Source organism: Bufo bufo, chromosome 4 (genome assembly GCF_905171765.1).
Source record: "Bufo bufo chromosome 4, aBufBuf1.1, whole genome shotgun sequence".
Classification (NCBI taxonomy): Eukaryota; Metazoa; Chordata; class Amphibia; order Anura; family Bufonidae; genus Bufo; species Bufo bufo.
In genome coordinates, this window is record NC_053392.1 from 526338359 (window position 1) to 526559951 (window position 221593).

Sequence of the window (221593 nt, forward strand, 5' to 3'; positions counted from 1 at the left end):
GGGGGGGGGTGTAGTGTAGTGGTGCTTGGTGCAACATATTACTGAGCTGCCTGTGTCCTCTGGTGGTCGATCCAAACAAAGGGGACCACCAGAGGACCAGGTAGCAGGTATATTAGACGCTGTTATCAAAACAGCGTCTAATATACCTGTTAGGGGTTAAAAAAATCACATCTCCAGCCTGCCAGCGAACGATCGCCGCTGGCAGGCTGGAGATCCACTCGCTTACCTTCCGATCCTGTGAACGCGCGCGCCTGTGTGCGCGCGTTCACAGGAAATCTCGCGTCTCGCGAGAGGACGCACCGGCGCGTCCACCCAGAACAACAGGACCGCCGCAAAGACGCAATCCTGCGTACGGCGGTCCTGAGGAGGTTAAAATAACTCACAAGGCTTTATATGGATTTAACGTTCCTGCCTATTCCTCTCATCCCGACTAAGAGCTGGTTCTAGTTGTCTTGCTCCTCATGGATATGTGGTATGAACATATTAAAAAATCTATCTTTTGGGGGCGTGGCTTGTGAGTGCATGGAGTAAGACGCACGTTTCACTGCTCCTGCTAAAATCCTGCTCATTTACAGTGAAAGCGCACTCAAACTGCCTGAAACTACTTTACCTAAGGAGAGGAAGGTGTCCGGTGATTGCGGTGACAAAATCGGAGCCTGAAAATGCCGAGGAAATCGTCCAAACTGGCGAAACAAGACCGCATGGAGAAAATCCAAGATGGCGCCGGAAGTGGAGAGGGGTCGGCGCGGCAGGAGACAGTGAGCCAGAGCGCGGCTGCTAAACTCAGTAAATATGCCAGATTGGACGGCGGAGTGGGCGAGTCGGCCAGTGATAAAGGGACTGATATACCTACCTCCTCTGACCAGGAGGACGGATCCATGGACGGTGATGACCCGGTTTTCTCCGGTCAGCCGGTGCCCAATTCTGCGGTCCCTGAAACAGTTCCAGCAGGCCTGCGGGCTGATTCTACAAGGGAGCCCACACTGAAAGATATAATGGTGGCAGTGGCAAGCTGCAACAGTACCCTCAAAGTGCTTGCAGTACAAGTTGGCAGCCTGAGATCAGATGTGTCCATAATCAGGCATGACCTGCATAAGATTTCTGAGCGTACTTCAGATTTGGAAAAGAGGGTGTCCTCACTGGAAGATGTTATTCAGCCCTTGCAAATGGCGTCAAAAATGAATGGGAAAGATATAGCTGCCTTATACGCCAAAGCGGATGATTTAGAGAACAGATCGCGGAGGAATAATTTGCGAATTGTTGGAATGCCAGAAAAAAACAGAAGGGACCAATGCTACAGAGTTTGTGGAGAAATGGCTGCACCAGTTATTCCATGAGAAGGGCCTATCTTCCCTGTACGCGGTTGAGCGGGCGCACAGAGTCCCGTCGCGGCCGCTCCCGCCAGGCAGGCCTCCTCGCCCCATACTGGCGAAGATTTTACACTTTAAAGATCGGGACACTATCCTACGCCAGTCAAGGGACAATGATGAGATGGTCATGAATGGGGTCAGAGTGTCCATTTATCCGGATTATTCCAATGAGGTACAGCGGAGGAGGAGCAGATTTATAGATATAAAGAAAAGGCTCAGAGTACTACAAGTTCCGTACGCCATGTTGTTCCCGGCTAGATTGCGAGTGGTGGCATTGGGATCCACCAGATTTTTTGAGGACCCTGAGGAAGCGACACAGTGGCTGGACGTCCACGAGAGGCAATTGAGAAGTGGAGCCCTGGACACTTGAAGGAAACAGTTTCCAGTTTGTGTTCACTTTATATATGCATAGGATTGCACCTTAATGTCACTTTAATGTTATACCAGTTATAAAGTGTATTGAGTGTTGCTACCACATGGTAGATCCTGATGCAGGAGTAGGAAGTTGGGATAAGAAATGGATTTCCCAGTTGTGGAGAGGATTCTCTACCTGAGGGAGAGTGTTGGAATCAGAAATGATTTTTGTTCAGCATTGGGCATGGTGCTTACAGATTGCCCTGCGTTAGAGTTGGATGTTTGGGAGGGGGGGGTTGGGCTTACTGTTCAAAGTAGTCTGATCACTGGGGAGGGGGGGGGACGGGTCAGAGATGGGTGAGGGGCGTGAATTATGTGAGAGTGACTTTAGTATGGAGTGTGAGATTCAAACATGATGTAATCTTTCATCATGACACAGGTGATTAAAGTGTTGAGCTGGAATGTGAGGGGAATGGCTGATGCACGAAAACGACAATGTATATTTCAATATTTGGGTCGGTTTCAGCCGGCTATCTGCTGCTTGCAGGAAACGCATTTGTCCAATGATAATGTGCAGTGGCTGAACAAGAACTGGGTAGGACATGTGGTACATGCAGTCCATTCCTCTCACTCCAGGGGCGTAAGTGTGATTGTGCATAAAAGTATAAGGTATGAACATCTGTCACGGCCATGCCCATGACCGTGACTCCTTTACCGCATGCAGTTGCCTGCGGTTTTGTATGGGTGTTCAACCACGGGTGAGGGCCGCTTGTCTGTGGCCTCACTTGTGGTTGCCGCGGGCAACCAGTGTTGTATTTTGCAGCAGAGCAGCCTGAGCGTCGCTAGGCAGCTTGCTGCCCTGGCATGCGGTCACACCTAGCTACCTTTATGTTAGGTGTGTGTATGTTATGCACGTTGTATGTATTGTGTGCACTTCCCATTTATGTGTCTTTCCCTTCTGTGTTACTGGAAGGGTTAACTTTCTTCCCAGTGTCTGTGTGTGTGCGCACTGGGTGTGTCCGACTGTGGGGTGTGGCTTCTTGGCCTATAAAGCCTCACTGCTTTTGCAGGCCTGCAGGTTGCTTCAGCCATGCTTAGCTGAGAGCAGCCTCATGTCTTTATTACCTGCCAGTAAGAGCCACCCCTGTGGTCATAACCATAATGTCGCTTTAAGTTATTTCTAGTTATGTGTGATGTCCGTGTGATGTTTTATATGTGATTTTGTGCAGCTATGGATCTGGGTCCCTGTGTGGGGATGCGTTTGTGATCTGCACCCTGCTAACACAGGGATCCAGTCAGCAAGGCTGTGGCAGGTAGGTGGAACTCCTTGTTCACCTGCCATATCCATAGAGCTGTTTATGTCTCCCCTTTTCCTGCAGCTTGGCCGTTGAGACTCCTGCTCCTCCGTGTCTAGGAGGAGTGGGCTTGTCTTACTCAGCTCCTAGGTGAGGGTCATCTTGAGGGCTAGCAGGGACTTTTAGGTTCCGGAGCATGGGCCCTCCTACCATCAAGGTTGGCTCATGTAGCTAGGAGCCAGGGTCAGGTTGGGGATGCGTTTAGGAGGTGACCTGCTCCCTAATCCTGTCTTCATGGCCAAGCAGCCGTAACATCACCGGGCTCCACACGGCTGAGGATTTCCCCCATCCTCAGCCGTGACAGTATGACCACAGTCGCTTCTTACGTGGCGCTCCCTCGAAAGAGGGTAAAGCATGCACCGCTATCTACGGATGGGGTGCATGCGCGTTCTCCGGAGGGAGAGCGTTATGGGGGTTTCACCGTTTACGGCGCGGTGAGTGGCATCCCCGCCATTCCTAGCTCACCGTTGTCCGTGTTGGTGTCCCCTTTTGTTTGTCTTTCCCCTCCCCCCCTCCCATTGTTTTTTGTGCCTCACCAACCTTCCCCTTTTGTTGTTGGGAGGGGCTTTGAGGGGTGGGAGTATGCATTCCCTCGAAAGAGGGTGAAGCATGTACCGCCGTCTGCGTAAGGGGTACATGCGCGCTCTTCGGAGGGAGAGCGTTCTGGGGGTTTCGCCGCTGACGGCACGGTGTGTGGCTTTTCCCCGCCACTTCCTCACCGTGTTGTTTGGCGTCCCCTGATATTTTATTACACGTGGTGTTTGTTTGGTATGCGGTATGCATACCTTCGAAAGAGGGTGTGGCATGCAGTGCCATCCCCTTGTGGCCTGCATGCGCGTTCTCCGGAGGGAGAGCGTTCCTGGGGGATCTCCGTTAATGGCACGGTTGGTGGCTTATTCCCCGCGACCTTACCTTCCGTGTCTGTGTTGGTGATCCCTCGTCCCTCTCCATGTTCCCATCTCTGGTCGTTTGCTGGCAGCACTCCGTAAGTGGTCCGGCTGCGTGCTGGTTAGGAGGGTCTGCTGGCAGCGACTAGAGTGGGGACGTGAGTGGAGAGTCCCCTTGTCCACTCTCTGTGGTTCCATTCCCTTGTCGCTGGTGCGGGCTGCAGGCCTCGTCGGACTGGCTAGTGTGAGCTGGGAGAGGATGCAGCTGACAGTGACCTCCTGGGAACCATGTCCTGAGAGTGGACGTCTCCTTCTCCCATCCCCTTATGTGAGTTCCTCACCAGTTTCCTTTTTTTTTGGTGGGGGGGCTTTGAGGGGTGGGAGTGTCACGGCCATGCCCATGACCGTGACTCCTTTACCGCATGCAGTTGCCTGCGGTTTTGTATGGGTGTTCAACCACGGGTGAGGGCCGCTTGTCTGTGGCCTCACTTGTGGTTGCCGCGGGCGACCAGTGTTGTATTTTGCAGCAGAGCAGCCTGAGCGTCGCTAGGCAGCTTGCTGCCCTGGCATGCGGTCACACCTAGCTACCTTTATGTTAGGTGTGTGTATGTTATGCACGTTGTATGTATTGTGTGCACTTCCCATTTATGTGTCTTTCCCTTCTGTGTTACTGGAAGGGTTAACTTTCTTCCCAGTGTCTGTGTGTGTGTCCACTGGGTGTGTCCGACTGTGGGGTGTGGCTTCTTGGCCTATAAAGCCTCACTGCTTTTGCAGGTCTGCAGGTTGCTTCAGCCATGCTTAGCTGAAAGCAGCCTCTTGTCTTTACTACCTGCCAGTAAGAGCTACCCCTGTGGTCATAACCATAATGTCGCTTTAAGTTATTTCTAGTTATGTGTGATGTCCGTGTGATGTTTTATATGTGATTTTGTGCAGCTATGGATCTGGGTCCCTGTGTGGGGATGCGTTTGTGATCTGCACCCTGCTAACACAGGGATCCAGTCAGCAAGGCTGTGGCAGGTAGGTGGAACTCTTTGTTCACCTGCCATATCCATAGAGCTGTTTATGTCTCCCCTTTTCCTGCAGCTTGGCGGTTGAGACTCCTGCTCCTCCGTGTCTAGGAGGAGTGGGCTTGTCTTACTCAGCTCCTAGGTGAAGGTCATCTTGAGGGCTAGCAGGGACTTTTAGGTTCCGGAGCATGGGCCCTCCTACCATCAAGGTTGGCTCATGTAGCTAGGAGCCAGGGTCAGGTTGGGGATGCGTTTAGGAGGTGACCTGCTCCCTAATCCTGTCTTCATGGCCAAGCAGCCGTAACATCACCGGGCTCCACACGGCTGAGGATTTCCCCCATCCTCAGCCGTGACAACATCTGAAGCAATGTGTAGATGCTGAGGGCAGGTATGTGTGTGTAGTGTGCAAGATTGATGGGATCCAGGTGGTGTTGGTGTCAGTGTATGTGCCTCCACCTTTTGCTTCCCCTTTAATAAGGGATATTATGACTTCTGTGGCGGACTTCCCTGGACTGCCGTGGCTGCTAGTGGGGGACTACAATTGTACATTGAATGACTCCATAGATAGGTGTTGGGTAGAAGGTGCCAGTGGATCACCGGGGAGTGTGGCTCTAAAGAATATTATGAGGGAAACTGGCTTACTTGATGTTTGGAGGCTGCGCAACCCGGATAAGCGGGTGTTTTCATGTAGATCTGCTACGCATCATTCACTATCACGCATAGATCTGGCTTTGGTTAATGATGTTATGCTGCCATTGATAAGAGATGTTATTTATCACCCTCGGTCGTTGTCTGACCATTCCCTGGTGCAGGTTGATTTGTGCCTGGGCGTGCTTAGGCAGGGACCGAGGCTGTGGAAATGTAACCCGCATTGGCTGAATGTACTTGGTGATCTGTCTGAGATTACTCTGGAGGTCAGGGAGTACTTTTCTATTAATGGAGGGACGGCTTCAATACACGGAGTCTGGGATGCCATGAAAGCGTTTCTGAGAGAGGTACTGATCAAAGAAATAAGTAAGCATAAATCTAAATCCAGAGAGGCGGATGTTAAAGCTCATGTACAAGTGACTGAGGCTGAAAGGGAGTTTGGTAGAATCCCCACCATGGCTAATAGTGAGGCGCTGGAGGTAGCTCAGGAACAACTGAGGTGTCACCTACTACAGGCTGCGGATAGGAAGCGTAGTTTCTATCGCCAAAGATCCTTTGAGGAGGGAGAGAAAGTTGGGCATTTGCTCTCAGTGGTTTCTCAGGCACAGAGGGGTTCTTCTTGTATACAAGAGCTAATGGATGGTAATGGGAATAGTAGCCAGGATACAAAAGGGATATTAGATATTCTAAAAGGGTTTTATGTCTCTCTCTATGCTTCCAAGGAGTCTAGCTCGGAGGAGGCCTTGTCCGCCTTTCTGGCTGAGGCTCAGCTATCAGTGTTATCTGAGGAGGATAGGGAGAGACTGGAAGAGCCGATCACGCTGGAGGAGTTGGAGGTAGCTCTTGGGGGGATGGCGAATGGTAAGGCGCCGGGGGCAGACGGTATACCAGTGGAGGTATATAAAAAATTGCAAGGGATACTTCTTCCTGAACTACTTAAGGTTCTTGAATATTCTCTGGAGACGGGTTCGCTACCACATTCTATGCAGGAGGCTATCATAGTAGTTATTCCTAAGCCTGGGAAAGATCCCAAAGTTCCTGATTCTTATAGACCAATTTCGCTACTAACAGCAGATGTGAAGCTCCTGGCGAAGGTGTTGGCGAACAGGCTGTCCAGGGTAATACTTACTATAGTGCACCCGGATCAAACTGGCTTTATGCCTGGGAAATCGACTGCTATAAATATCCGTAGAGTATATGCTAGTCTGAATATTCCAGCAGATAATGGAGGAGATAGGGCCTTACTTGCGTTAGACGCCGCCAAGGCGTTCGACAGTGTTGAATGGAACTACCTATGGGAAACATTGAGAGTCATGGGCTTTGGTACTCGATTTATTCAGTGGGTGAAAGTGTTGTATTCAAGCCCAAAAGCACGGATCAGAGCTAATGGGGGGCTGTCAGATGGCTTCTCTTTGGCCAGAGGCACCAGACAGGGGTGCCCATTGTCACCCTTGTTGTTTGCGTTAGCAATTGAAACACTTGCAGCCCTTATCCGCCTGTCACCTCATATTGTGTGGTTTAGATATGGTGAGACGCAAAATAAAGTGGCAATGTATGCTGATGACACTATGTTATTTCTGGGTGACACTGGGGGCTCTCTGGATGCGGCCATGGCTTTGATAGATAAATTTGGTGGCTTCTCTGGGCTTCGGATAAATTGGCAGAAGTCTGCCTTGATGCCGGTAGATGGACAGGCACTCTCTGGTGTGCAGGCAGATAGTTTGATTCCCTGGGTGGGCAAGTTTAAATATCTGGGGCTATATATAACACCTAGACTGCTAGATTTTGAAGAGCTTAATTTAACTCCTTTGCTAAATACCTTCAGGCTTAAGGAAAGGACATGGGGTAGACTCTTTTTGTCAGTAGTGGGCAGAGTGAATCTCCTAAAAATGGTAATGATGCCTCAGTTACTATACATATTGAATAATGCACCTGTATGTATCCCAGTGGAGAGATTTAGGAAAATACATTCGATATTTAGAGATCTTATCTGGAAATATGGTCAAGCTAGGATTAAGCTGGAGACGCTACAATATCCCATGGCTGAAGGTGGCTTAGCTGTCCCTAACGCCTGGATTTATTTCTTAGCCTCTCAGTGTCAACATTTCAAGGGTTGGATGGAATTTCAGCTACCAGAGGTGACGGGGAAGATACTGCAACACTGGTTGGGTAGTAGGGATCTTATGGGTATTCTGGAAGGTGCAGGGATGCATGGGGGGAGAGAGAAAGTGACGCTTATAGAGCTTATGAAAAAAGTGTGGGCAAAGGTGAAATTGATCAGGGGAGTTGGTGGGTTAGGAGAGCTTTCCCCAATATGGAACAATAACTTGATGCCAGAATTCATTTCTCTATCAGGAGTCCGAAATTGGGAATCCCATGGAGTAATGAGGATAGGTCAATTGATTGAGACTAGTGTATTTAAATCATTTCAAGGTCTACAGCAGGAATTCAACATTCCCAAAGTGTGGTTCTATCAATATCTGCAACTGAGACACGCCTATGAGGTCACGATAAGGAAGGGATGCATTATTGCAAAAATGGATGTGGTCCATAAACTGGTTCTCCCAGCTGGAGGAAAGAGAGGTTTGATATCACAGGTGTATACTCTGCTGTTAGACAAATTTCTGATAGAATTCCCCCTTACTAGGATGAGAAAATGGGAAAAGGATCTGGGGGACATCCCTAAGGAACAGTGGGAAGATATATTGGAGGCAATTCCGAGAGTGTCTGTAAGTGAACAGGGCAAGTTATCACAACTGTTTATCATCCACAGAGTCTACAAAACTCCAGTGTTTTTACGGAAAATTGGGATTAGAACTGATGACAATTGTCCAAAATGTATGGCGGAAGGTGCAGATCTATATCATATGCTTTGGTCTTGTCCAGTGCTAAGTAGATATTGGGACGAGGTGTTGACTTTGATTAATCGTAACCTGGAGTTGAGGGTGCAGAAGGACCCCAAGATATGTGTGCTGGGATATGTGAAGGAGATTGGAGGGGGAGAGGCGGTCAAGGTGGCAGTTGGGAGACTACTGTATGTAGCCAGGAAATTGATTGCCTTTAGGTGGTTTCAGGGGAGTCCGCCAACTGTGGATGAATTTGTGAGAAAGGTGCATGATATGTTAACATTAGAGAAGGGAGTGTTTGTTAGGAGGGGATGTCCTTTGAAGTTTGAAAAGTTGTGGAATGAATGGTTGTCTCACACTCATGTTGTAATATAAAAGGTCTTGGAAATTCATGCTCTGATCTGGGGGGGGGTGGGTGTTGTTGGGGTTATAACAGTCAAATGACTCTGTAAATGATTTGTCTTTATCTTGGTATATTCATTATGTACAATGACTGTAGAAGATGTAACAAATATATGGACATATGATAATGTTTTTATAATTGTGTGTATTTGAGACGTGGAGGGGAGAAAACACCAGGAAAATTGGGATGCAAATTGTATTGTGATATACCAAATTTATTTGAACAATAAAAAACGATTTGATTGAAAAAAAAAAAAAAATCTATCTTTATTGGTGTAACATCCCAGAGTATGTCACTAAAACTCTGTCACCCTGCTATATAATGTTAAAGTGTGAATGTGTTATCACCTTGTGTAATATGGCATTGCATTTATATAATCTGGATTTACTGGGACTGTTTGGTAAGTATATGCTGTAATTCTTGATGTACACCAGCAGGTGGCAGCAATATGTAGGCAGTCTACAGTTAGTTAGTTAACAGACCTAGACTGGAATAGACCATTCCAGGCTAACTTCCCCCTATCTGAGGAGGAGTGGAATGTTCCCACATCCTACTTTAGAGGGAGGAAAGAAAGTTCTAGGCAGTGTACCAGCCACCCCCTGTTGGGGTAGGCTGTGTGAAAAGGAGCTCCCAGACACAGGGACCCCAACCAGGGATCCAAGCCTCCCTGAGGCCCAAGATCAACCTCCCCAGCCTGAGTCCCTTACCTCAGCTGGTGGACAAGAAAGCAGCCATCTTCATAACTATCAGATCTCCAGGAAGAAACCACCATTCCCTGCGAGCAGTCCTGTAAGTACAGATTCCAGAACAAGGAGAAGATAAGTACCTCCACAGCTAGTCAGGCCCAAATCAAGCAGACCATAGACAGAGCAGAAGACAGATATCTGCCAGATTCTTAAAGGCATATGTACTAGATGCAGAATATATATATATATAATTCCTGCCACATATTGCCAATACCTGCTGGGATCCTAGACTATTGCTGTAAATTGTATGGATCTAAAGCTGCATCTAATAACATCAAGTAAAGACAAGTTGGACCCTATTTTCTGTGCGGAATTCCATCATTCCTCCATTACTCCTATTGACAGCACTCAAATTTGTTGCATGTGAGCCAGGATACAGGAGTCCAGCCGTACTACAGGTAGGAGACACCGTTGACACAATACAGAGACAATATCCCCCTCTGGCATTCCTCACCTAGTATGTGTGCTCATACCATCTTGAGGGGCTCTTCTACAGTACCTGCGCAGGCTGCAACTGGCATCACAAACTTATTTACACCTAGATCTGACCCACTGCATAGCAGCCCCAATGACCCAGTGTCCTGCTCATTGCATTGGGATAAGGAGACTGCATATGTGAGTAGGGTTGTTTCGGGTATCGAATTTTCGATACCCAATCAATATTTTTGTCTGGTAACGACCTCGATACCGGGATTTGCCTTTTTTCAATACTAGGCTTCGCTATTGCGCAGTCTAGTATCAGAGAACATCGAGCTCGCTGCTCTCAGCGCGCTCCATATTTTCCTCAGCAGCACAGGGGAGAAGGAAGCACTCTCTCCCTCCCCCCTGTGCCGCTGCTGCCATCAATGCGGAGAGAGGGGCGGGCGCACTGCACCACCAATGAAAGTAAATGTTTAATACAAATCTAGGAGGCGGGTGCTGGCGGGGAGCTGCGATCAGCGGCAGTTAACCCCTCAGGTGCCGCACCCGCCTCCTGTATTAAATGTTAATTATCATTGGTGGCGCAGTGTGCCCTCCCCCCCTCCTCTCCAGTATTAAAATCATTGGTAGTGCAGTGCGCCCCCTCAACCCCACAGTATTAAAATCATTGGTGGCACAGTGTGCCCCCACCCCTCAACCCCACCAGTAATAAAATCATTGGTGGCCACAGGGTCCCCTCCCCTCCTCCTCCTCATTGGTGGTGCAGTGGCAGTGTAATCCTGGGGCTCCGATCGGTTACCACTATGCACAGGGCAGCAGGGAGAGTGTGAAGTCCTATTCACCCTAATAGAGCTCGATTAGGGTGAATAGGACAAGGGATTAAAAGATCCCAGGTTCTAGCCCCCAAGGGGGGAAATAGTTATTAAATAAAAAAAACACCAAAATATTTAAGTATAAATCACCCCTTTCCCAATTTTACATATAAAATATATAAACAATAAATAAATAAACATATTACATATCACCTGGTCCGAAAAGTCCAAACTATTAAAATATTAAAAAAATGTCCTATGCGGTGAATGCCGTAACAGAAAAAAAAACAAAAAAAAAACTGATGGACGTTCCATAAAATGCAGAACGCACACGGCTTTTTTTGTTTATATTTTTTTTCGTGTGGTATTGAGTATCACAACCGAATCAAAATTTTGGTATCGAAACAATCAGCTTATTTCCACTGAAATGAATGGGAGCTGGGCTGCAGTAACCCATTATGACCACTACATTTTGAACAGAGCTGTGCTTCCTGTTCCATTCAAAGTTCTAGTTCTAGAGCCAAAGGCTGCAGGGAACACATAATAAGTGGGGGTGCGGAGTGCCAGTCCCTCACAGATCTCATAATAATGACTTATCCTCCGGATAGGTCATCAATATCAGGAGCCTGGAAAACCCCTTTACAAATTGGTCTGAGAGACTGCTAAATCAATGGAGACATTTCAGTAGACACAACGGAATGTGAGAGAATCTGTGGGGGTTGCTAGGACCTCGCACTGTTGGTACTCATTTGACCTCTGACGCCAGCTTGGTTGTGGCAGCATAATAATAGGGGATGATGGAATTGCATTACCTTGAAATGTTGTTGTTTTGTTATTATGCCAGTTTCTGCTTAATATCTGTGGATTTTTGTTTTAAAGGGTTTCTATCACTTTGTTTCACCTATTTAGCTTTCAGACACTAGCGATCCGCTAGTGTCTGCTTTATCTAACCATCCTAATATAAGAGCTTATTGTCCTGCCGTTTAGCTAAAAAAATAACTTATATAGATATGCAAATGAGCCTCTAGGTGCTATGGGGGCGTGATTAGCACCTAGAGGCTCCGTCTACCTTAACAAACTGCCGCCGCCCAGCGCGTCCCTCCAGCCCGCCCATCTCCAGCTGAAGCGATCCTCTCCGTGCGCGTCTCTGTTCTGCGCATGCGCAGTGAATGTCTGATCGCTTCCCTGCTCAGACATCTCCACTGCGCCTGTTCCTCGGAGCACTATGACGTCATCGGCGCAGGCGCAGTGGAGATGTCTGAGCAGGGAAGCGATCAGACATTCACTGCGCATGCGCCGAATACGAGGAGCATCGCATTCCGGAGGAGATGGGCGGGCTGGAGGGACGCGCTGGGTGGCGGCAGTTTGTTAAGGTAGACGGAGCCTCTAGGTGCTAATCACGCCCCCATAGCACCTAGAGGCTCATTTGCATATCTATATAAGTTATTTTTTTAGCTAAACGGCAGGACAATAAGCTCTTATATTAGGATGGTTAGATAAAGCAGACACTAGCGGATCGCTAGTGTCTGAAAGCTAAATAGGTGAAACGAAGTGATAGAAACCCTTTAAATGTTTTGGAAAAAACAAAAAAATGATGATAAAATGTTTACGTCTCTGATGACGCCATTGGGCCACACCAGTTGTCAACCAGATGCAGATGGTAGTAAATAACAGGGAGATGCTGCCGGGGTGCAGCCAGGGGCGGATTGGCCTTAGACCTTACAGGGGAATTTATAGGGATGCATTTTGTGCTGATTGGGGCAGTAGTTTATGATGGACTGTGGTGTTTGGCTCTGTTGGGGTTCTATAATGTGCCGCAATATGGAATTGCTGCCTACTTGTGTTGGCCCTGCCTTCCATCAATTTGGACCCGACTACAAAAGGGGGCCACTTTTAGTATTTTTTCCAGTGCCACTTTAAAGGGATTCTGTCACCGGGATTTTAGCGATAGAGATTTTCACACCATCACATCAGTCTCCACGATTTAGTTTAAAATCTACTAGTCTTACCCCCATCTGTCCTGTCATTTAGGGTAAAAATCGCTTTTTATTAATAAGCAAATGACCTCTATAAGGGGCTGTCCCTCTGTCCGTTGGAGCCCAGCCGCGCCCATTATCTCGGAGCCCAGCACCGCACCTCTGTTATTTATTCACTCCTCTTCCTTTGAGCAAAGTGCGCAGACAGCTGGCGCATGCGCGCTTGCTCCTGTGAGGCTTCTGCGGGCCGGGACCAGTGTCACCAGGGTGCATGCGCGAGATTACAGCGCACTGGAAAAAAATATACAAGCGAGGAGAGGAGTGAAATAATTAACAGAGGTGCGGTGCTGGGCTCCGAGATAATGGGCGCGGCTGGGCTCCAACGGACAGAGGGACAGCCCCTTGGGCTCCTTATAGAGGTCATTTGCTTATTAATAAAAGCGATTCTTACCCTAAATGACAGGGCAGATGGGGGTAAGACTAGCAGATTTTAAACTAAATCGTGGAGACTAATGTGATGGTGTGAAAATCTCTATCGCTAAAATCCAGGTGACAGAATCCCTTTAAGTTCCCAATCCGCCCCCCGGGTGCAGCGCTGGACCACTGCCAGGTAATAGGTTTTACATAATTGAGGCACCATCACTATGCCTGGCATTTTGGTGGTTATCTGTGTCCAGGAGCGGTGGGCCGATGCCCAGGGGGACACGAAATTCCTCCTGATGGCCGCAGGCCAGGTACATAATGATCTGATGCTCAACGGCCACAGTTATCCTCCTGCACTCAACTGTATTACCATCCTCAGGACGATGATACAGTTGAATACTGTATATTGTGCTGCACTGTACTATTTGATTCCGCTGCGGCGGTACGAGGTGCTGCACTATGGTATTGCTGCCCTGTCTACCTCTGTTGTCCCTGCCTACTTATGCTGCCCAACCTTCTATCAATTTAGTCCTGCCTACAACATGGGGACACTTTTAGTTTTTTTTTCCAGGGCCACTTTATGTTTCCAATCCGCCCCTGCCTGTGTCTATGGTTGATTTAGGGAGCATTCACATGTGGCAGATTTTGTTGCAGAAAATTTCTGCAGCTGAAGATCATTTCAATTCATGGAATTGTTCTAGGACCCGCACCTATCTCTAGAACGGAGCCCGCCAAGCAGAGCGTATTTTTGCAAGTCCCTTAGAAATGAATGGGAAGTGCACCGCGCAAGCGTGCCCACCGCTGACAGACCCGCTCCGCTATTTTGGCACTCCCGTAGAAATTAAAGTAGGGCGGCCGCAAATACATGTACCCATGTACCACTCTCCGAACACCTGTCTAGAGACAGGTGCAGGTGCCAGAGGTGGGACCCGCACCTATCAGACATTGACGGCAATTCCTAGCGCCATACATCACCAATGTCTGAGATGGGCCAACCCCTCTAACTAAAGTGTGAAAATGCACCTGAACTGTGCGTGAACTATATTTATTGGAGACATTTCGCAGACCGAACACTTCTGATCCTGTGAGTTCCTGCCTGACTGAGGGTCTACTGTACACACGACATTATGAGAGTGCTGCGGACAGGCAGGAATTGACAGCACTGTAAGGGCTCATTCAGACGATGGTGTTTAGTGGTCCGCAAATTGTGGATCCACAAAACACGAATACCGGCCGCGTGCGAAATGCCTATTCTTGTCGGCGAAAAATAGGACATTCTCTATCTTTTTTGAGGGGCCACGGAACGGAACTATGGATGACCCTTAAGCCGATGCGGTGAGTTCGGACAGAGGCGCAGTGTTTCATCCGGGAAATGCGGCCATTAGTCGTGTGTTTCCCAGACAGAACATGCTTGTGTGAATTTAGCCTTAGGGTACTTTTACACTTGCGGCAGGATGGATCCGACAGGCTGTTCACCCTCTTGGATCCGTCCTTCTGCCCCCATTGATTATAATGGGGACGGGGCGGAGCTCCGGCGCAGTACGGCAGTTCGCGGTGAGAGGCCGCCGGACTAAAAAGTCGGACATGCAGGACTTTTAGTCCAGCGGACTTTCGCCGTGCTGCGCCGGAGCTCCGCCCCGTCCCCATTATAGTCAATGGGGACGGAGCGGTGGCACGGCGAAATAGCGGAAGGACGGATCCGACAGGGTGAACAGCCTGTCAGATCCGTCCTGCCACAAGTGTGAAAGTAGCCTTAGGCTACATGCACACAACAGTGAAAAACGGACATGGGTTCACACCTGAGCATACTCTGTATGCACGATTTTATCGGGCGTTTACATACGCGGGAGGGAAACAAGCAAACGCCCATTGTCGCGCGTTCCTGGAAGTCTATGTGCGGGAACGCGCGACAATACGCCCCAAAGAAGCTCCTGTACTTCTTGGGGCGTAGGGCGTTTTATATCGCGTTCCTATGCGCTGGAAAATGCTCAGGTGAGAACCATGCCCATAGGGGATCATTGGTTTTTGCCTGTTGAGCGTTTTACCGCGCTGTAAAACGCTCAGGTGTGAACCCAGCCTTAGGCGGTTAGGAACTTGAAAAGCCTGATCTTCTGAAACTCCCAGCCTCTCCAGTTGACATCTTCTAGAGACCTGACACTACTGCCATATTTACACTGACTCGGCCTCATCCCTACCCAAACACACGGGCAGGCTACACCTGACAACCCACAACAATACCAATTCACTAACATTTAATGTTTGCATTTGCAACGGCAAAAAAAATAAACCACCAAGAGCGGATTAGGTCGCAAAGCACCATGGGATCAGTAGTTCCCTCCCCCTCCTCACACAGTACGCGCTCACCCTCGGGCTCCGGCTGAACACTACATTTCCCAGGATCCTTTTCGAGAAAAAAAAAATCGTTACTTCCAGATTTTGCGAGCGAGCAGCTGGTTCCCGCCCGCTTGGCGTCGCCGTTTCCAGGCAAGGTCTCCCCTGGTTACTACGCACGGCCATATTCCCCAACCCGACTACGCCAGAAGCGCAGCGCAGCCGGTGGTAGGAGACTGGCGCTTACGGCGCGCTGCCTCCGCCTCCTGTCCGTGATTGAGGACCGTGTATTACTTCACCCCCAGTGCTTTATGCGCCGTGCCTGTCATGGGTACTGATGCTGCGGCTCTTTAGCTCCTGCCAGCACAGTCTATGCGTTTTCTTGCGTCCTGCTGCTGAATGACCAGACCGATCCTGCATGAGATGCTGCAGTGACGGGTCGGTACTGCTGCGCTCACCCGTCCGTCAGCCTCCACCTGTTTGTGGCAGAGAACTTCCAGTCCTTGTGGGCAGCGGGTAGATGATGCCATGCTAGTAGCCGCCTGCAGCCAGGGGATTATGGTGGCACTAGCTGCTGGGAGCGGGGACATCAGGTGCTGACAGCGGAGGAGGAGCGGACACCCTGCCAGGAGAAGACCTTGTGCCACCCCCTGTACACACAGCAGTGTCCTTCTTGTATCATGGCGGATAGGACTGCTCCTGGATGCCAGCTGCGCCTGGAGTGGGTATACGGCTACAGGGGGCACCAGTGCCGCAACAACCTGTACTACACAGGCGGCAAGGAGGTGGTCTACTTCGTGGCCGGGGTGGGGGTGGTCTACAACACCCGGGAGCACAGCCAGAAATTCTTCCTTGGCCACAACGATGATATTATCAGGTAAGCAGCTGGCAGCATGCCAACATGGTGGGCACCCCCCCAGAGAAGGTGCAGGGATGCCCTCACCATAGAGTAATAGGGCACCTGGTGCCCATCCTCTGCCAGCGCCCAGACCGTCCTCGGTGGTCTTCTTATGCTGTGGCTTACAGCAATGTTTCCCCTAACAACTTGCTGAAATTGGGAATATTTGAGTCTCATGTTTTACTAGTCATTTCTAGTGTCACGGCTTACGTCCGCTGCCCGCAAGGCACTTTTGTTTCTTGAGGTCAACTTCCAAGACAGTGAATTTCCTTCTTAAAGGGCATCTGTCAGTAGTTTTGTACCTATGGAACTGGCTGACCTGTTGGCAACTGAAGGCATCTGTGTTGGTCCCATGTTCATATGTGCCCGCATTGCTGAGAAAAATGATGTTTTAATATATGCAAATGAGCCTCTAGGTGCAACGGGGGCGTTACCATTGCACCTAGAGGCTCTGCTCTCTCTGCAACTGTTGTGCCCTCTGCACTTTGATAGGGCCAGGCAGTGAAAACGTCATCACACCTGGTCCTGTCAATAAAGTACAGAGGGAGCCGCAGTTGCAAAGCGGAGCAATGGCAACACCCCCATTGCACCTAGAGCCTCATTTGCATATATTAAAACTTCATTTTTTTTCAGCGATGCGGGCACATATGAACATGGGACCAACACAGATGCCTTCAGCTGCCTAGCGCACATGTAACAGGTCAGCCAGTGTCATAGGTACAAATCTGCTGACAGATGCCCCTTAAGACCTCTCTCGCTGTGTGTTTACTTGTCTATGAGGTGGTGAAGCTGGTCATAGAGGTAACGAGCCTGCATCCCCGTTATATGGATGATTACCGGACACAGGCGTAGAGATGTATATAATTGTCCTTCTAGGATTTCTTCCACCAGAACATACTGGACAGAACCTCCAGGCGCTGGTATTCTAGATTCTACCATTGCCTTCTGCTATGTTCTAATTATGTTTAGGAAAACTGCGCCAAAAATGTCTTTTTTTTAAAAAGAATTCCCAACTCTAAACTCCCCACAGCTCCCATTTTCATTGGTCAGATCTCATCTTCTTCTTGAGTCATCATGATTAGTGATGAGCGTTAGGGGCAATATTCAAATTTGCGATATTTCGTGGATATTTGGGCGAATATTTGCCATATATTTGCAAATTCGTGATCTCCAGTCATTGTTTTCTTGGTTGCAAAAAGCGACAATCGGAAAATTCTCGCTAAAAAAAATCTGCGATACCAAAATTCGTGATCAACACATCTCCTAAAGTCAAAGATATTGCAGCCTTCTCATTGGCCCACAAGCAAGAAGCAGGGAGGGATCATGGGTGCTGATGAAAAAAATCTAGAATATTCGCGATTACAAAGATATAGCGCTATATTGTAGATATTCACAAATTCTCAAAGCGCCAATATTCACGCTAAAAATTCGCGATTAGATTAGTCGCGATCAACACTAGTCATGACCGTCCAGTGTGTCTCAGGAATGACAGTCCCATCTGCCAAGAAAGTCTTCCTTATTCATCCTCTGGACCTTGTAGTTTTTTTGCTTTCTAAGATTTTTCCAACTGTGGGGTCATTAGACAAGCCCCTCTCTGGAAGAACCGTAGAGTCAGTGAGCAACGGGTGCGCCAGAGCTAATGCTGCTGGTGGGGGTGTGCGGAGCAGGGGTCCCTCGCTATGATATCTGTTTGCCCTAATAGAGCTTTGCATAGGGTTGACTGGACAACCCCTTTAAAGAGCTTCAGTCATGATATATGTGCACTAGACATCATGATCTTGGTCCCATCGTCCTAGGTGCCAGCATTCTTGAGAAAATTAATATTTTATAATAAGCAAATGAGCTCCTAGGAGCAATGAGGGCGGTGCCGTTGCACTTTGTAGCTCCCAGAGGCTCCGCTCACTGCCCCAGCACTTTCTGACAGGGCCAGGCGGTATGGACGTCCTGACGCCTAGCCCTAAAGTCTTGCGGGAGCTTGTTCAGCGCATGCGCTGGTACAGGGATGGAGGCATCGGCCTCATTTGCATATTATAAAACATCATTTTTCTCAAGAATAGGCACCTAGGAAGATGGGACCAAGACCATGATGTTCAACTGTCTAGTGCACTTGTCTCCTGTGAGATGGTTTTATTGCGACATGTCTGATGACACAACCCCTTTAAAGGAGTTTTCTAGCTTCATACCTGATTTTAATTTAGCCAGGACTATACTGTGCCTAAATAATAAAACGCCTGCTTCCCGCCCTTTGGTTCCAGCGCAGAAGTCCCGATCTGCGCGCCTTCCAGTCCCTAAACTTCTGGACGGGGGTCACGTCCTCCACTGAGACCATGCACTGGCCTCAGCGGGGACATGTCCTCTAGTGTCCTTTACCTCTGGGACCTGCACCTATCTGTAGAGCAGGGCTCCCAGCTGATGTGGATGGAGACATGGCCATGGCTGGACAGCTCTCTTTATTGACTCCTATGGGATTTATGAAAACAGCTCTGAGTATGAATATTTTTGGAACTCTCATTTAAAGGGAACCTGTCACCGGGATTTTGTGTATAGAGCTGAGGACACGGGTTGCTAGATGGCCGCTAACACATCCGCAATATCCATTCCCCATAGCTCTGTGTGCTTTTATTGTGTAAAAAAAAACGATTTGATACATATGCAAATTAACCTGAGATGAGTCCTGTCCCTGACTCATCTCACATACAGGACTCATCTCAGGTAAATTTGCATATGTATCAAATCGTTTTTTTTTACACAATAAAAGCACACAGAGCTATGGGGAATGGATATTGCGGATGTGTTAGCGGCCATCTAGCAACACATGTCCTCAGCTCTACACTGCGTGCAGAATTATTAGGCAAATGAGTATTTTGACCACATCATCCTCTTTATGCATGTTGTCTTACTCCAAGCTGTATAGGCTCGAAAGCCTACTACCAATTAAGCATATTAGGTGATGTGCATCTCTGTAATGAGAAGGGGTGTGGTCTAATGACATCAACACCCTATATCAGGTGTGCATAATTATTAGGCAACTTCCTTTCCTTTGGCAAAATGGGTCAAAAGAAGGACTTGACAGGCTCAGAAAAGTCAAAAATAGTGAGATATCTTGCAGAGGGATGCAGCACTCTTAAAATTGCAAAGCTTCTGAAGCGTGATCATCGAACAATCAAGCGTTTCATTCAAAATAGTCAACAGGGTCGCAAGAAGCGTGTGGAAAAACCAAGGCGCAAAATAACTGCCCATGAACTGAGAAAAGTCAAGCGTGCAGCTGCCAAGATGCCACTTGCCACCAGTTTGGCCATATTTCAGAGCTGCAACATCACTGGAGTGCCCAAAAGCACAAGGTGTGCAATACTCAGAGACATGGCCAAGGTAAGAAAGGCTGAAAGACGACCACCACTGAACAAGACACACAAGCTGAAATGTCAAGACTGGGCCAAGAAATATCTCAAGACTGATTTTTCTAAGGTTTTATGGACTGATGAAATGAGAGTGAGTCTTGATGGGCCAGATGGATGGGCCCGTGGCTGGATTGGTAAAGGGCAGAGAGCTCCAGTCCGACTCAGACGCCAGCAAGGTGGAGGTGGAGTACTGGTTTGGGCTGGTATCATCAAAGATGAGCTTGTGGGGCCTTTTCGGGTTGAGGATGGAGTCAAGCTCAACTCCCAGTCCTACTGCCAGTTTCTGGAAGACACCTTCTTCAAGCAGTGGTACAGGAAGAAGTCTGCATCCTTCAAGAAAAACATGATTTTCATGCAGGACAATGCTCCATCACACGCGTCCAAGTACTTCACAGCGTGGCTGGCAAGATAGGGTATAAAAGAAGAAAATCTAATGACATGGCCTCCTTGTTCACCTGATCTGAACCCCATTGAGAACCTGTGGTCCATCATCAAATGTGAGATTTACAAGGAGGGAAAACAGTACACCTCTCTGAACAGTGTCTGGGAGGCTGTGGTTGCTGCTGCACGCAATGTTAATGGTGAACAGATCAAAACACTGACAGAATCCATGGATGGCAGGCTTTTGAGTGTCCTTGCAAAGAAAGGTGGCTATATTGGTCACTGATTTGTTTTTGTTTTGTTTTTGAATGTCAGAAATGTATATTTGTGAATGTTGAGATGTTATATTGGTTTCACTGGTAAAAATAAATAATTGAAATGGGTATATATTTGTTTTTTGTTAAGTTGCCTAATAATTATGCACAGTAATAGTCACCTGCACACACAGATATCCCCCTAAAATAGCTAAAACTAAAAACAAACTAAAAACTACTTCCAAAAATATTCAGCTTTGATATTAATGAGTTTTTTGGGTTCATTGAGAACATGGTTGTTGTTCAATAATAAAATTAATCCTCAAAAATACAACTTGCCTAATAATTCTGCACTCCCTGTATACACAAAATCCCGGTGACAGGTTCCCTTTAAGTGAATGGAGATATCTGCATGCATCGAGATAGGAGTACCCCTTTAATAAGAAAAATAAGGGCAGGCTTACACTAGTGTACAGTATGCCGGCACCTGACATAACTCATGCACTTATAGCATTAATTAACATACATAGTACAATAAGAATAAAAATTTATAATTATAAATCCTGCCTTGGGAATTTTAGCAACTGCTGAAGTGAGCCCCCCTCTCCCACATTAAAGGTTCTTTGATGAACCCACCAGTGTGCCCTTAGCAGCTGCCCACTTTGCCTGCTTTCTGTATTTCTTGTGCCGTACATTGTGTAGTGGCTGTGCTTGGTACTGCAGCCCGCGCCGTTCACCTGAATAGGACTGGATTGCACATAGGCCATGTGAGCGATAAACGTGACGTCCCTGGCCTAGGAAGAGGCTGCGGGGCCCACGGCAGCGTCCTGACCACTTGGAACAGCTGATTGGTGGAGTGCTGGGAATCAGACCCCCAGCAATCTGATATTGATGACTTTTATCCTGAGGATAGGTTGTCAATAATGTGCTCCTGGAAAACCCCTTTAAGGGGAAATTCCCTGGAGGATTCAGCATTTGTTATGAGGGAAATGGAATAGAAGAAGCATTCAGTCGGTAATCATGACATCTTTTTGGCTCTCGTCATGGGTCATTCTTTCACGTACAGTTTTCTACCTTGGGGTGGTTATGCTCTTACCCACAAGAACAGCTCTCTGTGGCTTGGATTCTTTGTGGGAGACATTCCTCATAGATCCTGGTTTAGGTCGGCATGATAGACTAGACTGGTGATGGTGCAGGCCGTGGGAGTACACTGGTATGCCAAACCCATTGTCGTGCCCATGGAACCAGCCAGTTTAAGACGACAGCGTAGTTGCCAACTGTCTCGAATTTTGATGTTTAGAGGCTGTCATGGCAAATTCGGACTGAGCGGGATTAATGCAAACCTTGCTAGATTTGGGCCTTCCCAGAGCAGGGCTTATATGCCCCGAATATACCAGGTAAAATATTACAGCACAGTATGTGAGAAGTGCCTTGTGGCATGGTAGGGTGTTCTGGAAATAGCTACCAAAAATGTCAGCTGAAGGCATCTGTGTTGGTCCCATGTCCATATGTGCCCGCACTGCTGAGGTAAAGGATCTTTTTATATATACAAATGAGCCTCCAGGAGCAACGGGGGCGTTACCACTACATCTAGAGGCTCGGCTCTCTCTGCAACTGCTGTGCCCTCTGCACTTTGATTGACAGGACGAGGCAGTGAAAGCGTCATCACACCTGGCCCTGTCAATCAAAGTGGAGAGGGAGCGGCAGTTGCAGAGAGAGCAGAGCCTGTAATGGCAACTTGCATATACTAAAACTTCATTTTTCTCAGCAATGCGGGCACATATGAACATGGGACCAACACAGATGCCTTCGGCTGCCAAGCGCGCATGGAACAGGTCTGCCAGTTTCATAGGTACAAATCTGCTGACAGATGCCCTTTTAAGGGTCCCATCTACCCTTTAAGTGTATCCATATAGGGGGAGATTTATCAAACTGGTGTAAAGTAGAACTGGCTTAGTTGCCTATAGCAACCAATCAGATTCAATATTTCATTTTCCAAAGGAGCTGTGAAAAATGAAAGGCGGAATCTGATTGGTTGCTATGGGCATCTACGTCAGTTCTACTTCACACCAGTTTGATAAATGACCCCCATAGTTTTTATATTGAACTGAATGATAAAGCAGTCTGCAGTAAGCTTCTATACAGGGGATGTGGTGATCGATATCAGAAACAAAATGGAGCTTTGACTTCTTCAAAATGATATAAAATCAGCATAGAATCCTAAATGGACGACGGTCTTTCTGGTTCAGGACTGTATTCTGCTAATGGCACCAGAAGAAAACCCCCAGGAAAAGTCTAATCCGCAGTGTTATCTTCTACTATTACCGAGTTTACTTGTGAAAGGAGCAATGTTACTGCAGACGTGTAGTAGGAATGATAGAAAAGTGCAGGGTGATGCCATGGGGGTTACTGGTGAAATTTGGGGTCAGAATGCGCCGTAGACCCCCTTCAGCTTTCTTGGACAGAGCTTCATACATGTATTGCCAGTCCTTCATGCAGTATACACATTGTAGTAATGTCCTGACTATTGGTTGTGTATGAGATGTTCGGCAAACATCGGGGATAAAACAGATTGGACATGTTGAATCTCGACATGCCCGATCGATGTCCAGCAAGAGATGTCTGGCTTATTTCCCTCTCCCTTTTGAATTGAGTAAGCAAGTGTATGGGGTGGAGGGGTCAGGAGGAGTAGTTGTCAGCCGAACGCTTGTATGACCAGCTTTAGTAGATCTGCACCGTCTGTTTGGAGATTGATTAGGGTTATTCCCATATCTACAGGATACGCCATTAAAGGGCAGCTGTCAGCAGATTTGCACCTAAGACACTGGCTGACCTGTTACATGTGCGCTTGGCAGCTGAAGGCATCTGTGTTGGTCCCATGTCCATATGTGCCCGCATATGCAAATGAGCCTCTAGGAGCAACGGGGGCGTTACCATTAGACCTAGAGGCTCTGCTCTCTCTGCAATTGCCATGCCCTCTGCACTTTGATTGACAGGGCCAAGTGTGATGACGTTTTCACTGCCTGGCCCTGTCAATCGAAGTGGAGAGAGCACAGCAGTTGCAGAGAGAGCACAGCAGATCTCAAGAATGGGTGTCTATCATGAGGTGGCAGTGCGTACGTGGCTCTGTCTATCCACTTCTTTGGGAGTTCCAATGATCGCCGAGTAAGCGAGTGCAGCCACCTCTCAGTTCCTAGCAGCGTGAAACTGGACCCTGTTCTCAGGATAGGTGCAGGTCCCACCCCTGAGACCCCGACTCACAGATGTATGTCCAGAGAAGAAGGGCGGTGTGGGGCACAGTGTACACCATGGGTGTATTGTGCCAACATGAGATTCATTTTAGTTGGACTCGACAAGAATAATAATCATTTCTAGTGATGGGAGTGAGAAAAATGCAGATTGCACATGGAAGGCGTCCGTATGGTTTACGGATCTCAATACGACCCGGTCGTGTGCGTGAGCCCTAACACATATGTAGCACATATTATACTGGTGGGCAGAGGCAAAGTCATCGGGGTGTAAAGTGGATCCATGAAGAAAAGAGCCTGACGTTGGTTTGGAGTCTTTGTAGGCAGATGGTAAGAGTATTTATAATGTAGGAATAACCAGAGTTTGGTCCACAAATTGTTAATCCCTTACAGCGCACGACCTTTACGTTACATGTATTAGCGCCCTCCGGGGAATTACAGTAATTGGCAGTGCAATAGCGCTTAATGGTGGCACACAGCGCTGTCTAGTCTGGAGACCCAGTGTGAGTCCGGCCTCCACCTCTGCACGCTCCTGTGTCTAGGCCTTTTAATGTCTGCCAATTGACCTTTTATCTGTATGGCTTCCTTTCTTCCCCTGCTATAATGGCGGCACATGTCTAGGCATCTCTGCACTTCGTTAAAACATTTTGCCCCATGAGACGCACCTCCCATGTATTCCATTAGAAGGCACCCTCAGCGGGCAACGTGCAAGATTTACAACCTACATTATTTATCACCAGTCCGTTCCCACAGTCACATTCCTAAGGCTACTTTCACACCAGTGTTTTTGCTGGATCCGTCAAAAACACTTCCGTTCTGATAAGGGTACTTTCACACTTGCGGCAGAGGATTCCGGCAGGCAGGTCCGTGAATCCGGACGCAAACTGATGGCATTTGTCAGACGGATCCGGATGCGGATCTGTCTGACAAATGCATTGAAATACCAGATCAGTTTCTCCGGTGTCATCTGGAAAAATGGATGCGGTATAAATTTTTTTTTCATTATTAAAGGTCTGCGCATGCAGATCAGAAAGCCAGATCCGTTTTGCCGGAACACTTAACCCGGCAAAAATACACTTCAATGTAAATTAATGCCGGATCCGGCATTCCGGCAAGTGTTCAGTATTTTTGGCCAGAGAGAAAACTGCACCATGCTGCGGTATTTTCTCCGTCCATAAAACGTAAGAGGGACTGAACTGATGCATCCTGAACGGATTGCTCTCCATTCAGAATGCATTAGGATAAAACTGATCAGTTCTTTTCCGGTATTGAGCCCCTGTGACGGAACTCAATGCCGGAAAAGAAAAACGCTAGTGTGAAAGTACCCTAATACAGCCGTCTGCATCCGTTATGAACGGATCCGGTTGTATTATCTCTAAAATAGCCAAGACGGATCCGTCTCTAAAACCATTGTAAGTCAATGGGGGACGGATCCGTTTTCTTTTGTGTCAGAGGAAATGGATCCGTCACCATTTACTTACATTGTGAGTCATGGCGGATGCGTCTTGCTCCGCGTCCGCGTTTTTGTGTGCGGCATGGGAATGCAATGAAGCGGAATGGAAGGCATTTTGGTGCACTCCGTTCCTTTCAGTTCAGTTTTGTCCCCATTGACAATGAATGGGGACAAATCGGAAGCGTTTTCCCCGCTATTGAGATCCTATGACGGAACTCCATAGCGGAAAGGGAAAACGATGGTGTGAAAGTCGCCTCATTGTGATAGGAGTGTCTGCAGAAACCCCAGTATCTCCCTTGCAGAGACATCAGAGCACTATGGGTACGTCCACACGTGGTGGATTCGGCGAGGCTCATGCACACAAACGTATTTTTTATCCGCATCCGATCCGCATTTTATGATGGTCGGGTGTGGACCCGTTCTCTTCAATGGGGCCGCAAAAGATACAGATACTGTAGCTGTCCGAATCCGGATGCCTGTTCCGTGCCGTCTGCAAAAATATAGAACATGTCCTATTCTTGTCTGCATTACGAACAAGTAGAGGACTGTTCTATTATGACCCGGACGTTCCTTACCACAAAATACAGAGAATACACAGCTGGTATCTGTGTTTTTGTGGACCGCCAAACAGGCAATGGTTGTGTGCATGAGCCCTAAAATTCATCCACTTTATGGCAACAGTAAGGCCAAGTTCACACCAGTTATTTCAATGTGCTGTCCGCATCCGCATTTCCGGAGCGCTGCCCCGATCTTCCGGTCCGGGGCTCCGGAAAGATATAGAACATGTCCTATTCTTGTCTGCAATTGCGGACAAGAATAGGCAGTTCTATGGGGGTGCCGGCCGGATGTATTGCGGACCCCTCTTGTGAGCATATTCAGTCCCCTATCACTGCCCCTGTATGGACACAACATCACAGGAAATGAGAAAAAGCTGCATGGACATGGTCATGTGACCACAGCTCAGAACCGGAGATATAAGCAATAAAGGTAAAATAAATACTTTACAAAATTACAGCGACCGTCATAAATTAAGGGAAAACCCTTTTAAGATCTTTTTAAAACTCCTCAATTTAGCATCATGAATTCTAATGTGGAATGCTGGGCAACTATATCCCAAAATGAGAAGCATATTTTAAGGAAAATACAAGTACAAGGGATGTGGACTTTAGGGAGTAGTCCTTCAGAACACTCCAGAAGTACAGATGAGCAAATTTCCCAAAATTCGTTTCGGGTCCAAATTGGCTTTCAGATTTAATTTGGTTTGAATCTGTATGCTTTCCGCATGTCCGCGTCACAAAAGATAGAGCATGTCCTATTCTGGTCCACAAAATTCAGACTCACATGGATCACATCCGTATTTTGCGGATCCGCGATTTGCAGACCTCAAAACGGATACGATCGTGGGCATGAGCACTTAGTAGTTGTTTTTTTTTTTCCATTTATTTGTTTTGTTACTCCTTGCTCTCTTGGCGTTCATGGAACCCTGCATTTCACTGGGGTGTAAGGCTTGTTTCCCACAAATGTAATAGCCACAAATCCTGGCCCAACTCCAGTCTGATGAAGTAAATGAAACTGTTACGGCTGTGGACCCACTGTACCAACCAAACTGGTTGGCTGTTGACCTACGGTGATCAGAAGCACCAGTGAAGCACCAAAGGATCAGACAGTGCTTGTGGCCAAGAAATAGGCAGAGGTCAGGGCATGAGGCTCAGGGTCAGAGTGCAGGAAATTAGGCAGAAGATGGTACAAAGCAGACAAACAGATTATAGCTCTTTAGCAAGGACTAGAAAACTAAAGGATCCTAACAGAACCTATTGATCAGGCAAGTACTAAAAGGACTAGCCAGGTACAGTATATATAGTAGCATCTGATTAGCAATTGTACACAGCCATGTAGCAGCTGACGGAGCAGGAGAAGATTAACCCCTGCAGTGTTGCAGACTGAGGTTCAATAAATACAAACCGCAAAACACACAGGACATACAGACACACAGGGTGCGTGGTGCCATATCCATGCCCGTCCGGGAGAGCAGGGCAGCGATGACACTAAGGCTGGGTTCACATCACATTTATGTCTTATGTTTAATTTATGCAAAAAATGTATACACTAAACGGACGCCTCAGACGAATGCCATACAGTAGCACCTTAAACGTAGGGCACAAATGTGATGTGAACCCAGCGTAAGAGGAATGTAGCTTAGCCGATATTTTATTGTTTGGAAGGGAGACAGTTAAAGGGGTTGTCTCATCATGGACAATGGGGGCATATCGCTTGGATATGCCCCCATTGTCTTATAGGTGCGGGTCCCACCGCTGGAACCGCACCTATATCAAGAACGGAGCCCCGCAAGGTGGTGGCTGGAGGACTTCGGTCTGGCCACCACCACACCGGCTCCCTATAGAAGTGAATGGAAGCGTACCGTGCATGCGCGGACCCCGCTCCCATTCATTTCTATGGGGCCGACGGAAATAGCCGAGCCAGCGCTCGGTTATTTTTGACGGCCCCATAGAAAATGAATAGAGGGCTGCTGCGCATGCGCAGTGCGCCCTCCTTCACTTGCGTGGCTCCGTTCTCGATATAGGTGCGGGTCCCAGCGGAGGGACCCGCACCTATAAGACAATGGGGGCATATCCTAGCGATATGCCCCCATTGTCCATGATGAGACAACCCCTTTAATAATCATATGGTATTACTGGCTGTCTCCCTTGAGTTCGTGTACATGATGGATCAACCTTTGGCGTTGGGTGGCAGCAGAGCAGATACTATAGAAGCCTAAGCATCTGATTGACAGCGTTTCATGCCTCGTTTATTAGAGAGGCAGATAATTGAAGCTCATTACTATTGTTGCTGCGGGTTTGATTTATGTGACATTTTTCCATTTTTGAGATATGTTTTCGTGTGTAAGATGAATAATTGAAGATGAAGGCAATCGGTTTTATCGGAACAGCAGCTATAATGCAGAAAACAGCTCCACGTCTAGAAATAGCAGCCAGTGATTTTGTCTGACACAGCGCTCATAAATTTAGTGTGGCATAGTTCATCTCGACTCGTTCACATCTAAGCTTGGAAAATGCAGTTTGTCTGCCATTGTTTGCTTGTCTATTATGAAGCTGACTCTCCATTCTGTCTCTGTCAGGCAGGACGGTTGTGAAAAGTCTGTATGCTTACTATCTGCATCGATTGACCCAAAAGTCAGTATCTCAGAAAATTTGAATATTGTGAAAAGGTGCAATATTGTAGACTCATGGAAAGGGTCCTAAAACATCAGTTTCCTAAGCCTTTAAATGGTCCCGCAGTCTGGTTTAGTAGGCTACACAAAAATGGGGAAGACTGCTGACTTGAGGGTTGTCCATAAGACAGTCATTGACACCCTCCACAAGATGGGGAAGACACAATATGTAATTGCTAAAGAAGCTGGCTGTTCACAGAGTGCTGTATCTAAGCATATTAATGGAATGATGAGTGGTAGAATTTTTTTTATTTTATTTTTCAAAAACAGCAAACAACAGACAATACAAGTCTCAAAAACAGAGTCACTCACACTCATAATTCATGGCAACAGCGAGTTCTGTTTAACGCCTAGCAAAGTATTTCTCATGAGATACATCAATTACGTGTGTATATATTCTTGCCTGCACTGTAGCCCAGTGTTATTGACTCCATAGGTTCGACCAACAGACACTCACACATCTACCACGACGCCACGGGTTCCCCACCACCTCTAGACGACCAATGTCGTTACCGCCAACCAAGGCCAAAAAGTTTAGCTTATACATTGGCAGGGCTGCATCTATAATCTGCGTCCAGTGTTGAACAGAAGGGATTTTAGGAGGCTTCTAGTTTAGTAAGGCTACTTTCACACTAGCGTTCGGGGCTCAGCTTGTGAGTTCCGTTTGAAGGCTCTCACAAGCGGCCCCGAACGGATCCGTCCAGTCCTAATGCATTCTGAGTGGAGGCGGATCCGCTCAGAATGCATCAGTCTGGCAGCGTTTGTCCTCCGCTCCGCTCAGCAGACGGACACCTGAACGCTGCTTGCAGCGTTCGGGTGTCCGCCTGGCCGTGCGGAGGCGAACGGATCCGTCCAGACTTACAATGTAAGTCAATGGGGACGGATCCGTTTGAAGATGACACAGTATGGCTCAATTTTCAAACGGATCCGTCCCCCATTGACTTTCAATGTAAAGTCTGAACGGATCCGTTTGCATTATCATGAACAAAAAAAAAAAAAAAAAAATTGTTCATGGTAATGCAAACGGATCCGTTCTGAACGGATCCAAGCGTTTGCATTATAGGTGCGGATCCGTCTGTGCAGATACCAGACGGATCCGCACCAAACGCAGGTGTGAAAGTAGCCTTAGATGGATTTACTAGCATACAACATTAGGAGCCGGTATAGCATCCTGGAATACTTGGTCTGAATCAAATCATTGAGCAATCCCAGCAGTCTGTTCTCTGGGGAGCAAACCTCCTGTAGTCCCAGCCTCCGGTTCAGAAACTCATGTATCTCCGACCAGTAGGCAGCAATAATTGAGAAAGTCCAGATCATATGGATCAGAGTTCCCCGGTCTGCAACACATCTAGTGCACTGAGCGCTAGCAGGTTTACGCATACGTTCCAATCTAACTGGAGTTAAATAAATACAATGTAACCATTTGATCTGGATCAACTGGTCTCTAGCACTAATAACAGTTTTTCTCCAATTGTACAGTATCACTTTCTCATGCCTATCTTCTAGTTCTGGAATATCTGCCTTCCATCTGGCCAAGGATCTGGAAAGCTGCGAGGAGGGCTGTGACAAAAGACCCAAATAAAAAGAAGACACCGAATTACGTATACCTTTTTGACGTGCTATTTTTTCAATTGCCCTGTACTCTAGCTTAACCGGGTCCCTCCCAAATTGCTCTGTACATGCTTGTCTGAGCTGAAAATATCTGAATAGGCTTGATTGGGGCAGTTGGAATCTGGGCCGGCCTTAGGTGTCCAGGCGCCCTGTGCGAGCTAACCTTGTGGCGCCCCCCCCCCCCCAAAAAAAACACAAAAAACACTGCTTGTTGCTGGCATCATGGCATAGGCTGGCTGACTATCCAACCAAGTAGTTACCAGCCCACACACCCCAAAGGCCGGTGTAATGTTATACTTCCCTACTTCGTGAGATTTCCCTACCCTCGTCACTTCCGGTCACACTGGACATGACGTGAGGAGGTGTGCAGCGCCACGCAGGCGCACAACGTCAGGTTAGGGAAGTTTCACAGCAGAGTGCGCATGCGCCAGGAGTCTCGCCGGCGGTTAGGGTAGGGAAAAACTATGGGCCAGTGCGTAGGCGCAGTGATCGGATGGATGTTCTCAGCTGAACACCGGCCGACACTGCGCATGCACCGGGAGCCTCACCAGCGGTTAGGGAAGAGAAAAATTACGTACGGGCCAGTGCTTTTTCCCTACCCTAACCGCTGGTGAGGCTCCCAGCGCATGCGCAGTGTCGGCCGGTGTCCTGCTGAGAACATCCATCCGATCACCGCACCTGTGCACTGGCCCATAATTTTTCCCTACCCTAACCGCCGGCGAGGCTCCCAGCGCATGCGCACTCTGCTGTGAAATTTCCCTAACCCATCGTTGTGCGCAGTGCGCCCCCCCAATATAATAAACATTGGTGGCGCAGTGCGCCCCCCCAACACCCCAGTATAATAAACATTGGTGGCGCAGTGCGCCCCCCCAACACCCCAGTATAATAAACATTTGCGCAGTGCGCCCCCCCTCAATATAATAAACATTGGTGGCGCAATGCGCCCCCCCAGCACCCCAGTATAATAAACATTGGTGGCGCAGTGCGCCCCCCCAACACCCCAGTATAATAAACATTTGCGCAGTGCGCCCCCCCAATATAATAAACATTGGTGGCGCGGTGCGCCCCCCCAACACCCCAGTATAATAAACATTGGTGGCGCAGTGCGCCCCCCCAACACCCCAGTATAATAAACATTTGCGCAGTGCGCCCCCCCTCAATATAATAAACATTGGTGGCGCAATGCGCCCCCCCAACACCCCAGTATAATAAACATTGGTGGCGCAGTGCGCCCCCCCAACACCCCAGTATAATAAACATTTGCGCAGTGCGCCCCCCCAATATAATAAACATTGGTGGCGCGGTGCGCCCCCCCAACACCCCAGTATAATAAACATTGGTGGCGCAGTGCGCCCCCCCAACACCCCAGTATAATAAACATTTGCGCAGTGCGCCCCCCCAATATAATAAACATTGGTGGCGCAGTGCGCCCCCCCAACACCCCAGTATAATAAACATTGGTGGCGCAGTGCGCCCCCCCTCAATATAATAAACATTGGTGGCGCAGTGCGCCCCCCCTCAATATAATAAACATTGGTGGCGCAGTGCGCCCCCCCTCAATATAATAAACATTGGTGGCGCAGTGCACCCCCCCTCAATATAATAAACATTGGTAGTGGGCAGTGGGCAGTGCCAATGAGGGTTAAAAAATAAAAAAATAATTAACTCACCTCCTCCAATTGATCGTCTTCTGTTCTTTCTTTATGACCTGTCAAAGGACCTGTGGTGACATCACTGTGCTCATCACATGATCCATCACCATGGTAATGGGTCATGTGATGAGCTCAGTGACGTCACCACAGGTCCTGAAGAAAGACTGCCAGCTACGCGATCAACTGGAGGAGGTGAGTTAATTTTTTATTATTATTTTTTAACCCTCATTGGCTCTTCCCACTGAGCCACCGCACCAATGTTTCTTATACTGGGGGGGGGCGCACTGTGTCACCAACGTTTCTTATACTAGGGGGGGGCGCACTGAGCTCCCTGTCACAGAGGTCGGGTGCCGGCTATTTGATTCCGGCACCCGCCTCCTGTATTTGTATTTCAGGTCAGTTTTCTTCATTAGTGGCGCAGTGGCCACAGCCCCTCCCCTCCTCCTCCTCCTGTCTCTCTTCTTATTGGCAGCGGCGGGGGCAGCAGGCAGGTCAGACAGGGGAGGGGGAGATGGAGGGGGCGCCCCGAAGGAGAACACAAGTGCCGCCTCGCCTGCCGCAGATTACATTGCGAGCTGTCGGCCGCCCAGCGCCCCTGTTACTATGGCGCCCTGTGCGGCCGCACAGCCCGCACACCCCAAAGGCCGGCCCTGGTTGGAATTCCCCTTATAAAGATCTATAAAGGTTTTTAAAGTTACCATCCGAATATAATTGGGTGACATATTTAACTCCATGTTGCAGCCAGAACTCAAAGTCCGAGAGGTCACACAGTTCAGACAGTTTTTTTTTTTTTGAATCAAATCGTTTTTATTAAACAATAAATACATATTATAACATAATACAATATGTTGACTTTTTCTTTCTTTAAATTATCCACGATGCAGATTCAGTGAACAACAATACTCATAAGTATATCACCACTCAGTATTATCATGAATCCATACACTACATATACCTTTGCTAAAACATATTATGGGCAAAAAAAAAAAAAAAATTTACCAGAAACTTGACCTTTCCAAACTCCCTCCCCCCCTAACCCTACCCTAACCCCCCAACCCTAACATTGGTCTTGACCATCACATGACTATATAACCACGTGGGTATGAGATAACCATTCAGTCCACATTTTTTCAAACTTCTGAGGGCACCCTCTCTTCACAAACACCCCTTTTTCGAGTACCAGCATGTCATGCACCTTCCGTTCAAACTCACTCAGTGTGGGCGGACTCCCCTGGATCCACCTCATAGCGATCAGTTTCCTGGCCACATATAGCAATCTCCCCGCAGCTACCCTAACCGGTTCATTTCCTCCAATTTCAGACACATACCCCAGAATACACACCTTAGGATCTTTTTGAATTCTTAATGTCAATTTACTATTAATCATCTCTACAACTTCCTCCCAATAATTAGCAACTACTGGACAAGACCACAACATATGTAATAAGTCTGCACCATCTTCCATACACTTTGGGCACTTGTCATCACCTCTTACTCCTATCTTTTTCAGGAACACCGGTGTTTTGTACACTCTGTGTATAATAAATAGTTGGGACAGTTTGCCCTGTTCACTTAGAGACACCTTGGGGACTGCTTCTAAAATATCTTCCCACATATCCTTAGACATATCCCCCACGTCAGCCTCCCACTTTTTCATTCTTGAAAGCGGATATCCCTCTAAGAATTTTTCCATTAGAAGAGCGTACACCTGTGATATTAACCCTCTTTTTCCCCCTCCCGACGGAAGAACAAGCTTATGGACCACCTCCATTTGAGCTATCACACATCCCTTCCGCATCGTGACCCCAAGGGCATGTCTTATTTGAAGATATTTATAAAACCACTCCTTGGGGATATTAAATTCCTGCTGCAGGCTTTGAAATGACTTACATGTCTTGTCCTTAATTAATTGTCCAATTCTCGTCACTCCATAAGTTTCCCAGTTCCTAAGTCCTGGTATGGCCAATAGTTCTGGCAACAAGTGGTTCTTTCCAATAGGTGAAAGTTCACTAATACCTCCCACTCCTCTTAGCAGCTTCACTTTTGCCCAAACTTTTTTCATGAGTTCAATCAGAGGAAGTTTTTCCCTCCCTGCATGCATTCCTAAACCTTCCAGAATGCCCATGAGGTCACGACTGCCCAGCCAATGCTGCAATATCTGCCCAGTCATATCCGGTGCTTGTAGATCAATCCATCCCTTAAAATGCTGACATTGGGAAGCCAAAAAATAAATCCATGCGTTAGGGACAGCTAAGCCCCCTTCCGACTTAGAATACTGCAATGTCTCCAGTTTGATCCTAGCCTGTCCATACTTCCAAGTAAGATCTCTAAATATAGAGTGAATTTTCTTAAATCTATCCAGAGGGATCCAAACTGGAGCATTATTCAGTATATATAACAGTTGGGGCATCATAACCATTTTTAAAAGGTTAACTCTACCTACCACCGAAAGAAAGAGCCTACACCATGACCTCACTTTAAGCCTAAAAGTAGCTAGCAAAGGGGATAGATTTAGTTCTTCAAAATCCGCTAGTCTCGGTGTTATATGTAATCCCAGATATTTAAATTTATCCACCCAGGGCACCAAACTATCTACTTGTCTGCCTACCAGGGCCTGCCCGTCAATTGGCATCAAAGAGGATTTCTGCCAGTTTATCCGTAGTCCGGAAAAGCTACCAAATCTGTCAATCAATGCCATGGCCGCATCCAGGGACGCACCAGTATCGCCCAAGAAAAGTAGGGTATCATCAGCGTACATAGCCACTTTATTATGCAGTTCACCATATCTAAACCCCTCTATACTTGTAGATAAGCGAATATGCGCCGCCAACGGCTCTATTGCAAGAGCAAACAATAAGGGCGACAGTGGGCATCCCTGTCTGGAACCCCTGGCGAGGGGAAAACAGTCTGATAATCCTCCATTAGCTCTAATTCTCGCCTTAGGGCTAGAATACAGAACCTGTACCCACTGAATGAACCGTTCACCAAAGCCCATAATTCTCAGGACCCCCCACAAATACCTCCATTCCACACTATCAAACGCCTTAGCGGCGTCAAGCGCAAGCAAGGCCCTGTCACCACCATTATCCGCCGGAATATTTAAGCTAGTGTACAGCCTACGAAGGTTAATAGCCGTTGATTTTCCTGGCATAAATCCCGTCTGATCCGGATGTACTATGGTCAGAATTACCTTGGACAGCCTGTTCGCCAACACCTTCGCCAGTAGCTTAACATCAGCCGTGAGAAGTGAAATTGGCCTGTAGGAATCCGGTATTTTAGGATCCTTCCCAGGCTTAGGCAAAACCACAATTATAGCTTCCTGCATCGAATGTGGTAACGAACCTGCCTCCAATGAGTGCTCAAACACCTTAAGTAATTCAGGGAGTAATATCCCCTGTAGTTTTTTGTATATCTCTACTGGGAGACCATCAGCTCCAGGGGCCTTACCACTTGCCATGTCCCCAAGTGCAGCTTCCAGTTCCTCTAGTGTAATCGGCTCCTCTAGCCTCTCTCTATCTTCTTCTGACAGCACCGATAACTGCGCCTCCTCTAGGAAATCCTTCAGGGCCTCATCAGAACTAGATCCAGTGGAAGTATATAGAGATACATAGAAGCTTTTTAAAATTCCTAATATTCCTTTTGTGTCCTGACACCTGTTCCCCCTGTCATCTCTCAACTCCTGAATACAAGAGGAGCCTCTCTGAGCCTGCGAGACCACTGACAACAAATGACCCACCTTCTCTCCTTCCTCAAAAGATCTCTGACGGTAAAAGCTTCTCTTTCTATCTGCGGCCTGTACCAGATGACATCTCAGCTGCTCCTGAGCAACCTCCAGCGCCTCACTACTAACCATGGTGGGGGATCTACTAAACTCTCTCTCAGCCTCGGACACTAGTACATGCGCCTTGACATCCGCCTCTCTGGTCCTGGATTTATGTTTGTTGATTTCTTTCATCAGAACTCCCCTCAGAAATGCTTTCATGGCGTCCCATACACCTGGTATCGAAGCCGACCCTGTATTGATATCAAAAAATTCCTTAATTTCCATAGAAATCCCAGATAGGTCACCCAACACATTCAACCAATGAGGATTACACTTCCACAGCCTCGGTCCCTGTCTGAGCACCCCCAGGCACAAGTCAATCTGCACCAGAGAATGGTCAGACAACGACCGAGGATGATAAACAACATCCCTAACTAGTGGTAGCATTATGTCGTTAACAAGGGCCAGATCTATACGCGATAGTGAATGGTGCGTGGCGGATCTACATGAATATTCACGCTTATCCGGGTTACGCCGTCTCCATACATCTTGCACTCCTACCTCACCCAAAATATTCCTGAGAGCCGCACTCCCCGGTGAACCACCTGCTCCCTCCACCCGGCATCTATCTAGGGAGTCATTCATCGTGCAATTAAAGTCCCCAACCAACAGCCACGGCAGCCCAGGGAAGTCCGCCACAAAGCCCATGATCTCTCTTATTAATGGGGAAGCAAACGGTGGAGGCACATACACAGACACCAGCACCAGCTGTATTCCATCTACCTTACACACCACACACACATACCTGCCCTCAGCGTCCACACACTCCTGCATATGTTCATACCTGATACTCCTATGCACAATCATACTTACACCTCTAGAATGAGAGGAATGAGTTGAATGTAACGCATGGATCACCCAATTTTTATTCATCCAGTGTAAATTTTCTCCTGTCAAATGCGTTTCCTGAAGACAACATATAGCCGGCTGAAACCGCCCCAGATACTGAAAAATGCACTGTCTTTTCCGTGCTTCAGCCATCCCTCTCACATTCCAGCTTAAGATTCTAATCGCCTGTGACATGGTAAAATTTTAAACCATATTTGAATCTCACACCCCATTCAGATAACACTCGCTCATAGTTCAAGACCCTAACCTTCCCCCCCAACCTTTTCCCTACCCCCCCACCCCCCTCCCTCCCTCTCATACTCAGGTTACTGTAGCTGGGGAAACCTTTCCCTTTCTTATCCACTTCCCACATTAAAACAAGGCAATCCGAGAGCAACATGCCCTTCAACCTACCATAAGCATAACAATTTATAACACTTTTCCTCAGGTAGAGAATCCTCCCCACAACTGAGAAATACATTTTACTATCATTACCGCCTGCTCCCTCCTCAGGAACTACCATTTGGTAGCATTACATAATACACTCCCTAACTGGTGCAACATTTAAAGCAATCCTAGAGTGTAAATGCATATATAACTTGAACATAAGAAACGTATATCTGCCTCCTTCAAGTGTCCAGGGCCCCACTTCTCAATTGTCGCTCGTGGACGTCCAGCCACTGCGTCGCCTCCTCCGGATCTTCAAAAAATCTGGTGGATCCCAATGCCACCACACGCAGTTTAGCAGGAAACAGCATAGCGTACTGGACTTGTAGAGCTCTCAGCCTTTTCTTTATATCCATAAATCTGCTTCTCCTCCGCTGCACTTCGTTGGAATAATCCGGAAATATGGATACTTTCACCCCATTCAGGACCATCTCCTCATTGTCCCTAGATTGTCGCAGGATAGTGTCCCGGTCTTTAAAATGGAGTATCTTCGCCAGTATGGGACGGGGAGGTCTGCCAGGCGGAAGCGGCCGCATGGGGACTCTGTGCGCCCGCTCCACCGCATATAATGAGGATAGACCTTTTTCATGAAATAATTGGTGCAGCCATTTTTCCACAAATTCGGTGGCATTATCCCCCTCCGTCTTCTCTGGCACACCCACAATCCGCAGGTTATTCCTTCTGGACCTGTTCTCCAGGTCATCTGTTTTGGCGTATAACGCCGCTATATCTTTAGCAGATGATTTTGCCGCCATTTGCATAGGCTGGATAACGTCCTCAATAGTGGACACCCTCTTCTCCAATTCAGAGGTGCGTTCTGTGATTTTGTGTAGGTCATGCCTAATTAAAGACACATCCGACCTCAGGCTGCCAACCTGTACTGTAAGCACCTTCAGTGTGCTGTTACAACTGGCCACAGCGGCCATAATATCTTTTAGAGTAGGCTCTGCTCCATCCACAACTTTAGGGCCTACCGCGTCTTTTGCCGGCCGTGCAGGGGTTAATGGCGGCCAATTTACCGCGTCCAGGGTCTCCCCGTCGGTGGATTCATCCTCTTGTCCAGAGGAAACCTGAGCGTCCATCTCCTTCTCCTCAGCCCAGTCTCCCCCAGCACTCTCCGTGCGAGCAAACCTGCTCAGCTTTGCGGCAGCCGTCTGTCTCGTCTTGGGCTGTAAGGCCGGCCCCTCTTCTTCCTCGGCGCCATGCCGACTCTCCTCTGGCCTGTCACAGCGCGGCCCTTTACCGGACTTTCTAGGCATGTCGGGACTCAAAAGATCAGCACCACACTCTCCTGTCTCCTCTCAACCACCAGGTAGGCAAGGATCTGCGAAATAGGGGGTTGCTACCACTCTAAAATCAGGATGTCTGCAGGAGCTCAGTGCGGTGCGACCTACTCCATGCGCTCTCAGGCCACGCCCCCGTTCAGACAGTTTTTAGTTCGGCCATAAAGATAGGACTGCAGACCACCCTATATCTGTTGGTTTATCTCCATAAGCTTGAGTGTTTCCCTTCCACACATTTATTACTGCTGTCATATTAGAGGTAAGACACCTAACTGGGTAATTACCCGCTCGATACAGAAAGCTTTCAGAGCCTTATATGATCCCAAAAGTGCCACTTCCAACACAGTGGCAGGGTTGTTGGCTTCAGCCTGGATCCACCAGCTAGCATACATCGGTTGGATAGGTTGCTAATACCTATACATATCAGGCAAAGCGAAACCCCCCACCGAGCGTATAGCGCTTTCAGTGTATCCCTAGCTATCCTGGGTCTAGTATTGGGCCACAAAAACGGAGTGAGTAGTTTACCAATAGCCATAGTGTGATTTCTGTAACAGTATCGGGGTTGCCCTATATAGATAAAATAGTTTGGGAAGTATTATCATTTTAAAAACGTTTATCTGTCCTATCAGTGATAGGGGGAGCATCACCCACGCCGAGATCCAAACACCAGCAATCCAAAACAAGACTGTAGCTATAAACCGCACAGCATGGTGGGAGAAGCCACAAAAAATAGGGAAGGTTAAATGACCACATAAGCAACACCTGAGGCAAGGGGTGTGGTCATTACCAGAAACAACACAGACACGAATTGATCCACAAGGAGCCTGTCCGATCAAACCATGTGTTGCCAGTCTCACTTATCTCCTGGCACCTGTCACAGGATCATCCATGACACCTATAGCCACCTGAATCTCCCGAGGAGAGATAGGGGAGTCAAGCATATTTCTATCGTCTCTGGAAACTGGATCCCCTCCACTACAGTTTGAGGGGTCTCCACCCGGGCCAAATATGCCATTGTTTTCCCGCTCCTTCTGAAAAGATGACTTGCCTCTGTGTAAGAAGCCGCTTCTGAGTGTACTCAGTGAGGTGTATCTTATAATCCCTCTGGAGGGACAACCATCTCTCCCTACAGTCCTCCCCTGGGTCATTAGTATATGCCTCCTCCGCCTCCATTAGATCGACTTTTATTCTAGCCCGGGTAAACTGCATCTGTTTCCTGTGGATAGCAATCTCGGAGATAAAGGTACCCCTCAACACCGCCTTACAGGCCTCCACTCGGTTGAACCATAATGACCTGCAGTGGAGCATGTCAGAGATACCCCGTGGCAGATAAGACGCCGTCTTCACCAATGGCAAAGAGTCAGGGCTTCCAAAGGCAAGATCAATGCGGTACATAGTATCCCCTGATGCAGAGTAACATGAGAATTGTCTAAGGGTTGGATTCCTCCACCACCATAGTTCCACTAAGTTATAGGCCGTCGCCCAATTAGACAAGGCTGAATTGTGCCTGAGGGGAGCTCTTAATCTATCCAGCTGTTTATCTAATACTGCGTTGAAATCTCCAATAATAACAAAAGAGAATAAAGGCAGCAGTGCCACCTTAGCCATAATCTCATCCAGTAGGGACCTACAAAAAGGCGGAGGGGCGTACAGCCCCACAACAATCAAGGGACTGCCCTTAATAAGACAGTAAAGGAGAATGAACCTGCCATGTGGATCTACCTGTACAGTATCCAGTTGCAGTGATTGTGACGGGTAATGGGGAAGGGGAAAACACCAGATACACACAAAAGAAATAGACAACAGTCTAGGCCTCAAAAGCTAAGGAAGAGGGATGGTGACCTCCTAGTAATCCCTAGGCCTTTCCCTAACTCCTGCCAGTATGAGCAGATAGATCCTGATGGTGGAAATGCTCATATGCCGGATACCTATGCCCTGATAAAACTGATGAGCCCTAGGATAGGTAGCAGGAGACGAGACAGCTGGTTCCTTCCCAGATGAAGAAACCGGCGTCTCGACTGAGGCCTAGAACCAAAACACACCAGAGAACAACAAACAGAACAGGCAACTTGTACTTAGCTTTGAGATGAATGGAGAAGCAGGAGATCCAAGACAAACAAGCTCTAGCAACTCCAAGAGGAAATATCAACCGCATGGTCAGCAGTGTGAGGCGGACCTAAATAGAGCCTCATCACTAATAACAAGCAGGAACTGAGGAGAGGTGAGATGCAAAAAGGAAAACAGAGAGACCTGTCAGATAGCCTCACGTGCAGCAAGTCTATCTGATCTTCTCACCTCTGTCACGGGAGGGACCGTGACAGTGGTAGTGCCTTACTGACCATGATGGAGACCCCACGTGCATTGTTGGTATATGTCGCATGATGCGCCTGTCCCACCCAAGTTCGCTGAAGAGAGAGTACCTTGCAATCCCTCAGATGTGTTTCCTGCAAGATAAGTATATCAGGGGCATGAGTCTTAAGATAATTAAAAACCAAAGATCTTTTGATTTTACAGTTCAGGCCCCTCACATTTCATGAGATTATCTTAAACATCGCCGTATTGATGACCTGAGTATATATACCTTGTGATAGTCTCCTGCAGCACCGTGGTGCCACACATACATCAATTCACACCAATTTATAACTAACCTAATCCCTTCCCCAATCCCTCCTTGCCCACACATTCCCAAAGTAAAACGGGTAAGTAAGGAGCTCTAGCGTTACCCTAAATCTGACTTAGAACCGTCAACATAAGACCACTACTAACCTTAGGGGTGCACCTTTACCCCCCCCCCCTTTCCCCCACCTTCACCTACTAAGAGTGGTCCTTAAAAAAAAATTAAAAAGCATTTATCAAGAGAGGAAAGAACTTCAACACACATAGTAAAACTCGTTTGGCAAAGAGAAAAGTCTCCCTTCTTCTTATACTTGTTCCCTCCATTCACTCAGTACCCCCCTGCACCCACCATGGCTGCCAGAGCCACTTCACCTTCATCTCTACCAGGAGAGTATAAAACATGAAACCAAACTAAAACATAAGAATTCACTGCCTCCTCCCTTGCGGCTGATGAGTGTCCAACCAGTCAGAAGCCTCCTCTGGGGTTTGGAAGAATCGAGTTCCCCGATCAACTTGAACTGGCAGCCTCGCCGGGTAGAGCATTGCATATTGTATTCCCAGTTCCATCAGTCTGGTCCAGACTTGTGCGAACTGTCTTCTCTTCTTCTGTACTTCAGTGGTGAAGTCAGGGTAGAAGGATATCTTTGTGTTTTCATAGGAGATAGTCCCTTTCTTCCTTGCGGCTGCCAGAATTGCATCCCGGTCTCTATAGTTTAATATTTTAATTATAAAAGGTCTTGGAGGGAACCCCGGAGGCAGGGGCCTGGTTGGAATTCTATGCGCCCTTTCAATCACAAAGTATTGGGATAACTGCAGCGGTGCCAAGACCAATTTTATCAAACTCTCTGCAAAAGCCTCTGGTTCTGTGCCTTCAGCTCTTTCTGGGAGGCCAAGAATACGGATGTTATTTCCCCAATTTCTGCATCTTCTGCGCTGGCTTGCAAGGATTTGACTTCCTGTAGGAGTAAACTAGTAAGTTCAGAGGTCCCCTTTGCTGTGTCTTCTACCTCTCCTACTCTACGCTCCACCTCCGTTGTGCGAGTTTGCATTAACTCAATATCATGGTGCAAAAAGTGATTTTGGAGGTGATTTATTTTTGCCGTTAAAGCCGCTGACAAGCCGCTATGACGGACATGATCCTGTCAGTTTGTGACTCATTGGCAGCATGATCCACCAGAGTATCCTTCTCCTGAGTTTGACTCATGGTGTCAATCAAGGCTTTGCTTGGGGTTTGAGGGGGCACTGGAGCAGTCTTTGCTCCAAATACAGTTAGGCTTTGAGAATAAAGGGGAGAACCTCGTGAGCCCCTAGATCAGGATATATCCACCACAATAAAGACAGAGTCCAGATCAGCCAGGGCCCCATATTAGGATATGCCTTGGTCAGAACACAAGATTTCTCAGTAGGGTGCCAGAAATGAAAAAAGAATATTGTGTTCTTACTGTATGCAATAGTAGCAGCACCTCAGCTCTTACCGCAATAGGCCAGAAAGGTATACTGTCGCTGAGTAGAGCACCACAGTTCACTTGGACCCCCAGTATTTCAGTGATGCCTCAGTGGGATATAGAGAGGTTGAGCCAAAAAGTGGAAAGTCTCTTACCCCTGTCCAGCGAGGCCCCCGGGCGCTGCTGGAAACACCTTGTGGCAGTGGCAAGAAAATGACTGCCAGCGCGCGTTTTCTGACTGTCTGCACTGTTCACAGTCTCACTTGGTCCGTGTGAGGGGGAACAATTGATGTGTAGAGGGCCTCACCTGGATGATTCACGACAGCTCTGTATGGGCTCCGGCAGGCCTCAGGATGATTGTGGAGGCTGCTCTCACCTCTATGACCGGTCAGCTATGGCGGCTCCAAGCTGGCTCCCGTGCGCAACCGTAAGTCCGGTCTTTGCCTGTCTGGGATGCAACAAATGCCGGGTCAGAATGGGGGGAGTTGTTCAGGGAGTCTCCCTCAAGGTATTGTGGATACCATGAAGGCTTGCAGAGATGGAGGGAGTCAGGATTACACCAGGATTTCGGGAGAGCCTTCTTCAACACGTCCTCACGCCATGCCATGTCCCCTCGGTAGAAAAAAGTTTACAAGAAACAGGGGTAACTGCAGCCTAGAAAGGATTGTCACGAAAAGGCTATTCAAGAATTTGGGGGAGACTCAGAAGGAGTGGACAGTGGCTGGAGTTAGTGCTTCACGAACCACCACTCACAGACGTACCCAGGACATGGAGTACAACTGTCGCATTGCTTGTGTCAAGCCACTCATGACCCAGAGACAACGTCAAAAGGGTCTTACCTGGGCTAAGGAGAAAAAGGATTGGACTGTTGCTCAGTGCTCCAAAGTTCTGTTTTCAAATAAAAATAAATTTTGCATTTAATTTGGAAATCAAAGTCCCAGAGGAAGAATGGAGAGGCACACAGTCCAAGTTGCTTGAGGTCCAGTGTGATGTTTCCACAGTCAGTGATGGTTTGAGGAGCAATGTCATCTGCTGGTGTTGGTCCACTGTGTTATATCAAGTCCAAAGTCAGTACAGCCATCTACCAGGAAATTGTTGAGCACTTCATGCTTTCCTCTGCTGACAAGCTTTATGGAGATGCTGATTTCATTTCCAGCAGGACTTGGCACCTGCCCACACTGCCAAAAGTACCAATACATGATTTAATAACCACAGTATCACGGTGCTTGATTGGCCAGCAAACTAGCTTGAGCTAAACCCCATAGAGAATATATGGTGTATTGTCAAGAGGAAGATAAGAGACACCAGACTAGGGTTGTCGCGATACCAAAATTTTGATTCGATTTCGATACCATAAAAAAGTATTGCGATAGTCGATACCACGCGAAAAAAATAAAACACCAAAAAAGCCACGTGCATTCCATATTTTATGGAACGTCGGGCCCATAATAGTCCTATCCTATTTTTTTGGGGGACAAGGTGACTAAAAATGGCGAATCGCTCGGTTTTGATATTTTTTTTTTTCTGTTACAACGTTCACCACATAGGAAATATTTTTTTATATATTTTTGGGCATGGCGATATGTAATATGTTTATTTTTTATTGTTTGTAAATTTTATATGCAAAATTGGGAAAGGGGGCTATTTAAACTTAGTATTTTGGTGTGTTTTTAACTTTTTTTAATTTTACTTTTTATTTACTAACTACTAGCCCCCTTAGGGGCTAGAACCCTTGTCCTGTTCACCCTAATAGAGATCTATTAGGGTGAATAGGACTTCACACTCTCCCCGCTGCCCTGTGCATAGTACAGACAGCAGCAGGGAGATTACCATGGTAGCCACGGCTTCGGTAGCATCCTGGCTGCCATGGTAACCGATCAGAGCCCCGCGATTAGACTGCTGGGGCTCCGATCGGAACTGCCACCAATGAAGTGGAGGGGAGCCTGTGGCCGCTGCCACCAATGAATATAACAATAGGGGGGTGCGCTTGTGGCCACTGCGCCACCAATGATACTAATACTGAGGGAGGGAGGGCGCACTGCGCCACCAATGAATGTAATTAACACATTCAAATAATTCACACATGTAATTAGCACATACAAGTAATTCAAGTATAGGAGGCATCCGGTGTCGGCGGCGGTATCAAGAACAGTGCATGGCAGCATGGTGGCTCAGTGGTTAGCACTGGTGCCTTGCAGCACTGGGGTCCTGGGTTTGAATCTGACCAAGGGCAACATCTGCATGGAGTTTGTATGTTCACCCCGTGTTTGCATGGGTTTCCTCCGGGTACTCTGGTTTCCTCCCACACTCCAAAGACATACTGATAGGGAACTTAGATTGTGAGCCCCACTGGGGACAGTTGGATGCTAATGTCTGTGAAGCGCTGTGGAATATAGTAGCGCTATATATAAGTGCATAAAAGAAATAAAATAAAATAAAATGCAATCCGCCGAACTGTGGCAATTAACCCCTCAGATCGATGTGCCCTGTTGTTGAGGCCAGGTGCTGGGTCTGTGATACCGCTGCCGGCACCCGCTGCCTATACTCGAATGAATGTGTTTTACATTCTTTGGTGGCGCAGTGGCCACAGTCCCTCCCCTCCTCCTCCCTTCTATGTTATTATATAACATTCTGATTTTCTGAGATACTGACTTTTGGGTTTTCATTAACTATAAGTTATAATCATCAACATTAAAAGAAATAAACGCATGAAATAGATCACTCTGTGTGTAATGAATGTACATAATATATGAGTTTCATTTTTTGAATTGAATTACTGAGATAAATTAACTTTTCGAGGATATTCTAATTTATTGAGAAGCTCCTGTATCTCCCGGTGGCTTGTAGCGGCTGGTGGCTGTGCTTGACTTTGGCTTTTCTTGTCAAACAGCCTATGGACAATACTGCAAATTCTATATTTTAGCTTTTGTGGGGGTCCCATCTGCCTATACCTTGCTGAGCATTTATAATAAGTCTTTCAAAACCAGGATCACAGTGTCTGTCAACATTTTCATCGACAGTGTTTTTTCGGTCCTTAACTGTAAATTTCTGATCCCATCAGTACCTATAGTAGCATACTGTACCTTTAAAGAGTGGAAAGAGGGACAACCGCTGTGGTGCCATGGTTAGATTTGCTAGATTAAGCCATGCCTCTGACCTCGCACAGTCCCTGTCCATGTGCACCCAATCCTGCCCGCTTTAGTATTGCCGTATACAGAAGCTATGAAGGAGATGGAGGCACTTTAACAACTCTACGGCCCTTTCATTTGTAGGATCAAAGGCCTAGAGAGTTTTTTGTCTGTCAGATTCCACAGAAACCTGACAGACGATTTTCTTTTTACCACAGTCTATTGGACTGTGTATGTATGGAGATATTCTGAGCATTGCTTCTAGAGGAGAATAACTCCATGCACACACAGCAGTGAATGGGACCTGTACTAAGGAACTGTGCAGTATGTAGTAGTCACCCATAGTTGGCAACAGTCCTGAAATTGCAGAGACTGTCTCTAATTTTCAGAGACCGCCCCTGCAAATTCTGGATGATGGGGTTTATGTAATACCTGGCCATAAATGGGTGGTCCAGCTTTGTTTGGGGGTGTCCCCAGGATAGGGTCTATGTGTCCCTGATTTACCAACTACTCTGGTGGTATGTCAGCATGGAATGGTAATACTGTGCATTATTAGAAATAGGGTTCTTGTCTTCTTCTGGGGATTTTGAGGGACAATGTGAATGGCGCTTATGAGGACAATTTGATGTCCTGGTGTTTTTCTCCTTTAAAGCTTTTTCATGAACCTTGGGCCTATTCCCCACTCCTGTTGTTTCAATGCAGTGCAGTTCCTTCTGGGAAGGGGGGGGGGGGGGGGCGAGGGTGAATTCCTGCACAGGTAAGTTGCCAGTCAGTGTCTATGGGGATTGGTCCGACCAAGGCTGGGGCCCTGTTTCCAAGAGCCACATAGAAAACACATGACTGCAATGATAATACGAAAGCTCTTGACTACTGTTGTATAGACTCCACACATGGATGGACATGGATTCACATGAATGGAACTCATTTTCAGTAGCAGAAATTTTCTGCAACCAAATCTAAGTGAAAAATGGGCACGTGTATATATTATAAATCCCAATGCAGAAAATGCTGTGCAGTTGACCTGTCGTAATATCACCGGAGCACTCAGAATTGTAAGGGTATGGCCACACAGCGCGGTGGTGAGCCGCTCTCGACTGTAGCTGGCCGCGCCCCGTACTGTTCACCACCGCGGCGTGTTGTCATACCCTAAACATTTAGTAGATGCCAGTTACACGGCTTGGTGGCGGCTGACGGACAGGTTATTTACTGCTTCCATCCATGGTTGTGTGTATATTCCCTGTTTTTTCTGAGAAATGCCCTAGATTCTTTGTCGGCCTTCCCAATAAGCATGATCCTGACATCCTAAATTAAGGGCTCGACACATGATGATTTCTTTGATTAATTAGAAAACCATAAAGCTAATTGCATTCTGCTATTTTAATTATGGAAAATGTAATAAAAAAACAGGTTCAGGGAATTCCTCAGCAATTAATTACTGGCTTAGCTAGGGGAGAATACCGAAGACTGTGCGGACACTGGCATCAGCTATTCCCGGAAATCATCTTTCTACATGACTGGCGAACGGTGCCAGAGGCGTCCGTGCCCCCCTTCTTCCTCACAGCGCAGATGACCAGCCCATTACTGCTGATTTATAGTACTGCTGTGCCTCGGGATATTGCCTGAAATAGAGTATAGCCTGCCTCTGTTCTTCATGAGAAGTACGAACACATTATTATGAAGGGAGATGATGTATAAGAAATATACGCCTATTCTTTTCCTCTCATGTTCTGAGACTAGCAGAACATGATTTTGCTAAAAAATAATGTCATAAAAAAAAATAATTAAAGCCTTAGTCCACTGCAATAGCTTGATTTGTCTTCTTACAGCTCCACATAGTATTTAGCAGTTTCCGATACTCCGCGTTGCCTAGCAACCACTTCACTCCCTGCCTAGGTGACCACCGTTTCCTCATATGTCGCGACCTCGTGTTAGTGGCCAGTAGGAGGTCAAATCACTGTGAGAGATAAGAAAGTGAATGAAGGTGAAAGCAGATAAGGCCCTTATACAGATTAGTGTAATGTGTGTGAGGAGCTCTCAACTCTTCTCCGACAGAGGATGTCAGGGGAAAAAAAGGGTCCAAAAAATGAATATTTTCAGCCGATCCTATTATTCTCCTGAAAGATTTGTGTGGCAGCTGCTTTCTCCCCTCGCCCCATTGAATACACCTACATACACCCCCCTACACTGAATGTATAGGTGTATGGGGGAGTCGGTAGGCCGATGGGAGAGATAACTGTTGGTCAAACGATTATTGGTTAAATTTGTATGGGTAATAAAAACTAGTATATGAGCACATTAGAATAGTTGCCCATAGCAACCAATCTGATTCAAGTCTTAATATTTCTTAGGCCTTTGGCCCTTTCTCAGGAGGCTGATGGAGGGTCATGTGACCAATCCCTTCCATCAGCGGATGCAATTCACTTACACGGGGGACGGATACAGAGTTGCTAGCCATCTAGAAATTCCTGGACAGTTCGTAAAAACAGGGGTCTTTTATCCAGTGTCTGTGAAAAAATTGGATGTGTCTGTGATTTTTTATTTTTTTTGACTGGTGGTACTTGAGCAGTCAACTTTGATTTTAATTCTCAACATTTCAAAGCTCACAGTAAATGCTGGCAATGCGTTCAGTATTAGTATCTGACCTACTGAACTGTATAAGGGTACTTTCACACCAGCGTTTTTGCTGGATCCGTCATGGATCAGCAAAAACGCTTCCTTCATAATAATGCAACCGTCTGCATCCGTTATGAACGGATCCGGTTGTATTATCTTTAACATAGCCATGACGCATCAGTCATGAACTCCATTGAAAATCATTGTGTCAGAAAAAAACGAATCCGTTCCCATTGACTTACATTGTGAAGCCATGACGGATCCGTCTTGCTCCGCACCACATCGCGGACAGAAAAACGCTGCTCGCTGCTTGCAGGACGCAACCAAACGGAATGGAATGCATTCTGGTGCACTCCATTCCCTTCAGTTCAGTTTTGTCCCCATTGACAATGAATGGGGACAAAACGGAAGCGTTTTCCCCCCGCTATTGAGACCCTATGACGGATCTCAATAACGGAAAGGGAAAACGCTGGTGTGAAAGTAGCCTTAGTTATAATTTTTATAGTTCATTATAATTTTCCAACTTGTCCATAAAAAATGTTGGCTGTCTATGATTTTTGAATAAACTATGCACAAAAAGTAAAAAATTTAGGTTGGCAAGCTCGGACAGATAGGGAAACTGGCGCAGGCACAGTCCATACGCAGTGCAAGTGAATGGAGGCGGCTGACAGACGGGAGTGGTCACATGACTATCAGCGCACCTACAAGTAAACTTAAATTAGGCATATTGAAGCTTCGGAAATTGGTGCCTACGCTTTATTAATGCCTTTTTGTAGCTGCATCTATCTGTTGGTCCCAGGACATGTGCAGCTAGTATTAGATAATGACCAACCCCATTATGTAAGGCTAAGATACAATACCAGGCATTGCCCAGAGCAAGATTTTGATTTTTAACCAAAAATATAGACCAATAGTACTGACATATGTGGTACATTATGCTCTGTTTCATTATTATTTGTAAAGACAGCCCAGGGACACTTTCAAGGAACACAAGACTGACTGTTGGTATATGGCCATGTCCCAGATCACATCACCATAATTGGGGGCGTGAGGGTGATACGACTTCTTTGACTATTTAGAGGACTGTGTTGACCATAGTGATTGTCGTGAAATCACGTAGGCGCACCACAAGCAACCCATCAGGCCATGAGGGGGCGCTCTGGCACTCACTGCCCTTGTGATCTTGGATGTGACTGTAAAAGGGTCATCTCTGCTTCCACACTCACCTGCACACTGGGCTACCAAGAAGTTAAACGACCCCAAAACACGTCGCACATTCGCACACCACTACCATGCTGCCACCATCCGTCCGGTTAGGCTGACAGATCGCCCAGGTGCAAAAGCACAACACGCACGGGAACACACTGCGTTCTAGCATACCACAGACAAACCTCTAGCACACTGGCCTTTAATGGCAGCAAGGAAAAACTTAATACATTTTAAGATTTAATATGCAACAAAAAGCGCTGTGCTAAAAGTTACAAAAAGGTGACAAAAAATAAGTTTACAGTCCATAAAACAAAAGGGATAAAATGATGAATCGCCTCCCAGTTCGATCAGTTAAGGATCCGCGCTGGGAGCACAGCTGAAATCTGATCAGTACTACATTAGACGGATCTCCGGGTTCTGGCCCTGTGTGGTTTTCAGTTTGCAATTTTTAAAGGGGTCTTAGCCAGCCTTCCTACCTTCCTCTTGACTCCTCATGCAAAAGGTAGAAAGTTTTATGAAATAATCCTAATTTCAGGCACAACTTCTTGTAGGTATCCCTGAGAAGAATAATATGGCTGGCAGATTATGCAGGATATTTTTTTACCAACCCAGGTATACCAAACACGAGTATGAAATATTAATCCGTTCAAACACTATGTCACTTGGTAGGTTTCCTAAAGCCGAAAATGCTGGTGCTTGAGACCAAAGAACCTCCTAGTTTCCCTGATCATATTATGAATCGCAGCCTTTGAAGTATATTTATTGGATCTATGATGTATACAGCCACCATTCACCAGTTCACCTGTCCTATCTGCAGCATCAAGACTCTACATCACCTCGGAAGTCAGTGATGTTTTAGCACCCGTGTGGCACTGATGAGCAGACAGCTCGGCCCTTTATCTGCAAACGATTTTATTGTCCCCTCCAGAGTACACATCCTGGAAGTAAGAAGCTCCCATGTATCAGTGGCATCACAGGAAGAACCTATCTGGAAATGTAATTAGCAAACCTTTGCTCAGGAGTATGCAATGGTGTCTGAAATGTGACTCCTAAATGATACCGTACAATTCATAACACCATTTATTCAAAGAAGACACAAGTAATATAGGACGATTTATAACAGTGATCAATCACAGCCACCTCTACTGTTGCTGTGCCCCACGATCATGTAAAAAAGAATATCAAAACTAAACTAAAAACTAAACTACCCCAAAAAGTACAACTTGTCTTGCAAAAAAACAAGACCTCATACACAGTTACCGTTTTCTGAGACAAGTCCTTTGTGTAAGGCTGCATGCACACGACCTTATGTGTTTTGCGGTCCGCAAAAATTCCATCCTTTTTTTTTTTGAGGATCCATTGTAACAATGCCTAAAACGGACAAGAATAGGACATGTTCTATTTTTTTTTGCGGTGCTACGGAACGGACATACTGATGCGGACAGCACACCGTGTGCTGTCCGCATGTTTGCGGAGCCATTGAAATAAATAGGTTTGCATCCTATCCGCAAAAAACACGGAAACAAACAACGTTCGTGTGCATGTAGCCTTACCTGAAATAACGTAGTGCTATTCCCAGAGCTGATTATGCAGCCCACCTTCTTCACACCTTCAGTGTTCTTCTCTGGAGCTTCTCACACAGAAGATCCCAGTTTCACCTTGCTGTGACTGCACACATAGACCTCAATCAGCCATCTTTATGAATGACAATCATCTCATTTCTGGAGATACCAGTGAGAATCATAGATTTTCCGCTTTACTGCCAGTAATAAAACGTCATTGTTTTTATGTTAATCTAATGTGTTTGAAATAAGTATGGATAAATGGAAAAAAAAAGATTATTCATGGGTACAATTAGGAAATGTAATATATCTTTTGTGTACCTGTGTTAATGGTCCTCCCTGATTTTATGATTGATTGAGATGTCTGTGATGGAGGTTAGGATCATGGGCCCCTGCCGATCAGCATCTGTCAGCAGATTTGTACCTATGAAACTGGCTTACCTGTTACATGTGCGCTTGGCAGCTGAAGGCATCTGTGTTGGTCCCATGTTCATATGTGCCCGCATTGCTGAGAAAATTACGTTTTAATATATGCATAAGAGGCTCTAGGAGCAACGGGGGCGTTACCATTACACCTAGAGGCTCAGCTGTCTCTGCAACTGCCGCACCCTCTCCACTTTGATTGACAGGGCCAGATGTGAGGACGTTTACACTCCCTGGCCCTGCCAATCAAAGTGCAGAGGGCATGGCTTTTGCAGAGAGAGCAGAGCCTCTAGGTGTAATGGCAACGCCTCCGTTGCTCTTAGAGGCTAATTTGCATATATTAAAACATAATTGTTCTCAATCAGTCATTTAAAGGGAATCGCAGCATAGGCAGCATGATTTCAGTGGTCTGCCCCTCCTGGGCTGGCAGTCAGTACTTTTAGAGTACTACATGCCAAACTCACGCCAGCACTGCAAGGGGGGTGAGTCCACTAAGGGCTGTTTCACACGAGCGAGTCCATTGTGGGAATCATGCTCCATGTGTGAGTGTGATCCTCCGCTCTGGACTTGCAGGAGCGCACGGCATTATCATGATTTATAATGCTATGTGTCTCTGCATGGCCTTTTTTCCACAGAATCCTAGTGACATAAAGCTGTCAGTATGATTCTGTAGAAGTAAGGCCATGCAGAGACACACAGCATTATAAATCATGATAATGCCGTGCGCTCCTGCAAGTCCAGAGCGGAGGATCACACTCACACACGGAGCATGATTCCCACAATGGACTCGCTCGTGTGAAACAGCCCTAAGGGGCCGTCTGGCTAGAAGCTGTTGAGGTTTGCTGTCCCTGCCCTCCACCGCCTCCTGACAATGATTGGCAGGTTTCTTTCCTGTTGTGAATAGAAAAGATACCTGTCAGTCCTTATCTGGAGGCAGGGGAGAGCAGGGACAGCGAATCTCATCGGACTTATCTCCCTCGCACTCTAGTACTGACTGCCAGCCCAGAAGGGAGAGACCTCTGAAATCATGCCAATCACCTGTCCCACCCTTAGTACACATGACAGGTTCCCTTTAAATATTCACTAATATAATTAAGATTTCTGATATGATTAATACACAAGAATTTTTGATTCAATTGTAAAACAGGAGAAATTGATCTTTTTGTCCCATTGTGTTTTATGGTCTGCAGCCTTGCTTTACATCCAGACAAAACCCTTGTAGCCACAGGACAGGTCGGAAAAGACCCTTACATATGTATCTGGGATTCATACACTGTGCAGACAGTTTCCATCCTGAAAGATGTGCACACGCATGGAGTAGCTGGCTTGGCGTTTGATTCAGATGGACAGGTCTGTATCTAGTAAGCTGGTTTAGTATATTTCTCATGGTCTTAGACGGACGGTCATAACGCAATTTGCACTATCATTTTAATACCGCAATATTATCTGCTAAAGAAATGGAAGAGACACAGGAGACGTCTCTATAAATCAGAAGGGATAAGGCATAGACCAAACAAATTGTCAACTAAGCAACAGGAATTGTGTACAATGGTGCTGGGAAGAACTTTTGAATATGTAGCCATCTTAACACATTACCCAGGTTTTAAAGGGTCCTGTTTCGGATGTAGTAAGTCAGTGTTCTACAAACTTATCATGAGTAGCTTTTGACCAGCTACCCAAAAGTCTGACCCAAATTTAAACAGAATCTGTCATCACGACATGCAATCTGCAGGCAGCATGTTATAGAGCAGGAGGAGCAGAGCAGATTGATATATAGTTTTGTGGGAAAAGATTCAGTAAAACTTTAAAATATATGCTCTTTCTGAGCTCAGTTGTACACAAGGTGGTCTTATCAGTGACTGACAGCTATCTCTGTATACAGACTTACACAGAGAATGCTATCAATAACTGATAACTCCTCCCCCATGTAAAACTATCAGTGACTGACAGCTATCTCTGTATACACACTTACACAGAGAATGCTATCAATCACTGATAATACCTCCCCGTGTACAACTATCAGTGACTGACAGCTATCTCTATGCACACTGACACAGGGAATTCTATAAATCACTGATAATATCTCCCCGTATACAGCTATCCATGACTGACAGCCTTCTATCTATACACCTTTACACAGAGAATGCTATCAAGGTGGCCCCGTGTACAACTGAAGTCAGAAGTAGCAGAGATTTCATGGTATAAATTAGAAATTTTGTTGAATCATTTCCCATAAAACTATATATCAATCTGCTCAGCTCCTCCTGCTCTATAACATGCTGCCTGCAGATTACACTTCATTACATGGTGACAGGTTCTCTTTAAAGGCAATGCTGCCAAATACTAACCACCTACATTTAAACTTCAGAGCAACTGGGAATGTGTATATGGAATAAATGTCATAAATTGTGAAAAATTGAGTTTTAAAGGGGTTGCGCCAAGGATGAAAGTTATACCCTATCCCCTTCTCGAGATCGTGGGGGTCCCAGTGGTCAGATGTCAAGAGCAAGGAATCCATGCTCCCCCCTAGTGCAGTGGCAGGTCAAGCATGTATCCTTCCACTCCATTTATTCTCTATGGCCTGCTGGCTATTTCTGTCAGTCCCATAGAGAATGATTACACTGGTAGGACGTGTGTTCGAACTGCTGCTAATACAGGGCTGGAACGTGGGATCCCCATTCTCAAGATTGTTCAGGTTCCTGCTATCCTGTGCATAGGGGATAACTTTCATACTTGGCACAACCTTTTTGATGAATCTGGTTTGTTTTCCGGTATTGAGATCTGGCAGAGCCTAAAAAAACAGATCCGTCACCCATTGACTTTCAATGTATTTAGTGATGGATCCGTTTTTTTTTTTGTTTGTTTTTTTCGTTTTAATTTCACACAACCGCATCCTAACGGAACAGATACAAAATAAAAACGGATCAGTTTAATTGCTGTATTGAGATCCTTGCCGGATCTCAATACCGGAATTAACAACGTAAGTGTGAAAGTAGCCGAAGGCTACTTTCACACCTGCGTTTAGGTGCGGATCCGTCTGGTATCTGCAAAGAAGGATCCGCACCTATAATGCAAACGCTTGTATCCTATCAGAACGGATCCGTTTGCATTACCATGAACAAAAAAAACCCCAAAAAACTAACTTTTTTTTTTTTTTTGTTCATGATAATGCAAATGGATCCGTTTTGACTTACATTGAAAGTCAATGGAGGATGGATCCGTTTTCAATTGCACCATATTGTGTCAGTAAAAACGGATCCGTCCCTATTGACTTACATTGTAAGTCAGGACGGATCAGTTTGTCTCAGTTTCGTCAGACGGACATCAAAACGCTGCAAGCAGTGGTGTCCGCCTCCAAAGCGGAATGGAGGCTAAACGGAGGCAAACTGATGCATTCTGAACGGATCCTTATCCATTGGGGATCTCACAGGCGGACCCAGAAACGGCAGTGTGAAAGTAGCCTAAGGTGTATGTAAACTTATGACTTAAACCAGGGGTGCACAACATTTTCTGGATGGGGGCCACATTGTCATACTGAAGGAATCCCAAGGGCCGAAAATAAAAGTTAAAGGGGTATTAAAAAGAGGAATACTGTATTTATGGCGTATTGTACACACAGTATATATCATAAATGTCTAGTTATAGCTTCAGGACTCCCATCTAATGGAAGAATACATGAAAAATGCATGTGAGCAGCCACAAGACATAGACATACATGTCTGTTACCAGATGGTTGGGGGCCGCAGGGAATGGTATCAAGGGCCGCATGTGGCCCCCGGGCCGCAGGTTGTGCACCCCTGACTTAAACTATAGAATTATACTTTACAGACCAGTTTATAGACCGGAGTCAGTGGTGCTGTAATGTTTGCCATCTGCTTTTGTGTTTTGTTAGGAAAAATCCAATTTGTGGCAAAAATAGTGTAAAATCCAAAATCTCATATAACATTGCTCATCTTACTGCCAATTCATTCTAAGTATTCATTAAGTATTCATAAGTATTAGTATTGTCACTCCCATAAGCCCACATAGCTCATCACTGATGTAATGATTAATAGAGAAGATATATATATATATATATATACAGTGGCGGAAATAATTATTTGACCCCTCACTGATTTTGTAAGTTTGTCCAATGACAAAGAAATGAAAAGTCTCAGAACAGTATCATTTCAATGGTAGGTTTATTGTAACAGTGGCAGATAGCACATCAAAAGGAAAATCGAAAAAATAACTTTAAATAAAAGATAGCAACTGATTTGCATTTCATTGAGTGAAATAAGTATTTGAACCCCTACCAACCATTAAGAGTTCTGGCTCCCACAGAGTGGTTAGACACTTCTACTCAATTAGTCACCCTCATTAAGGACACCTGTCTTAACTAGTCACCTGTATAAAAGACACCTGTCCACAGAATCAATCAATCAAGCAGACTCCAAACTCTCCAACATGGGAAAGACCAAAGAGCTGTCCAAGGATGTCAGAGACAAAATTGTAGACCTGCACAAGGCTGGAATGGGCTACAAAACCATTAGCAAGAAGCTGGGAGAGAAGGTGACAACTGTTGGTGCGATTGTTCGAAAATGGAAGGAGCACAAAATGACCATCAATCGACCTCGCTCTGGGGCTCCACGCAAGATCTCACCTCGTGGGGTGTCAATGGTTCTGAGAAAGGTGAAAAAGCATCCTAGAACTACACGGGAGGAGTTAGTTAATGACCTCAAATTAGCAGGGACCACAGTCACCAAGAAAACCATTGGAAACACATTACACCGCAATGGATTAAAATCCTGCAGGGCTCGCAAGGTCCCCCTGCTCAGGAAGGCACATGTGCAGGCCCGTCTGAAGTTTGCCAATGAACACCTGAATGATTCAGAGAGTGACTGGGAGAAGGTGCTGTGGTCTGATGAGACCAAAATAGAGCTCTTTGGCATTAACTCAACTCGCTGTGTTTGGAGGAAGAAAAATGCTGCCTATGACCCCCAAAACACCGTCCCCACCGTCAAGCATGGGGGTGGAAACATTTTGCTTTGGGGGTGTTTTTCTGCTAAGGGCACAGGACAACTTATTCGCATAAACGGGAAAATGGACGGAGCCATGTATCGTGAAATCCTGAGCGACAACCTCCTTCCCTCTGCCAGGAAACTGAAAATGGGTCGTGGATGGGTGTTCCAGCACGACAATGACCCAAAACATACAGCAAAGGCAACAAAGGAGTGGCTCAAGAAGAAGCACATTAAGGTCATGGAGTGGCCTAGTCAGTCTCCGGACCTTAATCCAATCGAAAACCTATGGAGGGAGCTCAAGCTCAGAGTTGCACAGAGACAGCCTCGAAACCTTAGGGATTTAGAGATGATCTGCAAAGAGGAGTGGACCAACATTCCTCCTAAAATGTGCGCAAACTTGGTCATCAATTACAAGAAACGTTTGACCTCTGTGCTTGCAAACAAGGGTTTTTCCACCAAGTATTAAGTCTTTTTTTGTTAGAGGGTTCAAATACTTATTTCACTCAATGAAATGCAAATCAGTTGCTATCTTTTATTTAAAGTTATTTTTTCGATTTTCCTTTTGATGTGCTATCTGCCACTGTTACAATAAACCTACCATTGAAATGATACTGTTCTGAGACTTTTAATTTCTTTGTCATTGGACAAACTTACAAAATCAGTGAGGGGTCAAATAATTATTTCCGCCACTGTATATATATATATATATATATATATATATATTATTTGTATTGCATACTGTATACAGTCAGATATATTTTATGTCCTCTGCATATTGTATAAGACTAGTGCAGTATATGGACTATTAGATTCATTGTAATAATTAGGATATGTTGAAGCATTGATATCTTGTTGCCTCTCTCTCTCCATAGCGCCTCGCCTCTGTGGGTCTGGATGCCAAAAACACAGTTTGCATTTGGGATTGGCAGAAAGGCAAAGTATTGGCAACCGCTACTGGCCACTCCGACAGGGTATCACAAGAGTCCCATATACTTTTGTTGTGAACTGTATGCATGTTTATGCTTGAGGGCTGCCTTGGTAAATTTCAGAATACTAAGAGTATGTTCACATGGCAAATGTTGGATGACCCTCAGATTTTTACAAGGATTTACAGTTTCAGAGCGGGTTCGCATTCGTCTTATAAATTCCGTTATAGAGTTCCGTTATAACAGAGTTATAACAGAAACCTTTAAGAGGCATTCTGTTTTGCTCTGTCCTGTCGACTGGACTTTTTTCCCGTCATAAATAATGGAAAAAAACTGAACCGTTACGGTATATGTGCTCATAGAGATGTATTAGGACGGAGCAAAACGGAATGCCTCTTAAAGGTTTCCATTTTGAATTCCGTCTTAAAATTCAGTTATAATCCGTTATAACTCTGTTATAATGGAACCCTATAACAGAATTTATAACGCGAATGCGTACTCGCCTTTACATGCTGCCGATTTGTACGCGGATTTAGCTTAATTCAATAGGAGTACTTTGCATGTGGTAATCCAGCTGTGGTTTCCGTATGGAACGCAATGTAAAAAGTGACATGCTGGTTCTTTTTACTGCAACACTGATTCCAAATCTGCACGTGGTTAATTCCACGCTGTATAAACTATGACACGGACTTCCCATTGACAACAATAACAAACACAATGCAACAGCACTCTGCAAACACAGAATGTACGAACTAATGCTATACTTACTATATCAATAAGGGCTCGTTCACACGACCGTGGTTTGGTTACGCATCCGAGCTGCATTTTTTGCGGCTTGGGTGCGGACCCATTCACTTCAATGGGACCGAAAAAGATGCAGACAGCACTCCGTGTGCTGTCTGCATCCGTTGCTCTGTTCTGTGGCCCCCCCAAAAATTCATTTCCTATTCTTGTCCGTTTTGCCGACAAGAATAGGCATTTCCATAAAGGGCCATCCGTTCTGTTCCGCAAATTGTGGAAGGCACACGGGCGGCATCCGTGTTTTGCGGATCCGCAATTTGCAGACCGCAAAACCTGGCACAGTCGTGTGAACAAGCCCTAAATGAGAGGTCCTCAGGGAGGTGGATCTCAAGCGGATTTCAGCTTCAGAAATTAGCTGAATTCCACATGGAATATCTGCCATGTGAGCATACCCTTACAATGTGTTTGTTAAAAGAGCAATGCTACTTTAAAAAAAATATATATACTTTATAAAAAGTGGAGTAAATTGCAGCTACTGTTTTTGTTGTTCAATTATTTTTAATAAGGAAGTCATATTGAAAACAGCGGTACAGCTGACATACAATAATTCCATCATATTGAGATCAGAATACACATAAGCCACTGTACGTGACACTGAAAGTGAACAGCATAAATCTATAATAACTTCTTATGGAGCAGATAATGAAATAAAGCAAAGTACACAAAACACAAACACTTAAGATAGCATCCAAATAGACGGAGGTGGGGAAGGAGAACACAAAAGGGAAGGTATCATTTCGTGAAGGAGGGAATCTGTCAGTTACCCGCTACTATCAGCTTGAGCTAACCAACTAAGAAACACCTGAGTATCCTTGAATAAAATCCAAGGGGTCCACGTTTTAAGATACTTCCTATTCGTACCTTTATCTGCAGCCAATAATTCCTCCATCCTGCGTATTTTTTCAAAAGTGTCTAACCATTCTTTGACGTGTGAAACGTCACGAGACTTCCAGTGTATAGGCACAACCAAACGTGCGGCCTGCACAAAAAATCTCAGAAGGCCCTTCTTTAGCGTTTGAATGGGCCCGGGAAGTATGGATAGCAGACTCCCCCACTGTGTTGAAGTACCTGTAACCTGATTTTATAGGTCGTTCAAAGCCTCCCAAAATGGGGCACTTTAGAACACTGCCACCAAATGTGAGACATGGTACCCCTCTCTCTTCCACATCTCCAACATAAATCCGAGCAGGTCGGGTAGAAGGAATGCAAGATAGCTGGCATCCTATACCATCTGGACATAATCTTGAAATTGTTTTCTTGCAAACCACAGCTGACGGAAGACTTGTGGAACAGGGTGAATGCTTTTATCCACTGTTCCAAGAGAAATTTTTCCCCAGTTCCTTCTCCCAAGCATTTATGTATGGCAAAGAAGATGGAGATCCCCCACTCTCCTGCAGCAGCCCATAGACCAGAGATACCAAATGGGTGGGTGGAGACTCCTGGAGACATAAAGATTCAAAGGCCGTAAGGTCTCTAGATAGGGTGGAAATGAGCCCTAGAGAGGATATGAACTTCTTAATGCAAATATACTGGAACCAGGACCCCCCTGTCAGTCTGCCCAGAGAAGGAGTCTAGGGGTCGTATTACTGTTTTCAGTACTAACTGGTGTACCCTTATATTCTCCTCCCTACGAAGGCCCAACAGCGACTGCTGGCTCATTCCCATTGGGAAGCTAAGGTTGTTAAAAATAGGTGTCATGGGACCTGGAAAGGAAGTGCATCCTAGAGGTACAGAGCATTTGTCCCAGATCTGCAGCACCCCATTGGTGAGAAATGGAAGAAATCCACAATAGAAGTGGAGAAATCTACAATAGATCTTGAACCGGGAAACCCATCTCTTGCCTTTCAAACTAGACCCACTTCTTGGAGGAATTACTGTGGAACCAGTCCAACACATAGGAGAGGATCGCCGCTCTATGGTACAGTTGCATATCCGGGACTCCCATCCCCCCTCTCATCTTTGATCTTGTTAAAAAACGCATCCCCAATCTAGGGGACGAACCAGCCCAAATGAAGTCCAAGAACCGAGTTCTAAGGGACTTGAAAAAGGCACACGGCAGTGGGATGGGGAAGGTTCTAAAGAGGTACAGAATTCTTGGCAGCACATTCATCTTTAGCGTGTGTATTTTCCCAAACCACGATAGAGGAAGTCTCCCCCATGACAGTAAATCTTTCTTAATGTCTTCTAAAAGCGGGACAAAATTCTGTCGATACAGGTTGGCTAAACGGGATGGAATGGCTGTCCCCAGGTATGAGATAAAGTCCTGTTTCCATTGAAAAGAAAACAAAGCTTTTCAGGGACGAAACTGTAACAGGCAGTATTGAGTATTCCCTCAAAATGTAGGGGAGACCAACGACCGGATCGGAACAATATATTAAAAGGTCATCAGCGTATATGGCTATTTTAGATTCTAACGCTCCGACGTTAAGTCCCTTAATGGAAGGATTGGCTCTAAGAGCCCTGGCTAAGAATTCCATGACCATAATGTACAAAAGGGGGGATAGGGGGCACCCCTGCCTCGTACCATTAAGAATCGGGAAGGGGGCAGAAAGAGCCCCGTTCACCTGCACTTGAGCTCTAGGGTTGTGATATAAGGCAAGGATCCTATGTGTCATATTGGGACCCAGTCCGAAAGCCCCCAGAGCCTCCTGCAAATTTACCAAATCTACCTGGTCAAAGGCTTTTTCCGCGTCGACCGAAAGAAGGCATAGGGGGATCCGGAAGAGGTGGCCCTCGCAATATGGGCTAAAGATCTGATAGTATTGTCTCTTGCTTCCCGTCCAGGGACAAAGCCCACCTGGTCTGCATGAATCAAAGACGGCATGTAGTCTTTCAGCCTGTCGGCAAGGATTTTGGCATAAATCTTGTTGATCAGTGAAATTGGGCGGTAATTGCTACACACGAAAGGATCTTTACCCTGTTTGGGAAGTACGCAAATTTGAGCCATCAAAGCCTGAGCTGGAAAGCAAGAGCCATTTGTTATAGAATTACACATATCGGTGAGGGAAGGGAAATATCGTCTAGAAATGTCTTATAAAAGCGAGGGGTGTAGCCATCCGGGTCTGGGCATTTACTAACCTCTAATCTTTTAACAACCCCCTGAATCTTGTGAAGGGAAAAATCCCTCTCCAAATTGCCCCTCTCCTCCGCAGATAATTTAGGGCCCAATAATTGTGACATATATTGCCTAATTTTCTGAACTTTCAGGTCTGGAGCCAAACTAGCTTACTTCCCTTTCAAGTTATAAAGGCTTTCATAGTAAGATTGGAACTCTTGCAAAATATCCCTAGTAGTATGGACCTTGCCCCCATTCCTACAATTAAGAGAAGGGATGACTGGTTGTCTCGCCCCTAACATTCTGGCTAAGAGTCTACCGTTCTTGTCCCCATGACCGTAGAAAAGTTTCCTGAGTTTATCTCTGGCCCCCAGGTATTTTTGGTGGATAATTTTCCGTAAAGCAGATCTAATGTTGCTAAGCTCGTTGAACACCATCAACGAGGGGTCTTTTTTATGGTGTCGCTCTAATTCGGCCAATTTCCGCAGGAGTTCTGCAATCTCCGCGGAACGCATCTTCTTAAGCCTGGAAGCATGGGATATCAGCCTATTCCTGATTACACATTTTAATGCCTCCCATTGGATGGTAGGACTAGAGGTATCTAGTTTATGTACCTCCACGAAGTCCGAGATAGTAGTCTTGATATCCGAAAACATTGTCCAATCACAGCACAGAGCTCATAGCCTGGGAGAAAAAAAAACTCCCAGGGAGAAACAGGGCAGACTCCGCCTAGTAGAACCAATTCAGTGAAGATACCGGAGAACATAGTGGGAGAACAGAGCGGCACCCCGGAATAATAGTAAGTGCAGTGAGATCCCAGGGCGCCGCTCTACACAGCCTGATAATTATCTTACAATGTTTGGACCGATGAAAGGTTCTCTTTAAGGGAGCAGTGGAAAGGGACAGAGGACATTGATGAAAGATGTTATTATAAGGTAATTACAGATCTTTTGACAATCATTGACAGACTAACTCAGGTATACATGCCTAGCTCTAATAAACTAGCAAATAAAAACAAATATGACAGTTACCCTTTAATCAAGTTACATTTTTTTTTACTTTTATGCACTTTTGGCCATTTTTAATTTATTATGCAATCCACAGTTTTTTAACACTCCACATTTTATTACATTATTAGCGAATTATAATTTGGAAAATTAGACAAACTCCAAAATGTAAAAATACATTCTCATTATACCCCTAGATGAATACCGTAAAAAAAAAAAAAATTCTCACTACACCCCTTGATATATACTTTGGGGGTTGTAGTTTCCAAAATGGGGTCACATTTGGGGTACTTCAGGGTAACTTCAAATACGACACAGCGCCTGAAAATTATTCCAGGGAAATCTGCCCTCCAAAAACCATATTGTGCTCCATCTGTTCTAAGCTCTGCCGTGCGCCCATATAGCAGTCGACAACCACATATGGGGTGTTACTGTAAACTGCAGTATCAGGGTAATAGATATGGAGTTTAGTTTGGCTGTTACCCTTTTCTGTGTTACAGGAAAATTTTGATTAAAATGGAAAATGTGCGGAAAAAGTTAAATTTTTTAATTTCATCTCCATTTTCCTTTAATTCTTGTGGAGCACCTAAAGGGTTAACAAAGTTTGTAACATCAGTTTTGAATAACTTGAGAGGTGTAGTTTCTAGAATGGGGCAATTTTTGGGTGGTTTCTACTATGTAAAGCCCACAAAGTGACTTCATAATTGAACTGGTTCTTAAAAAAGTGGGTTTTAGAAATTTTCTTAAAAAATGTAAGAATTGCTTCTAAAATTGTAAGCCTTCTAATGTCCTAATAAAATAAAATGACATTTTTAAAATGATGCCAACATAAAGTAGACATATGGGAAATGTAAAGTAATAACTATTTTTTGAGGTATCACTATCTGCCTTAAAAGCAGAGAAATTAAAATGTAAAAAATTATAAGTGTTTCAAAAATTTCTGTACAATTTTTGGAATTTTTTTTTATACATAAAGGTAAAGCATATTGACTCAAATTTACCACTAACATGATGTACAATATGGCACGAAAAAACAGTCTCAGAATGGCTTGGATAAATAAAAACATTCCAAAGTTATTACCACATAAAGTGACACATGTCAGATTTGCAAAAATCAGTCTGGTCATAGTCTGGTTAAATTTAAGGCTCTGTTCACACTTCAGTTGGGAGTTTTCAACCAGATTTGGCGGCAGTAATAGTGCAGTTATAGGGTGCTATTCTTGCCATCAAAACAATGGAAACAACAAATAAAACCCAACATATCCCATTGTAAGTCATCATGAATGGAAAACACGATGCAGATGTGAACATAGGCTTAGTTGTCCATGATATAGAGGAATGTGGCTGCAGGAGAAGTGCAGTTTTTGTGTACTTATGGGGTAATCTAGGATACAAAGAACCCAATGGACATATTTAATGCTTCTTCATATTTAAAGGCTAAAACCTCCAACATCTGCCTGGGCATACCCCTTGTTCATGGGCTAGACATATACACACATGGGCTGCTCTTCTTGTAGTCACAACGCCTAGGAATTCCATTCGAGGTAACTATAAGTGTATTCGAAGGCTAAAATACTTCTAGTATTCAGTTTGTTAGTGTTAGATTTTAAGAACCCCTCTGAAGGGAGTCCACCACCAGAACAGACTTCTTTAACATGGAGCATCTAATAGATTCAGATGGCCCAACAAAGAAATAAGTGGGAGCAAGACCTCTTGTAGACACCTGTTTACGAAGAACTGGTAGTTTCTACTTACAGTAGACATTGGAGAAGGTCTGGTAGCTCCAAAGATAACAAATAGTCTGCAAAACCAATCACAACCAGCATTCTCCACAAACTAGTATCCAGTGTCTATGGGTAGGCAACGTACCTACCTTTGTCAATTGAAATATGGATATTATGGAGCGGTATCCAATGGAAATGTACAATTTAACAAACTAATTATGTGCCTGTTGATAGAAGTACTTAAAGAGAACTTTCTCAAGCTGTGCTGCAAAATGGAAAGCAAAGCAATTAGTCTTCTCTGAAAAAATAAATTGCATGCGCTCATTGATCATGATGGCTGTGCACATCTGCTATACACGTGAGGTGTAGTATAAACTACACAACAAAAAGGAAAGTTTACGATATAGCGGATTCAATTCTCTCAATGTTCTTGTCTGAATGATTTGGAAAAGTGGGGCACAAGTACTGATCAGGCATCCTAATGCTTGTAGTGCCCAATGGCTTCTCCTAAAAGCAGCAGTAATATAATAGAGGAGAACTTTCAGATTCTCCACACCACAGTCAACATATTACAAGTGCCATTCAAAGCAATTGTATTCTCCAATAGGAAAATGAGCGAGCACTCATACACTTGGCAACCAGATTGACATGTGCAGAAAATATTTATTAAATCCCCATAAAATACAAGTAATAAAATTTATAAGAACAATGTAGCAATAATATACAACATTACAGTCACATATATTGTGGTAGATATGGTCGACACTATATTCATATGACTCAATAGTGTCGATTAAATTCAATAATATATATCACACCAAAAAACTTCAAGTATATGCTGTTATTTGGGAAGAGGGGGTATTATCTTCTAGCGCTCTATCCCAATTTGGGAAACTGAATGTCACTGAAAATGTTGTAGGTGTATTCACTGGGAGCGCAATATGTTCATAAAGTGTCCACAGGAATCCTGATAATGTGAAAAGTCTCTTATAGCATATCCTTTTAAGCTCGATATGAGCTTTGAATTGAAGAAAACTTTAAATCGATGTTTGGCTTACCGTCTAGCGTCTGCTGTCTCCCTATTGCTTCAATGGAGCTTTAAATATTTGCCGGCTTATTCATTCGCTCCATACAGCAAGCTGATTAAAATTTCGCGGGAGTTCCAAAGATCGCAGGAGTTGCCACACTGTTCCGCAATTTCCTTTGGTGCAGCTTTCGACGATAAGAATAGTTAATTCTTTACTGTAGAGATTTTCTTCTGTATGGCCATACAGTATTATCGGAGGCTTTTCAATGCAGGTACATCACTTGTTTCACCATACGCGTTACGGGTAGATTCACTCTCCCTTCCTCAGTGGACCACTGACCAAAAGCCTCCGATAATACTGTATGGCCATACAGAAGAAAATCTCTACAGTAAAGGATTAACTATTCTTATTGTCGAAAGCTGCACCAAAGGAAATTGCGGCAACTCCCTCGATCTTTGGAACTCCCGCGAAATCTAAACCAGCTTGCTGTATGGAGCGACTGAATAAGCCGGCAAATATTTAAAGCTCCATTGAAGCAATAGGGAGACAGCAGACGCTAGACGGTAAGCCAAATATCGATTTAAAGTTTTCTTCAATTCAAAGCTCATATCGAGCTTAAAAGGATATGCTATAAGAGACTTTTCACATTATCAGGATTCCTGTGGACACTTTATGAACATATTGCGCTCCCAGTGAATACACCTACAACATTTTCAGTGACATTCAGTTTCCCAAATTGGGATAGAGCGCTAGAAGATAATACCCCCTCTTCCCAAATAACAGCATATACTTGAAGTTTTTTGGTGTGATATATATTATTGAATTTATCGACACTATTGAGTCATATGAATATAGTGTCGACCATATCTACCACAATATATGTGACTGTAATGTTGTATATTATTGCTACATTGTTCTTATAAATTTTATTACTTGTATTTTATGGGGATTTAATAAATATTTTCTGCACATGTCAATCTGGTTGCCAAGTGTATGAGTGCTCGCTCATTTTCCTATTACTACATTTGCCTTTAAGAGAGGGTGGGGTGATTCCCTCTATATGAGCTTGCAGCACCATACCTTAACTACTTGCTAGTGAGCCACCACAACCTACCACTATTTTTTGTATTCTCCAATACAATGCGGAGGCACTGGCACGATGTTTTGATGGCAATATAACAAGCCTTCTCATAACTCCATTGACAGAACGCAATGTATGGTCAAGACACTCCATCAAAACTCTAGAATAGATGCCTGTACTCTCTTGTGGAGTAATGATGATATGCCAGAGTTGAAATTTTGGGAGAGTATTCCATTTTGGAAGCAAGCAGACGTTGTGTATTTATCTCCATTAAGCAACGGGGATGCCCTAAAATCTTTTCTAGAAATCACAACTATATGTGCTCTCCCTAACAAACAAATCTTGTTTTTCTCACCCTCGTCATGCTCCACAAACTCAGTTCAAACCCTCTCCACCATCATTTTAGGATTTTCCGCTCAATGCGTTACTCATCTCTCCCTCTGTAAATGGCCATGTCACAGCCTTTTACTGCAGTCTTTTCTGCTTGTGAGGTAGAAACTACACATAGTACTGGCAAAAATAAAAATAAAAACATGGGAGGTGGATGTTAGCCACTGGTTTTGGCATCCCATGGAGACATCCAAATTGGTTTCTGCCCAGTGGAGATCTCACATTTGGGTTCTGCTTGGTGGAGACCTCCGAATTGGCTTCTTATTGATCGAGACATCCAAACTGGCCTTGCTTGATGGAGACATCCAAAATGGTTTCTGCTCAGTGGAGATTTCCAAATTGGTTTCTGTTCGGTGGAGACACCTAAACTGGTTTCTGCTCAGTGGAGGTCTCCAAATTAGCTTCTTCTTGATGGAGACATCCAAACTGGTTTCTGCATAGTGGAGATCTCCAAATTGGTTTCTGCTCAGTGGAGACATCCACATTTGTTTTCTGCTCAGAAGAGATCTCCAAATGGTTTCAGGTCAGTGGAGACAACCAAATTGGTTTCTAATTGGCGCTTCTTTCCCCTCGTTCTAGAGATCTGTGGGGGTCTCAGCGCTCAGACCCCCAGCTATCTAAACTTTTAATATGTCCCTATGAGATATCAAAATTTACTGAAAGTACAGTACCACTTTAAAAGGTTTATCCCACAAATTTTATAAAAAATTTAAAATATCTGGAGTAATGTGAATCATTATATTCTGGTAGTTGTAGTTTCACAGCAGCTGGAGTGCCAAAGGTTACTGATCGCTGCTGTAGTCCACCACTGAATGTAGGAGAGGGTATGTCGGGCTATAATAGCCAGACGCACTGCCGGTGCTGGGATACTGGCTCACGTAGATTTCAGTCTTCTTCCATGTCAGAAAACTGATGTCGAAGATGATAAATGTGGTGGGGCCACTGGGCCTCTCTCCCTCAACACTTATGCAAGTGTTGTTGAAAAAGTCAAGAACATGCAGTTTTTCACACTGCAGAAGTGGCATATCTGTATGATATATGTGGTCCTCCATTAAATTGGGATTTGATATATATGCGATATAATGCAATATATGATAAATATAAATATGCAATAAATATCACTTTATTTCCTTACAGATCTTTGATATCTCATGGGATCCATATCAGCAGAACAGGTTGGTCAGTTGTGGGGTCAAACATATCAAGGTGAGTTATTGGACAGTTTTCTTTAAATAATAGTTTTTTTTTGTGTTTTACTGCTTAAAAATACATGTTTCTATACTGCGTCAATTAACATTTGTTTAATGTGATACGTCATAGTGTCAAAATTTGTATGATATCCTGGATCAAAAAAAATACAATAATGTAGAAATAATGCAACAGTCTAGTGGCTGGACTGAATAATACAAAATCTTAAGTTATACTTTCTGTTATTATTTATTTCTTGTTTTTTTCCCTTAGAATATTTGAATCATAAAAAAATAAAATTTCCCAAAATGGCAAAATTTTCAGTATACTTAAAATATACTTTTTTTTTCAATGTGTGGGTCCCTCACTCCTTCGGGGTGCTATGTCATATCATAGCCATCGCTGTAAGGTATTGACTGGGATTATAAACTGAAATGAGGTGGGGACCCGAACAGTGGCAGGCAGAAAATTGTGCATAATTCAGAGGGGAAATCCTGCAGCAAACTACTGTACATTACAGGAGGATGGGGTTTTTGAAAACCCATCCATATATAGCTGAATAATTTTACATAAAAAATGGGTATGCTACAATATATAGGGTGAATTCCACAGTGCCTCACATGTGCAGGGAAATCCATATGTAACACTAGTGGATTTTGCTGCAGATTTGCATGCAGGTGCACAGTTGAAAACTTCTGCCACGTATAGAGTACCCTAAAGGTACTTACTGTATATTGAGAGTTTCATTTTTTTTAGCATTTCAGGCGATTTATTTATTTATTTATTTTGTATCACTGGAAAATCCCTTTAAAGGCTCTGTACACCTCTGGGGGGCATTTTTTTTCTTATGGCATTGTACCCATTTTGAGCTAAAAATATATTTTTTAATTGGTATTTATCATTTTTTCTGTACAGAGCTGAGATGCTCTAGTAGCACCTTTTGGATTTTCTGTCTTTTCGTCAGACCAGGAGCTGAGGGGCTCCATTTCTGCTCTTTAACATTATAAACCCTTGTTATAGCTCAGTTCTTATCTTACTGATAAATAAGTGTTTATGGCCTCTCAGCAGTTTAGAGATAAGGTTTATTAGATGACCGGCACAAAGTGAAAGAATGTCACACAGCTAGAAAAACTGTTAACCCATTGTGACAGAACAGCTCAATATTTTAAATAAAGACCAATTGAAAAAAAATGATTTTTAGCCAAAAATGAGTAACGTGCAATCATAAAAAATAATTACCTGTTGCTTGTTTTAGTAAAATTGGCAGTGGGCTACAGAAATACATAACTACATTTCTCCCATAGAGGTGTATTTGAAAAATGGGTACAGACAGGGTGAAATTACCGTTACTTTAGTAAGTAGTACATGTTTTCTTGATTTGGATCTCCCGTGTTCTTATAGTTCTGGACTTTATGTGGAAATGCCCTCACAGCAAAGAGAGGGATTTTTGGGAAAACTGGAGATTTACAGACCATATTGTGCTTATCGTGTGCAAGAGATGACGTCACTTACTCAGGTGCATTAAATGGGGACATCTATGTGTGGAAGGGTCTGACGCTGGTCCGTACCATTCAAGGAGCTCACAGTGTAAGTGTTACTGGTGTATACTGGTAGGTACCCCACCCCTACTATGTCCTAGGACAGTATATGGGAAGGTGCTTTGTAAGGTTTATACTGTATCTCAGTGTATTTCCTTCTCTTTACATCAAAGGCTGGGATTTTTAGTATGTATGCCTGTGAAGAAGGCTTTTGTACTGGTGGAAGAGATGGCTGCATTCGTCTATGGGACAACGACCTCAAAGCCATCACTAAAATTGATCTCCGTGAAAGTGAGCAAGGTTATAAGGGTAGGTGATGTGTTTTTATCACTTAACTTGTTCAAAGTGCAAGTCCTTTCGCTTTGGTTTTCCCTGAAATTTTTGCTATTTTTTATGTATCACTGTAAGCAGGCATCTATTAATACCAGATACTAATAGGTTCAGCCAGAATCAGACTGGACCACCAGAGTAGCAGAGGATTCATCCCCTGGTGGACCCAGGCTCCAATACTATAGTGGGCCGCAAAGGTCCAGGAAAAGATATCACTTTCCACTAGGGTCTATTTCTTTAAACCAAAATCAATTAGACTTTATTGATTATGTGCTGTTTGGGCCCTGAGAATGATTTCCTCTGGTGGGCCCAGTGAACCCCCAGTCCAACAATGGGTTCAGCCACTTTCTTATGTCATTTTCGCGTATCCACGTGGAAAACCTCAAACCAACGACTGATAACATGCCATAATTATCTAGTAAACGGGGGCCCCTATCATGAGAAAAGAGGGACCCTTATCCCCCATTTCAACAACAAATATCAGGGGTAGACGGGGATGTCTCTGCATGATGCCCTCTATTTAAAGGGCTTGTCCCTTTAAAACAGGTTACCTCCTATCCACAGGATAGGAGATATGTGTCTGTTCAGCAGGGGTCCAACCGCTGGGGCTCCTGACGATCATGAAAACAGGGACCTGTGTTCCCCCATTTGAATGGAGTGGCGGACAGGCATGCGTGCTGCTGCTCCATTCAATGCTATGGGGCTGCTGGAGATAGCTGAGCGTTGTACTCGGCTGTCATTGGCAGTTTCATAGAGTTGAATGGAGTGGTGGACACACATGCATGTGTTCTATTCCACTAAAGCGGCGAAATGTGGCTCTTCATTCTCGTAACTAGTAAGGGCCTCAGAAGATGGACCCCTGATAATCAGACACGTATCCCCTATTTTGTGGATAGAGGATAAGTTTTTGTAATGGGACAACCCCTTTAAGTCAGTGAGGCTTGTGGAAACTGTATGACCCCCTCCCTGTTCTTCAGTGACAACTTTGAATATGTGATGGAAGTGAAGAACAATCAATGTTTAAATTAAAAAAAATATACAGTCAGGTCCATAAATATTGGGACATCGACACAATTCTACCATTTTTGGCTTTATACACCACTACAATGGATTTGAAATGAAACGAACACAATGTACTTTAACTGCAGACTGTCAGCTTTAATTTGAGGGTATTTACATACAAATCAGGTGAACGGTGTAGGAATTACAACAGTTTGCATATGTGCCTCCCACTTGTTAAGGGGCCAAAAGTAATGGGACATAATACTAATCATAACTCAAACTTTCACTTTTTAATACTTGGTTGCAAATCCTTTGCAGTCAATTACAGCCTGAAGTCTGGAACGCATAGACATCACCAGACGCTGGGTTTCATCCCTGGTGATGCTCTGCCAGGCCTCTACTGCAACTGTCTTCAGTTCCTGCTTGTTCTTGGGGCATTTCCCCTTCAGTTTTGTCTTCAGCAAGTGGAATGCATGCTCAATCGGATTCAGGTCAGGTGATTGACTTGGCCATTGCATAACATTCCACTTTTTCCCCTTAAAAAACTCTTTGGTTGCTGTTGCAGTATGCTTTGGGTCATTGTCCATCTGCACTGTGAAGTGCCATCCAATGAGTTCTGAAGCATTTGGCTGAATATGAGCAGATAATATTGCCTGAAACACTTCAGAATTCATCCTGCTGCTTTTGTCAGCAGTCACATCATCAATAAATACAAGAGAACCAGTTCCATTGGCAGCCATACATGCCCACGCCATGACACTACCACCACTATGCTTCACTGATGAGGTGGTATGCTTAGGATCATAAGCAGTTCCTTTCCTTCTCCATAGTCTTCTCTTCCCATCACTCTGGTACAAGTTGATCTTGGTCTCATCAGTCCATAGGATGTTGTTCCAGAACGGTGAAGGCTTTTTTGATGTCGTTTGGCAAACTCTAATCTGGCCTTCCTGTTTTTGAGGCTCACCAATGGTTTACATCTTGTGGTAAACTCTCTGTATTCACTCTGGTGAAGTCTTCTCTTGATTGTTGACTTTGACACACATACACCTACCTCCTGGAGAGTGGTCTTGATCTGGCAAACTGTTGTGAAGGGTATTTACTTCAGCAGGGAAAGAATTCTTCGGTCATCCACCACAGTTGTTTTCCGTTGTCTTACGGGTCTTTTGGTGTTGCTGAGCTCACCGGTTCCTTCTTTTTAAGAATGTTCCAAACTGTTGTTTTGGCCACGCCTAATGTTTTTGCTATATCTCTGATGGGTTTGTTTTGTTTTTTCAGCCTAATGATGGCTTGCTTCACTGATAGTGACATCTCTTTGGATCTCATCTTGAGAGTTGACAGCAACAGATTTCAAATGCAAATAGCACACTTGTAATAAACTCTGGACCTTTTATCTGCTCATTGTAATTGGGATAATGAGGGAATAACACACACCTGGCCATGGAACAGCTGAGAAGCCAATTGTCCCATTACTTTTGGTTCCTTAACAAGTGGGAGGCACATATGCAAACTGTTGTAATTCCTACAGTGTTCACCTGATTTGGATGTAAATACCCTCAAATTAAAGCTGACAGTCTGCAGTTAAAGCACATCTTGTTCGTTTCATTTCAAATCCATTGTGGTGGTGTATAGAGACAAAAATGTTAGAATTGTGTCGATGTCCCAATATTTATGGACCTGACTGTATAAGTTTATCAGCAATATATGTTTAGTTCAGGACACGCAGTAGCACCTTCCTTGCCTGTACCCAGCAGAAAAGATAGATTTCCCTTTAAGCTGTCCTTACACCTATGCTGGCAATGTGACAACTGGTAAGTGCTAGTGATTGGCACAATTGAGAATAAATGAAATGGGTTTGTTGGCAGAATAGACCTGTCCATAGGATTATTCCAGAACGGCGTGCATGCTGACAGCTCCAGGAGCCAGGTAAACACGTCTTCATTAGGCAGGCTAGGTCTCAGGAGATATCTGCCTTCTGAAACCCGAGAGAGCAGTTATTTATATAGCAAATGTACACCTTCAATACTAGAAATACAGTCATTAAACTATTTTATGTTTTTCTGCCAGACTAGTAATGTTCCCTTCTTGTGCCCTCCTTGTGCACATACTCTACAGATTTAAAGGGCTATTCTTCTCTTGATAAGAGGGCATATTGCTGCGATATGCCACCACTATATGACCGTCGGAGATCTGACCTGTGGACCCACAGCGATCCTGAAAATGAAGGGGCAACAGATTTATGACAGCTTCCCCTTTCTACCCAGCTGTGCTACATGACCCTGTTCATTGAAATCAGTGCTGTGGCCCCTTCATTCTCAGAATAGGGCCCCCACCAACAGGGTTGCCAACCAGAAGTTTCCTTTTTTCTGGACAACTTATGCCAAAATCACGGACAGTCAACACTTTTTTTTACGGACAAATTGAAATCTATAATCAATGATAAAGATTATACAGTAAGTAATATAGTGATAATAACTTTACCAACATCTACTGTGAGCGGTAAAATAATGAGAATTACCACCAACATAATCTAGTCAAGTACCACCAGCCTGAAAAAGATCATGGACACGACTATTTTTTTTTTCATGGACACAGGAAAACAGTGGCCAGAAATTTCTAGACGGTTGGTAACCCTGCCCACCATTCATTAAATGGGATGTCCCACAAAAATTCTTCTGCAGTTTTTAAACCAGCGCCTGGATCTGAACTCTTTTGTAATTGCATGTAATAAAAAATTTAACGCATAGCCACTGATTTACTCAATAACATGTATCTGTATAGCGCCACCTTCTGTTTGCTCTTTTTCTGATTTCTCTGTCCACCTCTCCATCCTTCAGCTGCCTACTGAGCTGTGATAGCAAGAAGGCGGCAGCAGAAAGTACATGTCCCCTGTGTTTGATATATATATATATATATATATATACACCCCCAAATTTGCCAGCTTGATCTAAATCTAGCAGAGCAATTGGAACAATAAATGGGGTGGTTTCTGGATCCATATGAGGTACAGGGCTGATTCTAGCTCTGTTAGACAGAGATTGTCATGTGATATCCGATTTTCATCTTTTGCATTAGTGATGGGATAACCCCTTTAAGGAATGACATATCCATAGTATAGGGTAGGGTTGAAAATGAATGTGGCCGTATTATAGAGTCACATTGTAAATATGGAAATCTATGAAACTCTATGGACCCATGCTGTATCTCTGTATTCTTCTAGCTAAATAAGCATTAAGAAAATCAATCATGATATGTTCCATTGCACATGCTGTCATACCGAGGCAAAGCTGTGTTCAGTGGAGCACCATTTAGTGACAGATACAGTAGTATGGAAGGGTAGGGACTCTTGTGGTCATGTTTTGGCCACCATAATGTAGTCCAGCACTCCAGCTGTTGTGAGACTACAACTCTCAGCACACACACCTGCTTCGCTGTTCCCAGAACACCCATAAAAGTCAATGGAGCACGTTGGAAGTGCCTGAGGTCGCTGAGCTCTGATAGCCTCCTATTATTCTGATATAGACTTAAAGGGTCATGCGCACATGCATATTTTGTCCGGATCCTTGGGGCCATTCCAAAAATGATGGCACATATCCTATTCTTGTCCATATTGAGGACAAGAATAGCTCTTTCTATTGATGGGGGTGAGAAAAATGCGCCATGCACACGGACAGTGTCTGTATTTTATGGGTCTGTTGTTGGCAGACCGAAATGCGTATTTGGCCGTGTGCATGACCCTAATACGGATATCCACATCAGGTGTCCATCACTGAACTAGAAGAAGGTACATGGATCATTTTGCACCCCTTCATAAATCCATGCTTCATAATGAACAGCACATCTAACCTATAATTTACAAGCCCAATCCTGCAATTATCATTCTTGTTACCATCTGTTAAGTGATGGAGCAGGTGGCTGGTTAAAAAATAACCCACTGAGATGATGGATCTCTTCAGTGCTTGTCTAAATGTGTTCCATCGTTAAAGATGTTTATTCTCTGGGGACATGATATAGACTGTAGTGATAGGAATGTGTTAGTTATCTCTTATCTTCTGGCTGTCTGACCGGCACCGACTCTCCAATTGACACAGAGGGGGTCATTTACTAAGATAAATTTGCCAGTTTTTCGCATATTTCTGGCTCAGATTGTCGCACAATAGTTATTTGCGCACAATCTGTGACTTTTCCACGCTCGCGTCAGGTCTAAAAAAGGGGGAGTGGTGTGGGCGGCGAAGGAGACCAGCCGGCAGCTGGCATAGATTTAGACCGGCATTGGATGTGCCGAAGTTATTTAGAGGCTGGCGCCTCTTCATAACTTTAGTGGATCCACTGCCAGTGCACGGGTTATTAAGACCGGTGTCTAAAACGGGGACAAGAAGTCCGTTCTGTTTATTCCTATAAGAGCCTCAATATCAGTCTGAGAATGATGGATCTAGAGATCTCCCTATTCATTGCTTCAATTGTTATTCTAGCTGGAAGCTCAGGGGGAGTGTTCTTTTGTCAGGTGGCAGTTAAAAGATGGAACTGAGCATGTGCGTCCACTTCAGTGAGGTGGACTGAGAAATTAGACAAAAAACAAACAAACAGCAGGTGGCACTATATAGATAGATTTTCTTGAATAACTATGCAAAATTTTTAATTACATGCAAATATAAAAGTATTCAGATCCAGGTGCTGATTTGAAAAATGTAGAATGATTGTCATGAGACAACCCCTTTAATATGACATGCTGAAGATTACATGGGCGAGCATGCTTCAGGAAAAATCCACCGCTCTGCCGAGTCCATTACATTTTGTTTAGTGTTCTTTAGTATGGCTTTTGGCAGATTCTTTCATGCTACGTACTACTATACCTACTACATGTGCTAAATGCACACAACTTCTACTATTCCACCTATTCATTGACAGCTATCTCTGTATGGACATTCATAGGGGAAAGGCTGTCAGTCACTGATAGGACCGTCTCCTGGACTTCAGAGCCCAGAATAAGCAGGAATATAAATGAATGAAATACAAGTTATACTGAATATTTCATATCCGTCTGCTCAGCTCCTTCTGCTCTATACTGGCTGTACACAGCTCAGACACCATGTTCAGTAAGATAGGTTCCCTTAAGTGTCCATTCACACGTCCGTAGTTCTGGCTCCGCATTGTGGAACAGGTGTATTAATTTCAATGGGGCCGCAAAAGATGCGGACTGTCCGCATCCGTAGTTCCGTTCTGCAGCCCCGCAAAAAAATATAAAGCATGTCCTCTTCTTGTCCGCAATAAACATTCTTATCATAGGGCTGGCCATGTGCGGTGTGCAAAATGCGGAATGCACACGGCCGGTATCCGTGTTTTGCTGATCCGTAATTTGTGGACCGCAGAACACTTTCGGACGTCTGAATGGACCCTTAAAGGAATGCAAAAGAACTTTACTTTTAGCAATTATGTCAATAACATAGGATTTTGTGAAGCCCGGCCATGTTTTACTAGTTGTTACAAATGTCGTTCTGCTGTCGGAGGTGGATTATTGTGTTATAACCAAATAAGTTGATAAGGCTACTTTCACACTTGCGTTTGGGGTTCCGCTTGTGAGATCCATTTGAGGGCTCTTACAAGCGGCCCCGAACGGATCCGTTCATCCTCAATGCATTCTGAATGGAAAAGTATCCGTTCAGAATGCATCAGTTTGGCTCCGTTCCGCCTCCATTCCGCTCTGGAGGCGGACACCAAAACGCTGCTTTCAGCGTTATGGTGTTCGCCTGGACGTGCGGAGCCAAACGGATCCGTCCTGACTTACAATGCAAGTCAATGGGGACGGATCCGTTTGACGTTGACACAATATGGTGCAATTGCAAACGGATCCGTCCCCCATTGACTTTCAATGTAAAGTCAGGAGTCCCTATTAATATACCATCGGATCAGAGTTTTCTCCAATCCGATGGTATATTTTAACTTGAAGCGTCCCCATCACCATGGGAACGCCTCTATGTTAGAATATACCATCGGATTTCAGTTAGATCGTGAAAACTCAGATCCGACAGTATATTCTAACACAGAGGCGTTCCCATAGTGATGGGGATGCTTCAAGTTAGACTATACTAAGAACTGTGTACATAACTGCCCCCTGCTGCCTGGCAGCACCCGATCTCTTACAGGGGGCTGTGATCTGCACAATTAACCCCTCAGGTGCCGCATGTGAGGGGTTAATTGTGTGTATCATAGCCCCCTGTAAGAGATCAGGTGCTGCCAGGCAGCAGGGGGCCAGACCCCCCTCCCTCCCCAGTTTTAAATTCATTGGTGGCCAGTGCGGCCCCCCTCCCTCCCCAGTATTAAATTCGGTGGTGGCCAGTGCGGCCCCCCTCCCTCCCCAGTATTAAATTCATTGGTGGCCAGTGCGGCCCCCCCTCCCTCCCTCCCCAGTATTAAATTCATTGGTGGCCAGTGCGGCCTCCCCTCCCCCCCCCCTAATTAAAATCCCCCCCCCATCATTGATGGCAGCGGAGAGTTCTGATCGGAGTCCCAGTTTAATCGCTGGGGCTCCGATCGGTTACCATGGCAGCCAAGACGCTACTGCAGTCCTGGCTGCCATGGTTACTTAGCAATTTTAGAAGCATTATACTTACCTGCGCTGTCTGTGGCCGGCCGGGCGCTCCTCCTACTGGTAAGTGACAGGTCTGTGCTATAAGCAATGCGCCGCACAGACCTTTCACTTACCAGTAAGAGGAGCGACTGGCCGGCCGCACTGGCCACCAATGAATTTAATACTGGGGAGGGGGGGGGCCGCACTGGCCACCAATGCTTTTAATACTGGGGAGGGAGGGAGGGGGGGGGCGCACTGGCCACCAATGCTTTTAATACTGGGGAGGGGGGGGGGGCCGCACTGGCCACCAATGCTTTTAATACTGGGGAGGGAAGGGGGCCTGGCAGCACCCGATCAGGGGGCTGAGATCCGCACAATTAACCCCGCACCTAATGCAAGTGTGAAAGTAGCCTAACCAGTTTTCTGCCAATTCTACTTACACAGGCCTCTCCATCAGGAGCGTGTGCTGGAGAGGAGATCGGATTCTAGCCGGGACTCAGGACAGTGAAATCTTTGAAGTGATGGTGCGGGAACGGGATAAGCCCATGTTAATAATGCAGGGACATTGCGAGGGAGAGCTCTGGGCCCTCGCTGTGCACCCGAAGAAACCGTTAGCTGTTTCCGGCAGTGATGATCGATCTGTGAGGTATGTGCAGAACGTGTCAGTGATCACTACTCAGTCTGTCTCATCTGAACGTAGAGATCAGACATGTTTTCTGCTGGTAAAGTCTGAAATGTAAGGGATCAGATCACCACCTGGATCAAGGACAGACATGATTTTCCTGGTGTTTCTTAAAGTGGTTGTCCGGGTTATTCAAAGCGTATCATATGGCAGTAAATTGCTCAGTGCCACATCTCTGGTCCTTCTTCCGTTCTTTGTGAACAAGACTGCAGTGATGATGTTGAAGTATTCGACGTGACCGCTGCAGCCTATCCGTACCCTTAGTTGTGTATGGTACGAGAGCGTTGAGGCCAGTGATAGGCTGCAGCGGTGATTTCGAGATATATGACATGTGACCGCTGCAACCTATCAGTGGCTTTAATAGTCTATGGCATTAGACCGCTGAGGCCAGTGATAGGCTGCAGTGGTGATGTGCTGTACACTGCTGCAGCCTTGTTTATATAGAATGGAAGGAGGACCGGTAATGCAGTGCAGGAGAAACAGGTGAGTATAGGATTATTTTATATACAATATACTGGCATTGGACTACGTATTAACTTGGACAACCTTTTTAAGGTGATCATGTACCCACCGGAAGTCAAAAGCTAATGACACCACAATTTAAGGTATTATTAGACTGAGCAAATATCGTACCGATTCTCGGTCATGTAAGCGAAAATGGACAAGATTCGTGTGATGTAATAAATATGAACAATTGAAAGATGATCGTTAAATTGCTTGTTTCTCGTCCATCGTGATCTTTTAGCATGCTGTAAAATTATCATTTGTCGTTAATAGATCCATTTGTGTAATATGTAGTCGTCTAGTCGTTAACGATCCACTGCATTGGGAGTGTCAATTGTTGTGTCTTTGAAATGTACATGTTTTTTTCCATTGGCTACCTTGGAATGGAAATAAGTTACCAAATGGGAATGGGATATACAGTGGGTGCTGTCACAGGTGGTGTACACCCATCACCACAACGTCATCCATTGTCACACCTTTTATTCCACCTGAAGACCAACCTCTTGACCAAGCATCTGTCCACCATCTTTACAATGGATGATTTAAAACGCTAATGAGTTGCTACATCTTCAATCGTTTATCTGTAGGACATCTGGTAGTGTAATAGTACCTTTAGGAGATGTGCTTTTATGTTTTATTGTACAATTTACATTTAGATTTGTGTCTGGTGACTTTGCCACAGGGACAGCTTCCATCTTAGATTTACTTTAGACCTACAGTAAGTCTACAGTTATAGTAGTAGATAATATCTTTTCAAATGTGTACACCATGATGGACTTTTTTTGGCTCTAGGTTGTGGAGTCTTGCAGACCATGCTTTGATAGCTCGCTGTAACATGGAGGAAGCTGTGCGGAGTGTGGCCTTTAGTCCAGATGGATCTCAGCTTGCCCTTGGAATGAAGGATGGTTCATTCACTGTTCTCAGGGTCAGGTGAGAGACGTGTCTTTGAAAGATGGCATCTTTTGACTTTGAAATTCTATATGTATCATGCATGGTTCATTACCCTAGCCATAGGTCAAGAGCAATAGCGTTAATCGGGATTAGAGGATAAGCATCTAATTGGAAGGGTCTGACTGCTGGGTGGAGGTCTGACCACAGGCAACCCCACTGATCAGGAGAACAGGGCTTGCAAGTCTGTATGAATGAAGTACAGGTCGGGCACACTGCTGCTCCATTCATTCCCTATGGAACTGGCGGAGACAGCTGATGCGGGTTCTAAAATTCGTATATCCGCTGCACTCTGTATAAGAAAATTCATTCTTCCCAATCAGATGTGGTTTTTGTGTTTTGATGTTTTGATGTCCATTGAGATTCTGAACAGCTTTTTTCTTTCCTAAAGCTTTTTATGAATTAAAAAATGTCTTACCTGCAATATTACCAGTTAGCATCACCATAAAAGAGCAGTTCAGACAAAATAATGTAAACCTTAGTAACCAGTAAGACCAGTCCAGGAACCGACTTGACTTTGTTAGTGGTTGAGCAATAACAGCTTGTACTTTATCATCTCCAAAGTGTTCTGTCAAACAGTTATGTCTCTTCAGGGGCATTTACATGACCGTATTTTCATTTCACATCGATTTTTATGGATCGGATGCGGATCCATTCACTTCAATATGCTGTCCACAGCCTGTGTCTGTTCCGCGACCCTGCAAAAAAAGATAGAACATGTCCTATTCATGTCCATTTAGCGGACAAGAATAGGCATTTCTAACAAATGGTGAGACATGTTGATCCGCAAAGGGTGGAACGCACGCCGCCGGTATCTGTGTTTTGAAAATTCACAATTTGTGGACTGCAAAGCGGATACGGTCATGTGAGTAGACCCTAAATGGGGAGCTTTGCGGAAATGTTTTACTGTCAAACATAAATAGCAATGTGTATTGTTGCAGGGATATGACAGAAGTCGTTCACATTAAAGACAGAAAAGAAGTAATTCATGAAATGAAGTTTTCCCCAGATGGCTCCTATCTTGCCGTGGGTTCTAATGATGGTCTGGTGGACGTGTATGCGGTTGCTCAGCGATACAAAAAAATTGGGGAATGCAATAAGTCTTCCAGTTTTATAACCCACCTTGACTGGTCTGTGGATAGCAAGTACCTGCAAACGAATGACGGGGCTGGAGAAAGATTGTTTTACAAGATGCCATGTGAGTAGTCCTGGACAGTCCCTAGAAGGGTCCCTTTATTGGATACTAAGGGATCCTACTATAGAGCTTCAAGAACTAGAGTAAGGAGGGCCGTATACTATGCTTGGCATTCAACTGAAAAGGACAGTTGGGAGGAGCATTGAGTGGAAAATTCTGTATGTTAGCTGCTGTCAGCCAAAAAGAATGGCAATGGCGATGTTTGTTTCAGTTAGATGCCAGCCATCCATGGTACTAAAAACCATCATAACAGCTTGAAAACAGTGAGGATTTGAATCCCTAAGTGCAAATGAGAACTGCATCATGAGCTGTCCAATTGAATATATGTGACAGTGCTGCTGGCCCTGCTCCATTGTCAGTCGTCCTTTCCACAATGGGCGGTAGGGCAGAGGAGCACAGGGCAGTCATGGGAAATGTAGTTTCATACATTACAATGGGTGTCACATGACTAGCTATACAGAAGACATGCAGAGGAAATTACATTGAAGGGAATGCGTCATCAGAAAATAACCTATTGTTTAAGTTTTTATGCTAAACATATTTTTAAAGAATTTTGATGATGTTATATTTAGTTTTCTATGTCACTATCTATATTTAAAAAAAGAAAAAAGCAATCCTAAAATCCTGCAGTTTTTGCACTGACCACTAAGCCTAATAATAGGCGCCACTTCTTGGGCTGTACACCTCACTTTACTGCAGTTATCTGCCTATCATTACAGACAGGATTAGAATAATGGCAGATATCTCCAGGATCCACTCTTTACAATAGGTGATATCACCGCTTATCTACTCCCTCCTGATCTCAGCACAGGTCACAGAGAATACCTAAAAAAAAATCTCCCATAGAAGTCAGTGAGGTCTCCTCCTGTCCATTGTGTCTATGGCCCATGGTGGCTGCCATAAAGCATCTCTTTCAATGTTGTTATCAACAGTTCAGGCAAGATGGCCGCCCAGTAATCATGTTCAGCAAATACAACATCTGCAATCACAAAATAAAAACAGATTAGTTAAGAGAATATGTGTCATTATCTAGTTTTACCAGGCAGTAAAATTTATAGGCGACACATTCCCTTTAAGGTAGGGGGAATTTGGAAATAGCTTTTTGAAGTGACACATCCCCTTTAAATGTAAGTTAGGTGTATGAACTACTAATACATTATTTATACATTGCAGCTGGGAAACATCTGACAAATAAAGATGAAATAAAAGGCATACATTGGTTTTCTTGGACGTGTGTGGTTGGACCGGAAGTCAATGGAATATGGCCAAAATATACAGACCTCACTGATATCAATTCAGTGGATGCCAATTTTAATAGCACATCGCTGGTCACTGGAGATGATTTTGGGCTAGTAAAATTATTAAGGTTCCCTAGCCTTAAAAAAGGTAAGCTGCTTCCTTTATGTTTACACTTATATATATGATCAGAAGGTAGTGGCTTATCTGGTCACACCCTGGGCCTTATCAGGCCTTTTGTTGACTTCATGGGTGTTTGCTAGCATCTTAGTGTATTCCAGGATTTGGTCCCTTTTTAATTAGTCTCCCTAACACAGTGATGGTTAACCTCCGGCACCCCAGCTGTGGCAAAATTACGACTCCCAGCATGCTCCATACATTTCTATAGCGTTCTAAGCAAGTGTACATCTTGGGAGTCGTAGTTTTACCACAACTGCAGTTCCGGAGGTTAGTGTCACGGATGTTCCCGCTACAGGTGGCAGGAGATCGGTGAGACTGGCAACACGTGGTTTGATCTGACATGTTTTCCGTTTGGATCAAATGACGTCTGTGTTGTTTCTGGTGCTTGCCACAACTTCTTTCCCCAGGTGTGGCTATTAGGGTCATTTAACCTTCTCTATTTATAGCTTCTGTTCGGTTTATAGCTTCTGTTTGGGCCTTTGGATAGATTGTGGTTGGGTCTCGGCTGAGTTCCTGAAGCTTCCATTGCTCCTTTTGAAGTTAAGTCTTTCCTTTCCCTTTTGTATTTAGTTTGGGTTCTCTGTTTTGCATTTCCCTATTGTTTGTATTAGGCCTGAAGGAGACTCCCGTTTGTCCTTCCTTTTGAAAGGAACAGGTAGCCTCGTCCCTGACATTAGTACCAGGGTCCTATAGGGCTTGATAGGACTCTAGGTATTCCTGCGTATGAACTCACCTACCTTTGGGTTCTGTTCATACTGGTAATCCAGGGAATAGCCGGCACTTGGACCAAGGGCGCACCCACACAGGGAGGACATGAGACCACAGTGTAAGTAAAGCAAATCCCAGCGAGTGCTTATAACGAACTTCAAGGTTTTATTTTTTCATATTATATCCAATTAATACATGGATGCGTTTCAGCATATCCAGCTTTCATCAGCATGCTGATGAAAGCTGGATATGCTGGAACGCGTCCATGTATTAATTGGATATAATATGAAAAAATAAAACCTTTTTCATACTGATAGTCACGATTTTGGTTAGGGTTTTGACTAGGAGGTGTCAATTTTCCTTCCCTAGTTCTCAGGCCTGATTTTCTGTTCCCCTCTTCCCTCCTATGCTCGGTGTGGTGTTTCCCTCCCACACCAAAGAGTGATAAACCGCCAAAACCGTCATTTTTTGTTTGTTTGTGTGCAGCCTTGGATCCTATTGCTCTACTGGCTATCTTTGAAGGTAGCTGACCTCCACGCGACCGTCTCGTAGATGCAGAGATCACAGGCTGTTGGTCCTGGTGGTAGTGGTGGAGACCAGGCCTATCTATAGCCTAAAATTGCCCTCCCCGACAGATTTTCTGGGGGACTTTATAGTTTCATTTTGTTTAGGGAGGCGTGCAAACTGTATTTTAGTCTACGTCCACACTCTTCTGGGGATGAGAAACAGCGAGTCGGTGTGGTTATTTCCTTGCTTAAGGGGGATGCGCAGTCATGGGCATTTTCTCTGCTGACCGGATCGCAGTCTCTCCGGTCAGTAGATTAATTTTTCGAATCTTGATCCGGATCGGACCTCTCCCCCGAAAACAAGCTGCGCAGCCTTCGTCAGAGTGATTGTTCCACTGAGATTTATTGCTCTGAGTTTAGGAGGTGGGCTATGGATACTGAGTGGAACGATCCTGTCCTCCGTAGCCAGTTTTGTCAAAGGTTATCAGAGAGGCTGAAGGATGCTTTTCATGAAACTCCGGTGTCTCTGGAGGCTGCTATGTCTCTTGCCATACGCATTGATAGATGCCTGAGAGAGAGATCTAGGGGACCCCACTCTCAGGACATAATATCACATGTTGTATCATTCTTCTCTGACACTTTGGGTGAAGCTACTCCTGGGTTTATGTCTGGGGACGAACCCATGCAATTAGGGGGAGCTACTCCTGGGTCCGCTTTTAAGCATACTGGTAATAGGAAGGGAGTGTGTTTTTTCTGCGGACAGAAGGGACATTTTATCAGAGTATGTCCATACATTCAACGGCAAAAAATAAATAAAAATAGGGACATTTAATTCCCATCTGACTGTCGGAGGCGTGAAAGGAGAGTCAGAAAATGTGCATTTGTCTTTGACTGGTAGTACCCCATTTCTCCTCACTGTTGAAGTGGCGCTAGAGTCAAAAACTGTGGGGATTGAGGTGTTTATCGACAGCAGGGCTGGGGTGAACCTGATGCTGAGTTCGTCCGTATGCACGGGTTGTCACCGAGTGCATTAGAAAAAAACATTTCAGTTTTTGCAATAGATTCAGCACCTCTAACTTAGAAGTGTTTATCGCAAGTGGTGCATGATATCAGATTAAGAGTGGGTGACTTTCATCAGGAATTTATCTCGTGTTCTGTGTTGGAGGGTCTCCCTGCTCCGGTGGTTCTGGGTTTACCGTGGTTAAGCAGGCACAATCCAACCATCGGTTGGCAAACTAGATAGATTTTGAATTGGGGTGATTATTGCATTGACAATTGTCTGAATACATCTTTTTCTGTTTTAACTACTAAGACATTACCCTCTTTTATATCTGATTTCGCCAATTTATTTTCTGAGAGTGGATGCCAGGATTTACCACCCCATCGGGAATATAATTGTCCTATCAACCTTATTCCCGGAGCTAAGTTGCCCAAATCTAGGTTGTATAACCTTTCTGGACCTGAAAGACTGTCAATGAGATAGTTTATTGCCGAGAGTTTGGATAAAGGACACATAACACCTTCCAAATCTCCAGTGGCAGCAGGGTTCCTTTTTGTTAAAAAAAAGGACGGAGGTCTTCGGCCATGTCTGGATTTCCGTGAACTCAATCGGATTACTGTCCATGATCCTTACCTTCTTTCTTTGATTCCTGATTTGTTTAACCAGAATATTGGTGCCAAGATGTTCTCCAAGTTGGAATTAAGGGGGGCATATAATCTGGTTAGGATCAAGGAACGGGATGAATGGAAGACAGCTTTTAATACTCGTGAGGGGCTAAACGACTGAACCCGAGGCAAGCCAGATGGTCTTTGTTTTTCACCAGATTCAATTTCACCGTCACCTATCGTCCTGGGGTTAAGAAAGTCAAGGCAGATGCCTTGTCACGTAGTTTTCCTGGATGTGGTGATTTTAAAAATCTGAGTCCTATACTGTCGGAAGGGAAGGGAGTGGTGATATCCGCTCTTTACACTGACCTAGAGGTGAAGGTGTTAGAGACCCAGGGAGATGCACCAAATTCTTGTGCCTCTGGGAAACTGTTTGTGCCATCGGAATTGCATCACAAGGTTTTTGAGGAACATCACTGTACGGTTCTTACGGGACACCCTGGGAGCAGATCCACTGCTGACCTTATCTCTCGTAGATTCTGGTGGCCGGGGTTGCGTAAGTGTGTTGAGGACTATGTGTCAGCCTGTAGTACCTGTAGGTGCCACATACTCGGCCTTCCGGATCTCTATTTCCGTTGCCCATCCCGTCCAGACCAAGGACTCACTTATCCATGGATTTTATCACTGATCTACCTAATTCTTCAGGAAAGACAGTTATTCTGGTGGTAGTTAATCACTTTAGTAAAATGGTGCATTTTATAGCTTTGCCGGGCCTACCTAATGCTAAAACTCTTGCACAAGTGTTTGTTGACAACATTGTGAAACTCCACTGCATTCCCTCTGACGTGGTTTCGGATCGTGGGACTCCATTTGTGTCCAATTTCTGGAAGGCGTTCTGTACTCGGCTGGGGGTACAACTGTCTTTTTCTTCGGCTTTTCATCCTCAGTCGAACGGACAGACGGAGTGCACTAATCAGAGCCTGGAGACTTACTTGAGATGTTTTGTCTCTGAGAACCAGGAGGAGTGGTCTTCGTTTTTGTCTTTGGCAGAGTTTGCCATAAATAATTGTAGACAGGAATCCACTGGAAAGTCGCCGTTTTTTGGGGCATAGGGGTTTCACCCGCATTTTGGCACATTTTCTGGTTCAGATACTTCTGGTATACCTGAGGAGGAACTTTTTTCGTCATCATTGTCATCTATATGGTGGAAAATTCAAGATAACTTGATGAATATGGGCAACAAGTATAATCGTGTGGCTGACAGGAAACGTATGAAAGGTCCAGACCTAAGAGTGGGTGATTCTGTGTGGCTGTCCACAAGATTTATTGGTCCATATAAGATCACTGCCATTAATAATCCTGTAGCTTTTCATCTTGAACTCCTAATGTGTTTCATAAATCTTTGCTGAAGAGATATGTTGGACCTTTGGAGCCGTCTTCCTTGCCACCCGCTCCTGTCATGGTGGACGAGAGTTTGGAATTTCAGATCGCCAATATAATTGACTCTCGACTTCTTCGTAGATCTCTTCAGTATCTTGTTCACTGGAAGGGTTATGGACCAGAGGAGAGGATGTGGGTACCGGCATCTGACGTGAATGCCAGTCGTTTGGTGAAAGCTTTTCACAGGTCTCACCCGGATAAGGTCGTTCTTTTCACTAGGAGGTGTCCATTTTCCTTCCCTAGTTCTCAGGCCTGATTCCCTGTTCCCCCCTTCCCTCCAATGCTCGGTGTGGTGTTTCCCTCCCACACCGAAGCGTGTCACCTAGCATGTGGTACCTAAGGTATGGCTGGGGTCATATGTGCCGCTGCAGCCATTAACCGACCTTAGCGACAAATGTGACTGGGGAGCAGGTGAGTATAATTCTTAGGTAGCACACTAGGGGGCCCAATCCTGGAATACCCCTGTAAAGGGGTTTTATGGTCATAATGTTTTTAAAGCAAGCGCCCGCCGCCTGTCTGTGGAAACAAAAGATTCATACTTACCTGCTCCGGTCCTGCATGCTACCTCCGCTGTCTCCGCCCTACAGTCCCCACACTGTTTACATCTGGTGGTGGATGGGCATGGTCTCAGCCGATGACTGGCTTCAGAGGTGACATGCTACTAGTGGGCACATCACAGCTGAAACCAGTCATTGGCTGGAGCCCTGCATGTGACCATGCCGATACATTGCCAGATGTAAACAGTGCGGGGACCCCATGATGGAGACAGAGGGGACAGTGCGGAGGACGGGAACAGGTAAAGTACGAATCTTCTGTTTCAGCAGGCAGGCTGCGGGCACTTGCTTAAATATCATTATAACCGGAAAACCCCTTTAAGGACTTTGTGCATGTAGTGACAGCTATAAGTGACATGTATGAACTTTACATATCTTGAACTTTTATTTTGAGGAGATGTTGTGCATCTCGGACTCTGCTTGAGTCAGGCTTTTAGTCAAGCACATGAATTTATATGCATCTTTAACAAAATGTCACAGTTTAATACAGAATGTCCTGAAGGTGCTGATGAGAATGAAGTTGTTAGGAACCTTTCTTTCCAATGTATCAGGTGGTATAGTGTGATTATGCAAATTTTGCAAATAGTTATGTTTAAAAATACAGTTTGGTGTCTGCAGTTCCTATGCAGTTCTTTGTGTCTCCATGGAAACCAAGTGCAAACAAACCCATGGGGGAATATTTACAAATCAAAGTGAGCTACAGTTTGTGGCAAAAAAATTCTTCACAACACAGTTATTAATTATTATCATTTACTATCAGATATATACGCCAGTATATCTGTCTCAGATTGGGGCACAAAGGTTATTTTTGCCGCAACCAGCGTCTTTTCCTATTTACGTCAGTTCTGAAAAAAGGAGGAGTGGCAGGAAGGGGACTGGCCCGGCACACGGATCCACAGCGCACGTGGTTATTAAGACCAGCGTCTAAAACGCCGGTCTTAATAAATGACCCCCTGAGTGTTACGCCTCTTTCACACGGGCGTCACGGATTTGGTCCGGATGCGTTCAGGGAAAATTGTTCGATTTTACATGCAAGTGCTGTCAGTTTTGTATGCGATTGCGTTGCGTTGATGCGTTTTTCCCGAACGTGTGACATGCGGATGGCATGCGTTTTTCACGCAGCCCTATTCACTTCTATGGGGCCTGCGTTGTGCGAAAAACGCAGAATATAGACCCTGCTGCGATTTTCACGCAACGCATAAGTGATGCGTGAAAACAATCGCTCATGTACACAGCCCCATAGAAATGAATGGGTCCGGATTCAGTGCGGAAAACTCGCCCATGTGAAAGGGGCCTTAGTGTTAGATATTTTCATTAACTTTAGCGACTTGCATGGCTGTGCAAATAGTGAAATAACTTCGCTGGGAAAGGGGTATGGTTTAGATGCACATTTTTTTATTTTATTAAAGGGGTTATCCGAAACAAATGCTAGGGATGCTTGTCCCTGTCACCGCCTGCCCCCCCCCCTCCCCCGACACCGGATGTTTTTATCCGCGCATGGGGAGAAGCAGCTGTGGCAGACCAGGAGGGGCGCGGGGAGCTAGGTAAGTAGAGTCAGTGTGAGGGGCCCGGGCGTATGGGGGAGCGTTTTAGTCTCAGATAACCCCTTTAAGTCCTACAAATAGGTGGCGTAAACTTAGACTAGACAGTGTATATTTGCACCAGATGATGGAAGCCAGCATCAGCATTGTGATCAACCTAGTGAAGTGTGAGATATCTGTCTGAATTCACGTCTTACATTTACTAAATGTGGTACATGTGGGACCAGTGTGTTTTATCCGTTATTCGCTTCCACCTGTCCCCTCTTCTTGCTAATCTACATACATTTGGAGCAGAGCGAGATGAACGTGGATAAGACATGACTGCAGGAACAGACCGCACAGGGTTTTTTTTGTAGTCTGTAGCCATGGAGACATAAGTCTATGTATAAGCTCTATACAAATAATTAGATTTTTTTTTAAATCAAGACTATTTGCAAAGTGATTTGATTTTTGTTTTATAGGGATCTCTGGGATCAATATAGGCCATCAATATCAGATCATTCGGGGTCCAAGTCTTGGCACCTTTGTGGATCAGCTGTTTGAATGGGTTTTCGCACTGGTGCATATGCTGCAGCCTTTTCATTGTTGAACATGGGACCCTAAAATGTACTGACCGCAGAAAATTCCATTAAAGGCCAATTTTTTTTGTTATTGCATTCTACTAATTTTTTTTAACCACCTCAGCCCCCAGTGCTTAAACACCCTGAAAGACCAGGCCACTTTTTACACTTCTGACCTACACTACTTTCACCGTTTATTGCTCGGTCATGCAACTTACCACCCAAATGAATTTTACCTCCTTTTCTTCTCACTAATAGAGCTTTCATTTGGTGGTATTTCATTGCTGCTGACATTTTTACTTTTTTTGTTATTAATCGAAATTTAACGATTTTTTTGCAAAAAAATGACATTTTTCACTTTCAGTTGTAAAATTTTGCAAAAAAAAACGACATCCATATAGAAATTTTGCTCTAAATTTATAGTTCTACATGTCTTTGATAAAAAAAAAATGTTTGGGTAAAAAAAAAATGGTTTGGGTAAAAGTTATAGCGTTTACAAACTATGGTACAAAAATGTGAATTTCCGCTTTTTGAAGCAGCTCTGACTTTCTGAGCACCTGTCATGTTTCCTGAGGTTCTACAATGCCCAGACAGTACAAACACCCCACAAATGACCCCATTTCTGAAAGTACACACCCTAAGGTATTCGCTGATGGGCATAGTGAGTTCATAGAACTTTTTATTTTTTGTCACAAGTTAGCGGAAAAAGATGATTTTTTTTTTTTTTTTTTTTCTTACAAAGTCTCATATTCCACTAACTTGTGACAAAAAATAAAAAGTTCTATGAACTCACTATGCCCATCAGCGAATACCTTGGGGTCTCTTCTTTCCAAAATGGGGTCACTTGTGGGGTAGTTCTACTGCCCTGGCATTCTAGGGGCCCAAATGTGTGGTAAGGAGTTTGAAATCAAATTCTGTAAAAAATGACCTGTGAAATCCGAAAGGTGCTCTTTGGAATATGGGCCCCTTTGCCCACCTAGGCTGCAAAAAAGTGTCACACATCTGGTATCTCCGTACTCAGGAGAAGGTGGGGAATGTGTTTTGGGGTGTCATTTTATATATACCCATGCTGGGTGAGAGAAATATCTTGGCAAAAGACAACTTTTCCCATTTTTTTATACAAAGTTGTCATTTGACCAAGATATTTATCTCACCCAGCATGGGTATATGTAAAAAGACACCCCAAAACACATTCCTCAACTTCTCCTGAGTACGGGGATACCAGATGTGTGACACTTTTTTGCAGCCTAGGTGGGCAAAGGGGCCCATATTCCAAAGAGTACCTTTCGGATTTCACTCCTCATTTTTTCCTGAATTTGATTTCAAACTCCTTACCACACATTTGGGCCCCTAGAATACCAGGGCAGTATAACTACCCCACAAGTGACCCCATTTTGGAAAGAAGACACCCCAAGGTATTCCGTGAGGGGCATGGCGAGTTCCTAGAATTTTTTATTTTTTGTCACAAGTTAGTGGAAATGATGATTTTTTTTTTTTTTTCATACAAAGTCTCATATTCCACAAACTTGTGACAAAAAATAAAAACTTCCATGAACTCACTATGCCCATCAGCGAATACCTTGGGGTCTCTTCTTTCCAAAATGGGGTCACTTGTGGGGTAGTTATACTGCCCTGGCATTCTAGGGGCCCAAATGTGTGGTAAGTAGGTAAATGACCTGTGAAATCCGAAAGGTGCTCTTTGGAATGTGGGCCCCTTTGCCCACCTAGGCTGCAAAAAAGTGTCACACATCTGGTATCTCTGTATTCAGGAGAAGTTGAGGAATGTGTTTTGGGGTGTCTTTTTACATATACCCATGCTGGGTGAGATAAATATCTTGGTCAAATGCCAACTTTGTATAAAAAAATGGGAAAAGTTGTCTTTTGCCAAGATATTTCTCTCACCCAGCATGGGTATATGTAAAATGACACCCCAAAACACATTCCCCAACTTCTCCCGATTACGGAGATACCAGATGTGTGACACTTTTTTGCAGCCGAGGTGGGCAAAGGGGCCCATATTCAAAAGAGCACCTTTCGGATTTCACAGGTCATTTTTTACAGAATTTGATTTCAAACTCCTTACCACACATTTGGGCCCCTAGAATGCCAGGGCAGTATAACTACCCCACAAGTGACCCCATTTTGGAAAGAAGAGACCCCAAGGTATTCGCTGATGGGCATAGTGAGTTCATGGAAGTTTTTATTTTTTGTCACAAGTTAGTGGAATATGAGACTTTGTATGAAAAAAAAAAAAAAAAAAAAAATAAGCATTTTCCACTAACTTGTGACAAAAAATAAAAAATTCTAGGAACTCGCCATGCCCCTCACGGAATACCTTGGGGTGTCTTCTTTCCAAAATGGGGCACTTGTGGGGTAGTTATACTGCCCTGGCATTTTCCAGGGGCCCTAATGTGTGGTAAGTAGGTAAATGACCTGTGAAATCCTAAAGGTGCTCTTTGGAATATGGGCCCCTTTGCCCACCTAGGCTGCAAAAAAGTGTCACACATGTGGTATCGCCGTATTCAGGAGAAGTTGGGGAATGTGTTTTGGGGTGTCATTTTACATATACCCATGCTGGGTGAGAGAAATATCTTGGCAAAAGACAACTTTTCCCATTTTTTTATACAAAGTTGGCATTTGACCAAGATATTTCTCTCACCCAGCATGGGTATATGTAAAATGACACCCCAAAACACATTCCCCAACTTCTCCTGAGTACGGCGATACCAGATGTGTGACACTTTTTTGCAGCCTAGATGCGCAAAGGTGCCCAAATTCCTTTTAGGAGGGCATTTTTAGACATTTGGATACCAGACTTCTTCTCACGCTTTGGGGCCCCTAGAATGCCAGGGCAGTATAAATACCCCACATGTGACCCCATTTTGGAAAGAAGACACCCCAAGGTATTCAATGAGGGGCATGGCGAGTTCATAGAAATTTTTTTTTTTTGGCACAAGTTAGCGGAAATTGATATTTTTAATTTTTTTCTCACAAAGTCTCCTGTTCCGCTAACTTGGGACAAAAATTTCAATCTTTCATGGACTCAATATGCCCCTCACGGAATACCTGGGGGTGTCTTCTTTCCGAAATGGGGTCACATGTGGGGTATTTATACTGCCCTGGCATTCTAGGGGCCCTAAAGCGTGAGAAGAAGTCTGGAATATAAATGTCTAAAAAATTTTACGCATTTGGATTCCGTGAGGGGTATGGTGAGTTCATGTGAGATTTTATTTTTTGACACAAGTTAGTGGAATATGAGACTTTGTAAGAAAAAAAAAAAAAATTCTGCTAACTTGGGCCAAAAAAATATCTGAATGGAGCCTTACAGAGGGGTGATCAATGACAGGGGGGTGATCAATGACAGGGGGGTGATCAGGGAGTCTATATGGGGTGATAACCACAGTCATTGATCATGCCCGTGTAAGGCTTCATTCAGACGTCCGGATGCGTTTTGCGGATCCGATCCATCTATCAGTGCATCCGTAAAAATCATGCGGACATCTGAATGGAGCTTTACAGGGGGGTAATCAATGACAGGGGGGTAATCAGGGAGTCTATATGGGGTGATCACCACAGTCATTGATCATGCCCCTGTAAGGCTTCATTCAGACGTCCGGATGCGTTTTGCGGATCCGATCCATCTATCAGTGCATCCGTAAAAATCATGCGGACATCTGAATGGAGCTTTACAGGGGGGTAATCAATGACAGGGGGGTGATCACCACAGTCATTGATCATGCCCCTGTAAGGCTTCATTCAGACGACCGGATGCGTTTTGCGGATCCGATCCATGTATCAGTGCATCCGTAAAAATCATGCGGACATCTGAATGGAGCTTTACAGGGGGGTGATCAGGGAGTCTATATGGGGTGATCACCACAGTCATTGATCATGCCCCTGTAAGGCTTCATTCAGACGTCCGGATGCGTTTTGCGGATCCGATCCATCTATCAGTGCATCCGTAAAAATCATGCGGACATCTGAATGGAGCTTTACAGGGGGGTAATCAATGACAGGGGGGTGATCAATGACAGGGGGGTGATCAGGGAGTCTATATGGGGTGATCACCACAGTCATTGATCATGCCCCTGTAAGGCTTCATTCAGACGTCCGGATGCGTTTTGCGGATCCGATCCATCTATCAGTGCATCCGTAAAAATCATGCGGACATCTGAATGGAGCTTTACAGGGGGGTGATCAATGACAGGGGGGTGATCAGGGAGTCTATATGGGGTGATCACCACAGTCATTGATCACGCCCCTGTAAGGCTTCATTCAGACGTCCGGATGCGTTTTGCGGATCCGATCCATCTATCAGTGGATCCGTAAAAATCATGCGGACGTCTGAATGGAGCTTTACAGGGGGTTGATCAATGACAGGGGGGTAATCAATGACAGGGGGGTGATCAGGGAGTCTATATGGGGTGATCAGGGGTGATTAGGGGTGATCAGGGGCTAATAAGGGGTTAATAAGTGACGGGGGGGGGGGGGGTGTAGTGTAGTGTAGTGGTGCTTGGTGCTACTTTACTGAGCTACCTGTGTCCTCTGGTGGTCGATCCAAACAAAGGGGACCACCAGAGGACCAGGTAGCAGGTATATTAGACGCTGTTATCAAAACAGCGTCTAATATACCTGTTAGGGGTTAAAAAAAACACATCTCCAGCCTGCCAGCGAACGATCGCCGCTGGCAGGCTGGAGATCAACTCTCTTACCTTCCGTTCCTGTGAGCGCGCGCGCCTGTGTGCACGCGTTCACAGGAAGTCTCGCGTCTCGCGAGATGACGCGTATATGCGTGACTGTGCGCAGCGCTGCCACCTCCGGAACGCGATCCTGCGTTAGGCGGTCCGGAGGTGGTTAAAGGGCATCTGTCAGCAGATTTGTACCTATGACACTGGCTGCCCTTTTACACGTGTGATTGACAGCTGAAGGCATCTGTGTTGGTCCTATGTTCATATGTGTCTGCATTGCTGAGAAAAATTAAGTTTTAATATATGCAAATGAGCCTCTAGGAGCAACGGGGACGTTGTCGTTACACCTAGAGCCTCTTCTCTCTCTGCAACTGCCGCGCTTTCTGCACTTTGATTGACAGGGCCAGGGAGTGAAGACATCATCACTGTCAATCAAAGTGTAGAGGCTTCGGCAGTTGCAGAGAGAGCAGAGGCTCTAGGTGTAACGACAACGTCCCTGTTGCTCCTAGAGGCTCATTTGCATATATTACAACTTCATTTTTCTCAGCAGTGCGGGCACATATAAACATGGGACCAACACAGATGTCTCTTTAGCTGCCAAGCACACATGCCACAGGTCAACCAGTTTCATAGGTAGAAATCTCTTTGCCCTTTTACTTTTTTTTTTCTAATACAGCTTTCAGTTTCAGTGCATTTGCAGACTACCAGGCTGTCTGATTCACATTGAATCCGTCACAGAGTTGCTCTGACGGCTGAATCTGTAGCCATTATCTCTGAACTCCTGGCAGCTCCTAAACACTCATTCTTGTCAAACTGATATGAGCTGCCAGGAAATTACAGATAAGTACTACAGATCCAGCCAACAGAGCATTTCTCTGAGGGATTCAGTGTGATGCAGAGTGCTGGTTAGTTTTTCAAATGCACTGAAACTGAAAGCTGCAGAAGAAAAACGATTGAAAATTTTAGGGGTTCGGCCACACGGTCAGGTTTCCTGATGCAGTTTTGGGAGGCAAAATCGGGAGTGGATCATAAAAGGAGAGAAAATGTACAGGGCAGATGCGACCTCTCGTTTTTGAATTCATTCCTGGTTTTAGCTTCCAAAACTGCACCAGGAAACCTGACCGTGTGGTCCTACCCTTATAAAGAAAATTGTAAAAATTATTTTAGCCTAAAATGAGTAGAATGCAGTAATAAAAAATACCCCAAAGGTGTCCATAACCTGTAAGTACATTGCAGCAATACTAAATACTGTAGGTTGAGACACTGTGCATACCCTTTAGCGATATTCCAGTTGCCAATGTGACGTTTTTTTAATTTTCCACGTTATTCTTAGCTCTCAATTCTTGCATCTATTTGGAGAATGCTTTTAGACTTTCTAAATCGTTTGCAAATTGAAACTGCACAGAAATGGTGGTAAAAAGTGCGTTCGTTACTAATACATCAGCTTCTTCAGTTCTTCCAATCCACCTATAGTTTTCATCATGCATATTTTAAATCAGTAATTGTAAAATCCCCTTTAACTTCCCTTAGGCATCCGAAAGAATTACGTTAGATCAATGGGTTTCTGTGTGCACTGATATGGATTAGACTGATTTAGAACGCGTGGGCTGTAGCCTCCTCCACCGTAAGGGTGATGTATAATAGATACAGCACTCTCCATGTATTAGCTGATGCAGTCAACGAGTTCAGATTAGTGTTTCCATATCTGTAGCATTTCTTACAATGAACTTGAGACGTGAGCATTTTGCCACTTGGGTACGGATTGCTTGATCTTAATTTCGAAAACGCGTATTAAATATTCATAATATGGATGGAAGGGAAATTTGTGACTTTCTAGAATGCAGTAATTTTTTTTTTCTTCTAAAGATAAAGCTGTCAGTGAATAAAATAGCAGTTGTGTTTTGGGTCTGTTAAATAATGTATTAGAGCGTTCCCATCCGGTTTATGAATGTGGATGCACGTTGCATGGCGTGACTGCTGAACAACCAAACCCGTGTAGAAATTAAAGCCTTCTCATGGGCGGCTGAATGATACTAATATTTTACACACAGGGCCTCGTAGAAAAAATAGACCTAAAATTCTCGGTTCCCCTGAAGCAATCAGTCGGTTTTCAGCATTCCAGTACTGAGACAACAGCGCTAACCACAATGCTGCCTGTCAACCAGTCAGTGCTGGAAAGCCGGGAACTGATTGACTGGTTGAGGGGGACAGAAACTTTCATTTTCATTTTTGGATTTTAATCCAATCATCAAGTTATATTTTCCCCATGCTTGTGTGGGCTTTCTCCAGGTATTCTGGTTTCCTCTCACACTCCACTGTACTAGGTAGGCTTGAGCAAATCGACCAGCTGGTACCAAACCCGGATACCAAACTTCAGATTCCTAATTTAAAAGTTTTTTAAAGATGCAGAAGTGAATATCGAATTCATTTACCGAAGTCTTGCGCGACTTTGGGTGAAATGAAGTTTGGCTCCACAGCATTAAAATCAAAGTGTTTGACCAAATTGGCTTCGATTTGCTTAGCACTACTGATAGGTTATAGGTGTTGTCCAGGGTTTTGATACTGATGGGCTATCCTCAGGATCTTATCAGTTGGGGTCTGACTCCCAGCATCCCCTTCGATCAGCTGTTTGAAGAGGCTGGCCCTGCACTCCAATGAGCGCCGTTTCCTCTTCCTAGGCCAGCGACATTCACATTCATCGGTCATATGGCCTAGGAGCAGCTTCAAGTAAATGGACCCGAGCTACAGTACCAAGTATATCCGCTATACAGTGTATGGCGCTGTACTTGGTAATTTTTGAGGAGACTACGGCGCTCAGCGGCCTCTTTAACTGCTTGCTGACTGCCCATTGACTATATAGTTCCCGCAGTTGGCACATATATCTGCACAGACGTTTCTAAGTGTCCTTGCAGAGATCGAAGCTGCACGCTGATGTGGGACCGGGGAGCCGGCTGTCAGTGAAAGCAGGGTTCCCATAGAGAAGGCAGGGATGTTTTTTCACCGTCTCTGCCTTCTCCATCGCTCTATAGATAGCACTGAACGAGCACTGTGTATAGAGGTCAAATCGCAGTGGTGGCGCTTCCTGATCTGGTCCCAGCGGTCATGTGATCTCTGGGACCCAGGGGTCTGCATGAGCTGTTGGGTCTTAGCAGACTTATCAGCCCCAGTTACAGAAGAAATCAGCAATAGATTAAAAAAAATGTCATGTTAAATGGCCCCCAGAGGTCTTGTATTACCTTATTGGGGATACTAAGTGTAAAATAAAAAAAGAGAAAGTAAAAAATCATTAAAAAAACACCACACCACCGGCGAACATAACCCATTTATTCCTTATCTCAAAATGACTGTTATGGAAAGAGGGCATAATAAAAAAAAAAAAATAATTTGTTGTACATTATGCTGTTTACAAAATAACACAAAGTGAAAAACAGGTCCTTTTCCTTTTTAACGTTTATCTAGTTATAAAAAATAAAAATAAAAAATAATACTAAAACAAAAATTACAACGTGCAAAAATTATTTGCATAACCGAGCTGAAAAAATGTTATGGCTTTCAAGGTTGCATATACAAAAAAAAATTAAAAAATGCCCCTGGTAAATGTGACAGTTTGCAGTTTTGATTGTGAGTTCCAGTGGGGACAAGCGAGCAGGGTGCATGCCTTGAGTTGACTAGTTTATAATGAATCTGCTCTCTTTCTATTTGTTAAGGAGCCAAGTTTCGGAAATATGTCGGCCATTCAGCACATGTCACAAATGTACGCTGGTCATATGACTTCCAGTGGGTTTTGAGCACCGGAGGAGCTGACCACTCTGTTTTTCAGTGGAGATTTATTCCTGAAGGAATGGCAAATGGTATCATTGACACTCCACCTCAAGGTATGTTTGATGGTTCTTTTGCATTGACCAGATGGGAGAAGATGTTTGGGCCTAAGTTTGACATGGAGAGAAAAAAAGTCAAAGAGGAAATCCACTTAAAAGATCATCTGATAATTGATATGTGACAGCATTAGATTAATTCATTTTCAAGACAAAGGAGATGTATGGGGTGTGCAGATATATCTGTAACTAAAAATGACAAAAAAATGTTAATAACAAAGATCTCTGAGAAATGTCAAAAATGTTTGAAGAGCCCTTTCATTCTGGAAATCAGGGGTGGGGTCAATGCCATTTTCCCACATTTATCTATCACAGAATGTCATGAATGAGCTCTTTCTCTAGGTACTTGACGAGAGAGAAGAGGACTATGGGCAGGGCCCCTGTGTAGAGCGGCTAGGGACACATAAAATACAGAGGATTGTCATGTAGAAAAAACTGGAACTTTTGGCAGTGCTATGAGGAAGAACAATCTGATAAAGCAGTGGTGGGGAACCTCTGGCCTGCGGGCTGCATACGGAACCATTTCATGTGGCCCCCTGCCAGAACATATTGTGAAAATGCTAATGACCGCTTTCATTATGGAAGCGGTCATTACCATGCAGGAGGCACAGGAAGGTGAGAACAGCGCATTGCTAGCAGTACTCACCTTCCCTTTTTCTTCTTCCAGCCCCACGCTGTGTCCTGACACGTACAGTGTCAGGATGTAGTGCACGTAGATGCGCGCTATGACCTGACGCTGTGCGCTGTCAGGTCACAGTACATAGCGGCAGGAGGAAGACCAGGGAGGGTAAGTGAATCTGGCTGGGGGGGTCTGATCTGAGGTTGGGGGCCTGATCTGAGGCTGGGGGGCCTATTGGGGGTCTGATCTGAGGCTGGGGGTCTGATCTGAGGCTGGGGGGGCTGATATAAAGCTGGGGGGTCTGATCTGATGCTGGGGGGGGGGGGGGTCTGATCTGAGGCTGGGGGGGGTCTGATGGTGGCTGACCTGAGGCTGGGAGGGTCTGATCTGAGGCTGGGGGTCTGATAGGGGTCTGATCTGAGGCTGGAGGGCTATTGGGGGTCTGATCTGAGTCTGGGGGTCTGATCTAAAGCTTGGGGTCTGATCTGAGGCTAGGGAGGGTCTGATGGGGGTCTGATCTGAGGTTGGGAGGTCTAATGGGGGGTGTAAACTGAGGCTGGGGGGCTGGTGGGGGTCTGATCTAAGGCTGGGGAGGGTCTGATCTGAGGCTGATGTAGGCTTGAGGGTCTGATAGGAAGCTGATTTGAGGCTGATGGAGGTGGGGGGCAGATCTGAGGCTGAGAAAGGGACAAAGGCAGGGACAGTTGCGAAGAAAGAGGCAGGGAGAGTGAAAGCTGGGTGAACCCCTCTCTGAACCTCTCTGGGTTTAGCTTGGCTGCCATTAATGCCAAATAAAGAACTAAATACATAACATTCTCAACTTAAATTTTAGACTGCTGTATGTGGTCAAAATGGCGCCTGTACTATTTGTAATATATAGTGCAGGTGCCATTTTCTGCTGCAAAAATACAGCGCTCTTAATTGAAGCACAATTTCTGTAACTTACCCCTAAGTCACTTATATGTTTGACCAAATATAGCCGTCAAATTTTTAAGTTGACTATTGTGTATGGTCCCCTAACGATGTTACAAATATCCAAACGGCCCTCGGCAGCAAAAAGGTTCCTCGCCCCTGTGATAAAGGACTCAAAGAAGACTTTATTGGTGGGAGTTAATTCGTTTTGGGATCATACTGATCTCTTCGTCAGATAAGGCACACTATAATGATACGATCCCAAAAGAGTATGATCCCAAACCACATTATCTCCACTGATATAGTCTTCTTTTAATCCTCTGATGGATCGTCATTCCTCATAGTGCTGCCAGAAGTTCCCGTTTTCGCTACACAATAATCCACTGTTTCTCTAAAGCCACCTTGTAAGTATTGTCTGACCCATTAAAGAGTGGTAAAAGATGACTATGGATTTTAGCCAAACCAAGATCTCCTTCTAAAGGAAAAAATGCGCACCTGTATGTTTTTGGTCTTGTGCCTACAGTACAGAGCATGGGGCTGGCTGGGTGATGCATTTGAGTTAGGTGTTGGGGCTAGTGGCTATCTCCACAAATAGGAACAGTAGTCCCTGAGAACTTAGATTGATGCCTACAGTTTAAGGCCATTTTCATGGGAAGACAATTAGTATGACTATATGTACCGGTATGTGTTACTCTGAAACATATTGGGGGAATTTATTAACTAATTACTGCCACTATATGTCATTAAAAAGTTGCAAAGTTTGCCAATTAGTAAACAAGTAACATGCATTTCCATTATACTGTACTGCTACAGAGAACAACAACTAGAGGATCAAGCAATTCCCAACACTGCCAATTTATTTAAAGGCTATGTACACCTTTGGAGGCAATTTTTGTTTATGATTGCATTTTACAAATTTTTGGCTCAAAATATATTTTCAGTTGGTCTTCATTAAAAATATGAGGTCATAAACACTTATTTAAGCCACATTCTAATCAGTAAGATAAGGATTGAGCTTTGATGCGTTTTTATAATGTCAGAGATAAGGAGTCTGTCTGCTCCCCAGGTGATGGAAAAGGTAAAAAATCCCCAGGCTGCTACTACAGCATCTCAGCTCTGTACAGAAAAAAGGATTCCATATTTTTAATAAAGACCAAAATGATTTTTAGCTCAGAATAAGTACAATGCAGTAATAAAAAAATTGCCCCAAAAGTGTACATAGCCTTTAAAATCCCGTTATTCATGTAATGTGAACATATTTCACAGCTCAGATGAGGACTGCGCTTGCAGTTTGTGCAACACCAGCTTCAGGCAAGTTGCTGGATTGAAATCATATGCTGTAACTTGATGTTACAGGACTCAAGTCATGTATCTCTTTCCTGCTGCAATTCCAGCAGTTAGGAAAAATTGTTCAATGGTTTGTAACAGCTCTCATTCATTTGTATCAAATCCACAGGATAGGGAATAACTATCAGATTGGTGGGGGTCCCAACGGTAGCACGAGAACAGGGACCCGTACCCCCTGCAGGCCTCCTGCTGCTCCCCTGAAATAACCAGAGCGGCCGGTCGCACCTGCGCGAGGCCGCTCCATTAATTTCTATGGGAGTTTCAGAGATAGGTGAGCGCTCTACTCGGCTATCTCCGTAACCCCCTACAACTATCAGTGACTGACAGCTATGTCTGTACACACACTTACACAGATAATGCTATCAATCACTGATAACACCTCCCCTGTGTACAACTATCAGTGACTGACAACTATCTCTGTATACACACTTACACAGGGAATGCTATCAATCACTGATAACACCTCTTGGTGTAAGTGTGTATATAGAGATAGCTGTCAGTCACTGATTGCTGTACACGGGGGAGGTATTATCAGTGATTGATAGCATTCACTGCGTAAGTGTGTATAGAGAGATAGCTGTCAGTCACTGATAGTTGTCCACGTGTAGGTGTTATCAGTGACTGATAGCATTCTTGGTGTAAGTGTGTATACATAGATAGCTGTCAGTCACTGATTGCTGTACCCGTGTACACTTACACCAAGAATGCTATCAGTCACTGATAACACCTACACGTGGACAACTATCAGTGACTGACAGCTATCTCTCTATTCACACTTACGCAGTGAATGCTATCAATCACTGAGTGATAACACCTCCCCCGTGTACAGCAATCAGTGACTGACAGCTATCTCTATATACACACTTACACCAAGAGGTGTTATCAGTGATTGGTAGCATTCCCTGTGTAAGTGTGTATACAGAGATAGTTGTCAGTCACTGATAGTTGTACACAGGGGAGGTGTTATCAGTGACTGATAGCATTCTTGGTGTAAGTGTACACGGGTACAGCAATCAGTGACTGACAGCTATCTATGTATACACACTTACACCAAGAATGCTATCAGTCACTGATAACACCTACACGTGGACAACTATCAGTGACTGACGGCTATCTCTCTATACACACTTACACAGTGAATGCTATCAATCACTGCTCACACCTCCCCAATGTACAATTGAAGTCAGAAGGAGCAGAGCTATAAATGTATAAATTCTAAGTTCTGCTGAATCTTTGATCAGAAAATCATATAGCAATCTGTCTAGCTCCTCGTGCTCTATGACAAGCTTCCTGTATTTCCATTCATGACAGATTCCCTTTAATAGTGTAGCATGTTATACAGAGTTAGAGATGAGCGAATTTCCGGTTATCTCCATACAGAGTGTTTACACATAATAGCATACAGTGTTATATAGTGAGTATGTAATAGTGTAGAGTGTTACCGTGTATAGAGTGTATGTGTAATACCTTGTTTTATTTTGCATCTTGTTTTATTAGAAGGGATCATTGATTCCTGCAGTGAAGAGTCGGATTCAGATGTATCAGATGTCCCTGAACTAGACTCTGACATCGAGCAGGAGACACAAATCAATTATGATCGCCAGGTTAGTACAGAAGTGCAAGTAGCTGACAAGAAATTGTAATCAGTTTCTGCATATAGAGATTGAGAGTTGTCAGGTCATTACATCCCGTTGTGTGCTTGTATCACAGCAGAATGTATATATCTGAGCAAAGGTTGTGATGGGGTGACAGGTGGTGACAGATTCCCATTGAACAGTTAAGCAATGCCTTATAGTGCCCACATAATGCTGAACTATGCCCAGATACTTTGTCAGCACAGTCATGTGTCAGCATAGTACCACAGTGCTCAAAGAGTGACAACATTTAAATTGCCAACATAGTGCACAATAGAGTGCCATACGCAGTATAGATGGTCTGCACCCCATGGTTCCCCCTCTCTCACAGACTGCTCCAATGGTTCCCTATCTCTCACACAGATTATTCCCCATGTTCCTCTCTGTTACACAGACTGCTCCCCATCTCCTCTCTCTCACAGACTGTTGCACATGTTCCCTCTTATACAGACTACTCCCTATGCCCCTATCTTCCTCCCAGGTTCCTCCTGTGTCACAGACTGCTTCCCATGTCCTCCTCTGTTACGCAGACTACTCCCCATCTCTCTCACAGACTGCTTCCCAGGTTCCTTTTTCTCTCTCACAGACTGCTTCCCATACTTCTATCTCTCTCACAGACTGCTCCACATGCCTCCATCCCTATCACAGACTGCTTCCCCTGCCTCCATCCCTCTCACAGACTGCTTCCCCTGCCTCCATCCCTCTCACAGACTGCTCCCCCTGCCTCCATCCCTCTCACAGACTGCTCCCCCTGCCTCCATCCCTCTCACAGACTGCTCACCCTGCCTCCATCCCTCTCACAGACTGCTTCCCATACTTCCATCTCTCTCACAGACTGCTCCCCCTGCCTCCATCCCTCTCACAGACTGCTCCACATGCCTCCATCCCTCTCACAGACTGCTTCCCCTGCCTCCATCCTTCTCACAGACTGCTCCACATGCCTCCATCCCTCTCACAGACTGCTCCCCCTGCCTCCATCCCTCTCACAGACTGCTCCCCCTGCCTCCATCCCTCTCACAGACTGCTCCCCCTGCCTCCATCCCTCTCACAGACTGCTCCACATGCCTCCATCCCTCTCACAGACTGCTCCCCCTGCCTCCATCCCTCTCAGAGACAGCTCCACATGCCTCCATCCCTCTCACAGACTGCTCCCCCTGCCTCCATCCCTCTCACAGACTGCTCCCCCTGCCTCCATCCCTCTCACAGACTGCTCCCCCTGCCTCCATCCCTCTCACAGACTGCTCCACATGCCTCCATCCCTCTCACAGACTGCTTCCCCTGCCTCCATCCCTCTCAGAGACAGCTCCACATGCCTCCATCCCTCTCACAGACTGCTCCCCCTGCCTCCATCCCTCTCACAGACTGCTCCCCCTGCCTCCATCCCTCTCACAGACTGCTCCCCCTGCCTCCATCCCTCTCACAGACAGCTCCACATGCCTCCATCCCTCTCACAGACTGCTCCACATGCCTCCATCCCTCTCACAGACTGCTTCCCCTGCCTCCATCCCTCTCACAGACAGCTCCACATGCCTCCATCCCTCTCACAGACTGCTCCCCATGCCTCAGTCTTTCTCACAGACTGCTCCCCCTGCCTCCATCCCTCTCACAGACTGCTCCCCCTGCCTCCATCCTTCTCACAGACAGCTCCACATGCCTCCATCCCTCTCACAGACTGCTCCCCCTGCCTCCATCCCTCTCACAGACTGCTCCACATGCCTCCATCCCTCTCACAGACTGCTCCCCCTGCCTCCATCCCTCTCACAGACTGCTCCCCCTGCCTCCATCCCTCTCACAGACTGCTCCACATGCCTCCATCCCTCTCACAGACTGCTCCCCCTGCCTCCATCCCTCTCAGAGACAGCTCCGCATGCCTCCATCCCTCTCACAGACTGCTCCCCCTGCCTCCATCCCTCTCACAGACTGCTCCCCCTGCCTCCATCCCTCTCACAGACTGCTCCCCCTGCCTCCATCCCTCTCACAGACTGCTCCACATGCCTCCATCCCTCTCACAGACTGCTTCCCCTGCCTCCATCCCTCTGACAGACAGCTCCACATGCCTCCATCCCTCTCACAGACTGCTCCCCATGCCTCAGTCTTTCTCACAGACTGCTCCCCCTGCCTCCATCCCTCTCACAGACTGCTCCCCCTGCCTCCATCCCTCTCACAGACTGCTCCCCCTGTCTCCATCCCTCTCACAGACTGCTCCCCATGCCTCAGTCTTTCTCACAGACTGCTCCACACGTGATAGCCTATCCCCAAGATGGCGCAAAAAGACAACAAGGGGGCTCACTGAAAGTAAGCTAGAGTCGTGGTATTAGAACCAAAGAGTCAAAAATGAATAGAAGAAAAACCACACACAAAGGCTGCATATCATCACTATGTAAAAACAAATACTTATATTTTATTGAACAACACAGAAAAAGGTTAAAAACATTGTATACAATAAAGACCTTGTGCAGGACAGAAACATATGTCCAATGCACAACCCTATGTACACCTAGTCCTAGATGTGGACAAATATAAGCCGCCAGAAAATTACCGAATACATAATATGTGATAAATATGACATCAAATATTGTTGAATACAAGCATTGTGCATAGGTAGAACGCACATCCCCTAGATGGGCCATCAGTAGCTTGTTTATTTATTTATTTTATGCACTTATATAGCGCTACTATATTCCGCAGCACTACAGACATTCGCATCCAACTGTCCTCTATGGGGCTCACAATCTAAGGTGATATTGACACCCCTTACCCCCACGATCAACTGTTTAGGTGTAGCTCTGTTACGGGAAGTCAGCCCCATCAAACTTGTAGTGGAGGGAGCTCGTTACTTCAGTGGGAGCAGTGCTGTAGTAGCAGCTCCCTCCACCACAAGCAGGGGCGGACTGGGAACTGACAGAAGGCAGGGCCAACACAAGGACACAGGGCTAGCAATTCCATATTGCAGTACATTATACTGCATCAGCAGAGCCAAATACCACAGTGCATCACAAAATACTGCCCTAGCAGCACAAAATGCCTCCCCAAAAACTGCCCATTTGTTGTGGCCAGCTCTAGTTGCCTTAGGATAACAATACACTTGAATTAGAAGGGAACATCAGATCATTACTTACCATGTCTGGTGGCTGTGATGAGAGCTTAGCTGGCCCCCTGGGCATTACCCTACCAGAAAATTTCCCTGTAGGGTTTATTGCCAGTCCGCCCTTGACCACAAGGTTGACCTAGCTCTGTAGTTCCGGCACTGACTTCCAGTGACAGAGCTACACCCAAAGGGCTGATCGGCAGGGGATCGGGTTGTTGGACACCCCCCTACCATTCATATAGTAAAAGGTTGGAGAACACCTTCAAACAATATTAGGCAAAGTATATAAAAAATTGTATTTGATCATTGTGAGCTTGACATAAGGCTCAAATGTGGAAAAGTAACTTCAGCGTAATAACTGACAACACTACCTTTAGTCAGCAGCCGTAATTGTTACCCTCATGCTTTTGATTGTGATTTTAAGTTACAGCACGTACATAGCAATTCATAAAAAAATTATACTCCAATAACTTCTATAAGAATGTAAACAGTTCATTTTCTCAATGGCTTTGTCATTTTTAACACAAACTCATTTGTACGAAGGACAAAAGAATGACTGCACCCGGAATAACAGTGACTTTCCATAATGACATGTATTTTCTCTCCCCTGCCGGCACTTTATTTCTTTCTATATTCTGAGCCCGAGTCTGTATTGCCGGCAATTACTTGATGGGAACATTCAGCATTTTAATTAGAGTGAAAGCTGGCTTTTTCATTGCAGAAAGCAGCCATTCATAACAGCAGTGTCAGCTCATTAATGTGCGCTCTGTCTTACGTTGACAGGCAGACTGTACAGTGCGTTCTAATAGTAGATGTTTACCTGAACTAGACCTAAAGCATTTCACTACTTTTTGTAGCAATGCACTTCTCCAGAGCCTTCATAATGATAGGATGAAATATGTGGCTCATCAGATTCAAAATGGAAAAAAATTGAATACACTTACCTTGGTACTATACCTAGCCGGTATGTCCCATGCCACATCTTGTCATCTAAAGCCATGATATTTAGGCCATGACTACTGTAGGCAATTGCTAGCTGCCGCGCTGACATCTCCATGAAACACCATGTGGCCACTGTTTTAAAACATGAATTCAACGATTTGAGAATAAATAAGCTTACGCAGGCTAAGTGAATAAATATATTACTAAGTGTGATATAAGGTAAAACAGACAAATTACATACAGAGTAGTAAAAGTAAATAATCATCACTGGCCTACCCAAACAATATGAGGTGGGACTCCAGTCGCCATAATTATAGCACATGGCCGACACCCCAGGGTGTTACAAGAAAGAAATAGTGTTTCAATCAATTCATCCTACCTGGATGAAGTTCCTCAATGGAGTGCCAATTAATTGTCTGGGCAAACCAGGTTTATGCCCTTCAGCCCTCCTCCCAAAGATGTCCAGTGTGCAGCACAATTGTCTCTGAGAGGACCACTCAGGAATCTGGCTCTCAGCACAATGGGGGTTGGGTTGGGGGATTTGTGTATGTTATCTATCATTACACAGAATATAGAAGGTAATATAAAAGGGAACAGAATTAAAGGGGGCAGAACCAAATCAATACTTAAAAATACCCTTACAGCACAGCCACACCTGCCAACTACCCCAATGGGCTCTCGCATTGTGATTGCTCTTCATCGTAGATCACTTTATATGAATTATCTGAAGGCTGTAAACCAATTCAAAGAATTTATAGGTGATAGAGTTGGAATATAAATAAGACTTGTATTGGTCTCCCACTTTCAGGTTTACAAAGAAGATCTACCTCAGCTCAAGCAGCAAAATAAAGAAAAGCAAAACTCATTGCCTTCTCTTAAAAGAGAAAAAGCCCCAGAAGAAAGTTTGAAGTTAAAGTTTGTACATGGGTAAGTTCATGCCGTGTGTTCTTTAGAACATATTAGTATTAGGTTTGCATCAGGTATTGAAGTATCGATACTTTGATGCCCGGTTCAGTTCTATACATTGTCAGTTTTTCAATAGCATCTCCGATAAGAGAACATGATGCACACACAATCCAGTGCACACCATGTTCTCATCAGCAGCCACATGTAGAAAAGGAGGGAGAGCATCCTTCCCTTCCCACTGTGATGTGGCCGGCCACTGCCACCAAGGGAAATGAGGGTGGGCTAGAATGGAGGAAATCTGTAACTGGGCATCCCTTTTGCATGACAAATTTCAGGACCTATGGTCTCCGTGGCGCTAGTAGCATCTCCGCCACTCCCTCCCTTCACCGTCCTAGATGAGCTCGCTGAGTGCTTTATACTCCCCTTAAATCAGTGCTTCTCAATTATTTTCTGTCATGCCCCCCCTAGGAAGAAGAAAACATTTCGTGCCCCCCGCGCGACTGTAAATAGTATCATTTGTCTATAAAATTGTTATAAGTACACCTCTGCATAACACTGTATCCTTATTAACGTATAAGAGAATAAAAAAAGAAAGAAATGTGGATCGGACACACACTTATGGGGGGATCTGTGGATGACGGACACTTATGGGGGGATCTGTGGATGACGGACACTTATGGGGGGGGATCTGTGGATGACGGACACTTATGGGGGGGATCTGTGGATGACGGACACTTATGGGGGGATCTGTGGATGACGGACACTTATGGGGGGGATCTGTGGCTGGCACTGTTACAGGGGGATCTGTGGCTGGCACTGTTATATATGTGCCATCCACAGACCCCCCACCCCATAACAGTGCCATCCACAGTGCCCCCCCCAACCCATAACAGTGCCATCCACAGACCCCCCACCCCTTAACTGTGCCATCCACAGATTCCGTGTGTCCGCCGCCGCCGTTTAAAGTTATTAAACATGCCCCTCTCACTCCTAATAGTACCGTATATCCGAATTTCTTCTGTATAATGCCTCAGTGACGTCACTTGTCTGTGCCGCCTGCTTCATTCATAAAGCAGGCGGCGCAGGCACGTGACATCACTGAGGGACGCGCCGGCCGCCCGGCCTGCCTGCCGGCATTATACAGAAGAAATTCGCACACCCCAAAGGCCGGCCCTGAACGAGCCCCCCTCTACAGAGCCTGGCGCCCCCCCTGGGGGGCGCGCCCCACTATTTGAGAAGCACTGCCTTAAATGGACAATACTCACGCCTTTTATTTTTACTTTTTTATTTTAATCTCAGTTTTCTCTGAACTATTTAGTGCCCTTGATACTTGAGGCATAGTCTATGTACAATTTCTCCAGTATTAGCCAATGTCATATATTCTCAATGTCGAGTCATTACTCATGACCATGTTCACCATTGTTTACCTTGAGTGTTTTTCGATGTATTATTTATGCTATTATAAATAAAGATTTGTTAAAAAAATATATATATGAGGGTGGGCTGAGGAGAGAGTATGAGGGGGGCAGTGTCAGTGGAGGGGGCAGTGTCAGTGCAAGGGGCAGTGTAAATCGGGGGCAGTTTCAGTGACAGAGGGAGGGTGGGGAATAGTGTGCACATACGAGGGCTTCCAGTGATTTGCACCATGGCCTGCCAGCAGCATAGAGGAAATATGGGGTTAATGTGACCATTAACCACTATGTTGCCATTATGTGAGATAAATGATGGGCTCACTTATTATTAATGTGAGTCACATGGTGTTATTATTTTAGTACCACCATGTTCCTAACATAAAAGGGGTTTTATTGCTAGGATATGCCCCCATTGTCTAATAGGTGCGGGTCCCATCTCTGGGACCCACGTCTATACCGAGAACGGAGCCACAAAAGTTGTGGAGGGTGCACTGCGCATGTGCAGCCGGCCTCCATTCACTTCTATGGGGACGCAGAAAAAAGCTGGCTCGGCTATTTCTGTAGGCCCCATAGAAATGAATGGGAGCAGTGGCCACGTAAGTGCGGTGCGCTCCCATTCAGTACTGTGGGAAGAGCGCTTGGTGTTCTCGGTTAAGATGCCGGTCCCAGAGGTAGGCAGGTTCAAATTAACAGGTGGGGCAGTCCAAGTAGGTAGAGTCAACAATACCCAGCAGAACCAAATAACACAGTGTAGCATAATATATGGCCCCAAAAGCTGGCCTTCTGTGGTGGCCACCAATAGCTACCATCTTCTGTCCTCCTCCTCCAGTTGTCTTTGATTAAGATATGTAGCGGGGGGCTTAGGTGGTGAGGTGCGGGCCACAGCAGTTGAATTCAGGAGGGCATGTGCGGTCGCTGGGGGGGTACATGATAAAGCTTTGACAATCAGTTTTTTTTTACTGTTGAGAGCTTATTATGTACCCGGTCAGCGGCAGAGAGAGGAAATTTCCCTGTAGGGTCTATGGCCAATTCCTAGCGGTATGCCCCCATTGTCTAAGATGGGAATACCCCTTTAATAGTAAACGTGACCCCATCAAGTACCTTCTCATATAATGGTCAACATGGGGTTAAAGTACGAGGTACATGATGGGGTTATTTACTATTAATATGAGGCATATGGAGGTCCAAATTGGTAAAACTATATAAGTAAATCCATCATGTACCTCACTCACTAACCCCGTTGCCCATTAAGTGAGGAGGTACTTGAAAGGGTTACTATTAACGAGAGGCAATTGGTTTTATCAATTTAGACTTCCATGTGGCTCACATTAATAGTAAGTGACCCCACACAATGGGCAATCAATACTTTGCCAAAAAATAAAAAAATAAGCTTTCATCTGTGCGACATACTGTCTACATCCTGGCGCTGTGACTTGTGGTCCATGTACCTTTGAGGATATACAGCACAGGTTCTGGTTGTAGTTGTGCTGCTCCCAGGCCATTCTTCTGCCACAGGATGCTTGTGCAGGTTCTTGTAGAGGGACGCTGTTTCGGGATGCCTCAGGCGCACCTCTGCCCTGCTGTGCGGCAGAAAGTGAAGTCTGCGCCAGCTACATAGACTTCAGCTATAACTTCTGCCACTTACTGGCGAATGTTATAATAAATGTGGCATGAAGCCACGCCCCTTCGACTAAGCCACACCCCCTTTTCTGAAGTGCCGAGAAACTAAAAAAGTCGCAAAATATGGTGCACAGATGCTGTGCGCCATAATGTGCACCTTTTTTACGCCACAATTGTGGCGTAGCAACATTGATGAATGTCCCCCACTCACTTCTCTGTATAACCCCTACATCTCTTAAAGGGGTTATCCCATGATTGATGTAAAAAATTCAAATCAGACATCCTATAGTACATGACAATACCTTTCTAACTAAGCCCTGTACCTCAGATGGATCCAGAGATCTCTACATTCACTGCTCCATTTGCTCTGCTAGATTATCTTTAGCCTGGCAGCTTGGGGGGTGTATCCTTTCTGCTGCAGCTCTCTCCCTATAACTGCCACAGCTTCTTACAGAACATATGGCTGGTGTCAGTCGAAGATCTTAACTGAGCATATACCAGCTCAGCCAGACGGACAAAAAATAAGGAAATTAACAAACAGCAGGTGGCGCTACACAGATACATGCTATTGAATAGCTCAGTGAGTGGCTATACAAATTTTTTAATTACATGCAATTATGCAAAGAAGGATTGGGTATATCACACAAACGGTTAACTGTTTAGTTGTGAGAATTTTACTTTCGCTTTCTGCCGGTCAACTAATAACCTTTTTCACTAAATTACTAAAAGGTCAGAAACACTTATTTAAACCACATTCTTATCAGTAAGATGAAAATTCAGCTATAATGAGGGTTTAGTAGGTCAGAGATAAGGAGCCATCAGCAGAGCTGCCTGACAGAACAGAGTGAAAACAGATAGCTTGCTATTAGAGAATCTCAAGACTGTACAGAGAAAAGGGTTCAACATTTTTCTCTTAAAAACAAAGTTTTTTAGATCTAAATTAGTACAGTGCAATAATAAAAGGTGCCCATAGCCTTTAAGTCTAACACCTGATCATTGTGTTCTAGCAAGATATGTCTGGCAGCAGCTTACTCACCTCTCCCCACCGACAGTACATGTACCCTGGGCCAAACTTATCAGGGAGGAATAGCTGTTGGACCGTGGATGGGCAAAATGAGAATAAATCCTGAATTAATGGTATCATTTACTTTGCCTGGTTCCACCATTAGTCTGACCCATAATATGAACGTCTGTCTCTTATTTTCTGCTCTAGCTACAGAGGCTATGACTGTAGAAACAATCTCTTCTACACTCAGACTGGTGAGGTGGTGTACCATGTGGCAGCAGTGGCGGTGGTGTATAACAGGCTGCAGCATTCCCAAAGACTGTACCTGGGTCACGATGATGACATCCTCAGTCTGGCCATCCACCCAGTGAAAGATTATGTAGCAACTGGCCAGGTACGTAAATTGCTTTTACCATATATTTCATTTATCTTTCTTTATTCTTTTAATGTTAAGCTGTAGCTCAAGTTTCTCTCTGCATCAAGTCTAAAAAAGCCAAAATGATGTATACAGTATCCTCCCATATAAAAAAAACGGACATGTACTCATGGGCGTTCTAGTAGTCTGCACTTGTTCTCCAGTTTGTTCCCCAGAGCTGCTATTCCTACTGGAAATTAGGATAAAAAGTTGCAGTTTAAATTAGAAATTTTGACATTATGGGTCTTGTGTGCTGGGTATTTTTTGGCCAATCCTAGCACTTCCTATTGAGCCCTTTAGAACAGGACCCCTTTTTTTGTCCTAGGGATCAGACTCCTTCCAATCAGACACTTATGACCTATTCTGTGTATAAGTGATACATTTTAAAGGAGTTAATCAATATCCGTTGGGTGGTAGTCCAACACCCGCCTCCCCGGCTGATCAGCTGTTTGAAAAGGCTGCGGCTCTCCAGTGAGCGCTGTGGGTTCCTCACAGCTTACCAAGCACAGCGCCGTACATTGTATAGTGGTTGTGCTTGGTATTGCAGCTTAGGCCCATTCACTTGAATAAGACCGAGCTGTGCCTAGGGCATGTGACCAATGAATGTGATGTCACATGGTGTAGAAAGAGGCCACGGTGCACACTGGAGCAAGACTGTCTCTTCAAACAGCTGATTGGTGGGGGTCCCAGGAGTCGGACCCCCACCGATCAGATGTTAATGACCCTAACTATCCTTAGTATAGGTCATCAATATTAATCCCCCTGGAAAACGCCTTTAAAATTCAGGAAAACTCCTTATCTCCTATAGTCATACATACAAGGCAAAGGCATATCTACACTGAGGTAAGAATGACAACTTGAAAGCCTAAATCACACTAGGACCCAGTGCTGTTAACGTCTACTTTTAGGCTATCATTTCAGACAGAAAACAAATTATAATAAAATCACATGGTGGAAATACACTGTAACTGTTTTTTCCAGGATTAGAAAAGCGTGGCTGTTTTATTTCAGAAACGGCGCCACACTTTCCCACAGGTTTTGTGTGGTATTGCAGCTTAGCTTTATTGAAGTGAATGGAGCTGAGCACACACAACCTGTGGATAGCTGGAACACTTTTTGGAAGAAAACAGCCATGTTTTTTCTAATTCTGGACTACTCCTTTAAGACACCCAACAAATAAACAGTGGGGCAGATTTATGAGAACTATTGAGAAAACTTTGTTTCAGCAATGGAGCTTTCATTTTTCAAGTGCACTATAAGAAATGAGAGGTGTACTGTGATTGGGTGTTATGTGATTGGGGGTTATGGGCAATGACAAAAGTTTGAGGCCCTGTTCTGACCTCCGCTCCTCAGACAGGATTGGACAGCATTAAAATGTGTGACCCTGAGAGATCTGGAATCTATTGTATTGCACTGACAGCATTATGTCAGTGTAATTCAGCAGATTCCAGGACTCTCAGGGTCACACAGCATTATAAATCATTATAATGCTGTGCGATCCTGTCAGAGGGGCGGACATCAGAATGGGATCTCGCACTGACAGGCTGAAACTGAGCATATGCGACCACCTCAGTAGGTGGACGTGCACATTAGTATACAGAGTAAACGCCAGGGCGCAATTATAGTGAAGTAAAAAGGAATATCTCACAAATGGTACATTTTTGTAATATAAATTAAATTACAAAAGTAAATTGTTTTTCATGCTGAATTATATTCAAATAACATTTAATGGTGGCACAACCTTTCTAAAGGTGTTCCCGGGAATTCAAAAAAATATATAAAAAATTACTGAAAATACTTAAATATTAATTATAATATATTAAGGGTAATTTTGTCGTCGGCACTGCTGCATCTTTTTGCAATATACTTGGAATTGGAGTTCTTGCGCTTCTCATGTGATTCATAGGGGGTGCTCAGCAAAATAGACCAAGTTCATATGTGATGTACAGAAGAAATAAACTTGCGGCACTCACCAGATTTCTTTGCAGCTTGTTTATTCGAGTTTAAAACATGGTCGCTGGTGCAGGCCCCCACTCAGCTACAGGCGACGGCCGTTTCGAGCTATCCGTGCTTCGTCTGGCCTCCCACGTGATGGCGTCAGCACGCGCATCTCTTTATGCTACGTCTGACGTCATTACTATGGCAACGATACACAAACATATATTTTAAAACAAAGCACCGTTACACACATTGTTAAATGAAGACTGCTAAATCGTTCTTGTCATTAAAGCCTAGAGGCCCCATTGCGTTCGTCTTAATTATCCAAGAGGCTTCTTTTTGAAGTAGTGCTCGATGTCTATCTCCTCCATTTATTAGGGTACTTTCACACTAGCGGCACGGAACTCCGGCAGGCTGTTCCGGCGGGTGAACGGGTGCCCCCGGACTACCGCATCGGCCCCATTGACTATAATGGGGGCGGGCCGGAGTTCCGGCGTCAGCACGGCAAACATGCCGAGAGGTGGCCGGAATAAAAGTATGACATTTCGTACTTTTATTCCGGCCGCCTCTCGGCATGTTTGCTGTGCTGACGCCGGAACTCCAGGACAGGTGTCCCTATCTCTGCAGTCCCTACACAATGGACTAGTGTATGTTTAGCTACCCTAAGGCTATCCAAGACTAGAGGGGTTCTGCAGCTTTTTTTTACTTTAACTGCTGATTTATCCTCTGAATATATAATCAGCATCTGATTGGCAGGGGTCCGACACTGTTTGAGAAGGCAGCAGCGCTGGCAGTAGCGCCGCGGCCTTCTCGTTGTTTATGTGAGGCCCAGTGATGTCACGGCTAATATCACTGGCCTTGGCGTGACTAGGTCCCATTGAAGTGAACGGGGCTTAGCCGCGCCGAGGCCGGTGATACTAGTCGTGACGTCACTGGGCCTGTGAGAAACAAGGAGAAGGCCACGGCGCTGCTGCCTTCTCAAACAGCTGATCGTCAGGGGTCCAGGGTATCGGACGATCAGATGCTGATGATCTATCCAGAGGATAGATCATCAGTGAAAAAAAAAAAAAGCTACAGAACCCCTCTAGATAGCCTTAGGGTAGCTAAGCGTAGACTAGTCCATTGTGTAGGGACTGTAGAGATAGGGACACCTGTCCTGGATATATAAATAATGCAGCATAGCATGGGAAGCAATGACGAGATCACAAAGATGACACATTTCTTACATGTAAGTAAAAATGGAATAGTGACATGTCCTTCACTTGAAACTTGTGTCAGAGCCCCAGGCACACTTAACCAGTAACGTTACTGTACTGGAAAACAATGGGCGTGAGAGCAGACGAAGCATCTGGGCTAAACTGTATGTTCTTTGTACTGTGTGGAAACTGAGCTAAAAAATAATAATATTTGTATTTTTTTGTCATTTATCTTGACTTTAAAGGCTAGTTACACGTTTGGGGGCAATTTTAAATAATTGCATTTTATTTATTTTGGGCTAAAAATAATTTTTTCAATTAGTCTTTATCAAAAATATTGACCCGTTCTGTCACTGAGGGTTAACTGTCTAGCTGTGTGAATGGTACATTCACTTTCACTTTGTGATGTCATCCAATAAACCTTATCTCTAAATTACTAGAAGGTCATAAACACTTATTTAAGCCACATTCTTATCAGTAAGATAAGCACTGAGCTATAATGAGTGTTTAGAAGATCAGAGATAAGGAACAGAGTGAAAATTCAGATCCTGCTACTAGAGAAACTCAAGGCTGCACATAGACAGGGGTTCAAAATTATTTATAACGACCAGTTGAAAAACAGATTTTTAGCTCAAAATGAGTACAATGCAATAATAAAAAATTGGCCCCAAAGGTGTATATAGACAGTCATTTATTAATTTAGGCGTTTTAGACGCCAGCCGGCCTGTCCCCTTCCCTGCTCACGCCACACCTACTTCTTTTAGACCTGGCGTGAGCAGGGAAAAGCCGCAGACTGCGCCAGAAATACGCCTAATATAGGGCTATTTCTGGATAGTAAATGACCACCATAGTCTTTAAAGCTTTAAAATAGCCTCATTTCAAAAATACAATGGAAGGCAAAGAAAGGGGCAGCATTGTTGTATAGAATATTTCATAACATGATGAAAATGTCTGATTGCTTTATTTGACTAAATCTTCATTCACAGGATTTATAGTCATTTTATAAAAACCATGACATTTATTATTGAATATGGCAGTTGTGAGTACGGGTCTCCACAGGAGCATGGGAATCCAGCATTGTCACCCTTGTAGTAGGAGAACCTGTTGTTAGGCAAATGTCTACAATTATTTTGCCCATGGTGAATAGACACAGTGGAGCAAAGCTATGTAAAAGGTGAACTGCCTTTTTCTAGCCCATATAAACTAATCACAGCACATCTTTCATTTCTCAACAGCAGAATACGAAATGAAAGCAGTGCTGTGATTGGTTGCAATGGGCAATAAAAATACAGTTTTCAGAAAAGCTCCCCAATTCTGTCAATTGTAGCATGAAATGAAATGAATCCATGTTTCTAAATAAGGTCAAAGGGATTTTCCAATACCTAATTGATGGGGGTCCATTCCCAGCACCCCCAGCCGATCAGCTGTTTGAAGAGGTTGTGGAACTCCAGTGAGCGCCAAGACCTCCTCGTAGCTAACCAAGCACACAGTCCTACATTGTATAGTGGCTGTGCTTGGCAGAACCGGGATGAGGTATTTTCCCTCAACTTCCTCCCGATCCTTCCCCGAATCAATTTAAAGTTACCTTATTTTCTAGATAAGCATTCACAGGCATAGCAAATGTAAACCCAGTAACTCACGGGTGACGTCTCCACTGATTTGCATTGTTCACTTTCTTTTTCTTCTCCATTTGGTCCGAACCATCATGACTATTTCTCCTGAAGACTGCAGAGTGTGCTGTGCAGCCCCCTCTACCACATAAGAAGACACTAGCGTTAATAAATGGTAGATGGGGCCTGTTACAGATTTTGCATTAGCGCCCTAGAGATACAGGTTACACCTCTGAATTTGGCTTATTTTTTCTGCAGTCCATCCCTACCCTCTATAGCAAGGAAATCCCCTATGCAGCTGCCCCCTTTAACACTGCCATCCTGTAGCTTCCACCAATACTGTCCCTGCTGCTGCCCCATGTACCCCTTATTGTACCGACAGTGCTGCCTAATGCTCCCAATTACTGTACTGCCGAAAATTGTGTCTAAGGACGCAGATACAGAACTAGAAAATGATGGGACTCAAAGCCAACTTTACGCATCAAACCCCAGACCAGACCCCAAAATAGATTAAAATCCCAGACCAGAATTTAACATGAATTGGGTTGTTCCACCATGTAGTTTTATAAACTGCTTATAAAGTTATAAAATAATCATAGTAATGATACCTTGCTGATCCCCGCAGTCATCGTCCGAGTCAAGAGAGACTTGAAAGTACAGAGAACAGCAGTGGAAGGAGAGCGACGTGGGTCATAAAGGGATCGCTACTTTTATTATTTTATAATATTCTGATCAGTTTTCAAAAATACAGTATACATAACTGGGCAACCCCTTCTTAATACAGACCCCAGGTGAGACCCCAAAATTAATACAGACCCCAGTCAGGGGTTAAGTTGTAATGGGACGGCCCTTTAACGAAGTGCATTTAATACAAAATATCAGTCTTCATTTATCATGAAATGGACTCAGAAATGTATGACTTTCCTGAAAACTAGTGTACAGCTTGGATTACTGAACCTCGTTGTGTTATTTATTTCATCTATGCATTTTAGAGAGGTTTCATGTAACTACAGATTTTAGAAAAATTTTACATTGATCGTATTTTTATTATATTGTGGTTTAGATCGGACGGGATGCTGCAATTCATGTATGGGATACGCAGACATTGAAGTGTTTATCACTGTTAAAGGGACAACACCAAAGAGGGGTGTGTGCGCTGGATTTTTCAGGTACTGTGTAATTTACTTTTTTTTTTATTACCCTTTGGCCCTTTTCACGCGAATCCGTAGCACAACGGATACCTCCAGCAGCCCCCAAGTGACTTATAATGGGGTCTGGCTTCTATAGTAGTGTCTGTAGTTTTGATGGGAAAATAGCTGTGCTTGCAGGGCTTTTTGGCCCCTATCAAATTTCATTTTCTACTATTTTCATTTTCAGTCCCTGTTTGTTAGAAGGGGCATTCTTCAAGAAAAATTTAAATTATGTCCCACTGATGAAGTCCCCGGGTATAAGTTGTGATCTGAAGGGGAACTTGGCAGCAAGTGTTCAATTTCCTTACAGCACCACCTTAACGTGTTATAGGGCCCCCCTTTTGTTAGATGCTGTCTGCTTCTGCTATATAATAGAGGTCTTAAATGACAGCCACCACTATATTAATGAAGAAAAACCCAATTGGGCTTTTCACATGGTGGATTTTCACAATCTGCAGCCAATACTGCATCAGAAACTGCTGTGGTTTCTGCTGCAATTGTTAACTTTAGAGTCCACCGACCCATTCACAGCCTAGCCCATTCACAATGTGGATCAGAGGGCTCCGCAGGCAGATTAAACACATGGCACACTGCATCAGGTACAGGCGGCCTTTTATAGGTTATATAAAAACCTGAACCAGATAGCCTTTTTAACGGGTCCATATTGTGGACACTGTCATCATTTTCCTCTGTTGTCATTAGGCTAGCCTTACTAGATTACTTCGCCTCTAAAGGTCCTTTTAAATGGGCCGATATTGGTCTGAGCATGAACAATGAAACTGAGCCTGTGTGACCACCATAGTAGGTGAAGAAACACATTAATATACAGATTAAAGGACCGAAAAGGACCTTTAGTGCAGCCGAAAAGGACCTTTAGTGCAGCACCACCATATTAAAATGTTACAACATCTATTGAGCTTCACATCATGATTTGCCAAGGTCAGTTCCACCACGCAAGATTAACCCCTACAGATATTTATGGTAAGAGATTACGTGTCAGTGATTATTCTCATGTACAACCATTTCCCTAATGATAACCCTAATGTCTTAAAGAAAGACAGATCCTATAATTAAGCGAGTTATACAGTCTTAGTGTATATGATGTCTTCCAGCTGCATGTTATGAGTCACTGGTTAATTTAATCTAAATTTGGTGAAGTAGGAGCATTCTTGTGCTGGCTCATTATGTAGTACATAGGTCTGCAGTTATGTTCCAGATCTCATTATGCAGTTTAAAGCTTTGGAGGGTTATTTATGTATTGTATGGAGAGATTTATCAAACTGGTGTAAAGTAGAACTGGCTGACCAATCAGATTCCTCCTTTCATGTTCCAAAGGAGCTGTGAAAAATAAAAGGTGGAAGCTGATTGGTTGCTAGGGACAACTAAACCAGTTCTACTTTACACCAGTTTGATAAATGACCCCCATACTTTTTATTCTATCTACGTTGTTATATTTATCAACAAGTATGGTTATTCCCAAACTTCTCAACCAACTTATACTTATGTCATATCTCATAATTGATTTGTATATTTCTAAAATACTATGAGAGCTAAAGAAAGTTACAGCCCCCAACATGACGTTGAATCTTTGCGGATCCCATGCATATTACAAACAGTATGGCTCCACTCCTGCTCAATCTTATCCTGGCACTAGGAACTGGCTTTAGTTGGACATTGCAATAAAAATACATTTCAGAGCACATGTAGCAATATATGACATATAGTAGCAAGAAAAAGTAAGTGAACCCTTTGGAATTACTTGGATTCCTTCTTTGATCACTAATAAAATCTTGTCTGATTGTTATCTAGGGTAAGAAACAGTGATAGACAAGCAGAAGTAACTAAGCTAATAACACACAGTTGTAATAGTCAGGCTGTTTATTGAGCACATTTTGTTAGGAGAAGAAGTAGGGCCTCTTTCACACGAGAGTGACGGATTGGCTCCGGATGCGTTCAGGGTGCGTTCAGTGAAACTCGTACCATTTTGCAAGCAAGTTCAGTCAGTTTTGTCTGCGATTGCGTTCAGTTGTTCAGTTTTTTCCGTGCGGGTGCAATGCGTTTTGATGGGGCCAGGGCTGCGTGAAAAACGCAGAATATAGAAGATTCTGCGATTTTCACGCAACGCAGAAGTGATGTGTGAAAAACAGCGCTCATGTACACAGACGCATTGAAATGAACGCGTCCGGATTCAGTGTGGGTGCTATGCGTTCACGTCACGCATTGAACCAGCGCGGAAAACTCGCTCGTGTGAAAGGGGCCTTAGTGCAACTTCTGGGTTAACGACTTCTCCAAGAACTAATTGGCTAAATATATTTCAGTTAAGGAGATGAGATCGGGTGTGTTGGTTTCACAAATGCTTTACTCTTACAATAAAGGCACAGAAAGCCTGGTTACTGACAAATCTCAAGAAACTTTTTGAAGACGTTAGAAAACGTGTTATAAAGACAGATGAAGCTGGAAAAGTCTACAAAAGCATTGCTAAAGACCTGTTGTTACTGTACTACGAAGGTTACAGCAAAAGCATATTGGGAAAAGCACACAAGTTAATTAACTAAAGAATGGTTGAGGTTAAAGAAACTTGTTTTTTGGAATGTCAGAGTCCTGAACTTAACCTTATTGAGATGATGTTGAAAACTCACAAGCAATCCAAACTTGGAATGGATAAAAACATGTTAGCCTCATTGTAGACACACAACATTAGACATCTTCACCATGAAAATACTGCTTTACATGTTTTGATCTATACAGTCTCGGATATTAAATAAGCCAGCATCTCATCTGCAGACAGCTGTTTCAGGGTGATTGCCCCTTATCAGGGCAGAGCAGAGTCAGGATTTTGTGGGGTACTATTTTTCCTTTGCGAGAGAATGCGTTAGTTGGTAAGAGGAGACTTATAGGCCATACATGCTCCTCTGGAATTCTGGGAAGAAAGATGAGTGTGCTGGGTTATTTCAAGGGGTTGTCTCATCATGGGCAATTGGGGCATATCGCTAGGATATGCCCCCATTGTCTTATAAGAGCCCCGCAAGTGAAGGAGGGGGCACTGCGCATGCACAGCCACCCTCCATTTATTTTCTATGGGGCCGGCGAAAATAGCGCTGGCTCGGCTATTTCCCTCGGCCCCATAGAAATGAATGAGAGCGGGGGCCGCACATGCGCGGTACGCTCCTATTCACTTCTATGGGGAGCCGGCTTGGTGGTTGTCGGACTGGAGTCCTCCAGCCACCATCTTGCGGGGCTCCGTTCTTGATATAGGTGCGGGTCCTAGCGATATGCCCCCATTGTCCATGATGGGACAACCCCTTTAATATCAGAGTCATGTCTCAAGGCCTATTTAAAGTGTGGAACACTGACTTATAGGATAGCTGCCTTACATCTGGTGGCATCAGAGGCAGAGCTTGTTAAGAGCTCATTTGTATCTCTTTCTTCTCAATAAAAGATATGAACAGCATAATAGTCGATTTACACCACACAATTCTCTGGGCGATTATCGGGAACGAACGTTACAATGATAATAGGTCCGTGTAAATGGGCGGCTGATCACCGGATGAACAAACAAAATCCTTGTTCCTCAGGTGACTTATTCATTGATGCAGCACATTGAATCATCGTTTCTGAGCAGCAGATTGTGCCCAGACACAATGAACCTGTATGAAGACGAGTGATAGTAGTAGCCAATGCTCCACCCCATACAGGAGGCATGTAAATACAGCTATTTCCTCCAAAGACCAGCAGGCAATTATCAGGAAGGAACTGTGTGCTATTAGTTTAATTAGATTATGTTTGTCTTTATTTGTAACTTACCATAAATATCAATCAGACCACATTTTATTTCTGACCAATCAGGGGTGGATTGGCAATAGACCTTACAGGGAAATTTCCCGGTGAGCCAATTCACAGGGGGCCGCCTGAGCCCTCCTCACAGCCGGCCAGTGGAATGCTGGCCCTGCCTTCCATCAATTTGGACCAGACTACAAAATGGGGCCACTTTCCCTGTGACCAATGCAGAAATCCAGATAATTCCACCAAAGAGTTCATTTCCTTTATCTTAAAACAGTGTGTAGTAACGTGAACATTTATAGTAGATGTTGAGTTTAACCCCAAAAAAAAATCTAATGAAATAGATTGTATTACAATGTTTCTAGGGGGAAATTTTGTGCCTCGTGGAGATACCATAAGGCAGTACTCAAAGCACTATCATATAAGGTCTTTGACACGGTTCTTGTACCCTTGTTGAAAGTACCAGGGATGGTACCAAATTGGCGTACAATTATAACGATCTACAGTAAGTGTGGCTATTGGCAGTGGTGGGTCAGTGGCTAAGAACCAGTGCAGTGGGGAACAACATGCTTATCCTGAGGGACACTTTCTTTGGGTGGCACAGAATTCTTCTAGATGTTGGAAGTGCTAGTTATCTTCCCTATGTATTGACTGTTCATCGGATCAGGATGTTCGGTTGAGCTTTCTTGTTCTCTCTGGTTATTTCTGGAGAGAAATCTGTTTTGCTGATGGATAATCGTCGTTCTTCGTGTTCTTTGGCTGTCAGTAATGGTTCGTGTCTTACAGCTGATGGGAAATGTCTGGTGTCTGTTGGCTTGGATGATAACCACACAATTGTGTTCTGGGACTGGAAAAAAGGAGAGAAAATTGCAACAACGCGGTAAGTTAGTCGCCCTGTCTTCTATTATGCGGTATGTTCATTCTCGCTGTGTTCAGTTGTATAATGTTTCTGTTCTGAACTTGGGTTTATCATTCAGCAGTGATACTAGAATATCTAAGACGTGCAGATTTGAGCAAACGGTTTCTTTATGTTTTGTTCACTGCAGGGGCCACAAAGATAAAATATTTGTTGTGAAATGTAACCCCCATCATACTGATAAGCTGGTCACCGTGGGCATGAAGCACATCAAGTTCTGGCAACAAACAGGTAATAGATATAACTCAGGAAATACAGGGTGAGACATCACTGATAAGTCTTCTTCTGCATGCATGAAATATAATATAGCTCTATCCATGCCTGTGTTAGGTAGAACATAGCTTAAAGAGAATTTGCCGTAATCAAAGTTGAAACAAAAATCAGATATCATGGAGTACATGGACAGAACCAGCCCTATACCTCATATGGATCCAGAGCCCCCCCCACCCCCCTTTCATTCCTCTTGTTGTAATAATCGACTTGTCTGTTGCTATGTTATTTATGACTGTTTGTACATGAACCCCTGAATTGTAAGGCGCTGCGGAATATGTTGGCGCTATATAAATCAAGATTATTATTACATCACAGCTCAGGGGGCGTGTTCTTTCTGTTCCTGCTCTGTCCTGATAATTGTCACAGCTTCCAACAGTAGAAAAGGCTGGTGGCAGTTGAAGGATGGAACTGAGCATGTGCGACCACCTCAGTAGGTGGACTTGCACATTACTATACAGATTAAACACCAGGGGGTTACATTATAATGAAGTAAAAATAATAGGGGTAATTTATTATGCCTCACTATGCCAGATTTTGATGTAAAAAGGTTGCATGACCCCATTACAGTGAGAACCAGAAGTATTTGAACACCCTGCAATTTTGCAAGTTCTCCCACTTCATGGAGGGGTCTGAAATTGTCATTGTAGGTGCATTCCCACTCTGAGAGACAGAATAAAAATAAAAAAAACAGGAAATCACATTGATGATTTTTTAAGAATTTATTTGTCTTGCACTGCTGAACATAAGTATTTGAACACCTGAGAAAATCAGTGTTAATATTTGGTACAGAAGCTTTTGTTTGCAATTACAGAGGTCAAACGTTTCCTTCTTGACCAGGTTTGCACACACTGCAACAGGGGTTTTGCCCACTCCTCCACACAGATCTCCTCTAGATCTGCCAGGTTTCGGGGCTGTTGCTGAGCAACAATGAGTTTCTGCTCCCTCCAAAGATGTTCTATTGGATTTAGGTCTGGAGACTGGCTAGGCCACTCCAGAACCTTGATATGCTTCTTACGGAGCCACACCTTGGTTATCCTGGCTGTGTGCTTCGGGTCTTTGTCATGTTGGAAGACCCAGCCACGACCCATCTTCAATGCTCTGACTGAGGGAAGGAGGTTGTTGCTCAAAATCTCACAATAAATGGCCCATTCATCCTCTCCTTAATACAGTGCAGTCGTCATGTCCCCTTCGCAGAACAGCACCCCCAAAGCATGGTGTTACCACCCCCATGCTTCACAGTAGGGATGGTGTTCTTAGGATCTCATGCCTCCTCTGGATCATCCAGATGGTCATTGGCAAACTTCAGACGGGCCTGGACATGTGATGACTTGAGCAGGGGAATCTTCCGTGCAATACATGATTTGAAACCATGACGCGGTAGTGTTCTACCGACATTGACCTATGAAACTGTGGTCCCAGCTCTCCATGTCATTTACCAGCTCCTCCCTTGTAGTTCTGGGCTGATTCCTCACCTTTCTTATCATCAGTGTTACCCCACGAGGTGAAATCTTGCATGGAGCCCCAGTCCGAGGGAGACATTTTCCAACAATTGCTCCAACAGTTGATCTATTTTCACCAAGCTGCTTGGCAATTGCCCCGTAGCCCTTACCAGCAATGTGGAGGTCCACAATTTTGTCTCTGGTGTCTATTGACAGCTCTTTGGTCTTGCACATGGTAGTAGTTGGCGTCTGACTGTGGGGTGGACGGGAGTCTTTAAAGAGCTCAGACAGGTGCTACTAAGTTAGATTAATGAGTGGAGTAGAGGTGGACTTTTTAAAGGCACAGTAACAGGTCTTTGAGAGCCTGAATTCTTGCTGTTTCTCAGGTGTTCAAATACTTATGTTCAGCAGTGCAAGACAAATAAATTCTTTAAAAATACTACAATGTGATGGTAACTAAGAGGAGCATTTTACAACATTGGCTCCGGCCTTCGGTCCCCTCAAGGGATGACATATTAACATGCCTTAGAGAACTACTGAATCTGGAGCGAGGGGAAACATAAGGAAGGAAAGGGAGGCAAATTTCTAAAGAGGTGGAGAGGCTTTCTGACACAGTTCTTCTCTGACTCAGATATTGAACACATCATGAGACCCTTCACTTTGACAAAATGGTATCTGGAGGAGCAGTTGAAAGGGTCGCTAGGCCGATTGGCACAATAACAGGTTTCCTACAAACACCCACATTGTTACTAATATGATGATATCATTGTTTTAAACCATGTCTGACGAAAGGTATGGCGATTGTTTTGGCAGGAGGATAGTTAGTTTCGAATAGGGGTAGGGGGGGGGGGGAGAGCAATTGAGTTTTCTCAGAGTGGGGGAGGGGGGGGTTATTTTGAAAGGTCAGGAAAATAATTGAAGTGAAGGACAACTTGTTTGGAGTCTCTACTGTATACATAGACATAAATGTCTGTTTTCTGAAAATATTTTGTAACAAATATGCAATGCTTCTGAATTGTACTTTGTATATGTCCTTACTTTTGAAAATAAAAAATTTTCTTGGAAAAAAAATAAAAAAAAATACTACAATGTGATTTCCTGGAAAAAAATAAATATTCTGTCTCTCAGAGTGGGAATGCACCTACAATGTGAATTTCAGACCCCTCCATGATTTCTAAGTGGGAGAACTTGCAAAATCGCAGGGTGTTCAAATACTTTTGTTCCTCACTGTATGTGACTTTTGAAATGCAAAGGTGCCTAAATTTAGATGCACGTGATGTTTTTAGGTCACCCTCCACATTGGGGAGTAGTGGGGGCAGGACCATGAGCTAACATTTACACCAGTAAACTAGTTTAATCACTATTGAAATCTACTCCAGTCAGGGACTCCCCTGCATAACGGAAACGGGACGGATCCGTTTTGCAGCCCATAGATTTCTATTATGACGGAATGAATAACGGAATGCCTCTAAAGGCGTTCCGTTATACATTCCGTCATAGAATTGCATTATGGTCCGTGGTAACGGAATCCATAACGCAATTCTGCTTTTACCACCAAACGAAGCGTGAACGAATTTCAGAACATGAAATTCGCTCATCTCTAATTATTATGTTGCTCAGAATGAGCATTAGATTTGTGGAGCACCTGTTTCACTTTTTCCGACATTTTTTTTTTTTTAATTAAAATTTCTTCTGCTCAATTACAAAAAATAACTTAAATGCATCGGAAATCTTGGATGTGGTGCTTTGCATTCTGCGATGTGTGGGAGTGTTTGATGCACGTGCACTTTCAAACTGGGTGGGGGAGGAGGTACCATACTAAATTTAGACATAAGTTCCTATGAGATTTGTGTACCCCTCTGCAGAACTCAATTCTATTCCCTTATCTGAATTGTGGCATAGCCAATACGTTTTAGGGCTGACGCACACAAATGTATTTTCTTTCCGTGTCTATTCTGATTTTTTTTGAGGACCGTATGCAGAACCATTGATTCCAACGGGTCTGCAAAAAAAACGGAAGTTACTCCGTGTGCATTCCGTTTCCGTATGTCCATTCCGCCAAAAAAAAGAACATGTCCTATTATTGTTCGCATTACAGACAAGGATAGGACTATTCTATTAGGGGCCAGACGTTCCATTCTGCAAAATACGGAATGCACACGGACGTCATCCGTATTTTTTCTGGATCCGTGTTTTGCGGACCGCAAAATGCATACGGTCATGTGCAAGAGCCCTTATGGTCATTTTTTTTCTTGTACAATAATACATATTCTCTAACATGTAATATTCAAATAAAACAAGAGCATTTTAGTAAAGTTCCAAATATTTTCTTGACAGGGGGTGGATTTACCTCTAAAAGGGGAACTTTTGGAAATATTGCAAAACTAGAGACAATGATGTGTGTTTCATATGGACGGACAGAGGATTTGGTGTTTTCCGGAGCAGCAACTGGAGACATTTATGTTTGGAAAGACATCCTTCTTCTTAAAACCATTAAAGCCCATGATGGACCTGTATTTGCCATGTACGCATTGGATAAGGTGATAACATCTTTATTCGTACGGTGTCGTCTGGTTGTGGTTGTGTGCAAGCAGAGGAAGTGAGGTTCTTACCAGAAACAAATGCACAAGATTTATTCTATTAAGTGACTATTGATTTTCTGTAGGTTTGTGATTTATGTGCATTTCCCCCCTACAGTCCACTTATATAATTAATGTCAAATACAAATGAATATCAAAGTGATTAAAAGATCAATTTGGCATGGAGTATGACAGCCGTATTGACTCCCTAATGGCTGATGCCCATTCAAAGCTATGAGCACAGACTCTGTATGGTGGAACTAGAAGGTCCTATGTATTAAAGGGGTTAAACCATGATTAATGTAAAAACTGACACCCTATAGTACATGACAATACCTTTCTAACAAAGCTAGAACCAGCCTTGTACCTCACATGGATCCAGAGATCTCCTCATTCATTGCTCCAATTGCTTTGCCAGATTTATATCAAGCTGGCAGCTCAAGGGTGTGTCCTTTCCGCTGAAGGTAAGGGGGCGTGTCCATTCTGCTGCGGCTCTCTCAGGAGGCAGTTGAAGGAAAGGAACTGAGTATGTGTGTCCACCCTTTGGAGGTGTACAGAGAAATAAGGAAAAGAACAAACAGCAGGTGGCGCTATACAGATACATTTTACAGATATATTAAGTGGCTATGCTAAATTTTTAATTACATACAATTACAAAAGTTATCAGATCCAGGTGCTGGTTTGAAAACGGCAGAATAATTTTTTTGAATGGAATAACCCCATGTCTCCCCAAGAAGCATTACTTCTAAGGGAAAATACTCGTATACCCCCAAAGCATGGAATTTCCACAGTGAAACATCCTCTGCAGATTTCCTGCAAATTGCAGACTAAATCTGTAGCTTCAAATCTGTGCCGTATACATCCCATGTGGGGATGCGATGGAACATGCCACTTTTTCCTTATGGTTTCCTTATGAATTTGTAAAAAAAATAAAAAATCTCAGTTTTTACAGAGACATCCGTATGGATCCACAGTGTTCTATGTACACAAGACCCAGTGACCATAATGATATTGGATATTACATTTAACATCTGCTAAAGTTTCATTTCTACGAATTGGAAATAGTTAGGATAGTTTACAAATGTGAAAATAAATTCTATTCCTTTTACTAACTGGCCATACATGTGCAATTTATGTGACAGGGCTTTGTAACTGGAGGAAAGGACGGAGTGGTGGAGCTCTGGGATGATATGTTTGAAAGGTGCCTAAAGACATACGCCATTAAAAGATCGGCAATTTCTGCCAATTCAAAAGGTAAAATCTTGGAATTAACTTGTAATTAGAGAGATAGGTTCATATCTAAAGTTGTCTTGGAATTTCTTGACCTGTCTTGTTAGTGATTAGTGCTATAGGTTTTATATATAAATATTTGTTTGGCGCCCCCTCCCACCGGGCCTGACCTGCAAAAGGCAAGCATACTTACCTGCTCCCCGCCGTTGGGTTCTGCCCCTTCGTTCCTCAGCCTCGGCTGTCTTGCTTGGGTCCCCCGCTGTCAACATCTGCATCAGTGACTGGCCGCAGCGGTGACCTGTCCCCTGTGCATCAAATGACCAAATCACATGACGCAAGTTGGGCAACTCACTAAAAAGTGATTGGCTGCAGCAGCGTCTAAGTGGATGTTGACAGCAGGGGACATGAGCAAGCTAGCTGAGGCCGGAGAGCAAAATACCCGGGACCCAGCTTTGGGAAACAGATAAATATGCTTCCCTTTGCAGGTCTGAGGAGAGGGGGTTGCCAAAAACCTGCCAAAAGGTAGCCTATCCCTTTAAATTAGTAGTAGCAGGGTCAGAGTGGAATAAACATCAAAGACAAGATACCTCCACCTGGTCCCCACTGCTCTCTTCTTCCAGCTACCGCCTCAGCACGCAGGGTATACCGCGGATAACCTCTGCGGCCAGTGATTGGCTGCTCGGATATTTTGAGTAATTTTCTTCCTGGAGTCCAGCAGTAGAGAGCAGCAGGGACCTGGGTGGGGATCAGTGGAGATATTGCTTCTTTTATGTTTTAAGAAAACCTTGACCCCCCGCTGCCACCAATTTATTTATTTTTTGCACTGGAAAGTCCCTTTAAATTATATATGGTGAATATAAAGGCTTTGATGGACATAATAAACATTCATATGAAGCAGTGTTTCCTTTTGTTTCAATGTAAAAGTAAAGAAGCACCCTGGGCAGAAACACAATATTGCGTTTGTCTAGTGCAGGGCCTAAGGGGACAAGGAACACCCAAGAGACAGTGGGCCCGATTTATCATTAGCTCAGGTCAGAATAATGGAGTGAAAAAGTCCCCAAAAAAGTCCCAAACGCTAAAACTGCGCACAAATTTGCGACTTTTTTCTACTCTGCACTATGCTCGCCAGTTTTCTGAAAGTGGGCGTGTTTTCTTATGTAAATTAATCTCTAGACAGATTTACTATTGGGACTATTTAAAAAGTCGTAAGAAAATCGCAAAAAAGTCGCAATTTCACTCCAGTGAGGACCATGCTTATCTTATGAGACTTTTTAATAGAACATGCGACTTTTTCATAAAAACGTGCAACTTTTTCATACAAACGTGCGACTTTTGTAAAGCTGCTTACTGACAGATAAACTGCTACCGTCAAACCACATTTATCACAGTCTTAAATGGCCGATCATAAATCTGACTTGGCTAAAACTGACTTTAGCCATATGTGAAAGTGGAGTGAGCTGTCAGAGTCATGATAAATCTGGCCCAATCTCTTTATCATGCACTTTAGGCTACTTTCACACTTGCGGCAGAGTGATCCGCCATTGCAAGAACGAATCCGTCTTTCCGGATGTCATCCGGAGAAATGGATCCATTATATTTTTTTTTCACATTTTTACCGGTCTGCACATTCCGGCAACTGATCCGGGATTTTGGACGGAGATAATATCGCAGCATGCTGCAGTATTTTCTCCATACAAAACGCCGTTCAGGGACTGAACTGAAGACATCCTGATGCATCCTGAACGGATTTCTCTCCATTCAGAATGCATTAGGATAAGGCCGAGTTCACACGAACGTGTGTGACCCGTGCCCGTGCTGCGGCCCGCAAATTGCCACGGATCACACACGTTCGTATGAACTAGGCCTAAGACTGATCAGTTCTTTTCCGGTATAGCGTCCCTAGGATGGAACTCGGTGCCGGAAAAGAAAAACGCTAGTTTGAAAGTACCCTTAGGCATAAACCAATCAAACGCCAGCATTACTTAGAACACTCTTTTTAGGGCGGCACCAAAACCTAGTTTGCCACCATAAAAGAAACGGAGATAGGGATGTTTAGGGTATCCTCCTGAATTACCATGCAGGTATTTTGTATATATGGTTGCCTCTAATTAATGGAAGTATATATGACCTGCTATATTTGTAGCTCATTAATTGCTTAGAATGGTTTTGAGTCCTACACTGGATACATTCTGTATTTTTTTTATATAAAATCAGGGGTGCAGCTAGCCTTTTTGCTGCCTGAGGTGAAACTTGAAATGCCCCCGTAGTGCTCCAGCTTGTAATGCCCCCCTGTAGTTTTCCAGCCTGTAATGCCTCCCAGTAGTGCTCCAGCCTGTAACGCCCCCTGTAGTTCTCCAGCCTGCAATGCCCCCCATGTAGTGCTCCAGCCTGTAACGCCCCCTGTAGTTCTCCAGCCTGCAATGCCCCCATGTAGTGCTCCAGCCTGTAATACCCGCCATGTAGTGCTCCAGCCTCTAATACCCCCGTAGTGCTCCAGCTTGTAACGCCCCCTGTAGTTTTCCAGCCTGCAATGCCCCCCATGTAGTGCTCCAGCCTGTAATGCCCGCCATGTAGTGCTCCAGCCTGTAATGCCCCCGTAGTGCTCCAGCCTGTAACGCCCCCTGTAGTTTTCCAGCCTGCAATGCCCCCCATGTAGTGCTCCAGCCTGCAATGCCCCCATGTAGTGCTCCAGCCTGTAATGCCCCCGTAGTGCTCCAGCCTGTAATGCCCCCTGTAGTTTTCCAGCCTGCAATGCCCCCCATGTAGTGCTCCAGCCTGTAATGCCCCCATGTAGTGCTCCAGCCTGTAATGCCCGCATGTAGTGCTCCAGCCTGTAATACCCGCCATGTAGTGCTCCAGCCTGTAATGCCCGCCATGTAGTGCTCCAGCCTGTAATACCCCCGTAGTGCTCCAGCTTGTAACGCCCCCTGTAGTTTTCCAGCCTGCAATGCCCCCCATGTAGTGCTCCAGCCTGCAATGCCCCCATGTAGTGCTCCAGCCTGTAATACCCGCCATTTAGTGCTCCAGCCTGTAATACCCCCGTAGTGCTCCAGCTTGTAGCACCCCCTGTAGTTTTCCAGCCTGCAATGCCCCCCATGTAGTGCTCCAGCCTGTAATACCCGCCATGTAGTGCTCCAGCCTGTAATGCCCCCGTAGTGCTCCAGCTTGTAACGCCCCCTGTAGTTTTCCAGCCTGTAATGCCCGCCATGTAGTGCTCCAGCCTGTAATGCCCGCCATGTAGTGCTCCAGCCTGTAATGCCCCCGTAGTGCTCCAGCTTGTAACGCCCCCTGTAGTTCTCCAGCCTGCAATGCCCCCATGTAGTGCTCCAGCCTGTAATACCCGCCATGTAGTGCTCCAGCCTGTAATGCCCGCCATGTAGTGCTCCAGCCTGTAATACCCGCCATGTAGTGCTCCAGCCTGTAATACCCGCCATGTAGTGCTCCAGCCTGTAATGCCCGCCATGTAGTGCTCCAGCCTGTAATACCCGCCATGTAGTGCTCCAGCCTGTAATGCCCGCCATGTAGTGCTCCAGCCTGTAATACCCGCCATGTAGTGCTCCAGCCTGTAATACCCCCGTAGTGCTCCAGCTTGTAACGCCCCCTGTAGTTTTCCAGCCTGCAATGCCCCCCATGTAGTGCTCCAGCTTGTAACGCCCCCTGTAGTTTTCCAGCCTGTAATGCCTCCCAGTAGTGCTCCAGCCTGTAATACCCCCGTAGTTCTCCAGCCTGCAATGCCCCCCATGTAGTGCTCCAGCTTGTAATGCCCCCCTGACGAGATGCTCACCTCATGGCAGATGCGGCCCAGTATAAAATATTTTATAATAAAATAAAAACAACATCCTACCCAGTGATCCTAGCCTACAATTGTTCCAATAGATCCAGTAAAAGAGGGGCACGACTGATTCACATTTCTCCCTGTCATACGTGCACTTGTACAGTCATTATATGACCGCTAAACCATTTTGTTAAATTGCTATAAAATAATACATAAATAACGGGGAAGAAGTCGTTTTATACTTTTGATTTTTCACCGCGCTATAAGGAACTATGAAAGAAATTCAGCAGAAAAATTTTAATTTCTGTTTTCTAGGCTTACTTTTAGAAGATAATCCTTCAATTCGTGCCATCACTTTGGGACATGGACACATATTGGTTGGGACCAAGAATGGAGAAGTTCTAGAAATTGATAAAAGTGGTCCAATAACGTTGCTTGTCCAGGTAAAACGTTTTATTAATGAACTGTCATTGCTCATAAAGCATAGGTATATTGTATGGAACTATTCAGTTAGAGGGCAGGTCCACCTTCCAACATCATTTAGCACTGTATACATAAACAGTTAAAGGGCTCGGCCCATTCTAGCAACTTACCACCTATCTACAGGAGAAGTCTTTGATCGCTGGGGTGCCACCTGTAGGAGGTTGTGGAGGTCCTAATGGTGAGATGGGATGTGGATAGGTGATAACAATTTGTATGGTGAGACAACCCCTTTAACAAAATACAGTGTATTGCTTTACTCTCTTTTTACTGATCCTGAGTTACAAGGGATATTATAGTCCAGAGCTGCATTCACAGTTCTACTAGTTGTCATTGGAAACAGTCAACAAACTTGACGTCAGGCAGATCCCTAACTTTGGCAGAATTGGCAAAAGCAATCTCCATGCCATGCTGCCATTCTCCATGTTTTGCTTCTAGAGGACAGTACTTCATACATACAGCTCCCAGCGCCTGCACAGCACTGAGGGGTCGTTCAGTCTCGGTGCACACGACCCGGTGCTGTGTATAGTCTGGGGCCTTGACTACTTTCACTACCTTCAGATTTATATACTCATTTCTGTATCCCAGACCACAGGGATATATCAAAGGTTTTGTATTAGCAAGTACTCTTGTATCTGCGGAGATCAGTTTGAGTTCTTGATGCGTGAAGACAGCACGGGGGTTTGATGTGAGCACAGACACATTCATGAGACAGAGCTCCTCTAAGATGTGACCCTGAAGATACCTACTGTGACAACGTGTTATACGGTACTGCATGAACCTGCCAGAATGAGGCCAATCCAGGAGAAGTCCCCGTGTCTCGGAGACAATCAGGACAACACAATACACATAACACATGCAATCGGTTGGCTTTTTCCTGTTTTATAGCGGCTAGTACTGGGTGTCTTTAAGACTAGATACTGAATATGCTGTTGGTAGAACGTCCTAATTTAATTGTAGATCTGCTTTGTGAGCGAAAACAAACCAATTGTAGATGAAGCAGCTGCAATAATAAAATTAGCTGAGGGCAAATGCCATTATTCTGCAGATTGATTAGATCAATGGAAGAATGTATTGACTAATGTATGGGATGAAGAAGCTAGGAGACTTAATTACGGTGTTCTGGAAAGCCAAGGAAATGGTTATAATTACAGAATAGGTGTACTTGGCCCGAGAAGAAGGATTTAAAAATAAAATACTTTATTAAAAAGTCATTAAGGGTGGGCTCACATCTGCGTTCTGGATTCCGTTATGGCTTTCCATTATAACATGGTTATATAACGGAAAATAACGGAGTCCATAGGACAGAAGTCAAAACGGAAGCCTTTAAGAGACATTCCGTTTTGATCTGTCTTAATAGAAGCCTATGGGAATTATAACGGATCCGTCTGGTTCCCGTTATGCAAGACGGAAAACAAAGTCATGTCGGATTTTTTTCTACGTTCTGCATAACGGAAACGGGACGGATGCCTTATGATTCCCATAGACTTCTATTAAGACGGAATGCCTTTTAAAGGCTTCCGTTTTGCATTCCGTCGCAATGCAAGTCTATGGGCAGCATAACAGATCTTTCCTTCGTCTTATGAATTCCGAAAGCCATAACAGAATCCAGAACGCAGATGTGAACCCACCCTAACAGTAGATCAAAAAACAAATCAACTAGTGGGCATCTGGCTTAACTTGAGATAGCCGGTGGAAGGGCACGTTGGGGTTCAAATTCCTTTCACTTGATAGTCTTACAAGCTATACTCATACACATAAGCTGTCCTGCTGAATGCTGCCGGCTAACAGTAACACTGCCTCCTGCTATTGCCCTACTTGTTTTTACACAGCCATCATTATTTTGTGTTTCATCAGGGGCTATTAGGTATGGATTCAGGCACCATTGGGTACCCAACACAGTGCAGTTATTGCCGTGTGACGTTACTCTCATTCCCCAGCATCACCCCCACATCACAGAGGGCTTGACTGCTCAACATCTCATGATAATGTCATGGTGGAGGCGGAACCTGGGGCATATATAAGGGCACGCAAACGCCACATGGCTACATACTAGAGCTGAACACAGCACCGAATGTTGTAACCATAATTGTACTGCTATCTGAGGGTGCCTAATTCCATACCTAATAACCCTTGATGAAACACAAAATTACGATGGTTGTGTGGAAACGCGTAGGGAATAAGTAGGGGTCAGTGTTACTGTTAGCAGAGGGATAGTTTTGTGTATATCAAACAGGGCCACCAAGTGAAAGGGGAAAAGGATTTGAACCCCCCGGCTATCTCTCTCTACCCACTAGTTCCGGGTGGTTTTTTTTTTTTTATCTACTTTTAATGGTTATTTAATAAAGTATTTCACTTTTAAATCGTTTTACTCAGTCCAAGTACACTTTTCTACTGAACGATACACCAAGTTATCCAATCTTCCCTATGAGTATAATTACAGAATACCCTCTATTACAGGACCTTTATACTACATTGTCCTTATGAAGCTTTCCCATGCATGCTTCTTCATTTTCTAAAGCAAGCACAACAATCATCTGGTTTACTTAGTCCACATATTCAGCTCATTGACCCCGATTTACTCATTTTAAAGATGGCGTAGACTTAGGCTGTCTAGGCCTTCACCAGATTTATTACAGGGGCTCAGGCTGGATGATAAATCTGGTTCAGGGATAGACACTTTTCTATGACTCTGTACCAACTATTGATTGGCATACTTTGAAACAGAATTTTATGCCAGAATTATGGTGCAATTTTGATGCAAAGCGGTTCATCCTAGGGCACATCCTTACCCATGAAGCCCTGGCCCCTTTTTGAGCAACATGGGAAAAAAGTGTAGAAACCCTAGTTGCGCCGGATTGCACCAAGATTTGTGCCACGTTTGAGACAGATTCTAGGCGCAGACACATTAGTAAATGTGGGCGATTGTTCTTATGACTTTGTCACATGGCACAGTTTGCTATCTGTAGTCAATGTGTATATATTTGCATAATTTTTTTTGTAGTCCTGGAAAACCCCTTTAAGACCCTGTTTACACCCAGTTGCATGTTGGATGAAAAGGAATACCCTGGGCAAAACTGACCTTTGTTATGTCTAGTGCATGCCTTGAAGGGCAGTGTATGAAACAGGAATTTAGTTTTGTGTTTTTTGATACCCTATGTTATGCACTGTGCCCTACGGACCTGCCCCAGTCATATAACACAATTACACAGACCGTTCCTTTCAAGTAAATGGCCCCCTTTTATCATTATGTTGTTTTTAGATCCAGCATTCTGTGCTGATTAAACACTGTCTGCTTTAGACAATTCCTACATTTTTATTAGGCTGCAAAATACACAATGTGGCCCCAGCCGCTGAATCCGTATGTAGCTCACCACTAATTGCTGGGCTGCACCTGTAATTTTTGTCTGGCACCTGTACATGCAGTATGTAGGGTGGAAATTAGTGATGAGTTGCATGCAGATCCTGGCGCCACATCGTGTACAGGCAATCTAAGGGTCTCTTGACAATAAATCAGTCACAAAGTGATCACAAATCAGTGGGTTGTCAGAATCACCCAGAGTCAATATATAGACTAATAGATGGACTAGCCTAGCTGTAGTGATGTCTCCCCATAGACTGCGCATGAAGACAGTAGATTCTGCTCCCTAACTCTGTCTTTCTCACTCAGAATCAGAATTCACAGTTCTGACAAATTCCCGTCAGGGGATCCAAATAATAATAGTGGTGAACTATAATCAGTCACCGACCGCCACCATTAAGACTTAGTCTTTAGATATATTAAGAAATACCATAAAGTGCCCTAAAACAAGGGTCAGGATACAGGGAAAAGGGAAGAAAATCTGAACCCTGATGTTTCCATATTCTTTATACCTGTCACGCTTGTGTGTGGAAGAAAAACACCACACCGAGCATAGGAGGGAAAAGGGGATACCAGAATAAGATGCCTGGAAACTCGGGAAGGAAAATGGTCAGCTCCTAGAGAAAACCCTAACTTCAGTCCTGACAGACTACTAGTAGGAACAGGCCCCAAAGGTAGGCAGGTTCATACGCCGGATACCTAGAATCCTATCTCACCCTATAGTACCCTGGAACTAATGGCAGGACTGAGTCTTCCTGTTCCTCCAAAGGGAAGGACAAACAGGAGTCTCCCTCAGGCCAAATGACAAACTACAGGGAAAGGCCAAACACACACATATATATAAACAAAATACAAAAGGGAAAGGAAACACTTATCTTCAATGAAGCTTTGGTAGCACCAGGAACTCAGCTGGGAACCAAACACAAGCTAACCACAAGTCCAACAGAAGCTATAAACCGCATAGCAAAGAGGGAGAAACAATAATAAATAGAGAAGGTAAAATGACCACAATAGCCACATCTGGGGAAAGAAGGTGCGGCAAGCACCAGAAACAGGACAGACGTCATTTGATGCAAAAGGAAAACATGTACGATCAAACCACGTGTTGCCAGTCTCATAGATCTCCTGCCACCTGTCACGGGAACGTCCGTATGTCTCGGTACGTCCATGACAATACCCTGCCTGATCCAGTATCAGGAACCTCCTATATGCCCTAGGAAAGCCCTGACATCAGGATAGAAACCACCACCGTTTATACAAGTGAATATGATATTGCCAAAAAATAAAACATATAAAAGGACATTATAAAAAATATGGGTTATTCGGCTGATAATGGCGCACCCAGCGCTTAGCTAGAGCTGTTATCTTTAGCAATCAGGACCAGTGTATTTTAGCAAGAGTCAAGTACAGTGGACAGTTATTGATTTCAGCTGGTATCTTGCAATTATCACTTCTATAGAAAGAAATAATTGTTGAGCAATTGGCTCCTCTGACAGTATCAACTGATCTTTGTGACCACAGTCCCTTTTACACAGCTCAGGTTTTGGTCAATTATAGGGGATGAACGTTCCTACAAATGCTCTTTCCCATTAATTTCCCTGTGTAAATCTTCCGCCATCAGGTAATCACACCTTTTCTGCAACATGCAAAATCATTGCTTGTCGACAGCAGATCATCCTGTGCAAACAATGAATCTGTCATGGGATCAGCGATCACAGTACCAGTCTTTTATCTCAAACAGAAGAGATGATTGCTGCAGTGTAAATGCAGTTATCACCTCAGCTGATGATCAGGCGTTTATCTGGAACGCTTGGTTTGTTCTTGATAGTTGTCTGTAAATAAGGCCATGTAAAAGAGTCTTAACAGGTCTACAAATGAGACAAAATCTTTAATTCTCAGATGTCTCTTAGCAAGTAGATGGAGTCAAGCTGTAATAGTGTCTCTCCATATACTACACATGAAGGCAGCAGATCCTGCTCCCTAACTCTGTCTCATTCACTCGGAATCACCCAGAATCAATATATAGAGCATTATAAAGAAGTACTGAGCAGTAGTGATGTGAATAAAGCATTTAGGGTGATATATAACACTCACTATTAGCTTTTGAATCATAATCATGCCTGCTTCTCTCTGAGCACTGTTCTTTTCCCTGCTCCAACCCCTCTTCCTATAGAATTCAATAGGATAATGTAATCTGATTCTTCATTGACAGGGCAGCCTGTCGACCGTCTTGCCTCACAAGATGGAATGAGTGGAAAATTCAGAGAGCATGTTAGTCTGGGAAAGGGAACCGGTGAAACAGCTGATAAGAAGACTACAAAGCTTTTTCCCTCTGATAAGATATATCACAAAGTTTTTTTTATATTCGCCTGTACTATTGATTTATGTTGTGTGTAAAGTTAATGACCATTTAAATTTCTTGATGGGAAAACATAATTGTTCTTTGTTTTGTTACTTATGACAGGGTCATATGGAAGGAGAAGTCTGGGGTCTGGCGACCCATCCACAGCTACCTATAAGTGCCACAGTGAGTGATGACAGAACACTCCGGATATGGGAACTCTCCTCCCAACACCGCATGCTGGCTGTGCGGAAGCTGAAAAGGGGTACGTTTTAAGATTGTGAAAAAATTGCTGATTACGTTGACCTTTATATAGAAGACATTGACCCTCTTTCTAAGTAAAGGAGATAGTTAAAGTGAGTTAGCACCAAATTGTGCATAACTCTGATGGTGGGTTTACATGCGCCGAGGAGCAGCAAATTGTCGGGAAGGAAGCGTTCCTTCCCGACAATCAGCTACTCGTTAAGTGGAGGGGAAGCTCTGTATGTACAGTATATGCAACGATCACCTCCACAGCATGAGAACGAGCAATCACTACTGCGATCGCTCGTCCTCATACAGCTGCATTGCTTCTGGGCAGCAGAGTGCTGTTTATACAGCACGATCTGCTGCTCAGAAACGATAATTTATGTGCCTGCACAAACGCTCGTTCATCGGGTGATTGGCTGCAGCTTTAGAAGGGCAGATTGTCGGTAACAAGCGTTCGTAGAAACGTTCAATCCGATAGTTTGACTGTGTAAACCAAGCATTAGGCTAAGTTCACATTGCAAAATCCACGGCAGACTTAGAGGAGTATTAGGGTGCTTTCACACGGAATTTTTTGTGACTGAAAATCAGTTCCATTCACCTACATGGGGCTTGCAGAAATCCATGTGCTTGCCACCCCATTGAAATGAATTGAATTGATTTTCAGTTGTAGAAAATTCTGCAACAAAACCGCAGTGTGAAGGCACCTTTACAAGCGTTTTAGAAGAGTAAACTCCTTCCTAACTGTCTCACAATCACTCGGAAGCAGCCCCAAGATAATGGAGGACATTACAGAGAAGTACTGATCCGTATTTTTGTTATTGGAGCACTTGTGATGATCTGTAAGCTTCCTATGTAGCTGTTCAGTCTCGCTTTGCTGTGCCTGTCTCCTCAGTTCTTCCTCACTCCTCCCCCTTTCCCTCTCCATAGACTTGCATTGACATGTGTAATATGATACTCCTGCAGAGATGATCTCCTGATGGGAAAAAGTCATTTTTCAAAGTAAAAACATTTAGTGTGGAGTAGTGGGGGAACGTAACACAGCTGATAACAAGAGAACTCGACATTTCTCACTGATGAAACTTATTACAGAATTTCTGGTGTTCGCTTGTGCTATTGATTTATACAAAGTTGCGTGAAAAGTTAGGGACCATTTAATAATTATGTCCGTGGTACTTCTCCTAGGAGAACACAGCCACTATTCCAAATTGGTGAGTGATGAGAAAAGAGACTAATTTTATCACTAAACTGTTTTCTTTATTCCATTTTTTACTTTTTTGGTACAGTCATGAACTGCAATGTAGACCATTTTATTGCATAATATGGTTTGTTAAATGGAGTCTATTGCCTCCAACATCAGTTTCAAAGTAAGAATATGGCCATGTGTTGAAGGATAGGTGCCCAGGCATATAACGATACCTTTCTTAATGGTTAGAGTTTAGCTGACTTTAGTCTTATGTGTGGGGACAGCTTTCATTTAATAGGGGCATTGGGTCTAAAATACTGTATCAACGTTTCTTCAAGGTAGGTATAATCTGTGGTGTCTTTGTATTTGTAGTGCACAATTAGATTTTTCAAGTTTCCTCTTTGTGTTTCAGGCGGACGATGCTGTGCCTTCTCTCCAGATGGGAAAGCCTTAGCTGTAGGCCTGAACGACGGCAGCTTCATAGTGGTAAATGCTGACACTCTTGAAGACATGGTGTCTTTTCACCATAGAAAGGAAATGATAGCCGACATAAAATTTTCACCAGGTATGAATCATTCTATTGCCTCTGTTTTTTTTATGTCTGTGTAGCAGTGTTTATTTCATATGTGATGCATTGCTCTGGATGTAGCTATATTCAGCTAAAAACATAAAAAAGGTTTGTGCTGCACTTCACAAGTATAATGATATAAATAACTCGTTTCTCCTAGCTTGATCCTCTAATTTGAAGGCCTTAAAGGAGTTATCTAGGTTTGGGGACCTTTCTTCCAGACGCTCCAATTTCACTGGACCTGCGGACACAGACCTCTTCATAACTTTGGAGCATCCAGCGCCGCTTCTAAATGTAAGACAGCTATCGAGCTAACTTACATTTAGACCTTTTTCTACGCTTGAAACAGGCGTAGAAAATGGTAAATGAGACGTGCCAGCCCACCTACGCCACGCTTACCTTTTTAGACCTGGCGTGAGCGGGGAGAAGTCGCAGATTACGGCACAACTAACCATTGCGCCCCAATCTGCACCTGAAGTATGCCTACCCTTCATAAATGACCTCCTTGGTGCCTCTGTAATCGTACTGACCAGCAGAATAAAGATAACATGTGATTTTTCCCGCACGGTGTACGCTGCAATAATAAACCCAAAAAGCAATGGCAGAATTGTGAAAAATTTGGGTCTAAAGCAACATTTTATTGAAAGAATTTAAATTTTTCATTTTCACAGCCAAGTGTTTCTAAATTCTGTAAAATGCCCGTGCAGTCAAAGTGCACCCCTTAGTAAATTCCTTGAGGATTGTAGTTTCCAAAAAGGGGTCTCTTTTTGAGGGTTTCCACTTTAGGGGTACCTCAGGGTCTCTTCCAATACAACAAACATGGCACCCAAAACCCATTTCAACAACATCTGCCCTCCAAAAACCGTATGGCGCTGCCATGTGCCCAAAGAGCAGTTTATGACCACATATGGGGTGTTTGTGTAAACTGCAGAATCAGTCTAATAAATATTGAGGTTTATTTTGCTGTTAACCCTTGCTGTGTTGCAGGAAAAATGGATTAACATAAAAAAATCTGCAAAAAAAAAAGGATATTTTGAAATGTCACCTCCATTTTTCTTTAACTCTTGTGGAACACCTCAAGGGTTTACAAAGTTTGTAACATCAGTTTTGAATAATATGATGGGTGCTTAAAAAACGGTTTTGGAAATTTTCTTGAAAATTAGAAAAATTGCTTTTAAAGTTCTAAGCCTTTTAATGTCCTAAAAAATTAAAATTTACGAGATTATGCTAACATGAAGTAGGCATATGGGAAATGTTTATTGATAACTATTTTATGAGGTATTACTATCTGTTTTAAAATAGAGAAATTCAAATTTAGAAAATAAATGTTGACCCAAATTTACCACTGACATGAAGTACAGTGTGTCACCAGAAAACAATCTCAGAATTGTTTAGATAAGTAAAACCATTCCAAAGTTAATACCACATAAAGTGACACATGTCACATTTGCAAAAAAAGTCCTGGGACGGAAGGTGAAAACCGGCTTGGGAAAGAAGGGGTTAATTTGACTTGACTGTGTGTGTATATGTATATATCATTCTGATAGCAATGTGAGCGATTAGAATCAAAGAAGAGGAACACATTAAGTATGTTGAGCCTTATGAAAGTCTGATCAAAATCACAGATGATCACAGAAGTAAAAGGGTAAACTAACAAAACAATAGATTTGATGTATTTTAGGTAGCGTTACCATCAGTTATGAGTGCACTATATGAAAGCTGGTCAGCTGAGGTGGAATTACATTGTATTTTCTGCTTATATAAAGAATACATGTACCACATGTGATGTTACAAATCTTTGGCGCTGTTTCATCTGCAATATGCAGTTCAGTTCTGGGCACCAGGTCATAGAAAGGATGCCCTGGAGCGGAAAAAGTACAAAGGAGAGTAACTAAACTGATAAGGGGCATGGAGGGTCTTAGTTACGAGGAAAGATTAAAATAATTAGATTTATTTAGTTTTGAGAAGAGGCTTTTAAGGGGGGAACATTATTAGCCTATACCAGTGGTCGGCAAACCACAAGCGGCTCTTTAGCCCCTTGAATGCGGCCCTTACAGGTGCGGGCTCCCACATAGCCGAAAGACCAACCCTTCCTGCTGATTTGTGAAGCACGCACTACAGTCTTCTTGCCTGTGGAACGCATTTGCGTTCCGCAAAGCTGGAGAGGGCGTGAACATCTCATATAACATGCCCATATTTTCTCCCACTATTAGCGCACGCGCATCATCACACAGGAAGCTGAAGTAATCGCCTTCACTTGGGTGTACACACCTCTTTCCAAACGTCGGAACGTGCTGCGTCAGAACAGGAAGTGACGAGGGTAGTAAAAGTTCCTGGGTAGGGAAATATAACGAAACACCGCCGCAGGCGCTTGCTGTGCTAAGAACGTGGCGCCATAGTAGGCATAGTCAAGTGTGCTACCTCCTTCTACAGGTGACTCTCATTAATTATTTGGCATCATCATTTACATGGCATGTAAACTATTTAAACAAAAAAAGTACTAAAATAGGCGTGCACACCTTGCACTGGCTCTGCATACAAGTTTAATAAAAGTGAAAAATGATAAAGATAAAAAGGAAATAATAATCAAGATCAAAATAACAGAAAGTACATACAGTCCTGATCAAAAGTTTAAGACCACTTGAAAAATGGCAAAAAATCATATTTAGCATGGCTGGATCTTAACAAGGTTCCAAGTAGAGCTTCAACATGCAACAAGAAATGGGAGTGAGACAAAACATTTTTTGAGCATTCAATTTAATGAAAACAACGAATAAACTGAAACAGGCTGTTTTTCAGCTGATCAAAAGTTTAGGACCACACCTCCAAAAAAAAAACTAAACCCCCCCAAAACAGAAATCCAACTTCCAAACACGAACTAAGTAATGAGTAGCTCCGCCGTTATTGTTTATCACTTCCAAAATTTGTTTCGGCATGCTTGATGCAAGCGTTTCCATGAGGTGAGTGGGAACATTTCTCCAAGTGGTGAAGACGGCCGCACAAAGGCCATCTACTGTCTGGAACTGTTGTCCATTTTTGTAAACTTCCCTTGCCATCCATCCCCAAAGGTTCTCAATTGGATTTAGATCAGGGGAACACGCAGGATGGGCCAAAAGAGTGATGTTATTCTCCTGGAAGAAGTCCCTTGTCCTGCGGGCATTGTGTACTGTAGCGTTGTCCTGTTAAAAAACCCAGTCGTTTCTACAGAGACGAGGGCCCTCAGTCATGAGGAATGCTGTCTGCAACATCTGGACATAGCCAGCGGCCGTTTGACGCCCCTGCACTTCCTGAAGCTCCATTGTTCCACTGAAGGAAAAAGCACCCCAGACCATTATGGCGCCCCCTCCACTGTGGCGCGTAGAAAACATCTCAGGTGGGATCTGCTTGTCATGCCAGTAACGTTGGAAACCATGAGGACCATCAAGGTTAAATTTTTTCTCATCAGAGAATAAAACTTTCTTCCACCTTTGAATGTCCCATGTTTGGTGCTCTCTTGCAAAGTCCAAACGAGCAGTTCTGTGGCGTTCAAGGAGACGAGGTCTTTGAAGACGTTTTTTTGTTTTTGAAGCCCTTCAGTTTCAGATGCCGTCTGATGGTTATGGGGCTGCAGTCAGAACCAGTAAGGGCCTTAATTTGGGTCGAGGATCGTCCAGTGTCTTGACGGACAGCCAATTGGAAATTTTTGTTGGGTCTTCCACTTGACTTTTTTGTTCCATAACCCTCAGGATCATTTAAGAAATTCCAAATGACTGTCTTACTGTGTCCCACCTCAGCAGCGATGGCGCGCTGTGAGAGACGCTGCTTATGCAGTTTAACAACCCGACCACGTTCAAAAAGGGAGAGTTTTCTTGCCTTTGCCATCACAACGTGTGACTACCTGACAGAAAATGACAATGAATCCACATCTTTGCACAGATTTGGCCTTTTAAAGGCATGTGGTCCTAAAATTTGGATCAGCTGAAAAACAGCCTGTTTCAGTTTATTCGTTATTTTCAATTAATTGAATGCTCAAAAAATGTTTTGTCTCACTCTCATTTCTTCTTGTTGCATGTTGAAGCTCTACTTGGAACCTTGTTAAGATCCAACAATGTAAAATAAGATTTTTTGCCATTTTTCAAGTGGTCTTAAACTTTTGATCAGGACTGTATAAAAATATGTAAAAACACTGGTACTGTTGACGCAATAAAAATATAGAAAACATGAGACATAGAAATCATTTATGTCATGCCCAAAGTCCGATGTCAACATAAAAAGTGCGGAATCCAAAGGCAGTGCAGTGATGTATTATAATTCACCAATGGACAATGCAATGATCAAACTGTAGAAAGGTGAGATATTGCAGTTTAGTTAATAAGCCCCACAAAAATAGGGTGCCACCTGAGGCAATTTCAATATAGTGTGTCTTTTGCGGCTGATAGTCTTTTTATGTTTTCACCTGAAGTTTATGTCACCCTGATGGATTTATGCGCATACTATGCTAGTTGTCTTCTTCATATTGATTATCATCAGCGGACACTTATTGAAACTAAAAACAATGTACCTTCCTATATATTTTAGGTTTTAAAAATTTGGCTCTTAAAAGAAATTTCAATCGCGGTTTTGTAGTGCACAATTAGACGGGCACTGCCTCTGCCTGGAGAGGAAAAAGTTCAGTCTCTGGAGATGTCAAAGCTTCTTTACCGTGAATCGGTGGAATAGTCTACCTCCGGACATGGTCGCAGCAGGGCAGTTTAAAAAAGGGCTTAGATGAATTCTTAAAATTAAATACCTTTAATGCTTATGAAAATGTGTAGAAATCTGGGTCTCACACCTCTTTTCTAAAATTCGTATTCCCACCTATCCCGTGGTTGAACTTGATGGACGTATGTCTCTCTTCAACCGTATTCATTCTGTAACATCCACCATATTAGAAACAGCACATTAGCTAAATTGGATTTTCATTAAATGTGATTGTATTCCTGAATGAAAATCATCATTTTCTGCATAATGTTATTAGGTTGTAAATGTATTAAACGTTTAACTGGGCAGCAATAGCTGAGGTCTAGGTATTCAATATTTGCTGTGGTTTGAATTTTCTATGAGCAGGGCTTTTATGCGGGTATGGTTGTTTTCTCATCAGGCACACATTTATGGGAGCCACCCATCATTTGTATCGGCGATAGAAGGATATTGTATTATAATTTCATATTTTTATCTTTTGCAGAGGCTGGAAAATATCTGGCGGTGGCCTCTCATGATAACTTTGTTGATATCTATAATGTCCTGACAAGCAAGAGAGTTGGCATCTGCAAAGGAGCCTCCAGCTATATCACCCATATTGATTGGGACTCTAGAGGTAAAAAGGCTTTGCTGCACTTGATGGATTCTGAAAAGAAATTAAAATAACCTGAAATGACAATTATCATTTTTTGGTTTGCTCTGTTTTCTTATGGCGTTAAAGGGGTTGATCAAAATGTATTGGCTAAGTGTCTCAGATTTTATTACTAGAGAGAAGGCTTAGTCCATATGTTATCTTTGCATCTATTACTATACTGCATTATTTTCTGTGACTTTATGAATGTAACCATGCACATCCGCAAATTTAGTATCCTATCGTGCAGGATGTTTTGTATCCCCTTTTTTTTTTTCATGATTTAAAGGGGTTGTCCCACTAAAACTATTCTACATTTTTCAAACCAGCCCGTGGATCTGAATACTTCTCTAATTGCATGTAATTAAAAATGTTGTATTTGCGGGGTAGTATCTCTCCTTGGGGAGAGAGCGCCTTAGGCCTCATGCACACGACCGTATTTTGTTTCCGTGTCCGTTCCGTTTTTTTTGCGGATAGGATGCGGACCCATTCATTTCAAAGGGTCCGCAAAAAACGCGGACAGCACGCCGCATCAGTATGTCCGTTCCGTTGCTCCGCAAAAAAAATTGTGCATGTTCTATTTTTTTTCTAGTGTGCGAACAGGCATTATTACAATGGATCCGCAAAAACAACGGATCCGCAAAAAAACGGATGTCATACGGAACGGCATCCGTTTTTTTTTTGCGAACCGCAAAACACATACGGTCGTGTGCATGTAGCCTTAGGCTCCATTCACACGTCTGCAAAATGGGTCCGCATCCTTTCCGCAATTTTGCGGAATGGGTGCCGACCCATTCATTCTCTATGGGGACGGAATGGATGCGGACAGCACACAGTGTGCTGTCTGCAGCCGCAATTGCGGAGCGCGGCCCCGATTTTGGGTCCGCAGCTCCGCAAAAAGATAGAGCATGTCCTATTCTTGTCCGCAGCTTGCGGACAAGAATAGGCATTTCTATGGGGGTGACGGGCTGGTGTGTTGCGGACCCGCAATTTGCGGGTCCGCAACACACCACGGACATGTGAATGTAGCCTTAATCGGTGTCAGGAGACTTATAGGCCATATATTGAATTCTGGGAAGAAAGGGATGCAAATGAGCTCTAAACAAGCCCCCAAATCCTGACAGGTCTCACACCCAGTTAGGCTCCATTCACACGTCCGCAATTTTGTTCTGCATTTTGCGGAACGGAATTGCGGACCCATTCATTCCTATGGGGCAGCATGATGTGCTGCCCGGATACGGAATTGCGGATCCGCACTTTCGGGTCCGCACTTCCGTTCCGCAAAAAAATAGAACATGTCCTATTCTTGTCCGCAATTGCGGACAAGAACAGGCATATTCTATTTGTGCCGGCAATGTGCGGTCTGCAAAATGCGGAAAGCACATTGCCGCTTTCCGCGTTTTGCGGATCAACGGCTCCGTGTATCCGCAAAACACGTTGTGGACGTGTGAATGGAGCCTTAAGCCAGTACTCTCTGCTCTGCACTGATGAGGGGCAATCACCTCGAAACAGCTGTCTGCAGATGAGATGCTGACTTATTTATTATCCGAGTGTAATAGGCAGCGTAGACTCTATTACTGCAATGATAATTTATGACGATACGACCAGAAACGGTGATCATCAGTCATCATTGTTATGACCTTCATAAAATGATTGTTGCAGATTCATTGGGTATTAGCTTTACATTTTTCTATGTCCTGGGCATTTACTTATCACAGTAAATACATTTAGAGTCTTGAACATGAAACTGTATTTGAAATGACGCCACCCGCCAGCTTCATATATTGTCAATCACAGTTTTGTTTTTTTCACATTTTTTATTTTTTTTTAAAGGTAAATTGCTGCAAGTTAATACAGGTGCCAAAGAACAATTATTCTTCGAAGCTCCAAGGGGAAAAAGATATGTCATTAAATCTGCCGAGGTAACATTGACCCCATTTTACAGAATTTTCTTTTATTTTAGTAGTGCCGTGCCATTTCTCCAGATCCACATCTCTCCACAAAACGTATGCAATTTCTCCATGAGGCCTCATGCTCACAACCGTATCCGTCTTGCGGTCCGTTGACTTCAATGAGTACACGGTCCACATTTTGCAGACAAGTATAGGACACGTTCTGTCTTTTTGTGGAATGGACATACGGATGTGGAAAGCACCCGGGGGGATATTTATCATGAGTGTAATATCTGAAGTCAGTTTTCCTTGAGTCTGCGTTGGCGTACTTTATGTCTCATTTATCAAATGTCGCACGTTTTTTGATAAATTTGTCTAGAGCAGCTCCGCCAGTTTTCCTTCTCCTGAAGGCGTGACAAATCAGGGCCTATGTCTGCAAAATGTGCACCGTGAACCTTTTGAAAACAATGGGTCTGTAAATAAAATGCGGACAGCAAACAGACCGCAACCGTATTTTTCTAATCCACAATTTGCAGACCACAAAACGGATACGGTCTTGTGCATGGGGCCTTAGGCTACTTTCACACTTGCGTTCAGAGCGGATCCGTCTGGGATCTGCCCAGACGGATCCGCTCATATAATGCAGACTTGGGATCCGTTCAGAACGGATCTGTCTGCATTATATTGTAGAAAAAATTCTAAGTGTGAAAGTAGCTTCAGACAGATCCGTCCAGACTTTACATTGAATGTCAATGGGGGACGGATCCGTTTGAAAATTGAGCCATATAGTGTCAAATTCAAACGGATCCGTCCCCATTGACTTACATTGTAAGTCTGGACGGATCCGCTTGCCTCCGCACAGGGCCAGGCGGACACCCGAACGCTGCAAGCAGCGTTCAGGTGTCCGCTTGCTGAGCGGAGCGGAGGCTGAACGCCGCCAGACTGATGCATTCTGAGCGGATCCACGTCCACTCAGAATGCATTGGGGCAGCACGGATGTGTTCGGGGCCGCTTGTGAGACCCTTCAAACGGAGCTCACAAGCGGACACCCGAACGCTAGTGTGAAAGTAGCCTTAGTAGGACTTTATTTGTTGCGTCTTGCATTTGTGTTTGATAACATTTGTTAGTGTGTATTGTCCCAGATGGAGCGGATAGAATGGCACTCCTGGACCTGCGTCCTTGGCCCCACTTGTGAAGGAATCTGGCCTGCTCATAGTGATGTGACGGACGTAAATGCCGCCTCCCTTACCAAAGACAGAAAATCTTTAGCTACAGGAGATGATTTTGGCTTTGTGAAACTCTTTTCCTATCCAGTAAAGGTAAATATGCAGAAATGAGCAGTGATCCGATTGATAGAGATTTATCAAACCTGGTGTAAAGTAGAACTGGCTTAGTTGCCCATAGCAACCAATCTGATTCCACCTTTCAGAGCTCCTTTACACCAGTTTGCGTGTGCGATCTGTACAGTATATCACTGCCTGGTTAATACGTTGTATCACATTGATGAGATCAGAAGGCGGCGTCTGATTTGTTTTCTGAAGCAGCGCTGTTCTTGTCCGTGGACTGTGTCTGGTATTATAGCTCAGTCCCATTCAAGTGATTCAGGATCACTGTGATATTATTATTAAAGTTTTTTGAAACAAGCACTTTTTTATGTTCCTATTGTTGGTCCTGTAGCCTGTCATGGTCATAAGGCTTTGTTCACATCTGCATTGGAGGCTGACATAGTGGACTTGTCAAGTTGTAGCCGGGTTCTGGTCCAAGGTTTCTACTTTGGTTATGTCTGTTATTTTGAAGAATTTCCCCAAATCTCCTTCTGCTTTAGGCCTCCTGCACACGAACGTGTGAGCCCCGTGGCCGTGCTGCGGGCCGCAATGCACGAACACCGTCCATGAAGCAGCCGCAGCGGATCGCGGACCCGTTCACTTTAACAACTGTTCCGCAAAAAGATAGGACATGTTCTATCTTTTTGCGGAACAGAAGTACGGGACGAAACCCCCACGGAAGCACTCTGTAGTGCTTCAGTAGGGTTCCGTTCTGTGCTTCCGTTCCGCATCTCCGGATTTGCGGACCCATTGAAGTGAATGGGTCCGCATCCGTGATGCGGAATGCACACGGATCGGTGCCCGTGTATTGCGGATCCGCAAATGCGGTCCGCAATGCGGCAACGGGACACCTATGGTCGTGTGCAGGAGGCCTTACTTTTATGGGATAACCCCCCTGGCTGGGGGTAATCAACTTGCCCAGTACAGGGATACCCAACATGCGGCCCTTCAGCTGTTGAAAAACTACAACTCCCAACATGCTCTGATAGCTGTAGGCTGTCCAGGCATGCTGGGAGTTGTAGTTTTGCAACAGCTGGACGGCCGCAGGTTAGGCATCCATGGTCTTTCATATGGCAGCTAGGTGGAAATCAGCAGATCTTTCCTTTTGAGGCAGTTAAGGCTGGTTTCACACGGGCGTGGCGGGAAAAGGTGAGGTTGCGTTGTGGGAACATGCACGATTTTTCTGCGCGAGTGCAAAACATTGTAATGCGTTTTGCACTCGCGTGAGAAAAATCGCGCATGTTTGGTACCCAAACCCGAACTTCTTCACAGAAGTTCGGGCTTGGGATCGGTGTTCTGTAGATTGTATTATTTTCCCTTATAACATGGTTATAAGGGAAAATAATAGCATTCTGAATACAGACTGCATAGTAAAATAGGGCTGGAGGGGTTAAAAAAAAAAAAAAAAAAAAAATTAAACTCACCTTAATCCACTTGCTCCCCGCAGCCCGGCATTTCTTCTGTCTCCTTCTTTGCTGATTGCGGTCATCACATGATCCATCACATGATCCATCACCATGGTAAAAGATCATGTGATGGACCATGTGATGACCGGAGTGACGTCACCACAGGTCCTTTTCCTGCAATCAGCAAAGAAGGAGACAGAAGAGAAGCCGGGCTGCGCGAGCAAGTGGATTAAGGTGAGTTAAATTATTATTATTATTTTTTTAACCCCTCCAGCGCTATTTTACTATGCATTCTGTATTCAGAATGCTATTATTTTCCCTTATAACCATGTTATAAGGGAAAATAATAATGATCGGGTCCCCATCCCGATCGTCTCCTAGCAACCGTTCGTGAAAATCGCACCGCATCTGCACTTGCGATTTTCACGCAGCCCCATTCACTTCTATGGGACCTGCGTTGCGTGAAAAACGCAGAATATAGAACATGCTGCGATTTTCACGCAACACACAAGTGATGCGTGAAAATCACCGCTCATGTGCACAGCCCATAGAAATGAATGGGTCAGGATTCAGTGCGGGTGCAATGCGTTCAACTCACGCATCGCATCTGCGCGGAATACTCGCCCGTGTGAAAGGGGCCTAAAGGGGTTTTCCAGGAATTACTATCTATCTAATCTATCCTCTGTAGTGAGTGCCGTGGCTGCTTCCTAGGCCAGTGATGTCACTGTACATCGGTCACATGGCCTAGCTCCAGCTCAGCCCCATTCAAGTCAATGAAGCTGAGCCACAATGCCAAGCACTGCCACTATACAATGTACAGCACTGTCCTGGGAAAGCTGCTGGGGAGCCATTAAAGGGGTTATCCCATCTTAGACAATGGGGGCATATCGCTAGGATATGCCCCCATTGTCTGATAGGTGTGGGTCCCACCTCTGGGACCCGCACCTACAACGAGAACGGAGCCGGGGAGAGTTGTGGCTGAAGGACCCCAGGTTTCCCAGGGTCCGTCCACCACCAGGCACAGCTCCCCGCCTCTCCCATTGAAGTGAATGGGAGCGCACCACGCATGCGCAGCCAACGCTCCCATTCATTTCTATGGGGCCGACCGAAATGAATGGGCTCCATAGAAACTCTGTGTGCTGTCCGCATCCGTTGCTCCGTTCCGTGGTCCGCAAAAAAAATATAACCTGTCCTATTCTTGCCCGTTTTGCTGACAAGAATAGGCAGTTATATCAATGGCTGTCTGTGCCGTTCCGCAAATTGCAGAACGCACACCGACGCCATCCATGTTTTGCAAAACACACAACAGTCGTGTGCATGAGGCCTTAAATGCATGATAATTCTTTTGCGTTTTACAGGTTAAAGGGGTTATCCAACTCTTTGTAACTGATGACCTATTCTCTGGATAGGTCATCAGCCTCTGATCGGTGGGGGTCCGACACCCGGTACCCCCACAATCAGATGTTTGATCAGAGGAGCGCCAGTGCCTTCTGATCGGTGGGGGTCCAGAGGATAGGTCATCAGCTACAAAGAGAATTTAATATTTCATGGGGCCTTTCTGATAACAGTTCACTGTTTGTGTTTTGCCATGAAGATTTGTCGGCCGATATTGGAGAACTTTACATAACAGGTGTATTTGTGTTCTCCTACAGGGTCGTGATGCAAGATTCAAAAGATACATTGGCCATAGCGCTCACGTGACCAATGTCAGATGGTTATATGACGATTCAACGCTGCTCACTGTAGGTGGAGCAGATACAGCGCTCATGATCTGGACAAGAGACGCATTTGGCAATTTAGAGAGCAAACCCGTGGACAGCGAAGAGTCGGATACTGATGCGGAGGAAGATGGAGGTGGGAAAGTAGTTAGATATGCTGATTTAAAAGATGTGTCGAGTTTTGAACTGATCCGGTTTCATAATTCTGCATTAATAGAGGGTTTGTCTCATTCAGGATCCTCTGATTTTAGCCAGAGAGGAGAGCAGCTACTAAAAGCACGTCCTTCTGTAGTGGACCTGTCATATCCATGCATTACTCAGACAGCACATTTATGTCAGTGGACAGTGTGTAATGATTAAGCTCTCCTGTGGGGGCACTGCAGGGAAACTGAACACTTGCTCTTGGGTTCCACCACAGATTACAACGGATTGCTAGGTCAGCTTTTTTTGGAGGACTCTCATAACGAAAGGACATTGTCCAACATGGACAAAACTTTTAAGAACATCTGTTAGCAGGATCAACCCTATTAGGCCAGCCAAAATGCTTGGTAGGGCTCACCCAGCTGGTTAGGAACATGATACATCTCTTTCTTCCAATGATCCATTTTTGAGTTCAGGGCAAATAAATGTTTTCAAAAACATAGTGAACCAAGGACGGGTCCATTGCTCTTCTTCCCAAGAGGCCCCCCCCCCCTTCATGATTGGCAGTGTCAGCCATATGATTTATCACCTCGCTTGGCCATGTAATCCCACACTTGTGCCGTTCAGGTCATCCTTGTGCACATGCAATTGTCTTCTTGACAGCGGAGCCAGGACTGTAAGATGTACTGGCCATGTGCTGAGGATGAACGGAACAGCACAGGTGCAGGAACAGGAGAAATGAAGAATCGGACGCCTGATCCCGTCAATCAAGTGGAGGGGGGGTGTCTCGTTAAGTAGAGTGGAGGAGCTATGGCGCACCGAGTGGCTAGGGCCTGGCTTTTGTTCACAGCATATTCATTAAAACAGGGATTCCTCCAATACACCACAACAGATTGTTACCAGGCATTATGGCTGGTTTATTAGGGTTGATCCCAGGGGTGCACCACAAATGAGGCCAGGTAAGGCGATCGATCAGGCAGCAACAGATAGGGCAAGAGGGGGGCAGCGGAAGGGCCATGGGCAATGAGCGCTTTCTTTGTGGCAAAGGGGTTAGATTAAGAAATTGGCATGGGGGGGGGGGGGCGCCATTTCAGTTTTCACCTCAGGCAGCAGAAAGGCTAGGTGCACCCCTGGTTGAGCCTGTTGACAGGTGCCCTTTAATTTACTTTTTTGTACACCGCCCTTTTTTTTTTATTTGGTCTATTACTCTATTCATCTAAAATAACAATGATAATAATAATGTCTTCATTTTATCCTAGGTTATGACAGTGATGTTGCAAGAGAGAAATCAGTTGATTACACCACTAAAATCTACGCGGTGAGCATTCGAGAAATGGAAGGAACAAAGCCACATCAGCAGATAAAGGAGGCGTCTGTGGAGGAAAGGTACATTCAAGTGCAGACAGCAGGTGTGGGGGACCTCTGATTCACATATGTAAAGCTCACACTGAAGTCATCTTCAGATTTTACTTAGCTGTGTTGCTGAGTTGACGTGTTGCCTTTGGTTATGCTATACAACAATGTCAATTTGATACCATGACCATGATATTTTGGATATTCATTTCCAGTTCATGTTGTGATCCCAGACAGAGAAATTAAAATCTAACACCAATTCATCTGTTTAATGGAGTTTAATATTGATGGCCCATCGTCAGGATACGTTCTCTATATCTGATCAGTGGTCACCTGACTCCCGGCACCCAGCTGTTTGAAGAGGCTCTGGTACTCCGAGGCGGGCTCCTCACTGCATAGGAAGCACAACACCGTCCATTGTATAGTGGCTGTGTTTGGTATTGCAACCCAGGCCCATTCACTTGAATGGCCTTAAAGAGGACCTTTCATCTGGCAAAACATTGTGAACTAAGTGTCATGATCTGTACAGCGGCGCACGGGGATCTCACTGCACTTACTATTATCCCTGGGCGCCGCTCCGTTCTCCTGCTATGCCCTCCGGTATGTTCGGTCACTTGGTTATAGTAGGAGGAGACTGCCCTCGTTCTCCTGGGCGTCTCCTTCTCCCAGGCTGTGAGCTCTGCGCTCTGATTGGCCAGCGCTATAGCCTAGGAGAAGGAGACGCCCAGGAGAACGAGGGCAGTCTCCTCCTACTATAACCAAGTGACCCAACATACCGGAGGGCAAAGCAGGAGAAAGGAGCGGCGCCCAGGGATAATAGCAAGTGCAGTGAGATCCCTGGGAGCCGCTGTACATATCATGACACTTAGTTCATAATGTTTTGTCAGATGAAAGGTCCTCTTTAAGCTGTGACCAACTAATGTAACATCACTGGCCTTCAAACAGCTGACCGGCGTTGTTCCCGGTGTCAGACCCCCGCCGATCAGATATTGATCATCCATCCTGAGGATAGGCCGTCAGTATTAAATTCCCGGAAAACCCCTTTCATTTTCTGATTAATTCCTATCAATTTGGCATGGTGCAAAACATGTGTGGCCACCACGGAAATAAAAAACAATGCCATGCAAAATAATGTGGTTCCTGTGGAAGCCCACTACCTTTTCCAGAGCCATAACCATCATCCGTAGATCTGACATCAATCATCATCCTAAGGAATCTCTAGTGAATATTTCCATTCTCAAAGAACATCATTGCTTTTAATGTATCAGGGGTCTTGATAATGTCCCCCAATACAATAGTGAACATCGTCAATCATTTCATGCTTGCTTCATATCGATTCGGATGCAGATGTCTTACATAAAGACTGCAAATGCCTTGCCATAGTAGTTGATGTCCACTTTGCCATATTTAGCGCACGTTCCCTGTGTTCACTAGCATATCTAGCGCTAGTTCTTGGCCATTCTGAAATAGTGGAAAGTATTTTTGCAAACAGAATTTTCCAGGGATATTTTTCACTTTTCATGTGTGCCATATGCCTGCAAAACCTTAAAGGGATTCTGTCACCTCCTTTAACCGAAAATCCGATTTTAAAGCATTCATGTAGCACAGCTTACCTTGAATAGGCTGTGCTCTTTTATCTTCTAATCCGTCCAGTAGTTTTTGATAAAATCGACTTTTATCTTTATGTAAATTAGCCCTGAAGGTGCCTGTTAGCTTTAGTGTGCCCAGTACCGCCCCTCTTACGGTGCACAAAACGCCTTCCTTCTAACTGCCTTACCGCCCACAGCCTCTCATCCCTCTCCTCCCTCTCCTCCCCCTCCCTCACGGCCGAACGTATTCTCGCGCAGGCGCAGTACCCACTGAGGGCTGCGCCAGTGCGATCTGCAAGAGACTGAGGGCATGAGCTTCATCTTTGTCACTGGGCATGCGCCGAGCCTAGTGACGTCAGATGCTCGCTCTTCCCTCAGTCAGCCTGGTGAGGAAGCGCAGAGGATTGCCGATCGGCTGCTGCACCCTGCGTTTTCTCTAGCCTGCCTGCCTGCCTGCCAGCGATTTCCTTCCCCACCCTCCCTCCTGGAAAGAAATCAGTATTTTTTTTGAGAAAATAGGTATTATATGAACAAAAGGTTTATTGTTTATCGGCAATCCTCTGCGCTTCCTCACCAGGCTGACTGAGGGAAGAGCGAGCATCTGACGTCACTGGGCTCGGCGCATGCCCAGTGACAAAGATGAAGCTCATGCCCTCAGTCTCCTGCAGATCGCACTGGCGCAGCCCTCAGTGGGTACTGCGCCTGCGCGAGAGTACGTTCGGCCGTGAGGGAGGGGGAGGAGAGGGATGAGAGGCTGTGGGCGGTAAGGCAGTCAGAAGGAAGGCGTTTTGTGCACCGTAAGAGGGGCGGTACTGGGCACACTAAAGCTAACAGGCACCTTCAGGGCTAATTTACATAAAGATAAAAGTCGATTTTTATCAAAAACTACTGGACGGATTAGAAGATAAAAGAGCACAGCCTATTCAAGGTAAGCTGTGCTACATGAATGCTTTAAAATCGGATTTTCGGTTAAAGGAGGTGACATAATCCCTTTAAAGGGGTTGTCTCAGTTCAGCAATTGGCATTTTATTATGTAGATAAAGTAAAGGGGTTGTCCCATGAAATATATTCTACAGTTTTCAAACCAGCACCTGGATCTGATTACTTTTGTAATTGCAGGTAATTAAAGGATAACTGTCACACTTAGACCCTAATTTCAATTTTCATATATGTAGTTACTAATAACATGATATTCCAGAATCAGTTACTATTAGACTGACTTACCCCATATTTAATAAGATTCAGCCCTTAGCAACCAGTCTGCATAAAACTGCAGTTTCACTATTCAGTTAAGATGGCTGCCACTGCCCTCACCCTGAGGCTAATCCCTCCTGCCCTCACTAGCCAGTAACAATAGCCCCCCAAAAGTGTCAGTAACCAGAGCCCTCCCCCTAAAGGGTTAATCTCCTGCAGCACAGAGGGGTCCTCTTACCACATGTTGCTTTCATTTATACACTGAGCAGACGGCAGATCTCCCTTCTCTGGTCTGCGCTGCTTCAACTCTGCATTCTCCAGCTCTGCTGAGTGAGGGAGCGTCTGCCAAGCGCAGGGACAGGGAGAAGTGCACACTGCCCAGGCACTGTTATCAGCTGCTGGGGAGGACCTGGCTTTAATCATTTACTTACAGTCCCTGGCTGTCAGTAATCTGACCTTGCATGCTGCGTGCTTCTGCATCCTCAGTCCTTCAACAGATAGATGGACCATGCCTAGCAACCTTATTTTAAGCAGAGGTAAAAGTAGGCAGTACAGGGAACAAAACTGTGGAATTAAGGGGTAATTGAATACACAGTGAAAAGTTGAAATAGGGCCACCAAGGTGATATTAATCACCACAATCCAATACCCCCAAAAAAAAATATATACAACAGTTATTCTTTAAACATTTAGCATAGCCAGTGAGCTATTCAATAAAATGTATCTGTATAGCGCCACCTGCTGTTTGCTTTTTTTCTTATTTCATTGTCCTGCTCATTGAGAAGGCCGCACATGCTCAGTTTCATCCTTCAAATGCCTCCTGAGTTGTGGTAGGAAGAGAGCTGCAGCAGAATGGACACACTCCCTTAGGCCTCATGCACACAACCGTTGTTTTGGTCCGCATCCGAGCCGCAGTTTTTGCGTCTTGTGTGCGGACCCATTCACTCCGTGTGCTGTCCGCATCCGTTGCTCCGTTCCGTGGTCTGCAAAAAAAATATAACCTGTCCTATTCTTGTCCGTTTTGCAGACAAGAATAGGCAGTGTAGGGATTTGCTCTGGTAGGCAGGGTAAGCGGACGCAATACAGAGGCAAGACCACGGTTAAAAAGCAAAAGTTCAGTGTTTATTCACAGAAAAAGGCAGAAAAGAAAAACAATACTTTGCAGGGTCCTGGTGTTAATTCACACAGCAAGAGTCCACAGAACAAAACATGTCACCTGGCAGTCCACAGCAGGCTTTAGGGCGCCTGACTCCCAGCAGGCGGCTCTCAGCCTTGCAGTATGGCGGAACTCCTCAGCTCCCAAACACAGACCTTCCACAGCTCCACTATCACCTGGAGGTTCATTCCACAACCAGCTGAGCTGCTGGCTGGGTTTTTAAATCCCAGCCCAAAACCTGGCCTGGAACGTGGGGAACAGCCACCCACCCTGTTCTTTGGCTGCTCCCAATAAGAACCGGCCCGGATCAGCGAGCACTAGTTTCCGCTGACACACAAAATTACCGGTTCCTATCTCAACGAGGCCAAGAACCTCGGTGACACGTACCTTCCGTCAATGACGGACCCTTGCGCCTTCCTACAGCAGTTATATCATTGGCTGTCCGTGCCGTTCCGCAAATGGCGGAACGCACACGGACACCATACGTGTTTTGCGGATCTGCGATTTGCGGACCGCAAAACACACGACGGTCGCGTGCAGGAGGCCTTAACTGCAGCAGAAAAGAAACACCCCCGAGAGCTGTCAGCTTGATATAAATCAGGCAGAGCATTGACTGGGGAGATCTCTGGATCCATGTGAGGTACAGGGCTGGTTCTAGCTTTGTTAGAAAGACACTGTCATGTACTATATGATGTCTGATTTTTTACCTTAGTGATGGGATAACCCCTTCAATACAAGGCACTTATTAATGTATTGTGATTGTCCATATTGCCTTCTTTGCTGGCTTGATTCATTTTTCCATCACATTATACACTGCTCGTTTCCATGGCTATGACCACCCTGTAATCCATCAGCGGTGGTCGGGCCTACACACTATAGGAAAAAGCAACGGCTTCTCTGGTGGCCGGGACCGTGGGAGCAGACATAGGCCCCCGTCCCGGTCACCTGATAGCTGCGCCGTAGCAGTGGCCGTAACCTCTGGAAACGAGCAATGTATAATGTGATGGAAAAATGAATCCAACCAGCAAAGGAAGCAATATGGACAATCACAATACATCAGTAAGTGCCTTGTATTAACTTTCTCTATATGATAAATGCCATTGGCTGAAGTGAGACAACCCCTTTAAGGGCAAGTCCAATCTACTGTGGCCAAGTACCCAGCAGCTGGTGCTAGATATGGTGATGCACCTGGGTGTCCCTTTATCGTTTCATCGTGCATTAGTACAAAAGATACACAAGTCCAAATTTCACCATTTTGTTAATGAAATGAATGAAAAAAACAAACAGAAGAAAAGTGTTGTGCTCCTTTCTTCTGTCTCCCTCTATATCTTGTCTTCTTTTCTCTTTTTCTGTCTTCTTCCCCTCTATTTTTCTGTCCTTTCTATGGGCATTAGGTTCAGATACCAATGTAACCTGCCAAAATCAGGTGACAATTTTGGTGTTTGCGAGTATTTTGACCCCTGCTCATCTCTAATCTCTATGATCATGCAATTTCTCAGAAGGTAAGTATCCTGCATGGATTCCCTGGTGTGAATCATGTGCCTCCTTGCACGTGGCATCCAACAAGATGCAGAGCTTTGAAATCTCGAATGCAATATGACTGCCAGGTGTTGCATTTCACCAGTACATGCATATCCACCACCCCCCGAGCTGACCACCAACTCTTCCTTTTTTCATGTTGTTTTACTTGTGGCTTTCCTATGCAAATGCGAGGACACACGCACCGGCTCCTTAGACTGTATGTACTAAGACATCTTCAGCATAATTCCTATTTATTGTAGACTCTTTGATCAGTGGACTAATAATGAGTGATACGTTAAGTATATTTCACAGACATTACCTGGATTGATGGGCTTCTGATTGATATGGGGGTTATGTCGTTCAATGAGAACCCCTTTACTGATCAGGGCAGTCATAGTGCTCTGCTTTTATAATGTGCTCTAGATTTTGGAGCGGTCCCAGAGATAAGATCACAGGGACTTCTTTGTGAAGCTTTTGTATGTCTAGTCATACATGTTCCAGGGCAGAGTATGGGATGCTTGCACATGAGTCTATATGCTTTTATCTCATCCCAGGCGTCTGCCTAATTTAGTGTTTCTGCCGCATAAGGTATGTATGCCGACAGGACATAAGTAGAAGTCCCTGGAATCTACTCTGGGAGACAGTCACATTGAATAGACAGTCTGATTTGCCAGCCTCATGTTAAAGAAACACTCCCACAAAATGTTTTATTCTATGACCTGTTAGAAAGGTACATGATGTAAACTGTAGTGAAGGTAATTTGTGAGTTATAACCTCCCTTCTGATCCTGAGCTGTGTCATGTGACCAACACTCTGACTCTCCAACTGACACAGCATCTTATGTGTGGACAGGAAGCCAGTTTCTCTAGGTATTCCAATGAGAACCTCAATATCTTTCTCATAGGAATGACTAGAGATGTAACTGACTTCCTGTCCTGTGTCAGTTTAAGATCAGATTGTTGATCACATGATGCAGCTGAGGATCAGAAGGGAGGTTATAACTCACAAATACAGTCACTGGTAAGAAGATTCCCTTCACTACAGTTTAGACCATGTACCTTTCTAACAGCTCAGAGAATAAAGATTTTTGTGGGAGTTCTTCTTTAATAATTAGGGGTAAGTGAGCAGATTGATATATGGTTTTATGGAAAAAGATTCAGACTAACTTGTAATTTATTTTATTTTAATCTCTTCTTACTCTTGTGGGCAGTCTTAATCAGTGACTGAAGGTTATCTCAGTGTGCATGTTCGTACAGGGCAGTCAGTCAATCACTGAATAGGACCACCCCCATGACTCCTAAGCCCAAAGTAGGAAGAGAATAACATGAATAAAAGGCTCTGTGCACACAGCCGTATCTGCTTTGAGGTCCGCAAATTACGGATTCGCAAAATACAGATGCAGTCCTTGTGCCGTCTACGTTTTGCTATTTGTTATTTGCGGACCCATTGTTTTCAATGGGTCCGTGGTCTGCATTTTGTGGACAAGTATAGAACATACTCTATCTTTTTGCTGAATGAACATATGGATGTGGAAAATACACACATAATCCATGTGCTCTCTGTATCCGTATGTCCGTTCCACCAAAAAATGAAACATATCCTATACTTGTCCGCAAAATGCGGACCACAGACCCATTGAAATCAATAGGTTCACAAAAAAATGCAGATGCAACACAGATTCCATATGCACTTGGCGGACTGCAAAACGGACATAGTTGTGTGCATAGGGCCTTATACTGAATCTTTTCCTATAGAACTAATTATTAATCTACTCAGCTCCTCCTGCTCTACGACATGCTGCCACCAGCATTTTCGTGATTACTCTAACAGAACGCTCTGCTCATGAATTACTTTCATTAATCTATAGAGCCCCTTATTCTGTGACACAATGCACAACTACCTTCCACGTACACTATTCAGTATGCTTTCTTTTCTGATATTCTAGATAGCTTTTTAGTTTTTATACTAATGTATATTATAGAAGTTGGAAGGATGTGGTTTATGATGTTTGTGTGTTTTTTTTTATCCACCGGTACATAATATCTGCTTTACATGTTGCAAAACTCCAACTCTCCGCATGTCCTGTTGTTGGTGCATGCTGGGAAGTTGGAGCTTTTCAACAGCTGGAAAGCTACAGGTTGGAGACCACTGGTGTACTACATAAGGACATCAGCAAGGTATCTTTAAGATGTACTTCTAAAACAAGAAAATTAGTGACAAAACTAGTAGAAGGTTGTTCAGACTCCGTGAGGGCAATGTGCCTCACCTGTAACACACACATCTCTGGAATATTGGTGACTGCTAGAAGAGTAGCTTAAAGGGGTATTTCCATCTGAGAATGTTATGGTGCATTGCTTGGAGGTTTAGAGGTCACATCAGAATTTTTCTTGCACAACTTGACTTCCATTGTGTGGAGAACCGCAACAGAGCCCCCAAGTAAATAGGACGGTGGTGAACTTCTCTGTACAGTGGGTGGCAAGGAGAGCTGGTGTGCAGGAAGTCACTGTGAAGATGCTGCAGCTCCTAGCCCTTCATATATTCCTGTTTGAGAATCTTTCACCATGTTGTGGCTTCTTTAACAATATTTTGGGTCCAAGAGTCTTCTAGATTTCTGCCCTTTCGTGGCCCTTTTAGCTGTGGACAGCTTGCCAGCAGTTGCCCAGCAATTTATTGCCTTTGTACACTGGACTTCAAAGGGGTTTTCTGGTTGAGAATAACCATGTTCAGATGTCCTTCTCAGACTCTGGTCATACATTCAGTATGGTTTATACAGGGCCGTCTTTAATATTGATTGGACCCTGGGCAAAAATTTACTTGGGCCCCCTGGATCCCGCCTTTACACACCCTTGCATGCAATCACGCCCTCCACAACAACACACACAAAAAAAAATCCACACATCTGGTAGAGTACAGTGAATGACTGTAAATACTTCCAGTTCTGAAGACTCCAGCGGCTCAGAATCAGTGCTCTGGGCAGCTGGGCTTAGGCTGGAAGTGGGCACCGCTCTGCAGGAAGGAGACCAGGGCTCGGCTCACCCTAGCGTTACAGTGCACCCCACAGTATGCAGTATAGCACCCTATAGTATACAGCACCACACAGTATGCAGTATAGCACCCTATAGTATATAGCACCTCACGGTATACAGCAACCCACAGTATGCAGTATAGCACCCTATAGTGTACAGCACCCCACAGTATACAGCACCCCACAGTATACAGTAGAGCAGTATAGCACTCCACAATATACAGCACCCCACAGTATACAGCACCCCAAACTATACAGAAATCAGCACCTCACAGTATACAGCACCCCACAGTATACAGTAGAGCAGTATGCAGCACCCCACAGTATACAGCACCTCACAGTATATGGTATACAGCACCACAAACTATACAGAATACAACACCTCACAGTATACAGTAGAGCAGTATAGCACACCACAATATACAGCACCCCACTCTATACAGCACCCCACAGTAGAGCAGTATAGCATATCACAGTATACAGCCCCCCACAGTATACAGTAGCTTACAGTATATTAGCATAACTTTTCCTGATGTAATCTTCACAAAAAATGCTCCACAGTTAAGGCAAACTTCTCCTGCAGCAACACTCCTGGTAGAAAGAAAGGACCTTTGATTACCTCATAGCAATATTACTGGTCACATGGCTAGGTTACTGGTCACATGGTGATGATGTTATCTAAGGTCCTTTCTCCTTAGAGAATCACAGCTCTCACAGTTCGCTGCCTGGAGTGCCGGCAGGCAGCCATGGCATGGCAGCACCCCCCTGTGTAGCTGACCCCCGGGGCAGTGACCAGCAGGGCTCAAGAGGCAGCTGCCTTGGGCCCCCCAGGAGCAACTGGGCCCGGGGCAGCTGCCCCTTTTGCCCCTTGTTAAAGACTGCCCTGGGTTTATAGTGCGTTCTCGCTACTTTTTAGGCCTCAGCTACACTGCAACGTCTTGTAGCGTGACTGATTAATTTTAATATTGTCATATTATTGAAATACAGCTGCAGTCCAAATACATACACTCTGGTAAATGCAATCCCGTGGACTGCTGTTACTCAATAGTTAAAGTCAATCAGTCGCACGCAATATGTCGCAGTGTAGCTGAAGCCTTAAAGTGATATTTTATTATATCATTATAATAAATTATTATAGCATTATTTTCCTGTCTACTGACCAGGAGGGCACTAGAGAAGAATTTGGCAAGGTAAAGTATTAGTTCTAAAAAGACTACCAAGTGCTTTCACTGGCTTAAAGAGGACCTTTCACTTGTATAAACTATGTGAACGGAGTATGCTGCCATATAGAGCGGCGCCCGGGGATCTCACTGCACTTACTATTATCCCCGGGCGCCGCTCCGTTCTCCCATTATAGGCTCCGGTACCTTTGCTCCTTAAGTTATAGTAGGCGGGTCTTCCCTTGTCCTGTGGGCGTCTCCTTCTCGTAGGCTGCAGCGCTGGCCAATCGCAGCGCACAGCTCACAGCCAAAAAACCTCCCAGGCTGTGAGCTGTGCGCTGCGATTGGCCAGCGCTGCAGCCTAGGAGAAGGAGACGCCCACAGGACAAGGGAAGACCCGCCTACTATAACTTAAGGAGCAAAGGTACCGGAGCCTATAACGGGAGAACTGAGCGGCGCTCGGGGATAATAGTAAGTGCAGTGAGATCCCCGGGCGCCGCTCTATATGGCAGCATACTTAGTTCACATAGTTTATACAAGTGAAAGGTCCTCTTTAATACATGTTTATGTGTACGTATGTGATAGGATAAGGGGCAATCACCCCGAAACAGCTGTCTGCAGATTAGATGCTGTCTTAATTATGATCCGAGTCATGTCTTAAGGGTCGAAATTTGTTCCGTTCCGCAAAATACGGAATGCACACGGACGTCATCTGTATTTTATGCGGATCCGTTTTTTGCTCCAGTTTTGGGAACAAAACTGAGGCGTTTTCCTCCACTATTGTGATCCTATGACGGATCTCAATAGCGGAAAGGGAAAACGCTGGTGTGAAAGTAGCCTAAGGCTACATGCACACGACAGTTGTTTTTCTCTGCATCCGTTCATTTTTCTTTTCTGCTGATCAGATGGTTACCCATGCATTTCTATGGAGCCGTTAAAATTGCGGTGTAGTCAACCATTTCTTTTCCGCGTCCGCTGTCCGTGTTTCCCGTCCGCAAAAAAGGTATTGCATGTCGTATTCTTGTCCGTAATAAACATTTTGCGGACCCATTGAAGTCAGTGTGTCCGCAAAAAAATGCGGATGACCAACGGAAGCCATCCGTATGTCATCCGCATCCGTTTTTTTTTTTTTTTTGCGGATGGTTGCTGGGAAACCTGTAGATATAAAATTTCAAGAATTACAGCCTTCAGGTTTTTTTTGCGGACTGCAAAAAAAAATACTGAAGACACACGGAAACACAACCTACAAAATTTGCGGACAAACGGAGCGGATGTGGATGTAAAAAAAACAGGAACACGGATCCGCTATTTGCAGACCGCAAAAAACAACTGTCGTGTGCATGTAGCCTAAGAATCAGCACTTCTGCTCTGGTGGACATAACCCGTCCTTGCATTGTATGGTCAGTAGTAACAGCTGATTGATGGCGGCTTCTTTTACTGAACCTGCAGTTGCCAGGCTGACTACATTTTTTAAAAAAAGGAGTTGTCATGATGAAACAGCCCCATTACATTAATACTAAAAGCAATGAGCAGCTTATAGAAACTGCTTCCAACACCAAGAAATATCTTCTAAAGTCATAGACATGTATGGAAATGTCTCTGCAGGTTCTCAGAACTTTAGAAATGTGCGATCGTGCGGTGATCATGAGGGGCAGACATCTTTCTGCACTTTTTGTTAGAACCACATTTACAAACACTATAATCAACATCTCCCCAGCCCAAAATGCCTGCCCCAAGACACTACAGACATTTTAGCCGTACAGGGAGCCACTTCCACAAGGTGGCGGCAGAGAGATGGTTCCATTTCTTGGGCGAGACCTCTTTGCATATTGTTTTCCCATGGAGCATTGCCAATAAATCTCCATACCATGGAGCACTTCCAGTAGGTCTCCACACAGGACTGGTCTCTTTAAGGAGATTCAGCCCCCTGCCTAAGTTACACAGCAAATAGAGATAAGGGAGACTGAGGATTTAGTGTCCCTTTAATAAGGCATTATGTGGTCTGAATAGAAATGTACAATATTGAAGGCTAGCAGTATGATCGGTGTCCCATGAGCTGGGATTGAGTGATCACCTAGATCTCCATTTGGATTGATATATATTTGATTGATCATTAATACTAATATTTGCAATTTAGTTGTCTTAAAAAATAAAGCTGTGTCTGTAGTGCCACCTAGTGGAGGTGGCTACCGTGAATAAGGATAACAGCCAAACCAAGAGCCTTCTCCAAAAATGTAGAGGACCCATTTTCTTCTTGGTTTTGTCTTAGGTTTGTCTTAGGGCTCTTTCACACTTGCGTTGTCCGGATCCGGCGTGTACTCCATTTGCCGGAGCTGCCCGCCGGATCCGTAACAACGCAAGTGAACTGAAAGCATTTGAAGACGGATCCGTCTTCAAAATGCGTTCAGTGTTACTATGGCAGCCAGGACGCTATTAAAGTCCTGGCTGCCATAGTAGTAGTGGGGAGCGGGGGAGCAGTATACTTACCGTCCGTGCGGCTCCAGGGGCGCTCCAGAATGACGTCAGGGCGCCCCATGCACATGGATGACGTGATCCATGTGATCACGTCACCCATGCGCGTGGGGCGCCCTGACGTCACTCTGAAGCGCCCTGGGAGCCGCACGGACGGTAAGTATACTGCTCCCCCGCTCCCCACTACACTTTACCATGGCAAACAGGACTAGTGTCCTGGGAGCCATGGTAACCATTCAGAAAAAGCTAAACGTCGGATCCGGCATTGCGCCGAAACAACGTTTAGCTTAAGGCCGGATCCGGATTAATGCCTTTCAATGGGCATTAATTCCGGATCCGGCCTTGCGGCAAGTGTTCAGGATTTTTGACCGTAGCAAAAAGCGCAGCATGCTGCGGTATTTTCTCCGGCCAAAAAACTTTCCGTTCCGGAACTGAAGACTTTCCGTTCCGGAACTGAAGGATTTCTCTCCATTCAGAATGCATTAGGATAAAACTGATCAGGATTCTTCCGGCATAGAGCCCCGACGACGGAACTCTATGCCGGAAGAAAAGAACAACGCAAGTGTGAAAGAGCCCTAAGTTATGTTGCGAGGTTTAGAGTGCTGGCCATTGACTATAGTGTAGCATCCTCCACTAGATGGCGCTACAGAGTTAGCTCTCTTTATTTTGGAAGAGAGCTAATTAGCATATATTTTTTCCCAGGGAGCATTGCCTGACCTGCGAGGCTTCCTAGGAGAGATCTAGTACTCTCCACAAGGAGAAATAGTACCCCTCGAGACCTGCTAATATTTTTTGTTAATTGGAGGGGTGAACTTGTATGCTTACAGTGTGGAAACAAGGATTTCTTCCGCATATCTGAGGATGTTGATCTATACGCACAATACAAACAACGACTTCTGATGCAACCAGCAAGTTTTGTGATCCTTTGTATCATATTTCTGTAAATGAGTTATGATGTTTGGCTTGCTTCTGTATGAATGGAAATGTGCGGCGCTATTGTGTTGTGCGGAGGAGAAGGAAAACGGTTAATATTTGTATTGTGTTTTAATCTGCTTTCCTATGGAGGCAGGGCATTGTCAAGTAAGTATCCGCACAGAAATTGTTATTTTACATACATACATATATAAGAGATGTGCTGACACGACCATGCATCACACTGCAGTCTGATTGTCACATTATTGTCATTAACTACCTACCGGTATTACAACCATTAACTGTGTGTAGCCCACCAGCATCTCAAATAGCGGTAGCATTGAGAATGAAACCATACAGCCATACAGATGTGTATTCATTATATCATTGACTGTAATACTTTTAACGTGTCCGTGATAAAATACTGAAATATCTTAAAGGGGTTGTCCCACAAATAATCTAAATTTTTCAAACCAGCCCGTAGATTACTTTTGTAATTGCATGTGATTAAAAATGTATTATAGCTCCTGAGTTATTCACTGAAATCTATCCCTATAGCGCCACCTGCTGTTTGCTCTTTTTCTAATTTCTATGTCCTGCTAATTGAGATGGGAGCACATGCTCAGTTCCATCCTTCAACTGCCACTAGATGCAACAGGACACGCCCCCCTGAGAAAAAGACACGCCCCCTTAGCTGCCAGCTTGAAATAAATCAAGCAGAACATTTGGACCAATGAATGTGGAGATCTCTGGATCCATGAGACGTACAGGGCTGGTTCTAGATCTGTTAGAAAGAGATTGTCATGTACTATATGATTTTCATTTTTTATATTAATTATGGGATAACCCCTTTAAGTAACTGCAACTCTAGTCTTCGACGACTCTGATGTATTTACTACATTTATTTTGTAAAAAAAAATTAAAAAATTATTCCAAAGTGCTAGAGCTCCTGATAAGGATTTGTGAGTAGGGGATACCTCTTCTGCCATAATTCAACTGTCCTGGGTTTGTACTATATGTGGAAGGGCCCATGCATATTGGCGTACTATGTATCCATTTTGTACAGGTCTGTAATACATTGCCCATGGCCTGCTATGAGCATACACCGTACATCTGTATACCTGCATGGCCATATTTTGGTATTCTTCGTCATTTATTAAGCTGAAATATGCCTATATTAGGCGTATTTCAGGTGCAGATTGCAGTGCAACAGCTAGTTGTGCCGCAATGTGCGACTTCGTCCCGCTCATGCCAGGTCTAAAAAAAGTGGGAGTGGCGTGGGAAGGGGATGGCCCGGCCGTCTCATTCACCAATTTCTATGCCTGTTTCAGACATAGAAAGACATAGAAAGAGGTCTAAATGTAAGACGGCTCGGAAATTGGTTGGCGCCTCTTCATAGCTTTGGCGGAACCACTGCCAGCTGAGGGGTTTATTAATAAATGTGTCCCAAAGTGCCTAAGCCATATGCACTCTATAGGTAGATGGAGAAGAGAGCCTATGGGCCCATATTATGGCTGACACAGGTGATCATAAAAGTATGGCTTACTCCATTGCTTGTCATTTTATTGAGCTATTCTCCCCTTGAAACATCACTTATAGGAGAGAACACAATGCCTCATGGTGGTACTATGTGCGCCATTGTAAAGGAGCCATGCATAGGTTTTGTCATGTGCATGAGACCTAATATTCAGGATGTCTATTAGGACATATTAATCATAGTGACTCCCAAATCATGTGCCAATGATTGCTGGAAAAAAAAAAACGGCAAAAAGGCGAATAGTAATGGGTTAAATGTTCTATTTGACCCCAGTGCAGAGTGTAAAGTCTTCTTTGGAAGTAAAGGTTCTTCCTTGGCCTCCAGTTAACATATATGCTGGAAAAAGCTCCCAATGTAGACATTAAACAGAGGAGATGGAGGCTGTGATGTCCCCCATTGACTGCAATGGTACCTGTTTAAAGGATTTGTCTCACAATGAAAGCATGGCCTATCCATAAGATAGGTGTCTGATCGGTGGTGTCTGACACCTCGTTACCCCACTGATGATGAGAACAGGCATCTCTTGTCCTCCTGCTTGAATGAAGCAGCGGTCGAGCACTTGAATAACCATTCCATTCAGACTTTATGGGACGGCCAGAGGTAGCTGAGAGCTGTGCCCGGGTATCTCCGCCAGTCCCATAAACTTTGGATGGAGTGGCAATGAGCATGCACGTCTGCATCTCCATTTAAACTGAGGAAATATGGACCCTCGTTTTTTGTGTTAGATGGCGGTCCCAGAAGTTGGATCCCCCCCCACCAGTGACATTTAATGGATGGCTGTGATGGATGCCATATGGTGGTATCTGCCACGAATTACAGCCACGCTAATGAAGCATATATGTTTAAAATATACTTTTTTTAAAATTAGGCTCCACGCAATGGAATAGTATAGTTCTTTCCTCTTTTTTTTTTGCAGTATACTAACATGTAAGGGGCAGACGGAGACTATTCTAACTAATGGAGCCCTGTGGACATGTTTAGTGTGTATGTCGGGGGCATTCACAGAAAACACAGTGTGTAACAGCCGATTTTCTCGTAGCCTCCAAAACATACAGAACAGCAGTTTAAGGCCTCCTGCACATGACCGGATCTACTTAGTAGTGTGCATCCTGAGCTTTTCTCAGCCCTATTATAGAAATGCCTATTCTTGACCGCAAAACAGACAAGAATAGGACATGTTCTAGAATTTGCAGCCTGGCCGCACAGATGACATCCATGTGATGTCCACATTTTTTGTAGCCTCATTGAAATTAATGGGTCCATGTTAAATCCGCAAAAAAATGCTGGTCAGAAGCGGACTGAAAATACAGTTGTGAGCATGAGGTCTAAGGCTTCTTGCACAGGGCTGTATTTTTCATCCATGTGCTATCTGCATTTTTTGCGGATAGTACACTGACCCATTCATTTCTATGGGGCTGAGCACACATCCATGTTCTTTGTGAATCCTTCGAACGTTATAGAACATGACCTATTTTCTATATTGCGTATAAGGATAGTAATTTCTATTGACAGTGAGTGAGAAAAATGCAGAATGCACGTGGAAGGTAACTCTCTTTTGCGGATCCGTGGTTTGCAGACAAAATACGGATATGGCTATGTGCATGAAGCCTAGGGCTGGTTTCACACGGGCGTTGCGGGAAAAGATGCGGGTGCGTTGTGGGAACATGCACGATTTTTCCCCGCGAGTGCAAAGCGTTTTAATGCGTTTTGCACACGCGTGAGAAAAATCGGCATGTTTGGTACCCAGACCCGAATCCGGACTTCTTCACAGAAGTTCGGGTTTGGGTTAGGTGTTCTGTAGATTTTATTATTTTCCCTTATAACATGGCTATAAGTGAAAATAATAGCATTCTTCACACAGAATGCTTAGTAAAATAGGGATGGAGGGGTTAAAAAATAAAAAAATTTAACTCACCTTAATCCACTTGTTTGCGCAGCCCGGCTTCTCTTCTTTCTTCTTCTTTGAGGAAAAGGACCTGTGGTGACGTCACTGCACTCATCACATGGTCCATCACATGATCCATCGCCATGGTGATGGATCATGTGATGAGCGCAGTGACGTCACCACAGGTCCTTTTCCTCACAGATCATCAAAGAAGAAAACAGAAGAGAAGCCGGGGCTGCGCGAACAAGTGGATGAGGTGAGTTAAATTATTTTTTATTTTTTTTTAACCCCTCCAGCCCTATTTTACGAAGCATTCTGTATTAAGAATGCTATTATTTTCCCTTATAACCACGTTATAAGGGAAAATAATAAAGATCGCGTCCCCATCCCGATCGTCTCCTAGCAACCATGCGTGAAAATCGCACTGCATCCGCACTTGCTTGCGGATGCTTGCGATTTTTACGCAGCCCCATTCACTTCTATGGGGCCTGCGTTGCGTGAAAAACGCACAAAATAGAGCATGCTGCGATTTTCACGCAACGCACAAGTGATGCGTGAAAATCACCGCTTATGTGCACAGTCCCATAGAAGTGAATGGGTCTGGATTCAGTGCGGGTCCAATGCGTTCACCTCACGCATTGCACCCGCGCGGAAAACTCGCCCGTGTGAAAGAGGCCTAACAGTCTATTGTGATTTGCTAGTGTTGATTGATTAGGTACCTAATGAAGCAATACAATTTGACATTTTAGCTGGTGCATATTGGTGCTTATTTCCATTCTCCTTATAAAAAGGGTGTGTACAGTCCGGCCTCATAGTGATGGTACTTAAAGTGTAATTGTCATGTTTTTTTTATTTGCTAGTTTATTAGAACTAGGCATGTATACCTCAGTTAGTCTGACAATGACTGCAAAAAGATCTGTAATCTGCTATGGCTTTTCTGTTTTCCCTTTAGTGTAAACAGAAGACATAGGGGCGGTCCTTCACACTGCATGCCTGCTTTAGGCTTCAGAATGAGGAGGCGTGTCTCTCAGTTATCCAATCTGATTGGCTGGCAGGAAGCTGCTGGCTAAAGCAAGTGTGTGTGTGAAGTGAGGGAAGGCAGTTTTTTCCTCAGAGAACTGGCAGAGGAGCCACCTTAAAAAGATCCTCATATTGTAGGGGTTAAAACAGCCGTAACTAAGGGGAAAACTCAAGGAACACAGTAGTAGGTACCATTTACAGGAGACCTGGAGTAGAACGAAAATGGAAGTAATGGACATGTTCCAGTTTTTATGGATACCGTTGCAGCTGATGGAATAATTATATACGCTCAGTAACCCCTTTATTGGGTATGTTCTTTTGATACAAATTAGGGGTGACTTGAATACTTTGTATTATGGATTCAGCAAGGTGCACAAACCATCCGGACAGCATTGCACGTAGTCTGAATGTTCACTGTTCTACCACTTTACAACAGTGGCCCTTGGAGTGGCCATCCTGAATTGCTGACGCAAAACAAGATGAGCTCATATATTAAAGAAGCACTCCAGAATGTTTTTGCCTATTTATTGCAGCATAGAGTTTTATTACGGAATAATTTAGAGTAGGGTGCACAACTTTTTCTAGTTCAAGGGCCACATACTAAACAAGGGCTGCAACAAAACTTTTACGATCTGAGATTTTTATGCTGTATTAAAAGTGCAGGTTCCACTCCCAGGACCTCCACCACTTTTCCCCAATTGGTACTCCAGAGAGAAGGAGATTGTAGATGCATGCATCCATCTCTGCAGTGTAGATTATGGGTGTTACAGCCTAGCATTCCACAACTTCAATAACTACAATGGAGAGAACCTTTTGTATAGATAGCCACCTTTCTAACTCATATACACCTTTCTGAAGCGCCAATCAGGGGTCAAGGGATTTGTCCTCCTGATATGATATGACTGTATAGCGCCCCATTAGTACATGCTTATCCCTATTCCTGAGCTGTGGACACTTCTCTTCTCTCATATGCAAACTACACGTAAGCAGTCACACACAAACATGCTTTTTTATGTGTGGTTGGTGGCCACACAGAATGGCGTCACAGGATGCAGGTTGTGCACTCCTGATTTAGAGGCTCTTCTGTTAGTTGATGTGCCATTTATAGGTTGGCTGCCATCCTGATACCTCCTTCCCTCTGATATGGTTCCCTTAATACCAGCTACATTTCTTATGACGCCTCTGGCTTTGCAGATATAAAAGGGATGGAGTCCCATCACACTGCACTCACTCTAAGGCCAGCAAGTGGTAGGCCCCATAATTTGCTCTTTAGCATTTCAGTGTATTCCTGTGAGGCTTGGCTTCACACAGCTTTCACCTGCTGCTTGTGATTGGTTTCTCACTGTCAGCCCTTACAGGCAGGTGGCAGAAGAGAGCAAGTGTGAAGCTGCATTTCATAGAAATACACTGGAGACTCTGCACACAGCACACACATTTATCTTAGTGATTTTTAATGAGGTTTACACCAAAATGTTGTCAAACCATCTGAATGGTGCAGGGACCAGGCAACGTTTTCCAAATCTTCATTTCAGGTTTGGTGATCTTGTGCCCACTGTAGCCTATCGCCCCAATACCCCTGAAGATGCCAGTGTACCTTGGAGGCAGGGTGCACTTGCACGTATTATGTTGAGTTTTAAAAAAGCAGGCTAGTAGCCACCTTATAAGCAGTTTGCCAGACTGCATCTTGGCCTTCCATGGGTGAGATGGGAATCACCCCAGGGTGGGCGGAGTTACAGTAACATCATAGCTTCCTGTGGTATGTAATTTGCATAGACTTTATTCACTGCTATTGCAGTTACGGAACAGTGGAGCACGGGCCACTCGCTCATTTCCGTAACTCTACTAGCACTTTCTGTGGGTTACTCCCATCTCGGTCATGAAAGGCCAAGATGGTTCAACCGCTTTAAGCTGTCTGTCTTTTGTTCTTGTAAAGGAGAGACTAATACAGTGGTCGCTGAGGGTATATGTGGGTACACTCAACCCATAGAGCAGACTGAAAATTGTTATGTAAAATTGTATAACTAATGTACAGTAACTGGTAGAAACATTGTCATTAGCCACTCATAATAGATACTTGGAAATGTCATAATAATGAGTATATATCTGCTTTTAACGTATCTTGTGGTTCAATGAGCGTATCTGAGTACAGACCAGAATATAATCATCCATTATCCGATGAAAAATATGCTAGAGTTCTCAAAAGTGGGTTCAACTTTGCAAGAGTTTTCCCATTATAACAACTTATCTCCGATCCTATGGTGGGGATCTGACCACTGGGGCCACCAACAGGGCCGTGATCCCCCTTTTGAATCGATTGACAAACACAAAAAACGCTCAATTTAATTCTATGGGACTGCTGGAGATAACTGAGCGCTTGTACTGGACTATATCCGGCAGTCCCATACAGCTGAATGGAGTGGTGGACATTCATGGGTGTGCTGCTCCACTCAAACAGGGGAACATGGGCCCACGTTCTCGTAACTGGTCGGAACTCCACCACACTTCTCCTATCCAGTGGATATGGAATAAGTTGCTGTAAGGGGACAACCCCTGTAATATGATGCTTATACAGTACCTGCAGCATATGCAAAATGTATTTAGTTGAAGAAATGTTTCTACCTTTTTCCATCATCGGTATTTTACGACACATCTGTCATTGTACAATATATGCATAAAACGTGGTGTGATATTTTCCAGCAGTTGTCCTCAGTGGTCTCATGTACTATACTGTATATTCATCAAACATTGATGCATATGATCATGGCCGAGACATTTTTTTCCAGACAATTAAAAATGATTCCTACAGCACATGACCCCAACCTTGATTTTATTCTCCTAAGAAAATTTAGCATTGAGGTGGATTTAGACCGGGCAACTAGAAGCCGACTGTCAGGATAGAAGCGTTCCTTCCCGACAGTCGGCTGCTCGCTCAGTGGAGGGGACCTCTGTTTTCACCTCCACCTCCACAGTATGAGGACGAGGGATTGCTATTGCAAACACTCCTCCTCGTACATCTGCATTGTTTCTGGGTAGTAGATCGCTGTTTAGATGGCACGATCTGCTGCCCAGAAAGGATCATTTAGGTGCCTGCACAAACGAAAGACTCACCCGATGAACGAGCGTTTTGGTGATCGGCTGCACCTTCAGACGGGCAGATTGTCGGGGGCGAGCGTTCGCATTTGTTCCTGATCATCTGCCCAAATATCGCCCGTCTAAATCCATCTTAAGAAGAAGCTTCTATCAGATCTAAAGCTTAGTAAATAGGCCCCATTGTCTGAATGCTCTGCTGTTCCTCTGGGCTTTATCACATAGACTGTGATGTAGATCATAGATGTTCTCACCCCCTTCCCCTCCCGGACCAGTGCCCCCTATGATGTGTATCCTTACAGTGGCTGGCATGCGTTCATTTGATTTGTTCAGCAAATCAAAGCTCATCTACCCCTCGCTTATGCATGTAATGCATGCTCGGGTGTCCTCAGCAAAGTTTTACTAAGTTTTTCACTTGGTTTTATTTGCTGCTTTCAAGGGGATCAAGGTAAAGTTGAATATTGTGATCATTATTATTGTAGATATGACATAGATAACATATGACTAATTTACGAATGGAATTTGGTTTGTTGATAGCTTTTATAGAAGTGTAAGGGCTCGTTCACATGGCGGATTTTGATGGTTGTTCACTTTGAATGCTGGGGACCCGCAAGCAGACACCCACTGCGGCTTCAAGCGGTGTCCATCCCCTCTTGGTGTGGTCGTGGTCAGGACACAGGGAGCCAGATGCCACACAGCCGCCACTGGAATTTTGGCAGTGTCCATGGCAAAATTCCGCCAGGTGAACGGGCCGTAAAGACTAATGTGTAAAAACTGTGTGAAGAAAGGAGTATGGTAAAATTAGGATTATGTTTTTTGTTTTTTGTTTTTTTTACCAGAACCAAAACAGGAAACCTAAAATACAGGCTGGGCCATGATAAGTCTATGTTCACATGCCACAGATGTGTGCTAGACAAATCCAGCATGGACTTATCAGAAAATGTGGTAGAAATCTGAAGCTGAAATCCTAGTTTCTTTTGCGGATTTGACAGAAGGGTCCACACATAGACTGGCCCTATTGTAACTGAATGGAGCTAACCCATCAGGTTTTTTTTCAGGTCATTTAAATGGGGTAGAAAATACACATTTAATGCAGAGGCGGCAGAAATATAACTTTAAAGATCTACCAAAAACAGAGACGTCCACATGTTGCAGAATTTGCCTCCAGATTTGAGGGTGGAAAATCCACAGTAGTAGTGAAGTTGATGATAATTAAAGGGGTTCTCCGGGCTATAGATACTGATGACATATCCCCAGGATAGGTCATCAATAACAGATCCGTGGGGGTCCCACTGATCAGCTGTTTCAGACTGCTGCAGCGCCGGGTACCTGCTGTTTATGGAGTGGAAGCAGAAGTTTCCATACAATGTGTAATTTCCACCGCCAGTATACTGAAGCTCAGCTCCCGTTGAATGAGTGCAGTACCACAGCACGGCCACTACACAGTGTGTGGCGCTGTCTGCCTCCAGCTCTGTGCAATAGCTCCTCGTGCTGCAGCAGCTTGAAACAGATGATCGTGGGGGGTGCCAGATGTCGGACCCCCATTGATCTGATAATATTGATGACCTATCCTGAGAATAGGTCAGCAGTATCTGTAGCCAACCTCTTTAAGAAATCACACCCACACTTCGTAGTGAAATATCCTTTTCTAATTTGACTCGCAGTTCGGATTTTAAATCTGTAGATTTAATTCCTGGCAATGCCGAGGATGAAATCTGCAACAAACTCCACATATAAAATATACAGATTTTGCCCAGATTAGCTATGAAATGTTGGCAAAATCTGACAAAACAGATTTTTTTCCTTCCCACGTGGAGGTACTCTAATGGATAAAGATGATAACTTTTTATGTTCTTCTCAGTTGGGTATACTTTTTAGAAAACTAATATTTGTCTAATATGCACCAGTGATATGGCAGATGCAGTAAAACCAAGGATCTATAAATGTCCGTAAAGTGTTAAACTAATGGGCAGGGGCTGCATAGATAGCAGAAAGCCCCGGTGACAGCTCCCCCTTCGTTATAGGGCTCGTTAGTCATTCTAGTGTTCAGCATCCAACTGTTCAGTGACTTAAAGGGGTTATCCCACGAATTAAAAAAAATGTCTGGAGTAATTCACCCCCAGTATTTTAACAATATCAGTGCAAAATAAATGCTGCTCTCCGGTGTAATTTTCAGCTTTTTTGTCTTTTTTCATTCACATTATCTGGAGGACTCCTCTCTTTTATGGGAGTGGGCAGCAGCTTATCAAGCTTGTGCCAACCGAGAAGTGCATTGTATTCAGCTCCTGTTAGGCCCTTTCTCCCCTGCATAGAAATAGTCCCTCACCCGCAGCACCGGTAATACATAGCTCTGTGATGTGCAATGCCATCTCCTTCTCCACTGTCTAGAGAGACATTGCTTCACTATGGGATCACTACCAGGAGAAGGATAAACAGCAGGGAGCGCTACTAGAGAGGAAAACGTAATGTACATAAAAACCTTTACAATATTTTATTGTATGTATATTGTAATAATACTTATTCGAAATGTCCTATTCATTGCACAGTCATACTTATTCATGGGATAACCCCTTTAAGGCATGCCCTAGTGATGTGCTGTAACTTGATAAAATGCTGGCTACCTGTATTTGCCACTAGAGGGAGTTGCATACAGATTCCTACTGCTAGTATTGACTTCAGGTAGAGTTATAAAACTTTAGCTCCCCCTAATGGTGGCTGCAACTAACCAACATTTTATCTGTACACCTGCGTGGAGGCAAATTCTGTAGGAATACTGAGCTCCCTTTTAGAAAACCTAAATATAGAAACAAACGAGCACAAGTAACACGCCCTGGTGTAAAACCCTCAGCACAAAAGACTATCGCTCACCAGAGATGGTTGTACAGAGACAGTTGAAGGCATCTATCCTCTCAGTTGTAGAAAGGCTGCTGCTCACTGACGGTGGTCTCCTCAGTTAAGTGATAACAAGGTTAAACTAGATGAAACAGGGTCTTGGGGCGCTGCCATAAAATTAGTAAAGGGTTAATTAAACATACACTGCCTGTCCAAAAAAAAAAAGGTCGCCACCAAAAAAAAAAAAGGTCACACATTCTAATATTTTGTTGGACCGCCTTTATCTTTGATTACGGCACGCATTCGCTGTGGCATTGTTTCGATAAGCTTCTGCAATGTCACAAGATTTATTTCCATCCAGTGTTGCATCAATTTTTCACCAAAATCTTGCATTGATGATGGTAGAGTCTGACTGCTGCGCAAAGCCTTCTCCAGCACATCCCAAAGATTCTCAATGGGGTTAAGGTCTGGACTCTGTGGTGGCCAATCCATGTGTGAAAATGATGTCTCATGCTCCCTGAACCGCTCTTTCACAATTTGAGCCCGATTAATCCTGGCATTGTCATCTTGGAATATGCCCGTGCCATCAGGGAAGAACAAATCCATTGATGGAATAACCTGGTCATTCAGTATGTTCAGGTAGTCAGCTGACCTCATTCTTGGAGCACATACTGTTGCTGAACCTAGACCTGACCAACTGCAGCAACCCCAGATCATAGCACTGCCCCCACAGGCTTGTACAGTAGGCACTTCATCTGCTTCTCTTCTTACCCTGATGCACCCATCACTCTGGAACAGGGTAAATCTGGACTCATCAGACCACATGACCTTCTTCCATTGCTCCAGAGTCCAATCTTTATGCTCCCTAGCAAATTGAAGCCTTTTTTTCTGGTTTGCCTCACTGATTAGTGGTTTTCTTACGGCTACACAGCTGTTCAGTCCCAATCCCTTGAGTTCCCTCAAGGAGTTTTACTGTTGTTTTTCTTCGATTTTATTTCACTAAACGTTTAAGTGATCGCCGATCACGATCATTCAGGATTTTTTTTCCCGCCACATTTCTTCCTCGAATACGATGGGTCCCCACTATCCTTCCAATTTTTAATAATGCGTTGGACATCTCTTAACCCAATTTTAGTAGTTTCTGCAATCTTCTTAGATGTTTTCTCTGCTTGATGCATGCCAATGATTTGACCCTTCTCAAACAGACTAACATCTTTTCCACGACCACGAGATGTGTCTTTCGACATGGTTGTTTAAGAAATGAAAAGCAACTCATTGCACCAGTTGGGGTTAAATAACTTATTGCCAGCTGAAAGATAATCGCCCATGCAGTAATTATCCAATAGGAGGCTCATAACTATTTGCTTAGTTAAATCCAGGTGGCGACATTTTTTCTGGACAGGCAGTGTATATAGATAAATGCAACATGTTTTAGAAAATCTGAGCTTAAAACCCTATAAAATACAATATATTAGGATATTATGCTATTAATTTTGGACATTTCTAGATCAAATATACTGAAATTACAGGAACATCTTACAACAACGTATTCCCTAGGCACAAGATAGGGAACAATTGTCTGATCGGCAGGGGTCTGACCTTTGGTTGGGCTCGTCCACCACTCCATTCAACTATATGGGACTGCCGGAGATACCCAAGTACAAGTGCTCTTGCAGCCCCATAGAGTGGATGGGACTGGTGGACACCACCATGCGGACACCAGTTGTCGTGGGACAACCCCTTAAAGATGATGGGGCATCCTCTAGACCAGGGATGGGCAAACTGCAGCTCTCCAGCTGTTGTAAAACTACAAATCCCATCATGCCCTGCTGTAGGCTGATAGCTGTAGGCAGACTGGGCATACTGAGAGTTGTAGTTTTACAACAGCTGGAGCTGTTTAACATCACAAGTATCGCAAATGGTGCTGCTGGTGGGTGATATTGGCATTCACTATACAAGTGTTGCTCATTAATACCACGTCTTTGGGCTTCACCTCCTGAGGGAAGCCATGAGTGTCTGCAGCTGTGGAGTAAATCCGCAAAGCAGGATGTATTGTGACGCTAATTTCCCAAGTGCTGCAGAAAGAGCTGGTAGACGGAATCAGTGGACGACACTTCTCACTCCAGTTTGGGGTGGCAGTATGATTATGTCCACTGGTTTTCAAACCGCAATCCGAAGTCAGTTTCGGTACAGAGGTCGGTACCAAAGCCAACTACAGATTGCTGTTTTAAAATGCTTTTCAAGTTGTACAATCGAATGCCGAATTCCCTCACTGAAGTCTCGTGTGACTTCGGACTTGATTGGTTGCTATAGACAACAGAACTCGTTTTTCTGTTAGACCCTATTGGGCAGTCTGAACAAGCAGAGGACCCTGTATCCTTAAAGTAAGTCTGTCACCAGGAAGTTCCCTCTTAAGCCAGGCGCAATGCCTTGTAGGGCTAGCTCCGCTGAATGTAATGATGCCTTTCACATAGTGATATGTTGCTTCATTCTGCAGAAAAAATACTTTTAATCTATATAAAAATGAGCAGTCAAGTGCACTGAGGGCGGGCCCAAGCCACTCTGTGCACCCTTGCTTCTTCTGCCAGTAGGGCCTGTTTCGTGCATAGTCATCTCGCCTGACCCTGTCAAGTGTCTGCAGAGGAAGCAGTAGGAGCAGCGGTGCACAGAGCGGCTTGATCCCGTGCTTGGTGCACTTAACCGTTCATTTGCACATGAATTAAAAGTACTTTCTCTCCAGAATGAAGTAGCGGATCGCCAAGTGAAGGGGATCATTACATTCAGCTGAGATTGACTTTGCTTGGTTTACCCGTGAATGTCCTGGCGACAGACTCCCTTTTAAAGGCGTTTTCGGGGACTTTTAACATCGGTAGAACAGGGTGCTGTGTCCTCTTCTCTGTTTAAATGGGCACAGCTGGTCAAGTGAATAGGACGAGTTGCCTATGTATACAGTGAGGGGGACACAGCACTGGCAGGAGAACTGTAGCCCCTTTATTGTGCTTATTGGGGTGGGCAGTGCAGGGCGTTGTATTTCTGCTATATAAGTTATAAAACACATAAGCGCATTTCTTCCATGTGAAGTGCACACATTGTTTGATGTAGGGGCGACCGCTCCACTTAAGTTTATAAAAGTAGGATGGAATAATAGGAATAAATGAAGCCTCGCCCTCGTTTGCTATAAATCTTCTGATGAGCCTCCCATTTGCATGTTTGCAGACCATCGGTTAGCCGAGCGGCTCCTCAGCCAGAAAAGCTGCAGAAGAATAACATCAATAAGAAAAAGAAAACCATTGAGGTAACTATATAATGCCTTTCTGGTTTAAAGGGGTTTTCTAAGAGTACAATATTAATAACCTGTCGTCAGGATAGGTCATCAATATCAGATCGCCGATTAACTGTTTGAAAAGGTTGCAGCACTCAGACCAGCGCTGCGGCCTCCTCACAGCATTCGAACGACAGCGCCACACATTGTATAGTGGCTGTAGCTTGGTATTGCAGCTCAGGCCGTTCACATGGCACATAGGCCACATGACTGATGAATGTGACGTCACTGGCCTAAAAAGAGACTGCTTACTAAAGCACTGTGGCCTCTTCAAACAGCTGATTATGGAGCACCAGGGGCGTCACCGGAGTGGTGCTCGAACCGCAAAAGCCAACCTCCTGGTGCTCAAATAGTTAATTTGCATAATTGTAAAAGTTCATTTTTCTCTGCAACGATGCCACCGACAGACATAAGACAGGTATCATTTTAATCAGCGTCATCAACCATACCAGGTGTGCAGGGTAGGGTTGATCCAGGTGACAGAGCCGCTTTAAGCCCTAATTCCCCTCCAGTATCTTGCCCTGTCATGTGCAGAGTCCTGATTTCAGTGCACCCCTGTGTTCTCTGTTGCAGGAGCTCTCTTTGGAACATGTATTTGGATACCGAGGCTTTGATTGTCGTAACAACCTCCATTACCTCAATGATGGTGCAGACATCATCTATCACACAGCAGCCGCTGCCATCGTCCAGAGCCTTTCTGCAGGTACGGTTATTTCTTGCTGCCCATAATGTAGTAAGGGAAGATATTTTCTACCTTGTGAGCAGTAGATGACAGCTTATAACTGTGATCAGAGGTTGCTGTTTCACCCTGGGACACCCTTTTCAGACAGTTCTTTGTACACACTTTTCCTAGCCTGGGTGGTCTACATTCTGGATAGGAGAACTTTGTTTCCCACTAGTGCCACGCCAAGGTAAGCACGGTAGGCAGTGGTTACCTACCATTAAAAAGTCCACTGATAGCAGGAGGGCCCAGTACTAGTTGACTACTCCCTCCACAGTTGTAGGGGCTGTACCTATGTACGTATATTCTTAAATGGGTTCTTCAGGCCTTGGAAACATTCTCCATCTTCGTCCAGAAACAAGGCCACACATGTCTGATATTGTAGCTCATCCCTATTCATTTGAACAGGGCTGAGATTCAATGCGAGGCATAGTCCATGGGAGACAGTGCTTTTTCCTTATCCTGGAGAACCCATCCTATGACATTTAAGAAGGGAAATGACAACTACTCTAATCCCAGTTTTGTTATAAGGTTAAACACGAGTTAAAGGGTTCTCCTTGTTTTGGTAAAAATCCTCCTGTGTGCTGACCTCTGGAGAGAAGATAGTCTGCTCAGTACTTATCACTCCATCGTGCTGCTATCTCCACTGTGCTGGCATGACCACTGGCATTGGATGTGGGCTCTTCTGCTCAGGTCCCAACCAGATGTCTTTTCTGAGTCTTCCTGTTCAGCTGTATGTACAGTACAGAAACACATCCAGTCAGGACCGGGTAAGTACTGAGTAGTCCTTCACAGAAGGATTTTCACCAAAGTCTAGAGAAGCTACAAACTAAACTACAAACATTGCCATGTCTCTTATTTCTTCCTGTGGTTTTTATATATGGTAACATGTTATTTTATTGGTTCAAAATAGGAAGTCAGAGCTTTTATCTGGAGCACACGGATGATATACTTTGCCTGACTGTCAATCAACACCCAAAATACAAGAACGTTGTAGCAACTGGACAAATCGGTAAGAAATACAAATACGCCAAGGTCACCCGAGGCTCAGACAATACTGCAGAGCAAACGTTTGTATCATAACCAGTTATGTACGGAGACTGTTCTAGTAACCCTTGCAGTACGATGATATCACATATGTCCCTTTTGAAGACAGCATTAAATGAAAATAAAAAAGGTGATAAAACTGAGATGCCTCACGCCAAGACTGATGGCCTGTCCACAAGTTAAGGTCCTTGTCCTTTTATGTTATAGCAGAATGAATGAGAACTACTAGTTTGTAGATCCAGAGTGTTTCTGAGAAGGTCATCATGATGCCAAGATTTGTTGTTGGTCTTCACCACTTTTAAACCATGGTATGCTGGCTTTAGCGGAAACAATTTTGACCTAAAAGTCCAGCTAAATGCAATGCTTGGGAAAGTAAGATATTTGTCTCTAATCAATACTTAATTCTATAATGAAGGGGCTTTGATGTCCTATTTCCATTACTCTGACCCAACATTCTCCTCCACGTTGTTTCTCCTCTCCTCTCTCTCTAGTGCCACCTATAGATTGCTACCCTTTAAGTCAGCGGCAGATCCACTAAAGAGCTGCAGATAAGAGTTGGCTCAGAACTTGCAAGCGTATCATGGTGTCAAAGTGGTGTCTTGGATTTGTCATCCTGCCAGTGGCCAGTGCCTCCTCTTCATTATGTCACGACCAACTCATATTGTTTACTAATGGGTAAACTGTGTAATTTCAGCCAAGTCTGAGACACCCATGGTTTGGCTGATATCCCTAGTCAAGTTTCAATGCTCTCTTCTAGTGGATCGGAAATTGACTTACAGGGTACATACCTATAGGTGGAACTAGAGAGGCCTTTTTCTTCCCACTGGAGAGAGCTAATCTGCATACTTTTTTCCCCAGGGAGCATTGCACATAAGACTTCCTACCAGTGGCATAGCGTGGGTTGCCAGCATCGGGGGCAAGCCAAGTATTGCGCCCGACCCCCCCACCAACCTGTGACCACGCCCCTTTTTACAGATAATGTAGTAGATATCACCTGCAGTCCTACGTAACACCACAGATAACACTCATCCAGTGACGTGTCTTTGATGTAGATGTTCTCTTTCCTCATCTTCTCCTTTCAGACCAGACCGCCATTTTTCAGCCATTTCTCATCTCTGCAGTTTGACAAAAAAAATCTTAGTTTACTACTTTTCCATCATACTCCCATCTTCTAGACAAATCATCCTACCATCCCCAATACTGTGCCTGCCGTGCTCCCCAATATTACACTGCAGAAACAGATAAACCCCCTGATAATAGCAGTACCATGCAGATAGTGCCCTTCAATAATTATTGGCACACAGTGCCCTAAAATAACTGCGCCCAGCAAATAGTGCCCCTGACACTAATAGTGTAAACATAACGTCCCCCAAAAATAATTGTGGTCAGCTGATACTGTGCCAAGCTGCCCCCACAGTAATAGTGCTCCCAAAAGTCCCACCAATAGGAATAATTCTCTGCTAGAGCACACATGGTAGTAATAGTGCTCCTACAGTGCCCCCAACATGTCCCCACTGTGCCCCAGAAGTAATAATGCTCCCATAGTGCTCATACTAGTAATCATGTTCCCCCTAAACCCCCAGTAGTAATAAAGCCCACCATAATGCCCACCAGTAGTAATAATTCTCCTTATAATGTGCCAGTGCAAAAAAAAAAACTTTTAATGCCCCCAGTTGAGCTAATGTCACCATAGTGCCCCCATAATGTGCCAGTATAAAATACCCCATAGTGCTCCTCTCCCCCTTCCTCTTAGTGCCCCCCATAATGTACCAGTATAAAATGCCCCATATGTAGTGCCCCAGTAGATGCCCTCAGTTTCCCCCATATTTTGCAAGTATAAAATACCCCTTCTTACTGCCCCCGTAGATGACCCCATAGTACTCCTCTCTCCCCTTCCCCATAGTACCCACCATAATGTGCCCCAGTATAAAAAGCCCCTATACAGAGCCCCCCCATATAAAATACCTCTTCTTGGTGGCCTCAGTAGATGCCCCCAAAGTGCCAGTAAGTAGTGCCACCCAATAATGTGCCAGTAAAAGATGCCCCTACAGTGCCCCCCAATAATGTGCCAGTAAGTTGTGCCCCCATAGATGCCCCCCAATAATGTGCCAGTAAGATGTGCCCCCATAGATGCTCCCCAATAATGTGCCAGTGAGAAGTGCCTCACATAGATGGCCCCCCCAATCATGTGCCAGTAAGAAGTTCCGCCCATAGATGACCCCCCAATCATGTGCCAGTAACAAGTGCCCCCCAATCATGTGCCAGTAACAAGTGCCCTCCATACATGGCCCCCCAATCATGTGCCAGTAGCCAGTATTGTACCATATAAAAAATAAACAGTTATATTTACCTCCATGGCAGCGATGCGATGCAGGCCTCTTCCGGCCTGTGTCCCGCGCTGTACGGCTCAGGCGGCGCGATGACGTCCTCGCGCCGCCTGCACCGGCATCTGATAGGCTGCACTAGGCCTGCAGCCTATCAGAGGAACGGGGAAGGGAGACGCCTCTCTCTCCCCTGCCCCACAGCACATCCATCTGTATCGCTGTCCTGAGGACGGCGATACGGATGACTATGGGGATGAGCGCTTCCACAATGGAAGTGCTCATCTCCCTGTGACCTGCCGCTGCCCCCACTTGTGAGCAGGGCCGCGCCGCCTGGGGCGATCGCCTCACTTTGCCTAATTGGTGGTGCGGCACCCCCTAAAATTTTGCACCTGGGGCAACGTCCCCCCCCCCACACTACGCCACTGCTTCCTATGTTAACTGGATGTCCCTAAGGAGGACCAATACCTCTGAGAATAACATTCTAAGCAAATACATGTTGACCTTTCTTTAGAAAGATGTACCAGAAATGTCCACAGGACCTCACAGGCTCCACCAACATTTTCTTGTGACTGGACTTGCTTCTATGCCTGATGGTTCTCTTCTTTTGGTTTAATGTTGCATGTTATAAAATAAGATCCTGCAAGACATCGGGAATTCATGTAGCTATCTCAGATGAGTACACAACTACGCACATAGGTTTAACTTGCCTTTTGCATCCTCTTCCCATTACCCACTTCACATCTCTGCCAGATGCAAGAGCAGCAAAGTTAAGATCCACTATCATACACAGTAATACATGAAAGTTGCACTTGGCTTAAGTCTATATTCCTTCTGGAGATTTCCTCCCTTTGTTGACAGAATACAGTACCTCAAAGGGGCTTTACAGCCTGTTAAAACATGGCTACTTTCTTCCAAAAATGGCACCGCACCTGTCCATGAGTTGTGTCTGGCATTGCAGCTCAGCTCTATTGAAGTAAATGGGCATGAGCTGCAATACCACAAGCAACCTGTGGATTGGTGTGGCACTTTTTGAAAGAAAACAGCCATGTTTTTGTCATCTTGCACAAACCTTTTAACAGGAACCTGTACTCTTTAAATTGGCTCCCATGATTCAGCTGATTGGTAAATCCTTTGGAATTTCTATAAATATAGTTTTTTAGTATGCAGATGATGCAGGGAGTCTGTCAGCAGTTCTGACTATGCCAAACTGTTGACAGTAGTGCAAGGTAGGGGTTGAGGAGAAGAGAACAAACATACTATTCTTGGATGGTTTTACTCATCAGGAGTAGTGAGAATATGAAGTTTTATTCTGCCAGATTCTGCTATTCTACTAGTGTCCAGACTGCAGCTTCATTATAAAGTGCTCTCTGCAATGAGCTGCTCCGCCTCCTGGGCACTTGCAGAATCTGGAAGAATAAAACTTCATATTCTCATTATTCCTAATAAGAAAAGCTACACAAAAGATATGTTTGTACTGCTCAGCCCAGCCCCTACCTAGTGCTGTCAGCATATTCAAAACTGCTGATGGATTCCCTGAATCTTGACACTTAGGGACTGATTTATCATCTCCCTGTGCATGATTTCTGGCATGTAAAAAGTAGCAAACCTCGTGTCTGCAACTTTTTAGATGCCGTTGAACAAAATATTGTCGTAAGTGGCATTTTTACACCATCCTCACCACTTTTTTGAAAGGGGTTGTGGTGAAGTAGCGGGTGTGGCCAGCAAATTTTCATTTTCGCAAATTTTCTGGTGCAGATGAAGACAGAAATCTTCGGCAGCTCCGAGCTGCCACAGATTTCTGTTTAGGCGCAAGGACTGCTAGAGGATGTGCCTAATATATGACGAGGTGTGCGCCATATCATAAATTAAGCGCATCCTCCAGCAGCACAAGGGGTGTCAAGATCCGTGTACAACACTGGTCAACGATAAATTTCCACCTTACTGCGTTAACTACACAGTGACAGCAAACATTGGCATTGCTTGTGTTAAAGGGATTCTGTCATCTCGTTTTAGCCTATAGTGATGCGGACACGCGTGGCTAGATCGCCGCTAGCATGTCCTCAATATACCTGTCCCATAGCGTTGTGTCCTTTTATTGTGTTTAAAAAATTATTTTATAGATATGTAAATGACCCTGGTAAGGACCCCAAGGGGCTGTACTAACCTTCTTGGTGCCCAGCCACGCCCACCTGTGAAGGAGCCCAGCACCGCCTGCGTCCTCCGAATCTCCTCCTTGCTCACAGTTAGATTGCCGTAATCTCGCGATGCGCGTGCTCGCACATGCGCAGTGCCGGTATAGTGTTCCTTTCCTGTGCTGGCATCAGCCTTTAGGGAAGGAACTGCGCATGCACGAGCTGGCGCATCGCGAGATTACGGCAATCTAACTGTGAGCAAAGAGGAGATTCGGAGGACGCAGGCGGTGCTGGGCTCCTTCACAGGGGGCGTGGCTGGGCACCAAGAAGGTTAGTACAGCCCCTTGGGCTCCTTACCAGGGTCATTTACATATCTATAAAATAATTTTTTAAACACAATAAAAGGACACAACGCTATGGGACAGGTATATTGCGGACATGCTAGCGGCGATCTAGCCGTGCATGTCCGCAGCTCTGCAAGCTAAAACGAGGGGACAGAATCCCTTTAAAGAGTCACTCTTTCACACAATTTCATTTCATTAAATAGAGAATGCTGTAACTAGCAAATTTCTAAATCACTTCATTTAACCCCTTAAGGACGCAGGGCGTATCGGTACGCCCTATTTCCCGAGTCCTTAAGGACTCAGGGCGTACCGGTACGTCCTAACTTGAAATCAGTATTCCGGCGCCCGAGGGGTTAAACGGAACGGGATTTCGGCTGAAATCCTTCAGCCGGCATCCTGTGACAACGCCAGGGGGGGTCATGTGACCCCCCCGTGTCGGCGATCGCAGCAAACCGCAGGTCAATTCAGACCTGCGGTTTGCTGCGCTTTTTGCAGTTTCTGATGCCCGCGGTCCCTGACCGCGGGGATCAGAAACTTTTGAGTGCCTATAATCTATATTTTTCACCCCCCCCTGCACCCCTGCACGATTTTATGCCGGCGGGTGGTGGGGGGGGGGGGGGGGTGTCGCATGCGGTGGGGGCGTTGCGGGAGGCGGGCGGTGCGGCAGGCGGGATCGCGATCCCCCGCCCGCCTCCCCATGAACGATCGTTGGCTTCTAGTGGTTATACCAGGGTGCCAGCACATTGCTGGCACCCTGGTATAAACGGCTGACATCTGTGCAGATGTCAGCCGTTTAACCCTTTCCATACCGCGGTCCGTACGGACCGCTGTATGGAAAAAGTTAACTGTCGTCGGTCAGGGAGCTCCCTCCCTCTCCATCGGGGGGCTGCTGTGCCTTTGCAGCCCCCCGATGGAGAGGGAGAGAGCCCCCAGAGAGCCCCCCTCAGCCCCGTGCTTACCCTTCCCCGTCTGCGAAGTTCTGAGCAGACGGGGAGGGTTCCCATGGCAACAGGACGCCTGCTCAGGCGTCCTGCTGTCCATGGTGCTGAACAGATCTGTGCTAAAAGCACAGATCTGTTCAGTGTAAGTAAAATACAGTACAGAACAATATATATTGTTCTGTACTGTATTATACAGACATCAGACCCACTGGATCTTCCAGAACCAAGTGGGTCTGGGTCAAAAAAAAAGTGAAAAAAAGTGAAAAAAGTTAAGATAAAAAAAAAACATTCATCACTGAATAAAAATTAAAAAAATTAAATACACTACACATATTAGGTATCGCCGCGTCCGTAACGACCTGATCTATAAAACGGTCATGTTACTTTCCCCGCACGGTGAACGCCATAAAAATAAAAAAATAAAAACTATGAGAAAATTAAAATTTTGCCCACCTTACTTCCCAAAAAAGGTAATAAAAGTGATCAAAAAAGTCATATGTACGCCAAAATAGTACCAATCAAACCGTCATCTCATCCCGCAAAAATCATACCCTACCCAAGATAATCGCCCAAAAACTGAAAAAACTATGGCTCTCAGACTAAAGAAACACTAAAACATGATTTTTTTTGTTTCAAAAATGAAATCATTGTGTAAAACTTACATAAATAAAAATAAAGTATACATATTAGGTATCGCCGCGTCCGTATCAACCGGCTCTATAAGAATATCACATGATCTAACCCCTCAGGTGACCACCGTAAAAAATAAAAAATAAAAACGGTGTAAAAAAAGCCATTTTTTGTCATCTTACGTCACAAAAAGTGTAATAACAAGCGATCAAAAAGTCATATGCACCCCAAAATAGTGCCAATTAAACCGTCATCTCATCCCGCAAAAAATGAGACCCTACTCAAGATAATCGCCCAAAAACTGAAAAAACTATGGCTCTTAGACTATGGAGACACTAAAACTTTTTTTGGTTTTAAAAAGGAAGTTATTGTATAAAACTTATATAAATAAAAAAAATTGTATACATATTAGTTATCACCGCGTCCGTGACAACCTGCTCTATAAAATTACCACATGATCTAACCTGTCAGATGAATGTTGTAAATAACAAAAAAAAAAAAAAAGTGCCAAAAAAGCTATTTCTTGTTACCTTGCCGCACAAAAAGTGTAATATAGAGCAACCAAAAATCATATGTACCCTAAACTAGTACCAACAAAGCTGCCACCTTATTCCGTACTTTCTAAAATGGGGTCACTTTTTTGGAGTTTCCACTCTAGGGGTGCATCAGGGGGGCTTCAAATGGGACATGGTGTCAAAAAAACCAGTCCAGCAAAACCTGCCTTCCAAAAACCGTATGGCATTCCTTTCCTTCTGCGCCCTGCCGTGTGCCCGTACAGCGGTTTACGAACACATATTAGGTGTTTCTGTAAACTACAGAATCAGGGCCATAAATAATGAGTTTTGTTTGGCTGTTAACCCTTGCTTTGTTACTGGAAAAAAAATATTAAAATGGAAAATCTGCCAAAAAAGTGAAATTTTGAAATTGTATCTCTATTTTCCATTAAATCTTGTGCAACACCTAAAGGGTTAACAAAGTTTGTAAAATCAGTTTTGAATACCTTGAGGGGTGTAGTTTCTTAGATGGGGTCACTTTTATGGAGTTTCTACTCTAGGGGTGCATCAGGGGGGGCTTCAAATGGGACATGGTGTCAAAAAAACAGTCCAGCAAAATCTGGCTTCCAAAAACCAAACGGCGCACCTTTCACTCTACGCCCCGCTGTGTGGCCGTACAGTAGTTTACGGCCACATATGGGGTGTTTCTGTAAACGGCAGAGTCAGGGCAATAAAGATACAGTCTTGTTTGGCTGTTAACCCTTGCTTTGTTAGTGGAAAAAATGGGTTAAAATGGAAAATTAGGCAAAAAAATGAAATTCTCAAATTTCATCCCCATTTGCCAATAACTCTTGTGCAACACCTAAAGGGTTAACAAAGTTTGTAAAATCAGTTTTGAATACCTTGAGGGGTGTAGTTTCTTAGATGGGATCACTTTTATGGAGTTTCTACTCTAGGGGTGCATCAGGGGGCTTCAAATGGGACATGGTGTCAAAAAAACAGTCCAGCAAAATCAGCCCTCCAAAAACCAAACGGCGCACCTTTCCCTCTACGCCCTACTGTGTGCCCGTACAGTAGTTTACGGCCACATATGGGGTGTTTCTGTAAACGGCAGAGTCAGGGCAATAAAGATACAGTCTTGTTTAGCTGTTAACCCTTGCTTTGTTAGTGGAAAAAATGGGTTAAAATGGAAAATTAGGCAAAAAAATGAAATTCTCAAATTTCATCCCCATTTGCCAATAACTCTTGTGCAATACCTAAAGGGTTAACGAAGCTTGTAAAATCAGTTTTGAATACCTTGAGGGGTGTAGTTTATAGAATGGGGTCATTTTTGGGCGGTTTCTATTATGTATGCCTCGCAAAGTGACTTCAGACCTGTAGTGGTCCCTAAAAATTTGTTTTTTGTAAATTTCTGAAAAATTTCAAGATTTGCTTCTAAACTTCTAAGCCTTATAACATCCCCAAAAAATAAAATATCAATCCCAAAATGCTACAAACATGAAGTAGACATATGGGGAATGTAAAGTCATCAAAATTTTTGGGGGTATTACTATGTATTACAGAAGTAGAGAAACTGAAACTTTGAAATTTTGCAAATTTTTCAAAATTTTTGGTAAATATGGTATTTTTTTATGCAAAAAAATTTACTTTTTTGACCCAATTTTAGCAGTGTCATGAAGTACAATATGTGACGAAAAAACAATCTCAGAACGGCCTGGATAAGTCAAAGCGTTTTAAAGTTATCAGCACTTAAAGTGACACTGGTCAGATTTGCAAAAAATGGCCAAGTCCTTAAGGTGAAATAGGGCTGAGTCCTTAAGGGGTTAAAAAAATATGCCTGCATCCACCTGAAAAAAAAAAGCTGTAAAGGCCACTCGGGGTCTCACTTCCATGACATTTGCAGTCCACTACCAGTTGTCAGGCAAGATCTGTCACCATTAACAGAGACAGTAGACGGCTCATAGGAAGTAAGGGCATGTAAGAGCCTGATAAAACAACTGCTCCTACACAACTTTTGAAGATTATAGGAGCATGCTGCGTGTATGTAAGCGTGATTTCCTCCTCCCTATCTGTTCTGTGGGCTCCGATGCTGAAAACAAACATAGTGGAAAGTAAGGGAAAAGACGTCAAAGCAGTACAGTGCTGGCAGATTCCACAGAAGGGAGACACCCCCTGCTTGTGAGAGAAATGCATGTAGCTGTGCAGCTGAAAAAGGGCATAATATGGCTGAAAGAGACATTAGAGAAGCCCACAAAAAAAAAACCTGTTCTTTCACAGTTATGATTGTACAAAGAAGCACGGCCATTATGCAAACTTTATTTTTTTTTTAACTCAGGTATACTTTAAAGTTTGCTGCCACTGCTTATATAGTGTGTTGTGACAAGTTAGTGATTGCTATCTCTGTATACTTAAAACTGCCTGTTGCTGTAACTGTTGAGGCATGATGAGGCTTTGTTTCAGTCGCCTATTCTATACACCAGGTAGAGGGAGAATATTTGACACATTACTGAGCATATCACATTATTTTACTTTTTAGATATATAAATATTTACTTCTGTGGCCATATAACATGATAAAAGCCGTACTAAACATTAAATCTATGGCAATGTCAGGGACAAGCTGTGGTCCTCATAATGATTACTATTTGATGCAGTGTTAAGGCCGATGCCATTATATACTAAACAATAGTTCTATATTTATTTCTTTTCCAATCATTCCCATACTTAAACATTTTGTTTTAGCATGCCCCTGATGCTGATTTATCTTGCCTCAGCATTAGCAATATTACTTCTTTAAGTTGTTGGTAGCCCTGACGCTTCCCCATTTGCCATTGCTCTCACAACGCAGGCGAAAATGCTGAATATTCAGGTAAGGCATACCCCCGACTTTCATGTGTGTCGCTTTAGGTCCTCTCCGGTCCAGTCATCATGTCTGTTCCTTTACTGGGCTCAGATACATTATCAGCCATGATCCAGTTTTTGCATGGCTACCTCCATCCCTCTCATATCTTTTAGCCATTCTCCATAAATCACAGTACTCCTGTTATCACAAGCTTCTAGTACGTAACCTTAGCTTTGCATAGTACATTTTTGAATTGTAGATGTTGTTTTAGTATGCGTTTATATGTTGTATACAAATTGTACTTGTCTGTGTAGGTCTACATTCACTCCTGGAAATTCCTCTATAGCTATTTTAATTTACTGGCTTCTTCTAGAATAAAAAAGATCAAGTAACTATAATTTCATGTGTTGTACATTTCTGTCAAGATGTTATAATCCTTTTCATCCTTTCCGTAGTTACATCTGTCTTTAGAGTGCTGAGTGACAGTCAATATGGCCACCATGGGATTAGAGGGGCATTCCAGGACTTAGACATTGATAACCTATCCACCATATAGGTCATCAATATCAGATCGGTACGGGTCCATCACACGGCACCCCTACTGATCAGCTGGGCAGCTGCCAGGACCATAAACTATACAGTGGATGGAAGGCTCCATCCACTGTGTAGTTTACAGTGCCAGCATACTGGCACTGAGCTGTATGAACTGTAGTACCTCAGTATGGCCACCACACAGTGGATGGAGCCTTCTACTCCTGGCAACTTTAATTATAGAGTTTTTGATGGATGTTGCAAATAGCCGATCATGGTGGTGCCAGGTTGCAGAGCCCCACCATTGTGTTTTTGATGATGCATCCATTCTATTACTACATATTCCATCCTTTAAAGGGGTTTTCCGAGATTTTATAACTGATGACCTATCCTCTGGATAGGTCATTAGTATCTCATCGGTGGGGGTCTGACACCTGGGACCCCTGCCAATCAGCTGTTTGAGAAGGTAATGGTGCTCACAGTAGCACTGCAGCCTTGTCTCAGTTCATGAAGTACAGCTCTGTACATTGTATAGTGGCTGTGTTTGGTATTGCAGCTCAACCCCATTCAATTCAATGGGGCTGATCTGCACCAAGGCGATATGACCGATGAACGTGACATCGCATATGGCCTAGGCAAAGCTGCGAGGATGTGTGTTAAAATATTTATATATATATATATATATATATATATATATATATATATATATTTTATTATTAGTTGTCACTCAGCTTTCCTAGAAACAGAAGAAACTAAGGAATCTCAGAATAAAATTGACAAATGGTGACAACTGAAAGAATCAGATTTACAGAAGATTTTTTTTACTTAAAGTGAATCTCCACCTTTTAGTATCATGTTGTTTTAGATCCAAATATCTGTGCTGACTGATCTCATAACTTCATTTGTCTTTATAGTAGTTGTAGCAGAGATTTTTTGATACAGAGTTCCAAATTCCCTGCCTATAACTGGGTTTAAAAGATGATGGCTGCCAACAGTCACCACTAGAGGGAGCTTGCATACTGTCTTATTGAGTTCAATGTATAACAATGTGCAGTTAGCTCCGAAACGCCCTCTAGTGGTGGCTGCAGGTTGCCAGCATGTTAAGTTTTAAATGCATGACTGTAACATTGGATTCAGAGCTGTTAGAACTCTGAAGAACAGACTACTGGATAGGTGAATTGTGTTCAAGGGTGGAATTTCACTTTAAGGGGCATATGCTCTTCAACCTCGAGCATCTGCAGAATGTACATAATGCAGGAGCGTGAACTTATCACAGAGACAACACATTTGGTCTTAAACACTTGATTACGGATTCTTTCTTTTCAATGCAGGCGCTACTCCCTCCATTCATATCTGGGATGTTATGAGCAAGCATACTCTGTCCATACTGCGGTGCTTTCACGCTAAGGGAGTTGCATACATCAATTTTAGTGCAACAGGAAAGTTGTTGGTGTCTGTAGGTGTTGATCCAGAAAATACCATAACGGTGTGGCGATGGCAGGAAGGTTGGTATAGCATTTTGCAGTATGTTTTCTTATTTGTATATCTCTATATTCGTATACTTCATGTGTGCAAGGTGTGGAGCCAGATGGACTGCAGTTTGTGTCCTCAATATGAACCAGTGTCACAGTCCATGTGACTCCGTGAGACAGTATGCATCTAGGGGGTTAATACGGCACTTCATGCAGTAGAGCATGGTGTCATTGTCTTTTCTCACAGATCTCCATGTGGCACACTATAGACCAGGGGTGCACAACGTTTCCTGGTTGGGGGCCACATTGCCAGACTGAACCAATGACTAGGGCCGAAATTTAAATTTAAAGGTGTATTAACAACTGAAATATTGTACTTATGGCATATTGAACACACATTATATACCATTAATGTCTAGTTACACTTCCAGGACTCCCATCTAATGGGAGAAATACATGAAAAATACATGTGAGCAGCCACAAGACATAGACATACATGTCTGTTACCAGATGGTTGGGGGCCACACAGAATGGTATCAAGGGCCGCATGTGGCCCCCGGGCCGCAGGTTGTGCACCCCTGCTATAGACCCATAGCACATTATACACCTTGTATTTGTGATCCCAACAGTCCCCAAGAGCTGAAACTCTAGAAACAAAAATATGACATGCAGAGGTGCACCTAGCCTTTCTGCTGCCTGAGGCGAAAACGTAATCTAACCCCTTTTCCCACAATGAAAGCGCTCATTGTCCATGGCCCTTCCGCTGATCCCCTCTTGCCCCTACCTGGATCGGCTCACCTGGCCTCATTGGTGGTGCACCCCGATGACTTGTCTCTTCATGTCCCTTGTGTTCTTTTCTGTAATCATATCACCTCCTAACTATGCCACCTATAGGCTCGGCCGTCTGTGACCGCTGGAAAGTCCACACTTGATTTCCTGTCGTATCATACAATATATCACACAATATAATTATTTCTAAGAAGGGCCACATGAAGAGACACATTTGTAACCATATAACGATGTCACACACTGTATTATCCCACGGTCACATACTGACACTAAGCTGCCGCAGCGCTCTTACATTTTGTTGGTTTTATACCACATGTGGAGCTTTATATTGATGAAGAGTATCTCCAGTATTGTGGCCTTTTATCCATATACAGTATGAAATCAATGGGGTCAGGGGCCAGGCAAAGCGTCGAAACAGCCAATACTGAGCACTACTGAGTGTTTATAAGGTCAGAGAGCAGAGATAAGGACCCTGAGGAAAGAGGGAGAAAATCCAGAGGCTGCTACTAGAGCATCTCAGCTCCGTACAGAGAAAAGGACTCCATATTTTTAATAAAGACCAATTTAAAAAAAAGATCTTTACCTACTAATGAGTACAATGCAATAATAAAAAAAATGCCACTTCTGTGTTCTGTGAGATGTTACGTCACTTTTTATAAGCCGTCCCCCAACTGGAGTAAGATTGCGCCTATTTCTGTGACATTTAAAAAAAGTTGCAGTTGATAAATCTGGCATACACCTAATTAGCATGGCTTAGGCTACTTTCACACTTGCAGCAGAGTGATCCGGCAAGCAGTTCCGTCGCCGGAACTGCCTGCCGAATCAGGCAATCTGCATGCAAACGGACAGCATTTGTAGACGGATCCGGATGCGGATCCGTCTCACAAATGCATTGCAAGAACGGATCCCTTTCTCCGTTTGTCATACGGACAAACTGATCCGTTTCTATTTTAATTTTTTTTGCGCATGCAAGGACGGAACCGGCATTCCGGTACTTTTAATGCCGGATCCGGCACTAATACATTTCAATGTAAATTAATGCCGGATCCGACATTCCGGCAACTGATCGGGAATTTGATCTGATGACATCCTGATGCATCCTGAACGGATTGCTCTCCATTCAGAATGCATGGGAATATACCTGATCAGTTCTTTTCTGGTATGACGGAACTCAACACCGGAAAAGAAAAACGGTAGTGTGAAAGTACCCTTACCATAGCCACTTTTCCACCCGCTTTTTAAAAGTGACGAGAGTGGCAAAAACATGGCATGCGCTAAAAATCGCAACCTTTCTGGGGCAAACTTTGAAGCCATAGACACCTAACCCACTGTGGGGGGCATTTATCATGACAGTTATATTTGAAGCCACTTATGATTGAGTCTATGTGGGGATATTTTTCTCCAAATTTATCAAACGTCGCACAGTGTACATAACTTTGTACTGCCAAAGACTGTACACCTGCAGATTGACTACCAAAGATTTGGACCCTAGGTATGCGCAGTGCCCCAACAGATCCATCGTGCTGACGTGGGAGACGCTTACTACTGTCTAGTCAGTGGACATGCTCATATGTGCAAGTCCTACACACCAGCCGCACATTATATGTAAAATCTGCAGGTTATGCATAAGGTTATACTAGCAGTGCCGCCATGACCGTTCTGGGACTTCTTTACTAATAGACACAGGGGCTCATTTATTAACAGATCTACGCCACTTTTGTGATGTATATCAGTCACAGACCTTGTCACACTCCATTCTGCCACAAAATCTGTGACTTTTCCCCACTTGCCCCACTTTTCCAACAGGTCGAGAAAATGGGGTGCGGTTTGGGCATGTCAGCCGTTCCGTCTCATTCATCGTTTTCTACGCCAGCTTTTTGCAAGGGAGCTGGTATAGATTAAAGTTTGTCGCATGGCCTGCCGGATGAAGCGCCAAAGTTATGTGGAGGCCTGCACTACCACATAACTTTGGCGCTTCGTCCAGCACTACAGAGAGACTTTGCCGGTCTTAATAAGTGAGCCCCATAGTGCAAAAATATAGATTAACTTTTTCACCGATTCTTTGCGATTTGTAACAAATGCAGAAGTGTACTTGGACTCCTGGGCAGAACACGGCATAGCACATTATGACGTGTATTATTCTTCGCAGGTTCTAAGGTCGCCAGTAAAGCAAATCACGTGGATCGGATATTTGTGGCAGAGTTTCGTCCAGACTCGGACACGCAATTTGTATCTGTTGGAGTAAAACACATTAAGTTCTGGACTCTGGCTGGGAGCGCTTTACTCTATAAGAAAGGGATTGTCGGATCTGTGGACAATGCCAAAATGCAGACAATGCTCTCCGTTGCCTTTGGGGCTGTAAGTTTCACACTGTTGTACATTTTTATAAAAGAGTCTTATAGATTATTTTCAATTTTTTCTTGTCTAGGAAAATTTTGCAGCAGTTGAATTGTTATATATAATTTTGGTTAAAATTGCACTGTACCTGTCTGTGTAGCAACCTTATATTTGCACTGTCATCTCACTTAACCAATTATTGTTTCTCGACTTTTCTAAAGGCCTCATACAAATAAGTGTATTTTGAACCTGCCAATTAAGGCGGGTTCGGGCACCAGTCTAAGGCTACTTTCACACTAGCGTTCTCCTGTCCGCTCGTGAGCTCCGTTTGAAGGGGCTCACGAGCGGAGCAGAACGCTTCCGTCCAGCCCTGATGCAGTCTGAATGGATGCGGATCCGCTCAGACTGCATCAGTCTGGCGGCGTTCAGCCTCCGCTCCGCTCGCCTCCGCACGGCCAGGCGGACAGCTGAACGCTGCTTGCAGCGTTCGGGTGTCCGCCTGGCCGTGCGGAGGCGTGCGGATCCGTCCAGACTTACAATGTAAGTCAATAGGAACGGATCCGCTTGAAGATGACACCATATGGCTCAATCTTCAAGCGGATCCGTCCCCCATTGACTTTACATTGAAAGTCTGAACGGATCCGCTCAGGCTACTTTCGCACGTAGAAATTTTTCTAAGTTATTAATGCAGACGGATCCGTACTGAACGGAGCCTCCGTCTGCATTAATATGATCGGATCCGTTCAGAACGGATCCGATCAAGCGCAAGTGTGAAAGTAGCCTAATGTGTATGGAGAGCTGCCGACTCTCCCCCAACAGATGATGTCAGGGGAGAGAAGGATCGGGCGAGGTTAAAATTTGTATTATTTATAATACATAGACCGGCGTCTCATGCTCCTTAGGGTAAAGGTCCAATAGGTTAAGAAACTGTGAGCCAACAAGTAGCAACTCAGTTCTCTTAGCAATACTATATATCAAAGCTGTTTAGCTTGGAGAGGACTGCTCACACTGGGTACAATTGTAACAGACTCTGATTTGCATTGTACATTGAATAAAGCTGTTGCTCCATCAGAAACCCTTCATCCATATGTCCTAATAGGGGCTGGTCAGTTGAATGGGTACCATGTAATAATACAGTGCACACAGTATGCAGCTTCCCCGCAATCAGCTGTTGTGTCTGTTGCCAGACCTGGGTCGATAAGATCATCACAATTAAGCCTTCATTTAGAAGAGGGGTTGTCTTAAGGCCTCCATATACATTATACCATTGTCAATCAAATCCTCCATTTTTGGCAGTGCCAGCCAACAGTGTATGGGGAACCCTCAACTCTCCCCCGAAATCAGCTTTGATTTTAAACGCCCGATCCCTTTGTTATCCCAGGAGATAATCCACCTCCAGAAGTGTCTGAGAGCAGCTTTCTTACCTCTTCCCATTGAAAACACATGCATGCTCGGCCAAACCGACCATGTAAGTGTATGGGGGAGTCAGGAGGGATTGCTGTCGGTCGAATGGAGTTGTATGGGCACCTTTAATGGGATAATCTTATCATAATGCCAGCAGAAGAAATATTTCGGTAGATTTGTGTCTGTATTGTTAGGTGCACAAGCTATGTTATAGGTTTGTGACATATGAGTGATCACAAAACTTAATTTCCAATATGGTGAAAGTGGAATTTTCCTTTTCTGGAAGATTTAAATGGATTGTCCACCCTTTATTAAGTGATATCCTCAGAATAGGCCATCACCAGCGGATCTGCGGTGGTCCGACGCCCCGTCCCCACGCCAATCAGCTGTTCGGCAATACCTCTGGCGCTGGAAGCAGACAGCTCTGTCTACTTTGTAGTGAACGGAGCTCATCATCGGACAGCTGCTCCCATTGACAACCCCTTTAACTTGTATACTGATCTGCTACTGAAGCCACTGTTGTCAGCCCTGGAAGCATTTCTGCCATATCTTAGAAAAGGTGTACATTTGCAATCGTTGCAGAATAGCCTCACCTTCACCGGTGCCATAAATGGAGATGTCTACGTCTGGAAAGATCACTTTCTAATCCGACTGGTGGCTAAAGCACACTCAGGCCCCGTCTTCACAATGTATACAACGCTACGTGATGGACTCATTGTAACTGGTGGAAAGGAACGCCCGTAAGTATAACGTACACTGTGTAGGAACCAAGATGAATAGGAAGGCCTGTTTTACTTTATGAAATGGATGTGTCTATCAAATTCATTACAAGTCAAGGGGTTGTCCTAGTTTAACTAAATAAAGAAATAGTCTAACTGCAGTAACTGTGATAAGATAACCCATAGTCACCTGTTAAATCCCCCGCTGCTCTGATGATATACCGTACATCCATGTGCAGCCAGTCACTGGCTTTATTAGCGGTGGCACAAGATTTCTGAGGCCAGTGATTGGCTGCTGCAGTCATGTAGATGTACATGACATCATCTCTGCAGGACAAGTAAACAATGACCAGTGGGGACCACTGAAGCATTGGTGCAATGAAATTTGTTTTAGTTTATCATACGGCCTGCTGTAATGCTAGTTTTTTTTAAATCTCAGACAACCCTCGTTGAGGGCATACAGTATGTAAGTTAATGATAGTGCTCCAAATATCATATTAGCAGCGCATATGACTGCAGTAGGGCTTATTGTTGGAGCGGAAGCAGTAGTGTGCTGCTTGCCTTGCTTGCTACGAAACTGGCATAGCAGAAATCAGCAGCTGCCACAAGGGGGAGCTCACTGCATACAGATTTATACTGATGTCAATATATACAATACAATAGCCCTTTCTTGAGTAGTGGTTAAACAGGTGTACCCCAGCTTTTTAGAATATTTAGCTAGGGTAATATTCGCACGTGAAATTATGTTTTTTTTCCTCTTAAGTGGTGGCGTGGTTTTACAAAACTGTCGTCTTTTTTCCCTCCAGAACACATGAATACGGCAACATGCAGCTCCAAATATTCCTTAGAGAGGTTGTGTCACTTCAGCAACTGGCATTTATTATGTAGAGAAAGTTAATAGAAGGCACTTACTAATGTATTGTTATTGTCCATATTGTCTCCTTTGCTGGCTGGGTTAATTTTTCCATCACATTATGCACTGCTCATTTCCATGGTTACGACCACCCAGCAATCCAGCAGTGGTGGCCGTGCTTGACCTATGTGCACTCCCACAGTCCCAGCCACCAGGCACTTTTTCCTATATTGTGCAAGCACGGCCACCGCTGATGGATTGTATGGTGGTCGTAACCAGTGTATAATGTGATGGAAAATTTAATCCAGCCAGCAAAGGAAGCAATATGGACAATCACAATACATTAGTAAGTGGCTTGTATTAACTTTCTCTACATGATAAATGCCACTTGCTGAAGTTAGAGAGTCCCTTTAAGTTTGGGGACAAATACAGCATTTTAAAAATTGGCAATAATCTCCAAATTCACTTTATTGACTTTCTACATACAGTACAGACCAAAAGTTTGGACACACCTTCTCATTCAAAGAGTTTTCTTTATTTTCATGACTATGAAGGCATCAAAACTATGAATTAACACATGTGGAATTATATACATAACAAACAAGTGTGAAACAACTGAAAATATGTCATATTCTAGGTTCTTCAAAGTAGCCACCTTTTGCTTTGATTACTGCTTTGCACACTCTTGGCATTCTCTTGATGAGCTTCAAGAGGTAGTCACCTGAAATGGTCTTCCAACAGTCTTGAAGGAGTTCCCAGAGATGCTTAGCACTTGTTGGCCCTTTTGCCTTCACTCTGCGGTCCAGCTCACCCCAAACCATCTCGATTGGGTTCAGGTCCGGTGACTGTGGAGGCCAGGTCATCTGGCGCAGCACCCCATCACTCTCCTTCATGGTCAAATAGCCCTTACTTTAAAAGTTTTGCCAATTTTTCGGCTGACTGACTGGCCACTCGTTTTTCTTTACTTAGCTGCTTTTTTCTTGCCATAATACAAATTCTAACAGTCTATTCAGTAGGACTATCAGCTGTGTATCCACCTGACTTCTCCTCAACGCCACTGATGGTCCCAACCCCATTTATAAGGCAAGAAATCCCACTTATTAAACCTGACAGGGCACACCTGTGAAGTGAAAACCATTTCAGGGGACTACCTCTTGAAGCTCATCAAGAGAATGCCAAGAGTGTGCAAAGCAGTAATCCAAGCAAAAGGTGGCTACTTTGAAGAACCTAGAATATGACATATTTTATGTTGTTTCACACTTGTTTGTTATGGATATAATTCCACATGTGTTAATTCATAGTTTTGATGCCTTCAGTGTGAATCTACAATTTTCATAGTCATGAAAATAAAGAAAACTCTTTGAATGAGAAGGTGTGTCCAAACTTTTGGTCTGTACTGTACATCACATCACACACGGTACAGGGTAGTTTATGGGTTAGTGTTAGTGTTCCTGTCATACTCCTGGTGGTCCTAGATCAGTTCAGTAGTTAATAATTCATATCTCTGGTGGCATAAGCTGATGTAGGAGTTAATACTGAAATCCATTATACAAGGCGGTCCAGGGTGGTCATGGGTATATGTTCAGGATATTATATAATGGATGTTCTTGTACTGTTTAGGATGGAGAAGAATTATATTGACAGTCAGAAATGTTTTCAATTTTAGGACAAAAGAAGGGGGCGCCGTTAAGCTATGGGATCAGGAAATGAAACGTTGCCGGGCATTTCAGCTGGAGACAGGCCAAACCCTGGACTGTGTGCGCTCAGTATGCAGAGGCAAGGTACGAGCCCACCACTGCTTGAAGACTTGAATTTATATTGAATTATATTGAAAAGCCGTGAAATAATGTTTTAATTTCAACTGGGCAGATTCTTGAAAACTGTCTAAAGGAAAAACTCTTTATGTTTGCCATAGCAACCAATCACAGCCCTGCTTTCATATCTCAAGAGCAAAATAAGATATGAAAGCTGAGTTCTGATTGGGTGACAAAGACAGGAGTTCTTTTATACTGAATCTGATTTTAATTTTCAAAAATGATAATACAATGTAAAACAAATGACAAAGACGCAGATTGTCATAGGTCCGCCGACACGCTCGTCATTTTTGTTTTAAGTGGCGAGGCATGGGCAGAAGGAGACGGGGCCTAAGCGGCTCAAAACACTTGCCATTACTTACTCCTGTTTTCTAGCGCAAGTAATGCCTTAAAGAGGACCTTTCACCGATCCTGACATTGTGAACTAAGTGTCATGATCTGTACAGCGGCGCCCAGGGATCTCACTGCACTTACTATTATCCCTGGGCGCCGCTCCGTTCTCCCGTTATGCCCTCCGGTATGTTCGGGGACTTGGTTATAGTAGGCGGAGTCTGCCCTTGTTCTGCGGGCGTCTCCTTCTCCTAGGCTGTAGCGCTGGCCAATCCCAGGCTGTGAGCTCTGCGCACTGTGAGCTCTCCTAGGCTGTAGCGCTGGCCAATCCCAAGGGCAGACTCCGCCTACTATAACCAAGTCCCTGAACATACCGGAGGACATAACGGGAGAACGGAGTGGTGCCCAGGGATAATAGTAAGTGCAGTGAGATCCCTGGGCGCCGCTCTACATGTCATGATACTTAGATTACAATGTCAGGATCGGTGAAAGGTCCTCTTCAAACCTATACCGGCATCTAGTTAGTGTAGCTTTCAGGCTCTGGCACACGGACCAGCAAAGTTTAACCAGAATTATTAAATGCCGCTTGCTCCTATTTACAATTTTGCCGCCACTGCAATGGAGATGAAAGCTGGCGTTAGAAACAGCAATCTTGATAAATCTCCTCCACTGCCTGTAAAAGGTTAACGCTTTTGGTATTCACACCATATGTGCCAAATTGTGCTCCTCTGAGACTCAGGATTTCTTTTATACACTTTCCTAAATCTCCACCGTTAATTTTTTCCAAAGGGCAAAATTTTGGTGGGGACCAAAGATGGAGAAATAATTGAAGTCGGAGAAAAAAATGCTGCTTCCAATATCCTAATTAATGGTCATGTAGAAGGAGAGATCTGGGGTCTTGCAGCACATCCATCCAAGGACATATTCCTCACAGCAAGTAATGATGGCACTGCAAGGGTATGGGACCTTGCCGATAAAGTAAGTCCAGGCTACAAATCACGTTGAAATGAACATGAAGAGTCCTGTAGCCTGCAAATGAATATCTTGTCTGATGTTATGTTCCACAGAAGCTTCTGAACAAAGTGAGTTTGGGTTATGCCGCATGTTGCGCAGCCTACAGCCCTAATGGAGAAATGGTAACAATTGGCATGAGGAACGGAGAGTTTGTTATTCTGCTTGTCAATTCTCTGAAAGTGTGGGGCAAGAAAAGAGACCGCAAAGGAGCTATCCAGGACATCAGGTATGCCGTGATGTGCTTGTTTACATCCCCCCTTCTCCTGTGATCTTTCTATACAGGTCTGAAGGACTGTAAAATGTAGATATACAGTACATTGCATAAAAGGTGTTGATTTTGTCCAGTTTGGCCACGAGTCTAATGTGTATGGAGGTCTCCTGATTGTCCTGATTTCAGCATGACTGATCATTTAGCCTACAAATCGATGATCTATCCTTACGCTCCATCGAGTGTTGCATCCCCTTTTTCCTTTACCAGACACATCTCTGTACTTTTAGTAGTAGCTGTGCCTGGTATTAGAGGTCATCCCCATTCACTAGAAAGGAACTGTAACACCAGGCACAGCTGCTACCTAAAGTATGGAGATGTGTGTGGTAAACCGTGAGGGTGCATTCACATCACTGTTCAGCTTTCCGTTCTTCTGATCCGTCAGAAGAAGAGAGAGAGAGGGGGAAAAAAGCAGGATACTGTTGCATCAGTTGTCATCCCTTTGAGCAATTTCCATCTGAGATGCATTTTTTTTTAGACAGAAAAAAAGTACTTTTTTCCGTCTTAAAAAAACGGATCTCAGATGGAATTGGCTCAATGCAATCCTATGCATAATTGATGCAACAGGATCCGTTTTTTGCTGGATCCTGTTTTTTTTTCTCTCTCTCTTCTTCTGACGGATCAGAAGAACGGAAAGCTAAGCGGAGATGTGAATGCACCCTTAAGTGACCAGCAGTCAGCAAAGTCAGACACCCACTGGTATTGATGAGCTATCCTAAGGATAGATTATTCATTTTTTTCGTCCCAAATAACCCTTTTAGGTCACTGTCAGATGTGCCTGTCCGCAGCCTTTTCAACACTCACTATTGAAATGCACATGCATAGTCAGCTGAGCCAAGCATGAATGTTCAGGGTACTTACACATGGGGCGGATTTCTGAGCAGCAAATCCGCAGCGTACCAGCTAAGTAAACGAGATTTAAAAAATCTCATCTACACTGCGCATAGATTGACCTTCAGTGCGGACTGTGAAATCTGCAGCATGTCAATTCTTTGTGAAGATCTTCATTCCGGATCTCATTCTTTTGAGTCAAACGGTAATGAAATCCGCTACAAAATCCACATGTAACACATGCTGATTTCAATGCAGAAAGTCAGTGAAATCCACACCAAAGTCAGCATCAGGTACAGTTCTCTGTGCAGGTCGGCTACATGAACATGCTGCCTATTTTGCATACATTTTTGTGCAGAATATTGGCAGCATAATACAGTACCAGCTAAGTAGATAAAGTTTTCAAGATATCATGTAAATGGTGCGGAAATTTTCTGCACCTGAATTAATGCGGTATTGGTCGCACTTTAATTTGCTATTGACGCCTTCGCTTCTTCGTTCTTCAGAGACTGGTCTCCCAGTGTATATCCCTTCTGTGTTTTTACCCCCTGAATAAGGGGCTCATTGCACAACTAAACTGCAATACTATGTTTCATTTTTTCTTAGGATCAGTCCTGATAATAAATACCTGGCTGTCGGATCGGCAGAGAACACAGTCGATTTTTATGATATTACTCTAGGGTCTTCATTGAACAGGATCGGTTACTGCAAAGACATCCCCAGTTTTGTGATACAGATGGATTTCTCTGCAGATAGTAAATACATTCAGGTACAAGTACAGTTTATAGACATTACTCTGTGATGCGAGAAGAGTCCACAGCACGACAATTATAGGCCTAGGAAGATTTCATTGTATTTTATGATACAGTGATGTATGTCAGGCGGGTCAGTGTGGTTTTATCGTTGTAATAGCTGTATTCATACCTGTAACCATTCTACAACCACACATACTTTTGGCTTCTTGATATAAAATGCCATAAACATGTTTCGTTTAGTTCCCATAAATATCTTTTTATTGAAGACATCTGTAAAAGGTTACAGTAGTTTTCGCTTTATAAGACGCACCTGATGATAAGACGCACCCCCGGTTTTAGAGGAGGAAAATAAGTAAAAAAAAATTTCATCAGACCTCACATCAGACCCCCCATATCAGGAACTCACATCAGACCTCCATGTCAAATTCCCATCAGACCTCCTTGTCAGACTTCCATGCTAGGACCCTATGAGAACTCCATGTCAGACCCCCATCACACCTTACATCAGACTTCCATGCCAGACCCCCATGAGACCTCAGATCAGAGATAAAATAAAGAACTTCACTTACCTCTCCTGCTCCGCCGCTCCTCCAGTCGCACTCCCTTGTCTTCTCCGGCCCACACTGCACTGACCGCTTGCATCGGCAGATCATAGTGCGTGCACTACGTCCTGGCGCCGTACGCGGTCAGGACCTGCAGTGCAGAGGGGGCCGGAGAAGAAGACGAGGGAGGGTGAGTACCAGCAGCATTCACAGCACTTCACCCACTCCCTGCACCTAATGCATAGTAGTGAGTGCTTCCATAATGGAAGCGCTCACTTGTATTTGCTTTATAAGCGAAAAATACGGTATATTAGATCTGATGTCCAGCATAATGAGCGCACATTATATGCTGGCTCTGAGCAAAAGGTGGAAGCCTGCCATAATTCCTGCTTTAGTAAATCACCTCTGATTTTGTACATCTCACATTACTTGGCTTTACTAACACAGGATTTTTAGTTGGTGTACTATATAGGTGGGCTACATGAGAGACTTGACATATTGTCTCTGCCCCCTGGTGGTGACATCATGCAAATACCTCAGTCAGCACTGCTAAAAAGTAACATTTTGTGCATATATCACCACATTTGTTGTAGATTACTGTGTTAATGTATTTTCCATGGCCTTATTGTTCTGCAGGTAGCAACCGGGGCTTACAAGCGACAAGTACATGAAGTGCCATCTGGCAAGCAAATAATAGATGGTGCCTTGATAGAGAAGATTACCTGGGCTACTTGGACAAGGTGATAATGGATATTTCTTGTATTTAGTATTATAGTATACATTATTAATTGAAGAGTTTTGATAAATCTTAGGGCCTATTTACATGGGCAGATTATTAGGATTTTTTCTTGCTTGTTCCCGACAATTGTCCCGGGTAAATTGCTGCCAGTCACCCGACAAACAAGCAAAATGCTCATTTGCTGGACGATCCGTCGTTTATGCGACGAATATAATCACTGTTGGTCGTCACCCTGTGTGAATTGGGGATGTGATGCCAACAAACAATCAATCTGTGTGGGGGATGAACTATCACAGTGCTGGTCAGTGATTGGGAATGAACGGTTCTTTCCTGATCATTGCCTTGTGTATAAGCCCATAAATAGACCTATAGCGCCCTTTTACACTGGCCAAGGATTGGATCAGTTATCAGGAACGAAAGTTGGCACCAATCACCCAACAAAGTGTTTATCGGGTGAGCGCATCTTTGAATCTGTATTTGTCGGAAGCACATTGCTTGTGTATGGAAGACAAATAATTTAAATAACAATAGTTCGCCCCCTCCCCCATTGAATTTGGATCAGGCCAAGTGAAAGACAGTTTAAATGAGTGCCAATTGACTTAGGGTAGTGATGAGCGAATCGTTTCTTGACACTACGTACGAATCCGATTTGTTCATCACAGTAATTAACCTGTTGTAGAGGGGCTGTCCCTCCACCGCCGTTAAATTGCATTGTTCACTAGGCGAACAAAAAAAAATGGCCGCTGGTCTCGTAAAAATCTTAATCTTGCGCATGTGCTGTGGGTAGCAGTGCAGGTGTAAATATACTCAATAACGAATACAAACCTGGATTCAGAATTGCTTGTGGCGTGCCAAAATCTAGAATTCGGGTTCGTTATTGAGTATATATGCCCATGCGAGACCAGCAGCCGTTTTATTTTGATCGCATAGTGAACAATGCAAGTTAATGGTGGTAAAGGGACAGTCCCTCTACAACAGGTTAATTACTGTGATGAATGAATCGGATACATATGTAGCGGTATGAACTGATTCGCTCATCACTAACTTAGCGTCCTCTTACACGGGCCGATAACAAGCAGTAAACGATCACCGATCGACAATAAAAGTGAAAAGGGAACAAATAATCGTCTCCACTGGGCAATGTGCTGCTGCCACATCAGAGATGGGATCACCAGACTGATAAGCATTTTGCTTCTTTGTTGGGTGATCGGCGACACCTTTACATGGGCCACCAACATTTGCCCGTGTAAAAGGAGCTTTAGTATGTGCCACAGATACAATGGGAAAAAACGTATAATCAGCATTGTGCAATATTGTGAGGTTGGCGGCGCCTTATCGATCACCAGTCACACATAATGTGTTTTCCTTTATCAGCATCCTGGGAGATGAAGTGATTGGTATCTGGCCACGTAATGCGGATAAAGCTGATGTCAACTGCGCATGCGTGTCACACGCTGGACTCAACATTGTTACAGGAGACGACTTCGGCCTGGTTAAACTCTTTGACTTTCCTTGCACTGAGAAATTTGTAAGTGTACATGGAGCAAAGTGTGACTGTCCTGCTGTGAAACACTGTTTGAGCCACAGTGGCTCAGCTATACCAAAGCAAGGCATTTGTCACTTTCTTAAAGGGCATCTAAAGTAATAACTGGAATGGGTGGACTACAGTACTCAGAAAGATTATCATAATTAGGTTAGTATTTAGTTTAGAAAAAAGACGACTGAGGGGCCGATCTAATAACTCTGGCTGCTGCTCGGCGGTGTCTGGATCCTCTTGCTACCCCATAACCATTTGTAAACAAGAGTATTCTCATTCATTGACAGCAAGCAAATATCTTGAAATGGTGAAGAATTGAAACATACAGTATATTAGTTATCCAAATCCTGAGTCCCTCGCTCTCTCTGGTAAACTTCCAGGTAGACCAGATGACATGCGCTAGTGCAGCCAATGACTGGCAACAGTAGTAACGTGTCCCCAAATGTCATGTGACTGCTGCATCCATCCGAAGGTTTCCAGGATGGGAACCGGAAAAGCACAGAAGGGAGCAAGAGAGCCAGAACAGAGCCGCAGGGAAACAAATGCACAAAGCTGGAAAACCCCTTTAATGTTACTGACTGATGAAGGTTTCCAGTGGCCACATATACACTACACAGGGATAAGTCCTTTATGTAATGTATTGTAATCGTTGTGAAGATGGTAGTAGATATTATATAGCTCATATCATTTTGTTACTTTTAGGCCAAACACAAACGATACTTTGGTCATTCGGCACATGTGACTAATGTCCGTTTTTCGCACGATGACAAGTATGTCATGAGCACTGGAGGGGATGACTGCAGGTAAAGTCAATGCTATGAAAAACAATGCATGAAATACACTGTACTTGCTCGCAATAAAGGTTAGCCCCCTTTTTACATACTGTAATAGAGCTCTGTGAAGCTACCTATTATGTGGTACACAGTTTTAAAGATGTGCCACCAGAGAAAGGTGTCACCTTAAAGAGGACCTGTCACCACAAAATTCAGTGCAATCTGCAGGCAGCTGAACAGATTAATGTATAGTTTTATGAGAAAAGCTTAAGTAAAACTTTATTAATTTAATTTATACATTTATATATCTGCTTTTTCTGACTTCAGTTGTACACGGGGGAGGTGTCATCGGTGACTGATAGCATTCCCTGTGTAAGTGTGTATACAGAGATAGCTGTCAGTCATTGATAGTTGTACATGGGGGAGGTGTTATCAGTGATTGATAGAATCCCTTGTGTAAATGTGTATACAGATAGCTGTCACTGATCAGATGCTCCCAAGTACAAATAAACTCAGAAAGAGCAGAGACTTATATGTATAAATTACAAGTTTTGCTGAATCTTTTCCCAGAAAGACTATACATCAGTCTTCTCAGCTCTTCTGGCTCTATAACATGCTGCCTACAGATTATACTGTATTATATGGTGACCAGTTCTCTTTAAAGAAGTCGTGTGCTTTTCACAATCCCCTTTTATTAAAGTAGTCCTAGACAATAAGCTGATCACAGGTTGTCTCACTGCTGAGATATCCAGTGATCAGCTAAAATCTGAGGAGGGGCCTAGTGGCATGATTTCAATTCCAGAGCAGCGCCACCACAGGAGAAATGGAGCATTACACAATGCACTTTGAAATGAATGGGCTGTCCATGTAACGCACAAACTTGCCAGGTTCTTCCTAGTGAGATTCTGTTTGTAGCTACTTTTCACTAAGTGAGACCCCTGAATAAGGAAACCCCTCTGTTAACTATTCCCGAACAGGGTGTTTAAGACTGAGCTTATTAAAACAGGCAAACTCTAAAAAGGAATTGTGAGGTTAGGCCGGGTTCACATCAATGCTTAGCTTTCAGTTACCGAAAAAATAACAGATCCGTTATTATGAGCATCAGTTATTATCAGTTTTTGGCACTTCCGTCAGAGATCAGTTTATTTTTATTTTAAACTCGTTTTATTGAAAAGGTCAAATAAAACAATTACAAAATGTATCTGTTTCACATCTCTGAAAAGCTATAGCTTTGTTTCATAAAGCATAAAATATATAAAGGGATTGACAGCAGAGATACATTGCATCATCCAGAGAACCACATATTACATCCGAGTATCAGCAGAGAGCAAGTGATGTGACAAGGCATTCAATGTACTAATGAACGTTTGTACAGAGTACTGCGTCAAAGATGAGGAGCACCATCATCCCCAGATCCTGTTGCTGTTGGAGTCGCAACCTCTATGTTTATATACAATGTGTTCATATGGAATAATAGTGCTGACTAAAGTTTTCCATTGGTTGAGAGTTGGGCAAGTATCCCCCATCCATCGAAGTGCAATGGCTTTTCGTGCCAAGAATAGTGCTTCTTTTAGATATATCCTAGTGTAGTGAGGATATAACGCCTCCTCTAGGATGCCAAATACACATATAGTAGGGTGGACTGGTAGAGGTAGGTTCACCAGTGTGGATAATATATCTTTGATATCCTGCCAGAACCGCTTGATATAGCAGCAGTCCCAGATTAGGTGCCAAAAGTTCACATTTTCTGCAGAGCACCGATGACAATTAGTGTGAGAGAGACATCCCATTCTATACAATCGGGAGGGAGATAGGTAGCTCCGATGTACAATACAAAGCTGAATAAATCGGCGGTTATTAATAGCTGGGGAGACCCCAAGAGGCGACTCCATGATGTCTGAGATATCCTCATCTGATAGATCAGGGATCATGGCTCTCCATTTATCTATTACCTTGAGGTGAGTTAGGTTCAGTTTAGTGTAGGTAGGTTTGAAATGAAGCCTCGGGGTCCCTGGGACCGAAATATTCCTATAAGGGGGTAGGTGGATACGGCTACCTGCGTCCCAGGAAAGTGGGCGTTTAGGGCATGTCTGAGCTGCAGGTAGCGGTAAAAAGAGGCTCTAGAGAGCTGGTGTTTACACTGGAGGTGGTCAAATGTGCATATGGTGCCGTCTTGGTAAACATCCCTAAGACAACAGACTCCATGTGATTTCCAGAATTGAGAATCTGGAGAGGAGATCAAAGGTGAGATCATGAGATTGTCCCAAAGAGGGGTCTCAGCACTAATATCTCTTAGTAGCAGACCAGGCCTGTATAGCTACCCTGTGGATTGGCAGGAGAACACGGGGAAATAATAAAGGCTTTTCCAACACAGGCCATAGAGACTTTAGACCAAGGTAGAAAGCTAAGTGAGCCTCTGAGTTAGGAATCCCCTCATGTGGGGATAGCCAGGATTTTAGATATCTAAGCTGCCCAGTCAGGTAATTGAAGTAAAAATCCGGAAGCGACTTTCCTCCTCACATATTGGGGTGACATAGTGTTGACAACGATAGCTTGGGCCTAGTGGATTCCCATATAAATGGAGATAATAGAGAGTTTAGTTGTTGGAAAAATCTCTTCGGTATAATGTACGGGAATGTTCCAGGATGTATATACATTTGGGGAGTAGGATCATTTTGATTAAGTTTTAAGCCCCGCAACAGATAAGGGAAGGGTACCCCAGGTGCGGAATTTGTCTCTGCAAAAGTCTAGAATGGGGTGACGTTAAGAGAGTGGAAAGTGCTGGTCTCCCTCGTTATATGAATACCCAAGTACTTAAAATGGGAGACAATTGGTAAGTCTTGAATTTGGTCTGGCCAATCGGACTCATATAAGGGGAAGAGTGAGGATTTCGCCCAATTAAGACATAATCCAGAATATTTCCCAAAGTCATTAATGAGCTCTATTGCTCGGAGGAGAGTATCTTCCACCCGAGACGTAAAAAACACTGTCATCTGCGTATAGGCCCACTCTATCTTCTATTTTGATGCCGCAGTACATTGGGTCCTGACGAAGACAGATGGCAAGTGGTTCAATGGCTATAGCAAATAACAAAGGGGATAATGGGCATCCCTGTCTTGTACCCCTGCCCAGATTGAAGTATGGGGATTGCATCCATTGACTGCTATATTAGATCTGGGGTTTTTGTATAATATCGAGACCCACTTGATAGAAGCAGGACCAAAACCGAAACAGCTTAAAGCAGTAAGTAGGTATGGCCACTCCACAGAGTCCAAGGCCTTGGCGGCATCCAAAGACGCCAAGGCCCAAGACTGGTGCCACCGAAGCCCAGTCACCACCTGCACAGGCCGAATATTTTCGGATGTGGATTTGCCTGATTGGTCCGGGTGTATAATACTGAGAATACACTTATTTAACCTAGTTGCTGGTATCTTAGCTAGTATTTTTTTTATCTAAATTCAGTAGAGAGATTGGGCGATATGATCCACATTCTGTAGGGTTCTTATCTGGTTTAAGGATTACCACTATAGTGGCATCATACATTCGAAGGGGGCAAGTGTCCCAAGTAGAAGGCCGCATTTGTACATTCTCCTCAGAGGCTCCATGAGTGATTCTGAATATTTGGCATATAGCTCCTAGAGGGATTCCATCTGGGCCTGGGGACTTGCCAGTGGCTAGTGAGGCAATGGCCGCAGATATTTCACACTACCATCACTGAAAAATTTAGTAGTCAAATGACATTTTTAGTCGCCAAATTTAAAATACATATAATATAACTGGGATGCTTAGGCGCATGGGGTTTTCTAAGCTATAGCCCACGCAGTTAAAGGGGTTGTACACTCATTTCCATGACCTGTCAGACTAGCCAGATTTGCGTTGGTAATCCCTAGGTGCTGGGTCCTGGCTCATTCGTTTCCAGGCCTCCGCTGCTTTTCTGCTTATTCGAGAATCTTATCCAAACAAAAACTTTCCTTGACAGAGTAAGGGCTCATGCACAAGAACGTATCTTCTTTCCGTGTCCGTTCCGTTTTATTTGCGGACCGTATGCGGAACCATTCACTTCAATGGGTCTGCAACAAGAAAACGGAGGTTACTCCGAGTGCATTCCGTTTCCGTATGTCCGTATTTCCGTTACACAAAAAAATAGAGCATGTCCTATTATTGTCCGCATCATGGACAAGGATAGTACTGTTCATGACCGCTGGGTCTTCTCCAGCCCCTCCCAGTAATCTGTCAACCCGATCCGCGATGTGTCAAACTCTAGCGCCAGGAAGACAGCACACTGTTCGGCGATCACGGTCTTTGTGACAGATTGCCCTATCTGTACCCCTAATAATGGAGTCTCCTACTACCAGGACCTGTCTGGCCTGCCCTGCTCTCCTGGTCCCCTGCTTACTGGAGCTGACATTCCCCTGACTGGCAGAGGAAGGGTCCGGCGGCAGCAGTGCTGTCCCTGAACCGACATCCCCCTCATCTGACAACCGTGCAAACTTGTTGGGGTGTGACAGATCAGGGCTAGCCTCCCTGGCACTCTTCCCTCTACCCCTTTTTCTAACTGTTACCCAGCTAGCTACCTCATGGAGCATACTACCATCACTAGCCTGTATTCTCAGGACTGCAGGAGACGCCTGGTTTTGGTGCACAAGATGCGCTAATAGCTAACTAGACTGGTTACCCAGTTCAAAATAGGATTGTTTAATGCAGAATAGCTTACGCTGTGCTTTCTCCTTTAAGAGGGCGAGGTATTGACGTCCTTTGTTCAACCAGGCGTCTTTATGCATGTCTGTAAGGTCTGCCACATATTGCGCCTCTAGTCTGGTACATTCAGAGGCCGGTTCAGATTCCTGCCTCGCAGAGGTGCGTTTAATAAATGAGATGAAGGATTTTAGGCACCCTCTTATGTTGGCCTTCAGAGTTTCCTGTATAAGGATCGGGTCGTCAATAGACTCGTTTTCAGAAAAGAAAACCGACAGTTGATCTGGAATTCTGTCATTGTTAGTTGGGAGGGATAACCAAAAAGGGGTGTATTCTCATGGTGGGCCTAGGAAGTCCCTCATTTATGCATATACTCAGCTGTACAGGGGAGTGGTCAGATATCCCCTGTTTCTTGTAGGTCACTGACTGAATGGAGGCGCATAGAGCAGCATAACAGAAACGGGACGGATCTTCTAAAGGCATTCCGTCATAGAATTGCGTTATGGTCCATGGTAACGGAATCCCTAATGCAATTCTGCTTTTACCACCAAACAAATTTCATAACATGAATTCGCTCATTCCTATATCTGAGGAAGAAGCCACGGGGCGAAACAGCGTAGGGAGGAGGGCACTGACATATCACTCAGTAATTTCACTTTTTGTACTTTATGTAATTTCTTGCAACTTTTTTCTTACTGCTTTTTGCCTTGTAACTAGCTCTCACAAGAGGATATCTACTAGGCTTTTTCCTATTATTGCGCCATCAGCGCCCTCTTGTGTACTCTTTGGCCAATAACACGTAGCTACTTTTTAATATTCATATCATTCTATTATCTGCAAGGTGTTCTTCTTGTTTATTTTGGAATTTTTGATCTGATGGAAAGCCAAACAGTGATTTGAACCCGGCCTAGTAGTTGCGGTTCCCCCATCCAAGATCCTCTAGAGCTGAGCTTGACTACAAAGACTGTGTCTCACACATCCATGCATTACATGGACAGCCTATTAATTGAAATGGGAGCAATGTAATTCTACAATTATTCTGTAGAGGCAGACTGCTGCTGATTGATGGTGGCTCCAGCATGGTGACACCCTTGTATGGACTTATTTTTGGGGAGGCTTGTGTGATAAATGACAAAAACCTCACTGCACAGAGGGTGTGAATAAGACTACTTTCACATCTGCGCTTTCCCTTTCCGTTATTGAGATCCGTCATAGGATCTTAATAGCGGCGGAAAACGCTTCAGTTTTGTCCCCATTCATTGTCAATGGGGATAAAACTGAACTGAAGGGAACGGAGTGCACCAGAATGTATTCTGTTCCTTTTGGTTGCGTCCCCATTGCGGACAGAATAAAACGGATCCGTCCCCCATTGACTTTTAGTGGTGTGCATGACGGATCCGTCTTGGCTGCTTTAAGGATAATACAGCCGGATCCGTTCAGAACGGATGCAGATGGGGACAGAAGCGTTTTAGCTGATCCATGACATATCCAGCAAAAACGCTATTGTGAAGGTAGCCTAAACAGTAATTTTATATCTGGCATGTTTGTTGTTTATTACTATCTCTTTTTTAATTGTTGGACCTTGTCACAGCTAATGAAGCGTCTCCTTTTTCTGTTGCAGCGTGTTTGTCTGGAGATGCCTTTAAAAGCAGAGGAATGCTTGCATCACGGTGACTTGAAGCGCGTGGTGGCAGCCGCCGCACACATCCATGTAAATGCTGCTTGGGTTTCTTGTGTCAACTGGACTGTAAGGACAACAGTGTAGAGATGGGACCTGTTACTTCCAAGTGATGAAAAGCTATTTTTTGGGCACAATGCATCACTTTACTTCCAAGAAGACTGAGCTTACAAAGAAACACATCCATCCAAACATGATTACTTTAGCCTTTCACTATATTTTAGATTTTATAGAGGTGTAAATTGAATCAACCGCTTTGCAGCCCATTGATATCTGAAACGCGAGTTTACTTTATCGACGGATCTAATAGAGCTGCATCCTTAGTGATTACGAGAATTGCACATTTTGTAAAGAAATCTGAGAATAATCATGCTATTTTTACATTTTATATTTTACATAAGCCATGTTCAAAGCACTTAGGCTTTTTAGTTGCTTACGGTAATTCGTTTTTTTTTTTGTGTTTTTTTAACTCATTAAGTGCCTTGAACTATTTGTTGGCAGCCAGGCTCAGTGCAGCACGTGGCGTTGGTGCTATGGACATCCTCAGTGATGGTGGCTTTATATGGAGCGATGCTCTGTCACTCGTGACTTTCTAGATCAATCTGTCCGTTACTGTAATACAATGACATACGGTAAGTGATCACTGTGTAAACGTAGGATACGTAGATCTCTTCAGTGTAGCCTAAGTCTTCCACTGGTATCTTAGACTGTGCCGCTCAGTGTTGACAAGCTGTGATAGATCATTCCCAGAGTAATGGGACTAGCAATCCAACTCAGTGCTATGACATCTGCCCATTATATACATATATTAGCTGTTATCCCATGATATATATATATATATATCTACGAAAGACCACAAGTTGGTATATAACATCATAGTATGTGATTATAGTTAACTTGCATCCACAGAGAAAATAAACTTAAAGGGGTTATCCAATGATTAATGTAAAAAATTAAAATCATACATCATATAGTACATGACAACCTCTTTCTAACAAAGCCAGAACCAGCCCTGTACCTCAAGTGGATCCATAGATCTCCCCATTCATTGCTCCAACTGTTCTGCTAGATTTATTTGAAGCTGGCAACTCAGGGGCGTGTCCTTTCTCAGGGGGCGTGTCCTTTCTCAAAGGGAGCAAAGATAGAAATGAGCATGTGCTTCCATCTCAGTGAGCAGGACAAAGAAATTAGAAGAAAGAACAACCAGCAGGTGGCGATATATACAGATATATAGCTATGATACATTTTTAATTACACAACTATTCAGATTTAGGTGCTGGTTTGAAAACATAGAATATTATTTGTGGGACAACCCCTTTAACAAACAATTTTTAAATAATAGTCATTGTCAGACTGTTACAACAAGTATTTAGTCGAAGGACACCCCCATCTTACTCCAACATGTGGAAGCTATGACTGGGACCAAGTGGGCTAGGACTGGACTCCTTACTACAGTGAGTCCTTCTGGTTGCTGTCCTAATATAATCAGCTGTACATTACATTCTGGTGCCCTACATTAAATATATCAAGAATTGATATCTAATTAAATGTTTTTTTGTGTGTAATATAGAATATAGTGACCTTGAACTGAAGGGCAACTAGACGTGAGATGCCTTACACTAAAGTGGCTAGATACATTCCTGTTTGTACATGAATCACTTCTAGGATTCACCTCATCACACAAAGTCGTGATTGTAAGAAAGTTGGCGAACCAGGCAGGAAGGCTTGTAAAAGAGGACCTTGGCTGAAGTTGACCATGGACAAACCTCTGACACCAAATAACGGGATTACACAGACAGAATCCAAACGGTCCCTCTGTCTTCTGCATCAGGAGGTATCTCCATAGACCTGACCTTGTCAACGCACTGAAATTCATAGGATCTCATGTCTGTGAACCAAACAAATATCCCATCAATGCAGCAATGTGAACATACGTCATCATTTACTGAAAATCCATAAATGTTCGATGTGCCTATGAGTGGGACCTTCATGAATTGTCAGATTGCCAAACATCTTAATTCCAGTTAACAATTAATTAAAATAGTTCTAATAAATTTTCAACATTTTCAAAGGATTTAAGTTTACTGTATCCAGTCATTTTGGTTCCAGTCAATGCTATTATTGATACATAGGCTTATTATTGGCATTGTGTGGCAAAAATATGTTCTGTCCATGGCAGCTTTAGATGACACTGTATGAAACAGCAGCACAATACCAAGGATGTATTCATCATCAGATATCTAATTACTTCCTCTAAGACCTTATTGAGGAGCCATTTCTTAGAAACCCATTCACACAATGCGGCATAGAGTTGCACGGTTTCTTGGGCATTCTTGCATTTCTTGTTAAACTCACTGTGACTTATCTGCCATTTTTTCAGTACATTTTACCCTTGTCTAGATAATTAAAGGGGTAGTGCCAAGTACAGGCGACACAGTGGCTCAGTGGTTAGCACTGGTGCCTTGCAGCGCTGGCGTCCTATCTTGGGATCTGACCAAGTACAACATCTGTATGTCCTCCCCATGTTTGTGTGGGTTTCCCCTGGGAACTCTGGTTTCCTCCCACACTCCAAAGACATACTGATAGATTGTGAGCTCCACAGGAGACAGCGAGTGATGATAATGTCTGTAAAGCACTGCGGAATATGTAACTTACATTTTTTTTTACAAAAATATGAAAGTTATTTGATCAGTAGGGATCTGACTGCTGGGACCCCCACGAGCCCAGTGGTGCCATGTTCCAGTCCTGATGGAGAGTCAGGCTGAGCATGCACCGTGCCTCTCCATTTATTCTCTATGGGACTGCAGCTATTTGTGGCAGTCCTATAGAGAATAAATGGGGAGGCAGGGCGCATGCTTGACCTGGCGCTCTATCAAGGCAGGGAGATGGGGCCTCCGTTCTTGGTATCATGGGTGTCCCAGCGGTCAGACCCCACCAATCAGTTATTTATCCCCTATCCAGGGGATAAGTGGTGTAACTTTTATACCAGAGTAAGCTGCCTGCAGAAAGTACTTCTGTAACTGCTACTCGCTGCACTCGTTTCCTAGAGCAGTGAAGAAATTAACATTAACCAAAAGAAACCAATAGCATACCTTGCTATATCTGTGAGATAGAAAAGTGAAATGTCATTCCAGCAGTCTCTGCAGTATGTGATACGTTGTGATGAAGCAAGTTACGCAGATATGAATTTTTTTAATGTATATACTGTGTCTTATCAATGCCTTAAATTCTAAAACAAATATCTGTCCATGGGTCAGGTTATGAGTCTTAGTTCGAAAGATATATATTGCGGTATGTCTGGTGCAAGGCCTGAGGGGACGGTGCAGGACAGAGTGATCTGAAGAACGGGGAAAGAGCGAATCCCTATGTCATGTACAACCCCACATATGCAAGCAATGGAGCCAGGTTGTGCAAATCATTGTCAACATGTCCAGGACTATGGGGGAGATTTATTAAAGGGGTTATCCAACCCGTATAATGCCCCCCAAAATGCCAGGGTCCCTCATACAGATTATACTTTCCCCGGCACCAGTTTTACTCCTGATGTCCGCACGACCGCTGCGCCATCAGCATACGGCGACGGGAAGCTGAGGGCTGAGCCAATAGCAGGCCACAATGGGGACGAGCCTCCTTAGCATTGCGGGTGACGGTACGGAGGCTTGTTCCCATCGCGGCCTGTTAATGGCAGAGAAAAAAGTTCAGCAGGCAGTACTTTTCTGTCCAATATTTTTGAGGAACTCTGTGACTAACGGAGCCTCCAGTGCAGATGCGAACATAGCCTTACATGCATTGACCTCTTTATTGCTATGTTAAGTGAAAGATCACAATGATAGTTAGGTTCCTTACATCTCAAGTCTAGACCAGTGGGCACAATTTTGCCGAATAAATTGGGCCCCTAAGTTCCAGTTGGGAGTTGCAGAAGTAAATAGAAGGTAAATGCTCATGAGCACATAAGGTAGCACCTTCACCCTTCCTATAATCAGGTGTCCAGCAATTATTTCTAGCTATGCTGTTGACAGGTTCCCTGTGATAAGAATGAGGGTTCCTACAGTCAGAACTAGGCCTTTATTCACCCGGATCAAGGTTCAGACCGCCAGCCAAGATAAAGTGGCTTGTTGGTGGACTCCTACCTACAGTGTTTGTATCTCAGGCAATGTTATAATGTAGAAGGTCTATATTCCTGCGCTGCACTAGTTACACCTGGTGATAAGCCCAGTGTGACAGCTTAAGCAATATTCATAAAAAATTCTCAAGGAGAACAACTCAGCCCACAAGACAACTGCATCCACTGATTTCACAAGATCTTAATCGATCTGCATTTTTGGGTCCATATCACCGACTCCTGAGTGTTACAGCCATAATACAGACCCTGGTTTACAGCCACATCTGAAACCCGCCTAAAGCTGACCATAGACATACAGAGCCCTGCCCTTTTTTTATGATTTTAACAAGAAAGATTTTTTTCACATGAATTATTTTCCCTAGTATTCAGTTATAGTGTGAGAAAAATACCCATTGTCCCACATGCATGGGGATGACATTAACTAAACATTACAATCAGTGGCGCACTTTACCAAACATGCTTGGGGCCCCCCCTGTTGGCCACAAGCAGCTTGTGGGGGTGGAAAACCCCTAAACCAAGGGTGGACGTACCGCCTGTATAGCCATTTCAGCTGCACAGGGGTCCATGGGAGGAGGGGGGCTCTTCTGGGCTGTACAGCAGCATCAGAATTGCACAGACTGACTGTGGACTGAGGATCAAAATGTCATATCTCTCTCAAACCCATGGTATAGTCTATACAATTTACAAAGACACAGCATATAAATACATTAATTAATACTATAATAATGCAATCCAATAAAATAAAATACAAATCTGTATAAATATAAGTAAACTATCCTGTTTCTAAGTTGGTTTGAAAGAGGGCAAAACAGATAAAGAATTTAACATCTAGCCCGAAGGCTCCTTAGTCTCCTCCCTGATGGCAACAAGATGAAGAAGCAATATAACGGGTGAAGCGGGTCACAGGCTGTGCCAATTGCTCTACAAGTAAGGCGGGTATTATATATCTCATAGAGATGGCAACGAGACAATAATTTTCTCGGCTGCTCTTACAAGGGTCTTACGACAAGACACGGTACAGGCCCCCTACCACACCGTAATACCACTTGTTAGAATGCTCTCAATAACACCTCTGTAGAACATGCACATAATTTGGGTTGGGGCACTGGCTCTTCGTACCTTATGAAGAAAATAAAGGCATTGATGAGCCTTATTAGCCAAGGCCATTGTATTCTCACCCCAAGACAGATCCCCTGACAAGTGCCCACCAAAAAACTTGGTACTACTTTATTCTCTTGATATCCAGAACAATCTCTTTGGTCTTATTAATATTTAAAGGGGCTCTGTAAGCTTTTTCTTACTGATGGTCTATCCTCTGATGATCTCTCCTATAGCTATCACTTCAATGGGGCTGTGGTACCACTTGTGACCTCACTGGGCCTGCAAGAAACAGCGAGAAGGCCGCAGCTCTACTGCCATTCTCCAGCAGCTATTCGGAGGGGGTCCCGGGTGTCGGACCCCCGCCAATCAGATGCTGATGATCTATCCAGAAGATAGATCATCAGTAAGAAAAAGCTACAGAACCCTTTTAAGCAGAGATTGTTCTGGTTACACCACACTGGGCCTGCAAGAAACCTCACTGGGCCTGCAAGAAACAGCGAGAAGGCCGCAGCTCTACTGCCATTCTCCAGCAGCTATTCGGAGGGGGTCCCGGGTGTCGGACCCCCGCCAATCAGATGCTGATGATCTATCCAGAAGATAGATCATCAGTAAGAAAAAGCTACAGAACCCTTTTAAGCAGAGATTGTTCTGGTTACACCACAAAGCTAGACGGCTCACTTCATCTCTGTAGTCTGTCTAACCATTATCACTGATGAGACCATCCACAGTCTTATCATCTGCAAACTTAATAAAAGACTTTGAGGCGTACATCGGTATGCAGTCATATGTCAGCGGAGTGAACAAGAAGGGCTCAACACACACCCTTGAGGGCCCCCGTATTCACAATGATAACACTAGATGTGTTGCTACCGCACAACCTGTGGTCTCCCAGTCAAAAAGTCCAGTACCCAACTGCGTAGTGAAGTATTTAGCCCCAACCTGTCCAGTTTAGAAATGAGCTGTTGTGGAATAATAGTGTTAAATGCTGAGCTGGGCATTCTGGCATAAGAAGCTTTTTTGTGTGTAAGAGCCATAGTCGCAGTTGAAATAGCGTCATTTAGCTTGGGGCCCTAGAAATGCCACATCCGCCCCTTAAGACAAATGTATCATTTACCAGAAACTACAAGAAAAGCTGTACAATAAATGATCCCACCACTCTTTGTCTATGGCCAGCCTTACACAACACTTTCCACCTAGTGCCAGATACATACTGTACGTAGGTTGAGTGTAGAAAGGACAGTCAGCATCTATGGCGGTCACCGTGTTTGCCTATGTTTAATGTAAACCATACTGATTGTATCATAAAATACATGGACATGAGTATATATACAGAGTGCGAGATATATATGGATAGAATTATATATATGTGGTCAGCAATTGATCAGAATTATAACCTTAGCAAACATTGCAGGCCTATGATACTGGGGCTACATTCTCTGGATCTCACCCATGGGGCTGTTCAGTGAATTTCCCCTACTAAATATATATAAAGAGGCTTTATTCATAAGATCTGTACAATATTGTAAATTGATATATTAATGTATAAAATTATTTTTGAATCATTATTTGTGCAAGTTTTAAAATTCCAATTTTGTGGTGAATAAATCTGTGCTGCATTTTTCATCGTGTAACATTTGTTCTTTACATTTCTCAGCTCACAGTGGGACGCGTAGTGATTACAATAAGAGCAGGGAAGCTAAAAACACGGAGAAAATATATCATGAGCAGCAGAATTAGGGCTTGTTCACACGAACGTATGGGTTCCGTTGCCGTATTGCGGACCGCAATAAACGGACAATGTTCCGTGTGCATTCTGCATCACGGATGCGGACCCATTCACTTGAATGGGTCCGCAAATCCGGAGATGCGGAACGGAAACCCACAGAAGCACTACAGAGTGCTTCTGTGGGGTTCCGTTACGTACAAAGATAGAACATGTCCTATCAAGTTGAATGGGTCTGGATCCGTCCCAGAGATCTCACGAACGTTCTCCGTGCATTGCAGACCGCAAATTGCAGCCCCAATGAACGGAACCTATGCGTTCGTGTGAACACGCCCTTAAACTTGGGGTATCCTGTGGACACATTCAAACATGAGAAACATATGTTTTACCCACAGCCACCACTAGAGGCATCCTAGGAGCTTAGCTTGCACTGAACAGTTCACTTAATTAATGTATAGCGCATGCACAGAAGAAGAACCGTCCAGGGGTACCAAAGAGAGCTGGGCAAATCACATCACTGGTCATCATGCACCCTATGGACTAAGTGGCCAACTAGTGCTGATCTTTACAATAGCTCTCAGATGGGGACTGTCTCTACTTGGCAGTGATAAATTAGGATGCCACATACAGATGCATTTCACAGAAGTGGTGGTGACCCCTACCGCTGGCCCTTTGGGTTCCCAGGGTTCTAGTTTGCCCCCTGAGCAGGGCCACTCTGCTAGGTTACCCCTGTCTCATGGGTATCAGTAATTCTCGTAGCAGGCCACAATGGCGGGTAGCCCGGGAAGTCTCTTCCTATTATTAGTGGTGGCGGCCACCTCGTGGGTCCACCAGCCGGCAACCGTGGATAGAGACACCATAGCGGCGGGGTAGTCTTTTAAGTCTCCATGAATACACATTACCCCGACTTTCTGGCCAGTATACTCAGCGGGCCATAGCATAGCAGTGGAACTCAGCACGTCAGGCTGCAGCCATTTTTGCAACAGGTGTAATAGATCATAATACTGAGGTCTCGCGGGTTCAGCCAGGTTAAACTCCCACTGATGCACCCGTTGGGCCCCGACCAACACATTCATCCCCAGTCTTGCCAGAATCTCAGCCTTTACTGTCGGGTAATCAGATGCTTGATCGTCCAGTAATTCGAAATACACCTGCTGGGGTCCGGATGCCAGGAACGGAGCGACGACCCCAGCCCATTGATCTCGGGGTAGCTTCTCCCTCACGCCCACCTTTTCGAACACCGCCTG

At 44.4% G+C, this 221593-nt stretch overlaps 1 protein-coding gene and 1 long non-coding RNA gene across 2 annotated transcripts; one reads left to right on the top strand and one right to left on the bottom strand.

Moving 5' to 3' along the window:
• Nucleotides 1–12238: 12238 nt before the first annotated feature.
• On the bottom strand, nt 12239–22389 carry LOC120998875. Its single transcript, XR_005778497.1, has 3 exons — nt 22258–22389; nt 21616–21617; nt 12239–12282 (listed from the first exon to the last, which is right to left on the bottom strand). It is a non-coding gene; the product is annotated as an uncharacterized LOC120998875 (long non-coding RNA).
• Nucleotides 15904–214322, top strand: EML6 (EMAP like 6). The gene is made up of 41 exons (XM_040429747.1): nt 15904–16455; nt 52270–52429; nt 56955–57053; nt 67232–67300; nt 68684–68869; nt 68994–69129; nt 77162–77363; nt 78696–78833; nt 79793–80049; nt 81220–81432; nt 96772–96939; nt 101315–101421; nt 106290–106408; nt 110633–110819; nt 116648–116753; nt 121341–121434; nt 121601–121701; nt 125520–125722; nt 126904–127015; nt 131082–131209; nt 137072–137213; nt 138793–138945; nt 144152–144283; nt 146132–146220; nt 147333–147509; nt 150574–150775; nt 152040–152166; nt 178739–178817; nt 179418–179547; nt 180479–180577; nt 192181–192354; nt 195260–195468; nt 197434–197591; nt 200090–200204; nt 201357–201545; nt 201635–201807; nt 203287–203449; nt 204614–204717; nt 206091–206244; nt 206956–207056; nt 213343–214322. The coding sequence occupies exons 1-41, from the start codon at nt 16259–16261 to the stop codon at nt 213365–213367; spliced, it is 5877 nt and encodes a 1958-aa protein (XP_040285681.1). The 5' UTR covers nt 15904–16258; the 3' UTR covers nt 213368–214322.
• Nucleotides 214323–221593: the final 7271 nt, after the last annotated feature.

Bases quoted from the DNA above. Each gene is read 5' to 3' on its own strand.
- EML6 (XM_040429747.1), top strand. From the start codon at position 16,259: ATGGCGGATAGGACTGCTCCTGGATGCCAGCTGCGCCTGGAGTGGGTA. The intron at 16,456-52,269 runs GTAAGCAGCTGG...TATGGTCTGCAG, and splicing joins CACAACGATGATATTATCAG to CCTTGCTTTACATCCAGACA. The intron at 127,016-131,081 runs GTAAAATCTTGG...TCTGTTTTCTAG, and splicing joins AATTTCTGCCAATTCAAAAG to GCTTACTTTTAGAAGATAAT.